This window comes from Cupressus sempervirens, chromosome 11 (genome assembly GCF_028749045.1).
Source record: "Cupressus sempervirens isolate cs-2001-9-10 chromosome 11, ASM2874904v1, whole genome shotgun sequence".
Classification (NCBI taxonomy): Eukaryota; Viridiplantae; Streptophyta; class Pinopsida; order Cupressales; family Cupressaceae; genus Cupressus; species Cupressus sempervirens.
Genome location: NC_143128.1, coordinates 780483750 through 780772107, shown reverse-complemented (window position 1 = coordinate 780772107; position 288358 = coordinate 780483750). Strand labels below are relative to the sequence as shown.

General features: G+C 34.4%; 1 long non-coding RNA gene and 1 pseudogene across 2 annotated transcripts; both read right to left on the bottom strand.

Annotated features, from left to right (window-relative positions):
• Positions 1 to 104138: 104138 nt before the first annotated feature.
• On the bottom strand, positions 104139 to 224842 carry LOC149531912 (putative trehalase; annotated as a pseudogene). The gene is made up of 11 exons (XR_016358686.1): positions 223395 to 224842; positions 217696 to 217815; positions 208780 to 208900; positions 208443 to 208559; positions 156544 to 156650; positions 106669 to 106741; positions 106183 to 106386; positions 105989 to 106076; positions 105239 to 105338; positions 104911 to 105124; positions 104139 to 104732 (listed from the first exon to the last, which is right to left on the bottom strand). The product of XR_016358686.1 is annotated as a putative trehalase (transcript).
• Positions 108520 to 109278, bottom strand: LOC149531913 (uncharacterized). Its single transcript, XR_016358687.1, has 2 exons — positions 108898 to 109278; positions 108520 to 108787 (listed from the first exon to the last, which is right to left on the bottom strand). It is a non-coding gene; the product is annotated as an uncharacterized LOC149531913 (long non-coding RNA).
• Positions 224843 to 288358: the final 63516 nt, after the last annotated feature.

Genomic DNA, 288358 nt, shown 5'->3' with positions numbered 1-288358 from the left:
ACTTATTACATGTTCATAAGTTATATGGTTTTTCATTGATATCAAATGTTTGACATATTATTTCACCTTGTTACCATATCTTTAGAAAGTATATTATTAAGGGAATCGAGAAATTGATAAAGAATAGTTAAAAGGAGATTTATCAGGTAAAATTTGGAATAAACAATGGAAGCAATGTTAGTGATGAAATATTGTATCAAGCTATTGAAGAAGAAGGCTCATCAGTGAAGTGGATATATTATTGAAGAATTAGGAAAAGTCAAGTCAACATTAGGTCAAGGAGAGGAAGATTGTTCAAGAAGTTTATATAAGGATGTTATTTTGATTGTTGGTTCTAGGTTTAGGGTTTGTGATATAATTAAGGAGAAGATAAAGACAAGTAGAAGGTATCATGAGAAGATGAAGTCACTATAAAAAGGAAGAAGAGAAAAAATAGAGTTATCATAATGTAGAAATAGTAAATGGGTTGTGATCATAACAGTGAGAACAATTAATGGTATGTTATTGTATTGAAGAGCCTAATGGATCTAATATAGAAAGGTAGTGCAAAACATAGATCATTTTTATTTATGTTACCTTCTTACCATTGTAATAGTTGGAATCCCTTAAAAGGCTGGCATTAATCAATCTATTGTAAAAGCTTTAACAAGGTAGCATTCTTAGATTAGAGAGTTGAAATCCTTTAGCAAGGTTACTCCTAGTAGAGTAAATATCCCAATAGATCTAGAGTAAAATCATTTAACAAGGTACACTTGATAGTGTTTTATAACCCTTAATTGGGAAAGCTCCTAACATAGTGTATTCCAGAAGAATAAAATATTTGTGGGCATCATTATCACACCATAAATTTTACCCAAATCAGGTTCCCATGAGATAAATATTGGTTCTATTATTGTTTGAATGCTTTTATTGTTGTGTGTGATTGTTTATGCATTTAACCAATAACAATGCTATAGAAATAATTGAATGTTATTGGTAAACAATTTATAAAGTTTTTAAAAGAGACAGGAAATTGGTGATTACTGATTCACCCCTAGTGTTATTTAGACCATTATATTTATTTAAGGGGTTGGATGATGATAACTATATTATTTTATGTTTATATGTTGACAATATGCTTGTAACTAGGTCTAACATGGATCACACAAGGGATTAAAAGAATAGTTAGTGATTCATTTTCCATGAAGGATTTGGGAACAATAAACTAAAGTCTTGGCATGACAATTTGAAAAGATAGTAAAAATGAAAAATTAAAATGATCTCAAGATAATTATATTGAGAAGTTATTGCAACATTTCTATATGAAAAATGCCAAATTTGTCAACAAACCTTTGCCTAGTCATTTTAAATTGGCTAAGGAGATGTATCCAAGACATAGGAAGAGGAGGATAAAATGTCTAAGGTACCTTATGCTTTATTTGTATGAAGTTTAATGTGTGTCATAGTATGCACTAGGCCAAATATTACATATGTTTTGGGAGTCATTAGTAGGTATATGAGTCATCCTTGAATTGAGCATATTCTCAGACACTTGAGGGGTACATCTAGTAAATATTTATATTTTGAGGGATCTAGTACTAATTCATGAGGTTATGTTGACTTGGATTTGGCAGGGGATCTAGATACTAGGAGGAGTACTACAAGATATGTATTTACTATTGGTTGTGAGTTAGCTTTCTCAATTACAGTTCAGGTGAATACTTTATCCTCTATAGAGGTAGAGAATACTTCTGCTATAAAGGTAGCCAAGGAGATGATATGGCTTCAATTTTTCATAGAAGAATATTTATATGTAGCTATTATTTTCCATCTTATATCCAATCCTAACACAACCAAGTGAAAAACGAATTTTAGAATCACAAAATTATTTAATATGTCATCATGCACCATGACAATGTTGGATATGTGGGTAAATCATACTTCAAAATTTTCTCATCATCATAGGATAATTCACTCTCCTTCAATGCAATTGTTTTGGATACCTCTCATATCTTTGTTTTATATGGCTCATATTCAAATCTCTTCCATTGAACTAGCTTTCACAACATTAATATTTTTTGTTTGTAATATCAATTTCTAAAAATGTCCATAATAAATGTATTGACTTTTTATACACTAAACACAAAACTCATCTGAATCCTCTAATTTATCACATAGAATGGACTTACCAAATTGTGTCATACTTCCAAGGATGATGGTGTCTTTATTAATGAATACCATAACATTTTTTTATGATTGCAAATATACATGAAACTCAACATGATTTTGATAACAAAAAAGTTTTATGAATATTATTTATGTGTAAAAAAAAAGGACATGATATCTTAAACTTTCTCTAACCTATTCTCACATATGACAATTCTAGCTTAAGTGCATCAAACAACTCACTTTCTGTTGTATCACAAAATATTTTTGATGTAATTTTTTTAACTTGTCACTTCATTTTCATATGTATAGTGCCAATTCTATTAGAATAAACATGAGAGTGATTGATCCAATATCCAGTGACTTGTATTCTTACATCTTTGGAAATTCTATCATTTTTATGAAACCTACAAATATTTAGTCAAATATTTTAAATATTTAGTCAAATATTTTAAATATTTTCATCTATTATATTTTCCCTCCTAATATATATTTGAAGGGTTCTTCTCAAAACATCTAGTAATCCAAAAATTGCTCAAACTTATCTTGTACATGTCATTCTCTTACTAGAAGTCATAGTCATCAATGCTCTATGTGTGGAAAATTAATTGGCTCCTTGAATTGTCATATTAACAACATTCAAATAATAAACCTAATTTTCAAGTGTTGTTTCTTTTATTGACCTTCTAGGAATTTCCTATTATGGACACCCAAGAACTCAAAAGCCAATGTCATTTCTCCTTTTTTAAATAACTCGACAATTAACTACACTCTTCCTAACAAATATTTATTTTAAAAATATTAGTCCCACATATTTTTAAGATGCTCTTTAATTGTGTTGTCAAATACCATATCTTTACATGAAATTTGACTATAAAGAGAATCTTCATTCATTTCTATAAAAATATGTATACCAAAAAAATAATTTTTAGATTGAGTACTACTGATATGTTCCCCTTTTTGAGTTCTTCTTCAACACCAACATGTTGTTGTTAATTATGTTTTATATGAATTTTTACTTTGTCATCCCTCTTTTGATCATATTTACTTTCTCTATTTGACTTCCCATTATTCAGATGGATTGCTTTACTACTCCTTGATAATAATAAAAATCACTTTCCCACTCCTTTAGGAAAAAAGTCTTTCTTGTTCCTCTATCAAAAAATGTAAATTTCTAAATCAAGTAACACTTTAGGAATGATCAATTTGATTTTGAATTGGTTCCTAAATTCCAAAATGAAATCTCCTTTATATGAGGCACTAGCAATCGGGTGCACACATGACTGTATGTGTGGGGGATGACCCATCTAGTGATTTGGATGAGCCCTACTCGATTAAGTCATCTATGCAAAATTACAAAACTCTACTTTAGTATCTATTTTATCTATTAAAACAAATAATTTAAGAAAGTTGAAATTATCCTTTTGTAGAGCTTAGAATCATGAATTTGGAGATATAATTTTTTATAGCATCTTAATTAGAAAAAGTATAATTAATTTATCAAATAATGAAAATAAGTATATTAAGTTTTTAGAAGAAGTTGATTAAAAAATACTAAATTATATTAGAAAAATCTAAAATTATATTGTGTAGTGGAGGACAATCCTCTTCAAGATTATGCATTTAGTTTTTTGTTTGGTGTAGTTTTGATAGGGGAAAGAAGGTGAGAGATGATAACTATCACTTTTGAATAAGTTTGATTTTGAATAATTTTAACTGACAAAATATCAATCAAACTAAAAAGAAATGCACTAACTATACATATCATCTTAACACATTTTTAACTCGGATAAAAAAATGATTTTTTTACATATAGTTTTTTGACGGGAAGTAGACCCCTTGATTTCAACATTTTCAACAATTAAAAATCATCTATAAAAAAGTTCATAAAAATCAATTCTTGCTCAAATAATTTTATAAAAATATAGCTATAAAATTCATCTAGTTTTGGACATTTCATCATTTTACTTATTTTTATCAAATTCCTAATAGAAATATTAGTTTTATGTTGGTGAAGTTTAACAATTTTGGTGTTGTTGACTTTTTCCTTTAGAAAAGAGTGAGAATTGATTGTGTTTTTTCCCCTGCCCCTTCATGTGACAATACTCTCTATAATTTTTCTACGTTGTTGTGATTAAAATACTTCTTTTCTCTAAGGTGTTGTAATTATTGTAGGGACAATAACATTTTCTATCACCTTTTCTTTTCAATCTAGAATAAAATCTACCATTCATCTCTTTATTTTATTCTGGACTAATATAATTTGACTTGTTTTTTATTTATAAGAAACTAAATAAAGCTACAACAAAAGTAAGTTTGTAACCTTCACAAACTTCCCTAACTATAGAAAAACATAGTTGCAAGTATGGAAAATATTGTCTCCACATGTATATGTTATTTACAAGGTTAACCCCAAGGGGTTTTTTTCATTTTTTAAGTTGGACATTTGTCAAAATTATGGAAAAAATGAACATATTTGGAATTTCAAAGGATTATTGTACATGTTATTTTTTTAAATAACAATTGGACACATTTTACCTCATAATATATGATGATACAACAAATTTTACATCTTTCGACAAAGCAATTGTCAAAATTTATGTCAAATGATTTAGTGTCAAAATAAGCCTTTATGAAATGGTGAAGGTATCACTAATTTTTAAAAGTTCACAATTAACTTGATGTTCCCATTTGTGAAATGGTAAAAGTTCCATTTACTTGGTTCTTAGCCGATAAATGGGTTAGTTATTTCACCTAGACACAACAAAAGGAATGACCATTCATCTAAACTTCACTCAAGGCCATCTATAATTAATAAATATCCACGGGATGACTAGGCGATTAGATCAAGGTCATTCCATAATCAATGGCATCATTCAACCAAGTTGACAAAAATTGATAGAGGTAATAAAAAATCAATTAAACTGATCCATTATAACTAAGAACTAAAAATGCAGGTCATAATTGACTGTTAAAGTTAACAAAATTATACATCACTTCACCATTTCACCAATTAAATATTTGACTAGGAAGGAACCATGTAAAATGGTAAAAATCATTTAACTTAATCACTCACCAAATGAAGTTAAACCACACGGTCATTGAGCTTTATGCTTTGGCCCCTTTTAATCCTTATCCTTGTTTTGTGCCATAAAAATTAACCTAGAATGAACTTAGTGAGATAATGAATTTCTCACTTCATTAAACTCCAAGTTCCACCATCCTCTTGCCTACTTCAGAGATTTTGAAATTAACTTGAAACAAGCCTTTGTGAAATATTAAAGGCCTTTACTTTTCATAGATCCTACCATGTTAACTTAAATGTATACCTTGCCATGTATTTGTTTCTTAGTTGCAGACCCATAGAAACATGTCCCCTTTCTGTTGTTTCACAATCAACTAAAATTGCTCATGTGACTACACAATATTGAAGAATACAAGAAATCAAAAGGAATATAGAAATGGATGGTCAAACTATCTCATTGAACATGTAAGTACACCAGCATAAAAGAGTACCAAAAATCAAAGGAATAATACAATTGGCTGGTCCAACTAGCTCGCAAACCATAGCAATTATGCAAATTAAACTTGAAACTTGAAAATATTTTACAAATATGTGGAAAATTTGATCTCTCTTTTATGACATTGCAAAAATTTGTGTTTGATCCCATCCAAATGTTCGGCACAATGAACATATTTTTTGGGTCCCTTCTTTAGCTGAAAACATAGAAAAGTGAACTGAAATTTAATGTCATAGTAAAACTTTAAAATATCTATTCTCTGATATTGTATATGATTAGGAAATAGTTCTTGACATCTACTTTTTCATATATACAACAAAATGCACTACCTCATAGACTCCACAATCACATTGCTATGAAGAGTAAACCCAAAAAAGGCTTCTTTCCAATGCAAAACGCAAAGAGTGATAAAAACAACAGGGAATTGACTCAAGGTGAATCTATAACTAATAAATGTTCATGGGATAACAAGGATATTAGATCAAGGCCATTCCATAATCAATGTCATGATTGAATCAAGTTGACATAAATTGCTTGAGGTAGTTGAAAATCAATTAAATTCATTCCCTTGTAACTAAGAAATAAAAATACGAGTCAGGTCATAATTGACTGTTGAGTTTGAATATTTAAATATTACATTGTCATTTCACCTATCAAATAAATTTGACTAGGAAGGAGCCATGTGAATTGGAAAAAATCCTTTAAAGAACTTAATTACTCACCCAATGAAGTTAAAACACATGACCACCAAGCTTTCCACCTTGTTCCCCTCTAAATTATTATCCTTGTTTCATGGTCAATGACAATTAACCTAAATAAACTTTTTGAAATAATGAAGTTCTTACTTCATTAAACTCTTGGGCCTACCACCCTCTTGGCTATTTTAGAGATTTGGAAATTAACTTAAAACATGTCTTTGTGAAATAATGAAGGCCTTTATTTTGTAGACCCTGTCATGTTAACTTAAATGTATATGTTTCCACATATTGCTTACTTAATTGTGGACCCCTAGAAACATGTCCCCTTTTTGTTGTTTCTAGTCAACTAAAATTGACTAGGAGGGTCATTTGCAAGTTAGCAAAGCTCTTGATTTTTGTAGACCTCACCATATATATATATATATATATATATATATATATATATATATATATATATATATATATATATATATATATATATATATATATATATATATATATATATATATATATATATATATATATATATATATATATATATATATATATATATATATATATATATATATATATATATATATATTTCTTTATGGCCATTTCATGTATAAAAAAATAAAGCACCTATGACCCTTTTGCAAAAGGACGCGGCTATCCTCCCTATAAATTGTACCATTGACTAAATTTTGAAGAAATGAAAACACAATGAAATTTTTAGCATTTGATCTTCATGAATTGTATATTTTGTGATAAAAAACAACAAAATAGAAAATTTTGCAGTGTTTTTGTGAATCTGAAAAAAAAATCATGTTTGAATTTTTTTTTTTGTCTTTGGTGCATTTTGTCTGGAGATTAGCTAGCACCTTTGCAAAATGGTGAAAAGCTTGACATTTTTCCTTCATCAGTCGGTGGGACTAGAGATGTGTTCCCCTCTTTCATTGGAGCTCCATTAGTGGACCCCATCATCCATAATCTACCTTATGCCCAATTTATGGTCAATAAATTTTGATCAAAACGAGCCTTCCATTTTGTGCAAAAGATCAAAATTAAGTAGAGGTGGCCATTTTCTTGTGTTGACATATTAGTTGAGTTTATTATTAGTGACACACACTTATTCAGATTGTATATGGTTATCGAGCTCATTGTATAGTTCTTAGTGTTTTCCATGTATTTTAGTTGTCATTGAGTTCTACAGTTACTACTGAGTCCTTTGGACACATCCCAGTGGTTATCGAGTAGACTTAGTTTATACTGAGCTCGAGGTGAGAATGTTTACTGAGTCATACAATGTAAATCAAGAGATTTAGTTTATATGAAAAGTTTCACAATGTCTACCGAGTCACCAATGCAGACCGAGTTCAGGACTACTTAGAAGTGATCAGTATGGACTGAGCTTCTATGTCTCCCAAATTCATGACGATGTTGAGTATTGACAGTGGATGCCAAGTATCAGAACCTCACCGAGTTAGTCTTTAGAACCCAAATGTCTTCATGTGGGTTGACTTTGTAACATTTTTGTTAACTTGTATGATGACCAACTTTGTAATTTGTATAATTGGATTGATATATATGTAAAGAATTGTATCATATCCAATGTATGTATGCATGTAAGGAGACATGTAATGAGTGAAAAATATGAAGATGTGAATGCAAATTACATTAGAGAAAAGAAAAAGGAATGAATTGTAAAGGCCATAACAACATAAGGAGTAGTAGAGACATATCTATCATAGAAAGGTGATCAGTATAGGAAGGAATCTCATTCAACAAACTAAGTTGCAGATCAAAGATCTACTATTGCTTCATCCTAACAAGTGGATTAGTCAAATCCTTTCACAAGGTAGACCTAACAGTCTTTTGTAAATCTCTTTATTGAATGCATACTGGATTGTATGTTTGTAAATCTTTTCACAAGGTGGACCTCACAGTCCTTATTGCTCCTAATAGGGCATATCATCAAAAGTGGTCAATGTAAGCTTTAACAAGCTAACTTTATACTGTAGTACTTAAGTTGTGGGTATCATCCCCACCCAATTTTACTTTCTATTTGGAAGGTTTTCTAGGGTCATCAAATCTTTGTGTCTCAGTGTTATGAATGCTTTTAGTTTCTTATGCATGCAATTAGATTAGAATTTATATTGTGGATAAATGCTAATTAAATAGTTGGATTAAAGATTGAAATTGTTGAAAGTTTTAGAAGTTACTGATTTGTCCCTCCCCTCTTAGTAATTTATCTTAGTCTTGGATATTTCCAACAATTGTTATCAGAGCTTTTTGGTTCTTAGGAGAAAGCTTAACAACTTGAGCAAAGATCAAGGCCATGGAGATAGTTAGACTTGAAAAAGCCATTGACAATAAAAATTTGGATTTAGAAATGGCCATTGCCCAACTCAAGAAAACAAAGGAGCAACTCTTTGAATCCTTGAAAAGAAGAAAAGAACTTGCAATTCAAATGAATGATCAACTCTACATTGAAGAAAGAATTGAAGACCTCCATTCAGGCAATTTAGATAAAGCTAATGAAGCAATCAAAGAATTCTTAAAAAAGAATGGTTTTCTACAAGAAGAAGTAAGCAAGCTAAGAAGAGAACAAGAAATTCAGTCAGTAAGGTTATGTGAAGTCTTGAAACAAAGAAACAAGATAAAAGAAGAGATGGATGGAAGGAACAATGAAATCTAGAACCAATCCCTTCAGCAAGAAAACCTCATTGATCAACTCTCTAATGCAAATGAAGAAATCATGAGCCTAAGATTTTAAAATGAAAGAACAAGGAATGATATAAATTCTGAAAGGAAAATCAATGAAAGAATGAAAAATGATTTAAAATCTAAAAGAAAAATCAATGAAAGATTGAGAAATGATCTAAACTCTGAGAAGCAAATCAATGAAAGAATGATGAAATCTCAAGTAGACATGAATCAATTGAATGAGTAAAACCTCTATAGGAAAAAAGGAAAAGTAGGGATTGGATATATAGAAGAAGGAGAATCATCCAAGCAAGGAGTTCAAAAGAACCAAAGACCTACTTGCAATCACTGTGGTAAGACAGGTCATACATCAAACAAGTGTTGGAGTAATGGAAAAACAAAATTAAATGGAAAATGCTACAATTGCAATCAGCATGGTCATAGAGCCAATGAATGCAAAGAGAAACCAAGATTGAAGGCAAATGTCACAAATGCAAGAAACATGGACACAAGTCATCAGAATGCAAAACCAAGGTATTGAATCCAATAGAGAAAATTATGAAAGCAATATTTGGATGGGACTACAACACCTGGTGCACATGTCATTACTGTGGAGAATTTGGACACATTGGTATGAATTGTGTTAAACATCATATGAGGAAAAGAGATACTACTAAAAGATGTTTCATTTGTATAGAACTTGGTCATCTTGCCAAGAACTGCATGAATACTGGTAAAATTGAAGATTACAATGGGTTCCTAAGGCTGTCGAGGATACAAGTCTAAGAAATGATGGTCAAGTCACTCAAGAATTGGGTGACTCTACCATTTCTAATTAAGTTCTCATAGGAGAACTGGAACTAGGCTATCAAAGATGACATCCAAAATAGTTCCAATTGAAAGGTGGCAAAGATCCAAATCTATATTCAGGATACAAAGGGATCACTGAGTGAGATCGGTATCAAGTACTACCGAGTTGCTTCTCTATCGAGTGAGGTCAGGTCATAGACTCTACCAAGTGAGGTCAGGTCATAGACTCTACCGAGCAAGGTCAGGAGTAATGAAGATTCATATGGTTATTGAGTCACAAAGACTTCATTGAGTGTTCAATGCCAAGTAGTGGATGACAGTCTATCAACACATCTACTTTTGTATTGAGCATTAATGATGAAATTTCAACAAAAGGCATGGAATCAAAATCATTTCTTACTGCGAAATTTTGAGTGCTATTGTGAAGAGTAATTTTTAGTGTGACCAAAGTGATTTGCATGAATTTCTAGTGAAAGATTTTTGAATTCTCTGAAACCCTACTGAGTGAAAATGGCATCCAATAGTAGCAAGGTTAAGAGAGGAGCTAACATGTTGGTTTTTGGAGTTGAGTGGAAGGCGCTAGATTTCAAGCTTAGTTTAGATCAAATGCAGACATTTGGTGAACTCCTCAAAAAGAAGGCTAAACAAAAAAGAATAAGCGAGGATAGAGATAAAGAGTATAAGATAATTGAAGATGGTAAAAACATTTTGGTAGAGGCTATAGGAATTGAGATTGATTCTTTTCAACCTATTTTGTATCAGCTAGCAGAAGAAGTCCAAAAATTCAATGAAGACATTGATGGACAAGATAAGCTAATGGAGAGGGCTGAAAAGAAGTTTAACAATAAAGTGATGGAGCACATTGCTTATTAGATTACCATTCATCAAGTAGAACTCTCTAAAATTTTGGCAATTTAGAAACATCATGTTCAAATGTGTCATCACTTTTTGGGAAGCTATGTGATGTTTCTGGTTTTACAAAGGAAATAAAGGACAAATTGTCCAAAATAGATGAAGATCTAAAGGCTAGTACTTAGCAGCTACAACTTGACCCTAGTTCAAGCTCTACACACTTTTAGAAAATAAGTTTCTTGTCAGAAATACAAGCATAATTGCTAAGGGAAGAAGCAAGGATCAAATCTATATTGATTTTCATACAAAACGCGATCCTTCCCAACATGGATGCACTGCAAAAACATATTGCATATTTAAAAACTCTAATCCATGACAACAACTTCTCTAATATAAACCACATGATAGAATTGTCAGCAAAACTACAAATTGCACTTCAAACATGTAAGGTCCTATAGGAAAATTGGGACAAAACTTTGGCAATCATTCTTAAGGTACATTCTAATTTTTCATCTCATTTTGGTGTTTCTATGCAAATAAAATAGAATAAATATTTGGCATTACTATCAAAAAGGGGGATAAAAGTTATATTGGAGAAAGCCATATGGTATGGGGGAGAACTTGCAATAAGTAAGAGATGTTGTATATAGCAAGAAGATGTATAGTATACTGTATATACCTTACAAAATCAATTTTGAAAAATCCCAAAAACAATATACTCTACCGAGCATGGTGATGGATATAAGGTATTTAGTTTTGGTTGATAAGTGTTTTTGTCACTAATGCCAAAGGGGGAGATTGTTGACATATTAGTCAAGTTTGTTATTAGTGACACACACTTATTCAGATTGTATATGGTTACTGAGCTCATTGTATAGTTCTCAATGTTTTCCATGTATTTCAGTTGTCACCAAGTTCTACAATTGCTACCGAGTCCTTTAGACACATCCCAGTGGTTACTTAGAAGACTCAGTTTATATTGAGCTTTAGGTGAGAATGTTTACTGATTCATATAATGTAAATCAAGAGACTCAATTTATATGACAAGTTTCTCAATGTCTATCGAGTCACTAGTGCAGATTGAGTTTAGGACTACTTAGAAGTGATCAGTATGGATCGAGCTTCTATGTCTACTGAGTGCATGATGATGCTAATTATTGATAGTGGATGCCATGTATCAGAACCTCACCAAGTCAGTCTTCAAAATTTGAATGTCTTCATGTGGGCCGACCTTGTAACATTTGTGTTAACTTGTATGATGGCCGACTTTGTAATTTGTATAATTGGATTGATATATATGTAAAGCATTGTATCATATCTAGTGTATGTATGCATATAAGCATGTATGTAATGAGTGAAAAATATGAAGATGTGAATGTGAATTACATAAGAGAAAAGTAGAAGGAGCGAATTGTAAAGGCCATAACAACATAAGGAGCAACATAGACATATCTATCATAGAAAGGTGATCATTACACAAAGGAATCTCATTTAGAAAACTAAGTTGCAAATCAAAGATCTACTACTACTTCATCCTAACAGGTGGATTAGTCAAATCCTTTCACAAGGTAGACCTAACAATCTTTTGTAAATCTCTTTACTAAGTGCATACTTGATTGTATGTTTGTAAATCCTTTCATAAGGTGGACCTAGTAGTCCTTATTGCTCCTAATAGGGAAGATCACTAGAAGTGGTCAATGTAAGCTCTAACAAGCTAACTTTATACTGTAGTACTAAAGTTGTGGGTATCATCCCCACCCCAGTTTTGCTTTCTATTTGGAAGGTTTTTGGGTCACCAAATATTTGTGTCTCAGTGTTATGAATGCTTTTAGTTTCTTATGCATGCAATTAGATCAAAATTTATATTATGGATAAATGCTAATTGAATGGTTGGATTAAAGGTTGAAATTATTGAAGTTTTAGAAGTTACTGATTCACCCCTCCCCTCTCAGTAACTTAGCTTAGTCTTGAATATTTCCAACAACTTGTTCCTTGGTCGGTCAAGGGGTCAGCTATTTCATGATGAAAGAGGAGATTTGAGGGGTCTCTTACCTGGCTATGACCAGGTAAAATTGATTAACTTCAAAATACAATTAAAGTGAGGTCTATGTTTTAAATCTCAAGTGTTTGTAAAAGGTTTTATCAACTTCAAGATTATTTTGAAAGCCTTTAGACCCTTTCTCTGATATTTGAATCTTGGATCCATTGCAATTAAACTATGTGATCAAAATATATGAAGATTTTGATGGTGAACCAAAATGTTAATAGTTACATGATATGGTTTATATTCTTTATTTCAATATTTTGGTTCTAAGATGTTGGAATGTAGTGTATTGTGAGACATAGATAACCTTTGAATGGAAAACGTATGGTCTTTTGCAATGGGTATTGGTCTTAGCTTGTGAAGATCTTAGATTATGATTTTATATTGCAATGAGATTTTTGCATCTTTATTTTTGTTGACAAATGATGTGCAGTAATATCTTCTTGGTTTGGACATTGTGGTTTAACTTGTCCCTTTAGGAGTTTATGGTTGATTTGCTTGATCATGTGAAGACCACACAATATCTTTAATTAGGAGATAGTTATCACAATGTCTAGACAACATAGTTACATAATTTAATAGGCTCTTCAACAGTAATGTGGATTCATCATTTGATGATGGATAATTATCTTTGTGTGGTTTGGCTAAGGTGACATTGTGGTTCCATGGAAGACTCTTGATTCTTTATTGAGGCGTTGTTGGGTTCTATTTGGTTTTGAGTATAAATCATTTTCTTGGAGGTTAATGATTATAAAGGATTATATTTGAAGTTGGCATGAATTGATTAGTGGATACTTATGCAGACTAGAGAGAATTGGATGAGGCTATAAAATCTCATATTTTTTGGGACAATGTATTGAGATGAATACTCTTTGATGAGGGTTTCAACATAAAGGTTAAGGATCCTAGACCTAGTTATGGATATGAATATTTTAAGGGTTTGAAGAAAATGTTGTAATGTATTATAAGCTTTTATGAGAACACAATAAATCTTGCTTCTTACTCTTAGTCAACTTGATAAGTGAATGATCTAAGAGGTATCAAATGTTTAGTTATAAAAAATCATTCTTTATTCACTATATTATTTTCTCATGTGAGCTAACCTTGAATATAATAGTTCTAAAGACTTTTTTTAAGAAGACTCATGGTTTTATCAATTTTTGTTATTCTTTTAATTGGTTGAGCTAAGGATCAATTTCTAAGGACTTATTTGGAGAAGTACACAAAATGGTTTGTGATTTTGGGCTTATTTACTATTTTTGTAGGAATTTTTTTAATATATATTTTATATGAGAACATAATAGAGTTTCCAAGTTTTAATTGACTTGAATGTTACATGTTGATATCCTTCTACTTTGGAAATGGTGAAGAAGATTTTATATTACACAACTTGGTATATGTTAGTGTTGAAAAAATATGTGATTTGATTTGCAAATTTCAATTCACATAGCTGAAAGCAAATAACTTGAATGAGCTGTAGAGAATAGAAATTAGACAAGTATTACAAGCTATTTGGTTGTAGTTTTTGTCAATCAATGAACCTTAAGAGCATGTGATAGAGGATCTAGCCATCTTCCATGTAAAGTGTTATCCATAGACTTGATATGCTTTGATCTATTTTTAAAAAAATCATTACTCATGGAGTGGGATTTCTAGATATATTTCTTATTATCCTTCATAATATTTGATTTTGATAACTATTGTTGTGATGATGAGTTTTCATGTTTGATTGGATTTGGATCTATGTGTTATATAAGTTATGGATTAGATATTTATATTCTTGAAACAAGATGACTTGAATGTGGATTGTCTATGTCTATGAGATTGTTCTAATGGTGATGCAAAATAATTTAATTGACCTTGTCTACAATTCTTTATGTATGTATGTTGATTTGAGATAGTAGTATGGGTATATGGAGTTAATAACATAAATTTAGAGTTGATAGGGATTAATATAATAGACTAACAACATGTTCCATATAGTTGCTAGGCTTTTTTAAAGCAATAGCTACTCAACATTTTTAGGAATAATTTGTGTAGCTAATAGTCCCATGAAAATAAAACTTTCTTCTTGTTTCTTAGTGTGACTCTTAAATGATATTTTCAAATTAAATTAGAATATTTATTATTGTAAATAAAATGTAGAAGTAAAATTTTAGACCAATAGGGAAAAAAGGAAAAGTTTTTTTTGTGAAGACAAGTGTAACTTTTCTCAATCATTTTAAGCGCCCCTAACCTCCATCCCCCCCTCCCAGTAGCTGCTCCAATAATCTAGGAAAATACTTCAATTTTTTTCTTTTTTCTAGATTTAAGAATCTACGTTTAGTTGCTCAAATTTAAGTAACGATTGCACTTAAGCAACCACATGGGAACATAATATCATAATAAATTGTAATGAAGAGTTTAAACATAAGTAAGGGTTTTCCAATTTATGGGGTTTCAAGGAGTGTTGATGAGGATGAGGATGATGATCCAGATGGATTGGTAGAAGTTTGGGTGTTATTTTTTAATTTGCATGCTTGTTTTCACATTGTAGCTATTGTTTAATTTTTTTAGTTCTAATATTTTGGATGAAGATAAACCCCATGTCTATTATGCATGGTGGTGGTATATAGTCTATTGGTATTTTGATTCTTCTTCCACTAGTACAAAAGCAACAATATATCGCTAAATAAATTACTAAATCTTGTAGATATGTGACTAATTTTGATCACGTGACCATTGGTAGTTTATTTCTAGTCATTAATCTAGCAACCAAATTTATGACTAAACTATCTTAATCATTGATTTGGTCGTTCATTTGATCATTGATCTGGTCATTTATTGTTATTAAATAGTAGTTTATTTGGTGGCTTATTTGGTATTTGATTATTATTATTAAATAGTAGTTTATTTGGTAGTATATTTGATAGTTGATTTGGTAGATAATTTAATAGTATATTTGGTAGTATATTTGATAGTTGATTTGATAGCATATTTGGTAGTTGATTTGGTAGTTAATTTGATAGCATATTTGGTGGTTGACTAGTAATTTATTCAAGTCCATAAATTTGAAAATACAAATAAAAACATAATATTAGAGTTAAACTAAAACATTAAAGAAAATAAAAATATTACACATGAACAACACTAAAATTAAAAGATTGATTCAATATCATGATAAAAAAAAGGTAACTAAAAAATTAATAAATTACATATATAATAATATTTTAAAATTGTCTAAAGATTATACACCTTGATAATTAAAATATTTAAACAACACATTCAAAATACTTAAATATAACACATCCATACAAGGAGTGAATAATCCCAACGGTAGAAACACAACCATCATATGGATCCAAAGCTTTTAAATTTATTTCCTTCTTTGAGTTTATCAAAATATTTATGCAAAAGAAAAATAGAAAAAACATATTAGATTACATAGGTAATGAAAGGCCAAAAATATAAGATGCTATATTAATGTTGTAATAACGATAAAAAGATGTATTTTTCATTGATAAAGGTAAAATATTCATGTAAAAAAAGGACACTCAAAAAATGTTAAATGAATTAATAATTATATTAATTTATTTGTAGCTTTCTCAAATTGAAACTTCCAAAGATTAATTTCATAGTTAGACAAATACCAAGACCATATTTTTTTCATTAATGTTATATTTCTCATATATTTAATTTTATTACACATAGTCACTGATTTCATGTTTGATGAGATCCATGTCATAGTTACTGGATAATATGACATTCATCCTCATATAATGACTTAGTTGTCTAAATTTGAAGAGAACAATGACAACAATGAATGCTCAAAAAACCAAGTGAACGTAATTGTCAATCTCCATTCACCCAACCCTAGTTTTTCCAAGGATTGAATTGAACTATACTTGGTTGGTAATAATATATATTTATATGATGTTGAATTCCTGAAACATCATTTGTGGAATTTTAATAGCTCTGATATGAATAGAGACAATCTTTCTACATTAAATGTGTAAATAATCCTATTTGGATTCCATATGTAGAATTACATTAGAGATAAAAATTGGTTGAAGTATTGATAAATATTCCTTTATTAGGAGGCTATATTATGACTCTATTTCAGCATATATGAGGCCTACAAAATTATCTCTAGAAAATAAAACTTATGGTGTATTAGCCATTTACAGAATTTGGTGCATGTACACACACCTACTTATCAAGAAGAGATAATTCATTAGAGAAGAAACACCCACTTAAGAGAATATTAGTCACTTAATTATATATAACATTTATGCTAAATACACAATCATCCTTCATTAATTAATGGTTTGACTAAATTTTGTTAAATATATGGTTGTCCTTCATTAGGTTAATGGTTTGACTCTTCATTTTACTTTGAGAAAAGAAGTTTGGTCATTTTACGCTTCATGAACTTGTCTCAGCCACAGTAGATAGATCTAAAAATACAATGATTTTTCCATAGTTCAAAAATAGATAGAATTAGAATGGGGTATCAAATTATTCTATTTAGGGTTGTTTTCTTAAATTTTGAAAAAAATGACAAATGAAAAAGCAATGTAGTTGAACATCTTGAGATCCCCAAAATCAAATACAAATAAAGCTAGAAAGAACTTATAGATAGCAAACATTTATAAAACATGACTTATGCCAACATACAAAGAAGATCAGGATAAAGCAAGAAACAAAGTTCTACAATATAAGAATCTGAAAAGAAAATGCTTCCACATTTCCTGTAGAGTATATTATAGGAACCATGAAATCTAATCCTGCAGGTGGTGCATCTTGTATTCAATATGATTCCATGGAAAATATTAAGATTTTAGGTTTTTTGGCTTATGTTTTGCTTCAGGAAACTATAGTTGGTTGATTTTTAGAATACTTTTTGACCAATGATTCCATGATGGATATGTGTGGTAGGAGTGAATTGTATCTTTAGCTAGCAGATCTATTGATAATCGTGCCACAATACCCAAAAATTCTAATGTTGTTACTGGGATCATACTTCCAATATGTCATTTAAGGTTCCAATGTGCATTATAACATAGTCAACGATTCTTCTATCAATGTGAAAATAAATAACACATATGAGAAAGAAAACATCATTGTCAATCAATTCACAAACAAAAATGATAAAATAGACAATGAATCCAATTTCCATGTGGCTACATCTTAGATTTTTTTTCAATCCAATGCCTTTCATTATTTATCTTAACTTTTCTACATTATGCCACCTAATAACCCTTGTATAGATGTTTGAGAGCAGGATATAAAACCTTATGTTACCAGATTTCATCTTAAAAGGGCATTCTACAATAGATTCTCCTAGCTCTGCATTGTTGTAAATCTAGCAAGTAGTAAGCAAGACACTCAAAATATGAGCATCAAATTAGAGTTACATCCCCTTGATAAATTCATAATTTTTCTCCAACAAGCATGCTCGTCCAAGAAGATCAACCATTAATACATAGTTCTCTAATATGTTGCTAGGATTTTTCTAAAGCGAACGAGTTGTTTAGGATGTCTTGGTTAATGTAGATTCTTTATTATTGTGAGGTGAGAAATATTATTTCTTCAGTGTTCCTAAGAGGAATTAATGGAATCATGAATGCATTTTAGCTTGACATATGAATGCTTTTTATTGTTTTAGACAATCATTACTCGTTATAAATCTATGCTCTTCTTCATTCATATTGATGGCCTCTTTGGATTGAATTAGTGCAGGAACCATTGCTTTTGATATTTTTATCACTAGTTCTGATCTTGTGTAGATAATTGACATCAATCTCTAAATGTTGTTATCATAGTAGTTCTTTTTATGGATATTAGGAAAACAATTGGCTATCATTGATGCTCATCAATGTCATTGGTTTTTCTTTTCATGATGTTGTATTGGGTTGGTTGGATATAACATGACCATATCATTTCCCTCAATGTTGATTTAGGATTGCAAAATCTAAGATCAAGAGAGCTACAATATTTAGTATGTATTGATTTTGGATGATACTTTACGAAGAAATTAGATGTATAACTTTTTAACCTAATAAATTATATGTGAAGAAAGAATTCTAGAATTAGGATCCTATATATGAATATTTAATTAATGAAATTGTGGAGACAAAATGAAAAATTCAAAACTATGCATTAAGAAGTGCATTTAAATCTTGAACTTAAACCACTGTAGCAAACAAGGGTTCTTTGATATATTGTACTCTATAAAGTCACATGGAAAATACTTTGTGAGTAAGAAAGAGAGACAAAAATTAGTGACAAACCATTAACCATTATCATATTTTTCTATTTTAATTGTGATAATAGATGAATAAGAAATATTATACCATGAGTTATATAGAGTAGTATCAAAATGTAGGAAATTATTATATTACATAGAAGATAAATTTTTTGAAGAAAAACTTCAAAAGGTTGTAGGAGAATTTAAATCATATAAGCTTTCAAATAAGTGGAAGAAAATTATTTTAGTTAGGAGTCTCATCATCTAGAGAAACATGACAACCAACAATAAATAGGTATTATTGAAGGATTAGAATAACAAAGCATATCAAACTAATAGAAACATAGACACATAAAATAATTAAATTCAATTATACACAATATGTGCATTAATACAAATATTTGGAAAATGGACAATGTCAATAAATAGAGATAGTGAGGATACTATGCTCTAAAAATCTTTGTTCTACAAACCAAGGTGATTCAGTTGACTAGAAAGGGATGAGAAACTTATTTTACCCCCATCCATTTCAGCCTTTTTACAAAAAAATAAAAAATATATTTTATTCAAATTTTTAGGTGCATATTGTTCAATGTTCCTAATCAAGTTTAAAATGTCTTAAGAGCAAGAGTAAAGGTTGTAATAGTATGTAAACATGTTATAAACGTCCCCTATCATTGGAAACTAGAAAATAAAGATTAGCACACATATTTCAAATTAAATATCATTAAATTTAAAAATAACACTTTTCAAATTCCAAATCAAAACTAATGATAGAGAACAAAGTACATTAAAATTGTCTATTCTATTGAACCAATCTAATCACAAGGATTAAGAGAAGTCATCTTGTAATAATTTTTTCCATAAACTAAAATGTTGTGGAGATGAAAAAAGAGAAACAAAAGTCCTCATCAAAGAATCTATCTTCATTACAAATCAAATTCTGACAAAGACATGAAGTTCTTTATATCTACAAGATTTTTCAGAATCATGAGGAAATCATTTTAAATGAACCCTTCATGAATTTTTCATTTTTCATATGCGTAAAAACCCTTAAGGGTTCAAGATTTTCAAAAAACAAAATAATGGTATATTAGGTGGCCACAAAAAAGGAACATTCTTTTCAAATACAATGAAAAACCTGAGTCTGAGTTAACAAGCTTGTGACCTATAAATATCAAGGCTTGTACCCCAACTTTCTTATAAATATATCCTCAATGTAATAGACCAAAAAAAATATCAACCGACCTGGTAGAGAGGAAGAGTACAAAAGCATAGTCTATTTGAGCTCTATTTGAGCTCACCATTTGAGTCAATAAAGTGAAATGTTCCTTATAGATTTTCAATGTAAGGACAATAATAAAAATCCTCATAACCATAGCTCCATTGAGATTATAAAGAAAACACATAATACAAAAGATCAATGGTAAAATTTTACCTATATATGTAGATGAAGTTCGTGATCTATTTCAAGAAGCTTACAATAGAGATTAAAAGCTCCAAATCGTACTCAACCCCAAATCTGAAAGGAAAAATGCATTCTTTTGTCAATTTCTCATTCAAACCCTAGCATTAAGATAGTCTATGAACAACAAGTTGATCACAAATTACAAATTAGAAAATAAGAGCGTTTTCAATTTTGAGCATTAAATAAGGTTATTTTAGAGTTTGAGCATTATTTGCAATGAAGATTGACATTTGAGATTTTTGTAGTTCTTATATTAGAATTAGAAAGATTGCTTATTTTAGAATTAGAAAGAGTGATTATTAGAAATTAATATAAGATGAAATTAAATAAATCAATAAAAAGTTTCCAACTTTAAAGGATTTATAGCAGAATTATTTTTTAATAGATACACGTAAGGAAAAAGATCAATTTTAAAAGATTTGTTTATAATTTTAAGATGATGTTAAAAAATGATAATAGAAATAGTTTTAAAGAATTAGAAACATAATTGTATTTGTAGAATTTACAATCTAAAAGATTTATTTTACAATTAGAAAATATAGTGATTAAATTTTATTATTATAAATTAATTAAAAATTTATAATCAAATTTTACATGTGGTTCTTAGAGGCTTTAATTTTTAGTTCCCACCTACTATTGTACGTTACATGTGCTACACTTGTGTTATAGGTGTATTCTAGGGTGGAGACTCCTTGTGGTTTGGAGTGGAGAATCACATCACTACCTTATTTGTCTTGTGTGGGGGTAGTATAAGGTTATGGGGATTTGAAAACTACACCCTTGTGGTAGATCTAATGATTTGGTCTATGGATATTTTCTATGTGTTGTGTTCTTTACTAACTATCTTTTCTTCTTTTATGCACATGCAAGATAGATAGAATCAACACTTAGTTGTGTGTTCCAGGTATTGTACTAAACCTTCAGTCAGTTGAGGAGTTGAAGAGGTGGTTGGTACAGAAGGCATAGGAGTATGGGTTATTGTGACCAATTTAAATTTTGAAGGGGAAAATGAACTGCAAGGAAAATCATGTAGTTTTGTGGTAGGGCCCTAGGTTTCTTTTCTACAATTGTCTTCTAGGTGCAGTTCATAGTGCGAATCCCTAGTGTTGAAATCTCAATATGGTGGAGGCTTGGCACCTATAGATAATCCTACTCCTCTTCTTCATTCTTTCTATAAAGGGCTAGGCCTTGGTTTTTCTAAGTTTGTTAAGATTATTGATGGATGATGTTTCCTTACTATCGAGTGATTGTGACTATTTAGTAGGGAAATTCGGTATAGTTAGTAAGATATTAGTATTTTATCTTTGCGTTTTATTTATTGTGATGAAAGTGACTTGTACTATTACTTGTATTTTCTTTTGGGTTGATATTTCCCTCTTGTTGTGCTGGGATGATGGTTTTTTGGTCTTTTTTGATCAATATATTGCTAACACAATTCAAGGCCATGATCTGGTCTTTTCTTTTTGGTTGAGTTTACAAAAAAATTGGAGGTTATTCTCAACCCTAAGCTTGAGGTTAAGTTTTTGTTATTCAAAAGATGTACATGGTATTATTTGTTCCTATAGAGGTGGATGTATCTCCTATGGAGGTGGAGACTCTCGTGATGAAGGCAATTTATAACTTTGTGCAACCTCCTTCCTTTGGTTGGTTGGATGAATTGTGATTTAATGGTTTTCTCTATGTTTTGTTGGTATATCTCTTGGCTTATTATTTTGAGGTGGGCCTCTCTCCTATTGAGGTGGATAAGGTTTTTGTAGTTGAGGGATGGATTTCCAACTAGGATGTTGATGTTCATCCTTCATTGGACTGTCAAAGTGTAAGGCTCATTGATTGTTCTCTATCAAGGGTCCTTTGACTTTTCTATTTTTTGGTCTTATGTGGTGGCCTTGCTTTCTTATAACTTAATTCATATAAAGTTTCACTATTGATAGTCTATTATTGAGGCTTTGTGTTATATTTCTTGCTCTTTACTTTGTAGTTTTGATTTCTTGACAATCCTATGGTTGTTACTTTTGTAAGGGTTATCCCCCTTTTTTGGTTGCATAATTTTTTCAAAAAAAAATTTAGTGTTAATTTTTTAATGACATGAAGTTTTATATATATTGGTATGCCTTGGTTTGAGGAATTTTTAGCTTGGATGAATTGCAATTTAAAGTGGTTGTTATTCCAAGCGGCATGAGTATTCAACTTACTCAAGACCTTTTGTATAATTTGAATTTAATGCTTATGCTCGTGTAGAGATTTGTGTAGGTTTCAATGATAATTGATATGGTTTAACTTGGCATGTTCCTTTTTCTCTATATGTGGCATGCTGGAGGATGTAAGGTGTTCTTTTCTTGATATCATTTATCATGTCTACTTTTGAAAGTGTCTTGTTAGAGCATGAGCACATGGTAAAGATTCAAATTATAATGCATGGTCAAGGGATGAATTTTCCCAAGTTTTTGATTCCTATGTGTATTTGTAATGTAATATTTCAAGTGGAAAATGTTGGGATTAACATGAAATCTACCTTGTAAATATTTTGGCATGATTCCACCATCCTCAGAAGTTGTCCTAAGGAACTTGGAATGTATTGGGAAAGTAATTTGTGATATTTATTTTTCACTATTATTCGTAATGCATCCATAAGGGATGATGGAATGCACTAGGAGTGGTGAAACTAGTTTGTGAACACAATAATTAAATATTACCTCCACTTATGGACTTCTAGAATAAGATATTTAAAGGCTTGGAAAGTGGAAAAATGAGTGACATATGAGCTTCATGGTGGGAGCATGGAAGATGCAAAAAATATCTCTTTATATTGTCGTTTATTGAATTCTATTTAATGCTCTTCTTGCAAGAATGGTTGTCCAAATTGGAAAGAAAGTATTGGAGCCAAAACTAGTGCATTTTTTAAGTTTTGTGAATGCATTATCAAGGTTGTAGTCATGGAGATTGAAGAGCTTGTAATTCTATAACTTTATATTTTTAGGCGTGGAATCAATGAAGTAACAATTGAATGTAGATGGTTTTCCACATGCACATAGGTGCTACTATGGTGAATGCAAAGAGGACGATGGAAGTATTTGTACCATAACCATATATGTTGTTCACAATCCAAGCTTGACCTCTCTTCTTGGTGATATTTTTCTTCCACAAGGGATTCTCCATGTAAAGCATGTTTTATATCACTAGTACATTTTTGGGTGATATGTGACCATGTGACCAAACATTCTAGTCATGCCACTAAGACTTTTAGTCAAGTGACAAAAATTGATCACATATCACTATTTCTTTACAATAGGTGATCAAACAAGTGACTAATTTGATCATATCATGATTTCTTTGCAATTTATAATTATAGATGATCAAATAAGTGAATAATTTGGTAACTTGATAAAAGCACAAGGTTAAGTGTTTGAAGAATCAACTTTCAAATGAAACATGGTCAAATTTAACCTACCATGATCAATACTTATAATTGTATAGCTTTCATCAAACATGTATTTATATAATATCTTTAGATGTAATAGCTTTTAGCATAGGTGTGTAATTAATAGATACCTCCTATAAGAGATCATACCTAATATAAACCTTTTTATACAATGGGTATATTGTCTAGGAGGCTTGCAAGGTAAATTAAGAAAATCAATAGTTGACCATATGTCATCATGAATAATATCATCTCATGATGTATTATGCACATGAAGAGTTGTGGAAGGTTATTTAGGCTAAACTTGCATTTTTGCATACAATTATTTAATACAAGAGATAAATAATTAGTAGATCAATTAACAAATGATATTATTTGGGAACAAAATTCTCAGCAAAGAAGTGATTGTGAAAACTTCTTTAATCATTTTTATAAATTAAAAATAAGCACCAATTTGTACATAATATAGATCACCTTTAAAAATAAAATAAAATATTTATCATAGTTACTAATAATTCTAAATTCAAAATAATTGATGAGAACAAATATCAATCAATTAATTGATGAAAATAAAAATTGAGTTTGACTCAAAAACTAAACAATTGAATTGTGGTAGAAATATTACAAAAATTAATTAATTAAACTTTATAATAATGAATCTTATTAGTAAATTAATTAAATCCCAATAAAAATTAAAATAATGATATTCATTGTAGTTTCCTAGTAATGTTAAAAGCCAAATTTTCCCAATTTTGCCTCCAGCACAAGCCAAACTTTCCCAATTTTGCTTCCTGCCCAAGCCAAATTTTCCCAACATTGCTTCCCACGCAAGCTAAATTTTCCCAAATTTTCTTCCCATGTGTGCAATCAAGGGTTTTCTAAGACAAAAAAAAAGAATTTGAAAGTTGTAGGGAGCATCAATTTAGCCAAACATACAACATATTGCAACAATAACATATACATCAACGAGAGGCAACAGTGGAACGCAATATATTGGTTAGTGGGTAGAGTAGTTAAATTAGCAGGAAGCAACATATTCTATTTATCTATACTACATTTCAATTCAATCTTCAATGTAATCAATTTATTCCCTTTTCTTTCTCAAGACTAAAGGATTTGTGACATATTGGCTAGGGATTTCATTCATCTCCATTCTTCTCTAATTAAATGTTCAAGGTAATTAGTGTGAGTAGTTAAATTGGCAGGAGGCAACATATTCTATTTATTTGTACTACATTTCAATTAAATCTTCAATGTAATCAATTTATTCCCTTTTTTTCTCAAGACTAAAGGATTTGTGACATATTGGCTACAGATTTCATTCATCTCCATTCTTCTCTGATTAAATGTTCAAGGTAATTAATGTGTTTTGTTTCTCTCTCAAGCACTAGTGTTAGGTTCCTTTTTCTTTGTTTGATCAAATTAATCTTAGTTTAAATGGTTTAAATTGATACCCTATGTAGGATATATGGTGTATTTTCTTCATGTTTGTGAGTCATTCAATATGTGATTAATTCATGAATATCTGCAATGATCTTGTTAGAAGCTAGAGTTTTCATTGCACCAAAAGATCAACCTGTCAATGCCTGATACAACCACTAGGATTATAGAACACAGGATATGGTTAAGCCATGCCACAAATTCCTAGTCCGACAATCCCCCTTTAGTGTTACCCAAGGAGATTCAAACCTATGAGCAAGCTCTAATACCACTTGTTAGAAGCTAGAGTTGTTGTTACACCAAAATATTGACTTGTCAATGCCTGATACAACCACTAGGCTTATAGAACATAAGAGATGGTTAAGCCATGTCAAAAATCCTAAAGGGGAACATTGGTGGTTAGTCCAACAGGTCCAACCCCCTAATCAAGCCATCAATATTAAAAATGTTGGACTTAAAAGAAATCTGATTAGCTCTAACATAGTTTCAACTCTTTTTAATACAAAATAAGTATTCACCAAATTCGCAAAGTTAGAATCCTCCACATTTTCACAATCTCATCACTTCTACAATAGTTTTATGCCATCAATGTTTCATTAGAAAAACTTAACCAAATGATTTTCAAATTGGAGGAACCAAAATAAAATATTTTCTTGTATCACTCTACTAAATTCCAATCCAATCCCATGGTTAAAGTAAAGGGGTAAAAGCACAAACCTGTGTCACCCTTTTACAAAATAAAGGGCTAACAAAACTATAACTGTTACCTTCAATGACATAAAACTGGTATTGTTATTTAGAATTTGAAAATGAAGTAACTAATGAAATGTGTAGAAATGGAAGAAGTTTAGGATTATAATTTTTAATAATTATTTGGAATAAGAAATGATATATTTTCTTATTTTTAAAGATAACTTTTTAGTTGCTGAAAAATGCTGGAAATTAGGGGTCTAGTTCCCACCACAAAATGACATGTAAATAAACTTATTTCTCTTTGATTTCAGAGTATATTATAGATAACATATGTAGCTAGAACAATCAAAAATAAAAATTGGCTTTAAATCTATATTTTCTCTTTTATAACGATTCAAATTTCAACTTATTCAAATCGATAGCTTTCATGTCCCACCACTTTTTTCAAAATAAATGTATTCCAACTAGAAGAGAAATTATAGATTCTGGAAGAGGACTCTCTCCCCTAGAATGACATAAAAATTTTAGATTTTTTTGATATGATTTAATATTTTTTTCTTTCTCAAAATCGACATCTTCTTGAGTGTTAATTTATGTACTTGTAGAATATTTTAATTACAATATACTATATCTAATCAAAACACTATGAAATCTATATGACAATATTCATGACTTTGAGCTCTATAAAATGATAATTATATGTTATTAAAAAAATATAATAAAAAATAGTAAGAGTTATTGAAATGTCAATTTTCTAAAATAATTTTATTTCCTTACTAATTGGATACTAACTAGTATAAAACATGCATTTAATAGATATTTCCAATTGGAAAAGTGTGAGACCATATATAACTTAGCGAGAATAAATTTATCAAGATCATGTGTTTGATCAAAATTTATTTTTAGACAAAAATACTCAAATTCAATCACTCTAATAAGTCAACCTAAAAGGTGACACAACTTTGTACTTTTACCCAAAGGATATGCTTTATAAGTGCTCATTTTTTTCCCTATGAGGGTATTAGACCCATTTAAAATGAAAAAAATCTCCTTTAAAAAAAACCAAAAAATGCCAAAACCAAATGCATTTGAAACTACATTTAGAAATATTTCTAAATTTCTACCCATCTATGACATGTATTGAAATTGTTGAAGTTGATGAAAGATCAACCCCACATCTCCCAAGAATAGCCTACATGCAAACACTTGTCACAGAAAAAGAGAAGCAAAAGCTATGGAGATTGGAATTCCCAGATCCATACATGAGACATTCTTGATAATAAAAAAAGAGAAATTGCTATTATCAAAAGTGAATTTATGTGATAATTACAAAGAGAGATCATCCTTATAAAGGAGATCAAAACCCTAAAAGGTAAAACCTAGGTTGCATGATAATAATTAATAACAAAATTAATTTTTAGACGCCCAAAGTTTAGCTTAAGCAAACTAGAGATAATAAGTGACTTAATAATTAAATATTTATGATTTAATTACCAAGAAAAAAATTATTATTCCAACACCCCCCCTTAAGATAAAGCTAGGGAGTAGCTAAAAACCTAGAAACTACTACTAAAAGTAAATTTGGGGCCCTATAACAAAGTTTGATGAGGTACTAAAGCACAACCAAATCTTTGAAAAGAGGAGAAATGGAGAAAACCACATGGGATAAACCCTACTCTAAAAAGAGATGAAAGTAATGCTGAAAAGAACTAGTGAAGGATTGAAGAAGCCTCCAAACTAGGGAATGTCTCAGAAGATAGGAACAAAATATGATCATGAAGATCACCACTAAAGAATGAACCTGTAAGCACTATCAAACTATTGATCTGGAGAACCTCTACTATATAGAACATGACTAGGTAGAGAAGACTAAGTCTGAAGAGTTGATCAATAAAAGATGGAAGGTATCTTCATGGCCTCCAAAAATAGGAATTACAAAATATCTATATGGTAAATAATCAATCTCACTAAAATGCATAGGTATCCAATCATTGCAATCACCTAGTACGTAGGATCAAATACTGAATACATAGCTCAATTCATCGAACTAAGAGAGTAATAGAACTAACATAACCCCCTATAATGCTAAGAGGTAAGATCTGAACATTGAAATTGATCTCCTACAGAAAATGAACTAGGAACATTGAGAGTGCAAAAGAAGTAAAAACACCTATAAAGACACATGTAAATCAACATATCATGAGGCTAATGTCATGGAAGGAACAATCACTTGACAAGGAAGATGGTGAATATGGCCAACATGAAACCCCCCAAGGCACATTATAATGTAGTGCGAGTACAACAAAACACAAAGATGTGCAAGATCTTGAAAGTGACACTTTATCTCAGTGCATTTGCAAAAATACTACAAAAGAATGTCAAAAAATATCAAAAGAGACATAAGGTTGATACAAGAGATTGTACAACACATGAAAAATCATCTGAAGAAATATAATTGATCCCTAGACTTGAAACAACTGAGATATCCACTAGAAAGATAAAAAGAAAAAAACTAAATGGGTTGTGCTTGGAGTAGAATCTGGAAAATAGAATGTCTCCAATTATGTCTCCCATAGTGCAAAATAGAACCTATGGCTTTGACTGCATAAACTGGCAACCAAACATAATCAAAAGTCCAAATAAACTACACCATCATGAGGGGCTTAGAATTAGCTACGATGTGTTCTTTGTAAAAATGGAGTCCGAATGAGCAAGTTATGACCAAAAAATTACATGTAAGTCAAAACAAAGCTAGAAGGGAAAAATACAAATATTTAGTGCCTTGGGATCTATGTCAAATGCCTCAAAAAATGTGTACACTAGTACAAAATTACCTTGGGAAGCATGTCACTTTTCTACCAAAAATTGTCTCAATTTGTGTGCTAAAAAACTCAAAATTTTGTGCAAAAAATCTTGATTTGTGTGCCAAAAAATCTTAATTTTCATGCCAAAAAATCATCAAATTGTTGCCTTGGGAAATGTGCCCAACCTAGGAGCAATTATTTTTGCCTCAAATTTCAACTGCGTCCAAATTGGATAAATTTTATATGAAAATAGGGTTTTGGGGCACTCTAAGCTCAACACTAATGTCCATTTTTTCTCAAAGTGCACTAAAAATAAGTGACCCCCAAATCCGATAGAAAAATCCTCTAAAAAATGAAACCTTTTGAAATAAAAAACACAAATCTGAAAGCCAAGCCAAATCTCTCATAAATAGAATAGGGGCATGAAGATATGGAGCTCTGATACCATGTTGAAGTTGATGAAAGATAAACCCCACAGCTCCCACGAATCACCTGCATACAAACACCCATCACATAAAAAGAGAAGCAAAAGCTATAGAGGCTGGAATTCTCATATCCATAGATGAGGAGTTCTTGATGAGAAAAAAGAGAAATTGATATTATCAAAAGTGAATGAACGTGATAATTACAGAGAGAGATCATTCTTATAAAGGAGATCAAAACCCTAAAAGGTAAAACCTAGGTCGCATGATAATAATTAATAAAAGAATTAATTATTATATGCCAAAGTTTAGCTTAAGTCAACTAGAGATAATAAGTGACTTAATAATTAAATCATTATGATTTAATTAACAAGAAAAAAATTTATTACTCTAACAGAGATGACATCACATAAGATCACAACATTTTTTGCAACAAAAAGATTAGAGAAAAATGATGTAGAAATAGTAAACTTACATGAAAATAATGATAACATTGTTAATAGAGTAAAATATATAATATTATAGTTCTAGATAGAAGAAAAAAATCATAAATTATAAGTTAAATTGAAATGCATTGGGAAATCTTCACAACATTAAGGGTAGGAAGTCTCAATCAATCTACATTAGGTTCTTTGTTCATCTAAGTTTTAATCAAAATATTTATCAAGATCAACATTTAACATTCCATTCAATGCTTATAATGAAATATTAACTCAAATACACCATTATCTATGAACAACAATCCTTATTCCATCATACCTTGGATGTCTTCTATCCAAATTACAAGTTGAACTCTCTTATTCAAGATCTTGCAAAGGTTTGCAGCAATCTTCTTCAAGGAAATGTTGGCATAGTGGGGTTTGTTGAAAGATAAGTTTTGTTTAGACTAGATTATAAATCAATTCTTAATGCTCCCCTTACTAGATGTTTGGACTTTGGACTTGATTTCCATTTAACAAAATCTACTTCCTCTATAAAGATGGCATTGAAGCAACCTCTTCTTGTTGCTAGGATTTTAATCTCCCATTGATTTTTCCTTTTGAAGTGTATCTAAAATGTTTACATTATTTAAATATCTTATTTGGAATGTTTTATGCCCATAAATTTGTATGTTAAGGCATCTTTCTTATTATTTGTAGACTAGTTTGGGGAGTTCATTTAGTTTCATTGAAGTTTATTTCCTATAAGTATAATGAATCCATGTTTCTACAACAATGAATTTATAGATGACATGAAAAAGACTAAATGGTACCAATTATATTAAGCAAGGATGTGAAGATTAGGCCAACAATAGAGATAAGTGCTGTATTATTTGGGGAGGAGGCCCTAGAGAGGATTTCCTTTATTTCCTTAAACTCTAGACTTGGTTAATCACAAGTTTGTATATTTTCTAAATCTCATGATTATGTGCATTGGTATCCCATATTTTTGATGTCATAAAAAGTGTAGCCTAATGAACTAATTAAATATATACTCCATCCACAAAACATGGTCTAGAAAAAATTAAGATACATCCACTATTATGTTGCATCATTGATATGATACACCTTGTCCTTCCTTAAGGTCATTGAATCTTTTTTTACTATGGCATTGTTGAAAACATATTGATACAAGTAAGCATATGTGTTTCAATAATTATTTTGTCACTAATGTCAAACCTACTACTTGCTGGTAAGACAATTTCTTAAATGATTTGAGTGCTATCCTTTGTTTGATTGATGAAGAGGATTTGATCAAATAAGGTAACAATAGCACATAGAGGAAAGGTTGAGTTATGATATGGAAAAGGAGTACAAGGGTTAGTTAAGACAATGATATTATAATGCATTGATAATCCACTTAAGGTTGTAAAGGATGTATACACTAATTAACTTCAAAAAAAAAAGTTTAATGAAGTATGTCTACCAAGCTTAACAATCTGCATAGTAGGTGTCAAGCAAAGTAAGTGTAAATCGAGCAAAAGATTAGTTGGAGCCAAGAAAAGTCAATTTTAGTGTAAGAGAAGTAAAGTTTAGTTGATGTCGAGCACTAGTAAACTTTAGTTTGTGTTGAGTGCTTTGATAGTGGATACCGAGCAACACAATATGTGTTGAGCATCAAAAGAAAGTCAATGCTCAGTGTTAGCATTGTGAGAAAGATCAAGAATTCAATAAATCTGAGTTGACAAGTTTGATTTCTTGGATTATGTGAACCATGTGAAAGATAAGCTTGATGAGTGGTGGCAAAAAATTCAAGATGAACCATTTTCAGATGAATTCAAAGAGGATTGAAGGAGAAGTTTATAGAAGGAAATGAAATGAGATGATGGGTAGATTCATTGAATGCTACCTAATCCAACCTAGCCCTAAAATGGATGAAGAAGGTGAATGGAAAAAGATCCTAATTCTCTATTTATAGATATGGTTGGTCAGAAGCAAAAGTTTTCATATGCAAGAACCTAAGGAAGACAGGGAGTCTAGGGTATCGCTTCATTTAGTGACCTAAGAGAAGAAACTGCATTGGCAAGCAAAGCAAGAAGGTTTAAGGGTATGGATGCTTGAAGAGTGAACTATCTATTAGAGTTGAAGTGTGTGAAATTCAAGCAGAATGGAGAACTAAAACAAAGATCTATAATCTTCAAGTGTGTTGTAAGTTGTTATCAAATCAAACCTTACTATTACTTTCTAATCATTGTACTAGTCTAGGGTAAATCCTTTGGATTAAGGTTGACCTAATAGTCATTTGTAAACCCTTTAACTAGGTGACATTCTAAGTAAATGATCTAAAGTCCTCTAACAAGGCTCACTCCTAACCAAGTGATTGAAATCCTTTAACCAAGTCACATTTAATAGTGTAACCTTTAATAAGGTTGGCCTTTCATAGGACACCACTTCAAAAGAGTGAGAATGAGTAGCATGTTAATGGTGGTTTTTCTGAAATTGTGTTTCTACATTAAATTATTGTGTCAAATGTGTTATTGAATTTGTTATGTTTCATGCTTACATTTCTACAAAGTTGATTTAGCAATAATCTACAAGTTTAAGTTACTGTATGATCTAATGGATGAATGCATGATAAAAATGATTTATGGATATGGGTTCACTAAGCTGTGAAAAGTTTTAATTGTACATCTAGATCTAGGATAACTAATTCACTGCCCACTCTTAGTTATTCTAAAAATAATTCCAATAATTGGTATTAGAGTCATTTTCTTAAAGAGGACTAGTTTGAAGATACTAGAAGAAAAAAAATCAAGATGTCAAAAAGAGAGGCCCCCAAGCTTAATAGAGATAAATTTTTTGCATGTCAAAGTCTGATGAAGCTACACCTAGGAAGTCTTATAGATCATGCATAATCTACCATTACCAATGAGCATGTTGATCCTATTGGTGCCCTAACTACTAAAGATCTAAAAAAGAAGAAAGAACACAACCAAGCATTGTTGGAGATTTCCTTTGCCCTAAGTTATGCTGAGTTTGGTGATATCATGGGATATGATCGTGCAAAGAAAATGTGGGATGCTCTAAACACTATCTATGGAGGTGACAAAAATGTTCTAAGAGATAAATTTGAAAGTCTTAGAGGTAAGTTCGATGATATGAGAATGTAGGAAGCTGAGAATATTACTCATTATTGCTCTGGATAAAAGATGTTATTAATGCAATAAGAGGAGCTACTGATAAGATAGATGACGAGAATTTATGAAGAATTTTTTTGAGAACATTGTTTCCTATTTATGCTATTAGATTTTCTACAATACAAGAATTGAGATATATACCAAGGACTGATTTGACTCTTGAAGGTCTGATAGGTAGGCTTACTGCTTTTGAGCTATCTAATTTTGATAATTACAAACCTGACAATGTTGAATATTCTTTCAAAGCCAAGCTGTCATTAAAGGAATCCAATGAGAAGAAGAAGAAAAGGGTAAAATATGTGTCAAGTGACAATGATATATATGAAGAAGATGTAGAACAACTAGAAGCACTACTAGCAAGAAAATTTCATAGAGGTAAAGGAAAATTCAAAGGTAAGTTACCTATCATGTATTACAATTACAATGAGGTTGGTCATATTCCTACTAGATGTCCAAAGAAGGAGAACTACAAAAGTGGAGACAAGTACAAAAGTAGAAGAGATGAAGACATCAAAGATTAAAAAGATAGACACAAGAAGTCTTGCTACATTGTAGAAGAGGAAACAAAGGATGGATCTAATGATCATGATGATGAAGTGATGTATGTTACAACGAAGGATGAATCTAATGAGGATGAGGCAACTGCACTAGTATCTTGTGTGAACAAGAATGACAGATGGATCATTGATAGTAGGTGTTCACATCACATGGCTGAAGATAAAAGTAAGCTCATTACCTCGAATTATTAGGATGGAAATAGTGTAAGGTTTGGTAATGATGCACCCTGTTTGATAAAAAGAAAATGTTCTATCAAACTCATAGAAAAGATCTTATGTGAAAATGCTTATTATGTTGAAAGACTTGACTATAATTTGTTGAGTATGTCACAGTTGAACAACTCAGGTTGTAAGGTTGAGTATGAAAATAAGATTGCTAAGATATATGATACTGATGGAAAGAAAATTGGAAAAGGTGATCAAAATAGAGGTAATCTATTTTACCTTAATATAGAGAATGCTACTTGTTTAGTCATAGAATTTGATCATGTGTGGCTATGGAACAAGAGGTTATGTCATGTTAATTTTGATAACTTGGTTAGTATCAGTAACATGAGAAGAGTCAAAGGTTTTCCTAAGTTGATAAAACCTAAAAATGTAATTTGCAAACAATGTCAGTTAGGAAAAATGACAAAGTCAAGTTTTAAGAGTAAGACTCATACCTCTCAAGGAATATTAGAGATTGTTCATACTAACTTGTGTGGACCAATTAATGTTCAAACCTACAAAGGAGATAAGTAATTTATGCTCTTTGTTGATGATTATTTTGCAATGATGATAGTTATGTTTTTGAAATAGAAATCTGATACTTTCCAAATGTTTAAGTGGTACTTAGCAAGAGTTGAGAATGAAACAGGTAAAAGTATGAAATGTTTGAGATTTGATAGAGGAGGAGAATTTACATCAAATGAGTTTGAGATGTTTTGTAATGACAAAGGAATCAAAAGGAAAACATCTACTCCTAGAACCCCTCCACAAAATGGAATTGCTGAAAAGAGGAACATATTAGTAACAGATTGTGCTAGGACACTCATGATGAAGAAAAATATCACTTTGAAATACTAGAGAGAAGCTATAAGTACAACTATCTATACCTTGAACCATGTGAAAGTCAAGAAATGTACTCATTATTTTGAACTATAGTATGGATACTCACCCAATGTAAAATATTTTAAGCTATTTGGAAGCAAGTGTTATATTCTCAAAAATTTCAGGAATGGTAAACTTGATGCAAAAAGTGAAGAAGGTATATTCTTTGGTTATTCCATAAGAACTAAAGCTTATAAGTGTTTAAATACTAACACTAAAAAAATTGTGGAAAGTGCAAATGTAAAATTTGATAAATATATAGAAGTACATGAGGTTGAACCTATAAAGGAACTAGAAGAATACAAATCCTTTGTATACTTTATGAAGATATGCCTATAGATGAAGATTTTGTAAATCAAGTTGCAAATCAATAGCAAGTTTTTGTGACTGTTGAGTCACATACTATGAATGTCAAGTTACATTCAGGAATTGAGCTACATTCAGGTGCCAAGTTATAGAATGAAGTTGAGGCACATTTTGACTCTGAGGTTAGTATACATAAAAGGGATGTTGAACTACTTGATAGAGATGTACATAGTGTCTCAAAAGTTGAGGGACCAAATGAGGAAAACAAAGCAAAACCAAGATTTTCTAAGTATGTCAAGAGACATCACCTTGATGCACAAATCATTGGAGATAAAAATGCTAGACCAGTGATAAGGAACAAGTTGAGAAATGATACTTGTTTGCTAAGCATGCAATAACCTAAAATAGTAAAAGATGCCTTAGAAGATGTGGACTGGAGTAAAGCCATGAAAGAAGAGATTGAACAAATTGAGAAAAATAAGACATGGAGTCTATTTCCTAGACTAGAAGATAAGAATTTGATTGGCACCAAGTGAGTGTACAGAAAGAAGTTAGATGAAAATGGTGAAGTCACAAGGAACAAGGCAAGATTAGTTTGTAAAGGATACACACAAGAAGAAGGGATAAACTATGGAGAAATATTTGCTCATGTTGCAAGATTGGAAGGATTAAGAACTCTGCTTGCTTACTCTACATACAAAGTTTTCAAAGTGTACCAAATGAATGTTAAGTGTGCATTTCTGAATGGTATATTGGAGGAAGATTTGTTGATACTAACAAAAAAAACATGGTATGTAGACTACACAAAGCTTTATATTTTTTGAAGGAAGCAGTAAGAGCATGGTATGAAAGGATTCATAATTATCTTCTGAAGATTGGATTTGAAAGGACTAATGATAACAACAATTTGTACTTGAAGACAGAGAAAGCCAAAGATATTTTACTATCTAAATTTTTTGTTGATGATATCATATTTGGAGGTCAAGATACTTTATGTAAGGCTTTTACAAATGAAATGAAGAAAGAATTTGAGATGTCTATGTTTGGAGAGATCGAGTTTTTTGTGGGTTTGCAAGTACATAAGATGAAATATGGTATTTACATCACTCAGTCAAAGTATGTAAAAGAGATACTAAAAACTTTTGGATTGGAAGATTCTAAGTCAATAAGCACACCTATGGTGATAGGACATAAATTGTCAAAGAATGATGATTTAGATGAGGTGAATCAAACATTATATAGGTCTATGATTGGTAAATTACAATATGTAGTACACAATAGACCTAATATTGCATCATCTTTTAAGATAGTTGCAAGATTCTCTGCTAATCTCAGGGAGAATCATTTAATGGTTGTTAAGCGAATAATGAGATATATGAAAGAAACCAAAGACTATGGTCTATACTACAAGAAAAATGAGAAATTTGAATTGAGAGCCTATACTAATGCTGATTGGGATGGAAATATTGATGATAGAAAGAGTACTAGTGGAGGAGCATTTTTCTTTGGCAAAAGGTTGGTTACATGGACTAGCAAAAAACATAATTGTCTATCTCAATCTATTGTTGAAGTTGAATATGTTGCTATTGCAGTAAATTATACAAACATTGTATGGATCAAAAAAATACTCAATGGTATGAAAGAAGAAATCACTAAACCTGTGATACTTTATTGTGATAATACGAGTGCTATAAATATATCAATTTTTTTTGTGATGCATGCAAAGGCTAAGTACATTGCAATCAAGTATCATTACTTGAGAGAGGTAGTTTAAGATAAAGAGGTGAAGATGGAATATGTTAACACAAAAGAATTACCTAAGAATGCTCATGAGTATTTAAGAGGTAAACTAGGGGTGATACCCCTATCAAAGGTTATCTAAGAAGCATGAGAAGTTCCCTACATCAAACAAGTTGACTGATATATGTTACACATTGATGCAATGGATCCTACTTTAGGAGATGCCTAAAGTAATCGAAGAGTTAGAGTTAGAAATTAGTCACAAGCTAGGTGATTGAGGGAGAAACTGATAATGTTCATATTTGCATATTAAGATGACAAGTCTTTGGCATTATTTTTAAAGAGGGAGATAATGTACCAAAGGGAGAAAGATATAAAGAGAGGAAAAAGACATAAAGAGGATAGAAGATACATATAGAAGAAACATGGATTATCTACTCAAAGGGAGAAAGTGTTCCTACTGATTACATCTACCTAGTAAGAGGGAGATAATGTTGAGGGAGATATAAGAAGTGATCAAGAGGGAGCCATAAGGATGAGTTGATTGATTGTCTATTGATCAGAATAAAATTTTGTAACCTATTCAAAAGATGAAAGTTGCTGATAGAGGGAGAGATTTCAATACAAGGAACTATTTTATTTTTGGTATTTTATTGGTTATACTGATACTTTGATTAGTTTGATTTGTCATCAATGCCAAAGAGGGAGATTTTTGAAAATATACAAGTATGAATGTGTTTCAATCATTATTTTGTCACTGATGTCAAACTTACTACTTGTTGGTAAGACAATTGTTTAGATGATTTGAGTACTATCATTTGTTTGATTGATGAAGAAGATTTGATCAAATAAGGTAACAATAGCACCTCCAGGAAAGGTTGAATTATGATGTGGAAAAGGAGTACAAGTGTCAATTTAGATAGTAATATTATAATGCATTGATAATCTACTTAAGATTGCAAAGGATGGATACATAGATTAAGTTCAGAAGAACAAGTTTAATAAAGTATGTCTACCAAGCATAAAAAATTGCACAATAGGTGCTGAGCAAAGTTAGTGTAAGCTGAGCAAAAAATCAGTTGGAGTTGAGTAAAGTCAATTTCAGTATAACCTGAGTGATACAGTGTAAGCTGAGTAATGTTTAGTTGATGTCGAGCACCAGTAAACTTTAGTTCATGTTGAGTGTTTTGATAGTGGATGTCGAGAAACACAATATGTGTCAAGCATTAGAAGTAAGTTAATGTTGAGTGTCAGCATTATGAGAAAGATCAATAACTCAATGAATCTGAGCTGAAAAGTTTGATTTCTTGAATTTTGTGAAATATTTGGAAGATAAGCTTGACGAGCTGGTGGCATAGAATTCAAGATGAACTATTTTTAGGTAAATTCAAAGAGGATTGAAGGAGAAATTTGTAGAAGGGAATAAAATGAAATGATGGGTAGATTCATTGAATCCTACTTAATCTAGCCTAACCCTGAAATGGACAAAGGAGGATGAATGAAAAAAGATCTTAATTCTCTATTTATAGAGATGGTTGTCAGAAGAAAAGGTTGTCATATGTGAGAACCTAAGGAAGACAAGGAGTCTAGGGTATTGCTTCATTCAGTGACCTAAGAGAAGAGACTGCATTGGCAAGCGAAGAAAGAAGGCTTAAGGGTATGGATGCTTGAAGGGTGAACAAGCTATTAGAGCTGAAGTGTGTGAAAGCCAAGTAGAATGGAGGACTAAAACAAAGATTTTTAATCTACAAGTGTGTTGTAAGTTGTTATTAGATCAAGCCTTACTATCACTTTCTAATGATTGTACTAGTGTAGGGTAAATCCTTTGGATTAAGGTTGACCTAACAATCATTTGTAAATCCTTTAACTGTGTGACATTCTAAGTGAATGATCTGAAGTCCTCTAACACGGCTCACTCCTAATAGGGTGATTGAAATCCTTTAACCAGGTCACATTTAACAGTATGCATTGTAACCTTTAATAGGGTTGGCCTTTCACAGGGCATCATTTCAGAAGAGTGAGAATGAGCAACATGTTACTGGTAGTTTTTTCCAAATTGGGTTTCCATATTAAATCATTGTGTCAAATCTGTTATTAAATCTATTATGTTTCATGCCTATATTTCTGCAAAATTGATTTAGCAGTAATCTACAAATTTGAGTGAGTGTATGATCTAATGGATGCATGCATGATGAAAATAATTTATGGATATTAGTTCACTAAACTGTGAAATTTTTTAATTGTACATCTAAACCTTGGACAACTGATTCACACCCCCTCCTCCTCCCCCAACCCCTCTCAATTATTCTAAAAGAATTCCAATAGGTATGCTCTAATATTTTAATGATTATCAATATCATGTTTCTAAGGATTTGGTTTTTAGAGGTAAAGATGTATGGGGAGAGTATATAATATGTAAGAGTTAAGACTAGTAGAATATATGATTTAAATTATCTATCATTGTTCATCTACTCAAGACCTTATTGACCTAAAGGTGATCAAATGGCACAATAGCCTTATAACTTGAATCCAAATGCATACTATAACCTTATTTAACCTCAAAAGAAATAAAAATGAACTCTTCATACTCTTATTATAATGAATATCCAAAGTTGTCCATAGTTGCCTCAAATGACCTTGGTGTTCTTACACCATTGTAATACCCCTCATTTGCTATCATTGTAGACCTAGTTCTTAAAGTTCTATATGACTCTTCTATAGATGTCTTAGCCCTTCTTTGATATTTGAGATGCAATGCTTTGATATGTTGAGTAATTGATTACATCATGTTGTAATAATTTCCTACTGGTGGTGATGATGCTTTGATTTCTCTTAGTTAGTTAATGAAATAAATTTTATGATGATGTCATATGGTATGTCATATAAAGATGTTTATTATGTCCTCACAATGATGAGATATTCATGTTATAATATGATATTATTTATATTTAGGAATTACTATTATACTTACCCCATACTTGGATGTGTATGGTATGTGTCTATTTTACATTTATGTTTGACATGTGTGATATGGTTGAGGGAGGGAGTCATAGTCACTTGTTAGTCGAGATCTACATGATGTACCACTGTCCGTTATTGTCTATTTAGCTTAGATATATATGCACATGTACATGCTCATATTTTATATAGTTTTGTAGGTATTAGGCATCGACTTCCCTGAATTGTCAGGATGAGTGTACCCTATTGCAATAACTCAATGGTAAGCATGGGGAGATAATGTTTGGGTCCAAACCTATCCATAGCCTAATTATGTGTCTTGAGAAGGAGGACATGCATATGACTTTCCACCCTTTTTAAACCCATGAGTTTATTTTTGCTTGTGTTGTTTAATTTTGAGTTTTGTTAGTTTTGATAATGTTTCTTTTTTTTTTGTAGATTTGGCTATGTGTTTTATTTGGTAAATGATTTAACTATAATTTTTGGGTTAATCATATAATATTGAAAATTATTAAATATTATTTGATTAAAAAGAAAATATTTAATTAATTAAATATGTACTTTTATTTAAAAGATTTAATTTGAAAGTCTAATTTGAAAAATTGGTTAAAGAGAAATTAAAATATGTTGATATTTAATTTAATTAACTATGTGCTTTAGTTTAAAATATTTAATTTAAAAGTTTAATTTAAGAAGTTGATAAAAATGAATTAAAAAATTAAAGATTTAATATTGTTTTATTATAATTATTTATTTAATAATAATTAAATTAGAGTTGCATTTAAATATCAAGCTTTAATTATTATTATTTGAAATAATAAACTATGCTTTAAATAGTGCTTGCAGTAATTAATAAAATAGAGGAAAAGAAAATAAAAGAATATTTTAATTAATTTTTTTTTAAGTGTGCATGAAAGGATTAAACAATTAAAATATTAAATTTTTAAATAAAGTTAGCGACTTTTGAAATATGGGGGAATAGAAATCCAAGTTAGGTTAATGGTTCTAAAAATAAAAGAATATTTTAATTAAAAAATCTTTAAATGTGCATGAAACGATTAAACAATTAAATTATTAATTTTTAAGTAAAGTTAGTGACTTTTGAAATATGGGGGAATAGAAATCCAAGTTAGGGTTATGGTTCTTTATAAGAGAGTTGGTAGTTCATTTGAGGGACACATATTTTGATGAGAAAAAAACAAAATTGCAGCAAAGAATTGTTCAAAGTTTTAGAGAGTTTGGATTTACATATGTTCACAGAATGTCTTAGATTTTAGCTATTATTTTTCTTGGGGTTTGAAAACCCATTGTAGAATTTTATTGAAAAATCGGTCTACTTTGTGTCATTATTGGTGCTTGCATAATGTTTATAAATTTATTGCATTGATTTTTGGATAAAAAATTATGTTGTAGATTTTGAAAAGGAAAATTTATTGATCAAGAAAACTTAACAGCGAAGAATTGTAGAAAAATCTAGAAAATTATAATGACTGTATTCTTTTAAAACCCTTTCCAATATAGGAGAAATTCAATTATAGAAAATTGGAAGAAAACAACTAATTGAAGAGTTAAGGTTTTAACTTTAAATTTGTCATTAGAACCATATGATTATCATGAATTTTCTAAATAAAGATAAATATTCTTATTATATCTAAAATAGTTTAGTTGCAAAATTTATTGAAAAATCAAAAGATTAATTGAGAGGAGAGCATGTTGTAACAAAACTTATACATGCATGTGAAAACAAATATACTAAAGATAGAAAACTATCTTATGGTTGCTTGATTTGATGGATCAAAGGCATGCAAAACATGTTTATTATTATTTTATTAAAATATAGTTTAATTTAAAAAAATTATTTATTTTAAAGTATGATTAATTATTAATTTCATGATTTAAAAAATAAAAAATCAAATTTTTTAAAAATATTTATTTTAAAAATTAAATAAATAAATACTATTCATTATAAGTAAGTTTTTAAATATCAATTACTTTTAAAATTCTTAATGAGATATTATATATTTATTAATGCAAGTAGAGTTGTAAATTAATAAATATAATTGTGATTTAGTTTTTTTTAAGAGAAGTTATACTGGAGTTCACTATATAATAACCTATGTATGAATATTTAATATTATGAGAGAATTGTAAATAAATTAATTTAAATTATAATTTTAAATTTGAGTTATCTCTAGTTGACTTATGAATTAAAGGAAAATAAAATATTGATATTGGACTTAAATAGAAGTGAAATTAATATTTTAGAAATGAAATTTATATTAATATTTAATCTAATAACATATATTTATGTTATTAATTAAATCATTCATGATTTAAGATTATTTAAATTAATAAGATGATAATATTGCATGATAATTTATATGGACAAAGAGAATTAAGTATATTATAGTTGCATGATTTGATAGATCAAAAGCATGCGAAAATATTAATTACATGTTTATTTTTATTTTATAAAAATATAGTTTAGCTTTTGAAGAAAATTAATTTTTTATTATCATTAATTATTATTTTCAGAATTTTAAAAAATATTTAAAAAACTATATTAAAAACATATTATTTATGTATTTTAAAAATTAAATAAATAAATAAATACTATTGATTAGAAGTAGGTTTTCTAATATCAATTAGTTTTAAAACTCTTAGTGGGATATTATATATTTATTAATGCATGTGGGGTTTCAAATTAATAAATATATAATTGTGATTCAATTATATTTTAAGAGAAGTTATACTAGAGTTTACTATATAATCATCTAGTTATGAATATTTAATATTACGAGAAAAAATGTAAATAAATAAATTATAATTATAATTTCAAATTTGAGTTATCTTTAGTTGCATTATGAATTAAAGGAAAACTAAATATTAACGTTAAACTTAAAATAGAAGTCAAATCAATATTTTAGAACTGAAATTGATATTAATATTTAATCTAATAATATATATTTATGTTATTAATCAAATCATTCATGGTTTAAGATTATTTAAATTAATAACATGATAATATTGCATGATATTTATATGCACAAAGAGATTGAATATTTAAACACTTATTGATTTAAAATAAGTATATTAGCATAATAATTTATATTAACATATATAATCTTTATTTTTAAACTCATCTTTATGACCTGAACTAAACAATAGAAAATGATGAAATTAAATCACATGGCTGAAAATTATATGTTTTCTTACATTCTATTTATAGTCTTGTGATGTTTATTTTTTTTGATGGTTTTCTTTATGAGTTGTTTAGTTAGCCAAATTAGGATGTGCACCAAAGACATTTTTGAGATTTCTTTTATAATTATTTTACTAGATGCCATGATGCACTTTGTGATTAAATTGAGATTTATTTTATGAGATATCTTTAGATGAGCATTAACGAGAACTTGGATTTTGAGAACCAATATTATTTTTGAGTTTTCTATTAAGGAATGAAATTCAATAAATATTACTTTTGTGGTATGGGACACAATTGTGGTTTGTGTGTTTTGCAAGGTAGTCTAGGTGCATGTCTATGGGAGTGGCTTGCAATGGGTGTCAAGACTCAAGATGAATGCTAGGGTAACTCATTATAAGTTGTGTAACAAGTGATAACGTAGAAATTTAAAATATTTAGACACATGTTAAAAAGATAAGTTGGAGATATTCCCTTGCCAATGCCTCAAGCACTTGTATAGGCTAAGAATGACAATGAGATGATACCTACTAGTTTTCCTATCTTCATGAGAGGATATTCTAGTTTCGCATGTGTCATGTTGAGGGTCTGGTGTCCATAGTGACCAGTCTAGGGTAAATCAACACTTGAGGGACTGGGGTCTATTGAGAGACCAGTCTAGGGTAACTCAAGTAGTTTGACAACGTGATGACACTTCTTAGTATGTAGTTTGAGTCTCATTCATGGTTTTTTTAATATTTTCCTCTAGTGGTGTACTTGTTGGATATTACTTTTGACGGTGTATTGTGAGTTGTTACTTATTGCTTGGATGCCATTTATTGTTGATATTTGACTTTTATTGATGTGTCAGCTATTTATTGGTTGTGTACTTATTGTTGGATGTTCTTATTGTTGGTGATTTACTTTTATTGATGACAGATGTTATCTATTGATTATTATTCATGGACATGTGACCTTTGACTTAAGGTGGATACCTTTCATTAACTATATCTTGATTTATACTTGGTGTTTGACGTTGACCATGGCATGTGGTGCATGATTGGTTGAGCATTTTGTTTGAATCTGGTTATCTTTCTTTATCAGTAGTTTGTGTACCCTTGAGGTAGATTTGGCTATCAAGATTCCTTGCTTAGGATTGATTTTATGATTTGATATTCATATGTGGATTGTACATTATCTCCCTACATGGTGGGAGTGGAAGCCTGACTAGGTGACCACGTAGTTGGGAGGTAGTGGCTTCTTACCATTTGGGTCCCCCTTAGTTTGACAGATGTTGGATGTTCATGGATGCAGTTGTACCATTATCATTCTTATTCCTATCTTGGATATTTCTATTCAGTTGATGCATATTTCCTATCATGTTATCTTTTATTTTGATGTACTTATATCTATTCTTGCATAACCTATGACATGTGCAGTGGATGTTATTCATTTTATGTGTTCTCATTGTATTAATTGTATTCATGCATTTTCTTATGAGATGATGTATTTTTTATTTCATTATGATCATGAACATGCACTTGAGGCTTAAATTAATTAATATAAACTTCTTAACATTACTCAACATGAAGGAACCCTTGAGGAATGGGGACTATATTTGTAGTTTCTTATGTGTACTTGATGTGTATCTGTATGTTTATATAACTTTTGCATTGTTATTTGATATTATTTAAACTTTAAAAAAGTAGTTAAGTAAACATTGAAACATGTTAGGTTGTTTCTCTTGGGTTCCTAAGTGGGGTGTTATATGTCATGATGTACTTTATGATTTGAATTGAGATTTATTTTTTATGAGCTTTATGTTATTGAGCATTTATGAGAACTTGTGTTTTGAGAACCAATGTTATTTTTTGGGTTGTTTGTTAAGGAACTGAATTTGATCAGTATTACTTTAGTGGTATGGGACACACATGAGTTTTTGGAAGGTAGTCTAGGAGCATTTCTATGAGAGTGGCTTGCAATGGGGGTTGGGGCCCAAAGAGGTTGCCAAGGTAACTTATTATAAGTTGTGTAACAAGTGATAACATAGTAATTTAAAATATTTAGACACAAATTAACAAGATAAGTTAGAGATATTGTGTCACTCATGCCTTGAGTGCTTGTATAGGATAAGAATGGGAATGGGAATGAGATGATACCTAGTGAGAGGTATAAATAGTTTACCTCATCTTCATGAGAGGGTATTTTGGTCCTGCATGTGTCACATTGGGGGTCTAGGGTCTAGAGTGACCAGTCCAAGGTAACTCAACGCTTGAGGCTCTAGAGTCTAATGAGAGACCAATCCAGAATAACTTAAGTAGTTTGACTATGTGATGATACTCCCTAGTATGTATCCTAAGTCTCTTTCATGGATTTTTTTATATTTTCTATTGGTGGTGTTATTGTTGGATGTATTTATTGCTAATGATTTACTTTCATTAACGACAGTTGGTTGTTATACTTTTGACATGTGACTTTTGACTTGAAGTGGATATATTTGATTGATGTTATCTCTTGATTTTTGATACTTGATTTATACTTGGTATTTGTATGCTGACTTGGTATGTGGTGATGATATTATATTGAGTGTCTTTTTTGATTTGGGTTATCTTTCTTTATCAATAGTTTGTGTACCCTTGAGGTAGATTTGACTATCAAAATTTCTTGTCTAAAATTATTTTATGATTTAATTATCTATGCATAGATCATACATTATCTTCCTTGCACAATGGAGTGGAATCCTTACTAAGTGACCACATAATCAACAGGTAGTGTCTTCTTACCATTTGGGTCCCCCTCAGTTTGACAGATGTTAGATGTTCATAATGTAGTTGTACCAATATCATTCTTATTCTTATCTTAGAGACTTCTATTTAGTTGATGTACGTGCATTATCATGTATTGTATATTCTAGTGTGCATGTATCTATTATCACATACCTTGCAACGTGTGTAATGGATGTATTTTCATTGTATCAATTGTACTTTTGCATTTTTTTATGAGATAAAATATTTGTATTTTCGTATGATTCATGAACATGTACTGAAGACTTAAAGTAATTATTATGAACTTCTTAAATGTAACTCAACATGAAGGAACCCTTGAGGATTGAAAAAATGTATCTATAATTGCTTATGTATACGTGATGTGTATGTGTATATTGCTTCTGCATTATTATTTTGTGTTGTTTAAATTTTAAAAATTATGATAGGTTATTTCTCTTGGGTTCCCAACTAGAGCATTACATCTGGATGTAATATCCTCTCTTTGCTATCATTGTAGACTTATTTGAAATGGAATACTTTGATATGTTGAGTAATTAATTATGTCAGGTTGTAACAATTTCTTTCTTGTAGTGATGATGCTTTAATTTCTCTTAGTTAATGAAATTACTTTTATAATGATGTCATATGTTGTTTCTTAGGTCGATGTTTATTATATCCTCACAATGATGAGATATTGATGTTAGAATATGATGTTATTTATAGTTAAGATTTAGTATTATATTTACCCCATACTTTCATGTGTATGGTGTATGTGTTTGTTTTATATTTATGTTTGATGTGCCTGATAGGGTTGAGGGAGGGAGTCCTAGTTACCTGTTAGTCAGGATCTACATGATGTACCACTCCCTATCATCATTTGTTTAGCTTGCTTATATGTATGTATGTATGTATGTATGTATATATGTTTGTATGTAATTATGTATAAACCCTTTTTAAACCCATGATTTTATCTTTGCCTGAGTTGTTTAATTTTGAGTTTTGGTCAATTTTGGTAATGTTATTTTTATGTGAATTTGGCTATGTGATTTATCTGGTAAATAGTTTAATTATAATATTTGGGATAATCATATAATAATGAGAATGATCAAATATTATTTGATTAAACAAATATTAAAATATGAGAATATTTAATTAATTAAAAACTAATTAAATATGTGCTTTAATTTTAAAGACTTAATTTGGAAGTATAATTTAGAAAATTGGTTAAAGTGAAATTAAAATATGATGATATTTAATTAATTATATGTGTGTTTTGGTTTAAAAGATTTAATTTAAAAGTCTAATTTAAGAACCTAGATAAAAAGAGAAATAAAATATTAAAAGAATAAAGATTTAATATTACTTTATTATAATTATTTTACTAATAATAATTAAATTAGAGTGTCATTATATAATGAACTTTAATTATTATTATTATGAATTTAAATAATAAATTACACTTTAAATAATACTTGCACTAATTAATAAAGTGGAGGAAAATAAAATAAAAGGGGTATGCTAAGAATAAAAAATCAAATATCAAACTTTGCTCTGCTAAAGTTCACAATGGGATGATTTCGAAAGGCTCTACTAAAGTTTGCAAGTCTCCTTTTTTGCTCTCGCTATCCTTTTTTGGCATCAATTTATTGGTTTTTAGGGTTTCTTAACTAGTGAAGGTGGCATCATTGGAGAGAAAGGTAGTCAATGGCAGTGGATAGCTGAATGTCGTCGCGCATATGACGGTTACAAGTGGTATTCCACTCCCTTCCTCCTTCAATGCTCAATTTTTCTCAAATCCTCCACTAAGCTCTTCGATGCCTCCTATACCTCCTTCATCCACTTCCATCTTTGCCAACAGTAATGGCGATCATCATTCAGCTTCCAACACTGCCTTCAAAGCCAAAACATTCTCAGAGGTAGTTACCCATTTGACTGGAGTCATCAATACCAATGCAAGGTTTGTAGTCGCTGGTCCTGAACACAATGAGGTCACCCATGATGGTAAGAGACCTCTAGTTTCCTCAATTCCATTTTCTTTGATTCCTAATTCAGAAATGATTGCCAAAATTGTTAAAGAGAAAAATAGGCTTAAAGACATTGCTATATTTTTTGTTGCGGTTGAAATTGATATGTACCATCCTCACAAGTTTTTGGATGACTGGTTCCATAACTTCTGGAATATTAAATTAGGGTATCATAGTTCATTTTGCAGACAAATTCAAAAGGCTTATTTGTTATATTTTTTGCTAATCAAGCAGCCCAAAAAGAAGTTCTAAAAAAAAATACTGGGTAGTTGGATTGACTTCCTTCCGTGCTTTGGCTTGGACCCCTAAAGCCATCCATGAGGAAGTTTTGGCTTTTTCAGCCCCCAGATGGATACTTGTGAAGAATATCCCTCCATTTCTATGGCATTTTTTGCCATAGCTATTAGAAACCCTAGGCAAAACTATCTAGATAGATGACACAATTAGACTTGTTCCTCACATGGATGCTAGGGTTCTCATCTCGCTTCTTCCTGGCAAAGAAATCCCCTTTGAGATTACTATTAATGTGTTAAATGAAATTTTTGTTTGCCCTATCAAAGTTTTAGGGGGCTTGAATGCTTGCTTCTTGTGTAGGAAAGAGGGTCATCACAGAAGAGATTGTCCCATCATTAATAAGTCTTCTACTAAGTCTACTAGTAGCCTTAATCCTCCTCCTAACTCCACATTGTCAGTTAACCCCTCTGTTTTTTCATCATCGGTTGGTCTTCCCACTAAGAAAGTTTTTGACACCTCTGGTAGTGCCTAGGATGCTTCTGCCTCTAATGTGCCTCTATTACCTCCTCCAGAGACAGTTTTGAGGCCTAAACTTGATGAAGGTTTTACGATGGTTAGGAATAGGAAGAAGAGGAAGGGGAATACCTCTAGTAACCCTAAACCTAGGAATCTTAGTGATAAAACCATTACTCCTCTTACCATAGCTTCCTCTCCATGTATTGATATGATTAAGTTTCCTACTCCTATTACTAAAATTGTTAAACCCACTTTGAATCCTCCAAAGTTGCCACCTAAAAGTTTTTAAGGAAATTGATGATGAATATATTTTGGAAATTATTCCCACTACTAAGTTGCCTCAGAATGAACTTAATATGGATATAGAATCATCTAACTTGGATACCAATACCACAAAAAGGCGTGGGAGGCCACCTGGGTCAAAAAACAAACCTATGAATAAGAAATCTGGGGATAATCCTAGTAGTCCCATAATGTCTGTTGAAGTTGTGTGTCATACCCCTTTCAATGTGTCTCAATGAATTTCTTATCTTGGAATGTTAGAGGGCTCGAGTCTTTGGATAGAAAGTATGTTGTTAAGTGTTTATTAAATTCTTTTAACTCTGTTGATTTGTTTATGATGCAAGAAATTAAAGCTATTAGTTTCACTCTTGAAACTAACCTTAATTTTATCTAGAAAGAACTATTAAGTTTTACACTAATCACATCAAGGGTAAAGGTGGAATTGCTATTCTTGTCAATCCCAATTGGGGGATACTCATCTTTGATAATGGTGTCTCTCCCTGTCAAAGGGCTATCTAGTTTATCGTGAAAATTAATAATAAGCCTATCAATTTTTGCTCTATTTATGCTCCTAATGATGCTAAAGCTAGAATCTCCCTTTGGAACTAGTTATCCAATCTTCCTGATATACCATGGTTTTTTGGAGAAGATTTCAACATGGTTGAGCCCCAAATTGATAAAATTGGTGGCAATCCATTCAGATGGAAAGACTATGAAAATCTGCATTGGTCCAAATTTATAAACTCTAAAAACTTGTTTGATCCTCTTGCTAATAATAAGGATGCTCATTCTTGGTGCAATTTCTAGCAAGGTCAATCTAGGATATATTCAAGATTAGATCATTTTTATGGCAATACAGACTTCTTTTCTTTTCTTCTTGATAGTAATGGTAACATTGTCTTTGTCACTGCTACCACCCTATCTGATCACCATCCTATATTCACCTGTATTAGTATCAATTCTATGCTTGTTTGACAAAAACCCGTCTGTACCAAATTCTTGTTGAATTCTAAATTTCTTCAGGATGAAGCCATTCTTTGTGCCATTCAAATAATCAAAAACATCAATTTTTTTAATCATAAGGAGTTTTCCATGGTTGACTAGTGGAAGGCCAATCTTCTAGGTTGGAAAAGTTTTCTTCAAACCATAGGTCAAAAGTGTGCAAAAGATTATAGATTCACTGAAAAACATCTCTGCTCTGAAATTCAAAACACTAAATATAATGTTTAGGCTGACCCCTTCAATTCGGATCTCTTGAACCAGGTGATTGCCATTAAGGATGCCTTGAGCAAGCACCAACAGACTAAAATTCAAGGAGCTAAAATTTGATCTAGGGTTAATTGGCTTCAACATGGGGATCATGGGTCTAAATTTTTCTTTAACCTTCTTAAGAAAAAGCGATATAAAGAATTTATCAATAAAATTGTTATTAACAATCAGGAAATTTCAGATACTGAAAGCATTTCTTTGGCTTTTGTTGAGTACTATAGTAAACTTTTCTCATCTGAGAATTCTATGGAGGCTGATGAAATTAGAATAAAATGCAGACCTCTTATTCCTATTAAGCTGGACTCTGATGATGTCACTTCTCTCTAAAATCCTATATCTATTGATGAGATCAAAGGGGCTATTAAAGCCATTAAGGATGAAAAGGCCCTAGGGCCTGATGGGATTCCTATTGAATTTTATAAGGCTAATCTTAGTTGGATCAGTAAAGATATGTGTAACCTGTATAATGAGGCCTTGTGCACTAGCTCCCTCAGTCCTGAGATCAATAGGGGTATTATTAAACTCCTTCCTAAAGAAGGGGATAAGATTCTTATCAAGAATTGGAGACCTATTACTCTCCTTAATGTGTCTTACATTTTCCCTAAATTTGTTAGTAATACTTAAATGGGTTTTATTAAAGGTAGATACATTCTAGAGAATCTTATTACTGCTTAGGAAGCCATGGATTGGGCTAAATGTTCTCATCAAAAATTTTCTTTGCTCCTCCTTGACTTTGAGAAAGCTTATGATAGAATAGAGTGGAAATTTATCATTATGATGTTACAATCTTTTGGTTTTCCTCCTTATTTCTATAATGCGGTTCAAGTTCTATTCAAAGATGCTTGTGCCCAAATTGAGATTAATGGATCTCTTTTTGACCCTTTCCCGTTTGGTCGGTCCATTAGGCAAGGCTTCCCATTGGCTCCTGCTTTGTTTGTTATTACTGTTGAAGATTTGTAATATATTCTTAGAGATAACACCCTTTCCTTGGAAGTTAGAGGTCTGTACCTTCCTAATAATGATGAGCTTATAAATAGTCACTTTGGTAATGACACCACTCTATTTTTTGAATTCACTGATAACAACCTTAAGAATCTGCAAACCAAGTTGGATTTCTTTTGTACTATTTCAGGTGCTCGTATCTCCCAGGCTAAATCTATTTGCTTAGGTTGGGATGATCAGCCTCCTGAATGGTTCTCTTAGCACAAGTTTCAATGGGCAGGTCCTAAAAAAGTTGTCAAGTATCTTGGTATACCCTACTCCGTTGATCCTTCTCTTAAGGACATGTGAGCTTGGGTTAAGACTAAGATTGAGAATAAAATTAATAAATGGTATAATAGATCCTTATCTCTTGTTGGGAGAATTCAAGTTTGTCAAAAGTTATTGTCTTCTTATAGTATTTATTACTCCTCTACTTGGATGTTCAACAATTACCAAATTCTTGAAATTCAAAAAGCTATGAGGCATTTTCTCTAGTTTGATGGTAAGGGTAATAGAAAATCTCATGTTGTTAAATAGGATTGGTGTCATACTGATAAGACCCTAGGAGGGCTAGGATTAAAAGATCTCAAGTTACAAGGTATAGCTCTTTCCGCCAAGTGGATCTTTCAATCTTTGGAGGGTGATAGTCCTTGGAATGTGCTTGTTAGACAGAAGATTGAGAGAGGTTTTCGCAAGAAGGCTAGATCTTGGAAGAATCTCCCTTTCTATGACGTTATTGTTGGTAAATTCTCAGTTGTTGTTCAAGGTTCTATCATCTTTAGATCTATTTGGTGTGCCTAAGACCATGTTTGGAGATCTATCACCAATAAGGATTTTTATAATGATAATCAACTTCATGGTGAGAGATCCATTTGGTGGAATTTGAGTATGAATGACAAACCCCTAGCCCTCTACCAGGGTTGTTCTACCAAGTCCTAGGCTAAATCTAGTATTACTCAATTTGCTAATATTTTTGAACATGATATTCTTATTCCTTGGGAAGATCTCAAGAGTAAGTTTAATTTACCTCAGTCTTAGAAGAAGACTTATAATTTAATTTTGAAAGCCTCTAAAGACCTTCCTTCTGTCTACCATGTGGACTCTTATAGACACCTTAAATGTAAATGGCCAGATGGAACTATCTTAGACAAGCTTAAAGCTAAGAATATATACAAGATCATTGATCACAATGAAGATATGATTGTTCATATTAACAAAATTTGGTACTGTTCTTTTGATAATAAAGCTTGGAATAAGTTTTTGGATACTATTTGGAAAAGCCTTGTTGAGCCAAAAATTTAATGTTTTAAATGGCTAATGTTAATTGATAGAATTTTGATTAAAAGAGATAATCAACATTCTAATATATGTACTATTAGCAGGTTGCCTGATGTGTGTAGACATATTTTTTTTGATTGCCTTTTTGCTAAAGAAATATGGAAACTTTTTGGTATTTACTATCCTTTTAATGTGAATATAATCATTGAAATTGTTACTGGTCACATTAAAGGTCTTAGTGAGGATTCTAATTTTTTCTAGATCTTGTTGTCTTCTAACATTCTTTGGCAGATTTGGAAATGCAGGAATGAGGAAAAATACCAAGGTAAGCCAAGGGTTCTTACTGAGTTTTTTTTGAAAACTCACATATTTTAAAATCTTCTTGTAGGTTCAAACTACCATGATAATTGAAAAGGATAAATTAAGAAGGTTTCTTAAAGATGGGCAAGCTACTTTTTTCTTTTACGAGCTTAAGTACAACTATCAATGGAGGACTCTTGATAATTTGTAGATGTTTGAGCACACGTGCTGGAAAGTGAACCAAATGATTAGGAGGAATCATAATGCCGGAAAGGAGGAGATCTTTATGCTATCCTAGATCTAGGAGTGGAAGAATATTTTTTGGATGGAAGGCCCACTAGGTTGGACCGCGTGGGTGGATACTTGTTTTGATATTCTGCACTAGTTCTTCTGTTGTTTATGTTCAGTTCTTGTTGTATATGATATGTCCTAGTTGTATTTTTGCTACTTTGGATTTTGTTTGAGGCTATGCCTCTTTTTTGATCCCTAGTGAACTGTGTATTCCTTTTTTTGACTTTCTATAGCTAATAGAAAAAGAAAAAGAATATTTTAATTAAAAAGTTCTTTAACTATGCATGAAGGATTAAATAATTAAACTAATTATTATTTAATAAAGTTAGTGGATTTTAAAATATTGGGGAATATAAACTGTAGTTAGGGTTATGGTTCTTTATTAGAGGGTATGTAGTTCATTTGAGGGACACACATGTTTTGGGGAGCAAAATTTAGAATTGGAGCAAAGAATTGTTGAAAGTTTCAAAGGGTTTTCCTTTGCATGCATTTATAAATTGTATCAGATTTTAGTTGTGGTTTTGACGTAGGGTTTGAAAATTCATTGTAGAATTTTATTGAAAGATCTAGTCTTCCTAGGTGCTTCAATAATGCTTATTAGTTTATTGTATTTATTTTTGGATAAAAAATTATGTTGTACATCTTGAAAAGGAAAACATATTGGGAAAATTGTAGAAAAATATTAAGATTGTATTATTTTAAAATCCTTTCTAATATAAGGAAAACTAAATTATAGAAAATTGCAAGAAAACAAAAAATTGAACAGTTATGGTTTCAACTTTAAACTTTCCATTAGAACTATGTGATTATCATGAATTTCTAAATAAAGATAAATATTCTTCTTATATCTAAAATAATTTGGTTGTAAAATTTTTAGAAAAACAAAAGATTAATTGAGAGGAAACCATCATGTAACTAAACTTATACATGCATGTGAAAACAAATATACTAAAGATAGAAAACTGAGTATATTATGCTTGCATGATTTGAGATATAAAAGACATATGAAAATACTAATTGTATGTTTATTTTGATTTTATAAAAATAGAACTTAATTTTTGGATTTTTTAATTAAATAAATTATGATTAATTATTGATTTTGTAAATTTTAAAAAATTAAAAAATTAAATTAAAAATATATATTCTTTATTTATTTAAAATAAAAAATAAATTAATACTATTTATTGTAAGTGAATTTTTTAATATCAATTATTTTTAATATTCTTAGTGGGATATTATATATTTACTAATGCAAGTGGAGTTACAAATTAATAAATATATAATTGTAATTTAGTTATATTTTAAGAGATGTTATAGTGGAGTTCATTATATAATCATCTAGTTATGAATATTTAATATTATGAGAAAAATTGTACATAACTTAATTAAATTACAATTTCAAATTTGAGTTATCTCAAGTTGCATTATGAATTAAATGGAAAGTAAATATTAATATTGGACCTAAATAGAAATCAAATTAATATTTAAAAAAAGAAATTGATATCAATATTTAATCTAATAATATACATTTATATTATTAATTAAATCATTTAAGATTTTTTAAATTAATAACATGATAATGTTACATGCTATTTTATATGCACAAAGAGATTTGACATTTAAATACTTATTGATTTAAATAAGTATATTAGTATATCAATTTATATTAACGTATATTCTTACTTTATTTCTAAACACATCTTTATGACCCAAACTAAACAAGACAAATTGATGGAATTAAATAATATGACTGAAAATAACGTATTTTGTTAAATATTATATTTATAGTTTTGTGATAGCTTTCTTTGTGGGTTGTTTATTTGACCAAGTTAGGATGTACACCATAGGCATTTTTTAATTTCTTTTATGATTATTTGACTTGATGTCATGATGTACTTTATGATTTAAATTGAGATTTATGTTTTATGAACTTTATGCTATTGAACAATTATGAGAACTTGGGTTTTGAGAACCAATATTAATTTTGGGTTTCCTATTAAGGAACCAAATTCAATCAATGTTACTTTTTTTGTATGGGACACAATTGTGGATTGTGAGTTTTGGGAAGGTGGTCCAGGTGCATGTCTATGAGAGTGGCTTGCAATGGGAGTTAGGGTCCAAAAAGGTTGCCAAAGTAACTCATTGTAAGTTATGTAACAAGTGATAACATAGTAATTTCAATTATTTAGACACACATTAAAAAGATAAGTTAGGGATATTGCCTCACTCATGCTTTGAGTGCTTGTATAGTCTAAGGATGGGAATGAGATGATACCTAGTGAGAGGTATGACTAGTTTTCCTCATCTTCATAAGATGGTGTTTTGGTTCTGCATGTGTCACGTTGGGAGTCTAGGATCCAAAGTGATTAGTCCAAGGTAACTGAACTCTTGAGAGTTTCGAGTCTAATGAGAGACTAGTCTAGGGTAACTCAAGTAGTTTAACCATGTGATGACACTTCCTAGTATTTAGCTCGAGTCTCCTTCATGGATTTTTTTATAGTTGCCTTTGGTGGTGTATATATTGGTGGTATTTTATTGTTGGATGTATTTATTATTGATGATTTACTTTCATTGATGACATTGGTGATTTGTTGGTTATTGTACTTTTGACATGTGACTTTTCACTTGAAGTGGATATCTTTCATTGATGTTGTTTCTTGATTTTTGATACTTGATTTATACATGGTATTTGTATGCTGACTAGGTATGTAATGATAAATTAGATTGTCTTTTTGAATTTGGTTACATTTTTATCAGTAGTTTGTGTACCCTTGAGGTGGATTTGACTATCAAGATTCTTTGCCTACGATTGTTTTATAATTCAATTATATGTGTGTAGATTGTACATTATCTTCCCTATATAGTGGGAGTGGAAGTTTGACTAGGTGACCATGCGGTTGAGAGGTAGTGTCTTCTTACCATTTGGGTCCCCCTCAGTTTGACAAATGTTGGATGTTCATGGATGCATTTGTACCATTATCATTCTTTTTCTTATATCAGAGACTTATATTCAGTTGATGTATATATGTTGTCATGCATCTTATATTATGACATGTTTGTATCTATTCTTGCATGCCTTGCGACATGTGAATGGATGTTATTCATCGAATGTATTGTCATTGTATTAGTTATACTTATGCACCTGCTTATGAGAAAATGTATTTGCACTTCCTTATGATTCATGAATATGTACTAAAGACTTAAACTAATTATTATAAACTTCTTAAATGTAACTGAACATGAAGGGACCCTTGAGGAATGAAAAACTATATTTGTAATTGCTTATGTGTACTTGATGTGTATGTGTATATTGCTTCCAAATCTTTATCTTGTGTTGTTTAAACTTTAAAAAAAAAAATTCAATAATCATTGAATCATGATAGGTTATTTCTCTTCTATTCTTGAGCAGGGTGCTACATTTGGTATCAGAGCTCGAGTTTCAAAATTGGGAACTCTGGGCATATTGTGTGTCATTGATTAAAAAGTAGTTAAACTTGCAACAAGATTAAACAAACAAACTTATCAATAGAAAATATAAATAACAAAATTGGAAACAATATAACTATGAAAAAAAATTTAAATTCATAACATGTGATATTTCAAACACTATTTTGTGACTATATATTTTGTCTTTGTTATCTTTGTAGCAATAGTCAACTTCCAGGATAAAGCCTATTTTAAAGAGAGGAGGATGTAATATCCCTCATTTGCTATCATTGTAGACTTTGTTGTTAAAGTTTTATATGACTCTTCTATAGATGGGTTAGCCCTTATTCGATATTTGAAATGCAATAATTTTATATGTTGAGTAATTGATTATGTCAATTTGTAACAATTTCCTACTTGCAGTGATGATGCTTTAATTTCTCTTAGTTAGTTAATGAAATACTTCTATAATGATTTCATATGGTGCATATTATAAAGATATTTATTATACCCTCATGGTGATGAGATATTCATAGTATAATATGATGTTATTTATATTTAGGATTTACTATTATACTTACCCCATACTTACATGTGTATGGTGTGTGTGTGTGTGTCTGTTTTACATTTATGTTTGATGTGCCTAATATGGTAGAGAGAGGGAGCCATAGTCACTTTCTAGTTAGGATATACATGATGTACCACTCCCCATCATTATTTATTTAGCTTAGATATATATGCACATTTATGTGCTCATATTTTATACAGATTTGCAGGTATTAAGTATTGACTTCCCTGGATTGTTAGGATGAGTGTGCCCTATCACAATAACTCAATGGTAAGAATGGGGAGATAATGTTCAGGTCTAGTCATAGCCATAGCCTAATTACTTGTCCTAAGAAGGATGAAATGTATCCAACTTTCCACCATTTTGAAACCTATGATCTTATCTTTGCCTATGTTGTTTAATTTTGAATTATGGTCAGTTTTGGTAATATTTTTTTTATGTGGATTTGACTATGTGATTTATTTGGTAAATGATTAAATTATAATATTTGGGTTAATCATATAATATTATTTCATTAAAAAGAAAACATTAAAATACGAGGATATTTAATTTATTAAAAACTAATTAAATATGTACTTTAATTTAAGAGACCTAATTTGGAGGTATAATTTAGAAAAATTAGTTATAAGAGAAATTTAATAAAGATGATATTTAACTAATTAGAAATTAATTATATGTGCTTGAGTTTAAAATATTTAATTTAAAAGTCTGATTTAAGAAGTTGAATAAAAAGAGAATTAAAATTTTAAAAGATTAAAGATTTAATATTTTTTTTAAAAATCGGTAAACGACCAAGGCCATGATATTATATAATTCATCATAAAATAATTACAATAGTGTTCCACCATTCAAACAAGCACTGGTAGGAAAGAACGGGGAAAGAAAACTTCTAGTCTAGCCTAGGACCATAGTCCTATATTATTACAAAATAAAAGGGGCATACCGCAGTTAGAATATCTAAAATACACTACATTGTAAATAAACTAATTACATCAAGATTAAAGTACTACACTTTAGACCACCACCTTCTCTTGGCAAGAGTTTCATCTTAATTATGTGTAAAGGCCAATGTGATCATCCCTATCTAGCTATCTTACAATCAACTTGGTTAATAATGCATATAGAATTTAAGATAATGTTCTATCTAAACTTGATACAAGAATTTTAAGATCCTTAATGAAAATGCTAATATCAACCTTCATTATTTCCTATCTCAAAAAAATTATGCCTACATTAAATAGGTTAGATAAGGATGATGTTGACCTATATCTAATCTAAAATAGAAAACATAATTATTGCTAGAACTAAATAGTTTAGAAATTAGACCTCTAAATTTATCAAATAAAATATACATCGCCCATTCCTTCTTTTCAAACTCAGATTAACATCATGAATTACAGATCAAACATCAAAATACCAATCAAAAGTGAATCCTAACTTAATATATACAAAGACTGAATCTTACTAAAGCATGTTAGTGCTTAAATCCTAATCAAACAATAAAGATAAGCCAACATAAGATGCAAAAATGATCTCTTTTATGCATCCTGGTCCTAAAACTAAAAATGCCTAACCAAACAAGACATGAACTAAAGCCAAATTCAAGATTATGTCAATCACAAGGCCAAAATATGTCTTAAATTCGAATGCTCACTACCATCAAGCAAGACTAGACATATCCATCACCAATTCCTTTTACCATACTTTGGCCAACACCATAACTATAAGCCCTACTTAGCAACCATAATAGAGAAACCTTACTAAATAGTAATCATAATGTAATAAGTGAAGAAACTCAATAGCAACAGAACTATGAAAGCATAAACCATATACCATCTAGGGATAGAGGCAGACAATTGAATGTAATTACATTAAGCACAATACATTATAAGTTTCACTATAAGAGTCTAATGCATGCAAGTGAGATGTGAAGCACTTTGTTAAGATAATTTCATTGCAACCATCCTTGTTTATCTTTAGAGTTCTGATCGACAGTAAACAAAAATAGAGTACCTTCCTTTGGCCAAAACCATAGGAAGATCCTCCATATTTCCAAAATTTTGATACAGACATTTAGATCCAGGAAGTCAAATGAAATATTATCACAAGTCGCGTGTATTATACTAAAACACCATCTTCCATAAGTGTAAAAAATAATCTATGATTTCAATCAAGACTAAATCACTTCATCTAACTAAAGATTTTGAAAAACCAATTGACTTTACTTCCATTTGAACTCATCGTATCTCTGCTACATAAAAATGAACCAATCAACATCAATGAGAAGAAAAACACATGTTTTATGAAAACAAAGGAGCCAAAGCTAAATATCAGACATTAATCTTGTATCATTGATACCATAATATGCTGATTTACAGATTCATGACAAAAGAGAATTCAAAGTCTATATATGCCCAAAAACCAGAGAATTATACAAAGCCAAAATGCTTAAGAGTTGGTATAAACCATTTAGCCATGTTGGTATAGTCCAAAACAAAAACCCTTTAGCAGTGATACATTGTTATCAATCCTATAAGCAAAAACCTAGGGAAATACTAGCATCTGAGAGAACCTTACTTTGGAAACAACATAATCACTTCCAAGATATAATTAGGGTTTTCCACATGAAAGTTGGGGGGGAATTTGAAACTAGTTTTGGCCCAATTGGTCTTCTCCAAATTTGGGGTACACAAGCTTAGGGTGTCCAGATTATCAAAAATTACCCCAGGATGTTTATAAGCATTGGAGACACTTACGTAATTTGTAAGCCGAGCCCTATTCTCCTCTACCACAATATCCCTCCAGTGTAGAAGAAATTGGATACTTGCCTCCATCTTGGGCCATTCCTTGTAGAAGGTGAGGTTCTCACGAATCATTAGTGAAGGGCAACAGTAGGTCACCTCCAAGTTTGGTGACCCCACTGGAAGCTGCATGTATTTCTCAGGGATATAGCTCTGGTGATTTTGGTGACCCCTTCCAAAGACTTCCAAAGCCATCTGTCTGTACCATTCGAGGTGATTTTTGTCTTATAGTTACTAACTTTAACACCCCAAAGAGAGACTGACTTATCCTTGAGCTCCTCAGGGAAGGGTTTAGAAACTAAAGGAAGGTGTCCATCCTAGGAGTCCTCCCAAAATAAGGCCTCATCTCCCAAACTGACATCCCATGTGAGAAACTTACTAATTAAATCCTGACACTTCAGCATAAAATTCTAGCATTCTGAGCCTTTAGGGGGGTTCTTCATTCTAAAAATTGATAATGGGTCTTCCCCATTGAGATATTTATTATATAGAATCTTTTCCCATTTGTGATTTCTTTCCTTAAAAAGATGCCAAATTAATTTAGCTCATTGGGCTTCATTTTGCCATTCCAAATTCTTAATACCAAGGCCACCCATGTCCTTAGGTTTACAAATATTATCCCATTTGATTAGCGCCAATTTTTTGTCTTCTTTGCAGTCTTTCCACAGGAAATTCCTGAGCTTGGCTTCAAGTTTTAGGTGATTACATTTAGAGATAGGGAGACATGAAAGAGGATAGATATGAATGAACACTAAAACAAAACTAATTTTAGTAGTTCTTCCTTCTTTTGAGAGCCATCTATCTTTCCAGCTTCCAATCTTGGCATCAAATTTATCCAAGGTGTTATGCCATACTTTGCTAGATTTTGTTAGAATCTGAAAAGATTAATAACCCAGAAAACTAGTGCAAAGAATAAATATCTAAACTATGAATGCAAATGATACAAAATCAAAATAGCATCATAGAGTTAGTCTCCAAGAGAGTAATGCAAATGCTAGAAGCAAAATAGCATTAAGAGGATGCAAAAACAAGAGATGCAAATACAAGCCAGGTAGCATGCTTATATAAGCTAGGAAGAGGGAGGAGGTGGCAACACCAACCAATGAGGAGCAACCATCTATTGGACTAAAGATAGAAAAGTATCTTCCCAAGATAGCTATGGATGCTCACATGTAGGAAGGTGACACCTCACAACCATTCACCTAATAAGACATGCTTTATTAACCTAAGCAAGATTATTAAAAGTGTAGGAAAAACCTAGCGAAATAGGAAAAATAAAAAACTACACTAACACCCCCCATAAGCAAAGCTTAGGTGGATGTAGAAATGGGTCCTGACAAGTCAAGCCTGATGAGGTACCCATGTACATAAAATTCCCCCAAAAGAGAGAGAAAAGAGACTCCCCAAAGAAAATTAGGACTCCAAGTGAGACGAAGAACCCCCCCCAAAAGATGAAGCATCCCATACCCCCAGCAAAGCTTGCAAATTTTGTCTGGTAGATCCACTTACATCGAACAATTTTTCTTCCCTTAGAAAAAGGGACAAGATCCCAAGTGTAGTTCCTCATCAAGGAACTATACTCTTCCTGCATAGCTGTATCCCACTTAGAAATACCAAAAGTCTCATGAAAGGACTGTGGATTTGAGGCAGTAGCAATGAAGATATGTAGAGCATCCTGGAATTGTGAACGAGCCTGCTTGGTGTCTGATGGATCCCCAACCCAATCACCTGCAAACTGCAAGGTCTGTCTAGCCCAAACTGGACCAAAAGATGGAGAATCTAAAGGAGAATCATCAACCTATGAATGATGACTAGGAGAGGAAGGAGGTGAGTCCTCTGAATCACTCTCTACATCAAAAGTGGAGGCAGAAGACTGCACAAGTGGATTTGACCCATCAGAAGATCTATCATGTATTCCAAGTGACTCTAATGTCAAAGTAGAAGACAACCCTGTGACAATGCTTTGCTGGTTAAGCTGATGCAAGTAGTGAAAGTTAAGATGGCCAAACCGCTCATGCCATAATCTACTCACATCATTAAAGTGAGTGAGCAAAATAGTCAAAGGAGGATCATAAACAAAGTGAGAAAACATATAGAGTCGTGACTGATGATTTGCTCTCCCAACTGCAACTGTAGAATCATTGTGCAACTCATGTATCTCCATTGAATTAGGAGTGAACTCAACCCGCTTGCCTAAACCTGTGTGAGTGATCTGGTGTACCGATAGGAGATTAGTTGACAATGAGGGTACATAAGGAACATCATGGAATGTGCCATCCCCCACATCAATAGACCCTCTCCCACACACCTCAACAAGAGTGTTATCACCCATCAAAATAGAAGGCATAGTACACGACTCCAAGGATGCAAGTTCTTCCTTAGATGAAGCCATGTGGTGTGAAGCACCCGAATCAAGAATCCAAGTGGATGGTGAGGAAGCAATTGCAAAAAGGGCCTTGCCATTTCCTTTCCCCTTGCTATTTTCTTTTTCTTTGTTAGACCCTTCATTAGAACTTTGTTTGATAGATTCAAGAACATTGATATTATTCTTCTCAAGAATGTATGTTAAGTGATCAAGTTATTTCTGCAAACATTTATGTTCATCATGACCAGGTCTTTTACAATAGGCACATTTGACCTTTTCTTTCTTAGGCTTATCACCCTTGGAAGATGGTGTATCAATAGTTTCTTTTGAAGAAACCAGCATCTGATCCTTCTTCTCCTCGCTATTCTTTTGTTTCTTGTCCTTACTATTGTTGTTACTACTTTGTCCTTGTTGTTCTTTTGTGCCTTGGTTGGCAGCCAAGGCATGTGACTTAGAGGACTTAAGAATGCCCATCTGGATTAGCTTGTCCTGTTCTCGAGTGAGATTGATGGAAAAATCATCTAAAGATGGCATGGTGAATTGAGTACCAAGTGCACCCTTAGTAGCATAGAAGGTAGAGACAAACACAAAATATTTTGAGCTTAGCTTAGAGAGAATACTAAGAATCAGTTGTTCATCTTTCTTTTCAATTCCACATTGTTTTAACTGTAGCCTTAGTGATTTAAATTTGGTGAAGAAATCTTGGATTGTGTTGAAATTGCCTGGACTCAAACTAATTAATTAATTTTCCAACATATGACCCCTCATTGAATCTTGTGTGCCAAATAGTATTTCTAGCTTTGTCCATACTTCATTTGGTGTATCCAAAGATTCAATGTGAAATAGCAAGTCAGGAGAAACAGAAAAACACAATGTTCCAAATGCCTCATCACATTTGTTAAACCACTTAGGCTTATCTTCATCTTTAGAAGGTTCAGTTTCAAGTCCCATATTTATCCTATTTAATCTAGCTTTCCTTAAGTGAATTGTCATGTGTGATTTCCAATCAAAGTAATTGTATTGAGTTAGGATGGGCATATTTTTTTGATCCATGATGAAGAAATGCAGAGAAGAAATGCTAGAAAGAAGAGAACCCAGCCACGACAATGCCCCCCCCTCTTTACTCAATCAAAGAACCCCCCCCCCCCCCCCGCCCCCAAAAAAAAAATGATTTGGCACTTTATTTTAATGCGTTTACAACTACCACTAGAAAGAAATACTTAGTGGTCTTGATTTCAATGCATTACATACCCTCATGAAGAGCATATGCTAAAAGTGAAACTTGGGCACAATAATCAAGGAAACAAATAGCACCACTATGATCTACTCAAAAAATCATGCACTTTCAAAAAAGAATCGCCTCAATACGAGGTCGTATGAGAAAGTTATGATCCTTCGAAGTTTCCAAAATGAGAACTGTGCACAGTCATGGCTGAGAATCTACAATTTCTGAAGAATTCATTCATGAAAATAAAAAAAACAACTCCACTAATGGATAGAGCACAAAAAAATAGCCAAGTTCATAACAAGAATCATCAAAATCGGAGTCTGTATGAGCAAGAATGAGACATTTGAAATTTGCGTTCAAATTTGCGACTGCCAACGAAGAGGGGTATGACTCTAGCTTTGCATGCTCGATTCTGCAAAATATACAACTTGCATGCAAAATCTAAAAGATACCCAGATGGTTTTTCGAGGCTGCGAACTAAACCCGTAAAGCATTTTTCTTGCTGATGTACAGAAGATGTTGCTGTAGTGTAAATCAAACGCCTTTAACAGTAAAAAATGGCTCCAAAAATCAAAAAATGACCCCAGCAACCAGAATATGACATGCAAATGTTGGATCAGCTTCCTAAGTCCATCAATGGCATGCTGGAACCTGCAAAACTGATTGAAAACTCCAAATATGCAAGTTGGTTGTCAGATTTGAGATTGAAACCCCAGAGAAAAACTGTTTTTGTAAAAAAAATTCTGATTCTCAGGATCATCCAAAGATGCAAGAGAAGAGCATACTTCATTTTTCAAAAAACTATAATAAAGTTTATTTGCCCCCTTCGAATCTCTCAAATAAGGAAACTAAAATCTACTCTTGCACATAGAAAAGCTCTGATACCATGTTAGAATCTGAAAAGATTAATAACCCATAAAACTAGTACAAAGAATAAATATCTAAACTATGAATGGAAATGATACAAAATCAAAATAGCATCATAGAGTTAGTCTCCAAGAGAGTAATGCAAATGTTGGAAGCAAAATAGCATTAAGAGGATGCAAAAACAAGAGATGCAAATACAAGCCAGGTAGCATGCTTATATAGGCTAGGAAGAGGGAGGAGGTGGCAACACCAACCAATGAGGAGCAACCGTCTATCAGACTAAAGATAGCAAAGTATCTTCCCAAGATAGCTATGGATGCTCACATGTAGGAAGGTGACACCTCACAACCATTCACCTAATAAGACATGCTTTATTAACCTAAGCGAGATTATTAAAAGTGTAGGAAAAACCTAGCAAAATAGGAAAAATAAAAAACTACACTAACAGATTTTGCACCCTTCTCTAGATCAATACCTAGATATTTACAAGGAAAGTGACCTTTTTTTATAACCCATCAGCTTACATATTTGATCTGCTATTTCTTTTTTAGTATTTAAAAAATAGATTTCCGATTTGTTCTCGTTTACTTTTTGACCGGATGCCACCATATAAGATTTAATGATGCTTTTAAGTCCCGATACCTCAGAAACTATGCTTTTGGCCAGCAATATGGTGTCATTTGCATATTGCTGATGTGTATTGTTGGGCATGTTTCTTGCAATAGTAATGCTAGAAATTTTTTGATTAAAATAAGTTCCAAATACTACTCTCTTAAAGGCTTCTGGCATAAAGATGAAGAGGGAGGGAGATAATGGGTCTCCTTGTCTAATTCCCCTCAAAATTTCAAAGAAATCTTCTGGCGTCCCATTAATGAGAATTGAAATTTTTGGAGCAGAAATAAATTTAAAAATGAGATTGATCCATTGATGGGAGAATCCAAAAGCTTCAAGAACCTTACACAAGAAATGCCAATCATAAGCTTTTTGGATATCCAATTTCATTAACATGAATGGCTCTTTGCTCTTACAAGAAGAATGAATGGTTTCTTGAATAGTAAAAATGCCATTAAGAATGGATCTACCAGGAACAAAACCTGTTTGTTCCTCAGAGATTAACTTTGGGAGGAAACCCTTAAGTTTGTTTGCAAGAATCTTGGAGAAAATTTTATAGACCATGTGGCGTAGCGTAATAGGCCTAAAGTCCCCCATTGTCTTAGTCTCATTCCTTTTGGGAACCAATGTAAGGAAGGTTTAATTAATTTATGTTAATAGGGTTCCTCCATTTCTTGAAGCTTCAATGGCTTTCCATAGATCTTCCCCAATAATATCCCAACATTTTTTGTAGAAGAAGGCTTGAAAACCATTAGGGCCTAGAGATTTATTCGGGTTCAGATTGAAGACCATTGATCTCACCTCTTCCAAAGTAATAGGTTTATTTAATAACTTATTATCCTCAGCTGATATTAGTTTAGGGATAAATTTAATCATTTTATCTTGCATCTCTCTATTTGAACCTAGATAGTTATTTAATAATTCCTGGAAGTGTGTCATGATGGTGTCCATAATTTCATCTGGTTTCTTAGTTCGTGAACCCAAGTGGTTTTTAATACTGATAATTTTATTCTTTGATCTATTATAAAGGGTGGAGTTATGGAAAAACTTCGTATTTTGATCCCCCTCATCTAGCCACTTTTCTCTAGATTTCTGTCTGCAAAAATTTCCTTCTTTGGATAATAAATCCTCATGTTTAACAAGAAATTCTTTTTCTAACAAAAAGATTTCATTGTTCATGCCTTTCTTAATTATTTTTGAATATAAGTTTCTTAGTCTATTTTCTATATCTATTTTTTCTTTAAAAATATTGTTGAAATGTGCCTTGTTCCATCTTAGAATCCGCTCTTTGAGCATCTTCATTTTGGAAATGAAGATAAACATCTTGGAACCTTCGAATTCATCCTGTGCCTACCATTCTTTGATATTCTTGATGAAATTTGGGTCTAGGAACCACATTTTTTTCGCATATAATGGGTTCCTAATTGGTTTAGTTAGCTCTATAAATTCTATCCAAACTGGGAAATGATCAGACCCAACAATAGGCATAATGGACGATTGAACATTAAAATTGTTGGCATCTAGATCCCCTATAGTAAAAAATCTATCCAATTTTTTGGTGATGTATGCAGAATCTTTCTTTCTATTGTTCTATGTAAGATTTCCATTATTAATTGGTATGTCAATCATACTATGCTTATCAAACCATATTTTAAAATCTAGAGATGATTGTGAGAGGTGTTGAATACCCCCCACTTTTTCTAAAGGATCTAAGATAATATTAAAGTCTCCTCCTACCAAAATGGGTCTATCCTTAAAGTCATAAATAAAAGTACTAATTTCTTCCCAAATAGCTTTTTGCCCCATATGACTAGTCAGGCCATACACATTAATTAAAATAAACTACAGATTTGACTTTAGACTTTGGACATTAACTCTAATCTAGTTGTTGCTATATTCTAAACCAACTATAGATACCTTCCTAGGGTTCCAAAAAATTCCTGGACCACCTGACGCACCTACTAATTCTTGAAAGATGGAGCTCCATAGACCTAGCATTTTATCTAACTTTATTCCTTCAACTTTATTTAACTTTGTTTCCTGTACTGAAATGATTTTTGCTTCAAAATATTTAAGGTTATGCTTTAATAACCTTTTCTTGCTAGGGGCATTTAAGCCCCTAGTATTCCAAGTTGTAATCTTCATACCTCCTAGGGAAGGCACTTCCCCTTCCTGTTGCTAAGTAATTGATCAATATTTTGATGTTCTCTGCTAATTCCCTCCACCTCCCTGAGTTCCTTTAGTGATCTTCTGCTTCTTGTACCTTTCATTTTGCCACATTTAGGTGATCTTAGACCTTCTTGATTCATTTGGACCCTAGATGTTCTAACTCTTTTTCTGTATTTTGAAGAGTAGGATTCTTATTGTTGACCTTTCCTTCCATATCTTTGGTTTCAAGTTCTCTGATGATCTGATTAAAAATGTTAGTATGATATATAGCTTCAAAGTCTAATCCTTTCATTTTGTCTCTATTAGTCTCTTTGTCTCTAAGTTTTGAAGCCATCTCATTGTCACTATTTTGAATTTGCCCTTTGATGTTATCCTCTTCCTCTATCTTCAATATATCTCATCTTAAATCTTCACATGAGTAGTTGTCACCTCCCAATTTAAGAATTTTTTGGATTAATTCTTCCTTTTGAGCCTTTGAGCTATCATCAATATTCTCATAGCAGAATACCTAGATTAATTCCTCAAATAATTGATCAAGGTCTTCATCTCCTGATTTCAAGTTTTTTGTTGTTGAATCCCTAGTAATATCTTTATTAAGGAATTTTTCCACTTCTTTTATCATGGAGTTTTCTACCTCCTTTGCAATGCCATCCACTACTTTTTGGTTGACAATTGGAGTGAATGGTGAATTATTAGAAGTTGATGGAGTCTGCTAAAACTTTGAAGATCTGATAGCATCATCTTTTCTCAGAGTTATTTCTCTAACAATATGACTCTGGCACTACTCCCTTATCAACACTTCCTCCATGGTTTTGGGAGTTTCATCTTTATCTACTTTTGATCCAAATAATAGCAAGTTCTCTACTTCCTCTATGTTGATTTTATCAGAAACCCCTCCTACCTTGTTTTGTTGAGAAAATGTTAGCCTTCTATCGTGATCATCACCTGTAAGATTATCCTACTTATCCAAAGAGATTTTGCTGTGAGAGTTTTCCCTTCCTACTATTTAATAGCCAAAGAACTGGACCATCTTTGATCCCTTTCACTGGTAGATGGATGCTCTTGAGCCAATTGTGTCTAAATCCCACTAATTTCCATATCTTTACCTTCTTCTAATGATGTCCCCTGTCCTACGATATTTTTTGTCTTTTCTTGTCTTCCTCTAGTTCTCTGCTTTGTTTTAGCTTTGTTCCCTTATGGGAGTTCTGGGCTCATCATATGGTCAGCCACTATAATGGATTTGAGTTTTTTCTTTGTTTCTACATTCTCTTCATTGATATACCTTTCTCTAGCTCGATGATCTATTTGAGCCTTGCTATTTTCCAAACATGGTGAATAGGTGTTCAGATCGAGTGACCTTTTCCTCTAATTTTTTTTCTGAGCTCTTATCTTTGGGAACTTGCCGAGGAAGTCTAAAGTTAGAGGTATGGATTTGAAACTGTTGTTCTTGCTTCCATCTATCCTTATAATTTTTAATATTTCCCCCTCAAATATTTGTAGATTTAAATCATATGATTCCTTTTTTGTAATCACTTTCCTGTGCCCTTGGAGTGGTTGATTAAACTTTTTGTTAATGAATAGTTTAACATTGTTATGATACTGGTAAGAGGAGTCTATACCTATGAGCTCTCCCAAAATAGATGCTAAAGACCTAAGAATCTTAAATTAATTCAATTTAGGCAGTAAGGATTCAATATGGACCCAGATTGGACATATAATATCTAATCTTTCTATACTAAAATTCGGATGCCATCCTATAAATTTGACCACATAACCATTGAAAAAACATTCAGATACATAGATAAATTCTTTTTTAGTGGATTCATCCTTACAATGTAAATACAAGACTTTATCTGAAAAGTAAGAGATACTTACCTGTTCCTCACAATTTTCTACTAACCAGTTTGAGAAAAATAACAACTCATCCTGGGGGCCACTCCAAACTGTGAAGATTCCAAATTTTTGGCAATCATTCCATATATCTTCAATTCCTTCATTATGTAAAAAGATGGGATTATTTTCACTTTTTGGAGAATTCTGAGACCCTAGATTTCTCTTAGAGTTTGAGGCATCCACATGAGCTCCCACCGCCAAACGTCGGTGAGGAGGGATATAAGAACATGGTTAAGAATTGACCGAGGATGAGACAAAACTAGGGATAATAAAGTGGCGTGAAGCCAATGATGCACATTTATCAGTCTTTAAGGGATGAGGAGAGGGTTTCTGTCTACTGGGATGCACATAATTTGTCAAATTAAAAACCCTAAATTGATTGTCTAAATTTTTGATGGTGAAAAATTGGGCTTGGGAGTTACTTAAAAAAATCGAGACAGTGTGGGGGGATTCAACCTATGATGTAATTGGAAAGACTGCCCAATTATTTGAAACATTTTCCTGAGTAAGCACTTCATGGTAGGATTGTCGATTAAGGTTTTCATTTTTGCCCAGATTTTCCAAGATGGAAAATTTGTTAGAAGTATTGACGACAAAATCTGGATATTATGCATCTCAACTGTCCATTACAGAGGAACTATACCACAACTTTTCGGAGGGTTTAAACTTTTTGGCTGCAATCTGATTTGTTCTATAACTTGATTTTTTGAAATGATGATCGACTGCTTGGCCTTCTTTTTTTGGTGTTTAAAAAATTTTCCATCGTAGCTTTTTTTTATGATTAAAGATTTAATATTGCTTTATTATAGTTATTTAATTAATAATAATTAAATTAGAGTTGTATTTAAATAATTATTTTTAATTATTAGTAATTTAAATAATAAACTACATTTTTAATAGTGCTTGCACTAATTAATAAAGTGGAGGAAAAAAAAAAGAGAGAATATTTTAATAAAAAGGTTCTTTAAGTGTGCATGAAAGGATTAGATAATTAAAGTAGTTATTTATTTATTTTTGATAAAAATGGCATTGCCATTATATTTTATTAACTACATCATTGAGGCTCTAGGAGGAAAGAAGCAAGAAGAAAACCCCACTTCTTTGCAATACAAAAATCAAACTTTACTGTCCACATATATTAGATGATACAAAGGACTACTAGCCAAACCATCCTATCATGAGTTTCATCAGCCCATTAACTTTTGGGATAATTGGAAGACTATGAGAAAGATACTTCCATATCAAACAAATCTAGCAAGTCATTAGCACAGAGTAATTGAAAGACATCCTTTTGATCCCATTCCACTGACCCACAATCCAAGAGCACGCCTCTATTCGTCAGCCAATCGGCCATGCGATTAGCTTCCCTGTAGCAATGAGAAATTTTGAAGTCTTAAAATATGGAAAGAAGTTTAGAAACTTGACGAAGGATGTATTTGATTTCCCAATTGAAAATCTTCCCAGCGGATAAACCTGAAGTAATAATTTGAGAATCTCCCTCAACATGAATTTTTTTAATGCCAAGGTCCAAAGCCCCCCATATACTAGATAACAGAACCCTTACTTTTGCCACATTATTAGAGCCCATAGGTAAACTACTCTTTGCTACCCTGATGATACAACTAAAACTATCTCTAAGGACCCATCCTACCCCCGAGACCCCTGGATTTCCTTTGGAGGATCCATCAAAGTTGAGTTTAACAAAGCTTGTATTTGGGGGCTTCCATTTGACATTCCTTCTGATATCTTGCTTTGTCTTTTTACCTACCAAGACTCCCTTAAATGGAATATGGATTCTCTGTCAATTGCTAAGTATCTTGGAATCCTAAGCTGTGATGGTTGAAGATAAAGACTTGGACCTAGAGATATAAGATTTGACCATTTTTGAAATAGAACCTTTGAGATGCTGAATAACTTGATGAACCATGTAGGTTTCCTTCCTAAAGATCCTTTTGCTTCTCTCCCACCATAGACACTAATAAATCACTATTGGAATGACCCTCCATATGCAAGAAAAAATAAATCCTTATGGAGAAATGGCCATTAGGAGAAAAATAGATGACGTTGATTATGAAGAGGACCTTGCCAACCTAGCTTTTGAAGAGCCTAACACCACACTTCATTGGAGAGTTCATAGTTAACTAAAAAATGATCAGTATCCTCAATAACTTTTTAACAAAGGACACAAGAAAAAATATCATAAATGCCTACCCTTTACAATTTGGTACTTGATAAAATTCTCTTGTGAAGAGCCAGCCATAAGAATGAACTGGCCTTGGGTAGAACTGAGCTATACCAGCAAAAATAAAACAAAATATTATTGTCTGAGATTATATTCCTTGAAAGAGATGGATATACCTATTTAACTGAATACCTACTACTTGGTGCCTTTGTCCATATCAGATAATCATCCTCATTATAAAATAGGAGTATTTTGCCAAGAATTTCAGCAAGGATGGTTTTTTCTTGCTGAGGAAAGGGAAGTGAACTTAAATCCTTCCAAACTACCTGTGCAACCCCTTCAACATTTTGGATAGAAATATAGTATCTAACATGTGACCCCCACCTCTATTCTATAACCATCCTAGCCTATGATAAATGAGAATTAGAGTTTAACAAAGGTTAACCATTCCAAGAGTGTGTCGAGAATAAAGCTTTAGTACCTAAGTTAACTACCCAAGATAGATGAGGAAGAATGATTCTTTTGTATTTGACCTTGAAAAATTTCACATTGCTGAATGATTCTTCTATATTTGACCAAAAATTTCACATTGCTAAACCCTGAGGAGGATTTCTCACTGTGAAGATTCTAGAAGGATCATCTGAATCCAAGTACTTACGTTTCAATATTCTTGCCCACAAAGCCAAGGATATTCATAATACTTCCAAGGTAGTTTAGCCCCCAAATTGATATTTCTTTCATAGAGATTATGTAGTCCTACCCCACCAAGGTCTTTTGGAATGCATATATTGTCCCAAGAAATAAGAGGTATTTTTTTCTTATTATCTAAATTACTCTTCCAAATGAAATCTTTGATCAGCTTCATGATGACCTCCATAATTCTCCTGGGAGCTGAGAGAATTGACATAATAGTTAGGAATTGAACTGAGGACCGATTTTGCCAATAGCATTCCTCTTGCCAAAGACAACCACCTAGCCTTCCAAGAAACAATTCTACTCATAATACTCTAAAGAATGTTGTCTCATAATGCAACCTTACTTAGTCCATGAAAAAAGGAGATTCCCAAATATTTACAAGGTACCTCAGCAATCTGAAAACCCACATATCTATGGATGGCCTTTTGGATGAGAGGGGATTTATTGAAGAAGAAAATATTTGATTTAGTAACATTAAGAAAATTTGTGAGTCCTTGTAGGAAATCAATCTGCTAAAGCCCTCTACCATAATAATGAACACAAAGGGAGAAAGAGAACCATCTTGTCTGACTCCCCTAGAAGAGGAAAAAAATCCACATGGTGAACCATTAGTAAGAACTAAGAACTTAGCTCCCTTGACACAAGATAAAACCCACTTAACCCATTTTTTATTAAATCCCATCTTCTCCATGACCTATGACAAGAAAGCCCAATTAATCCCATCATATTCCTTAGACATATCCAATTTAAGAATCATAGCTTGGAGCCTTTCTATTTTGATAGAGTGTAGTACTTTATGAGCAATAAGAGCCCCCTCCATTGTATCTTTTCCTAGAACAAAACCCCCTATTGCTTTGAGATAATTTTAGGAATAATCCTTGCCAAGTGAAGTGAAAATGACTTAGTAATAATCTTGTAGATTGTGTTACATAGAGAAATAGGTCTAAAATTGGAGAAAGATGTTGGCTGGTCACATTTAGGAATAAGAGTGATAAAAGTATTGTTAAATTGGTTGAGCATGACAACATGAATACAAGACTCTTCCACTACTTTATGAATGCCATAACCCATAAAGCCCCAACATTTCTAAAAGAAGAGAGGGGTAAGCCTATCTAGACCTGAGGCTTTATCTGAACCCATGGAGAAAATAACCTCCCTAATTTCCTCCTTAAGGAAAGTTGCTTGAGCAATTTATTATCATTTTCTAAAATCAACTTAGGAATGCAATCAGGAGCCACAATATTATGGTTTGACTTCTTCTCAGCTAGTAAATCCTAAAAAAAATGAACCGCTTCCATCTAAATATCTTTCTCATTTGTAAGGATATTAACGTTGGAGTTATGTATTTGAAAGATAGCATTCTTTTGTCTATTAATTCTAGTTGATGCATGAAAGAATGTAGTATTTCTATCACCCTCCATGAGCCATAGTTCCCTAGATCTCTACCTCCAATAAACCTCTTTCCTAAAAAGAATCTCCTCCAATTGCTCATTCAATGTCTTTTATGTTACATAGAAATCTGGAGTAAGACCATTATGAATCACAAAATTATCCCAAAAATTGATTTGGCCTTGAAGCTTGGTTTTCTCATGAAAGACATTCCCAAACTTAGAAGTATTCCATTCCTTAATACTATCATTCAAAAGGGATAACTTTCAAGAGATCCGAAACATCCTTGAACTTACTACAAAAGGACTATCCAACCACCATTATTCAAAAAGATCAAGAAAATGGGGATCTTTGAACCACATCTTTTCCACTTTAAAGTAAGACTTGGACACAAATTTGTTTGATTGAAGTTTTAGCTTGAGAGAAATTGCAAAATGATCTAATCCAGTTAGTGATAAAATTATGGAGGGACACACCACATGTTCTTGAATCCATTGAGAATTCAGAAAAAATCTATCTAATTGGACACCAACAAACTAGATTCCCTTTCTTCTATTTGACCAAGAGATCTTCCCATTGGTTGGGAGACAATCAAGAAGGATTTTACCCTTGACAAATGCACTAAAATCTTGAGTAACTCTCCAAGAGGGCTCTGCTCCTCCAACCTTATCCATAGACCCCAAAGTTGCATTAAAATTATCATCAATGATAACTTTGTGGGAGATATACAAACTTATAGTTTGAGAGAGTATACCCCACAACCTCTATTTTCTAGATATTGAAGTAGGACCATAGATGTTCATCAGAAGGAAGGAAACATCAAACACATTGACTTCACCTAGCTTCCAATTGGCCTCTAAGAAAAGTCGTTTAAGCTGACACTTGTGACTTGTCCATAAGATGGCCAAACCTCCTGAGGCACAAGAAGAGGGGAAGTGAAAAGATGCCCATTATTTCCATGATGTAAACATTTTTTTCTTATTATCTAGAGATAGATTTTATTCTTGAAGTAAAATAATATCTGCCCTGCTCACCTTGATTTGATCCTTGATGAGGTGGGTCTTGTTAGAGGCATTGATGCCTCGAATATTCCAGGTGAGAATTCTCACTGGGGCCTTGGAGAGCCCATCACTCTCCTTCCTATTTTGGATTTTTTAGCAATTAAAATTACAACATATTCCTCACACTTTCTTGGAGTCCTAGTAAAATTCAAAGTCTTCTATATGCCAACTGCCACTTCCTGATCTATCTTGACTCCTATGGCTAGCCTACCTCTCAGTCTTTTAGGTGTCAAGTTACTTAGCAAAACCATCTGATCCATACCAATTTGAGAAATGGAACATGAAATGGGAATGGGAGATGAGCCTTTAGTAGTAGATAAAGGAGAAGAAGACACCCTTAGGGAATTCTACTAGAGTGAGCCTACTTTTAAAATCAAAGTTGACTCACCCTATTTAGGAGTTGCTTCTGCATTAAGATTTTGATTTGCCACCCCCAACACTCGATGTTTGCCTTTGTAACCCTATTTTTATCCTATAAGTGAATATTGTTTGTCTTGTCTTGGTAAACCCTTGATTTATCTATTGAACTGATAACCTCACTTTCCAAGCCACTAAACCATTGGAAATGGGAGACTCTAACATGCCATTTTGAATCTGTCCAGAAGACAACTCATCTAAAATGAAATCCAAATATTGGGAGTCCCCCTATGGGGAAAAGAACTCATCCTGCCAATGTTGCAACTTCCCCAAAGGAGATAACTCAACATCATGATGAGCCTCATAATTATTGGAGCCCATCCTTCCAGAGAAGGTTCTTGATTTGAGACCTCCATTAATTGACTCTAAAACTGTGTCATATCCTTCCCTCTTAGATTAGAATCATAAGTAGCCAAATTTAGGAAATCCTTAGATGTTTTGCAAGCCACCTTAAGTCACTAAATCATGTTATTAACCTTCACCTTAGAAGAAAAGGGGGGAAAAAGGGAGGATAATTATTTAGAGTCTGCTTCTTTTTGGACATATCGAGATGTGAAAAGGACATTTTAACCCCCACATCACTTGTAGTAGGATGAGAACTTGTCAAGCCACACTTCAATGGATTCAAAGAATGATCAGGGAAAGCCAGAACCTTCCCAATACATGTTGAGATGCATTTATTGTTCAAGTGGTCCAAAAATTATGAACATTCTGCAACTCATTCTAGAGTCCATTAACACCCATTGCTCAAAACTTCCTAATTTTGATTCTAGATAGATCAGACCAGCCCACTTCATATTGATGTCAAAAAGGCTACAAATTTGAGGGGAAAAGGTGTAATTGTCCAAATATATCCAATCCTGCCATAAGAAAATATCCAGTTGATTTCTCAATGTTTCAAGAACTTCTGGAACCCTATATTCAAGAGGTAGGGCTGGGAAGGAAATCCAAAAAGGGAAGAAATGAATCTAGCACAAGGATGGATTAAAATTTGGAAACCAAATTTGTGTAGAAATCCCTTTATATTCCATGAACCATCCCTTAAATTTGTGTACTTTTTCTCTACTCAGTTTATCCTTAAAGATAGCAATAAAAGAACTCCTCCCATCTGAAATCAAGAAAATACTACAAACTCCTTTCCAAAACATTACTACCTAGTTAACTAATTAATCATTAGAAGGGGAATAGTTCCAGATCCTACCAATCAGGGCACAATCTTGCAAATCATGGATGGAATGTTCGATCAGATCCTTTGGCACAAAAACATGAACTAGTTGTGAAGGATCTCTCCTAGAGGGATTTGGGGTTGCTTTGGATTGAAGGGAGGTCCAGGCTGTATTTCCATTATTACCTTTGATGCTTGGACTATTAGATCTGAGACTGTAGACAACCTAGAAGGTGAGACATCTGTCCCAGCAAAATCCTCTCTGCAAATATCAAAAACTGACAAATGATTTTGCTTCGATTGTTGACTCCATTGTCATTTGCAGCAAAAGGGGAAACCATGTGGTTGAGGCCAAGATTTGATCCCTTTGTGTATATCTCCAAACTTACTATGCCATAGTAGAGACACCTTATCTTTATGAAAACCTACCTCTAGATTCTTCCCTCCCTTGGGTGGTCGAGCCATATCAACCCATGATGATGAGATGGCCTAGTAACATTCACCCATCTTCCACCTGAAAACACCCATTGAGGAATGTGGCTTTGGCCATTCTGAGATTCTAGGTGAACCCTAGCTCTAAGATCCTAGATTGGAAGCTCATGATCACCTTCATCCCCTCACCTCTCCTTCTGAGTCTGGTCACAATTGGTCATGCCATGATCCTTGGTGCCTACAATTTGGTTGACTCCTACAACCTGCTCCTACTCCTCGCTCCATCCTTGCAGTTTGCTTGACACCTGCAACCTACCTTCCTCCATCATAATTTAATAAAGTTAGTAACTTTTAAAATATTGAGGAATAGAAACCCTAGTTAAGTGTTGGAATATTCAAATAGGAAGAATGCTTCTGAGCGGGGGGGGGGGGTGAATCAGAAGTACTATATTTTGACCATTAAAACTTTTTAACTGAAAGTAGATTGCATGCATATAAACATATCGAACAATTATGAGAAATACATAAGCATCACCACATAACACTTGAGATTTTGGTAACCCAGAAACCCTCCAAAAATAAGAAGGTAAAACTGGGGTGGGGATGATACCCACAAAATCACTGCAGTAATAATGTTTGACCACTTCTAATGATCTGCCCTGTTAAAGGCCTGCCCTATTAAAGGCTTTACACTATATCAATAGTGACCTGGTTAAAGGATTTACAAACACTTTACATGAAGTGTCACCCTGTTAAAGGATTTAATCACCTATTTAAAGGATCTACAAAATAGCTGTTAAGCTAACCTATCACCATAGGGTTTTCATTCTAATACAATTGCTAGAGAGTATTAGGTACAATAAACCTGATAGCTTACAATCCTTTATTTGTTGAATACAGGCACTTGATCTGCTTTCTCTAATCTTGATCCTCTGAGATCTGATACTTTTTACTCTAAAATATTTTTCCTTCCACACCCTTGTACATCCACTTCTTTTTCTAATGAGATTTCATCTTCCTTATAAAGATATTCGAAGACTTAGGGTTAGGCATGGATCTACGATCCATATTGAATCTTTGCTTCCTACTCATTCCTTGCACTTTTCTTATTGGTTGCATGCCTTCTCCATTTTTCTTATTGGTTGCATGTAGATTGCATAGGAAATACAAAATATTCGATCTTATCATTTAATCCTTCGAGATTCATCATATGTCGGCCATGAAAATAGTTTACATATGAATCAATGAAGTTACAAACTCATATGTACATTCTGTGTTACTCGACACTTGTTGATTATAGATGCTCGGTACTAATAACAAACTGGCTTACTCGACTCCTATTGCATTTTTGTATTGCTTGACATCATCTGTGACTCGACACTTAAATATCACTCGACACTTGTATCATGCTCAACACCTAAAGTCATTCAGCACTTGAACTTCACTCGGCACTTGATCTTCACTCGACACCTGAAGGCTACTCGGCACTTGAAGATCACTTGGCACCTGAAGTCTTTCTTGACTTGGCTCATGTTGTGGCTTGGCATACATGGTTTACTCGGCTCCAATATAGAAATTGGTTAAGTGTATTGGCACTCAAGTGTCAAAAACCATTATGAGGTTAACAATCTCCCCCTTTGACATGAGTGACAAAAACACTTAACTGACCTTATGAGTACATTAACTAATCTACTTGGTATATACAAAGGTTTAAAAAAAACCTTTAATCAAAATTTGTGTAACTTATAATATATATACCTCAAAATTATTGTAACTCCCCCTGAGTTGGTTGTTTGTGCCATTATCTGTATATCATGCTCCCCTTGGTTTCCTTGGTTTTGTTTCCCCCATTCTCTCATCTCCTCCATGCATCTTATAATATCTCCCCCTTAGTTAATAAGATATATATCTCCCCCTTTTTGACACTTATGTCAAAGGATTTTTAAGGGTTAAGACCATATTTCGCCAAAAATGTTCTGTTTACCTCCATAATCATCCTGAGAGTTGCATCCCAATTGTTTAAAGCAATTTCCAGTGACTTGTGCTAGATGGTAGTCTCTGCAGCAAGATGAATAAGTCCATCTGAAGTAGAAAGATTAGGATCTTTCTTGAGAATAGTTTCTACATAGGCTTGTTCCTTATGGAGTATTTCCAAATGTGGGGTAAAGGAGGACTGGAGTTGTATTAGTTTTGCCTTGATATTGGCCTCATCTACTGTTAATACAACTATTTCTTTCTGAGTGTGAAGCGATTGAGCAAAATGCTTCTCACTTTGAGCTGAATCTTTTGGTAGCTGCATGCTTGAAATATTTAAATTTCTCTCCAAGCTTAGTATCTTTTGGCTTGTCTCTTGTGTGAAGTATAAAAAGTCACACAACTTTTTGTACAATGAGAATATATTCTCAAGTACCTTTTTCACTTTGTCTATTAGCTTTGCCAATTCAACCTGGGAAAGTGTAATTTGACTTGATATTTTCTCATTTACTTTTCCCTAGAATTTCCTTTCAGACCATTCTATAAGTTTTGCATTTGTCTCTTGGTCTTCATTTGTCACCTGGTCAACAATATATGATAATTGCTCCATGATATGCTTTGATTCATCTGGTGACTGCAAACTGAAGGCATCCATAAAGATGTCCTTAATCTCATGTAGTGTTTGCTTTTGTTTATACTCCTTCCTGAGTATCTCTTGTCTCTTTCTCCTATTTAGCGCTTCCTGCACCTCATTGATTTGATCAATGGTTATTGTTTTTAAGTCATAGCCTGGTATGACTATCTCCTCATCTAATTTAGGGTCTCCATAATGAAGTACCCTTGCAACTTTTGTAGTACTAGATCCTGATGTAGATATTTGTAATGGCTGTTGTGAAGGAGTTCCCGAGGTAGGCAAATTTATCAATGTTTGTATTGCCTCTTTCTCTTTAGGGGTTTTCTCTATTTTCTCCTCCTGATGTCTACTACCTTGATCAATTATGGTAATCTTAGGAAGTACACCTTGTGTTTGTGCTGTAGGATTAGATGTAATAGTCTGTCCTGTTTGTTATGTTTCTTTTTCTACAGCTGCACTCAGCTTCTGTATTGTGGTGTTAACTATGCCTGATGAAATAACTATGGGCATTTGAGGTTGACCACTAGTAGCTGCAGAGATGATGGAAGGTGGTTCTTGTGGATTCACCTTATCTCTAACTATGCTTTCTACTAGTTTTTGTAATTCATCCATACTGACCAATACTAGATCTGTACACAATCTTGCTTGCTGCGTAGATTGGTCAAGGATTCTTTTTAGGTCTTCTACAGTTAATGGATTGATGTTCTGACCAGAAGTGTCAGGAACATCTTTTATAGTTATAGTTTTTGCAGGTGTGATGGGTACATGAGGAGGGCTAGAGGGTGGCAATTGTGTCTCTTGCACACTCTGGTCTGGTTGCTGCTCTTGCTCAGTTATTGCCATTACATCTTGTTTTTGTGTCTCTTCCTCCTCTCCATCTTTCTTTTCTTCTTCTTTCTTTTCTTCTTCTTTCTTTTCTTCTTCTCCCTTTTCTACTACTGTATTCTCTTCTCTCCTTTTTCTTCTCTCTTCTGGTGGAGCAATAGCTTCTTCCTTGTATTCTTCTTCAAGAAAATCTTCAATCTTTTTGTACAAGTTTTTCCATGATTTTATTGTTCTTTGAACAATTTCTTCCATCTTATTTTGGAGAATGAAGAATGCCCTATACTTAGGTGTAAACCTAGTATTATGCCTTTTGATTGCTTTCTTTATTTTTTCCTTAGTCAAATCAGGCAATACGCTTGCTAGGGTTGATTCCCTCATCTCCTTCTCCATTTTCAAACAAAAATGCCATCTGTCTTCTACAATTTTAGACAGTTCTTTTGGCAATTGTCCATCTAGTTCAAGAGGAGTGTACTTGAACTGTGCCATCATTCCATAAACTATTTCCTCTATCCTATTCTGTTCTTCTTTAGTAAACTTATTGAAATCAACTTTATTTAAGTTATTTAAATCACTATTTCCAATCTTTTTACATAAAGTGTCAACTGAAAAATGGCTTACCTTTTCAGATTGATCTTCTTCATTAGTATCAGATTGAGCCACATATCTTCTTCTTTTCGTCGGATCTTCCTGTGTTTCCTTGATTGGTTTCTTCTTTGTAGCTTCCTCTTTAGCCTTTTTTGTGGAGGCCCTTGTTGCATCTTGGGTTGTTGGCTTTTGAGGTGATGGCATGACAAATTTCTTTGGTTTTTACTGAGCTGGAGGCTATTCTATTACCTTTCTTTTCTTTGACTCAGCTCCAGTTGGTGATTCCTTGGCTTCTTCTTCCTCTGCACCTTCCTCCTTGTCTTCACCTAGGCCTTGAGTTAATTCCATTGGGCCTTATTCTTGTTCATCTTCATCATCATCATTGCCATCTTCTTCTTCTTCTGCTTCAGCCTCAATTCCTTCACCAAATTTCTTCTTAATCTTCTTCAACAATTTATCTTTCTTCTTTAATGTGGAGGTAGTCTTTAATTCCATATTTATCTTTGATCTTACCACATCATAAGTGCCAAAGTGTGGAGCACTTTTATCTATTTCTTCTGCCAATAATGTAGTTATTGTTGTAGATGCTTCATCAACATTGATTTCATAACCAAATGGCCTTAGCCATCTCACCCTTGGAATTGTAGCTTGAATGTAGGTGAAGTCAACATCAACTAAGAAACATATATCATTAATATGTTTTTCTACTAAAGAAACTAGTATTCTCACCCTTTGCTTCATGGATTTCTGGAAATCCTCAAAATAGCTTGTCATTAGAGTATCAAAATTTTCTCCCCTTTGTTCTATATACTCATTTATTTGGGATATGATAGTCTTATCACTCCTCCATGTAACTTTTCCAAAAGAAGGAAATCCATTCTGAACATAAAAGAATATAAAAATCAAAATTGCTCCAAATTTACATTGAGCACCCTTTGTCCTTTTTATTGCAGTTAAGTTTTCATTTATCTTCTATAGTTGTAGTTCAACAAGATCATAAGTATGATCCTTTTTCACCAGTTTATAACCTACATCTACTGCAATACATGGTACACTGTTGAGTCTACTGGATTGATAGAACTTATGGGCAATGACTCTAACAACAAACTCAACTAGAGGATCCTGAATGGTGTGAATTGTCATTCCTCTCTTATTCCACTGAGCACCAGTGTTCTTTTCAATAACCTCCTTCGATTCACTTCTCAAGGTTTTGAACCGATCTAGGGTAGGGTACCCAGTTACCCTATGTATGATTCCTTTGATTAATTTGATGGGAATATCTTCCAACCACAGACTTCCACCATGAATTCTTCTTCACACAAGTTTGACCCATTCTGTCTTGAATACAGTGGGAAAGCTCAAAACTCGGGTCAAACCCTTTCTTTCAACAATTTTGAATTCATCTTTTAAGACTCCATCTACGCACAATTTCTCGTAGGCTTGCCTTATCTCCATTTCTCCTAGGGCTCCTATCTTACAATTATAGCATCTTCTCACATCTTGAACCATTACAACTTTTGGGGGTATTTGGGAGAGAGCTCCGACTGGGTCGTTTTTGTATGCAACTTTAGGAATGGGACAAAAATCGGGTTGCTTGACCTCATTGGACACTAACTAAACTTCAAATGAGTCTTTGTCCTCGATTTTCTCGGAACTTGATGCCATTTATGCAAACTAGGGTTTCCTTTTTATGAAATATGAAATTGCGTAGCTCAACACAAATGAAAATACCTCAAGATCGATGAAAATGCGTTGAGAGATGTTGCAATCTGCTTGAAATGCTGGATTCTCTGCTATGAAGTCGCTCTGCTCTCTTTCTCTTCTTTGCTTCTCGATTGCGATGAGGAAAACTGATTGGAATCGCGATAATATACCCTATTTTCATCACATTAAATGCTCAACTGCCAACTCAGCTTCTGAAGGATTTTAACATTACTCGGCTTGCACTACATTTCCACTTTACTTAGCTTGCATTAGAGTTAACCAACTCAGCATCAGTTATCAACTCGGTCGCTGTTAGGAACTTGGCATCCAAAGATAGCTCGGCAACATCATTTAGATTTTCTCTTGACATCTTGTCTCATGTAGATTTATAATTTGCATTGCTTCTTTGTCTTGAGACTGATGTGTGATATAACTTTGTATATCAGTCCCATATACTTCTCATGCTTAGTTTGATGAAGTGTGATCACTTGACCCATTGGGTGAAGTGATCCCTCCACTTGATGTGTTGCACTCATCTTTCTTTTTCCAAGTCTTGTTCATTTGCCCCCTTATCTTTTTGACATCAATCTTTTCTTTGCCCTTATTTTCTTCAGTCTTGGGTGCCTTTGACCTTGTAGGACAATTTTTGTTGGCATGACCAGTTTTTAGACAACTGAAACATGTGGTTTGATTCAACATCTTTTATAGTTCCCTTTGAAATGTGTTCTTATGCAGTTCTGTGGTATATGTCCATATTCTTAATAATAATGACAACTATACTTGGTGTTGTAATCCCAATGATAGTGACTTTCATTTCCTTTTGATTTTGTTGGTTGATTTGATGTCCACATAGGCTTTGATCTGCATTCAAATGCTCTATGTCCATACTTCTTGCAATTATCACAATGTCCATCAAGTCTTTGAGTCCTTGTGACATTGGATCTGCAATCTTGTGTCATATGTCCTTGCATGTTGCACTTGTGATAGTAACTCTTGCTCTTGGGTGTATTTGGATGATTGAATCTCCTACTCCTGCAAACATTAGCAGTATGCCCCTTCTTATTACAGTAATGACAAGTGAGTTTTGAATTCTTACCTATGTCATCTTTTTGCTCAACACTCTTTGATGTTTCTCCAACTTCAGTGCTGTTGTATCCAAGTCCTGATGTATCATGGGTGGATCTTGGGGATTTCAGTAACTATTCAAAATACTTGATGGCTTCACTTGACTTGTTGAGATTCTCTGCTACCTCTTTTTTTCTGTTTAATTCATTCTGTAGTTGTTCATTCTGCATCTTCAAAGTAGAGATCTCAATATCTTTTATGTTGAGTTCATGATGAAGATTCATTATTTGGGCAAGTGTATCCATCTACATGTTTGAGATCCTTGATAATTCAGTACATTTTTCTTCAAGTCTGTTTGCAAGATTTGTTTTGTCATTTTCCATCACGACTTTGTCCTCAACTACTCTTTTCTTTTGTTCAGTGATTTCACATAACCTTATTGCCTGAAATTCATGTTCCATCTTGAGAGATCTTATTTCGTCTGCTTGAACTTTATTTTTCTCCATCAGTTCTGCTATTGTTGCATCAAACTCTTTAGTGTCTCCATTGGTACACAGTTTTGTGGTATCAATCCCCTTGTAGTTTATATCATTTCAGCTATGGCTATATCCTTCCTTCTCTTCAAGGATTTTCTCAATTCCTCCCTTGCTTCCTCTACTTTGTGTAGAGCCAGTTGCACATCAATCACTTGATTGTCCATAATCTTCCCAAGTTTGAAGACTTCCATCTTTAAATCTTTTTCTCCAAGTTGTTAGACTTCTTCTTGTGAGAACCTTCCTCTGATACCAATTGTTGGAATATTCAAATAGGAAGAATGCTTTTGAGAGGGCGGGGGGGGGGGGGGGGGGGGGGGAGGGGTGGGGGTGGGGCGGGGTGAATCAGAAGTACTTTATTTTGATCATTAAATTTTTTTAATTGAAAGTAGATTGCATGCATATAAACATATCAAACAATTATGAGAAACACATAAGCATCACCACATAACACTTGAGATTTTGGTAACCCAGAAACCCTCTAGAAATAAGAAGGTAAAACTGAGGTGGGGATGGTACCCACAAAATCACTGCAGTAATAATGTTTGACCACTTCTGATGATCTGCCTTGTTAAAGGCCTGCCCTGTTAAAGGCTTTACACTATATCAATAGTGACCTAGTTAAAGGATTTACAAACACTTTACATGAAGTGTCACCCTGTTAAAGGATTTAATCATCTATTTAAAGGATCTACAAAATAGCTATTAAGCTAACCTATCACCATAGGATTTTCATTCTAATACAATTGCTAAAGAGTATTAGGTACAATAAACCTAATAGCTTACAATCCTTCGTTTGCTGAATATAGGCACTTGATCTTCTTTCTCTAATCTTGATCCTCTGAGATCTGATACTCTTTACTCTGAAATAGTTTTCCTTCCACACCCTTGTACATCCACTTCTTTCTCTAATGAGATTTCATCTTCCTTATAAAGACATTCGAAGACTTAGGGTTAGGCATGGATCTACGATCCATATTGAATCTTTGCTTCCTACTCATTCCTTGCACTTTTCTTATTGGTTGCATGCCTTCTCCATTTTTCTTATTGGCTGCATGTAGATTGCATAGGAAATACAAAATATTCAATCTTATCATTTAATCCTTCGAGATTCGTCATATTTCGGCCATGAAAATAGTTTACATATGAATCAATGAAGTTACAAACTCATATGTACATTCTGTGTTACTCGACACTTGCTGATTATAGATGCTTGGTACTAATAACAAACTGGCTTACTCAGCTCCTGTTGGATTTCTGTATTGCTCGGCATCATCTGTGACTCGGCACTTGTATCATGCTCGGCACCTAAAGTCATTCAGCACTTGAACTTCACTTGGCACCTGATCTTCACTCGACACTTGAAGGCTACTCGGCACCTGAAGTCTTTCTTGACTCGGCTCATGTTGTGGCTCGGCATACATGGTGTACTCGGCTCCAATATAGAAAGTGGTTAAGTGTATTGGCACTCAAGTGTCAAAAACTATTATGAGGTTAACAGTTAAGGTTATGGTTCTTTATTAGACAGTTTGTATTTCATTTGAGGGACACATAGGTTTTGGGGAGCAAAATTTAGTATTGGAGCAAAAGGATTATTGAAAGTTTAAGAGGGTTTGAATTTGCATACATTCATAGATTGTATTAGATTTTGGTTGTGGTTTTGAGGTAGGGTTTGAAAAACCATTGTATAAATTTATTGAAAGATCTATCTACTTTGTGTCTTCCTAAGTGCTTGCATAATGCTTATTAATTTATTGCATTGATTTTTGGATAATGAATTGTGTTGTACATTTTGAAAAGGAAAATACATTAATAAAAAAAACTTGACTAAGGAAAATTGTAGGAAAAATTTAGAAAATTATTATGATTGTATTATTTTAAAATCATTTCTAATATAAGGAAAATTCAATTATTGAAAATTGCAAGAAAACAACAAATTGAGTAGTTAGGGTTACAACTTGAAACTTGTCATTAGAACCATGTGATTATTATTGAATTTTATAAATAAAGATAATTATTCTTCTTATATCTAAAATAATATGGTTGCAATTTTTTAAGAAAAAACAAAAGATTAAATGAGAGGAAAGCATTTTGTAACTAAACTTATACATGCATGTAAAAAAACAATATATTAAAGATAGAAAACTAAGTATATTATGCTTGCATGATTGGAAATATCAAAGGCATATGACAATACAAATTTTATGCTTATTTTGATTTTATAAAACTATAATTTAATTTTCATATTATTTAAAAAAAAATCATGACTAATTATTAATTTCATAAATTTTCAAAAAATTATTTATTTATCTATTTTGAAAAATAAATAAATACTATTTATTATAGGTAGGTTTTTAATATCAACTACTTTTAAAACTCTTAGTGGGATATTACATATTTATTAATGCAAGTAGAGTTACAAATTAATAAATATATAATTGTGATTTAGTTATATTTTAAGAGAAGTTATAATGGAGTTCATTATATAATCATCTAGTTATGAATATTTAATATTATGAAAAAATAAATATATAACTTAATTAAAATTAAAATTTCAAATTTGAGTTATCTCTAGTTGCATTATGAATTAAATGAAAAGTAAATATTAATATTATACTTAAATAGAAGTCAAATTAACATTTTAGAAATAAATTTGATATTAATATTTCATCTAATTAATATAAATTTATGTTATTAGTTAAATCATTTGTGATTTAAGATTTTTTAAATTAATAACATGATAATATTGTATGATATTTTATATGCACAACGAGATTTAACATTTAAATACTTATTGATTTAAATAAGTATATTAGTATAACAAATATTTTTTGATCGATATTATATGATATTTATTAATTATAAAAGCTTAATTACATTGACAATACCAGTTCATCACTCGGTACATCAACAATACTTCAAAATAAAATACTTACTAATACTACTTGCCCCTACATCATATATCACATGCAACAATGTACAACCATTAAAAATAAAATTCTATTGAACTTAACATTACACAATCATCAATTTGTCACCTAACATAAGACCTTTATCATCATCCTTCCTACGTGTACATCATTCCTCAACCCATTGTAGATGTCACTATACAACATCCACTTAGCCAAAAACTTGCAAGTGTAGCCAAAAGATCCACCTATCATTTGTAAGTAGTATCCATAAAACCTCACGCAACCTGAACCACCAAGCATCACCCAATACAACCTTTAGTTAATCATAAACTGCTTCACAAGAAACACCAAGCATCACCCAAAACTCCCCTCACTCCTCCAAGAAAATACTGACTATCTTCCACCAAAAAATTGCCAAAGCCATTAACACTTGCTCCCGGCCTCCAAATATTGATACTAACTAGGAAGGGGGGAAATCAAAAACAATTTCATCCACCATCAAAATAGATAATCACCTTTGGCCAAATTATCTACCTCTACATTCCCCTCCCTGTATGTGTGTAAAATCTTAAAGTCATTGAAACCATATAATAGTTATCTTTCCTTATCAATGTAATTAGATAAATGTCATGCATGTGTTTTTCTAGTTTTAATGGATTCAACAATGATTCTGGAATCCCCTTCCATATGCACTTTTTCTAGATTTAAAATTTTACATACCTTTATAGATAATAAAAATTCCTAAGCCTCTACAAGGTTATTAGTGCCATTATGGAGTCTCACCTTTTCTTGAGCCAAGACCCTACCATCTGAGTTATGCACAACCACCCCTGCCTCTGGCGGTCTTGGATTATTGCTAGTAGCACCATCAAATTTTACTTTAACACACCCTAGGTCTAATGGGCATCATTAGTATTGACCCTTACATCCATTTTATCTCCTTTAGGTCTTCTCATCGTGATGATGGATCACATAGTGTGATTCAAAAAATTGATACAAAAATATGGTACACAATCTAATCCAGAATATGTATCTCTCCCTTTTATTAGTTTTGGAAGAGTTAGCCAAATAACGAAACTTCAAACCTAGCCAACTCCTTTATATTGCACCATCACATTGTGAGAATGGAATATAATGTTTGATTGATGCATTTGTAGCATTCGTTATTTCCGTTATAGCCCTATCAATACACCAAAAAAATTTGTTGAGATCTTCAATCTTTTGCCAAAAAATATGTTAGTTCCACTCTTTCTTGATTCCCCATATCACAATAGAGGGGCTAATGACCCACAATTTTGCAAAGGTGGAATTCCTATCAACAATTGACCATCTTGAAAGCAAATCAAAAATAGAATTTGGTAGAGGTCCCTACCTTGATATTTTTTGTAAAATCCTCTCCCATCATCTTTGAGAAAATTCACAGTGGACCAATAGGTGATCAACATCTTCACATGCCTTATTGCATAGTACACATTTAGAGGGTCCAAAAAATCCACATCTCTTCCTTCTTTCTCCTATTAAATTTTTTCCTTGAATCACTAGCCATGCAAAAGCTCTCGCCTTCTAGAGATAATTCGTACTACTACATAATTCATAGGGTCATTCAACCTGGATGTGTGAATCAGCTAATAGTGAATAATCCAACTTGATAGAGTATTTTCCTCTCTTTGCAACACACCAAAATAAGTTGTCTTCCTTATTACAAATCAGAATGGGATGATTGTTAAAAATATGATCTATACAACGTTATTGTTCAAACTTCAAATTTAGAGAGCCATAGTCTTTCCTCTTTATCTGAGGACCTATGGGAATTTGATATTCTTCCATATAATCACAATTTTTTCTACCCCAAGCATTTTCCATGATCAACATACCATTTTGTACTTCCTCATTGTCAGCCAATTGAGGCATCACATTCCAAGAATCCCTCTAGAAAAAAATATTTTCACCATTCCCAACTATCCATGATATGTGATCCATAATCAACTGTCTAGACTCCAAAATGAAGTTCCAAATTGTAGAACCTTTAGGGGGATTAAGAACTGTGAAAATACAAGTATTATCGATCGAGTCCAAATATTTGGCCTTAACAATTCTGACCCGAATTCGAGTAAGCTGAGAGAAAATTTCTCATACTAATTTAGCTCAAAATGTTGTATAAATTGCCAATTCCTAATGCCAATTCCTTTTTCCTAAACACATCCTTATGAACCAAAATAAACAAGAGAGATTGATGGAATTAAATCATATGGCTAAAAACTATGTATTTTCTTAAATATTCTATTTATAGTCTTGTGATGTTTATTTTCATGACAGTTTTCTCTGTGGGTTGTTTACTTGACCAAGTTAGGATGTGCACCATAGGCATTTTTGAGATTTCTTTTATGATTATTTTACTTGATGTCATGATGTACATTATGATTTAAATTGAGACTTATGTTTTATGAGCTTTATGCTATTGAGCATTTATGAGAACTTGGTTTTTGAGAACCAATATTATTTTTGGGTTTCCTGTTAAGGAATTGAATTTGATTAGTATTAATTTTTTGGTATGGGACACAATTATGGTTTGTGAGTTTTGGGAAGGTAGTCTAGGTGCCTATCTATGAGAGTGGCTTGCGATGGGGGTTGGGGCCCAAAGAGGCTACAATGGTAACTCGTTGTAAGTTGTGTAACATGTGATAACATAGTAATTTAAAACATTTAGACACACATTAAAAATATAAGTTAGAGATATTGCCTCGCTCATGGCTTGAGCACTTGTATAGGCTAAGGATGGGAATGGGATGATACCTAGTGAGAGGTATGACTAGTTTGCCTTATCTTCATGAGAGGGTATTTTAGTTTTGCATGTGTCACATTGGGGGTTTGGGGTCTAGAGTGACCAGTCTAGGGTAACTCAAAGCTTGAGGGTCCAGGGTCTAATGAGAGACCAGTCTAGGATAACTCAAGTAGTTTGATCATGCGATGAAACTCCCTAGTATGTAGCTTGAGTTTCCTTCAGGGAATTTTTAATTAATTCCTCTTGTGGTGTATTTATTGGTGGTGTTTAATCGTTGGATATATTTATTGCTAATGATTTACTTTCATTGATGATAGTTGGTGATCTCTTCATTGTTGTACTTTTGACATGTGACTTTTGACTTGAACTAGATATCTTTAATTGATGTTATCTCTTGATTTTTGATACTTTATTTATACTTGGTATTTGTATGTTGACTTGGTATGTGGTGATGGTATTAGATTGAGTGTATTTTTGATTTGGGTTATCTTTCTTTATCATTATTTTATGTACCTTTGAGGTGGATTTGGATATCAAGATTCCTTGCCTAGGACTATTTTATTATTTGATTATCTATGTGTTGATCGTACATTATTTTCCTTGCACGATGGGAGTGGAAGTCTGACTAGGTAACCACACAGTTAGGAGGTACTGAATTTTTACCTTTTGGGTCCCCCTTAGTGTGACAGATGTTGGATGTTCATGGATGCAGTTGTACTATTATCAATCTAATTCTTATCTCAGAGACTTCTATTCAACTGATGTATATACATTATCATGTATCTTGTATTTTGATGTGCTTGTATCTATTCTCACATACCTTGCAACATATGCAATGGATTTATTTTCAGTGTATCAGTTGTACTTATGCATTTTCTTATGAGATAATGCATCTGTATTTCCTTATGATTCATGAACATGTACCAAAGACTTAAACTAATTATTATAATCTTCTTCAATGTAACTCAACATGAAGGAACCCTTGATGAATGGAAAACTATATCTGTAATTGCTTGTGTACTTGATGTGTATGTGTATATTGCTTTAGTATTGTTATCTTGTGTTGTTTAAATTTTTTTGAAAAAATAGTTTAGTAAACATTGAATCATGATAGGTTATTTCTCTTGGGTTATCAAGTGGGTCTATACATCCTATACACTCCTTCTAAGAAGAATATCTTGTCATAAAACAAAGTGATGAGGAATTGTCTTCATTTCCTTCCATTGATTCTTCTTGATGGTATTCTTCTACTATGACCTTGTGTTGCAGTGTTCCAAATATATGCATAAACTAGTTCTTGCACCCAGTTAGTGCCATGTCTCATGGTGTCTTCCCTCTACCATTTTTGGCTCTCATCTCTATCATCAAACCTATTTTTGCATCTTCCCTTGGAGGTTCTTTGATTGACCTCCTCCAACCTATTGGTTTGTGACATGTATTCATCTTCTTGGACTAGATTACTGCTCACACTCTTACACATTAGGCTAAGAGTGTTATAGTTAGGATTTATTCAAGTTCACATGAAACACCATCCATATTATCATAAAACTAACACTTGAAACTTTGATCATATACAAAAATTGGGTAGGTAGTCTGTATATTTTTATGTTGCATATTTACTTTAGAATAGTGCAAGTTGTTTCATATTCAATGCATGCATGTATTTATTTATATCTGTCCTAGTTACTTAAGGAGGATTCACATTTCCAATTCAAAATACAACACCATGCACAAAGAGGTTGACAAGTTTTGAACTTTTTCATCCATACTTATCTATATTATAAATTCAAAACTAGCTCCTTTGGATTGATATCATTCAATTCATTAATTCACAAATACTATAATTGTATGTGATTATGTGCATAATTTACTACCATATATATGGATTTACATAAATTCCTAGTGTGACTATATTCTAGAAATTTATCATTCAATTTCTTGTCTATTTCATAACTCACCTCGTACAACACTTCAAGTGTCGGCTTTGATATATTAATCTACATGTTCAAACAAAAATGATTTGACCAAAAAATTCAAGTGCAAAAGCATGAGCTCAGTACCATTGATTTCTATCTTTTCAAATGATATTCAAACAATCATAAAAATTAACCATTGAACTCCCCTTAACATTGATAAAAGAATGAGCAAATAACATGCAACTTTTAAAAACTAATAACATTAAACCAAAACTTATGTGAAAATGGGCATTTCAAGAATAATTTCCATGTAGAATTGGTATCTTCTTAACCATATCGAATCAACACATAGTTGATGTGATGCAGATCCCTCTGGTATGCCTTTAAGGAACACTAATTCAACTCAAGGGATTCACAAAAGGATAGTACTCACTAAAGGAATTAGAATCAACTCAAAGGCTTCAACAAAGAACCCTATATTTTTAGGAAACTAAGAAAACATAAGAAAACTTGTATACAAAGGATTGGGATGTCAAGATATTTTTTTAAAATAGATTCTTCAAATGCTTCAAAACCCTTTTATTGGTTGAGTGTTCCTAATGCACCAAGTACCTTCAAATTGTAAAATCAAAAACTCAAACTCCCCTACTTGTTCCAATGATTTAGATAGAATTATTTAACTCAAAATGATAGGAATAAAATTATTCCCAATCCCCAAAAATAGATTTTATTCAGAAACCCACTTTGAACCCTATACTAGGCCTAATTCACCAACTAGGTCTCTTGGGACTATTTTTCTCATTTTTCACTCAAACTCTCCAAAACACAAGATAAATAAATTATTTTTTTGGATACCCATTTAGATGTGCTATAACATATCAAAAAATCATATACCCTTTCTTTATATGGAATAGGCATTGACACCATTTTAGGCCTAATTTGAACACTTTTACAAAGCAAGTATCCTCCAAACTTACAACCAAGACTTAAAACTTGGTGCACTTTCATAAATTGTTCCCAAACTAAGGATTTTTAAATTATTTTAAACCCATAAACTCTCTATGTATGTGGTCTACAAAACCCTCATCAAATAAGGCCTAAAATTAAGACCTCTTGGAAAATTGACCAAAACTACATTCAAAAAACTCTTAAAAGAAAGTATTTTCCTTAACGCTATTCAGAACAACAAGATATATATTGATGAAAAATAGATTGTAAAATGTCTTAAACCAATATCAAAAGCATTAAAATGACATGATCCAAGTGTTACAATGTTAATTCAATGAAGATTTGATCAAATATTAAAAGAACAAGTTCTTGAATGCAAAAGAGGCTTGTTTTATTCATTTTTTCATTTGTACATTATATACAATATGAATTTTTATCCTTCAAACTCCACCATACTTCTTCTTGGACATTAACATAGAGTATTTAAACTTAAATTCCAGCCCCCAAAAATGAATACAACTACCCAACTACGCTTTTCCTTAACAAAGACTCTTGAATCCTATGTATGGCTAACTAGTCATTGCATGTTAAATTCAAATTTTATATTTTCCCTCCTTTTCTATTTTAACCCTTTCTAATGACCCAAAAGGCTTTAAATTTCCTTGATTATTATAAATATCATTAAAGATGCCTATTTTATGACTCCCATGTTATTATTGCTTACATTTCATACATTGGGATCCATTGATCCTTATAAGAATATTTGTCTTATCATTGCAACATTGATTACATAGACTCTTTATGACTCCTTTTATATTTGATAGGCACTAATGGACCAAATTACATTGTTTTGAAACCTTTGAGGTCCTTATTTATTTAATATTATTTAACTTTGGTAATCTTCTATGTCCAAGGTGCTCCTACACCACACTCCCCAAGTTTGAAAACTTTCCAAGTCCTCTTGGAAATGCCTGCAAGAAAAGTATGTTAGAAAAAATTTTAGGCCTAATTTTCACTTTAGGCTTGAATATATCTTCAAGCTTGACCTTGGTGTTGCATTCTTGCTTCTCCCTCTTTGTATCCCTCATCATCACTTTAGGTTGACTCTTTCTAGGAAATGCATTTGTACCTTGCAGTTTGTTGCACCTTAGTAAAAGCTTGACCTTGGTGTTGCATGCTTGCTTCTCCTCTTTGTATCCCTCATCATCACTTTAGGTTTACTATTTTTAGGCAATAAATTTGTATAGTATAGTTTGTTGCACCTTAGTAACCATTCTATCATGTTCATTATCATAAGGATTGCTCCCCAAATCTGCAACCCAAATGCCCTCATAACACAAAGGTATAGTTCTCCTTTCTCAACCACCTCATACCACCTTTAAGGCTTCTTCATGAGCCTCTTCTTCTCTCATTTCTTCAAAACCATCACTCTACTCTCTCTCCTCTTTTTCATAATCCTCTTAACATATAATATTACTTTCCTTTTACTGACATCCAACCACCAACTAGTTCTAATCTGCTGCAAACTTGCATCTACTTCTTCTTCTCTTTTTAACCTCTTCCTATTTGTTTCTTCCCATAGGGCATAATATCCCACATTTTTATGTGGTTTCCTATGTCCCTTTACAAATTTCTTATCTCCTCTTGTTGTTATTTTTCCACTTATCTTCTTCTTTCTTCTTGTTCTTGCTTCTTCTTTCCTCCAAATAAAAGCTTTTTCAAATCCTTGCATGAATCTACCATCTCTCTCTCTTAGACTTGGTCAATACCATGTTTTATTCTATATAGGATTCAAACCAGCACATCATAGACCATTTTGTTTCTCTAATACCACTTGATATAGAGCCCTTTGGTATATGTTTAAAGAATACTAATTCAACTCAAGGGATTCACAAAAGGATGGTACTCCCTCAAGGAATTACAATCAACTCAAAGACTTCAACAAAGAACCTTTTATTTTTCGGAAAGTAAGATAATAACAGAATAATTTTATGCAAATTCTCATGGTTTCAAGATAATTTTTTCAAATAGATTCGTCAAATGCTTCAAAACCCTTATATTGGTAGGGTGTTCCTAATGCACCAAGTGCCTTCAAATGGTCAAATCAAGAACTCAAACTCCCCTACCTGTTCGAATGCCTTAGATAGGTTTATTTAACTCAAAATGATAGGAGTAAACTAATTCCAAATCCCCACAGATAGATTTTGTTCACAAACCCACTTTGAGCCCTTTACTAGGCCTAATTCATTAACTAGGTCTGTTGGGACTATTTTTCTCATTTTTCACCCAAACTTTCCAAAACACCAAATAAATAAATTATTGTTTTAGATACCCATTTGGACGTAATATAACATATCAAATACTCATATACCCTTTATTTGTATCAATTATACGGAGTAGGCAGATCAACATTATTTTAGGCTTAATTTGGCCACTTTTACAAAGGAAGTACCCTCCAAACTTTCCACCAAGACTTAAAACTTGGTGCAATATCATGAATTATTCCCAAGCCAAGTATTTTCCAATTTTTTTGAACCCAACAACTCTCTATGTATGCATTCTACAAATCCCTCACCAAATAAGGCTTAAAACTAAGGCCTCTTGGAAAGTTGACCAAAACTCCATTCTAGAATTTCTCCTTTTTTATTAACTACATATTTAATATGTAATAATGTTTTTTGAACTCAAAACATACCCTTGTTAAGGCCAATCACTGGATGCTACACCTATGGCATCATTTCTATGCATTTTCATCATATGCATTCTTAATCCACTATGATGATCTCCTTTTTTCTTCAAGTCTCTTGCACTTTTCCTATTAGGATATAATATAATACATATTATAGGATCATCCCACAAGATACATGGGATGGCCCTAAAACATTTTTAAAAAACTCTAAAAAAAAGTGTTTTCCTTAATGTTGTTCAGAACATCAAGATATATTCTAATGAAAAATAGATTGAAAAGTGTCTTAAATCAGTATCAAAAGAATGAAAATAATATATCCAAGTATTAAAAGGTTAGTTCAATGAGGTTTTGATCAGATATTAAAAGATTGAGTTCTTGAATGCAAAAGAGGCTTTTTTATTCACTTTTTCATTTGGACAAAATATACAATCCAATTTTTTATCATCCAAACTCTACCATGCTTCTTCTTGGATGTGTACATAGAACATTTTAACTTATTCCACCTCCAAATACTGACCACAACTACCTAACTATCCTTCTCCTTAACATAGACTCTTAAATCCTATGTATGGTTAACTAGCCATTGCATTTTATATTCAAATTTTATCACTCTAGCTTAAATACTAAACCCACAAGCCCAAAAATTGGTCCTTTAGGCCCTGTCTTGCCTATATGGAAATTATTATCACTTTTTAAGTCACGTTATATTTTATTACCCTCATCACATTTACTAACATTTTTTATTCTAATGGATAGGTATTGAAGATCTTGCATGAGCGATACAACTTATTTAGGTAAGACTTGGAGACTTTTGAAAAGGTGGGCAAGGAATTCATAGTCTATTGTAAAGAACTTGAAGTCAATAGGTTCTCTATGAAAAAAAAAGAAAAAAAATGTAATTCAAAACAAAAAACATGCATATTTCAATATGATTAGGTTAATGTCAAATAAATATAAGATATATCTTAGGACAAATCATAATTTCATCTTCTTTTTGTTATGCTCTCTACTAAAAGTGAGTACTAATTCAAACAATAATTTGCATCTCTATTTTAAGATTTATGTTTATTTTCTCTAAATCAGAAACTAAATTAATAATATCTCCTTTTTATTATTTGTTCTTCTAATCCAATGACACCAATTCTATACTTCTATGCTATCATGTTTAATGGCACCTTAGGTCCTCACAATGATTCCTTACTCCTTACTCACCCATGTGGCTTGATAAGGACTTTTATGTGGTTGTTTTTACCATCCCAACTTCTCAACCATTTCACAAGATACTAGGTTGTCATGTGAACCTGAATCAACTATCATTTGACAAACCTTGCCTTTACTCTTACACTTAGTTTTGAATATGGTTGGTATTCCTATTGACTGCCCCCTTCTTACCATTAGGAACTCTCCTTCCACAAGATCTACATTCTTTTAAATAGTTTCTTCTTTCTTTTCCTCTTGAACCAAATAAACTCTTCCTCATTTCTTTTTGGGCTCATTCATTGGGCATTTATATGAAGTGTGCCCCACTTCATCACATGTGAAACATTTTCCTGTAAACACTCATCTTCCTACACCAAATCTTCCACCTCTTGTGCTTCTATAATGATCTACTATAGGCTCCTTTCCTTTTTCTTGTCTATGTGACCCCTAATTATCACCTGGAGGTCTGCTACCTTTTCCTCTACCTCTACTACTATCATTCTTTTTCCTTTCTTGTCTCTTTTTTTTATCTTCTCCTTAGCCCTCATTGCAAGTTTATAACACTCCTCAATAGTGTTAGGTGCTACAAGATTGATTCCATCTTGGATGTTTAACCTCAAACCCCCATATACCTTTCCACCTTCTCTCTTCTTTCTCATCATGAGAAACTGTGATATCTAACTTGTGAAACTCATTCGTGTATGCTTGGACATGCATGTCCTTTTCTCTTAGGCTTTGCATTCTTTTGTATAGTTGAACCTTGTAGTCTTTAGGGATAAAGTTTTCTCTCATATTCTCCATAATTTTTTTCCATGAATTGATCTTAGGTTTAATTTTCTTTAATTTATCTTCTTGCAAATAATCTCACCATAACAATGCATGCATTTGAGCCTTGATTTAGCAATCTTGACTCTATGTTCTTCCACCACATCTTCACAATCAACAAAGTTCTCCACCGCTCCAAACAAATAAATCAACTCCTATTCATTAATTTTCCCATCATACATTGGGATATCAGACTTCCCTTTATAATCATTTTTCTCTGATGGATTTAGCAAGTTTAGCCATCCTCACATCATCTAGTTCCAACTCTTCTCTTCTCTTAGTGCACTTTCTTCTTCTTCTTCAACTTCAACTTCCTCCTCTTCATCTTCACTTTGATCCTCATGATAAATACCCTTATTCTTCATCTTTTTCACCTTTTACAACTCTCTTTCCATCTTCCTCATCTTTTGCATAACTTTCTTTTACTCTTCAACTTGTTGTGCCACAAGTTTGGCAAGTTCAATATTTGTCATTCTACGAGGCATGTTTTGAGCCTCTCCAAACTTTTCCCCTTCTGACATGTACTGCTCCTTTCCTAGATGATGCTTCTATTATTTGATACTACTCGATGCAAAGCAAGATGGGTCTTTCCAAGTTCAATGACAGAAATGCTCAAAACAATGTCTTTTCCAAAGGTTTCCCAACACAACATTAAGGCTTAAGCTACCCAAATCGAGTACTTAGTTTCTCCAATGACATCTTAGGATTCCAAGGGCCTTAAATCCCCTAATCCAACCTAAATAACTAGTTTACTAAGTTACAAGTTTCTATCCTTAAGGAAAAACCAAACAACTCTTTATACCAGGCCTATTAGCTCCAATTAGACCTCCAATGTTGCCCTCTTGTGTTTTTTTTCTAGACTTTCCCAAGATATCAGACAAATAAGTTTCATATTTGGATACCCATTTTGCTTCTCTAAAACATATCAAAATCTTGGGTATTATTGTTTTGGACCATGCCTCTGCTATTACACTATGGGCCTCTTTTTAAGCATAAAACCCCCTCATTTACAAAGGAACTATAAGCAATAATTATCCCCTAGTATTATATTTTTTTAAAATATCTTAGTATGATCCTAAACTAAGGATTAATCAATTATTTTGAATCCAACAACTCCCTATATACACTTTCTATGAAACCCTCACCAAACAATGACTAAAACTAGGGCCTCTTCAAATCCAACCAAGAACATGTCTCCAAGACCTAAACTTTGGTCCTACACCACATATATGATGAGTAATTTTTCTGTTTTACATAAAACCATGTCTTCCTTTGGGGAAATCTTCCACTTTTATACCTATGGCACCTCTTTTGTTCCCTTTTCCCACTCTTCCCAATGGTGTACACCTGTAATATCTCTTTTTACTACATTATTTTTGTTAGAATCATATTATCCAAATGATATAGAGTAGATTCCATGAGAAATAATAACTATATCCATGGAATGACTCCATTCATATTGATAACTTCAAAATTAGTTTTAAGGGAATGCCTTATTTGCTATAGCAATATACCAATATTGAAAAGAAAGTAATCAAACAATCAAGTGCTTCAATTGGAATACCTCTATTGATGGTTAATATTAGAAAAATTCAAATCATAACCTTGATATGGGAACAATGATAAAAAATCAATAGATTTGCAATAGAAATGAAGCTTGTTTATTTACTTTTGAACTACAATCAATACACTATGATCTCCAATATGTACTCCTGCCATCCCTATGCCTTGACTAGGTTATATGACATGCATATTAGCTTCCCCAACCAATCCAATTTTTTTTTAGGTCATTACAAATGTGTTTAATAGGCTAAAACTATTTCCCCCTCCAAAATCATCCTAATCGTGGGAATTCAAAAAAATTGAATTTCCAACTTACATTTTTATTCTTTATTCTATTCAAAATTCTTCTAAATGTTCTTAAAGGATAATATAACCCATCTAAAACCCTTATATATCATTTTATTCCCATATGGGTGCTATTGACCCCCCTTACATCATTTTGTACCTAAGGTTCTTATCAAGACCTTTAGGATTTATACATATGATATTAGTTTGATCACTACATGTAGCCATGATTAGCCTTAAAACATTCATATTGACCCTCAATGATGTCCATTGATATCCTTGCATGCTTAATGTCTTCATTTGATGAATCTATTGCTTGGGTGCCCCTACACCAAATACAACCCAGAATGGTATATGTTAAAACAAATACAAGCCATGTTGGACTGGGGTTTCTCTCTTGAAACTACCTTCATTAATGCATTAGTTAGATTTACCTTTGTAGAAGCATTTAATATCAGAGTTTAGAACAAGACCTAGGAAAGTACATGGCAAAGTAAATCCATGTAACTTCAATTAAAGCACTATCGTGTGGGCAATCTCAATAGATTTAGAACTAGATATTCAACTTCTTTTACAAGTAACTCCAAAGCCAAAACTTGGGCTGGGGCTTTGTGTAAGAAGCAAGAAAATCAAACAGCCATCAGATAATTATCCCAACATTAAAGTTCTTAATATTAATCTTTTAAGGATATTGAACTGATTTAGAACTATATTGAAACAATATTAATCTTTTAAGGATATTGAACTGATTTTTTGGGCTAGTTAATTTAGGAAGCTAAAATTATAAGTGCCCAACTCAACTTCTTGTAAGTATTACAGAGCTCTGAATTAAAATAGACCTTTTTAGAAAAACCACAACCACCATGCCTCAATATATAATAAACAAAAAGAATTAGTGATGAAGATTCTAAAAAACCTCACATCTAAATTTAGTTTCTCTATCAATTTCCTTGTTAAAACAAAAGAATAAACATGATTAACATACATTTTCATCTACAACTATTTCCTCCAATTTCTTAACATTGTTGTTAGTAGAGCACAAGGTGGGTAGTGTTTCTCTCCCAATGCCCTTGTTGCTATTGTTATTTATTATTTTACCCTATTGTACTGATTGTGACAACAACTTTACAAACAATTATTTTACCTTGATGTCATGACTATGGAAACAAATTTGCTCTGCAACTTTCTAGGCATCCACATTTATTTTTAGTGTACCTTAAATATAGAAAAATTCTTGATGTACTTTTGGCATTTTTCACATTACATCATGTCCCTTTTGGTATTCAACATTCTATGCTTTATAAATGTTTCTCTGATTCAAAGATTGGCTAATTACCCAACCAATCCCCAAACCACTACAATCGACTATTAACTTCTTTCAAACTAATGATAACTAGTTATATGTTGTCAAGTAGTTGTCAACTTGATATTTACTTACTAGTATATTGTTGCACCTTGAAGAGAAAAAATCTTGGAAGATCATGACTTGTCATTCCTTTCCAAAATATTTGACTATTTTTTTATTGATGTTTCAACTACATGTAGAATAGAGTTGTTGGTATTGATGTTGATCATGATGAACTGGTCGACAAGAACTTGCAACATAAAAGTACTTCTGATGAAGTTTAGGTAATATAATAGTTCTTATGGAATATTTTTCTTCATCATTTGTATTCTTTATACATTATCTTTACTTGACTTTATACATTATCTTTACTTGATTTTTAAACTGCACGTAGAGAAATCATATTAAGGAAAAATGAAAAAGAGAAGAGATTGTTGATAGTGATTATGTTGAATATGAAGAGCGCTTGCATGATATTCATATAGTAGTCATTCTAAACTTGAGGTGAGTTATATTCATTGTTTTTAGTTTTTACTGAAAAATTGAATCATTATTATCTCAGTTGATAGATTTTTCGTAGCACACTCTTCTCTATCATGTAATGAGGGCAAGTTGAGCACAAATCCTTGATTGAATTCCTACTTTAAAATGAATTATCTTTGACATTTATTGATGAGAAATATGCATACATGCTCAATTCACATATATGACTATATGTTCCTATTGTTAATCAAATGAAAGAATAAAAAATATGCGAGTTCTGCACACCCAATCATGGGAAATGTCAATATCTCCCTTTAATATTCACCGAAATCAATGTGATTGGTCTTATTTGAAAGATAACTAATAATTACAAACACAATGATGAATTTTAGATTGTTGAAACGTTGTGTATGAATGTACCACTCCGCAACAACAAAAAATCAAAAAAAATTATGAAAATGTTAATATTTTCATTAGTCCTGCTCATAATATGTATTATTGTTGTTGCTATATGTATTTTCGTCAATTCTCATAATATATATTATTTTTATTATATGTATATGTTTTGTTATACCATGTATTGTTTTCCTTGTTTGTAATATGTATTATTGTTGCTATTATATGTATTGATATTGTTAGACATATTGTTGGTGTTGTTGATTAAATGCATTGCTTAATAGTATCATCCTTGTTTTACTAATCAAATGTGTAACAATGTTGTCAGAATCTTATATGTTGGGTATACATGCATGGTAATGTAGTGCTTATGTTTGGGGCTTCCATAATTAACTATGTAACATAATATTTCTTTTTTCTTTTTGCAGAAATATATTGATAATAAGCTCAAAGAAGGGGATCAAGTTAGGGTGTTGGATCCATATGTGGTGATGTTGCAGACATTGGGCGAATTCATTCCCTATCTATTGCTCATGGAGTTAATTTGAAAGGAATGGGAGATGTAAATGTAAACATTATAATGGTCACAAATAACATGCCTCTTGTTTATATTGACATAGTAGATGGAGCCATTCACCTGAAAGAGAAAGTGGGGACCTTCAAACAATAGCCAATGGTGTATTTGCCAAAATATCACGATTAAACATATTTATCATGTATTAGAAATTTTTAGACATCTATTCTTGTAGCAATACTTTTTATGAAATATTTTGGAAGTGTTGTTTAGGGATTTTAGTGATCATGGTGTATTTCAAAGAGTTCAAAACTCTTCTGAACTTTGGAATTATATATATATATAGTTTTTGTATTGTAGATTATGTTTATAATCTTATTCTAGTGCTAGCATATTCTATAAGCTTGTTCATATATGTAATTATTTTTATTTATTTTATGGCTTTGTTCAAGTTCAAGATTATGTTATTTTACATTGTTAAATTCATAGTATTAATAAATTATTTATCACATGGCTTATTTAATACTACTAAAGCAACTACTAAATATGTGACTTGTTGCATGATTAAATATACTACTAAATCAATTACTAAATATACCACTAAATCAATGATCAAAATTAGTGATCAAATAAATGACTAAAATTGCGTAGTAAATTTACCAATGTTATAAATGACTGAATATTAACTACTATTAGTCACATATATACAATTTTTAATGATTTTTTCAGTCACATATTGTTATTTTTGTTCTAGTGTATGTTGATCTTATGTTACTAATTTATTTTATTGTTGTTATCTTATGCTGGTGGTAATTGTTATTTATCTTTGTTATAAATCAACATCATAATACTTGTTCACATTAAGACAACTTAATTTCAAACTTGAATAAATTTTAGATTTTCATTTTGTAGCTATCCAAGCTTTGTGTCTTGTCCTTTAGGTTATTGAATAAAGATTGAACATATTTATCTCCCACCAACATTATTATGAGAAACCATAATTCTTCTAAGAAACTAGCATTGATTGATACCCAAAACTACAATAAAAAAAAGCTTAGTATGCAAATTTGTTTTTCCATTTGATTGTGTGTTTTTTAACAATGAATTTGGTAAACTTGGTAAAGCATATTATTTCAACTACTAAATTTTAAATTTGAACAATTATCACAAATATTTATATGTGATTGGGCCAATGAGTGGCTCCTTAGTAGAAAACCCTATAAAACTTATGGGAAAAATAAGTCTAGAATACATTTGTCAACAACAAATCCTAGCTTGATGCCAAAAAATAAAATAAAAATAATGGCCCAAATATAACACAAACCCAATTCCTTCACATCTACATGTCAATTCCTTCACTTCTACATATTAACATTATGACGAAAATTATATAAATCAAACTCAAAAGGATGTGGGAAGAAAGTGTGTTTAGTATATCAATTATTCTAAATACATTACAACACTGCAACAACATGCTATTACAAGTAATGATGCAATGTTCAATCCCATGACTCTTAATATAGTGAAAGATGAGCAACCTTCAAGTGACATCGACCTACCAAGTAAAAGGATTTCCATTTTGATACATGGCAAACCAAGAGGGTTTCCATGTATTGGTTTCTTGCACTTTGACAGTTTTCAACCTCGGATCTAACAATTTGAACATTGGTGCACAAAACAACATTAACTAAGGCAAGGTCCTATGGGAGGGGCTTGGGCTCTAATTTTTTGGAGCGGGTGACCTCATGATAACTTTTAAAGGGGTGCTAAAGGTTTATTTGGAATCTTTGCCAATAAAATAGGAGCCCCGACTTTTTAGCCCTCTCAATTTAAGGGGGTGAAAATAGATTGGGGCTGGAAATAGGCCCACCAGCTTAGGGAAGGATTTTTCCATTTGTCAACAAGCTCTTCAAAATCCCACAAAAATGAAATAATTTCTTTATTTTTAAAATCTATGAGACAACTACATTCTTTTATTTTAGGAGCTAATTTTTTTTTTAAAAAGCGGATTCAATATAAAATTCATGTGACCACTTGTCTATAAATATTCCTAAAAAGTCTCAGCAACACCCGCTCTATTTTTAAGGAAGCCGGTGCCCATGGGACCCCAGCCTAAATTTCCAATTTGGAGAACAAGGCATAATAATTCTTTGAATAATGTGTTCACACTTGATATCCTTGAAATCCACAATCATTGCCTTAACATTGACACTGCTAATGGTGCCTTCAACTTTGAGCATGCAAAGGCAAAGAAGAGCCCACAAATACCATTGAAATGACAACCAACCATCAAGCATCATATTGATTAAAATGGTCTTCATCCTCCAATCATATACATATAAATTCAAACCCTTTAATTTTAACAATATTTCTTGACAGGAAATTCTTTTGGAGAAATTGCACAATCAAAATCTAGCATCAATAGCACTTACTTATCACGTCAAGCGGTAGGTGATGTGAATGGTATAAATAGAAAAGAATGTCAAAGAGTAGGGGCTGAGGATAGTGCATGATGCATGCCAAAGGTTAGGAGTTGAGGAGTCAAGAGAAGGCATGCCAATAGGGAAAATCTGAGAACTCCAACAAGGGAAAAGGAATGAGTGGTGTTAGACAGAGGTATAAAAAGCTCAAGCATAAAAGGTTTAACACAAGCTTCTACACTGTTCACTTGAGACCTAAGAAGCAAGGTTCCATCAAGCTTAGCTCACCAAAAGATAAGCGAAATAGGCTTCTTGTCTACAAGCTAGAATTTGTTGAGAAGGAGACATTACATTTGTAGATTAACAAAACCATTAATGTGAAAGCTGAAAACTTATTTCAACACCTATTTATGAGAAACTAACCTCCAGTATTATATTGCATAATAATGGCTAGCTACCTTCCATAGCCATGGTTTTTTAAAGAAGATTGGCTACCTACTTTACATAGCCAAAGTTTTTTAGAAAGAAACCATAAAATTGGCACACTTGCAAGTAAATGCATGGATTCATTCTTCTCCTATAAACTAGGTAATAAAATAAACATTCTTGGTCAATCTAATCTGAATACAAAATAAAATGAGGAGACATAAATATTAACAAACAATTTGGGATTTATGATTGCATAATTATTTAAGAAAAAATTAACTAATATATATCAAGAGACAGAAACAATGTGCTGAAACTTGGTTGGATTTTTTTTTTCTTCAAGAGAGTCACCAGATTCCATTGGCCCCTTCAAATTCTGTTCAGCCATTCCTATGGAACAAGGGAAGCAAAACACTGTTTCCCTAACAGCCCATTCGAATTCTATTCGGCCCCTACTACCTCAGTCTGTAGTTGGGAAGTTGGTGGTGTGTTTCTCTAGTTAAATCTATCATCAACTTAATATTAATGAAAAACTTCCATAATGAGAAAAAAAACCACACCATGGTCACTTTTGGTCAGAAGACAGTATCCCTCCAAGCCTAATGATAAGATACCGCCTTCCTCCTTGTCTTTTCATGCTAAATGCCTACATTTTGTCTTATTGTACTAAATGCCTCCAACCATATTGATATATTATTCATAAAAATGTAGTAGAATGATGCTGTGAGCTGTAATTATCTGCAACTAATGGGTGTTTTTGTAGGCCAACCAAACTTTTCAAATAGTGCCAGAACCACACCATTGGACCACCCAAAACCCATCTGCACCAATAGGATGAGAATGAGGATATCAAAATAAAATTTGTATTCCATAAAAATATATGACAAAACACCTCATTCAAAATATAAAAATGGAAACCTGACACACATGGAAAATGTTTGTATTCCAAAAAATATAAGGTCATCTCATTCAATTTGTGCAAATGCAAAACTGACATACCTGGGTTGTATATTCACCACCATTTCCAATACTTCCACAAGCTTCTACATCATACTTTTCATGCATTTGTTTGGTACTTGTGAATGCTGCATAATTGGTCCTCAGCCACCTACGAGCTATGTCTTCTGCTAGTTCTTTTCCTTGTTTTGATGAATGCTTTTCTATACCTTCAATAATTATATGTTGTACTGGGGCCCATCCATTTGGAAAGTCCCTGTTGATAAGGTAGTTAAACAGGCAAATACAAATTTGGTTTGGCATTTTGCATAAATAATATCTGGATTGCTCTTGGCTGCGATATTGAAAAGAGTTCACAAAAGAAACCTACCACTGTTGCCCAGTATTCATCAACGATGTTGAGATTCCAGCTGGTTGAAGAAGTCCAGAGGTTTGAAATTTCTGAATCACGTTTTCTACTCTTGAAGGATCTTCAATATTTAAAAAAATTAAAATCAGATCACTATCAAACTGATCAGAGAAATGATTAATTTATAAATTTTCCATAGTTCTAGCACCATCAATGTGTCTTGTGTTTATAAGTCGAAATTCCCTTCACATTTAGTTGATATTCAAATGGTATATTATAATCCTGTTTATCATGTCAGGAATGGTCTCAAGAATAGAAACATTGTAAAAACAAAATCAACAGTGAACCTCAGATGTCACTACAGTAATTTAATTAGATTCAGTTGATTGGCTTCTCATGCCCTTGAATGAAAGCCTTTTTTGTTCATGTTAACAGTGTAGAAGTAAAAACAAACAAAAAACATTGAGTTAGTTAACTGATTCAAAATAATTCAAAAAAGAGCAGCATATTTTTTAGCTTACAACCTGAAATTAAAAGTGTCGAATAGGTTCTTTATCAATTACAAGTCTGCAAATTACTTTTCCACATTGTATAAAACTCAAGAAAACTCAGACCTTCACAAGGTGAATGAATAGTAGTTCCTTCTCATTATGGCCTACCAGTTCATAAGCTTCTCAGATATTCAGAAAATGATGCTTGCAGACACCATTAATTCGTGTGTGCGCGTGCGTGTGTGTGTGAGAGAGAGAGAGAAAGAAAGAGAGAGAGAACCTGAATGAAAAACGTCTATCCATAATGGGAAAAAGTTAGATGCAAAAATGTTTTTGTTTTGATTTTGTGTATCCCATTCATAGATTTCCTGCATGCATTTAGGTCCATCAAGCATAAGCAACGTAGTGTATGAATCTAAAACCAAGACTGATGAGTGTTTTAAACATTATTCTTGATGCTTTTAATGTATACACTGTGCAAATCTCAGCCTGTTGATCAGTGATTTGAATGTTTTCGCATTTGTGTTGATCAAACCAATAATCAAGCCACTGGCCCATGTCATTGTTCCAAAGGATAGCATCGATTGCAAGTTGCCGAGCAACCGAAGCTTGAGTAAAAGCTTTTGTAACTGACTTTTTACCAAGAGTTTTGGCAAAAAAAGCTATATCCAACTCCATCTAGAGCACAGAAAAGATTAATAAAGTGCCATAATATTCAAAATAAATGTCTTCTCTAGGAATATAAACGATTTAAAATGGAAATAGTAATTAGACTAGAAACATATCAAGATGATAAAGAAATAAGTAAAATTATGCTAAAATCATGTGTTGATAATTAAGGTAATTATTATATTCTTCCTCATGAATGAATAAAATTCCCTGCTCCTTGAACTCTATCAAACATCCTTTCAAGAAAGGAATACATTAAAATGATGTGCTCAAACAAATATTATAATATACCTGCAATAAATAAGTATTCAGATCTACAGTAATGATAAAAGTAGTATGCAATGTTGTGAGATTCTTCTGATCACTGCAAAACGATCAAATATTGTTCTCATTGAGATAAACCATCATTTCAATAGTAATTCAAAAATGTTAGATCAAAGTCAATTTGAAATTAATCACTTGAAAACTTAGTAAAGTTGGATGAACTTTAAAAAAATAAATGAGAATGAATGTTAATTTATTCCCTGTTAACCTTTTGGACATAATATTTATTTTCCAATATAGAAAAGCACTTGTGAAAATATCTGTGAAATGCAAGATCGGTAGTTACTCGTTATAATGTTCCCCACCTGATGGCATTCACTGAAGACAACTCCAGTCATGTAGGGATGACCTCCAAATGACTGTGTTTGTGTATGACTGTACAGTAGCAATGTCAGAAGGGTGGACAATGTAGTTACTAGCGTACAATGGGGTTTCTTCCCGTGTGGTAACAAGTGTCATATGATTGGCGGCAGCAACAAAAGGCATCACAGACTCTCACCGTACGGCTGTTGGATGTCATATGAAATCAGCAACAAGCTGTATGGCCCTTTGACGTACAATGACCCTGTCCTTCAGATGGTGCATACATCCAATGAGTAAAAATAGTGACACAGTGCCATATGGAGTTTCCGATTCCCACAGCCTGTACAGTCTTTGGCAGGCCATTGGATCACCTTACACCATACGCTGGTACAGCCCAAGACAGGGTTTGATGATACTCATTGCTATTTATTTGATCTACGTTATATGCCTTCAGATTATTAGGGAACAACAGAGATTGGATGTCACAAAATATTAATAGTAGTATTATGTCAAAGGAATCTCAAGATTCCAACAATGGTAGGGTTCCCAGATTTGCCAAGTCCAGAACAATGAGAGAGAAAAGAATAATAGGGCGAGGGATAAATTGCACCGAAACTATGAAGCCAATTAGGGAAGATCTTTCACTTCCGAAATGGCGAAGCAAGTAGAACTCCAACTGGAATTCATAGTACAATAAATTAATTCAAGTTGCATACTGAAAACCATCCTACACGGTAGTCAAAAATGCCCCATCAGAGGAAAACTCCAGAGGTGCACACCGAGTGTCGACATGGCAAAAAACACCTATGAACAAAAAATAAAAGATGGGCCCGATATATACATAAATCAATAGGGACCAAAATTACAAATATTATTATTTATTTTATTTGATGACGGGGACATTACACTCGTTTGCGCAACATACACACCATTTAACATCTGAATCAAACATTAGTCTTTGTTTGAGATGGCCCCATTAGATCATACTAAATATTGAGTCACTATGGATTCGTCATCCTTCTAGATTATGTTCTACTGTGAACTGAATTTAGTCCAGAACTCATGCTTCCAATTATGTTCTCTTTCCAGCTAAGTTTATTCCATGTCTCTGAACCTTCAATGTCATGCTCTACTGCCAAGTGATATTAGTTCACATAAGATAAGAAACAGATTTTCAAATTCTTGTGATTCTGTCATGATACAATTTCCAATCAAATTCTAATCCCCCAAAATATATTGACAAAAGAACATATTGAAGAAGACATATTAATATTTTCCTATCACAAGTTCTGCACAAAGAATCTGTAGCACCGTCTCCACAAAATTACCTATATCAAGTCTCGATATTTGATAAACAAATGAGATTTCCAAATAGATAGACATCAATTTTGATAGTCAAAATTGTGAGGACAGGTTTCATTTTGCAGATGTTTTGAACAAAGTAACATTTTCATCAAGATGCCATAAGGAACGCTTAAAGCCAGAGCTTGAACTTTGCAATTAAAGAAGTTACCATTCTACCAATAAAGTTTAGAATTAGCATTATTAAAGCTCCCAAATATATGCAAATTTGATTACAATGCACCAAGTTGAAGAATCAGCCACAGAAGTGCATACATTTAATTTGACAGAGGGTAAAAGACCCTCAAAGGTTACTAATGGCAGGCCTGAGAACTAACTCAGCTATTGACGATTAATTGCAGCAAAAACAGGAGCATAACAATGATGAAACCATCTCCAGTACTGCGACAGTCTTCCCAGTGAACTAATTTGACCTGCAGCCCTGTTAGCATTCTCGATGATGAATATAAATTTCAGTATACTGCTGTAGCAAATTCCTGAACATTAAGTCTCTTTCACAGTCAATAAGTTGAACTTTCTACAGAATCAAACCTGCCAGTGAACCTTCAAAAGGATATGAAGAAGAGAAAGGGATTCCCGGCATTACGAAATGCAAGTCAACGAACTCCTAATCACCTCAAAAGGGATTTCAACACCATCCACAAACTGAATAGCAGATATCAAATGCTGCTCAGAAATGGTACCATGGATTGGAAGGTGCAATCTGCTCTATAAATTCCATACTACAAAAAATCTCAAATTTCTTTCAATGAGGCACTAGGACCATAGGGAGAGTTATAAACAATCCCAAAAAATATTGCAGTTCGCCCTTGCATCAAATTGAAGCGTTAGAGATCCACTTAAATTTCTACAGTGCAGCCAAGGCAGAAATACTAGGCTCCCATTCAATATCTGTTTACCGCATAGGTTAATTAAGAATTGCACACAGATAATGAACACGAACTCAAACAACAGAACTCTTCTTATTATTCGCATATGCCAAGATATTACATTAGGTTCTGATATGATGATTACAATGCTTCCCGAAGGGGTTATAAATACTTTCTGAGGAACCTTCCCGAAGGTATCCGTCGGCTAGATACATTATGTCCGCTACAAACTATTTTCTCGTCGGCTACATAACAAGAACTTTCTTGAAGGGACCCGTCGGTTGATACACAATTTCCTTTCCGAAGGGACCTGTCGGCCGATACACAATTTCCTTTTCGAAGGGACCTGTCGGCCGATACACAATTTTCTTTCTGAAGGGACCCGTCGGCCGATACACAATTTCCTTTCCGAAGGGACTCGTCGGCCGATACACAATTTCCTTTCCGAAGGGACCCATCGGCTGATACACAATTTCTACCGATGACATCATCCCCCCAAAAAAGAAAAGTCTGACGACTACAGAACAAAACTCAAACAACTAATACAACAATATCACTTTCACATTCATTCGTTGCATCTATAGCCTTTGCTAACACAATACTGACTCTTCAAGCTGACCTTGATAGCCACCTGTGCTGCTTTCTCTGCTTGCAACTACTAGGTACCCTGAGCCAAGTGTCACTGCACTGCCTCCAATTGGATGATCAGCTCCTCCCGAGCTCTCTACGCATCCACCAAGACAGCCTCACGGCCAACACCTACTCTCAGTGCCTCTAGTACACAGACACTCCATGCCTGCAGCAGCTCCAAGTCTTCTCAACTGGTCAGACTCCCACGATTGATATCCGCAACGACTGGGGGTCCAGGGGGCAACGCCACCGGAGGGGTCGAGGGGCAGCGCCCCCGCGGGGTGGGTGCGCTCCCTGTCGCAGTACAGGACGGGGTCGAGTGGTAGCGCCCCTCGCCGCCAAAACCAAATTAGCACTTTGAAACCCAGAGAAAACTGCATGAAACACACCATTTCTGTCATTTCTTGCTGATTCTATACTCTTTCTGGAAATTGTTGATGCTTCCCCTTCCCTATGGCATCATCTGATACTCATTCTGAGCATTCTTGATTTGTCGACTTTTTTTTTTTTTTTTTTTTTAGAAAACCTCGTCACCCTTTTGTGCTACCAATGTACAGCTACACCATACATCCTGCCACTGTATCGACTCCTTATGCAATATCCTGTAACGTCCTCCAAAGTCTGAATGCAATAACAAGTAGAAGCTGTATGCCATATTTATCATTTATGCAAAACCCGTACACCATATTATACTGAAAATCTGTACATTGGCTGCTTCAGAAAATCCGTACGGTGACCATGTTGGAAAATCCGTACGATGGCTGTTTAAAAAAAATCCGCACTTAGACTCTCAAATTCCGTACAATAAAGAGAAAATCCGTATAGCAAGCTTTTTAACAAAGCTGTACGGTAACCTCAACCTCCAAAATCCGTACGGTGATTGGCTTCCGAAATTCGTACAATGACTGGCTCCTGGATCCGTGCACAACCCTGCAAAGAAATTCCAATCCGTACGGTGCCTATCTGACTGCATCTGATAAATCCGTACGGTTACACTACATCTAAAAAGTCTGTACGATGATAGGGACTCAAAAGCCGTACGGTGACTGCATCAAACCCGTACATAGCCTGCCTGCTAAACACTGTACGGTAGCCTTTTAAAATTCGTACACTGCATCTTCATTAGAAAATCCGTACGGTGAGTAGTGAAATCCTCTCAATGAAAAAAATCGTACATTCCCAGACTATTTTTTTTAAAAAGTACAGTGGTCTCAAATTGATGTTACAATGTGTAGCTCCTGAAAACCGTACACTATCTTCAAATATTGAAACCCGTACACCAAAAAAAACTGTACATTTGCTGGAAATTTGTACAAGAGAAAGCCGTACAACAATCTGCAAAACCATACTCTTCCCCAAACTCCGTACGATGAGCAGGTTAAATCCGTACGGTGCTTCAGAGTTTAATTTCAAATTGTACAGCAGCTTCCCAACTTAAAAACCGTACAACTCAAAAACCAAGTGAAAACCGTACGGTGAGCAGACAAAATCCGTACGGTACTTTTTTTTTTTTTTTTTAAAATAAATTTTTTGAACTATGTACAATATTTACATATGTACAGTACTTACAGTCTTCTTCTCTCAGTTGTTCGTCCATGGAGGTGCGTTACTTCTTTCATGGCAGACATTCAACTTCGACCTATTCACTGTGTCGGCAACTTCCTTTCCGTCTAGCATCCATTGTTTTACTGCTCCATTATCACCCACTTCCCGAATTTGATATGGTCCGACCCACTTAACTCTGAACTTGCCTAGGTTGATCTCATTCCGTCCATCATACCTCAACACCAACTATCCTGGTTGAAACCTGCTACGCCTGTTCTGTGTCATCTCCATATCGCCCAGTTTGTTCCTGAAGCTCCGTATCATGGACTTCGTCAGCTGCCCCTTCTGTCCGTCAATAACACTTTCACTCTATACTGCTACAACTCTTATTGAACCCTTCCTCTTTGTTGCCTGTGCAGACCGTATCGTGTGTCTTCCTTGCTGCCGGTACCTTTCTGCTATATCCGTGGTTCGACATAATACTTTCTTCCTGCGCAGTCGTACAGTAGAATCTTTCCTTCTTTTGGGTTCGTACTGTATGTTTTGTCCTTCAGCTTCAGTCATATCCGCGTTTCCTTCTTTGGCTTCTCTGTGTTGCTTCGAACATTCATTTCCTCCTTCAGCTTCTCCATGTTCCTTCAGACATTCATTTCCTCCGTCGGCTTCTCTGTGTTCCTTCGGACATTCATTTCCTCCTTCGACTTCTTTGTGTTCCTTCGGACATTCATTTCCTTCTTTCTTACCTTCATCGATCCTTAGCATATTACAACTTGGAAAGAGCTCGTAATCCTCTATCTGCCAGTGGTAAAGACCATTTACTGAATCCAGATCGTCATCTCCTTCCAATCGTAGGACTCCCTCCTGATTGGGTTCCATACTCTGCCTCCTCTCATCCTCTTTTCCTTCTGAATCTAACGATAGGGTTTCTTCCCCGACCATCTGAGTGTGCAGATCGATGACATACTTCCGGCCTTTGCTTTCAAGTGATAAAGTATTTTTCTTCCAATCGTGTTTTGCCTTGGCTTGTATCAGCCACCTCCGGCCCAGAATGGCATCATATCCTCTCCGCTTCAGTGGGATCACGACAAAGTCCAATAGGAACGGTTGTGTTCCAATCGTCACTGGTTGCACTGTGAGTACTCCCAATGGCTTGATTCCATGTTGATCGGCTGTTAACAACTGGAAGGTAGGTGGCCACAACGTTGGCTGTCCCAAATTTTTCTAGGTGTCCTTTGGCAGCACATTGACACCAAACCCTCCATCCACAATCGTGTCCGTTAACACCGTCCCGAGAATGCCCATTTCAACAACTGCCGGATAGCGTCCGGATGAAAGAGCTAACAACATCGGATCTTTTGCACTTGCGCCACTTTCCTTCTCCTTTTTGTCCGCTGCACTTGCTCCACTTTCCTGCTTCCTTCCATGTTCTCCTGGTAGTTGAGCAACGGGAACGATGTTTGTGAGTGCCAATCGGAGTTGAGGCATAGTGAGCAACATATCACTTATCCTGACGGGTATCTCGACTTGCAATATTTGCCGTACAATGTTCGGTTCTGCGTAGTTCCGTACGAAGGTACTCGGCATGTCCTTCAGGTGTGCTGTTTCTGCCTGTGTTGCTTTCTAGATCTCTGCCCGTGCTTCCTCCAGTCTCTTCTTTTCTTCTGTTGGGTCAAGGTACACTTTCGCTTGCTTCCGAGTGATTGCCAGAACTTCTTCCTCATCCATCCCAACAGTAATCAAGTTTACTCCGGACTTCAGGCACCTAGCATCTTCATGATCACCAAGTCCACACCATTTGTATAACAACTTCGGTGTGTTCGCCGTGGTACAGTCTCGGGCGAAGTGACCCCACAGATTGCATGCGCAGCATTGAACTATCGGCCGACCATTCGCATCATACTGAATTCGACTCCTTCCGCCATTATTGTTGTTGCTGATATTGTTGTTGTTTTGACCGTGTTGGTTGTTTCTATATCCACTCGATGTGGCACCTTCTGTACTGGTGTTCCCGTTCCCTCTTGACGGGATGCCTCCTGTGTTAGGAACACTTGTTGCGGTGTTCTTGTTTTCAAATTAAAAGGGCCTTCCTTTACCGAGTGTCCCATAATCTGGCAAATCTCACAAAATTGATCTTTCGGGCAGGATCCCTTCGTATGGCCTTCTTTCTTGCACTCCGTGCACCATAGGTCGTTGCCTTTAGTCTCCTTGCTCATGTTTTTGAACTCTTTCATCATCCGAAGCATGTCCTTCTGAAGAGCACAGACTTTCTTGCTGCTGCCTTCATCGTCGCTGCTATATTCTCCCGAAGGCTCGTCGTCATCTGAATCAGATGAGCTGGTCTTCTTCTTCTTCTTTGTCTTCTGTTCACTTTCGAGGTTCAATGCCCGATTGTATGCTTCAGTATATGTCGATGGTGGCACGATCTTCATCTTTTTTCGCAGCTTTGGGTGAAGGCCTTCAATGAACCATCTTTTCTGGAGCCCATCTGCCAGTTTATTCTCCATTTTACTGATTAAGTCCTTCAACCTCCTGGTGAAGACCCGTACTGTTTCATTCTTCTTTTGTTTGGTATTGAATATCTCCGCTACGATTTCATTATCATCGCGCAAAAGTTGAAATTCTGCAATGAACTCCTTCTTAATGTTATCCCAACTGTTTAACTTTTCTGGATCAGTATCAGTAAACCAATTAATCGCAACACCCCGTAGGGTAGCGGGAAATTGTCGGATCCATTCATTTGTATCTGTTATGCCATTTGCCCTCCAAATGGTTTCACATGTTTTACAATGTCGAATGGGATCAGCTACTTCATCACCATCAAATTTAGGCAACTTTTCTTTCGGACTTGCCATTATCACTGTATGTTGGGGGTTTTGTTGTGTACCTGTGCTGTTTTGCACTCCTGCACTGTTTTGAGCACCCGCGTTGTTCTGAGCTCCCGCACTGTTTCCAACACCCGTGCTGTTTTGAGCACCTGCGCTGTTCTGAGCTCCCGCGCTATTTTGCACACCCGCGCTGTTCTGCACACCCGTGTTGTTTCCAACACCCGCATTATTCGGGACACCTGCATTGTTCTGCACACCTGCGTTGTTCTGGACACCTACGCTATTTTCGACTTTCGCGCTGTTTTCATCACCCGCGCTGTTTGGGGAAGAAGAGGTTTCGTCAACCGAAGCTGTCCGTTTCGAAAGTATATCTCGGACGAAGAGGTCACTCCACGCTCGTGCTCCTTCGGCACTTCGAGCCGTGCGAGTCAATCTCCTTCCGTTAGGATTCTCTTCCCATGGCGTATGCAAGTTCAGAAACTCCTCCCTCGCTTCTTCCACCAAAATGAGCCGCTGTCGAGTCTCCTTCAACAATCCTTCTGCACTCTTGTTTCTGTCAGCAATCTTCTAAAATCTCCTCCAACGCTTTGTCTGCTGAGCCAGAATTAAATTTTCCTGTGCAACGCGTATGTCATCTTTTTCCTTCAGCTTATTCTTATCTTTGTTCAACTGATTCGGCATTTAATTCATATCCGCCTGCCTGCGTACCAGGTCCATCGAGCAACGACGTCAAATATTTACTGCATAGATCAATTAAAAGACGCACAAAAACAATGAATACGAACATGAACAACCAACAGAACTCTTATTATTATTCGCATATGCCAAGATATTACATTAGGTTCTGATATGATGATTACAATGCTTCTCGAAGGGGTTATAAATACTTTCCGAGGAACCTTCCCGAAGGTATCCGTTGGCTAGATACATTATGTCCGCTACAAACTATTTTCCCATCGGCTACATAACAAGAACTTTTCCGAAGGGACCCGTCGGTTGATACACAATTTTCTTTCCGAAGGGACCCGTCGGCCGATACACAATTTCCTTTCTGAAGGGACCCGTCGGCCGATACACAATTTCTACCAATGACAATATCTTCTTTTTGACTATGCATGACACAAAGTTCTTTGAAACTAGTTGCCTAATGCTTAGAAACCATATCAAAAAATACCCAAATGAAAATCATTCATAGTTTGCCCAAACCATTCACCTTTGGCTAGAACCACAATGCTCCTATAAGGCAATGTCATGCCCTTGCAAAGAACTATTGTATTAACCAATACTCTATAAATTCCAAGACTACTCCAAAAAATCTCAAATCATTGCAATGAGGCACTAGGACCATAGGGAGAGTTAGAAAAAATGCCAGAAAAATTGCAGTTCGCCCTTGCATCGAATTGAAGGGTTAGATGTGAAGTTGATGAAAGCTCAACCCCACAGCTTCCAAGAATCACCTACATGCAAACACCTATCACGGAAAGAGAGAAGCAAAAGTTATTAAGGCTGGAATTCTCAAATCCACAAATGAGACATTCTTGATGAGCAAAATGATAAATTGCTATTTTCAAAAGTGACTGAATAATTACAAAGAGAGATCGTCCTTATAAAGGAGATCAAAACCCTAACAAGTAACTAACCTAGGTTGCATGATAATAATTAATAAAAGAATTAATTATTATATGCCCAAAGTTTAGCTTAAGTAAACTAGAGATAATAAGTGACTTAATAATTAAATCAATATGGTTTAATTAATAGGAAAAAACAATATTACTCTAACACCCCCCCTTAAGATAAACTTAAGGAGTAGCTAAAAACCTAGAAACTACTACTGAAAGTAAATTTGAGTCCGGACAACAAAGGTTTGATGAGGTACCCAAGCACAACCAAATCTCTGCAAAGAGGAAAAATAGAGAAAACCACATGGGAGAAACCCTAATCCAAAAGGAGATGGAAATAATGTTGAAAAGAACCAGTGAAAGAATGAAGAAGCCTCCAAACTAGGGAATGTCCTAAAAGATAGGAACAAAAGATGATCATGAAGAATACCACTGAAGCATGTAGAAGCTACAAAGCTCTGTCAAAAGTAATTGTTGATCTTAAGAACCTCCACTGAGATAGAACCTGACCAGGTAGAGAAGACTATAATCTACAGCAAATCAGGAGACACACAAAGGCAAACACTGAACTCAAAGATACAGATGACATGAAACACCAAAGCCTGAAGAGCTGATCAATCAAACATAAAAGGCTGCAACCAATGTAGGAATGATAAAAAGAGTGTCTATGTGGTAAATGATCCGTCTCACTAAAATACATAGGTACCCAGCCACTGCATCCGCCTAGTACATAGGAACAAAAACTAAATACATAGCTCACTCCATCAAACCAAGAAAGCATGAGAAACAACAGAAGAACCCCCCTAATGCAGACATGGGTGAGGTGACAGGCAACTAGAAAAGTAGGCCAATAGAATTTCATGTCAAGGAACCACGATCAAGATGCACAAAAGAGTACATATATGTGTATTGAGGTGATCAATCTCAGACACATCATGTGGCTAATGTTAAAGAAGGGAAATTCACTGGACAAAGGAAGATGGCAAGCAAAGGCAAAACATCAACCCCCCATGGCACTTTAATCAGAGTAGTGCATGTACAATAAGGCATAGGATATGGTGAATCCCAAGAATACAATAATCTGTACGAGTGTCCTCAGATGACACTGCTCAAATCAGAAGGCAAAACGAGACAAAAACAATTTAAGCAAAAATACAGATGGAATATGGCACTTTATCACAGTGCGTTGGCAAGAATGCATACAAATGATATCTAAATAGGCCAAAATAGACATAAGGCTGATATAATAGATAGCACAACTCATGACGAATCATCTGAAGTAATGAAATCGATCCCCAAACTTGAAACAACCAAGATATCCACCAAAATTCAAAGAAGGAAAAAACTTAATAGAATGTGTTTGGAGCAGAATCTGGAAAAACAACTAGCATCACTGGAAAGAGCTCTTACAGACCTTTCCAATGATATCAATAATTCCCAAATCGAAGATCAGATGCTCAAGATATGTCTATAGGAGTGCAAAACTGTACCCTTGACTTTGACAGCAGAAAATGCCATAAAAAAGCATCAAAACTGAAAAATACCTACACCACTGTGACAGGCTCGAAACCAGCTTTCCGGCAATCTTGTTTGCGGAAAACGGAGTCCGTATGCTCAAGATATGAGTAAAAAATCAAAGTCAGGTCCAAAAAGAGCCTGAAGGCGTGACAGGAGTGCTGATGCAATGCTGATGTCAGCAAGTGACAAGCATAAATTTGATGGTCAAACGGTTGTTGACGCAAAAAATGCCTAAAAAATGACCCTGTTGCTGGAAAAAGACCAGCAGCCTGAAAAACAAAATGTCAGAAAATGGAGGGGTCAGTGCTAGAAATACAATCTAGTGACCAAACAAACAATTGGTGAAATGGTCAAATAACACCCCAAAAAATTGCAAGCAAGATTGACCTATTTCAATAGAAGCCGCATAGAGATTGCAAAAACCAATGGCATTGGGGAGTCAATTCTAAAAAAAATAGGGGTTAACACGAAGTTTGGACCAAAAATGGTAGCATTGATCATTGAGGGCAGACATCAATCACATATCCACTGGGCGTGGGTACCTTAGATAGCGCAATTAGGGCACGGGATTGTGCATGAACCAAAAAAAGGGACGTCAACTCCAAGAAAGAATGCATAGTCTCCAATAAATGCTAACCACCAAAAATCGCATGCCCAAACTTAAACATGTTTGCTAGAAAAATATTGAGCTACATAAAATATGCTAATATTGCCAACATGAATGCCAATAATGACTAGTCACCTTAAAAACTGTCATCATGAGCCAAAGAAACAAACCACAAAAAATGACCCAAAAAACACTAACTATATCACTTGAACCATTGTGAGAAAAAAAACTCAAACTATTTGTTCAACCATTGGCAAGTGGGTCAAAAATACACCATTAATGCTACCAAAAAAGCTGTAATCGCGATTGGTGGATGAAGTATAGGAAGCAACCAAGGACGCTGAAAAAAAACACAGAGGTCCAGGCTGGAAAGGAGGTTGTTTTCCAAGGACGTCAAACTAAAGTGCTCATCATTGGCGATCTATTTCTTAAGGTGATTTCAGCTCCCCTAAGAAAAACTTTTGCGATGTGCACAGCCCGAGGAGCTATGTGAGCCAAAAATAGGCTCCAAAGAACGTGCAGAATAGGCCCAAGTCAAGACAAGATAGGCTACGTCTGAAAATTTTGTTCCAAATGAAAATTGTGTGCTTCATCTCCGCAAGATAACCAAGACCCTACCATACTCCCGGGTGGAGTCCCAAGGTTGGATCAAATCGCATGGGGAGGCACATTGTGCTAACTGGGAGGGGCTCTTGGTCTACGTGTGCTGACTCACTGAAAGAAGCGGAGTATGAGGTGCTTCATCCTTGCGCAAAAAAGGGTCTTCGTCCAATCAAAAAAGGTTGATAGAGGTGCATGAGAGGAGTTCAAGGTCAAGCATGAATCCCATAGAGAAGGGATGTTAGCATGCAAAGGGGCCCACTGTGGGAAAAAAAAACCAAACGCCCGCATAAAAAGGTAGTGGGGCCGCTCCCCAAAACAAAAATTTCAATGATGTTTTTTTAATAAAAAAACATTCATCCATCCATGCAATGCACGTTGATTTACTATTTAAAAAAGTGAACTAGTGCTTAATGAAGCACTTTTACAAAACATATTGTAAAAAATGTAATTAATTTTTTGAGAAAAAGTTAAAATATCACCTTGTCGATTTGCGGGCCCATGTCAAAATGGCTTGGGTGCAAAAAACGTTTGCCTCAAATTTCAATAGCATCCAAACTAGATGTATTTTATATGAAAATGAGGGTCTTTGAGCGCTCTGAGCTCAACGGTGATGTTTGTTTGGGCTCAAAGTGCTTTGAAAAATAGGTCCTCCCCAAATCTAATATGAAACACTTCTATAAATCGAAACCCTCTGAAAGAGAAAAACACAAATCTGAAAACCAAGCCAATCCTCTTACAAATAGAATAGGGGCATGAAGATCTGGAGCTCTAATACCATGTTGAAGTTGATGAAAGCTCAACCCCGCAACTTCCAAGAATCACCTACATGCAAACACCTATCACAGAAAGAGAGAAGCAAAAGTTATGGAGGCTGAAATTTCCAGATCCATAGATGAGACATTCTTGATGAGCAAAAAGAGAAATTGCTATTATCAAAAGTGAATGAATAATTACAAAGAGATCATCCTTATAAAGGAGATCAAAACTCTAACAGATAACTAACCTAGATTGCATGATAATAATTAATAAAAGAATTAATTATTATATGTCCAAAGTTTAGCTTAAGTAAACTAGAGATAATAAGTGACTTAATAATTAAATCAATATGATTTAATTAATAAAAAAAAGCATTATTACTCTTAACATTAGAGATCCAATTTCTTAAAATTCTACAATGCAGCCAAGGCAAAAATACTAGACTCCCATTCAATATCTATTTTTTGATAATGCATGATGCAAAGTTCTTTGAAACTAGTTGCCTAATGCTTAGAAACCATATTTGAAAATACCCAGATGAAAATCATTCATCTTTGGCTAGAACCACAATGTTCCTCTAAGGCAATGTCATGCCCTTGCACAGAACTATCATATTAACCAATACTTAACAAATTTCAATCCAAACATCACCAATTAATTTCTAATCAAGACTCAATCATAAAACCATAAATATCCTGATGATTCAAAACTAATATTAAAACCTACACTGAAGCATTCACCACCAAACTGAATTTGAGGCCCAGATATTGCCTCTGAAATGAAAGAATCAATTTACCACCCTGGAGAAAATTTTCACTCCCAAAGATGATGTCCTTAGGGAAGAATATTGTCCTCCAAGAGCTCTGCAAATTTAAAAACCTGCTAAAACTTCTTCTTTCTACATGTGCGGTGCACAGAAGTGTTGTGACGTAATCACACATCACCCCATTGCAAATGGGGACCCCCAATTTTTTGCTTTTTAGCAATTTTGTTTAAGTATTTCAGTTTCAGCCTTTGATGCCACAAAGGTATTCAAAAGAGCCAATGGACAAAGATCAACATTACTTGAGGTTGATTCTGACAACTCCTTTATAGGAAAAGTTGTTTTCTTCAACTTTTCTACTTTTCAAAAAGTTTCATTTTTGGAACTTTTAGGCCAATTGGAGTCTTCTTTTTGGACTGCTTTCTACTTTGTAGAAATTTCTATTCTTAAAAATTTCTTTTTTTTGGAAGGCCAAAAGTTGCAACTAAGATCCATGAAATTGCCCAATCGAAAAAATTCTTGTTTAAACTTCAGGTTTATTTGGGATTTTGTAAAAAACGTGAGAATTGGTGAAATGTTCCAAATTTGAAAACAAGGAAAAACATTCAAAATTGTGGAAATTATTAAAAATGCTTATTCTAGTATCAAATTTATCTTGGAAAAGTCAAAAGAAGCTATGGAAAAGAACATTGGTTGAAGTGTGTTGAGAATTGAAATTTGGCTAGGTCTAACAAATTATAAGATCTTCAAAAATCCTCATCAAGGTTGTGTCCCCTTTTCTCCAGTTGGTCTTACTAATAAATAATAAATATAGCTAACAAAGGAGTAAATAATAATAAATTATTATGTAATTACTATTAAATTAATAATAAAGAAAGAGTATAATAACATATAATATTATATCTATATCAAATAATGAACATAATAATATTATAATCATATATAATACATCAACTTAATAATATAATAAACTACGTTCCCCCAAGTTTCTGGGATGGGGACAACAGGACGAGTTTCTGCGATGGCAAAAAAATTGTCAATTTTGGGGATTGGGGGTGGAGAGGGGGTATATATATATATATATATATATACAGGGAAAATATAAAATATAAACTAAAATTTGCAAATATACATGGCATTCATATGAAAGTAAGCATAAAGCATGCCATTTAACTTAACATACACCATTTAAATGCCATCTAGGAAATAATAACCGATTCGATACTCAATGAGTCAATTGTCAATATCAATATGTGAACAAAACTATAAGTTTGCGGTGAACAATATCATAGAAATATGAAAATATAAATATGCCGAAAGGCTAGAGGGCTGCCATAAAGTTTTATTGTCATGTTCAAGTTCAACATAGAAGAAAAATATAGAAAAATGAAGCAAACTGCTGGTCCTATTCTTCTTCTGCCACCATGGTATCAAAATTAGAGTCCTCACTTTCACTAGCGTGCTCCACAGGAAGCATAGTCTCATCCAATGGAACTCCAACCAATCTCGGTGTTGTCTCATCCTCATCTATCTGGGCCACATCCCCAGGCCCAACATCCCATCGCAAAGCTAGAGCTTGCCTATACTTTGGAGTTTGGCAATTTGCAAGTCGAAGAGCGTGATGCACTACCACTAGCTTCTCCACTCGTTTAGAAGTAAGTCTATTCCTCTTAATAGACTAGATTAATGGATATGTGCACCAATTCCTCTCTGCAGAAGAGGAACTAGCAACTTGTGCAAGGAGACGAGTGGGAAGTACTTTCAACTCTGTTGCATCTCTCCTATGCTAGGTCCACCATCCAATAGGATCTCTTTGTGCCAAAACTACTCTATTCACCCTTGTTTGTGGCTTACTCAAGTTTGGGCCACGGAGGTTGGCAAAGTCAAGGAATTGTGCAAGAAGATTAGAGGCCTCTTGAGATGAAAGCATCTTATTAATGGCTCTTGTGAAGCCATCCAATACCACAGGATCATCACATGGGAGGTCCCTTCCGCTGAACTTTGCATACCATTTGAGATTTAGAGAAAAGGTAGCCATATGAAGCGGCGTATTCATTATGTTCCACCTTCGTGTCACAATAGGCCTAATATGCTCCTCATAAAACCCCAATGTAGGATACTTTTCTGCCACAATTTTCTTCATCTTCCTCAACATGTTGTCAAAAGTCTCATATATCTCTACAAGACTAGGAGTGTCAGTATCAGCATATCTAATGACATCTATAATGGGGGCTATGAAAAATCAAATATATCTGCAAGATGCAAACACAAATTAAGATTAAAATTAGAAATTTTAAGTTAGTATGAAAATCAACAAGCAAAAGACTAACATTTAATTTGAAAATCAACAACTTACCTCATTGTGGACCACTAGTTGTCATAAAAGATCCTTTGCTTCACCATGTTTCCTTCAAAGGACTTAGAATTGGACCATCTTCCCCACTCTGGATTCACCACCATCAATTGGAGGGCCTTGTGCACCTCAATTGTCCTCTCCATCAAGATGAAAAATGTGCAATACCTATAGAGACAATTATAAATTAAAATAAAGTACATTAAACACATCACTTTTAAGTTTGGAATTTTAAACTAAATTATCATTAAAATTAACATACCTTGTCTCAGCTGGTTTGAGGAACTCCTTGTTAGAGGATTTGAATAGAGCAAGTGAAGTGTGGTGGGTGCATATAACAATTTTCACTTCTCTAGCTTCTAACACCATCTATTTCACCCACTCAATCTTCCTTATGGCCTTCAATGCATTACTTAATGCATGAACACAACAAGGAATTCAAAAGATGTGCCCATAAGCACCCTGTACTATCTATTGTCCTGCATTTTGTCATCACAAAATGTAGGTAAAGTACAAAATGTTTTCAACTTAGTTTGACATTTCTCTGAGATAATTTGGCTAACATTGATCAACCAATCGACCCCAATTTGTATAATGAATCATTTTACTGAAGGCTTTCGTCAAGTCTTTTTTGTTTTTCATTTTATTAAGCCTATGCTTGATTATTGAAGTCTTCAAAAAATTTTCTTGTGTTTTTGAGTGTGCTTAATTTCTCTGTCTTTTTGTTTTGTCCAATCTCTTGCTTTCAGTTTTCCCTTGGATTTGGTATATCTTAGGGCTTAATTGGACTTAATAGTCAAAAGATATAAGCATTTAAAGTGCCCAAAAAGTGGACTCTCTAGGCGCAGTCGCATATTTAAAATATCAATGTTATATTTTATTTTGACATTCACTTTTTGAAAAAATAGCATAAATTGACTTTATGTTACATTTTTTAGTTATTTTCTCACTTAAATTTATCACTTAAGTGACTATAGAGCACCTTATGTTATATTTTCATGTTGAGTTGCTTTCTAAATTTTTCACTTGAGTGACTTTATTAACTATATAGTTTAATTTATTTCTGAGTGTTACTATAATTTAAATATTACTTTTTTGAAATTTATCACTTAAGTGACTATAGAACACTTTCTTATATTTTTATGTTGAGTTGCTTTCTAAATTTTTCACTTGAGTGACTTTATTAACTATATGGTTTAAATTATTTATGAGTATTACTATATGTTTTATTTTAAAACATCTAATTTAAATATTACTTTTTGAATAATATATGCACATAATATATAAACTATTTAGTGTAAATATTATTTTTGACCCAATTAAGTAATATTGACTCAAAAATCAATTAAACATGTGCTTAATTTTAAGTTGTGCAATCTCAATTTACATGTCTTTTACATGTTTTTATGCAAATGCATTCCTAGAATGCGATTTGCACTAGAAATGCATGTTATAGACTTCCTAGACTTCACTTTGCATGAAAAATCCCCTTTACATGTAAATCACTTTACAAGTTGCCTCTTGAGAGTGTGATTTGCACTAGAACATGTAAATATGCAAATGCATATTTAGAGTCTAATTTTAAACGTGTAAATGCATATTTCAAATATGTAAGAGTCCATTTACATGTAAATGCACTTCCAACAATGTAACTTTACATGTAATCTGTCTTCGAGAATCTGATTTTGCACTTAAAACTCATGTAATTGCATCCCAAGTCCATGATTTTTCCTTCCAAGGCCAAAAACAACCAAAGCATATTAAATATTGCATATTTTAAAACATGCAATAGGGCTGGGAGAATGTGATTTTCTCCTTCAACTTCATTTACATGCATTTTAAAACACGTGTTTGCCTATGGAGAGTGCGATTCGCTTTCCCAACCTTCAAATGTATGCATTTTAAACATGTAAACTCCTCTATAGAGTGCGTTTGGACATTTTAATACATGTAAATGCTATTGGAGACCACGATTTTGCATTCCCAAGCCAAAAACAGCTCCAATACATGCATTTTTAGGTCACATTTTTGCTTAAAACGCCCAGAAATTTGAATTTTCATCCACGTTTTTGCATTTGGATCCATGTTTTAGCATTTAGGGCCCATTTGGTTGCTGGAATCATAGTTTCAAAAATCGCCTAAAAATCGCCCAAATCGCCAAAATTGCGACACGATTCATGCTAGGCGAGTTTATATGAATCTTGAATCAGTTGTGGCAATTTTTTTGCATGAATCGCCGATTCAGGCGATTCATGCAAAAAATCGCATGAATCTTTCCTGTGAATCACCTCCGGCAGCTAGGAAGATGAGTTGAAAATTATAAAAAAAACACATGTTTTATTTGTTTTTTTTTTGTCTTTCCTATTTGTTATAACCCTAAAGAGCCTTCTATTTGCTTAGCATGAGTAGAAGAGAGGAAGAGTGAGAGAGAAGAAGAGAAAATAAAATCCATAGGTTTCCAACCGGCAAGAAAGAAGAGCGCCAAAGAGATCAAAAGTTCATTTGGGGAGGCCATAAATTGCATTGGAAGCATTAAGGAGTCAATATCAACACTCTTCAACTCATTTGCAAGAGGTAAGTGCTGGTTTTTTTTTTGCATGTTAGTGTATTATGCATTTTTTGTTTAGTTTTTTTAGTTTTCATTTGCAAATCTTGAATGTTTTTATTTTTACTAAATTGCAAACTAGGGTTTGCTGTTTTGTAACTTTTGTTTATTAGTTGCAAACTTTGATATTTTACATGAATTTTTTTATTGCAGTAGCCCTTTGCTTTCATTTTCCAATTTTCACAATGGGTAAAAAAGATGAATGCTGGAAATATAATGAAGAGTTTTCTGGAAGAACCAAATATCAAACAAAATGTATATTTTGTAAAGAAAAAATAAATTCCGGAGGTATCTATAGATTGAAATACCACATTGCTGGCATACCTGGTCATGATGTCACAGTTTGCACTCATCAAACTGCTGAGGCAAAATGCACTTGTTTAGTGGTGTTAGAAAAAATTGAAGACAAGTTGAATAGGAAAATGCAACTTGAAGGATTAAGAGGTATTGGCTCTCGTGCTCCCGCATCCACAGCCGCATCTACATCTGCATCTGCATCAGCTTCCGCATCTGTAGGTTGTGTTGGAGAGGTTTCTTCCAGGCCTCCTTTTCGTCCTAGTTCTAGTGCTCATGCGAGTGTTAGTGGTAGTCAGTCTTATACTGAGACAGAGTCCAACACCAACTTATTGTGGCCTAGAGTGCGGAAAAATAGAATGGATAGTTATTTTGTGCCCCGCACTACTCCTGGTTCCCAACCCACGCTTGAGGGCATGGTTTTGAACAAGGCGATTCATGATGTTGTCAGAAAAGAGATGTGCAAATTTTGGTACTTTTGCAACATTCCATTTATTACAGCTAGGTAATTGATTCTTTTTTCTTTGTTTTCTTTAAAGTTAAAGTTAAAAGTTAAAGTAAAACTTTAATTATATCTACTTGTTTTATGATTTGAGTTTTTGACATCTAAATTTCTAATCAATATCATTATCTATTTGTGACAGAGCTCCTTATTGGCAGAACATGATAGATGCAGTTGCTATTTGTGGTCCGGGGTTTAAAGCCCCAACTGAGGCTAAGTTGAGTGGATACTTCCTGGATGAAATGGTTGAGGATATGCGGCATGAGCTTGAGGACAACCAAAAGGAGTGGATCGAAAAGGGTCGCACCATCATGACTGATGGTTGGACAGATAGGAGGGGAAGAACACTCCTCAATTTTCTTGTATCCTGTGGAGGTGATTGATCATTCTACTTTCTTACATACATAATTTTGAATCGTGATTGACTATTTCAAATTTTGATTTGTTGATTGCTAATTATAATTCGTTGTTTTGTTACTTGTAGGATATACCATGTTCCTCAAATCCATTGATGCTTCTGCTGATGTAAAAAACGCCACATACTTATGTGAGGTTATTGAGGAAGTCATAGCAGAGGTGGGGGAACAACATGTGGTGCAAGTGGTGATGGATAATGCAGCAAGTTATGTTGCTGTAGGTAAACTTTTAACTTTTCAAGTTTTGAAAATAAATTTATTTGAATTTTGAACTTTTTCTAATTCTAACTTAGAATTTCTAAGTTTCCTAAGTTCTAACATGTTTGAAATTTGAATTTCTAATTCTAATTAACTTAAAATTGTTGTAGGTAAACTTTTGATGGAGAGGCACCCCACCATATTTTGGTCCCCTTGTGCGGCACATTGCATTGACCTCATGTTGGAGGAAATTGGCAAACTTGAGTGGGTCAAGTCATATGTGGAAAGGGCAAAAAACATATGCAAGTTTATTTATAATCATTCATTTGTCCTTAGCACAATGAGGAAGTACATAGGAGACAAAGAGTTAGCTCACCTAGGGATCACAAGGTTTGCCTCAAATTTCATCACCTTGCAGTCCTTGTTGACATCAAGGGATGATTTGAGGAGCATGTTTGTTGGACGGGAGCGGATTTCATCTTCCTATGCTGCAACCACTGCAGGGATAGATGTGGTGGATTGCATATTTGATGATGATGGTTTTTGGAACCTGCTAGAGAAATCCTTAAAGTAAATTTATTGCAATTTAACATTTAATATTTTACAGTTTACTATGCTAATTGTTTAATAATTTAGTTTTACCTGAAGTTATATTATTGAATTATTCTATATTTAAGTTTTGACTCAAATTTTTGTTTTACTTTATATGTAGGCCACTGAGCCTCTTGTATCTCTCCTACGAACTGCTGATGGGGAGAAGTCCTCTATGGGCTACATATATGAGGGCATGGATAGGGCCAAGGAGGCCATTAGAGCCTAGTATGGAGGATTGCAGGAGAAGTATGCCCCTATTTGGGACATCATTGATAGGAGATGGCAGAATCAGCTCCACAGGCCCATCTATGCAGCAACTTACTTTTTGAATCCAAGATTTCGTTTCCGTCCTAACTTCAAGGCAGATGAGGAGGTTCTCACCAAATTATATACAGTGATCTAGAGGTTGAGTATTGATGAGGACAGCAGTGCTGCAATTATTGAGCTTGATAAATTCAATAATAAAGAAGGGCCACTTTTCTCTAGCAGGATGGCCATAGATGCTTGGGAAACAATATAGCTAGGTAAAAATTAAATAATATATTCAATGTTCATGAATCTAGATTCTAAACTTAAAGTTGATTACGTAATTTTAGAGTTAACTTGTAATTTGTAAATGAGATTGATTGTTTTTATTTTCCCTTATTTCAGATAGATGGTGGCAAATGTTTGGAGCCACAACCCCAAAACTTCAAAAAATTGCCATCTGTATTCTAAGTCAGCCAAGCAATGCTTCTGGATGTGAGCGCAGTTGGTCCATGTTCAAGCACATCCACTCAAAGAGGAGAAACCGGTTGACAGTGCAGAGATTGAATGATCTTGTCTTTGTTCATTACAACCTCCGTCTTAGGATTAGACAGATTTTGGGCACTGACTCCTCTCCGATCATTCTGGAGGAGATTGATCCAGAATCAGAGTGGCTCATAGAGGTTGTGGATCCAGTCTTCACTGAGGAAGACCATGCATGGGTTGACCAAGTGGATATAGAGGCTGAGGCAACTAGAGCACGTTCTTCAGGCATTGGTAGACGCACATGCGCACACACAGACATAGGCCCTAGCAACATTCGTGAGCCCATCTTACATGCAGGAGATATGGCTCGGCAGTCCTCTAGGACCTACATTAGACGCCTTGCTACTAGGTAGACTGGATACTCAGAGGCTGAGGCTGAGGCTACAGCCGAGCTTGAGGATGATTTTGAGGATGATGATGACTATGAGCCTAAGGCTTGAGCTGGAGCCTTGTTTTTATATTTTGTTTATAGATATTGATACTGAACCATTGATAGACATATGTTTCAAACTTTCATGGATCTTCATCTTAGATTCTTACATACATTTATGATTTTATGTCTTATGGATCATCTTACATACATTCTATGATTTAAATCATTATGATCATTTGATTTCTATTTACTTCAGCTAGCCTACAGTTTACATTTTAGATAACATAGTTACTTATGTGATGGATTTTATGTTCCAAACTTCCATGTTTATGTACGTTAAGTTTTAACTTCTATTTGATGATGTTATAGTGTGTTTAAGTTATATTCAATAAAGAGTGTATGAAATAAGTTTTAAATTGTTAAAATCTTTAAATTTAAAGGGTTTTTTCAAATTTGTCGATTCATCACCGATTCATTGTCGATTCACGATTCAATTCGGCCTTGCCCAATCCGATTCCGATTCACATTACTTTGACTAGAATACAACTAGAATAGGAATTGAAAATTAGAATTTGTTTTGTATTCTCTATTTGGTGCACTAAATCAGAATTGGGATTAGGAATGTGTATTCCCATTTTGACCCCAAAATGAGTATATGTTCATTCCTAAAAATTCCTGTTAATGGAATAGCTATTCCTATTCCCCTTTTGACTTTGGCTTATTTCATCAAAATTTGAATTCCATTGAAACAAAATCATCCATGTGAATGTTAAAATGGTGAATGCCACTGCGGCCTTGTGAATCTTGTGGGCTTACAAATGGATTAAAATACCTGTGAATTTTGAGAGTTACAAAAATGTGCATCTACCAACCAAATTCTTCTCATTTGTGCCTAAAATAAAATTAGGGCATCAATATTGTGATAGCAAAAGGTAAATCAAATGATTTTGTAGCTCCTTTCACGATTATTGCTGAGAGCGTTAGAATTTTGCAAGGTTGATAATTGACGAGAAAATTGTCTGGGATTAAAAAATGAGTCAAGTATACAACAAGGGTTTTATGAACATGGCACATATGCAAGCACGCTCAATTTTTTTATTATCAAAATCATGGCAACTGAGAGAGGCGAGGCATGTGACAAAAGGTGTTTGTTGATGATAGTTTACAAGGTTGTAATCGCACCATGAATACAGCTTGGCTGGACAAACAATGGCCATTTCCAAATTTCCACTCAAGCAAACCAATTTGTATAATCTTAAAGTCAAATTTTGTTCTTCACATGTTTTTCAATTCCAATTTCTATTTTGTCTAACCAAACAAAGAAAACAATTTTCTATTCTAGAATAGCAATTCCCAATTCTCAATTCCTATCCTGCAACCAAACAGGCCCTTAGGGAAGATGTTTTTGCATTTACAAGTCAAAAACAACCAAAATATATGCATTTTGGAGCAACGTTTTACCAAAAACGCCCAGAAAATGGCATTTACAGCCCATGCATTTGGATCTAGTGGGCACGTTTTAGAGTTTTGATGCATACCCATGCATTTGGAATCCACATTTTTAACCTTTTCATGCAAAAATGACTCATTTACATGCATTTGGAGAGCACATTTTTACCCAAAAACATCCCAAATATATGAGTTTCTCAAAAAAGTTTTGCATTTGGAGGTGTTAAGAATCATGTTTTTGCATCTACGTGTTTTTTGAATCTACATGTAAAAACACCTCATATATTTGCAATTGGAGGATCACATTTGCAACTTTGAAATAGTCAAAAACTTTTGAGGAGTTGTATGCATTTGTACTTGGAGATTTTGATTTCAGAGAAGAGTCTTCCATTTCAACTTCTCTTTCTTCCAAATTTGGCTCTTTGAGCTCCAAGTAGATAATTTCAACTTTGCTCGTCTTTTCTTTCTTACTTTGCTATTATATTGCATGTTTTGGCTCATTTTTGTCCATTTGTTCAAACACGTGTCATCTATTTCGCAAATTTTCTTTAAATAAGATGAAATCTTCTATTTCGAATACTTGAAAATCTTCCAAGCTCCATAAACGAAATTGCATGTAGAAAAAAGTTTAAGTGAAAGCAAGAGGCATGTTTTAGTTTTCTTGTTTGTTTGCTTGCTTGTTTTGGCTTCCTTTTTTGGAAGAAAGTTGAGGAATCTTACCCAAGAATGCAAGTGCATCCAAATCCTTTCACCTTTCATCTTTCCATGTCAATGCATATTCCATCTGTTTCCCAACACATGCAATTACTGTTGAAGTTGATGAAATATCAACCCCACAACTCCCAAGAATCACCTATATGCAAACACTTGTCACAGAAAGAGAGAAGCAAAAGCTATAGAGATTGAAATTCACAGATCCATAGATGAGATATTCTTGATGAGCAAAAAGAGAAATTGCTATTATCAAAAGTGAATGAATAAATTACAAAGAAATCAAAACCTCAAAAAGGTGTAACCTGGGTTGCATCATAATAATTAATAAAAGAATTAATTATTAGATGCCTAAAGTTTAGCTTAAGCAAACGAGAGTTAATTGGGAAATATCAAATTACTCTAACACCCCCCCTTAAGATAAACTTAGGGAGTAGTTAAAAACCTAGTAACTACTACTGAAACTAGATTTGGGTCCTGACAGCAAGGCCTGATGAGGTACCCAAGCACAACCATATATCTGAAAAGAGGAGAAATAGAGAAAACCACATGGGAAAAACCCTACTCCTTAAAGAGATGGAAAACGTGCTGAAAAGAAACTAGTGAAGGACTGAAGAAGCCTCCAAACTAGGGAATTGTAAGAACCCCAAATAGGCTCTATGCTGATCACTGTTTGTTTCCCTGAGTGTAATGATTGTTTTTTGTTGGTTCTTGAATGTTTCAAGCTGCTTCTGGTTTTTTTTTTTGAGTTTAAAAAGAGAATACAAATATTGAAACTAATTTACCCAAAATTATAACTCAAATCTAATTATAATGCTGATCGAACTCATTTATTCAGATGGCTCATACAATTTATACAATGTTTATTGTTGGAAGAATACATAAAAAAAACATCAGCATTAATAGTTGAAAAAACCTGATTTTTGACTCCAAAAATGCAAACACGCTGCTGATTGCTCCCTCTCTAGGCAGCGCCTATCAAAATCTGCAATATTAAATCTCTGATTTTGAATTTACTGTAGCGCGGTACTGTTCACGGCACTGTTCACGTCACTGTTCACGGGCACTGTTCACGGTACTGTTCACGGCACTGTTCACGTCACTGTTCACGAGCACTGTTCACGGTACTGTTCACGAGCACTGTTCACGTGTACTGTAGCGCTGTTATAAATCTGCAAACAGATCCATCCAATTTTCTCCTACTGAAACACAATATTGACTTCTGGATGAAGCCAACTCACAGGCAAAATTCGGGTGATATTTCACACCTTCAAATTGCATCAACTCTGAAGAAACTACGTCCTCCACAGTCTGAATTCTTCTCGAATTTGTAGAAACCCTGGTTTTAAATAATTCTCATAACATGCTCTTGAAGGAAGACAAGGTTTGTTTATAAAGACTCCTCAACTCCAGAATGAGGCTCTACGCTCAATGTGGGATAAAAGAATATAATAATAACATAAAAAATGTTATTACATTAAAACTTAGAAAACCCCTTTTAATTTTCCCATAAGCTTGGACCCACAATTAATTGAAATATGGCCCCCTTTTATGATATCATGACCCTCACTTAAGTTATAATATAAAAACATATTATAACTTAATAATATAAGCTCAAAACCAATAATGTTTATTCTAACTAAATAAACATTAATATCTCCATTATTACTCAACATTTTTGAATGTCGTCTGAACCGGGAGCTAACATGATAGAGCTGCATATGACCATACCCCTTTTCTAAAAATAGCAGGGGTCCACCTTTATAACTCCAAAATTGCTAAAAATAGCCTGACCAAGCCAAACTCATAATAAACAAACTCTGGCAACCCAGAAGTGTACTCTTCTCAGGTCCTTGGAAGATCTCCACACCAAGGTGACCCTCTAACCAATCCTACTAGCCTACGAGGGTCTCTGATAGGCTAATCACAAGCTAAAGTGATGTCTCTAGCTAGAAGGGGACATCACAGTCCACCCTCCCTGAAAATGCTTGTCCTCAAGCAATATCAACTCTGGATGCTGTAAAATCTCCTCGCTCTCCCAAGTAGCATCCTCTACCGGCAAATCCTTCCACTTCACCAAATATTCCCGGATGGTACGTCTCCTCAAGTTCCTTTCTCTGAAATCAATGATAGCCTCCGGAATCAAAACAAGTTTTCCCTCATCATCCAGGGGCGGTAATACTGTAGAAGGCACAATATGATGCCCCAACGCCTTCTTGAGACGTGACACATGAAAAACATTGTGCACCTTGCTCTCTGCCGATAAGTCTAACTCATAAGCCACCTCTCCCACTTTCCTGATAATCCTAAATGGACCATAGTATCGTGGCTTAAGTTTCTCGGCACCATTCTTCTTGAGAGTGGATTGACGGTATGGCTGCAACATAAGATACACCATATCTCCAACCTCAAAAGTCCGCTCAGTCCTCTTTTGATCTACGTATTGCTTCTGCTGATTTTGTGCCTTAGTTATATTATCCTTGAGAGTCTTAACAATGTCTTGACTCTCCTGTAACAAATCACCTGCACTGGGCACTCTACTGTCACTCAAAAGCAGATCCATAAAATTGGGTGCCTCATACCCATACAGGGCCATAAAGGGTGACATCTGAATAGACATGTGATAAGTGGTGTTGTAACAATACTCACAGAGATAAATCCACTTTACCCATGCCTTCTGTTGCCCTGTTATATAATTTCTGAGATATCCCTCCACCCATTTGTTCACTATCTCCGTCTGACCATCTGTCTGAGGGTGGTAGCTAGTACTCGGAGTGAGCTCTGTCGCACACAACCTGAATAACTCCTGCCAAAAGTGACTCATAAACCTGCTATCTCTGTCACTCACAATGCTCCGAGGTAAGCCATGTAATCTGAATATCTCTTTGAAGAACAACTCTGCCACTTGTGTAGCAGTGTATGTAGCAGTGATCGGAAAGAAGTGTGCAAACTTCGTAAGGCGATCCACAACCACATATATACAGTCCCTGCCTTGGGCTCTAGGTAGTCCTGTGATAAAGTCCATAGACAAACACTCCCACTTCCTATCAGGAATCGGAAGTGGCTGCAGTAAACCGGCTGGATAGGAGTGTTCCTGCTTATTCTGCTGGCAAGTGAGATACTCCCTAACATACTGAAGTACTTCTGTTTTGAGCCCCTTCCATGTGAAGTGCTCTCTAATCTGCCGGTAAGTCTTGTAGAAACCAGGATGTCCTGCCATAGGTGAATCATGAAAAGATTTCAGAACCATCCTTCTCACCGCTGATCCTGGGACCAAAAATATTCGCCCTTTGTAAATGATGAGCTCATTCACAAGGGTGTATCTGTTGTCCTGAATAGTCCCATCTATGAATCCAGTTGCCCAAGTATCCTTCGCATACTTTGCAAGGATCAAGTGTCTCCAATCCTCCGATATGTCTGTCAATAAGCTCAAATGGGGCCTACGTGATAAGGCATCAGCAACTACATTCTGCGTCCCCTTAAAATATGTAATATCAAAGTCATAGGACTGTAACTTGCTCACCCACTTTTGTTGCCTATCATTGAGATCTCGCTGCCCTAGAAAATGCTTTAGGCTATTATGGTCGATTTTGATACAAAATTTGCTACCTACCAAATATTGCCTGAATTTAGCCAAAGCATGCATAATGGCTAACATCTCCTTATCATATATACTGAAGCTCCGCTCTGGCCCTCTCAATTTCCTGCTCTCATAAGCAATAGGGTGCTTCTCCTGCATAAGCACCGCTCCAATGCCCTCTCCGGAAGCATCACAGTGTAGCTCAAAAGGTTTGTTGAAATCTGGTAATGCTAACACTGGACAAGAAGTCATCAACTCCTTAAATTTCTCGAAACACTCCTGTGCCTCAGGAGTCCACAAAAAAGCTCCCTTTCTCATCAAATCTGTTAAGGGTGCTGCATGCCTGGAATATCCATCCACAAACCTCCTGTAGAAACCACATAGTCCCAGAAAGCCCCTCAACTGTGTAAGGTTCACCGGTGAAGGCCACTCCACAATGGCACGAATCTTTTCAGGATCCATGCGTACGCCCTCTGCACTGATGATGTGACCCAAGTACAACAACTCTGTCATGCCCAAATCACACTTCGACTCCTTTGCATACAAGGATTCTCTGCCCAATATATCCAACACCGTGTCAAGGTGAACTAAGTGCTCCTCCCAAGATCTACTATATACCAAGATATCATCGAAGAAGACAAGTACAAATCTCCTCAACTGAAGATGGAAAACCCTATTCATTGTTGCCTGAAAAGTAGCGGGTGCGTTAGTTAGCCCAAATGGCATAACTACAAACTCAAAATGGCCACAATGACATCTGAAGGCTGTCTTCTCAATATCCTGCTCTCTAACTCTGATCTGGTGATAACCTGATCTCAAATCTATCTTTGAGAAGAAGCAAGCTCCATGAAGCTCATCTATCAACTCATCGATCCTGGGAATGGGGTACCTGTTTTTAATTGTCTTCCTATTAAGCACCCTGTAATCAATGCACATCCTCAATGTCCCATCCTTCTTCTTTACTAACACCACTGAAGAAGCAAAAGGAGACTTACTTGGTCTAATGTGGCCCATAGCAAGTAACTCCTTTATGGTTTTCTCAATTTCATCCTTCAACCTCTTCGAATGCCTATAAGGTGTAATCATGATGGGCTTAGCCCCCTCCTCTAACTCAATGATGTGCTCAATACCCCTGTCTGGTGGTCTACCTGGTGGAATGTCACTAAACACCTTAGAGTGTTTAACTCTAAGCTCCTGAATATCAGGAGGATATTCAATCTTCTGCTGTCCCTCCTGTGATGGCATTAACATGCACTCTGCTGCCCATTCTACCTGATTATGTCGAATCAATCTAGCCATCCTCCGAAAAGAGACCATCCTGAGATCACTATCCCTAATTGCCTTAAGGATATGTGTCTTCCCATTCACTTTAAACCTCATCTCCATCTCCTTGAGGTTAAGAGTGAACTCACCAATATCGTGCAACCAACTCATCCCAAGAACTATATCTGTATCTCCCATAGGCACAACATAGAAATCTGCCTTAAAGTCATAATTATTAACTTTCAATGGGAGTCTAGTGATCTTACGATCACAATTGAGAACATAGCCATCCGCTACCCTCACTCTAATTCCCCCAAACTCCTCTGTTTGTATGCCACGCTTCTCCACCATCCTAGCATCGATGAAATTATGAGTGGCACCTGTATCAACCAAAGTTATAACTCGCTGTCCAGCAAGTACTCCTCTCATCCGGAATGATCCTTCTTGCTTAATACTAGTGAGACGAGCTTCCCTAAGTTGCCCATCTCCTTCCCCATCCTTGGACTCCATTTCAAACAAGTTTTCAGCCTTGTCTTCCTTTTTTCCACCATCCATTTCCTCTATATCAGACTGCTGATCTGAATTATCTGATTCTGATTCCTCATAGTATGCCCACATAACTCTGTTAGCTTTTCCCTTTGGCCTAAGAGGACAATCATGGTTTGCATCATAGGGTCCCTTACAGTAGAAACATAATTTTTTCTTCCTCAAATCATTTAATGTTTCCCTGTCAAAAGGTGCTGGAGTTTTATCTTTAGAATCATTTTTAAAATCAGTCCTCTCTGGTTTTTTATAAAATGGTTTGTTATCCTTACTAGAAGATGCTCCTTTGGACTGAAATTTGTTTGTTGGGACTGCATGTTCCATACTTCTTGCCTTTTTCATCGCTTCCTGTAAAGAAATAGGATCAAATGCCTTTATCCACCCTCTCAGTGGTTCGGATAGGCCCTCAATGAAAAGAACTATCAATCTACGCTCTGAAATGTTTGGCACCATCACTGCCAACCGCTGAAATTCACCAATGAAATACTCCAAGTTGCCTGTCTGTTTCAACTGTGCTAAGTCCCGGAAGTAAATCTCTGGATCTTTCTTATCAAATCTTTCAACCAACTTATCCACGAAGTCCTGGTACTCTGTCACCTGGTTATGCTGAAGTGTTACCATACCATGGTACCACCAATCATGTGCTACTCCCTCCAAATGCAAGGTGGCATATTTGATAGCTTCAATCTCTGTCATTGGCCTCAGTGCCAAAAATGTTTCAAGCTTATGAATCCAAGCTTGAGCTGTCATCTTACCACTCCCATCAAATGTAGGCATAGTAAGCTTGCCTGTAGCCCTCTTCAGCTCACTATTTTGACCTCTAGGCCTCCTATCCTGTCTGAGTGACCTGTAATGCTCTCTCCTCTGATTAACAAAGCGTTCAAAGGTCATCCTCTCCCGAACCTGTGGAGCTAATAATTCCCATTCATCATTTGAAGCCATGAGTGCATCTGCAAATATGGGGTCTCCTGCCGCCTCCTCTGTCGGAGCTTCTTCTGGCTCCTCCGGAACAAATGTAGGGCGTGTAGGCCTATCAGCTGTTCTAGAATGGGTCCGTTGTGGTCTCTGATTACCTGTAGCACTCCTGTTATCTCCCTGTACTCCCTGTTCCCCATTCTGTCTAACAGGTGGGTTCATCCTTTCTACCATAGTAGTGAGTGCCTGTAATGCCTGTGTCATCTGCTGCTGCCCTGTAACCATTGCACGAAAGAATTCTCTGGTATCCTGATCATCATTATTCCTCCTGTTTCTAGGTGGACTACCATCATACCTCTCTTCCATATTTCCTGTTTCCTGTAGCTGTTCTCTGTCAATCAAAGCTCTCCTGCGGGTATAGTACCTGTGTGGTCCAATTTCCAGTGGCTGCATATGACTCCCAAACCCTCAGGATGGCAGGAACTAGGCTCTGATACCACTGTAAGAACCCCAAATAGGCTCTATGCTGATCACTGTTTGTTTCCCTGAGTGTAATGATTGTTTTTTGTTGGTTCTTGAATGTTTCAAGCTGCTTCTGGTTTTTTTTTTTGAGTTTAAAAAGAGAATACAAATATTGAAACTAATTTACCCAAAATTATAACTCAAATCTAATTATAATGCTGATCGAACTCATTTATTCAGATGGCTCATACAATTTATACAATGTTTATTGTTGGAAGAATACATAAAAAAACATCAGCATTAATAGTTGAAAAAACCTGATTTTTGACTCCAAAAATGCAAACACGCTGCTGATTGCTCCCTCTCTAGGCAGCGCCTATCAAAATCTGCAATATTAAATCTCTGATTTTGAATTTACTGTAGCGCGGTACTGTTCACGGCACTGTTCACGTCACTGTTCACGGTACTGTTCACGGCACTGTTCACGTCACTGTTCACGAGCACTGTTCACGGTACTGTTCACGGCACTGTTCACGTGTACTGTAGCGCTGTTATAAATCTGCAAACAGATCCATCCAATTTTCTCCTACTGAAACACAATATTGACTTCTGGATGAAGCCAACTCACAGGCAAAATTCGGGTGATATTTCACACCTTCAAATTGCATCAACTCTGAAGAAACTACGTCCTCCACAGTCTGAATTCTTCTCGAATTTGTAGAAACCCTGGTTTTAAATAATTCTCATAACATGCTCTTGAAGGAAGACAAGGTTTGTTTATAAAGACTCCTCAACTCCAGAATGAGGCTCTACGCTCAATGTGGGATAAAAGAATATAATAATAACATAAAAAATGTTATTACATTAAAACTTAGAAAACCCCTTTTAATTTTCCCATAAGCTTGGACCCACAATTAATTGAAATATGGCCCCCTTTTATGATATCATGACCCTCACTTAAGTTATAATATAAAAACATATTATAACTTAATAATATAAGCTCAAAACCAATAATGTTTATTCTAACTAAATAAACATTAATATCTCCATTATTACTCAACATTTTTGAATGTCGTCTGAACCGGGAGCTAACATGATAGAGCTGCATATGACCATACCCCTTTTCTAAAAATAGCAGGGGTCCACCTTTATAACTCCAAAATTGCTAAAAATAGCCTGACCAAGCCAAACTCATAATAAACAAACTCTGGCAACCCAGAAGTGTACTCTTCTCAGGTCCTTGGAAGATCTCCACACCAAGGTGACCCTCTAACCAATCCTACTAGCCTACGAGGGTCTCTGATAGGCTAATCACAAGCTAAAGTGATGTCTCTAGCTAGAAGGGGACATCACAGGAATGCCCCAAAAAATAGGAACAAAAGAACAATCATTAAGAACACCACTAAAGTATGAACCTGCAAACACTGTCAAATTGTTGATCTGAAGAACCTCCACTCTATAAAACATGACCAAATAGAGAAGATTAAGTCTGGAGAGCTGATCAATCAAAGATGGAAGGTATCTTCATGGCCTCCAAAAATAGGAATGAAAGAATGTCTATATGGTAAATAATCCATCTCACCGAAATATATAGGTATCTAGCCACTGCAATCACCTAGTACATAGGATCAAATATTGAATACATAGCTCACTCCATCAAACTAAGAAAGCAATAGAACCAACATAACCCCCCTATAATGCTAAAAGGTAAGACATGAACAATGAAATTGAATACAATTTCTCTTGCAGAAAAAAACCAAGAACATTGAGAGTGCAAAAGAAGTACAAACACTTATAATGACACATGTCATTGATACATCATGAGGCTAATGTTGTGGAAGGAACACTCACTTGACAAAGGAAGATGGCGAATATGGCCAACATGAAAGCTCCCAAGACACTTTATAAAGTAGTGCGAGTACAAAAAAACACAAAGATGTGCAAAATCTCAAAATGCAGTAGAGTAGCACTTTATCTCAGTGCGTTTGCAAAAATACTGCATAAGGATGTCAACAAAGATCAAAAGAGACATAAGGTTGATACAAGAGATAGCACAACTCATGAAAAATCATCTAAACCAACAAAATCAATCTCCAGACCTGAAACAACCAAACTATCAACTAGAATGCAAAAAAACAAAAAACTGAATGGGATGTGCCTGGAGCAGAATTTGAAAAAAAAAATGTCTCAAAATATGTCTCCTGGAGTGCAAAATAAAGCGTCTAGCTTTGAATGCATGAATTGGTAATCAAACAGCATCAAAAGTCCAAATAAACTACACCATCATGATGGGCTTGGAACCAGCTTTCCAGTGATATCTCGTTTGTGAAAAATGGAGTTCAGATGAGCAAGTTATGACCAAAAATCATATGTAGGTCAAAACAAAGTTGGAAGGGCCCAAAAAAATTTACTGCCTCTAGATCCATGTCAAAATGTCCCAAAAAGCATGTCCACCGGTACCAAAAATTACCTCGAGAATTGTGCCAATTTCGGACCCAAGTTGTCTTGATTTGTGTGCCACAAAATTTAATTTGCGTGTTGAAAAATCTCTATTTTGCATGCCAAAAAATCTCGATTTGTGTGCCAAAAAATCTCAATTTTTGTGCAATTTTAAAAAAATTTTAGTGCTGAAAAATCTTGATTTGCATGCCAAAAATCAGAAAATCGCTGCCTCAAGAAACGTGCCTAATCTGGAAGCAATATTATTTTTCGTTAGATTCCAACTGTGTCCAAATTGGACAAATTTATATGAAAATAAGGGTTTTTGGGTGCTCTGAGCTCAACGGTGATGTCCATTTGGGCTCAAAGTGACCCGAAAATTAGTGAACTCTCAAATCCAATACAAAAATCCTCTAAAAAATGAAACCCTTTTAAAGAAAAATTACAGATCTGAAAGCCAAGCCAAACCTCTCATAAATAGAAGAGGGGCATGAAGCTCTGGAGCTCTGATACCATGTTGAAGTTGATGAAAGATCAACCCCACAACTACTAAGAATCACCTGCATGCAAACACCTGTCACAAAAAGAGAAGTAAAAGCTATGGAGGCTGAAATTCACAAATCCATGGATGAGACATTCTTGATGAGCAAAAAGAGAAATTGCTATTATCAAAAGTAAATGAATAAATTACAAAGAGATCAATCCTTATAAAATGAGATCAAAACCCTAAAAGGTCTAACCTAGGTTGCATCATAATAATTAATAAAAAAATTAATTATTAGATGCCTAAAGTTAAGCTTAAACAAACTAGAGTTAATTAGGAATATCTAATTACTCTAACAATTACATGCTCCGAACTCGATTACATGTGTACCTCAAGTAATCACTACATGTAACTACCACATCTAGTTAACTCTAGAGAACCCGATTGTGATAAAAGGACACACTTTTAAACACCAAATTCGTATTTGTGCACATCGATATGCATCCCAACTTGCATTTTTGGCCATACCCACAAAAGCCCATCTTTACCTACATGCAATCCACCCTTGAGAGTGCGATTTTGGCCCTTTTCACCCAAATACATATGCTTTCTGGTTCATTTCCAGCAATCACATGTGTTTCATAAGTATCTAATCCATACTTTGAACACTCATCCCTCATAGATTTGTCATTGTATCTCAAATCCCAAAATTTTCATGAATCCAATCTCATGGAAAGATGTTTTCATCTTCATGTTGCGGCACACTCTTCAAGATATGTCATAATTTCTTCAAAGAACAATGACATCTTTTTGAAAAGACGTGCTTCAAATCCAAAGAAGCAATGATTCATTTGGTCTCCACTTTCATAGTGACTAGCCTAAAACCTGAGTTCATGTGGGAATGTGCCTAGCACTTTGCTTCAAAAAAAGAGAGGTACTAATGGAAATTTGTTCTAAGTTTTCAGGAAGGTTTACATAGTGTCAGAGACTTTAAAATGTGCCAATCTAGAAAGGAGAATTCATGACAACTAGAACGAGAAAAAGCTTGATCACATCAAGTTTTCAAATGACAACTAAAAAATCATCAAAGAGAATGCAATGGTGCTCAATACAAGAATCCCTGATCCCCATGATGATCACAAAGCACAAGGCTACTACTGATAAACTACAAGATTGATTCATTCATAATCAACAGTTTCAACATTTTCTTCAAGTGTTTTCCAGCTTTGTAAATGTAAAAGATGGATTGCATGAAATCCAATCACATGTACCTCAAACACGTGTAATGCACTCGAATGTAATTTGATTGCATGTCCTTTAGAAATGTAATCTGATAATTCTTCTTTCCTAGCTAGACCGGATCAAAATTGGTTGAGTTGCTCCCACTTTTTCCTCCTTTTTCTCACTTCTTTTCTTATATAGGAAGTGCCCCCTCCCACCCTCATTGTAAAAAATCATCTTTTGGTTGTATGCAGGAAAACTCTGCCAAACTTGTGCAAGCATAAATTTGATTGTGTAGTACAAATTTGAGAAAAAAGTGAATAAAGAAAGCAACTGGATTCGAAGCTTTGACTAGAAGCAATTGTGATAGTGCAAATTAGAAGCATTGACTATAATTTGTGCCTATTGTCTTTGATTCATGTTATTATTGTGTGTTTAATCATAGATCATAGTGAGTTAAGAAGCAATCAGAGTTGAAACTTTGATTAGGAGAGATTGTGGTTATACATACACTAGGAGCTTTGTAATAACCCCAATAGGTTATAACTTCTTTAAACACCAAAAATCTTTATACTTCAGTTGTTTGATATTTCGTCAAACACTTTGCAAGCAAACTCTGATACCACTGTAATGACCCTCCTCAAATCTGTTCTCAAAAAATGCTGATGAAAGCTCAAGGAATTTCATCAAACAATTCACATGCAAGGGACGTATGACTGATATAGTATTTCAGCTAGCTTCAAATGACTTTTTCTTCAATTTGCATCAATGAGAATCTTGTGCTAGAAGACTACAATGGACTACACAATGACCTAATATGAGTGTGCTACTAATTTTGATAATATTTAGTGCATATATATGATCTAAGCATGAGAAATGAACACCTACAGCCAACTGACATTTTTACAAACAGTTGGTATGCAAACTAACTAGCTGATAAATAATGATATTAAATTGCTTAAATGACACCAGCAACTATTATTTTCTTAATTGCAATGAAAAAATACAATGCTCATGAAATATGGCCAAGACTTTGGCATTTACATGGATTACAAAATGATAATGCTGGTATAATGCACACTTACAGCTGAAAGCTTATAACACCTTAAAAAACAATACTAACAGAAGAACCTGGTTGTAGATGGCTGTAATAATTTCCTTCAATGCTGCCCCTTCTGCTTTGCTTTTCCGATTTGCTTTTTCGGATCCGCTTTTTGAACTGCTTTTATGGATTGCTTTTTCAGCCTGCTTTTTCGTATCTGCTTTTTCGGACTGCTACAATGTTGAATCTCAAGACCATATCTTTCAATGGCGTCAAGATTTCCAGCTTGAAGGGATTTCGTCTTTCAAACTATTGAGACATAATCTCCAAAAAAAATTTCAATTTTTTTTTGATATTTCCAAGCCTACTAAAAAGAAGCTCTTCCCTTTCTTTTATAGTGTTCTCACAAAAGCTCAATTCTTTGTTTTCTCAATGTGGGATAAAACATCACTCCCTTTATGTAACTTATGTCTCCAATGTGTTATAAAATAAAGGGGACTCTTTTAATTTAAATATTTCCCACAAACTATAGTCAATGCATTAATAAAGTAAAATATTTAAATTTAACTTTATAAAATAGCTTTATCAATGCATAACAAATCTTATCAATGATAAACAAGTCTTCTTGCCGATTTTAAACAATTACCATCGACATACCGCTGCTACTGGATGTCCGACCATATCCAAGATGACTTACTATAAATAGTGAGTATGCCCAAAGTTGCCTCAAAACCCCTCATAAAAACCTGCAACTGAAACTATCTAGGCCAAATGGCCTCTAAGCCCCTTTAATGTCCTGGTTAGCCTACGGGACCGTGGGAAAATAGGCTAACGACAACATCATGCTATGAATGCTAAAAAGGGGACATTACAGTCCGCCCTTCTCAAAATTGCTTGTCCCCAAGCAATGGTCGAACAACAACCCAATCAATCCACCTGAATCCCAAATGTAGTCATGAACTATACTGCTGTCAGTCAACATAGGCTCTTGCAACAACCTCTGAAAATTAACCAAGAGAAATCCATAATCAAATTGGCGAATACAACTCACCCAAGCTCCAAAGTCAGGAACCCATGAGAAACAAGCTCTCGAAATATCAGAACCCAAGTAGAGTAGATAACCCAAACTGCCAACATAGTAAATACCATCAACACATCCCACTAGCCTATGTGGAATGTACAATACAATTTTGCAACAACGATGAATACTCCCGCATGAAACTGCACCAAATATAGAGAATCCACACACTGCACACCTACTGCAATTAACACAACTCTGCAGATCACCGGCCACTGTCTCATAACCATAACACCCATGCACTGTTGATGGTGAATAGTCATTACACGGTGGATAGCAAAAACGAGAGCCCAGACCAAACCTGTCTGCCATCAACTCCTCAACACATGGATCAAAAGCAAATCGATGAACATATTCTATAGTATAATGCTGGTAAAAATAACCAATCCCAGTCAAAGACTCATCTTGCAGATGTGATACGACCAACTGTGACTGATCATCAACTAAGTCAGAGGATGATATAGCCAAGAGTGCAGAATCAACAACAACATCACTAGTCTTTGTGCCCTCCAAGTCAAACATACCACAATGCTCAGCTGCAGCGCCCAACTCAACTGAACTTGCCTCCAATGGAAATGGACCAAATATGCCAATACTAGTGTCATGGATAGATATATTCTCATCTCCACTGCCTCTATCAACCTCGACCATGGACATGCTCGGATCACCAGACACCACGGTCAGTGACTGTACAGAATCTGGTAAAGACTGAAGTCGTTCCAACTCCACAGTCACCTCAGCTAAATGAAACTGTGACTCCTCGAAAGCCAACTGTGTACTCTCAAGAAACTCAGAAGTCACCTCAAGCTGTTGAGTAAGCTTACTCACCTCATCTTCCTTGACCAATAATGCGTCATATGCTGTACTTCCCCACTCCATAAGATAATCTCTATCGGCTACCAACTGCATATAATTCTGTCTCAGAATCCGGATAGCCTCCCATAAAGAGTGGATCTTTGTCAAGGAAAGATAACTGCCTCCCTGCTCATCACTAGCAGGAGGACCCCATCCATAAACTGCTAACAACTGACGAGCAGCATCGAAATGCTCGAAAGCGATAGAAATGTCTCGCTCGCAAACTCTCAGCTAACTAGACACATGATTGTGCTGACTGGTCAAACTTCTATACTCTACCCCTGGTACACTGTCCAAAGGAGTAACCTCAGAATGGCTATCATCTGTAATACTCAGATCTTGGGACTCTTCTGTAAACTCTGTCATATCTGAGAGATCATTAACCCATTCCAACAAGAATGGTTGACTGGATATATGAACAATGCCCAACACAGGTGTGTAAAAACTAAATCCAGCATCAAACAAGCTGCTGGCATGGATGAGAACTACACCTTGCAAGCTACTAATCAAGTCCATGATGGTGCAATAGATACTACTACCAAAGAATGATAAATATCTCTGGTCAAAATGATCCCAAGTACTAAGATAAGGATCCCAACATCTAATCCATGAATGGAAACCAACTGGCAATTCAAGTAAACTTCTCACTTGAGTAATGTGAACAATACCAACTAACTTCATGCACCTGTCTACAGTCTCTGAATCCAGAGTGTGAATGCTAGACGTACTCATATCATCATCAATATGTGACCCGACTGTAAAAGGAAACTGAGTCCCTGCTATATGCGCTAACTCCCGAACTGAGCTCACCTCAAGACCAAGCTCGTCCACATGTCTCTCAGAATCCTGGAGAGCCAATTGAATACACACCAAGGAATTCCGAGTATCCTCCAGCTCATGAGAAAGCTGGTCAACCTCCTCCTCCTCCTTCTTCAATGCATCTAAATAGATCCCTGCAAGATTAAGGAGATGATCGTGATCTGAAAGTAGGTGTATGTAACTTATCTTCATTTCCTCCACGCCTTCCTTGATCTGTTGTAAGTTGTCACAAGAAGAACTTGTTGTGACTCCTTTCTGTCTCTCCTGCAGTTGAATCATCCAAATGTGATTCTCAATCAATCCATGTATCCTGTCATGATGAGATAAAGCCGCGACAATATCCTTGTCCCCTGTCTTCAACTGGCTTGCCAAACCAACTGAAGAGCTACTAGCCTCTATCTCATGTGAAGAAGCATCCAACTGTGCTTGATACTCATTTTCTGCAAAGTCCTGAATGCTCACTTTCTGATCAACTGTACTATCCTCAAATATGACAGTATCCTCAACTGTTGTAACTTCATCCAGCCCAACTATATTGGAATCACTATCTGTGTCAATCACACAATCCGGTGTGCCTGTGATATCACCTTCTGATGCTACTGGCTCAACCTGCACAACATCTGTAACCCCTTCTGCCTGTGAAGATGATGCAGATAAATCATTACCTGAAGATGTGCTAATGTCTCCCTGTATCGAATCAGCATGTCTGTTAAACTCCTCATACAAGTTTCTGCCTGTCATAGGGAAGGTACGATCCTTAGGCCTATCAAAGCATTCAATCAGTCTCTCTGTAAACTCCACATATGAGGTAATGTGCGCATGACCCATAGTGACCATACCATGATGCCACCACTCGTGTGCTAACCCATCCAGGTGAATTTCTGCATACTTAATAGCTTCTTCCTCAAGCATAAGGTTCATTTGAAAGTATGTGTCAAGCTTTTGAATCCAAGCTCTTGCTGTAGACTTCCCTAAGCCATCATAATATGGTAACTGAAGTTTCCCTACTTTCTTCTGTAGCTCATAGCTCTGGTTCCTATCATGTCCACGTGGCATATGCTTCATCCGCACATCTATATACTCCCTAAAGGTGATTACAGCAATAAAATCTAGACCTCCGGCTTCCCAATCTCTCCTCAGCTGGTCCTGTATATCAGTGATCTGGGGCTCTGGTACGAGCTGCTCTTGAGCTCTAGGAGGAAATATGGGAATCATGGGCCGCGAACTCACTGTCCTAGTTTGCTGGGGTGCATGACCGAAATTGTTCCCAACTTGTTCGCCTCCATTATGTGCCCCATCCTGATTATTGCCATTCTGATTATTTCCACCCATATTAGCATTCAACCCCATTTGACAAACCATCATCTGCATCATAAGCTCAAATCTCTAACTCTGTTCCTGTGCTCTTTGCTCTGCTGATCGCTGTCCCTGTACTAAGGTGTCTAATAATTGTAAGAATCTTTCCTTTCCCTGATCTGGACTGACATTCATTTTGTCAAACATTTTTCTCTCTATCTGGCTAATCCAAATTCCCAATAAGACCTCCACAGGATGGCAGGAAACCGCTCTGATACCACTGTAATAACCCCAATAGGTTATAACTTCTTCAAACACCAAAAATCTTTATACTTTAGTTGTTTGACACTTCGTCAAACACTTTGCAAGCAAGCTCTGATACCACTGTAATGACCCTCCTCAAATCTGCTCTCAAAAAATGCTGATGAAAGCTCAAGGAATTTCATCAAACAATTCACATGCAAGGGACGTATGATTGATATAGTATTTCAGCTAGCTTCAAATGACTTTTTCTTCAATTTGCATCAATGAGAATCTTGTGCTAGAAGACTACAATGGACTACACAATGACCTAATATGAGTGTGCTACTAATTTTGACAATATTCAGTGCATATATATGATCTAAGCATGAGAAATGAACACCTACAGCCAACTGACATTTTTACAAACAGTTGGTATGCAAACTAACTAGCTGATAAATAATGATATTAAATTGCTTAAATGACACCAGCAACTATTATCTTCTTAATTGCAATGAAAAATACAATGCTCATGAAATATGGCCAAGACTTTGGCATTTGCATGGATTACAAAATGATAATGCTAGTATAATGCACACTTACAATTGGAAGCTTATAACACCTTAAAAAGCAATACTAACAGAAGAACCTGGTTGTAGATGGCTGTAATAATTTCCTTCAATGCTGCCCCTTCTGCTTTGCTTTTCCAATTTTCTTTTTCGACTGCTTTTTCGGATCCGCTTTTTGAACTGCTTTTACGGATTGCTTTTTCGGCTTGCTTTTTCGGTTCCGCTTTTTTGGGCTGCTTTTTCGTATCTGCTTTTTCGGACTGCTACGATATTGAATCTCAAGACCATATCTTTCAATGACGTCAAGATTTCCAGCTTGAAGGGATTTCGTCCTTCAAACTATTGAGACATAATCTCCAGAAAATTTTTCAATTTTTTTTTGATATTTCCAAGCCTACTAAAAAGAAGCTCTTCCTTTTCTTTTATAGTGTTCTCACAAGAGCTCAATCCTTCGTTTTCTCAATGTGGGATAAAACATCACTCCCTTTATGTAACTTATGTCTCCAATGTGTTATAAAATAAAGGGGACTCTTTTAATTTAAATATTTCCCACAAACTATAGTCTATGCATTAATAAAGTTAAATATTTAAATTTAATTTTATAAAATAGCTTTATCAATGCATAACAAATCTTATCAATGATAAACAAATCTTCTTGCCGATTTTAAACAATTACCATCGACATACCGTTGCCATTGGATGTCCGACCATATCCAAGATGACTTACTATAAATAGTGAGTATGCCCAAAGTTGCCTCAAAACCCCTCAAAAAGACCTGCAACTGAAACTATCTAGGCCAAATGGCCTCTAAGCCCCTTTAATGTCCTGGTTAGCCTACGGAACCATGGGGAAATAGGCTAACGACAACATCATGCTATGAATGCTAAAAAGGGGACATTACAAGCTTTGACTGTAGCTTGTATTGCCTTCTCAATTCACAAAAATAGTTAGAATTCTCTACTTCTGGAAGTCTTTACGCCCCAATAGTAGAGGTTATTCTTATAGCATAGATTAAAATCGAACTTAGAGCCAAACTGGCATGCTTTCAAACTAGCCTTTGAGTTAGTGTTGGTTTATCAGTATCACTTCTTCCAGCTATTAGATATTAGTGTAGTTAGAGATTTCATCTTAACCATTTCTCGCTCTGCGGATAAGTGGACTCTTTCTTGAAAGTTAAGAGGAAAGAATATTAGTAATACCCTTTCAAAACCTCTCAACTTCTTGCTTACCTTGAGTTTATCCAAGGAATGATGAGAAGGGGGAGCCTTCCCTTTAAGGCAAGAGAGACTTTGTCACATATGTCATGGTTGGTCTACCTATTTTGCGACTGAATTTGAACAAAACTGTCGGTTGCAAAATATCCACCCAACCCCATCAAACCGGTTGATTTGCACTCACGTGCAAAATCTATGATCACCTATACTACATTAGCCAACCCAACCTCCTCTATGGCATCACTCAAAATAGTGAACTAGAACTATGAATCCTTCCTCTTTGCTAATCAATCTATGGCTTTCAAAAAATAAGAGCCAGCATGGGATGTGACAATGATATTGATGAGTGGTTGATGCTCTACTCATCCATCACAATAGAGCTGCTTGTCCAAACCAAAATACGTCATATCCTCAAACAACAAAGCAAACTTAGAGTACTCACTATCTAGGACGGCGGTTCGTAGCTTATGCTCACTAAGGGATACAAACAAGGGATTCATATTCAATATATCTTTCACGATTTGTTTAAAATAAGTGGAACTGGATGCATATGTGGGATACCATTAGCAACAAAGAATCTACCAATTGATGCCTCACAAGCTTCCTTTGCTTGTGCATTAAACAAACTTTCCACCGAGCCCTTCTCAGCACTACCCATCTTCCTCTTCCCTCTAGTCTCAATCGGGCTGCCACTAGTACCAATGGCGAATGTCATATGCCTAGATGATTGTGAGTGAATAGAGGGTGTTGTCATTGTCAAATTTTGCCCCCCTCATTTCAGCCTCTAAGTGCAATCTTTGGCACTCTAATCTCTCCTCGTCAGTCAAGTCAGGACAAGGTTTGACTCCATGGCATGCAACACTTAAAAAGCGTGACTTCACCCTTGTATAGCTGCCCCTAAAATCATCATGAGAAACATGACAATACCACCCCTTAGTCCCCCTTGCACTCTTTTTTTCTTGTGGCCAAAGTGTGACAAATTGGAGATAAGGTTTTTTCCTATTGAAAAAACCCTTTGCATAATCCTTCATGATGGTGGAAAGGCATTTAAAATAATCTATTTTAGGATCAACTTCTTTCCTGCTCCTACTACTAACAATATCATCCCCAACCACAGTTTTCTCCCGGTCCCACTACTAACAATATCATCCCCAACCAGATTTTTCTCATCACCACTACTACTACTAGTACTTCCACTTCTGCTCATTGTGCTTTGTTTTGAGATTTTAATATGCAATAAAAATATGAGTTGAAACAATGAAAAAAATAAAACCAGGTTCTTCAATTTGTGGTGGAGTGTTTGTGCTTTCAGCATCACCATTTTGTGCTACTTGATTTCTCCTTTCATTCTAAAAGAAGTAGGTGACTTATCTTCAGGGCATTTGCATGCTTGATGACCTATAAACTTATTACAGTTATAACATTTCCTAGTGAAGCCACTTGTTCCTTCTCTACTCCCAAATCTGCCCCTAAAATTTGATCCTCTTCCTTTAAAACCACCCCTTTGAATCTAGTGTTTGTCCTTGAGAGTTACTTGCCTCTCCTTGAGACTTTTGGGAGTGTCCTCTATCAGCAAAGGTTCCTCTTCCTCTGAAAGTCCTTCTCCTACCTCTACTTTGTCTCTTTTGTCCTCTCTTCAATTTATCCCTAGCCTTCACAGCTAATTGATAGCATTCTTCAAGATTCCTAACATTTGCAAGACTCAACTCATCTTGTAAACTAGGTTTCAATCCATTAAGATATCTTGCAGCCTTGTCAACATTATCCTCCATATGGCCTGATCTAATTTGTAAAACTCTTGTATATAAGTCTTTACATCCATATCCTTTTGTTTGAAGTTTTATAGCTACTTATACAATTGAGTGGCATTGTCACTAGGTAAAATATACCCTTCAACTTTGCAACTATCCTGTCCCAAGAGGTAATCATAACTTTTCCCTTCTTCCTCCTTTCTTCCTACACGCAATCTCCAAATGGATGCATGGCCTTTCAATTTTGTTCTAGTCAACTTCACTTGTCACTCCTCGGATACATCTTCAAATTTGAAACATTTGTCAATTCCCTTATCCAATCGAGAAGTTCCTCACTATTCAAACTACCTACATGCAATAAAGTTCCATCTTCATCTTGGAACCTTCACCCTTGACTTTCTTTAGCAATCTTTCGAGTCTCAACTCTTCAACATCTCTCTCTTTCAAAGTTTCTTCTTGTGGTGGATTGTTTCTCCCATTCTTTCTTATTGATCACTCAAATCCCCTGTGACTATTCCTCTTCTTTGATTAGTCTCAATTGTTGTAAGCCTTGCATCAATATTAAGCTTCATTTCTCTCAACTCTTAGACAAGAGAGTCTCTCATCTCTTTGGCTGTCATTTCTACTGCTCTTTCAACAGCATTGGCTCTTGGAGGCATCTTGGCTTGTCTACAATTCAACTTGTTTTGTATTCACTTATTGGCTTTGACTGATCTTCCTTGCTCTTATACCAAATTGCTGCAAAGGAAGGACTCTTATTTAAACACAAACACAAATCTATCAGAGGGTCTCTTCAATGCCAACATAGGTACAGTCTATGTGTTCCCCCCCTAGACCACAACCATTGGGCCTACTTTAGAGCCTTGAACATACTTGCATTGGACATCTCAAATGACATGGACACAATTGTTATATTGGTGCAGGAGCACTCTCCATGGAATGATGATATAAGGATGTTTGGGTCACTTATGGCCTTGTTCAAGTTTATTTTCTATGTTTTCAATAAAACAATTATTCTAGACTCTTAGGTTCACATTAACCCTTTTGTGTGGCCCATTAGCAATTTGAGTGTATTATGAACTCGTTGCTCAATGAGGTCACAAGGGCACAAATCTATGTAACTGGATGCATTTACTTGTAATCTAGGGTCTATTAGTTGTATTGGGTCAATTAGGACTCATTTGAATAGTTAAAATGCCTTTTACGGTCTAAAATGTAAAAAATGCAATAAAAGTGCAAAAGTTGCTATGCAACTTTGCAACTTTTGCATAACTGAGCAAAAATGCTTCTAATCATTCCTCCAACGGTCAGAACCTTCCAAATTTGGTTGGATCAATTGGGGAAGACCTTCATATAGCCCTTTCAGGCAAGTGGAAGGTAGTATGTAATGTTTTGGCATTAAAATCAATAAAAACAACCCTGTTTTCTGCATTTTTAGTGAGTTTTCTGAATGACGGATGTGTACGGACACCTAGGGATCTGTGCCTAGTATCGTTGGATGCATGCTTGAATCACCTTTCTAATGCAACTAGTTTGAGGTTCTGAGACTTTGTAAAACTCAAGTTATACCTATTTTTGTGCAAACAGCCCAGATTTTGAGGGTTTGTAGGGTTTTGAAGGAAATCGGTTTATAACTCTAGATTCCGCCATAGGATGTTTACCATATGGGGTAAATAGATTAATGCATACAGACAATGAAACAAGAATATGTAACAATAATACTTCTTTTATTATTCGCATATGCCAATGACATTACATTATGCTTTATGATGATTACAATGATCTCGGCGGGTGTATATATACTTTTCGAAGAACCTTCCTGAAGGGGCCATTGGCTACACAGTATTTCCTGACGACATCAACCCATCGGCTACACAATATTTACCGACGACATAGGAGATTTATGGCCTTTGGTGGAATCCTTGTACTTGTAATGTACTCTGAGACTCTTTTGGTTTTAGGTGATAATATGTAGGGAGAAGGAAGAACTATGATGCCCTAGATGCATATACCTTGTATGAATCAACACACAGTCCTGCTGTAACAGCATTTTGAGACCTCAAAACTCCATGCTATGGTCTATAACTTAGCAAATAACATATTTGGAACATTCCTCAACATGTCCAATTGGTGTGATCTTTTTAGCACATGTCTAAATAGTACCTCCTTTGTAACAACGCCCTAATTAGCCCTTTTGGCCGAATTGCTGTCCCATGGATTGCATCAGCATCTTTGGTCATATGGTATCAGCACCTTGGGGTTTTGGAGTATATTTGAAGTGTCAACTATCTTGATGGTTGGTTTCTCTATTTCAAACCAAGTCTGCAAGTTCTAAGCAAAAATCTGATTTCTTGGGGCTACTAGCCTTCCAAGGAAATATTGAAGGATCTATGCCTTCTCTTTGTTTTGGGGTCTCCAAATCCAGTCAGCATAACCATGATGATGTAACAATAGCATCCCTGGTGTCTAGTTTCATGTTTTCATGTTTGTAATAGGTTTCATGTATTAAGCAATTTTAGTGATTAAGGTGCAAGTGTGGGGTCTTGAACCTTGTTTGGCTTTCTAACCTTGTGAAGGTGTTCTTGTGGGTTGTTCTCTTCCAACCTACCTTGTCAGTACCCTGACCACTTGCATCATGTATGGCATAAATGATCACAAACAATTCTTTGATGAAGATATTTGAAGTGCAACAACTCATTGGTACTACAATTCTTCCTTTGTTCAATCTATAGGAGACGACCTTGATAGGCTAAGGCCATTTAAGTGTAAGTTTGTTTCAGATATGTAACCCTCAACTTGGAAGACTTCTCACAAAATTCTTGGATGAGTTCCCTAAGTATTCCATTCAAAATACACAATAACCGACTTTGTCATACATTCTCCAACCTTGGCATTTGAGTTTGGATTACATATTTCTACAATTAGAACCATTCCCTACTATATATCTAACCACCAACTACCCCTAACCAAAACTACAACTTTTGACAACTTCGACATGACAATTTTTGAATTTTTTTGTAACATTTACATCTTTTTGATGACTTGTCATTTGAACATTCTAAAATGGATCAAAATGAACCCAAACAGTCTTAAATGACCTTATTAGATTTAGACACATTTGAAGAGCCTAAAAACAAAAAAAAAAACTACATGCATCCCATGATGCCTGTGCTCAGCCCCCCAGTTTTCCATTCTCCATCCTCTTTGTGCCTACCCCCCCGTGTCATGAGGTTGACACCAAAGAGACAATTTCACAACTAATGTGAAAAATTCATCTCTTGTTCCCATTCTTCTGCCCAAATTGAATCTATTATTTTGAATTTCCTCTGCACAACCTAACCTAGTTCCTTTCAACAAACCCAATGTTAGCAAGAGAATGGGGGAACACAAATCAAAGTACTTACGTCCAAGTAATTCTTATGCTTTCTTGCCAAGATTAGTTGTGTAAGAGGAGTAAGCATTTGAACTATGAGTAAGCTACTTAACACAATGCAATAAATAGAATATATATCGTCCTAAAAAGTTAGCACCCATAATTGGAGGCTCTATTAGGCCCCATTTAGTGATTTTGAGATTTAATGTTTGTTATGTTTGATCCAACTATTTATTTGGTCACCTAAGTCCTATACTACCAATTATGGCCTTCGTGTTTAGTCCCAACCTCAAATTTAGTTGTGCTTCATAATCCAACATCTACCCCATCACCCTGACACCTTGTCCAAATTTGAGCTCATTTTCCTTGGAACATGATGCTAGAAATGTTATGCTACCAAGAACATAATACTATAAATGTTATGTTCCTAAGAACATAACACTAGCAACATTATGTTCCTCCATAAAATGGCTTACATTGGAATCGGGGCCCTATGTGGATATTTTGGTGGGAAATTAGGTCTTGTGGTCAGCCTAGCTTAATTTTGAATCCTAAAGTGTTTAAGAGGTATATAAACACCCTATCTCTCCTCGTTGTGCAATAAGGGCATCTACAATCAAGTATTTGGCAGTCAAGTTAATTCAAGATTTGAAGTCAAGCATTCAAAATCTAGTAGCCAAGGCATTGTGAAGCCTTCTCCATCACACAAAACTTCTCTCTCGTGATGGCTATGTAGAGGAGATTGCAATCAAGCTAGAAGATCCTTTATTCATCCCCATACATTCTTCTTCCATAGAAAGCGATCATCAAGCATAACAACATTGAAGATCTAGGAGTGGTGTTCATAGATCCATTCATTTGTGTAGGCATACTTGATTTATTTATACATTCGAAGGTCAACAACTAGAATTCAAGCAACATGCAAGCATCTTCATAAATATAATTCTTACATCCATTTATGAAGGTATATTTATTTACAAAGGTAGATCAAGCATTTACCTTTACATTTACACATCCCTTTGTGCAATTTCCTTCCATTTTTAAGGTTGGTTCCTAAACAGGGGTTTGACCAAGGCAAACACCTTTCTGCAACCTTTTCCTGATTTTCTGTGTGAAGATACGCGTGGCACAACTATCAAGACTTGATCCGAAAAGTTTGGTATCTACCAAAGCGGCCATCATTTGAATTTTTTTTGACAACTTAATAAAAATTCATCTAATTATTTGTCCCTCAAAAATTGAGAACATTACAAATAAAACCTATTTCCTGTTCAAAAAGCACAACAATGTTGAGTGCATCACAAATTCCTCCTTGTGATAATTGTTTCATGAAAGACTGTATAACATTATTAAAAATTAGAATTTACTACAAATTTATCCACATCTTTGATAATTTTCAATAGTAATGCCTATTTGTCTGTTTATTTATTTTCTGTTCAGTATACTTTAGGCATATAGTATGACAGCTCTAGTGTCCCAAATGAGCTCTAAGAGATAACAAGAAGGCAATATGCAAATAAATTACGAATTCACAAGTTATAATAGTAATGCTACAACATAAATGATAATAGCTTTAATATAAATCAGTATAGAAGCATTACAACAATAGTCTCAAACATCGAAACCATGATCTATCAATATAAATATCCAAATCAAAATGTCTCAAACATTTATCTAGAAGTCTCAACATTAAAATATTGATCCAACATTTAGTGTTTTTAGGTGTAAGCATAATTGGAGTATCACTGAATGCACAAAAAACAGAAAAAAATAACCCAAAAGCAGATGAATGAATTATGTCCTTTACTTTGAAATAAGCAATTGAAACGAAACAAACCACGAAGGTCATTTATTAAGTTTGTTCATCATGAACATAAATCATGGACACAGAGATGTTGAGTTCACCAAATGCGAAGCTACGCAAAGAATATCAAAACAAATAAGGATGTTTAGCCATGAGAGGTCTTCTCATTCTTGATCATGATTTGTGGATCTTGGATATTCTACATAAAAAATATTGAACCTTCACCAAATTTCTGACTGTTCTGGTTTCTGTAGAACATTGAAAATCTCATTCATTTTGTGAAATTCCAGTATTTTATGTTTATTTTTATTTGCCAAGTTTTGATGAGTGAGGATAAACTCTCATTCTTTGGCATACTAAATTCTATCCAGCCCAAATTCTGAACCATGATAACAAACTCTTATTAAAAGGAAATGTTGTTACGGATATGTTTCAACTGTATAAATTTTCCACTCTTCCCGATTTGAATTTGTAAATGTATATGATATACTGACAGCAGATGTAAGTAGATTCTTAGGAGTCAGATATGCCTGAATTCTGAGCTGATATATTTAACTTCTGTTAACAGAATGAGTATCTAAAGTGTCTCAAGACTAGATGGTCAAGCAAATGGAAGAAAACCTGAACTGAAAGACATTTCACAATTCTAACCCCATACATTTGACATTGGGATTTATTCATGTTCCAATCACTAGAATACAAAATAGAATGTGTCTCAGACATGGATCTTATATATAACCCAAAAACTGCTAGAAAGTTCTTGCATGCAAAGCAGGCTAAACAAGCATAGAGCTGCATTATGCATGCAGCATAACTATCACAACTCTAACACATGGATCTTGTTGACAAAAAAAAAACTGCTAGCAAACTCTTGCATGCAAAGGAGTTCAAACTTGCATGGAGCCACATTATATGAAAGTATCATAACTCAACTGCAATTCACTAACAAAAATCTGTATTGTCCTCTAAAGCCAAAAAAGCATGGGAAAAACAAGTTAATTGGAAAAAGCTTCCACTCACAGCCGCATTATGTGTAAGCATCACAACTCAACTACAAAATTTATTAAAAAAAATCTCTTTTCTCAAGCATGGGAAAACCAGGTTTATTGGAAAAGATTGCCAGCAACTGCACAAACTCTTAACAATTTATGTTTCCATAGTGAAACATGCTATGATAATGATTGAAACAATTTTAACACACATTACCGCATCCATCGTGAACTGAAATCCCATCCAGTTTCAGCAGTTGTAGCAATCTCACGGTAAAGAAGTTTCTTTTTGGCTTCTGTCAACCCATCAGCAGTTTCCTTATCCTGTATGTCAGAAAAACATTGCACATTTAGATTTTGAGGAATTTGCATTTTTCATGGAGAATAAATACAAGGCATCCACTTGAGTTGAAATGAAACAATAATTTTAGAAGAATACAAAATTTCATTACACATAAGTATGATATCATATTGAAAGACAAACAATTGATAGTTGGGAGCTGAGCAGGATGACACAATTTCAAGTAGTTATTCATTTCCCTTGACTACATGGAGCAACGCTGAGAGCAAAATGTAGTTCAAAGTGTTGATAAATGGATTTTTCATTGTGATGTTTGTTGAAATCAAGTGGGTTTCCAGATGGGCAGCAATATTATTGCAAAACAATCAGAGAAATTCCCCTCAAACAGGAGAATTTCCTCTGCATTTGAGAGAGGCAGTGTTGATATGAGTTTTATGCCACTACAACGCAGAGCTAAATACTTAGTATTCCGAATAGAATACCAAATCATCGACCCTTTCTTGAATAAGGAAGCTCATGTGCTAAACAATGTGTCTGAATTGTGTGATCAAATGAGACAGCCCCAAGGTTCCTTCTTATCATGGACTTAATGCCACTACAAATGCAGAACTGAATACTTAGTATTCTGAATAGAATACCAAATCTTCGACCCTTTCTTAATAAGGAAGCTCATGTGCTAAACAATGTGTCTGAATTGTGTGACCAAATGAGACAGCCCCAAGGTTTCTTCTTATCATGGACTTTCACTCAGCTATAATGAGGTGATATGTTGGTATCACAAGGGGACTTACGTTGTTCAATCAATGGATATCAACTTGACTTTAACTTCTTACAATCAACAAACTGTAAGGGATAAGGGCTTAGAATGCTAATCTACTCCTAGAATGTAAGAAACTGCGGATGTTTTGTGACTCTACTAGACTTAGTTTACCCACTGACATCAACCAAGCTAGAGCAATCTCCTAAAGTAAATGTACGATGTTCAAACTACCACAATTCCATTAACACCATCCATCGATGCATATAATGGGCAAGTAACAATTGAAACTAAGATCGTAAGCCATTCAACCAAGCAATGCATACTTACATTCAACAAGCAACTAGTTGTTTGGTCTAAACAAATTCGCCAAAGACGTAATGTCCCCATTTTTGATGAGTTTGTGCAGTTAATGGAGTTAGCTCATCATAGCGACCCTCGTGAGCTGACAGGGTGATTTGGGGGTCCTAGTTGTGGAATTACTATTTTTAGTAAGTCTATTTTTGGCAGTTGTTGTTTTCGGCAATGCGGTGGGTGGCTCTGGCAGCTGGTCATCACCTACAGTGGATGAGGTTAATAATCGCATGAGCTCTTATTTATTAATTAATTATTAAAGTTGTCTTATTATAATAATATTTATGATATTATAATAATGACAGTAAGAGATTTCTAAAAAAGTGTGTTGGAAAGTTTCAAGTGTTGAGTTCTTTTGGGAAACTTTCACAATTTCTGAAATGGAGTTCTTTGGGAAACTTTGGCCAACAAAGGATTATAAATAGGAGCTCATTTCATTGGAAAAAGGACACATGGATAATTTATTTGCTTCTGTTGCCTTTGTGGCTTTTTTTGAGTTCTGATATTTTGTGGCCCTTGCTGAAGTATAACAGTTGAGTCAGAGGTTCTAAGAAGTTCTTGGCAATTGTGTTGAAGTATACAATTGGCCAACATCTCCTACTGTATTTTCTGTGGCTAAGGAGTATAATCTTGATTATTATATTGAATTTATAGAGCATCTGGCTAAGGGTTTGAGAAGTTCTGAGAATTCTGAATTTGGTGATTGCAAATTATGCTGAGGTAAATAATTTGCATTTTCTCTCCTACTGTGATTTTTGTATCTATGGAGAAGTAATCATTGGTTGTGGCATTCAAAATTGGTGAAGGAATCAATTGTATTTATTTTGGAAATTCTGAAATTGTCTTGGAGGTGCGATGTATGTCATGAAAATTTAGTGAACACCCTGATAGTATTGTGGGGTTTGGTGGTTCGAATTGGGCTCTAGAAGAGTGGACGCCGCATTGCTAGCACCCCTATGTTTGCAGATTGAAGATTTTGTGCCATTTCTTGGACCTGTGATTCAATTTGCAGCCCTGCGATTATTCTTTGTGGGCCTGCGATTCATCTCAAATGCACAGTGATTTGTGTATGACCCAGTGTTTCACTATTTGGAAAGTGGCATTCAATCTATTTAGTGGATTGAGCAAATATAAGGAGTCTGCATTTGGCATCATGTAGATTTAAATAATCCACAGCCCTGATTGATTGTAGTTGGTGAGATTGACGACCTGAGCATTACAAGCATAATTAGGTTCCTTAGAAAAAATTGTAATTTGTTTTCTATATGCAAATAAGCAATTCATGTGGTCTAGCAATTAAATTTAGTTGGAGAATCTATATTTTCATTTCCATTTCTTTCATTAGAGCTGTTCATTTATTTCAGAAAAAATACCAAAAATACAAGAAAATATCATTTGTGCATCAACATTATAGATAGGGGTTTTTACAAAAGATGCATCCAAAATATCTTCCATTAAACTAAGTACTACTTCTAATCAACATAAAACGATATCTACTCAGTGAGATGATTTAGAAACTATGCAATACTCCAAAGCAACACAAGTAATCCAACCATGAAGACCAATAATGAATCAATAATTAATTTAATAGCTTTCAAAAAGTCTCTTCCTACTCTATTCTAAAACTAATATATTCTCCTCACTCTAATCTCATCTCTAATAAGTTACAAATGAGGTCTTGGGCTTTTATAGTTGTTCAATTACAATGAAGGGCCAAGATCGATTCAAGATCAAGGGCAGCAATTAATCCAATACAAAACCCTTACTAGTACTGCCACCACAATCATCTGATTACATGAAGGCACCACCCTATGGGCCAGTAAGAAAATTACAATGCTTTGAGAGTCAATGAGATAATAGAGGCATGATGGGGATTCAACAAGTACACTTGGTATAATCTAATTAACTATGCTTGGACATGTGTAAACTGGAGACCTCTCATTGGTCGAAGATGATAGGCACCACCTCAACTTCATTATCTTGTAGACTTGATCAATTCTTTAGTGATGAGAAAATGTCTTTTGATACTCAACATTATTGAACCTTCAATCCTAATGGCATATTCCCAAATTGCTTCATCTTCTAAAATTTTCTCCATCTTTCATTTGGAAATCCTTTCATTGCACTTGATTTCAAACTTGTTTATACTTACAAACTTGATGTCTCTTTCAATGCCTTGACCTTGATCTCTTTAAAGTGATGAAGTCTTTCATGTAGCTGGATCGTTCAAAGCGAACTTGGATTTTTGGATGAAATTCAAGTTGGTGATGATTTCTCCCTTGTGGTCTACAAATTTGTTCTTTTTTGTCGAACTCCATCTTGATCACATTCTTTGAATTTGCACTTTCAACTCTTAAGCATTATCTTTCCTGTCCTCGAGCATGCCTTACCTTCTTGTTTGACATTTTGAGCTTGATCTTCTTTGATGGAAGGCTGGCCATTCATGAATTCTTGCTTAAGTCCTTAAGTTTTGACCTTGCAACCATCTTTTGTTCTCCATGCTTCTCCTTCAAAACTTGCCAAAAAAGGATGTTTTACTAAGCTCACAAACTGATAAATATAAACAATATCAAGGAATTCTGAAAGCTTACATGATATGAAATTGCACCTAGATTTTCTTTGAATCAACCTTTTATCCTACTAAACTAATTTTAACAAAAATTATCATCAAAATAATGAGGCAAAATGCAATTTTATCAGGAATTTTCTTTGGTCCAAGCCCAGATTTTCATTCGCAAATTACATGAAAGAGTTACATTTCTGGCTGATGTTTTAAATCTCGGTGCTTTGTTTTGATTTCAACATAAATTCTCCTTGAATTTTAGTTTTCTAAAGCCTGATTTTTCTAGTTTCTATCCAGATTTCTTTTTTTTTCAACATACTCCAATTCTGATCACTTGCAAAATCAGAGATTTCTTCCCTCTAAAATATTCTCAAAATCGACTTTCTAACGATAAAATCGCTGCCCCTGGCTGTAATTCAGATCTGCTTGTGGTGAGAATAAATTGATATGGTAAAAATGAAATCAACCTCCCTCCTTAAGCAGGCGCCTAAGATGAAAAGAGATGTCTTTTGGCCAATTAATTTGACTGAAATAAATCATTTGGGTCCCTTGAAGAGGCTGACTTGCCTTAATTAGCAATATCAACTTCTTAAAATATCAAACTAGTATTTATAATTAAGTTGATTTAGACTAATTGATTTGCCATTATCATTTTTTTCATGCATCCATGTGATATGATTTTCTTTCAAACACCCATTGATCTAATTTTCCTTCACCATCAAGTCCAAGCAGAGAAATTGAGTTGTCGAGATTATCAATCTCCATGATGGGCGGATTCTGCCCTACGTTGAGTTTCGCATAGGGTTTTACTTGCCTCATTTAAGGTGTCCAATGAACATTCAAAGGGAAAAATTAACATTTTGTTTCATCATTCCAAACTCACAATATCAATATGCCATGGCAGAGATCAACGGATTTTGAGATTTGTTTTCACACCAAAGACTTGTCACCTCAAAATGCTAGGACAGAAATATGGAGGCAATGAGATTTGCAATCCTGACAAGGGGCAGGTCCTGCCCTATGTCAAGATTATTCTTGATTTTCGCATGACTTTCAAACCACCTCCTACCTCTCCTTCCTTTCATGCTTGATCCTCATAACCCTTTGGTAGCAGTTTGTGTCTAGTGTTGATTGAAGGTCATTTCAATTTGAGCTCAATCCAATTTTTCTCAAAATAATTTGATCCCCCTCTTCGAAACTTTGTCAACCTTGCGTCTACCATTCTTTTATTAAATTATTACCATTTTGATCAATGTGGAATTAAGAGTTTTCGTTGAAAAAGCATTATGCTTGGGCAGGTTTTTGGGATTGTCAGGATTTTACAAAGAGTAGGGGCGGAACTTTGGAGTTCTACAGAATTATGAATCTTGAGATTGTAAATATCTACATATACTTCATTGATTGAACCTTATGTATACTGTAGTATTTATTGCTTCTCTCCAATGTACATGTGCTACATTACATTCAACGAACATCACTTTTGTTGCCTCACAAACTATTATGTTTCTTCTTTTTCCTACTCCATTTTTCTGTGGTGTTCTAGTGGCTGAAGTATGTCTGTGAATTCCATGATCCTCACAATATGCATTACATTTATCAGATGTAAACAGTCCTATGTCAGACCTTAAACATTTATATTATGCCTAATTCATTCTCAACTTTTGCTTTAATGATTTTAAACTTATCATATGCCTCAAATTTCTCTCTTACAAAAGCAACGCACACTGTTCTAGTGTAATCATCAATAAAAAGAATAAAATACTTCACATCATAGAATTTTCTTGTCGTTACACCTGTCCACAAAAGCCTTACTGCACCAATTCCAGTTTAATGTGGTAGTGAATGCTTTGCTCTGAAATGTAATCATTTTCTTCTTTGCCATCACACATTTTGTACACATCATTTTAGTAGGCTTCATAATCTTAGGTAAATCTCTGACCGCACTAGATTTAATAACCTTCGCTATGTTATTGTTAAGGCTAAAATTTTGCACCTTGTTAAACTTAAACAAGTTTAACAATCTTGCCTAACATGGGATTCATTTTTGCATGTGGGAAATGCGTAACTAGAAATGAAACCTCCGGATCCTAGGCCGGTTCCTATCAAATAATCACTGATAACTCAAAAAAACTAAGATGCAATTGTGAGGGAAAGGGATAGAAGTTACTAAAATAAATTAAAATTTTAAACCCTAAACTAGAGAATCAGGTGATGCACCAAAATGATATGAAAGTTCAAATACTAATGACTAGGAGGGATCACTAGCATATCTGAATGAATACAAAAAGACTTCCTTTCTGTATAGGCTTGCATAAATATTTTGTAATAAAGTCTGAAAATGAACCAGTAAAAGAAAGAAAACAGATATTTCTCTTATCAGCTTCACCTTTCAAAACATGAACTACAACCTGCAAACAAACATACTTTTTTGCAACTAGGTGTTTGGGTGAGAGAAAACAACACGGAAAAAATGATGATTCACTAATTGTGTTTATCAAATCACTTGAACATACACAGAATTACAGAAAGAAGGGAAGGCTTCAAAATAGATTTAGATAATCATAAACTCAGCCACTGTCACTTGCATTTGATTTTTCCAAAAACTGGGTTACAAATTTCTGCACCAAATTATTAAGGACAAAAAAAAATTGTCACATAAGCCTTTTTTTGTTTTGTTTGCATAATCAGAACCCCCTAAATGAGTTCAGAAAACTTCCTAAATACAATCCCAACTTGGGTCGAATTCAAAAAAACAGGCTACAAAAAGGGAGTCAAAACTTATCAAGAAGATGACTCACCTCCTAAAAACTGCACTAAGTCATAACAGGACCTATGACTTATGTTAAAAATCCCTAAAAGAGTTCTAACTGACCATAAAGATCTCCAAAAAGCTTGGTCAAAGTATGAATTCGACCAAAATAAAAATCTCTACAATCTCTCTTCATAATCCAAAGGATTTGAAATACTAAGTCTTCAATGAATCTTTCTCCTCTCTTAAAAATAGGTCACTCTTATCTACTTGTCCTCAATGGTAAAGATAGAAAACAAAGGAAACATGTTTGTAAAGATTTGCCATTTAAAACAAAAAATATAGAATAGTTTCTAAGGTCACTATTAAATATTTTTGTTTTCAAATGAATTTGCAAAAACAATTAAGTGTTTACAAACACTTTTAACCTATGGCTCATACAAATAGTGAAAAGAAAATAAGAAAGAGCAAAAAATGACTTAAGTCTCCCACAAATTTCAAAATTTATAAAATGGAGAAAAGGAGGTATGTCGGTTTGAATATCCTAAAAACGATTTCATTTTGCATTTTCTTTCATTGCATGAATTTTGAAGAAGTCGGCTAGGGTTTGCTAGATTGTAAGTTTTATTGTTTTGCCATGATTCTTGTTGGCTGTAGCATTCGAATCACATTGCTACCACTGCCTCTGTGACGTAACTCATTGCTAGAAGCACGACTTTCTTCTTTTGCTGTTGTTTTGCCATCACCATGATCTTTTACGGCTTACCTGCTGGAGGTAACGTTTTCCATTATTTAGAAACGCCATGTATTTTGTCTATTACATCTGATGGTATATATTGAAAAACGCTATGACAAATGTGTTTCATACTAATGCGGGAAGCATGTTTCATATTAGCATATTTCATCATCTTGGAAGAAAAGAACCAGATGTTTTAGCTCCTATTTTATATACTTGTTTTTAATATCAAATCCTGCTCCTTTTTTCCAAGCCTTCACTGTCACTACAAAAACATTCTCTAAGGATTTGTTCCTTGACATTATATTTCTCAATAATATTTACGAAAGATTCGACAACATTGATCAAACATTTCAATTCCTGCTTTCCTGATAACGCTCCTGGTAAATCATTTAATAATGTTCTTGCAACCTCAAAAAATTCTGGAGTTAAAATTTTCAGTCTTTGTCTGGTGTACTTTAAAAAACCAACTAAGCCTGTTTCTTTTTAAAAACTTCATATAGGGAAATATCTGATTCAAGAAAATCAAGAAGAGATGTCACCCTATACCGCCATCCTGTCATTGGCAGGAAACATTTGGATAAACGATTAACTCGATATTTAAGGAAAATATCTCCATAAATACCACCTTGTTCAAATCTATCCTCATTCCTTATCAGTACAAGGTCACTCAAAGTCATGACACAAGTAGAGTTATCTTTATTAGAGCATACTCCTGATGGGCTTGTAACTATTTTGATGAATCTAATTGCAATTTCTGATACTGTTGCATTAGTGGGTGCACACACTAGTACTCTGAACTTCTTATGGCCTAAGATGGAAAGAAGTGAGATCAACATTGAGGTCTTCCTTGTTCCTGGGGACCCTAGATCAATTTTATATCAGAAGAAATATTAGAGTCAACGGCGTTAATTGCTTGAATTAAAGTAGATTGTTTAGAATCATTCAAGTTACAAGGCATGAAGTGTCTGCTTCTGAATTTCTCGAAACTATCTTCTTTTCCATTTTTTACTGGTGCATTGGTTGAGTTATCATGGCATTGCTTGCTTTTACCGTTTATGCTTCAGTATTCTAGATAATACTTCCATGTTTTCTGACCAATCTGTTGTATTGTTAACAATTTTTAAATTTGTTCTTATCTCTGCTTGTTCCTCTTCACAGTGTTTTATTTTCCAGCAACTCACTCTTTTCAATTTTTTGATATTTGAAATGGTCTTTTATGAGGTTCGAGCATGGGCTCGTGACACTCACAAACTACCTCTCTATGATTTGCATCTGAATACTTAGAATTAACTTGATATTTTTTGTATGTATTCAAAAATAAGAAGAATATGATATGTGCGAGTACGTGGTTATGGTTATAGATAACTAGTGTTTGCTTAGATCATAAAGATCTAACCCCACCTCTTTTCTCTTGCAGGAGAACGAAGAACTAGAAGCTTACCGGATCAAGACTAAACCATAGGCGACAATGCAATGACAGAGAACATCTAACCAATCAAAGTCTGAAAGGCAATGACTGGTTATCTCTGACTTTCTCCTATATGTTTTATTTTTCTTGTTCTTTAGTATGTATGAAAGATAGCAATTGTATTCTCGATTTGTGTGAGATACATTGCCCTCAGCATTTCATTATTGTGTAAAATATCAATTGTATATTCATGAAATGAATGATACAAGGACATTTATATTCTTTCAAATAACAAATGAAAAGTGTTTTCAGCAAATAAAATTTGAATTTTCAGAACTGAATTTTAACATGTGTTAAAATTAAGTAACATTTTTGGCGACCTCTTGCTATTTGTCTGCCTGCTAGACACTTGATCAGTAGCCTGAACAATCCATTGGGCATGGAGTCCGAAAGAATAAAATGCATCCTAGCACCTAGACCTGACACGACGCGACTTCTAAAGCTGCTGGTTGAGTTTTGAATGCATGTACGTGAGTTGAATAGGACTTAAAACTCTTATTTAACTGACTGACATGTATGGCCAAATTCAAGTAACAGCTTTAGAAGATAAAATTTCATAATCTGGTCATCTTATTGATGTATGGATGAATTGGTGAGTTTGAATGAATGCATATGAAGAGCAGATATGTGGATATGCATGTATATATGTTGGCAGCGGGACTTGATTAGCTGCAACATTATGTATGTGTGTATGCATGTGTTTGTTATGTATATGTATTCATTTAAACACATGTATTGATGCATGCATGAATGAGATGGGCGAATTATGAAAGCTTATCAACATAAACCAGCAACTTGACCAACCTAAAACTTAAGGAAAACAAGAAACTAACCTAGGAAAACAGGAAACTGACACGCACTTGAACAACGCTTAGGAAAACTCAACTAAAAATGCAGATGCACTTATTGAAAATAGGAAAAACTAACCTAATATATACAAGATAGAACTGAAACTCATACCTCAAAACAAGGCTTGAGGTGAATCCCATTCACAGGGATTGGCAAGATATTCCCTTCCATTGTAGCCAGCTGGAAAGCATTATGCTCCTTGCATTCAGCAATCAGGAACGGCCCAGCCCACATATGATCAAACTTAGTATGATGGCCTGGCCTACTTTTCAAAACATCCCACTTGAGAACAACATCACCCACATTAAAGTCTCTGGATCTTGCTTTTCTATCAAAGCTTTTCTTGACTTGCATTTGCTGATACTCCATAGTTTGCATTACTTTCCTTTGAGTTTCCTCCAATTCCATCAGCTGCGCATATCGCACTAACATAGGGCCTCCTTCTTCAAAAAGAACCAATTGAGTGGCAAGATCAAGTGCTGGTATTTCTGTTTCAATTGATAACTGAGCCTCTTTTCCATAAACTAAATGATAAGGTGAATTCTCGGTTATTTGTTTTGGAGTAATTCTATCCACCCATAAAGTAGTCTTCAACTTAGAGTGCCAATCTCGCTGATTCTCCTGCAGCATTCTTTTAATAATCCTTATTAAATTCTTGTTTGACGATTCTGCTAACCCATTACCTTGTGGGTAATAGTTAGAGCTAGTACTGAGATAAATTCCATATTTGAGTGCCCAATTCGTTATTTTTAATCCAGTGAAAGCAAGTGCATTATCAGAAATTACAGAATCAGGAACTCCAAACCTGTTTACAATATCATCATAAAAATTAAGAACTGTTGTCTCAGTCGCATCCTTGAGTGCTGCTGCCTTTGTCCAACGTGTGAAATAATTAGTGGTAGTAATTATCCATTTGTGTCCTGCACTTGACTGAGGGTTAATTGGCCCTATGAAGTCAACACCCCACCTTTGAAAGGGCTGCTTTGTTTTAATTGGCTGTAAAGGTAAGGCTGGCAACCTTTCTTTTCCTGCAAACATGGCACACTTGACACATTTTCTGACATATGCATGGCTATCTTTAAAGATATCAGGCCAATAATATCCACTTCTAAGAATTTTATATGTTGTGGTTCTAGGAGAAAAATGGCCTCCTGAGTGACCATCATGAAATTCATGCAAAACGTCTGCAATCTGATCTGAGTCAATGCATCTGAGAAGGACACCATTGTGATCCTTTCTATATAAAACATTATTAATTAAGACAAAAGGAACAGATTGTAAACGATAATATCTTCGTTTTGCCTTGGCTAAATTAGCTAGGTACTCACCGGTTTTTAAGAATTGAACCATATCTTGTAACCAGCTTGCTGACATATCAGCATCAGTTGTTGCACCAATCAGCAAAACAATATTTGTTTGTTCTTGTGACCCTAAAACCTCTCCATCAGCAATCTGTTCACACAAGCCTTTACCTCTAACCAACTTTGTCACTTGAATATTTACGTCATACTCCATGACTCGTGTTATCCAGCCAGCTCTTTTTTCATTCAAATCCTTACTGAGTAAAAATTCCTTGACACTAGGGTGCGCAACTCTTAAATGAATCTTGTTTTGAGACAACAAGTGTCTAAATTTTTTAAGTGCCTTAACAACAGCGAGAACATGCTTTTCCACAAAACTATATTTATGCTCATAATTCTCTAAACCTTTGCTGAAAAAGGCTATTGGTTGTTCCAAACCTTCTGCATTTTGCTGTATCAATATTGTGGAAATGGTATCATAACCACCATATGCATACAAAATAAAATCCTTGTTGAAATTAGGATTGACTAAAGCAGGAGCTACTGTTAAAGATTCTTTAATAACTTGAAAACTAGTTTTAGCTTCCTTTGTCCAATTGAAAACAGCATTCTTCTTTAACATAGCAGTTAATGGTTTCAATAATTCGGCAATGTTAGGCAAAAACCGTCTTACAAAATTAATTCTATCAATAAAAGACTGCAAACCTTTTTTATGATGTGGCAATGGTAACTCTAAAATTGTTGCTATCCTTTCTGGATCCACTATAACCCCTTGTTTAGAAACCACATATCCTAGAAGCTTACCTTCATGCACAGCAAAAACACATTTTTTTGGATTAAGAGATACTCCAAACTCTCTACAGCGTTCAAAAACCTGCCTTAAATGACTCAAATGATCTGCTGCCTTTTTGGAATATACTATGATATCATCAAGATATACCAATACAAATTTGTACATCAGATTACTAAACACCATATCCATGGCTTTTTGGAATGTTGCCCCTGCATTTGACAAACCGAAAGGCATTCTTTTGTATGCCATGGTACCCCATTTAGTGGTAAAAGCAGTTTTAAACTGATCTTCACTCTTTACTAGAATCTGATTATATCCCGAATAACCATCTAGCAAGGAAAAATGTTCTGAACCAGCAACATACTGAAGTATCTGTTCCATAGAGGGAAGAGGGTGCCTATCTGTTAATGATGCTCTATTCAAATCCCTGAAATCTACACAGAACTTTAGCTCTCCATTTTTCTTTCTAACGGGGACTAGATTGGACACCCAACTAGTATGTTTGATCGGAAAAATAATGCCACTCTCAATTAGCCTAAAAACCTCTTTCTGCATTAATGGCTCTAATTTGGGATTAACAGGTCTTTGCCTTTGCCTAATTGGCTTGGCGTTAGGCTCTAATTCTATGCTGTGTTGTGCTAACTCAGGATTGAAACCTTTTAAATCAGCATATTCCCATGCAAATACATCAAAAAATTCCTGAAAAAGTTGTACATAAGACTCTTTTTCTAAAGGAGTACTCACCTTACCAAATTTCAAGCTTCTTCCCGGTGCCACCTCTAAACTGTCATAATGTTCCTGGGAAACCAGCTAACCAGTTTTACCCTTTTTTGCCTGATCATCTGAATTAAAGATAGATTCAAGTGATAGCAAACCTTTAGGCAATTTATTGGACTTTAGCTGCATTATCTGATCTCCATAATTCTGCTTTAATTTATTCTGATTAGAAATAGCAAAAATATCTTCTTCTAGCAGAAACTACAAGATCTGTTCATCGTTTTCAAAAACTTGCCAGCTTACGTTGTTATTAGGAATTGAAGGCCTTACCACAATCTTAACATGTTGCTGAATATTGTCCTTGCTGATTTCTGCAGGTATATCAAATTGAGCACCTACAGCTGCTAACCTATCAGCATGCTGATTTTTAGTCCTTGAAATAGAAACAATATTGGAAGCAAAAAACTCTTCAATAATGTCCCATACACGATGTTTGCATAGTTTCAAAATATCATTTTTAGCAACATGTAAATCCCTTACTTGATTAAAAATAAGTTCACTGTCACCATGAACCTTTATACAATCTCTATAAGTTGTTCACCACTTAGCAAGTTATGCTTCAAGTCATCAACAAATAAGACATTATCTATCTTAGTCTTACCATCAAGTATTATAGAACCTTTTCGCTTAATCAAACAACGTGTATTGTCACCAAATTTGATAACAACTCCATCATGCCTTTTCAGCTCAACAAACTTGTCTTTGTCACCTGTCATGTGATGTGAACATCCACTGTCTATAATCCAGTTTGATTTCTTCTTCTCAACATGTGAACCTATGCTTTTCCTTCTATAATAAAACTTTCATCTTTAATTGCAACAAGTCCTATCTCATCCTCATTGTCATTGCCTTTAAAGTTTATTTCCTTGAGTTCATCTCATCATCACTAACATAAAGACATTTCTTAGGAAGTTTTGACTTGTAGGGTCTAAGCTTAACCTTAGATTCTCTTGTAGGATATCTTGAAGCAAAATGACCAATTTTCTTGCATTTATAACAGACTAAAGATAACTTGCCTTTAAATATCCTCTTACCTCTTTGTTCTCTTTTTGTGATCAAAGCCTCAAGTTCATCCATCTTTCTCTCTTCTTCTTCAATTTCTGCCCAATCCTTGGCATAATCTCCAAGATTTTTTCTACTAGTACTCACACTCTTTGTTAGTATCCTTTTATCCTTATGCACACTAGCCTTAAATGCAGTTTCAACTCTAGCTACAAAATCTCTTAGTTTTGCAATTTCAAAAGCTTGTAACTTACCAATTATCATCTCCATGTTGAATCCCTTGATAAGAGGAATGACTTCCTTAATAGCATCGACTTTGTTCTAATAGGATGGTGTCAAGAATTTGAGAATTTTCTCTAATACCTCATCTTCAGGTATAACTCCTCATGTGCTCTTTATCCTATTACAATCTTTGTGATCCTTTGTAAATATGCTTTGATGGTTTCATCTTCCTGAGTTCTAGCATTCTCCAATCTAGCTTTCCAATTCAGCAACTTCACCTTCTTTGTATATTCATCACCTTCAAAGACTCTTCCTAATTTAGTCCAAATATCATGTGCTAAGTCAAGTTCTTTTACCTCAATAAACTCTGCTTCAGATAGAGTGCTAATCAATTCTTCCCTTGCCACCATGCTGTACTGAAATTACTTATATTCCTCATCTGTGCATGAAGATAGCTCACTTTCAATTTTGGCATTTGTCTTCTCCTTTGTGATAAACCAATAATCAATTCTCATACAGATCAAATGCATTCTCATCTTGTTCTTCCAGCTGTCGTAGTTATCACCATTAAAGTTAGGACTCTCCTTTCTATAGGCCATTGTAGATCTCCTCAAGCTCCTAAGCTTCCTTCTTAAAGAGAACCTAATGATCTAATACCAATTGTTAAGAAGTAATGATCACACACCACAATTGGGGGGCTAAATCATTTGTGAGCAAATATGATTAACTCCAAACTTTTATAATTGATCACTAACAATTAAAACAATAAAGCACAATAATAAGAAACCATACACCATAACACAACGATTTTGTTGACTAGGGAAACCCTTGATTAGAGGGAAAACCTTAGTGGGGATGGCACCCACAAGATAGTATACTAATACGTAAGTTCCTTATGAAAGGACGTGACCCTGTTAGGAGTCATATACATTTCATTTAGTAAAACAGTCCCTGTTAAAGGATAGATCCCCATTAGGAGATGTTGAACCCTTGTTAGAAGGTTCTAACCCTGTTAATGGTTAATGAGAATAAAAGGAACTCTTCCTGAGAAATTGCTCAAAGGATGACAGGTTAAACCACCTTTACAAATTGATAACAAATCCAACAATATTCGCTAGCTGATCTACAACTTGCCAAAAGAGTTCCTTTGAAGTCCACTAGGAATGATAGATTCCACTCATACCTCTTTACAAGCATCCAAACAACTACTCTATTTCACTTTGACAATCCAGCATCAAGGCTCACATCTATACATGGCATACATACATCCCAAAAGAGGAAAATAACTTTCTTTTATACCAATTACAAACAATTAATTAAGGCCAACCTATTAGGGCTTCTCCAATGTACAATTAATTACATAGGACCATGCTAAGGCGTACACACCTTCACAAGCATCTATACAAACATTACATCAAGTGTTCCACATGCTACAATATGAAATTAACTCTTGCCAATGTATTTCACACACTACAATGATCCAATCAACTACCAATAAAATGCATCATACTTTATACACTAGCAACCTTTCCAAAATAAGCCAAATGACTCACAAATCTGAACATACGCACACGAACAAGTTTTCAATCATCTTCCATGCTCGCTAGCATTAACTCTTGCTCACCATTAAGATATAGCAAAAATACTTCAACTGTCTCTGTCATATTTTCCTACATACTAATCTGCTACCAATCTTCACAAAAAAAATTGTAACTCTACGAAATATCACATAAAGTATAGTGACCATAGACATAATGTTTACACTCATTCTCCTACATGAATGTAAGCTCGCATACCAAAATCTACCAACCACTATCTACATTGAATTGATAAGTAGCTTGTGATGTACAGAATTTGAGTCTGTCATGAAAAAAAGAATATATGTTGACATCAATGACAAACTTGTCATCAATACGCATCTTTGCAACACTCCCAAGTACCAACAATATCCTCTAATCCTAACATAAGGATGCTCATATGCTAAACAATATAGATGAATTGTGTGATTATAATCACAAGGTTCCTTCTCAATCGTGGACTTTTACTTAGTTTTATGATATGATATGTTGGTTATGACGAAGGGACTTATGCTATTCATTTAATGGATATCAATAATGATTTTACCCCTTCAATGGTTTGCCAGCAATGATAACCATGCTCCAAAATCTTCATCAATAACCATGTTTAAGATTTTCCAACCAACATTCCAATTGTAAGAATAGGATTGATTATTGAGAGGGGGGTGGATCAGTAATCACCAATTAAAACTTAAACTATCACCCAAACAATCTGATCAAACCATTAAGCACTTTTAACCTCTTAAATTTCCAATCAGCGCATTAGGTAAACTTTAAAGTAACATGCAACACATAAAAATCATTCACACAAGTATAACACCAGATATATCTTGTGAAAAGCCGATTAGGGTGAAAACTACAGTGTGAGAATGATGCTAAAAAATTGTGTATTCTTCTGGAATATGCTATGTTAGGAGCTTGCCCGCTTAATGGTTACTATAGCACTATTAGGTGCTACATGGTTAAGGGATTTTCCATGAGACTTGTTAAAGTCTTTACCCTACTAGAAGTAACCTTGTTAAAGGATTTTAAACACTCTTTTAAGAGTGTCACCTGGTTAGAGGATTTTACAAAGGGACCTATTAGGAACAAATAATAAATGATTTGTAATTTGCACTACCTCTACCAGATCAGATCCAATGAAGCTATGTAACTTAATAACATATCATACTATATCCTTGTTGCCCAATTTTCAGTTCATTCCTTTTTGCTTTAGGTTTCGATCAAGTCAAATGTGTCAATGTCTCGAGTCTGAGTCTAGAATGCCCATAGGATGACATATCTTCTCATCATCCCTTTGAGTTAACCTATTGCAGGAAATCATGTGAGCAATGCACTAGTCAAAACGCTAGGTGATTAGGTTTTGAAGGGTTTGTTTATGTGCTCCTCTAATGATAAGAAGGTCTGGATACTTTACTGATCCATCATTCCCCATTCTTAATCATGTTGAAGGCAAAGATTCACATTGTGTTACAGTTTTCATGAAAGATATCACAATGATTGGGCTCAGAATGCAGAAGAAATTGATTTGTATTAGTAGCTACGTGGACGAGTGAAAAAGTCAATCAATAAAAATGAGCGAATGCGATTGGTTAGTTGAAAGTCAATTGCCTTTGAAGATAGATCCTTGACTGTCAGATGAAGATCAGATCAAGGGTGTACGCAAGGTTGCTAGCCAAGAAGTATTCAATATATTTTAAGTTGCGACTAGGTGATAATAAGTAGAGGTCACCCTGAGTCAAGGCCACGAAGCAACGAAAAAAGAAGAATCGCATGGTCACTGACAGTTAAGGATAACTCGTAGTTAACATAGTGAAGGTGCGAAAGCAAGAAATCACTTGATCGCAAGGTTGGCCAGTAGTTTAAGGATAACAGTTGCAAAGCCGCAAAATGTCAAAAATGACTGCTAGGCGCATGATTGCAACTCAAAGCTAACCAATGGAAATCTAAGTTGTGATGGTGCATAGAGGAAACAACATGACACGTGGAGCAAGTGGATCCACATTGCAAACTAGAACAAAGAGTTAAGATCTTCTATTCCTAGTCGTCAAATCTTAAAAATCAACGATGGTCGCACGTTCGCAAGCAATTAAGGATAACCATAAATTACAATAGCGAAGTAGGAAAAAGCCATTGATCACACAGTCACGGGCAATTGAAGACAACCTAAGGTTAATGTTGCGAACGCGCAGCCATGTTAGTGTGCAACTATCCCTAAGTCATTGCAGTTAGTAGAATGGAGAAAGGTCAAGCTGTGAAGTGGTAAATAAGAGAAATCGCAAAGTCGTAGGTTAAAATGAATTCAAAACATTTCAGGCTAAAAAACTATGAAATGAAATAACAATTGCTGGATCGCATCATTGCATTGAGTAAAGATATTGAATGAAAGAAAGTTGCAAAGAAGCGACAAGGGAGAAATAAGGAAGATTGCCAAGTTTTAATCTTGATCATTGATCTCAGATCGACGACTAGACTTCAAACTTGTTGTAACCATTGAAATACAATTATATGGACTTGGCGCCAACAATAGAATATGAAGAAAACAAAGATTTTCACAGAGTTTTTGAAGCAGCACAGAGACAAACAATCACAACGTGTTTCCAGAAGTGTTATGGAATCAGGATCTTCGATGAGGAAGATGCCACGTGTCCATATCATGTTGCAGATTAAATAATTTCATCTTTTATTTCTATTATGTGACTGTTGCTTTGCTAGAACTGAGGGATTATAGAAAACTATAAATGTAGTTTCTTCTGATAATAAAATGGTCGACAAACTTGATGGTGAATTGACTCTGTAAATCCATTTACCTAATTTGCTCATGTTTTGTTGCTCATTCAATAGATTAATTCTGCATTGAGAATTGAAAGACAATCATGTGAATATTTGATCACCTCGTGGATTCCATTTCACCCTGGTATTCACAATATAAGTAATTCCATTTACTTTTGTACATATGATTCTGCTTCTCTTGTTTATTCCATGGCATGTTAAAATTAGTTTCCTTGGGAATTGAAGAATAAATGTGGATGAATCTATTAGTAACTTGTTTGATTCCATTTCATCTAAGCCTAGTAGTTAAAGCAATTCCATTTTCTCTCATGTGCATCTCTCCTTTTCCTCTTTTGCATTTAGATGATTAATCTACATTTAGAATAGAAGTAAGAGTCAGAAAATCTCGAAGATAACCTACTATAGTCATTCCACTGGGTGTGATAGGTTGTCCCATACATTTTGCCTGAATTATTTGTGTCTAAATGCAATTTGGTTAGCCTTTACTACTCTCAAGTTAAGAGCTTATTCGGTCAAAACTTCTGATCTAAGAAAGACATATTCTTTGCACATCATTGCAAATCTTAAGGGAGTTGTACCTTGTAATTCAGAGGGCAGTGATAGAACACATACACTAACCCATTTGTTGGTAACATCCTTTTTGTTTCTCCAAGGCATTGAGCATTAAAAGAGTCAGATTATAAAATCAAATAGGAGAACAAACTATTAAACAACAGTTTTTGGTGACTCTATTGGGGAGAATTCAAATGAAAAAGCTTTGAAGAATTTTCCTTTATATTAGTTTGCACTCTAATTATATATGTGTGTGTGTGTGTGTGTGTGTGTGTGTGTATAGAGTTGCAAGATAGGTCTTGTGGAAGTAAGATGTTTTCCATAAGAACCTAATACCAGTTTTATAACCTCAACCTGCTAGAAAGGAAAAACTAATTCAAAGTTGAAGACTAGTAAAGTTTCCTTAACCATTAGGGTTAAGATAAAACTCAAAACACCGTTTTCTAAGTATTTGATACATCCTGGATTCCAAGTATACCAGGAGTCCCAAGGAAAGAGGAAGGGTTGACCCAATATACGAGGAACTCAAGAAGGCCAACTTTCCTATTCTAGAAGATATTTGCAGAAAAGGAAGAACACTTGCAAGGGAATCTGTAGTTGAGAAGCTCCAAGAAATTCATTTGCCTCTCATTGTTCCTATTAGAGCAAGGAGAAGTCAATCTTCTTCACCTATTGCTAGAGCTTATATTCCTCCTACTTTTGATGCTTTGTTGTTGATTGGTGCAACACTTCCTATTTCAGTTACTTTCCAAACTAATCATAACATTATACCAGCAGCTATGACACTTCCTTGGGGAAATGCAATTGGTCCTCTCTCCCTTGCAGCTAATAATGATTTGCCCAGAGCATCAAGAAAGAATTTTCCAAGATTCAAAGGTGATGGTACCATCTCTGGAGAACAAAATCTAAGTGTTTTTCATAAAGCTTGTGGTGTGGTGAATCTTCAACATGAAGATGTGGCTGTTAGGATGTTTGTGGATATCTTTGTAGATAATGTTGTTGATTGGTTCCAATATTTAACTGCAGGATGCATCACAGATTGGAATCATATGAAGAACACTATAAAAGTACAGAAGATGCACAAGTGTTGTTGCTACAATTGGCACAAATAAAGAAAGAACCATCAATTTCTATGAGAGATTTTAATGCAAAGTTTAATAAACTCATCAAAAGAATACCTACTGCAAGTGCACCAACAGATGATAATAAGAAAACCTTCTATATCAGCTCTATGCCTCTTGATCTGCGATATTAAATTAGAAGAGAAAATGTAGCAAGTTTGCAAGTTGCTCAAACACTAGATGTGGAGATGGAAGATGACATGATAATCTCTGGTAAATGGAAGAGAGAACTTCAATCTAGAATCATGGGTAATGCAGCTAGCACTTCCAATAACACAGAAGCCATGCTCCAAAAGTTGTCTAATGAAGTCATTTCATTGAAGAAACAAATCAATAGGCTTGCTCATTCTTTTCATCAACCTAAATCAAGAAGGTTCTAAACATCCAAATGGAAATAAGACTTTGTAAATACCACCTACTCAATAGAGGTAAGCAATTGAAGCTGCTGCAAAGAGACAAAATATGTATGGAGATACATGTGCTAGCATGATTAGATAAAAGCAGATGGTGAACAATAAAGAACAAACAGTTGAATATCCTGAAAGTGAAGATGATCATACTCCTTGTGGCGACTTTGAAATTTTTTATTTGTAGTATGAATCAAAATCAGAAAATGGAGGTGATTGTTTTGCAACTCTAGATGGACCTTAGATGACAGTCATGACTAGAAGTCAGAAGAATAGGAATCAATCCTCCAATTGGTGCCTACTAAAAATCATGCATCGTCAAACAAAGTAGATAAGGACGGCAGCATGGTACCTTCAACTTCACAAAAAGAACACAAAGGTAAGTCATCTAAAATAATGCGATACTGTGAAGAGGTGAGAATTCTGATATCTCCAGTGGATTACTTGAAGTCTAATCCTGATCAATTGCAAAGGTTAGTTGAACACTGTAGAAATAAAGATGGAGGTCATAATAGTATGAATGCTAATGTTGATTATCACAGTAAAGCTAGCACTAGTGGAATTTCTCTGACTGATGAAGATCTTATGCTTTCTAAGTTGTTTCAAGAAGAAGAGTCTATTGTCTTGGCTACCTCTCCAAATCAAAAACCAAATCCTTTTCACATTTCCTTATTTATCAATGGAAATAGGTTGAGTAATTGTATCATAGACTCAGGGGCTTCTGATAATGTGATGCCTACCTCAGTAGCTAAAGCTCTAGGTCTTCCACTGACTAAAACCTTTGGCCGTTGTTACTCAATCGATGCAAAACAAGTACCTTTGCTTGGACAAATAAAGGATGCTCAAGTTGCTCTAGCTACCTATCCTTCTAAAAGGTTAAAACTTACCATCCTAGTAGCAAACATCCCTGCAAGTTATGGAATGCTCCTAAGTAGAAGTTTTTGTAAGGACATGGGGGAAGAGATAAAACTAGATTGGTCTTATGCTACTATCCAAGTTGGAGACAAATAGATGAAACTAGAACCAAAAGAAATGGCAAAGTTCACTGTTCTAAAATCATATGATTCTAGGTCTCACATATTATATCAAGAAATGCAGTTGCGTAATTATATGCTATTTTCTGATACCCCTGACATTCAAGAAGAATCAGAGAAAATTCATGGTGAACAGTTATGGACTTTGGAATTTGATGTCAGTTATGCCAATGCTAGCTCAAGTTCAGGAGTGGTTTTGAAATCACCTAGTGGAGAAACAACTTGTTTGGCATACAAGTTAGATATGAAAAATACTAACAATACTGTAGAGTATGAAGCCCTTCTCCTTGGTATAATTGCAGTAAAACAAAAAAGAGTCAAGATACTCAAAGCTCAAGGAGATGTCGAAATGGTGGTAAGGCAACTGAAAAAACAATATGCAAGAATCCAAGATTAAGAAACTAGTAATAAGGTGTGGAATGAAATTGAGAGTTTGAGTGCTTTCTTAATTATAGCAATACAAAGGGAATTCAATTCAAGAGCTGATTCTTTGGCAATTTTTGCATCTTTGCTTCTACCACATCCTGATTTCAAAGATCAAATCTATAAAGTGGAAGTTCTATTCAGGTCTAATGTCCCAGATAATGAAGATTCTTGGTAGGTGTTTGAAGATAACAAACACATACAACAATTCATTGAAGGGGGAGAACCTTTTGAAGGCTTGTATTTTGAAGGAAGCACTAATTCAAGTGGTGATCCAGTAACAAATGACAAAAAGAAATCAGATCCATTTATGATCCAATTGAAAGGTAACAAGATTCCACCTCATCTCATTTCTTTGGAAAAGCTCTTTGATAGGCATAACGCATAAATTAAGAGAGAAAGAGATAAGAAAGGAAAAGCCTATGGTGAATATGATGGAATTAATATAGGGACATAAATTAGTCCAAATAGGAAAGTGTTGCACACAAAAAGAGAGGGTAAAAATCAAGATATTACTCATTGAATATCAAGATGTATTTTTTTGGAGTTATGAAGATCTAAAGAATTTCATGGATGGGAAATTCAAACATGAAATCCCTCTTAAACTAGTAGCAACACCAATCAGACAGAAACAAAGGAACTATAACCCTATAGTTGAAGGAGCAATCTTCAAAGAGATTGATAAAATGTTGCAGGCTAGGATCATATATCCTATTCATCACTCTACTTGGGTAGCTAACATTGTGCCAATAAGGATGAAAATAGGAGAGATAAGGATTTGTGTAGATTTTAGAAATCTAAATCAGGCTTCTCTCAAAGATAACTTTGCACTTCCCAACATGGATCACCTCTTGCAGACTATTGCAGGGTCAGAGATGATGTCTATGTTAGATGGCTTTTCAAGGTATAATCAGATTCAAGTAGATCAAGAAAATCAGTTCAAGACAACCTTCACCACACCATGGGGTACTTTTGCATATAATAGGATGCCTTTTGGCTTAATTAATGCAGGTGCAACTTTTCAACATGCAATGAATTTGGCTTTTGGTGATTTGAAGGATAAAATCATTGTTGTGTGCCTAGATGATTTGACAGTCTTTTCCAAGAGAAGAGAAGAACACATCAAAGATTTAGAAAGAGAGCTACAAAGATGCAGAGATCATGGTGTCTCATTGAATCCCAAGAAATCGGTATTCTATGTAACAGAAGGTAAACTACTTGGTCATATTGTCTCTTAAGAAGGGGTGAAAATTGATCCAGACAGAATTAAAGCCATTCAGCAATTATGTCTACCATTGAGCAAAACTGGAGTAAAATCTTTCTTTGGCCAGGTAAATTTCTTAAGGAGGTTAGTGACTAATTTCTCCGAAATAGCTAAGTGTATAGTAGATATGATGAAGGGTAATAAAACTTTCAAATGGAGTGATATTGGAAAAAGGGCTTTCAAAGACATCAAAGGGGCTATTGTCGAAGCCCCTGTTCTTGTTCGTCTAGATTACACTAAAGAATTCATCATATATTGCTATGCATCTTAACATAACATGTCAACCATATTGATGCAAGAAAACAAAGAAAGAATACAAGCCCCAATTGCTTTCATGAGTATGCCATTGAAGAATCAAGAATTGAGATACTCGCAAATGGAGAAACATGCATATGTTGTGGTAAGAGCTCTCAAAAATTTGAGGTTTTATATTTTGCATTCTCATTCAGTGATACATGTGCCAGATTTTGCAATGAAAAGCATTTTGACACAATAAGATGTTGGTTGCTAGAGGAGCTTGGATAGCAAGGCTCCAAGAATATGATATAGAAATTAAGCCTACCAAACTTTTGAGGGGAAATGCACTTTGTAAAGCTTTGGCAGAAGATCAACAAGTTGAAGAGGAAGATACTCCAAAAGTTCTCATGGTAGGTCTTCAAGATCCTTGGTTTTCAAACATTGCATATTTTCTGACATATGGTGAGTGCCCTAATGGATTGACTACGAAGCAAAGAAGGGATTTAAAAACAAAGGCTTTAAAGTATGTAATATATGATGATGTTCTGTATAAGAGAGCTATTGATGGTACATTTCTAAGATACGTTGATAAGGAGCAGCAAGTGATGATGTTAACATCATTTCATGATAAGGCACATGGAGGACACTTCTCTTCTACTGTTACTGCATTTTAAATCTTAAGGCAATGCTACTATTGGCTTGGTATGTTTAAGGATGCATATAAGTGGGTTGCCAATTGTGAGAAATGCAGGATGTTTACTTGTAAACCTTAGCTAGCTGCCTTGCCTCTTAGACCTGTGGTGATTGAAGCTCCTTTTCATCAATGGGGTTTGGATTTTATAGGCCCAATTAATCCTCCTTCCAGTCAAGGACATTCTTATATCCTAACTACTACAAATTATTTCAGTAAATGGGTGGAAGGAAAACCTATGAAGAAGCCTTCATCAGAAGTGGTATGTGAGTTTCTAAAAGAATGTATATTGATCAGATTTGGAGTCCCTCTAAAATTGATAATGGACAATGCATCTTACTTTTCTTTTTCAGAAATGGTTGAGTTTTGTTATGATAATGGTATCCAAGTTGGTCATTCTTTTGATTATTTCCCTCAAGGAAATGGGCAGGCCAAATCTATCAATAGGAATCTGATTAATATCTTGAAGAAATTAGATTCAAATAATTAGAAAAGTTGGCACAAGAAGATACATGATGCTTTATGGGCAGATAGAACTATGCCTAAAAGGGCCATTGGGATCTTACCTTTTGAGTTAGTTTATGGAGTAGAAGCTAACTTGCCATTACCTCTAGAGCTTCCCACTTGTAAATTGAAGATTGTGATTGAAGAGGATGTTTTCAAAGATGGATTAGAAAAGAGAACTTTGTATCTTACCAAGCTGCACGAAGAAAGAGAAGAAATGATTGACAAAATCATTGAACATCAAGGAAGAGTCAAGAAGTTATTTGATAAAAGAGCAAGATCAAGGAAATTCATGGAAGGTAATTTGGTCCTGCTATGGGATAAGAGACATGAACCAAGAGGAATGCACTCCAAATTCCAGTCTTTGTGGAAAGGGTCATTTCAAATCATATAAGTGAATTAGAACAACTCTTTCAAGTTGGCATATCCCACTGGAGAAACTCTACCATGCTCTTATAATGGGCAAGATTTGAAGCTGTATCAAATGCAAAATTGAAAGCAGGTAATCCCTGCATAGTAGCTAGTTAGGTAGGTTTTCTTTCATGCAATTTGCTTTAGCTTAGTTGTTCGCTTTCTTAGTTAGTTGTTGCTTCTTTCCAAGATTAGTCAGTTTGTTTTGGTTGTCAAAATGTCATCTTGTTGTGTGGAACCAGAGATTTCTAAGATTCTTTTAAGCATTGTCATGCTTAAATCCCTAGTCAGAGCTAGTTGTTGCCTAATTTTCAGTTCATTCCTTTTTGTTTAAGGTTTGTGTCAACTCAAATGTGTCAATGTCTTGAGTCTAAGTCTAGAATGCCCATAGGATGACCTATCTTCTCATCATCCCTTTGAGTCAACCTAATGCAGGAAATCATGCGAGCAATGCACTAGTCAAAATGCTAGGTGATTAGGTCTCGAAGGGTTTGTTTATGCATTCCTTTGATGAAAGGTCTAGATACTTTATTGATCCATCATTCCCTATTCTTAATCATGTTGAAGGTAAAGATTCACATTGTGTTACAGTTTTCATGGAAGATATCATAGTGATCGGGCTTAGAATGCAGAAGAAATTGATTTGTATTAGAAGCTACATGGACGAGCAGAAAATTCAATAAATAAAAAGGACCAAATGTGATTGGTTAGTTGAAAGTCAATTGCCTTTAAAGATAGATCCTTGACCGTCACATGAAGATCAGATCAAGAGTATATGCTAGCCAAGAAGTATTCAATATATTTTAAGTTGCAACCAGGCAATAATAATTAGAGGTAACCCCGAGTCAAGGCCGCGAAGCAATGAAAACAAAAGAATTGCATTGTAACAAATGGATTTCAATAACAAACTAAAGGCAAACTAGAAAGAGTTTTCCTCAACTAATTATTGAACAATTAATAATGAATTCCTTTTCATGAGACATTAACTGCTTTTAGCTACCAATGATTACCTGAAATAACAAGGTTCAATTGAAATAACTATAACAATGATCAACTGAAATAACTATAATAATGATTAATTGAAATAATCATGATAACGTTCAACTGAAATAACTATAACATTGATCAACTGTAATAAACGAAATAACAATTAACATACATATATGTAAAGTAAATGCATAACATGAAAAAGAAAGAACATATAAGAAATATTCGGTGAGTCTTTATTTGGTTGTGCAAGCCTCGAATTTCAGTAAGAGGAGAAGCATTGACTTAGGCTTAACCTCCCAACCTAAGACCATATTTATCCCCACGCAATCTATTGAATAGAAAGACCCTCCCTACCCCAGGATTAGGCTTGGGATACTTTTAGTCCAGCCACCTGAGCATTCTGGTGTTTAGAATGTCCACATAGTTATGGACGGAAATGTCTGAATAACTGGCTCTAATGACATCAAGTGATCATAGATGGAAAACATGCCTTTAATGACCTTGGCCAAGGTTTTTCTGATGGGTTCAATGACTCGATCACCACCGCTCGACTTGACAACAGGGGAACAATAGTATGAACAAGCATGAGCTATTAAATGAATTTAATTTAAAATTGTTTTGTCATGTCTAACTTTTATTTTCTTTACTATTGCAGATTCTCATCTCACCTCTTCACCTTTTCCATGGCTATATAGCTAGTGTATCCCAGGTGTTTGAATCTCAGAGCAATCGGCTCTATCTTGTTGATCCTAATAAGAATATTATATGTTTCTAGCTTATCACATTCTGTGATCTGAGAAAAGTAGCTATAAGCATTGCAGAATAATATCATTTAATTCTGACTTGCAACGCCATAAATAAAATATGAAATCATGTCATGGATACATGGCTTTTATTCATCTTAACCAATGATATTATAAACAAGGATGATTTGCTTCATAATCTAGATTTGTATCTAACTCCTATAATAATCAGATTGCAGTAATAACTGTTATAAACATATTGCAATACTTGGGATTTGGACATCCACATAACCTGGTAGAAATCTAGAATAAGATGGAGTCTTGTTGGGTGCTAATAATCAGCTTCACCATGGAATGAATCTTCAGTCGTGATTTCAATATAAATAACAATCACATCTTTAGTTAAAATCAATGAAAAAGGCATTTGTTGCAAGGAAAATGCATTAGAAATCGGGCGGTATATAGCAGGGATATTGTGTAAAAAAAAATGCAGAAGTATTCGGTTGATATGTGAAGAAGGAATCGGGTGATATATTCTGTGTTCATTGTCTCTCTCAACTTCATAATATAAGAAGTATTCGAAGTCTTTTTGGCTTCCAAGAAGCCGTAACATAAAAAGAAGAGACTTGGTTCTTGATCGCCAATAAAATATGCCAAGTGTACATTTCGATTTTTAGCAAGAACTGAATAAATGTGGAAAAAGATTTGAAGGTTATAAATCAAGGATAATTATAATTTATTTCCATCTATTTGCACATAAATATACTTATGAGGTGGCATCATATTAATTATAAAAATAATATTATGGTGTCACTTTATTCCTATATCTATGTGCACATACATGGGTATACATTATAATGACAAGGTGGAAAAAACAATAAAAAACCATTTGAGGTACATATTATTTTTTATTAAATTAATTTATGTTTTAAATGTTTATTTAATACCTCATGTGGGTCCATCGATTGTATCCTAATGTTCAAGTCGCTAGGTCCTTACCAAGGCAATTAAAGGTCATATTGGTCAACTTGATAATTGGATTAAGCTAGTATTTCATTCCATTGATCCCGTTTAGCAATGCTTCCCCCCTTCATCTTCTCCTGCAATCACCCGTGCAATATTTCCATGATAATAACAGGTTCCATAATAATTTCATAATAATATTTAATATGGATAAAGAGTTTAATTATTAACCATAATTCCAAAATCAAGCAACTACTAAACATCACATGACAAATGATGGATAACAACCATCTTCATTAAATAGTTAACATAATGAATACAATGGATATAATAACTACCTTCTTCACATGATTATGAAAGAAAAATCCGTTCAATCTAACAGTTATAAATAAATTTAAAATTAGGTCAAAATTTTGGATGTAACACGCATGGTTGCTAGCACTTAAGGATAACCTACAGTTAACGTAGCAAAGGTGCAAAAGCAAGGAATCGCTTGATCGCAAGGTGGGCCAGTAGTTTAAGGATAATAGTTGTGAAGCCATGAAATGTCAAAAATGACTACTAGGCGCATGATCGCAACTCAAAACTAACCAATGGAAATCTAAGTCGCAATGGTACGCAGAGAAAACAACATGACACGTGGAGCAGGTGGACCCACATTGCAAAGAAGAACAAAGAGCTAAGATCTTCTATTCCTAGTCGTCAGATCTTAAAAATCAATGATGGTTGCATGTTCACAAGCAATAATGATAACCATAAGTTAACATAGCGAAGCAATGAAAAGCCATTGATCGCACGGTCGCGAGCAGTTGAAGACAACCTGAGGTTAATGTTGCAAAGGCGTGACCATGTTAGTGTGCAGTCATCCCTAAGTCGTCGTAGTTAGTAGAATGGAGATGGGGTCAAGCTGTGAAATGGCGAATAAGAGAAATCACAAAGTCATAGGTTAAAAAGAATTCAAAACATTTCAGGCTACAAAACTGCTAAATGAAATAACAATTGTTCGACCCCATCATCGCATCGAGTAAAGATATCGAATGAAAGAAAGTTGCAAAGAAGCGACAAGGGAGAAATAAGGAAGATTGGCAGGTTTTAATCTTGATCATTGATCTCAGATCGACAACCAAACTTGAAACTTGTTGTAACCATTGAAATATGAATTATATGGACTTGGCACCAAAGCAAAGTATGAAGAAAATGAAGATTTTGACAAAGTTCCTGATGCAACATGAAGGTAAACAGTTCCCATGTTTTCCAGTAGTGTTATGGAGTCAGGATCTTTGATGAGGAAGATGCCACATGTCCATATCATGCTGCAGATTAAATAATATCATATTTTGTTTCTATTATGTGACTGTTGCTTTGCTAGAATTAAGGGATTATAGAAAACTATAAATGTAATTTCTTCTGATAATACAATGGTCAGCAAACTTGATGGTGAATTAGCTCTGTAATTCTATTTACCTAATTTGCTCTTCATGTTTTGTTGCCCATTCAATAGATTAGTTATACATTGAGAATTGAAGGACAATCACATGTGAATATGTGATCGCCTCATGGATTCCATTTCACCCTGGCATTTACAGTATAAGTAATTCCATTTATTTGTTTACATATGATTTTGCTTCTCTTGTTTATTCCATAGCATGTTAAAATTAGTTTCCTTGGGAATTGAAGAATAAATGTGGATGAATCTATTAGTAACTTGTTGGATTCCATTTCATCTAAGCCTAATAGTTAAAGCAATTCCATTTGCTCTCATGTGCATCTCTCTTTCTTTTCCTCTTCTGCATTTAGATGATTAATCTGCATTTAGAATAGGAATAAGAGTCAAAAAATCTTGAAGATATCCTACTATAGTCATTCCATTGGGTGTGATAGGTTGTCCCATACATATTGACTAAATTGATTGTGTCTACAAGCAATTTGGTCAGCCTTTACTGCTCTCAAGTTAAGAGCTTATTTTGTCAAAACTTCTAATCTAAGAAAGACATATTCGTTGCACATCATTGCAAATCTTAAGGGAGTTATGCATTGTAATTCAGAGGGCAGTAATAGAACACATACACTAACCCATTTGTTAGTAACATCCTTTTTGTTTCTCCAAGACGTTGGGCATTAAAAGAGTCAGATTATAAAATCAAATAGGAGAACAAACTGTTAACCAACAATCCTCTAGCTTGATCGCACCTGATTCTATAACTTACCCTGTGATTGCAACCTTCGCCAAATTTGCATTCCACTTGCAACCAGCAAACAGTTCATTATTTCTTTTCTCTTAAGTAGAATTTGTCTCAATCATAAACCCTAAACCCATATCCAATGATCCAAATTGATTAAGATGAATCTGACCATTCATTCTTTGTTTTCTTTTGACCGCATCAACTCACATTCAATCTGTGCCTTGGAAATTGTTTCATCTTCATAAGCTGTTTTGACCATGTAGAAACTTCTTTAAAACTCATTACGCGGTCTTTTGCATGATGTTGTATGGTCCACAGATATACTTGTCATTACCAAGACTTGCAAGAGTCCTATGCATTCTCTTCTGGGGTTTACAAGTTATCAGTGGTTATCTTTTTGTAGAGAGGAGGTTTGTGTTTTTGGTGGGGTTCGTGGATTTGGTGGCGTGGCCTACTTGATCAGAGATGATATTTTCAGCTGTACTTCTATTGTCCACTCTAATACATTTGCCAAATTTTTGTGGGTCCGCATTGATCGTAAGAGTCACCGTTAGATAGATTTCTTTGTTGTTTTTTGTTATTTCCCACCAGCTTCCTCCCATTATGCTATCCATGGTACCGAGGAAGGTGACCCTTTTGTCAACCTTAGCGAGAGTGTCTCTCAATTTGTTGCTTTAGGAGACATTATTATGCTTGGTGATTTCAATGCGAGGACCAGACAAGTCTAGACTTTGCTCTATGACTATAGCTCTAATTCCATCTACTGCACTTAGTTTGATCCGACTACTTGGGGGCTTCTGCATATTTCTAATGATGTTCTTAGACTGATTTCTTGTTATGGTCGCCATGTTCTGCAGCTTTGTGAGTCCTCTGAACTTGTGATCTTGAACAGTCTTTCCTGCTTTCCTGGATCTGAGCTCTTCACTTGCTGGCCTCATTGTGGAGGTGCTAGCATTGTTGATTATGCCCTCACCTCTCCCTCCTTCATCCCCTCCATCCACAGCTTCACCATCTTATGCCTTCCTCTTGCAGATCATGCTCTCCTTAGTATTTGTACTCGCATCTCTCCTCTTGCTTTGCCTCCCCTTTAGTCACCTCATCTCTCTTCTGCCTCTGCTACTCGTTCCCCCATTCGCTTCCTCTTCCTTGATGGTGATATTGAGCTCTTTTCCTCTCATATCTCGAGACTCCTCAATCCTATGTGTTTTACTGACTCTTGTGAGACTTCCTCCATGTTTGACTTACTTGCGATGGCGATTTGGAAGTCCGCCATCCTTTCCATACCTCACTGTCTTTCACTTCCCCTCCACAAAAAATGCCATAATACATGTCCTATGAACCAATAGTTCGATATTGAATGCAAAGCTTTTCATCGTTCAATGCATTCTACTTTCAAGACCCACTCCCCTGACTTTGCTCACTTGCTATTGTCTTACATTCATTTTCTTCGTTGTAAGAAATGATCATTTACCACCTCCCAATGCAAATCCCTTTGCTCCATGTTAATTTGCAACCCCCAGCTTTTTTGGTGCAACCTTTTTCCCCGTTGTTACCCTTCGTCCTCCATCCTTGACTTTTGCTCTCTCACCTCTCAGACCACAGCTCTTTATGACATCCCTGGGCAGCCTTCTATCCACCCCATTCTGCCTCCTTTCTATCACTTGTTCACCCCCTCTTACATTTACGAGGCCATTAGATCCATGAGATGTAGCAGAGTAGCAGATGAGGAGGGGTTTTAGGCTGAACTCTTCAAGTTTGGTACCTCAGTTCTGGGCCCCTATCTCTCTATACTTTTCAATAGAGTGATTTGCACTAGGTTCCCAACTTCTTGGTCCAGGAATCTAATTTACCCTATTCACAAGACCAGTCATGTCTCTGATCCTAGGAATTACAGAACCATTATGATTGGGCATATGTTTGCCAAACTTTATGTGACAACTCTTAATGCTATGTTATCTAGCGAGCTTGACAGGAAAGGTTGTAGAGCTAGAGGGTAAGCTGGTTTCCGGGCTAACTATCAGACCATGGACCATATTTTCACTTTACGGGCTATTATTGAGGAGGCTAGACACAGATCAACAAAAGTTTACTGTTGCTTTGTTGATTTTTGCAAGGCTTTTGATTATGTTCCTTGGATGGCTCTTTTTGAGAGGCTTCAAGAGATTGGGATTTCTGAGATGCTACTTACTACTACTATGAGATTATATGAGACTGTGGTGGGTAGCTTCAGGATCCATGAGGGTTTCTCAAATCCAATCCATAGCACCATTGGGGTCAAACAGGGTTGTCCTCTTTCCCCTATTTTGTTCGATTTATATATTGATGAGCTTGAGGACTTCCTTTTGAAGTCATCGCTCCTAGGTGATGATTGTTACTTACACAAAGTTTTGATCTCCATTCTTCTTTCATGGATGATGTGGTTATTCTTGCTTCTTCTCTAGAGAGTTTACAGAGGCTACTTGATGGTTTGGCTTCCTTTTGTGATCAACAACAACTTGTGGTTAACCTGGGTAGGACTCGGGTTATGATCTTTAATTGCTTAAAGACTTCTCATCTTCACTTCTTTTTTCAGGGATATGAGATTGAGATTGCTTCCTCTTACATGTATCTAGGGGTGAAGTTTTCTGGACCTCGGTTCACTATGAGACCGGCGATTTAGTCCAGAGTTAATAAGGGTATGGGTTCTCTTGCTATGCTTGAGAAACAGTGTTTTAGACACCACTTTCAAAATACCTCGTCCAAGTTATCCTTCTTAGACACCCTTGTTCGGTCGATGGTTCTTTATGGCTCTGTGGTTTAGGGCTCGTCTCTCCTTGGTTCTAATTGGGCCTCGATCGAACAGGTTTAGACTTTTCTCTTACGGCGTATCATTAGATGTCACAGATTCACTCCTCATAGTATCATTCTTGCTGAGTTCGGCACTCATCCCTTCAGTCTTGCGGCCATATTTGATCTAGTTTCTTCACCATCTGCGTGGTTTTGCGGATTCAATTGGTGAACGTGATAGATACTCCTACTTGGCATATTGCTCTTAAGTTGCTACTACGAGTTATGATACTTGTTCTCGAGCTCGTTGCTAGTATGCATAGGCTTCTCTCCTAAGATTGATTGGGATAGATATTGACCATCACCCTCCCTACCAATTCTCACTGAATGCCCCTGCTCATCTCCTCCCCTCACGATAGAAGTTGAATGAGCATCCTCATGATAGTAGTTGAATGAGTATGTCGGACTACATATTGACAGATAGTACATCATCACTACTTAGCGCCTGGTGGCTTACGTTCGAGGATGACCTATGTGGATCACTTTTTGGAGATCTATGATGGGATTATTGTTCGTCCTAGTTGCCTATCTCGGTGGTGGTATCATACCGTGCGTATCTCCCTAAGGTCCTTCAGAGTTGGTTCTCACAGTCTTCGAGCTCGGACTAACCGTTATAATGATAGTGGAGAGCGGAATTGTAAGTTGTGTACTTTAGATGAGGTCGAGATAGAGACTCACTTAATTTTTTTAATGCCCTATCTATTATGAGATCAAAGGGATATTTTACTATTTGTTCCAGGATTGTTTTTCTCTTTTAGATTCTTTAGTTACTGTGATCAACAATGTCTTGCACTCTATCTTCAGGAGGCCACCAAGCTCCGTGATAATACTTTACAGTCACTGCTTCCTCACTGGCATATATCTACTCAGCTCATTACTGCCTTTTTCACACCCTTATATCCTTTACAGGTGTGAAAAGGTTGTCTAGTTCTACTAGTTCTTTTGGGCATTCCAGGTCTGTCAGACCCCGTACCAGTTTCTTGCACTAGCGACACTCCTCTACGAGCTCACAAAGATAGATTGGAGCTTCTATCCATCCGTAGTCGTATCTTTCTATGACTGATTTCTTTTGCCAAGAAAGGACTCCTAATCCTTGTCTTGGCCTCTCTCTCTGTATCTTTTCTTCTTAATTTTTTTGTATGCTTTTCTCAGACACCATTTGGTGCTCCTACTATTGTCAGCTTTCTTGTTGTGATCCTCTAGTCCCATAGACCTTTTGGTGGTCTTTGGTTGGACGTTAATATTATTATCTTATCTTATCTTATCTTATCTAACATTTGATCTCAATCTTTGTATTGCGAATTTCTTCCACAAATCATGCATCAAACTTCCAGTTGTCCAAATGTAATCATCGATCCCAATAACAATTCAAATCGTACAATTGTGCCTTGAATCTTTATTAATTGTTCCCCATTTACCGATAAACCTTCCTTGTTTACCTATTCATCCTTCGTACCTATTCACCTATTCATCCAATTCACTTGCTCACTTCCAGTTTGACGATAAGCTTAGTTGTAATAACCCTTCTTGGCTATAGCTCTAATAAATACTAATATTTCACCCTTTTGACATTAGATCATAACATTTAGCATACAATGCCAATATTAATAAAAAGAACTCCAAGGCTGATTAAATCACATTCATCAAGATTATGCAATTTTGAACAACACTTGTGATGATCAAGCTCAATTCAATGGCAATGATAGATTTGCATTTGATTTATCATACCATGTAACATAAAAAAAACTGAACTACTCCATATTTATCTCTCAATTTAATTTACATCAACATTGAATCAAATTGCATCTCATAATTTCACGCACTTTCTTCCAAGCAACAGTAATGACTGAAATGGAAGATGCAAACCTTAAGAAATTTATCCACAATACCTCAATTACAAGATCAATGCTCAATTCTAAAACTTCAAACCCTTAGCCAAATGCTTCAATAAGTATATAATAATCAAGATTATTCTCCTTAGCTACAACAAATACAGTAGGAGATGTTAGCCAATTACTCAACCCTTATACTTCAGTAAGGACCACAAAATATCAGAACTCGGAAAAAGCCACAAAGGCATCAAAAGAAAATAAAATATCTAAGCATACTTTTCTCAACAAATCAGCTTGTATTTATAACCTCCAGATGCCCTTTTTGTTGCCAAACTGTAACTTCACTCAAGAAGCTTCACCACACAACATTAATTAGAAGCTTCCGTTAGATTCTCTCGCTTGACTTGGCTTAACTAATTAATAAATGGCTCTTTCCAATGATAACTTTCAACTTAACTGAAATTATAACAACTCCCAAAATACTCATCATTTGAATATGCCATTTGAAATAGGAGTTATACCTATTATTTCTCCATGCGTCCAAATGTACTTTCCAAAAATACAAATGGTCCATCTCAATCAACACCCAACTTACCACAAATAGTAAGTACACAAAACTAAGCCCAAACGAAGTCCAATTTGAGCCAAACGAAAACCAACCTATAGGTTACTGAATTATGGAGAAGATAAGACCCTCCTAAGCCAAGCCACTACCTTAGAAGATCCTCTATTTACAAAAATTAGCCTACGAGGATCACAATAATAGGCTAATCACTGAAGCTTTGATGTTGGAAGAAATGAGGACATTGTAATAGTTTACCGATAAGACCTAGTTTACTAGTTCAATTGTCTAGTTCATCTATTTGTTTATTCCTGTCAGCATCATTTTCCAACTCGTCAAATTACCTTGACCTCTAATCCTTTTATGGTATTATCTTAACCACATCACCTTGACATTATCCTCTATCATATCCAATGATTAGTCTAACTAATTCTTTTAAGAATTTGTAGAAACATTCAAATCATTTACTTGTTCATCGTTGACTACCTTAACAATCACCTAGTTTGATTCCATCAATCATAGCTTACTCAATTCATTACATAAATGGGTGTTATCATAAACTTAGCATCACAACACATCACTTAACCTTCTTATAGGATAGAAACACTTTATTCATACTACAACTCAATCTTTGCTCCAATGAATATCTTGTCACACTTAGTCATTAGTTGACATCAATGAAAATAATATAACTAATTTTACCTATCATCAAATCTTGTTCCAATCTTCGCCAATTCGTCATCAAGAATAGCCAATACTCTCATGCCAATAAACAAATTGTCACTTCATTTTAAAATATAGTGATGATCCAGTCTTCGAGAATGGGCTCTTGTAATGTCCCCTTTTTATTTTACCCTAAAACTTTTCCCTAAATCTCAATTGCTCAAATTTAGGGTTACGGTTTACCATATATATTAGACTTTTTAGTTATGTAACTCCAAACTCAAAATCTCACTATGATTTAAATCTTTACAATATAAAGAATCTAAACAATAAATATGTATTACATAATATTTGCATTGAATGATACTTATGCAATATCAATACTATGTAATTATTTGTTCTTATGTTTTGTATTTTTTCTCCCTTCCTTGAGAGGTATTGAATATATTGTTAATCTCTCTCTAAGATAATATATATATCCTCTTATTCCTCTTACAATCATCAGATATGTGTTTAATCTCAAATATATATTTAATCTGATCCTTTTGTCAGATATATAGTTTAGTTGTAACTCCTGTGTGAATTTATCTAATGAGTTCATTGATGAATTATATATTTTACCTCCTATCTCAAATATCACTCAAATGTCAAATATGATTAACACTACTACAAATCTACTCTTTTCGGAAATATATTGTCCATCAATCACAATGTAGACTACTCTAGCTCACAGCTCATTATATATGACAGTCAAAAGATATGGGTATACTGACCAATTGCAGCTTTGATCTCCCAATTGCAAATACCTCCAATATTGTGATGACAGTTGTCATCATCTATTGCATATGGTTGATAGATGTCGATTGTGTCAGAATGGAGATGGGATGTTGTTGTTGTAGACTTCTATTGCATCCTCTAACTCTCAAGTGCAAAGTGTAAATTTTGTATTTAGTATGTTGAGTCTGTAATGCCCAAATCGTGTTTGTCTGATGATGATTTGTATCCAAATCAATGCTGAACGTGAGTGCCGCAATTCCCTCTACTCTGACTAGTAATCGTTGATTGTCAATCATATCTCTCTACTGATTGGACCTATCAACCCACTAATGCTAAGTTCTAAAAATTGGATCCTTCATTTATCTTTAAGTTCCAAGAATGGGTGTTTTCTACCGACTTCAATGATGATCTAGATAAATTGCCTCCACTTTCAGATGCCAAACATTGAAGAGCTCCTTCCTTGGTTTGTATATAAATTGTTGTCTTCAATGTATGTCAAGCTTGTTGCTTATACCGTATCTTATAGCCCTACTAAGTGATCGAAATATGCATTGAAAGAACTAAATATGATCCCTATTTTCTATTGGGTTACATTGCCTTCAATATTTCTCTGCTCAATTGATTTTTCTGATTGGTGTATCGTATCTGTAACAAACGGTTTTTCATAACAAAAACAAAGATAGTTTATAAAGAGATTTTCCCAACATTCATTGAATAGATAATTGAATTCTTTTTCATATGACATTAATTGTTTCAACTATCAACGATTAACTGAAATAACCATATTCAACTAAGATAACCATATCAATGATCCACTGAAGAACCTAGATTAATGATTAACTGAAGATAACTGTATCAATGATCAACTAAAATAACTAGTTTAACGATTAACTAAAAATAATTGTATCAATGATCAACTGAAATAACTAGTTTAATGATTAACTGAAAATAATTGTATTCATGATCAATTGAAATGACTAGATTAATTATTAGTTGAAAATAATTGTACCAATGTTCAATTGAAATAACTAGATTAATGATTAAATATCTTTTCTACATACAAGTAAAATAAATGCTTATCATGGAAAGAAGAAAAGAAACATACAAGTATCATCCGGTGGGTCTTTAGTTGGTTGGTGCAAGCCCTGGCTTTCGGTAAGAGGAGAAGCATTGACTTAGGCTTAACCTCCCAACCTCAGACCATACTCATCCCCACACAATCTATTGAATTAGAAAGACCCTCTCCACCCTAAGATCAGGCTTGAGATATTCTTAGTCCAGCCACTGAGCATTATGGTGTTTAGAATGTCCGCACAGTTATGGACGAACATGTCTGCATAACTGGCACCACTAACATCAAGTGATCAATAGATGGCAAACATGCATTTAAACTACATTGGCCAAGGTTTTCTGATGGGTTCAATGACCCGATCACCACCACTTGACTTGACGACAGGAAACATTATTAGGGTCGAGCATGAGCTATTAAGTATGGTTATATAATTTTATTTAATCATATCTGATTTCATCTTTTGTGTTCTTGCAGATATCATTCTCACCTTTTCATGGCTATACAGTCAGTGAGTCCTAGGTGTTTGGATTCTCAGAGCAATCGGCTCTGTTCTATTAATTCATGGAAAATATTTGCTTCCAGCATTTCACATTTTGTGATTAAGGCTTGCAAAAATAAATTCATTGTGTTATAACTTTCAATGGTAAAATAATTTATGGTTCCATGTCTTGGGTACTTTGCTATGATAACAATTTCCTAAGATTATTCAAGTATGAAATGAGTATAATCAGCAACATCTTGCTATGAAATTTGAAATGCATTAATGATTATTAAGGGAAATATTGCAATATTTGGAGAATGATCAGCCACATGACCTGGTATAAATTCTGGAAATGCCTGAGCTTTGCTAGACGCTAGATATCTATTCTTCTTCAAAATGATTTTACAGTGTGTAAAGGTGACCTCAACTTTAGCAAGGTAGAAATATACGACAATCTGTACAAGAATGGCAGCACTTATATTCTGCAAAGATCTGAGTTTGGCAGAGGTTCGAATGGTCTGTGAAGCTAGAACTATGAGCAGTCGAAAAAAGTGGAATAATGGAGAAGTCGGGAATGGAAAAGAAAGGAGCCGATCTTGAGTAAGGCAGTTGGGTGCTTGGAAAAAGATATCCACCTCTCACTCACGACTTCAATAAAAAGAGAAAGACGTGACTCCTTGGCTTTCGTAACATAAGAATATTTTGTCAATTAAAAACACCAAGTGTTCAATCGGTTTTAAATAAGGAAAAGAATAAAAGATGGAAAAAGAGTTGGCAGGTTATAATTCGAAAATTATTATGATTTATATTTATATACATACATGTAAATATATTGGTGAGGTGGCATCATTTTATTATAAGAAAATAATATGATGGTGTCACTTCATTTTTATATCTATGTGCACATACATAGATATATATTATGATAATATGGTGAAAGATCATTAAAAATCCTTTGAGGTACATATTATATTTTAATTAAATTTATTTTATGTTTCTTTAATTATTTATTTAATAGCTCATTTGGGTCCTACAGATGTATCCTGAGTTCAAGTTGTTAGGTCTTTACCAAAGAAGTTTAAGGTCATACCTATCATTCCTGTTGACTGGACTAAGCAAGTATCCCATTTAGCAATGCTTCCCCCCTTCATTTTCTCCTGCAATCACCCATGAAACACTTCCACCATAATAATAGTTCCATAATAATTTTCATATAAACATTTAAAAGACTTCAAATTATTAACCATAATTCCAAAATCAAGCAATTGTTAAACATCATATAACAAATAATGGTTAATGACCATCTTCATTAACAGTTAATACAACGGATATAATTGACTACCTACTTCACATGATTATGAAAGAAAAACCCGTTAAATCCAACGGCTATAAGCAAATTTAAAATTAGGTCAAAATTTGGGGTGTAACAGAATCTTGTTTGTAAGATTGCTGACTATGTGCATATTGTTGTTGGTTTACAAAGATTGATATTAAACTTCAACCTTCCTCTACGTTTGAAAGGGGCATGAAGAGCACACGATTATACTGGGGGTGGGGGGGGGTGTGTGGGGGGGTGAATCAATATAATAACTTTACCAATTTAAAAAAATTTATTCAAAGAAAATTGCTTTAATAACTTTCTAATACTGAAATGAACTATTATGCACATGAACATGATGACACAAGACTTACGTGAAAACCCAATGCAGGAGAAAATTACAATCGATAGACCCGCATGAGCTATTAAATAAACATTTAAAACATTAATTATTTTAATTAAAAATAATACATACCTCAAATGTTTTTTGATTGATTTTTCCAACTCATCATTATAATGGATACACATGTACGTGCACATAGATATAGAAATAAAGTGACACCATAATAGTATTTTTATAAATAATATGATGCCACCTCATAAGTATATTTATGTGCAAATAGATAGATATAAATTATAATTATCCTTGAATTATAACCTTTAAATCTTTTTCCATATTTATTCATTTTTCTTGCTAAAAACCTGAATGAACATTTGGCATATTTATTTGGCGAACAAGAGCCAAGTCTCTTTTTTAGGAGTTACGGCTTCTTGGAAGCCAAAGAGACTTATAACCTTCTTATATTATGAAGTCAAGAGAGGTAGAAGGCATGAATTCATCACCCTGACTTGTTCATCACCCGACTTCCTTGTTTATCACCTGACTTCTTTCATAATACCCGACCTTTGTTTCATAACACCCGATATCTCTATAGTATACTACTTTGTAATCATTGCATTGTTTTCCTTCCACGATTTCCCTTTTATACTAATGTTTTGCTGAAATCATGAATGATAATCATACTGAGAATTGCGTTAAAGATTTCTTCCGTGAAGAGTGAGGCAGATTGTTAGCGTCTAGCAAGACTCCATTCTTTTTCTAGATTATACCAAGTTATGTGGTTATCCAAAATCCAATCATTGCAATATGTTTCATTATTAGTTGTTACTGCATTCTAATTTATATAGCAGTAAGCTATAGTTTATATCATGATGCAAATCATCTTGCTTAATATCATAGGTTAGACCTCGTCTAAGTTAGAGTTGTTTATGGAAAATACAATCCAAGTATCCATGATATGAAATCATAGTTTATTTATGCCACTAAAAGTCAAAATCAAATGGTATTTTTCTACAAGTCTTTAAGAACAAATTTTTCAAATCACAGATTGTGATAAGCTGGAAACATATAATATACATGTATCAATTGAGAATCAATGGACAAAGCCGATTGCTCTTACATTTGAGCACCTAGGCCTCACTGACAGTATAGCCATGGAAGAGGTGAGATGGAATCTGCAACGACATGGAAATAAAAGTCAGACATGATACACAAATCTAAATTAATTTCATTTTCGTTCATATGATTGTTCCCCTATTATCAAGTCAAGCGGTGGTGATCGAGTCATTGAACCCATCAGAAAACCTTGGCCAAAGTTGTTTAAGGCATGCTTTCCATCCATGATCACTTGATGTCAGTAGAGCCAGTTATTCAGACATGTCTGTCCATAACTGTGTGGACATTCTAAACACCGGAATGCTCAGGTGGCTGGACTAAAAATATCCCAAGCCTGATCCCGGAGTAGGGAGGATCTTTCTATTCAATAGATTGTGTGGGATAAATATGGTCTAAGGTTGTAAGGTTAAGCCTAAGTCAATGCTTCTCCTCTTACCGAAAGTCAAGGCTTGCACAACCAGTTAAAGACTCATCGAATACTTGATGTATGTTCTTTCTTTTTCATGATATGCATTTACTTTACTTATAAGCATGGAAAGATAGTAAATCATTATTTCTATTATATCAGTTATTACAATTATTTCAATAAAATGTTATCATAGTTATTTCAATTTATCTTTATTATAGTTATTACAGTTGATCATTGTTACGGTTAAATTAGTTTATCATTGTTATAGTTATTTCAATTGAGCTTGGTTGTCTTAATTAATCATTGGTAGTTAAAGGTAGATAATGTCTCATGAAAAGAAATTCATTATTAATTGTTCAATAATTAGTTGAGGAAAACTCTTTCTAGTTCGCCTTTATTTTGTTATGAAAATCATTTGTTACATATGGTATCAGAGCATTGGGTTCAACACTGAACCTAGGGCACACTACTTTCTATGTAAACTTGAAAATTCCTAGAATAAATGTATAGGATGCAAGTACGTAAAACACCTCACAAGAAGGCACGACATCCCATCTTCTTGTACCTAATTAAAAACATGCCAAACTTCAACTACACTTGTTGTTCCATGCACCAAGACAATGAAACTCTGAAACAATCTTTGCAACGAATGAAGAAAGAAAGAGTTAGGTGGACTCTCGCTAGAAAAACACCATATAAAAACAAAGTAATTCAAAACTAGAATGCTCGTCAGGGCAACTCTCTTATGCACTTCCATAGATTTTGGATGGTGCAGGATATGTACAAATCTGAATCAGAATTGAATGCTGAGAAGCAAAATTTAGATTCCATAATGTAAACATCATCAAAAGAGGAAAATTTTTGTAAATAAAGGCTACTATAAATGCAGCAATAGAAGTATTAAAGTTGATCAAATAAATCAGTTTATTCATGTGTTATATCCACTTGCAAACTCTTTAAATTTGTTATATATATATATATATATACAATAAATTGACATAACAATTTTGTAATTTCCAAGTTAAACCAGTAAACAAACAAAATGAACAGTGATGAGAACGTTGCAGGTCATGATATGGTTCATGAAAATAACACACAATCATCCACTGATTTATTACTTCAGATTTTGCAAGAAATGTAACTGAAGTTGGATAATATGAAAAAACGAATGAATGAGATGGCAGCCCAGATGGGGCAGAACCAAGAGGCAATGCAATCCTCGCCTCCTCCCAAAATCTTAGTATCCACCTACACAACTTCATCATAACATTCAAGTTCACCAGCATTAGTAAGTAAAATAGAATACAAAGAGGGAGAAAATCTTTCTGAAAGTCTAATTAGCCTTGTTGACCGTCTAATATTCATTGGTGTGTGTGGTATTTTTTGTTGCAGTTGTTGCACATCATGAGGAATGGCTGGAACATCATCTTTTGGAGTATCATCCAACACTACATAATCATCTTCTTTCTTCTCATGTTGCTGCAACAAATCTTTGTACAACACTTTCTTATTGAATATGACATCCCTACTTCTTACAATTTTATGATTTTCAAAATCTCAAATCCTATAACCAAATTCATTAATGTCATATCCAACAAATACACATTTTTATGACTTAGCTTCCAGCTTGGTTCTATTTTCAGAATCTATATGAGCAAATGCTTCACAACCGAAGGTTTTGAGAAAAGAATAACTCACCTTCTTACCAGTCCATGCTTCCTCTGGAATACCACAACCCAAAAGAGTAGAGGGACCTCTATTAATCAAATAAACAGCAATATTGATAGCCACAACCTAGCATGCAACCTCATACTCCTTGCACGCTCCATTATAGTCCTATCATCCTATGCATGCGTTCAACCACTCCATTTTCCTGTGGAGTCCTTGGAACAATTTTCTGTCTACGAATACCATTAGTGGAGCAATAATCTTCAAATTCATGACCGCAATACTCACCACCATTATCAGATCTGAGACATTTTAATTTTTTACCAGTCTCATTTCCAACTAAGCATTTTCATTTCTTAAAAGTTTGAAATACATCAGATTTCTATCTAAGGAAATAAATCCATACTTTTCGAGTTGCATCATCAATAAATGTAACATAATAATGAGAGCCACCAAGGAAAGATACCTGAGCCGGTCCCCATACATTGGTATGTACAAGCTCTAATTTCTCCTTTTTATTTTTCTTCTCAATCTTCACAAAACTCTCTCTTTTGTTTTCCATACAACTTTCACAGAAATCCATATTAACACGTTTCAAACCTAGTTAAACTTTCTTTGAATGAAGTACTTTCATACCTTTCTCACTCATGTTCCCAAGTCTATTGTGTCATGGCACTGTATCAAAATCTACAGCAGCTATTTGTTCTCCTTGCTCAACTGCAGAAACTATTCTTGAACATTCATTTTTCTCTTAAATAATTAAAGTAGAAGAAACAATATGACCTGTACAGAGATATAAGGTGCCTACTTTCACACCTTTTGCTACTACAAGAGAACCTTTTGAAACCTTCCAATTTTTATCATTAAGAGTAACTACACAACCCTCATCACCGAGTTGCCCTCTTAAAATTAAATTGCTACTCAGCCTTGGAACATGTCTTACCTCATGTAGTAGCCAATGATTCCCATTTTGCAACTTAATTTTAATTTTTCCCTTTCCAACAATCTGACAAAGTTCATTATTCCCCAAATAAACAAGTCCAAAATCCCCTTAGACATAATCAATGAAATAACCTCTATGAGGTGTAGCATGAAATGAAGCACCAAAATCTAAAACCCATGAATCATTGACACTTTCTAAAGACAGAAGCAAAGCATCCTCTTCAAATTTGTTATTTACCACATTTGCCTCCTTGTCTCCATCTGGTTTATCTCATTCATTTTTCTTTTGAGTCCAACAATCTTTTTTTTTATGCCCTGATTTTTCACAGTACCAGCAGTCGTTCAGTCCTCTTGATTGAGACCTCCTCCTTTTTGACTTTCCTCTTGATTTCCCATGATTTTCATAATTACTTCCTCTCTCAGTCGTTCTACCTCGACTTTGTGCATTCGAAGCACTTTCTGATGTAGATCCACCTAAGGATTTCCTATGAGTCTCCTCACTCAAAATAACACCGATCACATCATCATATTTTAGGGTACTAGATCCATGAACAGAATTACTCATAGCCATTACCAAGCCATTCCAGCTTTCAAGCAAAGAACACAAAATCAAGACAGCCCTAACTTCTTCATCAAAATTGATACCCATAGAAGATAACTGAATAATAATAGTATGAAACTCATTTAAATGATCTGCAACAAATCCACCTTCTGTCATTTTCATATTAAATAAACACTTCATGAGAAATACCTTGTTTGAAGCAAAGGGCTTTTCATACAGTTTCACTAGCGTTTGCATCGACTCTTTTATTGTCTTCGCTTTTGTAATATTAAATGCCACCGATGGTGTCAAGCATAATCGAATGCTTCCAAGTTCCTTTTTGTCCAAAAGATCTCAATCATCATTTGACATAGATCCCTAATTCTTGGTTTTGCCTTCCAATGGCTTCCATAAATCCTTCTGATAAAGATAGTCTTCCATTTGCATCTTCCATAACTGAAAGTTCTGTCCATTAAACATGTTAACCCTCAGCTTACCCTCGTCTGCCATCACTCCCACTCAACCGTGAGACTCCCACTCAACCATGAGACTTTCCTGCAAAAGATAACTGAAAAGGAACCTCGCTCTAATACCACTTGTTAGGATTAAACTACGGACAGAAATAACAATTACATGCAAATATAAACAATATCAAAAAATAATAGATCTCACAAAAAAGAACATAAGACACCAAGATTTAATGTGGTTCTCCTAATCCCTAGGCTACGTCCACCAAACAACAAGTCTAATCTTATTATGATTTAGTCATTACAACTTGATTACAATCCGTAATCCCTTATAGCTCAATACCGCTGCAAGAACCAATTTTCGCATCACCACACTAAAATAATCCCTAACCCTAAGCCCTTTTATACAAGTATTTTTACCACTTTAGGGTTATAATTAATAATTACACGTCGGCCCTAAATCACCACAAACTAACAAAAAATAGGTATGGGCATTATTAATTCACAGTGTTACCTTTCAGGTTAACCAATGCTCTAGCAACTTTTATGAACTTAATGAATAGCATATTTCAAGATTGTCTAGATAAGTTTGTACTAGTCTTTATAGATGATCTCCTAATCTATTCAAAGAACGAGAAAGAACATCAAGAATATCTAGAAAAAGTCTTACAAAGGTTGAGAAAATATAAATTATACGAAAAATTGTCTAAGTGCACTTTCTATCAAAAGGAAATTCAATATTTAGGACACATTATATTAGCTCAGGGAATAGTTGTAGATCTGTTAAAAATCAATGCAACTAAGGAATGGCCCATACCTAAAAATGTGATAAAAGTCAGAAGTTTCATGGGATTGGTAGGGTTTTATAGGAAGTTTGTCAAATAATTCTCCAAGATAGCTTACCCAATCACATCACTTCAGAGAAAGGGAAGAAAGTTTGTATGAACTGAAAAATGTCAATCAGCTTTTTAATGTTTGAAAGAAAAGTGAACGATAGCACCCATACTAAGAGTACCTAACCCACAAAAGAAATTTGTCGTCATAACTAATGCATTAGGAGGAGTAGGAGGTGTGCTAATGCAAGATGAGCAGGTAATTGCATACGAGTTTAGGAAATTGAAGAATTACAACCAGAATTATGCCCCTCATGATCTGGAATTAGCAGCTATTGCACATGCTATTCAAATGTGGAGATATTTATTGATTGGAAAACCTTTTGATCTTTGATCCAACCACCGTGGACTAAAATACATTTTTACCCAACCCAACCTTAATGCTAGACAAAGGAGAAGGCTGGAATTTCTAGCAAATTATGAGTTTGACATTAATTACATCAAGGGCAAATAAAACAAAGTGGCAGATGCCTTAAGCAGAAGGAGACACATTTCTGCAATGACTATTATTAATTTCAGATTAAAATATCAGATTCTACAACATCTAGAGCATGATGAATTTTATGCAAAGATCAACCAAGCTCTCATTAGAGACCCACAAAATTCCAAGCATTCAGGATTTAGGATAGAAGATGGAATGTTAAGATATCATGACAGGATTTATATATCCAACAAAACTGAACTTTGGAGAATAATTCTAGAAGAATCTCATTCAACTCCATATTCAGGACACCCTGGAGTAACTAAAATGTTGTCAGATATAAAACCCCTATATTTTTGGAAAGGAATGAAAAGGGAAATAACAAAATTTGTGGCAGGATGTCTGGAATGCCAAAGAGTAAAAGTAGAACATCATTACTCGGCTGGCCTTTTGCACCCAAATGAGGTACCAGAATGGAAATGACAAATAATTTTCATGGATTTTGTACAAGGGTTACCCATGACATGGAATAGACACAACACCATTCTGGTAGTAGTAGATAGATTGACAAAAGTTGCTCACTTTATACCAGGAAATCTAACCAATGGAGCACCAAAAATCGCTCATAAATTCATAAAGGAGATTTTCAGATTACATGGAGTTCCAAAGAACATTATCTCAGATAGGAATGCTAGGATAACTTCCAAATTTTGGAAAACATTATTTCAACATTAGGGACTAGACTAAAACATCAGTTCGGCTTATCATCCTGAGACTGATGGTCAAATAGAAAGAGTAAACTAAGTATTAGAAGATCTTTTAAGAATTTATTGTATGGATCGGCAATACCAGTGGAAAATGTATTTAGCCTTCGTAGAATTTGCTTATAACAATTCCTATCAATCCACCATTAAAATGGCCCCCTTTGAGGCTCTATATGGTTGCAAATGTAGAACGCCTGTGAGCTAGAATCAATTGGAGGATAAAATTATTGTTGGACCCAAAATGCTTAAGGAAATAGGACGGATTATCCAAATTCATTAGAGATTGAAAGAAGCCAATGATAGATAGAAAAGTTATGCACATGCAAATAGAACACCTGGGGAATTCTCAGTGAGAGAAAAGGTGCTATTAAGAGTAAAACCTCATAAGAGTACCATCAAGTTTGATAAGAATGCCAAGTTAGCCCCAAGGTATGTGGGACCCTTTGAAATATTGGAAATTATGAGCCCAGTAGCCTACAGAATTGCTCTACCACCGGCTCTTGCAAGGATGCATGATGTCTTCCATGTGTCATACCTTAAGAAATACATCACTCATCATGATCATATAATTGATTGGAACTTATTACAGGTGTGATAACTAGGGGTGGTGGAAATAGAACTACTCAAAATACTTGAGGTGTGTAAGCTACGCTTACGAAATTGAGAGGTGACTTAATGCAAAGTCCAGTGGGATCAATATGCAGAGGATAATGCTACTTGGGAAGATTCTCATGAAATTTTTCAAAAATACCCTCATCTTTTCTCTAGGGCTAGAGCTTGAACTTTTACTTTCTTGAAATGATCTGAATAGATATTGTTTAAGTTTTGTTATAATATTCATCGGGGGTGATGAAAAACTTAAGGGGGAGGTATGTTACATCCCAAATTTTGACCTAATTTTAAATTTATTTATAGCTGTTAGATTAGATAGATTTTTCTTTCATAATCATGTGAAGAAGGTAGTTACTTATATCTATTGTATTCATTATGTTAACTGTTTAATGAAGATGGTTATTATCCATTATTTGTCATGTGATGTTTAGCAGTTGCTTGATTTTGGAATTATGGTTAATAATTAAATTCTTTATCTATATTAAATGTTATGAAATTATTATGGAACTTGTTATTATCGTGAAAATATTGCATGGTTGATTGCAAGAGAAGATGAAGGGGGGAAGCATTGCTAAACAAGATACCTAGAATGTGATACTAGCTTAGTCCAATTATCAAGTTGACAAGTATGACCTTTAATTGCCTTGGTAAGGACCTAGCGACTTGAACATTAGGATACAATCGATGGACCCACATGAGCTATTAAATAAACATTTAAAACATTAATTATTTTAATTAAAAATAATACATACCTCAAATGATTTTTTGATTGATTTTTCCAACTCATCATTATAATGTATACCCATGTACATGCAAATAGATGTAGGAATAAAGTGACAACATAATATTATTTTTATAAATAATATGATGACACTTCATAAGTATATTTACATGTAAATAGATAGATATAAATTATAATAATCCTCAAATTATAACCTTCAAATCTTTTTCCATATTTATTCATTTTTCTTTCTAAAAATCGAATTAACATTTGACATATTTATTTGGCGACCAAGAGCCAAGTCTCTTTTTTAGGAGTTACGGCTTCTTGGAAGCCAAAGAGACTTATAACCTTCTTATATTATGAAGTAGAGAGAGATGGAAGGCATGAATTCATCACCCTGACTTCCTTGTTTATCACCTGACTTCTTTCATAATACCTGACCTCAGTTTCATAACACCCGATATCTCTGCAGTATATCACTTAGTAATCATTGCATTATTTTCCTTCCACAATTTCCCTTTTATACCGATGTTCTGCTGAAATCATGAATGATAATCATACTGAGAATTGTGTTAAAGATTTCTTCTATGAAGAGTGAGGCAGATTGTTAGCGTCCAACAAGACTCCATTTTTTTCCCAAATTATACTAGGTTATGTGGTTATCCAAAATCCAAGCATTGCAATATGTTTCATTATCATTTGTTACTGCATTCTGATTTATATAGCAGTAAGCTACGGTTTATATCATGATGCAAATCATCTTGCTTAATTTCATAGGTTAGACCTCTTCTAAGTTAGAGTTGTTTATGGCAAATAAAAGCCAAGTATCCATGATATGAAATCATAATTTATTTATGCCACTGAAAATCAAAATCAAATGATATTTTTCTTCAAGTCTTTAAGAACACTTTTTTCAAATCACAAATTGTGACAAGCTGGAAACATAGAATATACATGTATCAATTGAGGATCAACAGACAAAGTCGATTGCTTTGAGATTCGAGCACCTAGACTCACCGGTTGTATAGCCATTGGAAAAGGTGAAGAGTGGTGAGATGGAATCTGCAATGACATAGAAATAAAAGTTAGACATGATACAACAAATCTAAATTAATTTCATTTAATAGCTCATGCTCATTTATACTATTGTTCCCCTGTTGTCAAGTCAAGTGGTGGTGATCGGGTCATTGAACCCATCAAAAAACCTTGGCCAAGGTTGTTTAAAGCATGTTTGTCATCTATGATTACTTGATGTCAGTAGAGTTAGTTATTCAGACATGTTCATCCATAACTGTGCGAACATTCTAAACACCGGAATACTTAGGTGGCTAGACTAAAAGCATCCCAAGCCTAATCCCAGGGTAGGGAGGGTCTTTCTATTCAATAGATTGTTTGGGGATAAATATGGTCCAAGGTTGGGAGGTTAAGCCTAAGTCAATGCTTCTCCTCTTACCAAAAGCCGAGGCTTGCACAACCAGTTAAAGACTTACCGGATACTTCTTGTATGTTCTTCTTTCTTTTTCATGATATGCATTTACTTTTTACTTATAAGCACGAAAAGATAGTAAATTGTTATTTCTGTTATATCAGTTATTACAGTCATTTCAATTGAACATTTTCATAGTTATTTCAGTTAATCTTTATTACAGTTATTACTCTTTCTAGTTTATGAGCACCAATGCACAAGAAGCACCAACTTCCACTCTTTCTAGGCACTAACCTACCTGAAGCACCAACTCCCACTGCTTGTCTTCATGAGAACAAACCCAGTGCACACAAACTTCTTTTCCACCTTGGCAATGTTGCTTACTCAACTAATAATGGACCTTATTTTTCACTTCAAATCTGAATGCCTTTCCTTTCTCAATCTGCAATTTACTGTAGTCTCGAATCAATTGCTCTTCACATTAAAAATTCTGATACATATCATGTCTCTCTCTTCAAGCACACACTCTTTCCTTTATTTAAGCAACTCTATATCTTGCTTCCTCTTCTAGCTTAGAGATAATAATTGTCTTGAACATATATATTAAATAAATGATTTCAGTATTCCCCTTATTACATTTAAATATACGGTACAATACATACCTGCCTCATAGATACATGAAATTTTTTTTCTATGATCAGGACATCTTTCTTACTTGTTTGATGATAATGATTATGTGATTGATCTCTTTGTATTTGATCTATTTGTAAATACTTTATTTCCTTATATTCTTGTACGCAAATCTGTTGTTGTTTCTAGAATGTAGACACTGTTGCTTGTGATCAAAGAATTATCCGAATTTCTTTTTTTCCTAATATCCACCTTTCTTCCATCATTCCCTTCTAAACCTTATGATGCAAGGTAATTTCTATGCGATGCTTAATGTAGCTCACGGAACCCCAACACACTTATCGCTATTTTTGCTTTGTATTATCCATGCCACCAATCTCTTCCAGACTGAAATCTTATCGAGTGCCTTCATATAAGTTGTGGATAAGAATGGAAAGTCGTGTTTGTTAATAGTGGAATCCTTTCAAATACTAATCACACCCGTTCATATGTGATTGGTGTTGTCCTTTATTCACTAGCTCCATATTCTTTTTTCATAGTTGCAAATCCTGAACTTTTTAAGCCCCTCTTTATTGACTGTTGATACTATCCTCTTCCCTCTGCATTCATGCTCTGAGTGTGACTTTCAATCTTTATCTCTTTCTATTTGGAAATTAGATATATGGAAATGGGTGTTAATATGTCACTAATGCTTAGGAAGTGAGGAATGAACAAACCCTTAATAGGGAAGAATATCTGACTGGTTCAATGCGATCACAAGGTTGCAACAATGACAATTTTCAGCACTCTAAGGAAATACATAATCTGGGCCCATACAAATCCCAACACTGCATAGCATGTCAGTAGATATATATGGATATGTAATTAATAGTAATATTGAATTGCTGACTGTAATGTTGTTTGGTGATTAAAGGATTTGCCGAAGGTCCTATTTGCTTACAGAGATTGCAGAATTGTTGTTTAAATAGTCAATAATTATCATTGAGTATCATTTCTCAAGTGCGTGTAGTTGCAGATGTTAGAGAGAGTGTAATAAAAGGACTCTTTTTCCTGCAGTCTTCTTCTTCCCACAGGATGGCAGGAACATGATCTAATACCATTTGTAATGTCTCCTGTTAGAACATTAAATTATTTGTTTTAGGATTTGCCTTTCAGACTTTTACTGACCAAAAATTTATATTTCTTATCTGATTCATGATTTCTCAAAGTTTTTTTATTCTATATATACTCTTTCATTCTAAGAGTCGTGATTCTAAATAAATAATAATTATATTATACTTGATAATATAATTATATTAATAACATATATTATATTAATATTAATATTACTACTTATAATATATTTACTTTATATATTTACATTGTTAATCTAAATATTATCTAATATTTAATTCTCATATTTCATATTAATATATTATGCAATGAATATAGTAAATTTAACATTATTAATATTTCATTATTATTTTATTTATTTATTATTTAATTATATGGATTTTATTTTAACAGGGATATCACAGGGCATGCAATGTCAGTGCCTAGGCGTGATGGGATGTTGTCTAATCAGTTTTGTAGCCATTGAGGAAAGTTGTCATAGTTTTGTCACTGATTTGGTGTTGGGTCTATTTAACTATTATGATGGGTGATATGTCAATGTGGACGTTATTTCCCATTTGGGTTGTACTTTTTCATAGAGATGTTTTTCTATTGCTATTTGTTAGTAAGTACTTGGATATTTAATCTTATTTCAACGGTGTCGATTCCTAAATTATCTATTCTACTATCTAAAAAGAGTATTATATTATATGCAGAATTTTAAATTTACACATCTCAAAAATCATGAAGTATATACTGATCTAATACTTACAATTGTTGCAGATTCTGGTCTCGGTGTGTTCCACATTGCATAGTATCTGCTTAAAGAATGTTTGATGCCATCCACATCACGTATAGCAACTTTATGGAACGAATATTTCATATTTTCCTTTAGCGGCTATGAAAAAGTTCAGCTATTTGATGCAAGCATTTCAATATTAATGTGATACAAATTCTTGGAGAGGATTTAAATATTCATCATTCGCAATAATGAAATATAAAAGATACATAACGGAATTGAAATAAGATCAAATGCAATAATATGAAAAAGAAGTTTTATCGACTTTATTCTTGAAATAATAGATATACATCTAGTAACTTGGTTATACATTACCTGAGTTCCAAAATCTGTGTTCCTGCAGCAAAGTAGGAAATGTCTTTTTTAAGAAAGTCAGGTCCCCTGTTTTCATGTAAATGGCTCGTACCATTGCACTAAGGAGAGGAGGTTCACTACAAAAAGTGCAAAATAAAGGTATTTGTAAGAATATAGCCATTAAACATGCACACGAACCTGAATGTGACAGTACATAAAAAAAATTCAAATCCTGCATAACATTCTGTCTCTAAAGCCCTCAATTGTGAACAATATTCATGCTAAGTAAAACTCCTTAATTCATATGCAATTTAATAAGAAATACAAACGAAGAAATTTAATCCTTGACAAACAAAGAAAAAAAAGTTAAAGAGATTAAACTAATTCAGAAATGGAATACTCTTTTTGGAGGATACATGTAATGCCTACATGCTCTCCAGAACTTCAACAATTTGCTTTTGATATGAAAGGATATTATCCTTTCAGTCAAAATGACTTCCAAAGCTCTTTCTCAAAGGCAAAGAGTTGAACATAATATTAGAAATGTAACATTTTTTGTTTTTTAAAAGACATCATTCTAGGGTTCAAATTTTTCATATATCTTCAATCCTAGCAAAATTACATCAGAATTAGGACCTAAAATTAATGGATATCAATTGTTTTTTAAATTGTGGCATGAAATAGCCTGTAAAACTTATTGAACAACCAACAATTAACCACATAATAATTAACATCAATAACAAATAATAAGAAGCATATAAAAACAAATGTTAAATATGTTCACATATTTAGTTATATTACTGCTCTTGACCTAATATGCACCATTTCCTTCCTTCGATCATGTATTTGTTTCACAGAACAATTTTTCACTGAAACATACCAATACTACCACACAAATACTGGGGGAATATACATCAAAAACTGCAACAAACCAACAGTATTAATCACCACTAGTGTGCTATGTAAGTATTATTCTAGGCCTCATGGATTCATTGAAGTACAAAAGAAGAGGCCAAGGAAAATTAAGTTGTGTACTTATGGAAGCCAGAAACCTCTCTTGCTACACATAGTTGATAACATCCAAAGGAACATGCATTGAACCCAGATGCTCCATGACTAATTAAGAGAGAGCAGAAACTACTTCTCTACTGCAAATTATCTGAATCCATCTTTGTCAAATATAATATAAGACCGAGGAAAACTCACGCCTCTTGTTTACATACAATTGCAATGGAAAAGGACAACATAAAGGCCATCCACACCTTATTCAAATGATGATTTTTGTCAAGATACTTGAGGAATCCATAGTCTAGGTCAGAAAAAATATAATGTATCGAGATAGAGGCCTCATTTCTAGAAGCAAGTTGGGAATCCCTGTGATGCCCCCTTACTAAAATAGGATTAATAATAAATAATAATATTAATATATAAAGCATATTGGGTACTGATCAGGAAAAAAGATCAGAATATTTCAAAATATAAAGTAAATAAAAATGTTATGCCATAAATATATATGTTTGCAATACATGACATTAATATGTACATACTCATTCCTTAATCACTCACTAATATTGGTAAGAGGATAGGTTGGTTTTGTCGGGGAAACATGGAGTAAAACCTTGCATTGTAGAAGGAAAGTCCCAAGTTGGGGTAAGGACATATATCACGAATCTTGAGGGAGAAGTCCCGAGATAGGCATGAATATGTTCCGTACATCTTGAAGGAGCCTACTTGTAGATTGGTGTCCAAGTGCCCCAAGGACAAGTAAATTCCATTCCTTCTTAAGGTTGACGTTTAAGTGAGAAGGAATTAGGGCTTACGTATATATAATATATCAGTAATTGTTTCTTAGCTTAATCTAATTTAAATGCATAGTGATGTACATTATTCGTTAGGGATTGGCAGACTCCTATTAGATTTAAATCTCTCTAATTTTATTTCTCTCTTCCATAGATTTGTTTCTATTTATAATGGTCACTCCTCTTCTGTGTTTTCATATTCTCTCTCTCTGTTCAATGAAACTTCCTCTTTTTGTTTCTCTCTACAAAATGTCGCTATTTCTCTATCTTTGTGTCATGTCCCCTATTTTTTCCAGTAAAATTCAATAATATAATGAGTCAAAGAAATTAAAAAAATTTATAATCTTAATAATAAACAAAGAGAACATAATATGATAATAATATTATAATATTATTATAATATTATTATAACTATAATAATAATATAATAATAATAAGGAATATCATAATAAAAGATTATTATAATAAAATATAATACTATTGAAAAGGTGATATAAGATAATGTTAAATAAACATAATACCTTATTAATCAAAGGTTAAATACAATGTAATCAAAATTATAAATATAATTATAGTTGAACAATTATTTAACTAATATTAATAATTGCTCATGATTGGTCATGTCTTTTGAGAATAATATGGACTGGGTATATAAGGGAGAATAATTTTTAAAAGGAAGGGGGGGAGAAAATATGATAGAAAAGATATGGAAACTTTGAGAATAATCAATACTATTAAGGTTTTAAGAACAATGTCCCTTTTTTCTAAATGGAGGAACCGGGGACATTACAATCCTACAGTCCTATGAGTTTCTAGTGTAAATCAATTTAATATCAAAGTACCGTTAAGGAGCACAAGATTTAGCAGAAGAAAAGACATAGTAGTCACAAATCAGATTTAAGATCGAAGTGGCATTCATTGTTGTGAAGAACTTCTAGTTTTAGACTAGGTAAAGGAAAAAAAAAAAATTGAAGACTACAGATTTGAAATTTATCAACATACAAAGCATTAACACTCAGCCATCCAGCTATAGGAAAATATAACATATGGACTTAGCAGCATCAATTAGAGCTTAATCAGTATTTAATTCTATTTATAGCCAGATGTTGGATAAGAGGTTTGATTCTTTTCAAAGAATGTATCAGATTATCTTGCTCCTGAACAATGGGTATCAGTTTATACTTGGGAATGACATCAATGATTGTTGAAGTTTGATGGGGGAGTAGTGCAAGTACAATATCAGGACATGGCAATAAGATATCTTGACAAAATGCAAGTAATCCTAAAGCATCAGATAATATTAAGAAAACAAAGCTATATCACTATGAGTTTGATATGTACAATAGGAGAAACATATTTCACAAACCATACAAGGTTCCAACATTAGCATCAGTCACTTATCAACACCAATATAAATCACTTCAAGAAGAAGAGTATTCATGGCAAAGAGCGATGTCATACCCTGAGAGGAGTAAACATATAAAGGAATATAGAGCGATGGAATCGAATTCAAAATATGAGTGTCATTAAAGAGGATGGGAGCATTTGCTATGATACTAAGCGATGCAACAAACAAGGAATGATATTGAAGATGTAGATTGCTAGAAAGGGCAAAGCGATGCATATGCGAAAATGATTCTACATAGAGGAATTATACCATCCAGGCATTTTGGAGTATTATTTCTGTTCTTGATAGCAAATATATATGGTTTTTCGTCAATCACCGAGTGAGATGCTACACACAAAATGAGCAACGAAAGTCCCTACACAAAAAAGAGATCGAATGGATATCACTTCATGGCAATGGAGAAAGTAATTTGAAAAGAAAGAATCATATACCAAGTAATACAAGTCAGCGGATAAAATTTGGGAGTCCATAGACACATACAAGCAGATTATAAATGCATAGATAATTGGAGATCTCTATACTTTGTGAGTAAATTGCCAAGTCACCGTTGTTTCCCAATGAAGCAACAACAATAGTTTTTTTTATCAAATAGAAGGGTGCGACTATTTTCGAAGGGTGCGATTATTTACGAAGGGGACCCTTAAAGTCATTCAAAGATAAATGGAATTTTGGGTCCCTCTATTGACGGATACCTAGTCGAAAGCCAGAATGGAGATTTGAAGAATTGTGAAAGATATATGAACAGTAAAAGAACGATATACCATCCCAAATGCTCGAATAATCAGAGATATTGAAGGCATGTGCTATGATTAAAATCTCTACATTAGAAAAGCTCCATAAACATAAGGACGAGGTTAAGGAATGAATTAAAGTCAAAATAAAGAGCATTAAATGTGGAAGAAGAGGAAATCAGTAAGAGCAGATTATATAAAGTGTGAAGAACAATAATATGAAAGTCAATAGAAAATAAGAATAAGCATGAAAAGAAGAAGAATAACCATACGAAGCAATTTGAAGGTAATCAATAGACATTACGCAAGCCCAAGAAGACAAGTATATTGCAGAGACACTTAACGTGCCAACCAACTAGGACAAATTAAACAGAGGTACCCGATATTATGACAATATTTGAATGCTTGGTTTCTTTAGACAAAAACTCGGTCAAATATTCATTGAGAGTTTTGAACAAGAACTTATGAAATATCTGGTTTCTTTACAGAGAAATTCAGAATGCAATATGTTGTAAAAATGATTAAGTTCTTTGAATAAAAGCCTAGTTTCTTTAGAGAGAAACTACCAATTTGAGCTTGGTTTCTTTAGAGAGAAACTATCAGTTTCTTTAGAGAGAAACTGGGAATAGGAGACAATATATATATTGTGAGAATCAACATATGCATGTGACGAAGGGCCTTGGTAAAAGAGGGATCTTTACCAAGTGATTAATCAAGAGATCCCTAGAGGCCTTAGGGTGAGATAAAGTCTCTCCTAAGGATTAAATAAAGAGGGATAGTCTTAACTTAGGGACATCCATACAAGCCTGGGATGGGATAAAGTCTCTCCCAAGGATCATAGAGATGAGTACATCCTAAAGGGATACTCATAGAGGCCTAGGACGAGATAAAGTCTCTCCTAAGGATTAAATAGAGATGGATACTCCTAAAGGGATATCCATAAGGGCTTAAGACGAGATAAAGTCTCTCCTAAGGATTATGAAGAGGGATTATCCCAAAGGGATATCCATAGTGAGGTGAGATAAAGTCTCCCCTAAAGATTATGAATACACATTGGAAGAGTATCCTTAAGATTTGGAAGAGATAAAATCCCTACCAAAGATTACAAGGATTGATTATTAGGACTCATCATGGATCTAGCTAACACAATCGAGAGTACAAATATGTGGCAACACATCCAGATAAGTGTCATTGAATTGATTTAGTATTCAATTTTTCAGCTCTGACATGTTTATAATTATAAATTTATTCTAATTTCACGATAAAATATTTTCATAAGTTGTTGGTAAACATTATCATTCTAATCAAAGTGAAATCACTGTTGCAGGATGCATTGATCAAATCACAAGCAGAGAATATTGAATTGCTTGAGGACAAGCAATTTTGGGAAGGGTGGACTGTCATGTCCCCTATTTTTTCCAGTAAAATTCAATAATATAATGAGTCAAAGAAATTTTAAAAAATTATAATCTTAATAATAAACAAAGAGAACATAATATTATAATCATAGACAAGAAGGAATAATAAACAAGAGAACATAATATGATAATAATATTATAATAATAATAATAAGGAATATCATAAAAAAAGATGATTATAATAAAATATAATACTATTGAAAAGGTGATATAAGATAATGTTAAATAAACATAATACCTTATTAATCAAAGGTTAAATACAATGTAATCAAAATTATAAATATAATTATAGTTGAACAATTATTAAACTAATATTAATAATTGCTCCTAATCGGTTATATCTTTTGAGAATAATATGGACTGGGTATATAAAGGAGAATAATTTTTAAAAAGAAGGGGGGGAGAGAATATGATAGAAAAGATATGGGAACTCTGAGAATAATCAATACTATTAAGGTTTTAAGAACAATGTCCCTTTTTTCTAAATGGAGGAACTAGGGACATTACACTTTGTTCATTATAGAAACATTCTTGAGTATACTTGTATATATAGATCATTTATGATCTTTGCTTAAGAACACATTTCTTATTTTACCACAATTTGGCATTGGAAATACTTTTTTCAAAAAAATAATAATTTCATTATTGAAATTTTCTACGTTATTTTTCAAAATAGGTTTTGAAAATCTTTAGTTTCTTCAAGAAATTTTAGGCTTGTAAGATTTTTGACATTCTTTTTCTTGGGTGTATTCTTTTTTTTTTTTGTTTTTTTTTGCAAGGGTTTTTTTCCTCCATCACAGTCTCCTTTCTTTGGGTCAGGTGGCTCCCTCCTACAATCCGCATGATTTTTTCTACATTTGCATGATTTTTTCTACATTTGGTGCTTCTTTTTGTTGTTTTTACAAAGGGAAACAATCCTCCTGCACAACCATTTTTGGATGATTTTTTGGTAACCCATCTCTGCAAATATTCTCTTCGGCTTCTTTCTGGCCACTCTTGCTTCTGGCTATTGCAAACGTGTCTTCCTATTGCGTCTTCCTTCATTCTCTAATCTCTACTCAACAAGAGTTTGTTTTTGCAAATTTTTCAAGCTTTCTCTGCAAAAAACGATAATTTTTTGCTTGTTTTGTGCAAGTGAGGTTGTGTTTAGCCTCCTCTAGTCTGCAATTTTTGTTGCAAACAACATTTTTTGACTGATTTTTCGCTCAAGCTTTTCTAATTCATCCATGGCCACCTAGGGTTTCTGCACATTTAAGCTACGATTTTCACCCTTCATTTCAAGTCAAAAATTTATTTTGTTTGCAAAATGTCTTGTGGGTTCTTCATAAGCTCAATTGGGTCAATCTTAGTTTTTTGGGGTGCATCATTTTTCGTGCCTAGATTTTTCATCTTTGAGCCAATGGACTCAGAATCTGACATCAGATTCTTTATAGGTTTTTGTAGCTCTCTTCTGGGTGTCTTTTCATTTTTTCTAGGTCTTCCATCAATCCACCAAGAAGTTTGTGCCTTTTCAGATATTCACATTTTTTGCATCAAAAAACATGTCATGGCATCTCTCACCAATCTTCTCTTGGAAGGCAATCGACGATTCAACAAAAAGAACTACAACACCTGGAAGAAGAGAATGATTACAATCTTAGAGTGTCGTCGCCTTGAGATGATTATTTTGGGCGCTGAGACTCGTTTGACCACAATGGATGCTACTCAAGACAAGTTTGCTGAGCGTCCATGAAGTTTTTATGCTCATTAAGTTTTCTATTATTAATAATCAGCTGCCTCAAGTGTCATGCGACAAGACAATTGCATACCTTTCTTTCAAAAATATCAGCTATTCTCTATTATTATGGATGAGCACATGTCCTTACACGAATAACTTATGAAGATTAAGGACATCAAAGATTAGCTTGAGGCCATTGGTTGTACAATGGACGAAGAGGATATGTTAGGCATTACTCTGAAAAGTCTACCACAATCCTATGAGTATTTTATTTACCTCAAATTTTCAGATTTGTGCACCAAACTTTTGCAGCAGGATCATTGGAAACGACAGTTTGGTAGCAGTGCTCCTTCATCCTCCTCTAAACAAGCATTTTCAGCCCAATCCTTTCACAGGAATAAAGGCCCATCTTAGTCATCAACTCAGTCTTAGGATAGCTCCATGAAGAAGCAAAATCAATCCAACTATTGCCACAAATTTGGTCATGTGATCTGAGATTGTAAGACTCGCATTGCTTCTTAACACTAGAAGTAGAGACAGTCTCAGCCACAAGCCAATATTGCAAAACATACAGAGTTCATTGATCAGCCCGAGTCATCCTTTTACGCCTTCAGAGAATTCCCTGGCAGCCTTTTTTAAAGTTAAATTGACCATTAAGGGAGGGTATTAGAGTTAAATCTCTCTATTTCTGTTTCTCTCTTCCGTAGATTTATTTATATTTCTAATAGTCACTCCTATTCTATGTTTCCATATTCGTGCTCTGTTCAATGTGGAAACTTTCTCTTTCTGTTTGTCTCTTTAGAATGTTTCTATTTCTCTCTCTCTGTTCGTTATAGAAACATTCTTGTGTATAATTGTATATATAGATCATTTATGATATTTATTGAAGAACACGTTCATTATTTTACCATAATACCTCCTAGTAGGGAATGATATAAATTGTCATTTCCAAGTGCAATCCAAACACTAGTTGGGCATTTAGGGTAAATCAAGTAAGTTTCTAGTTGGGGACACTACAATCACTTCAACTTTTTAGTTTCTTTTTGTTACATTTTGCTGGCTAGTTTTACAGGTCAGATTTCTCTCTGGCCTTTCCCTCCATTCGCATGCCTCTATTAGGATTGTTTTATTCTTATCCTAGATATTGTATTATCTTTTGGTTTGTCTCTGCAACTTAATTCTTTTAATTAATAAATTTCACATTCAAGGGGTAGAAAATCATTTGATGGCCAGCAAGGGTTTCACTAGATTGAAAGGAATGGTCTGCTCAGCCAAAAATCTGTAATATCGAGTTATATTGAAATTGCAAAGCAAAACATGACATGCATATCAGTCTGATAATTCCTAACATTGTTCAGAACATATCCAATATAAGTCCTGGCACCATTCAGAACAAATCAATCCAAACAATAGTTGGGGATTCAGGGTAAATCAAGTAAATGTCTAATTAGAGACATTACAATCACTTCAACTTTTTAGTTTCTTTTTGTTACATTTTGCTGGCTAGTTTTACAGGTTGTCAGAATTCTCTCTGGCTTTTTCCTCCATTTGCATGCCTCCATTGGGATTTTTTATTCTTATCCTAGATATTGTATTATATTTTGGTTCATCTCTGCAACTTCATTCTTTTTATTAATAAATTTCACATTCAAGGGATGGAAAAGTATTTAATGGCCAGCAAGGGTTTCACTAGATTGAAAGGAATGGTTTGCCCAGCCAAAAATCTGTAATATCAACCTATTTTGAAATTGCAAAGAAAAACAACCCTTTTAGCAGTCTAATAATTCCTAGCATTGTTCAGAAATATCCAATATCGATAATATCAAGTCATCAATTAAATAGAAAAGAAAACAGGTTACCTCCTATTAGTGTAGTAAGTCCTGGCACCATTCAGAACAAATCCATATGTTTGTATAAGAGAAATCAGATTGTTGACAATTCCCTTGGCCGTCTCATACATCCTGCTGACAAGAAGGCCCCTGCAAGTACTCATATTGTGTTTTAAAAGAAAATGTAAGAACATAAATTACAGATAAAATAAAGTAATGTCTCTTAATCGAATAAGTTCCTTGGACATTAATTAGATAAATTAGCCATGCACGTTCATAACAGAAAGAATTTAATCATGAAGCTTTATAACTGCAAGGACAAAACAACAGTTAACTCACACACACAGTGTGCAAAATTTAGCACATCATCCAAGTTTCCGATGAGTGGTCAAAATGTTATTGTTATCTCAGAAAAAGGCCTTAAACTAAGCCATCATTTGATTTTTTCATGCTAAAGGATTAATCAAATGATTCAACTTTTTTCAGATACCTTCAGAGTTATAACAGCCTGCTCCTGTCTAGCATTTTTGCCTTGTGGTAATGGTTGATTTATTTCATATACAAACAGCTATAGTCAGGAAGAGTGAGTTTCCCCAAAGCATCCCAATATTCCCTTTGTGGGCCATGAGATCTCTGTTCCTGTTGTGATTCTCTTCTATCCTTACATTGATTCATATATTGATAAAGTGTGATTTCATTTCTGATTGGATCAAGAAGTGAATGGTATTCTTCCTTCAACAACCTCATCTACCAAGGACCACTCCTCTTCAAGTTGTAATGCTTCTCCTTCTCTAGGTACAAATGGGCTGGAATGGTCTACTAGAACCCCCTGCACTGGTTCTTCTAGGAGTGCCATTTCCTGCATTCTGCATGTTGTGAGGTTTTCACGCCATCGCTCCATTGCAAATAGGGACCCCTCATTTCACTTGGCAGTAGGGGTAGTTGCCTTAGGTAGTCATAGCTTAGTGGCAATTTTCCAAGTGTCCAAGTCTAAGAGATGATTTTGAGCAACTTTGCCCATTTAGAGCTATGAGCTAGTCAAGTCTCGAAGTTGAAATGAAAACTACCATCAAAATGGGGAGACAGGTGAAGATTGGTATGAGACTTGTGTGACAATTGAAACTTCAAAAAAACATGAAAAAATGAAGACAATTGATAGCTCGTCTGAAATTTGTCGACAGATCCCGGGCTTCATGACCACGTCACCCTCACATCTTGATCTAAATTTGATTAACATTTGCACAAATGATTAAAACTTAAGGGCAATTGAAGAGGGAAAACAAATATCAATTTTGTGAGACATTTGGTACGAGTTAGGAATCAGTGTGACACTGTGTTTGGATCAAGCCCAAGAAGAGGTGCAAAACTGCCTTCCTTGGAGCTCCACACCAGGATCCCCCCACAACGCCACCTAGTGTGTTTTGCAATCAAAACCAAGGGTACCCAAGCGATTTGCACACAAGATTGTAGGTTCAAGACTTGAAAATCTGAAAATAATCATAAAACAAAGTGCGAAAATTAACTTGCAAATCATTTACACAAAGTCGAAATCTCGAAACTTAAGGCCAAAAACATGAAAATTTGAAGACAATTGATAGCACACTTGAAATTTATGCACACTTCTTGGCCTCACATTTAAAATTTGTGCCCACATCTTGGACTAGTTTGGAATCTGGGCACACATGTCGGGCTCCATGCTGGGTGGAAGTGACACAAAATCTGGGTGTTCAATACGAAAAAATAAGTCCATTGGAATCAAGTGTGATAGGTTCAAAATAATGGGGCATCTGATTTTATCCAAAATGGTATGGGGCTCGAGTGAGTCAGGCCAACATGAATGATCTATGTCATCAAACAGAGTAAATTCAGATCAATTTGTATTTCATAAACAAGTCAGCATTATAGGAGGACCTTGGGTGTTTAAACAAATCAATTCCATCGGCCCAATATGGTGCAAGTTGGCCTCAACCCAAAGGATACAACCTTTCACCCCATGCACCTATATAGACATAATCATTTCGTTTTAAACAAGCAGATCAACCTCCTCTTAGGCAGCGACTTCCCACCAATTGAAAAGGCAGAAATTTCTTAATGATAACAGGGGCAATTTTGAAGAAGTTCCAGAAGACAAACCTCTGATTTTGCCTAAAGTCAGAATTTATAACTACCAAAAAGAAGCAATATGGGCATTAAAAGACAAGTAAAATCATAATTACAACTCACAGAACAAAGAAATCTGGGTTGAAATAAAGAAAAATCAGGCCCTGTGAAGCAAGAATTTGAAGGAAATTCACATTAAAGTTAATGCTAGGCATCCAGATTTCAACTATCAGCCAATGTAGTGACTTATTTTATGTGTATCTGATGTAAATCTTGATAAAATTGAAATGGTAAAGTCACCTTGTTTTGAAGAAAGGTTGTAGTCTGATATCATGTAAGCTTTCAGATTTCCTTAGCATTTGTACTCATCATTTTGTAGGTATAATGAAATCTCTTTTGTTTTTGTGAGGTAGTTATAAAGGGGAGAGGGCTGAGTCAATATTCACTTATTGGGGCAATTTAGAAGATCGGAACATGGATGGTATGCAAATCCTCAATCATCACGCCAACAAAAGATAGGTGATACAATATCAAGTTCAAAACTTCAAGCAAGAAGATGCTCAAGGACAAGAAAGATAATGCTCAAAGTTGAAGGTACAAATTTGAGGCAAGATCAAGATGGAGTTCAAGAAAGTGAACAACAAGGACAGGAAAAAAAAATTGAAGTTTACAAGTGAAAGAAATCATCACCGACTTGAGTTTCCTCCGAAAATCTAGGTTCACTTTGAAAGATCCAAGTGCATGAAGACTTCATCACTTCAAGAAGATCAAGGTCAAGGCATCAAAAGAGACTCTTAGTTTGCATTGTGCAAGTACAAGCAGTTCAACATCATGGCTATGAGAAAATTCTTAGGACGGAGATGGAAAAAACTTAAAAAGATGAAGCAATTTAGGAATATGCTATCACAATTGAACGCTTGATAATGTTGAGTATCAAGAGATATTCTCTCATCACAAAAGAATTGATTAAGTCTATGAGATAAGGATGTTGAGGTGGCACCCACTTGTCTTCAACCCATCAGAAGGTTCCAATTACACGTGTTGAAGCACATTCAATCATATTATGCCAAGTGTACATCTAGAAGACATCTAGGCCTATACCTTATCAATTTTCTCATTGGCTCTCAATAGCATTATAACTTTCTCATTGGCCCACAGGGTGGTGCCTTCATGTAATTGGATGATAGTATAGCAACCCTAATTAGGGTTTGTAGTGGATCAATCTTGGCCCTTGATCTTGGCCCTTCATTGTAATTGACCAACCATTAAAGGCCAAGGCCTTCTCATTTGTAACTCTATTAGATTAAGATTATAGGAGAACAGATTAGTTTTAGAGTAGGGTAGGAGGAGACTTGTTGAGATTGTTGTCGTAATGCTACCAAAGTAATTGTTGATTCATTGTTGGTCTTCATAGTGGAGTAGGAGGAGACTTGTTGAGATTGTTGTGATAATGCTATCAAAGTAATTATTGATTCATTTCTCATCTTCATAGTGGATTACTTGTGTTGCTTTGAAGTATTGCAAGGTTTTTACATCTCTTCACTTGAAGTGGGATTTGATTTCCTATTGATTAGAAGTAGCGTTTAGTTATATCAAATATATTTTGGATGCATCTTTGGTAAACTTGCTTATAGACCAAATCACTAGCTACTTGTTGATTGTAAGTTTGTCTTGCATGAATGGCAAACTTCAATTATTGCTTGCACATTGATATGCATCAATGGATGGGGTTTATGGAACAGTGGTAGTTTAAAGATCTTACATTTACCTTAGAAGATTACACTAGCTTGGTTGATGTTGATGTTTAAACTAAGTCTAGTAGAGTCAAAAGGCATCCACAGTTTCTTGCATTCTATGAATAGATTAGATTCTCTAAACCCTTATCCCTTTGCAGTTTATTTGTTTGAAGTTGGTAAAGACTTAAAGTAGTCTTTATTTGATTAAAGTTGTTTGATGGCTTTACAGTACTTGTCTCGTGCAATCCTGTCTACCTAAATTGTTCCAAGTTGGCAATCCAAAATTCATGGACTTAGAGACACTGTTGTTTGTCTGTTTGTAGGCTAAAATATTTTTGCAAAGAATCAACAAAGATCACATAAGGTAGAAGACTCTTCATCTTCTTTCAGTGGCTAATAAATATGCAAACAGTGTTTGTTTTGAGCAATTCTTCCCTCCATAATCTAATCTCAAAGAGTCTATTAGGACTTCTGGTTTGGTATCCAAAGTCTCTTGCTGTGAATGCAGAGCTGAAACATATTCCTCCTGTGATTAGGCATTCCTGAGTTACGAGGATTGACTGGCCTTCAGCAATGCTGTCTGTCACCATGGAGGAGAAATTATCCACAACCAAAATTTGAAATCCAGCCTCAAACATGGGAAGATTTGAAAACTAGATTTCACAAACTCAAACTCAAAATTCAAGAATCCTTCTCAATACAAACAAAAATTGTAACATTTGTCCTGCACTTAGTTGATACTTCCTAATGTGCATCTTCACACCTCCGGAAAAAGGGTGTCACTAAATGTACTTCACCAGTCTAAATCTGAACAGCTGAAATGCACTTTACTCAACTCTTCATAACTCATGTTCCAAGATCATGCAACCTTCAGGAACTCTACGTTGATGTCTTTCAAGCCCCGCATTGGCTAAATTTCTACATTGCACATTACATAGTCCAAGGCATGAACCACATTATTCTTCTATTGATATTTTGGTTGGTGGATATTATGACACAACATACACTGAACTTTCTTTTAGCAACCTTACATAGTCCAAGACTCCAAGGCATGAACCACGTTGTTCTTCCATTGATATTTTAGTTGGTTCGACATACATTGAACTTGTTTTTAGCAACCTTTGTTTACTGAAAGAACTCCAAATTTGCATAATTCCAGAAAATCATGTGCCACTCCTATTTCAGTTGGTGGGTATTTTGACACAACATTCATTGAACTTTTTTTTAGCAACCTTTGTCTGCTGAAAGAACTCGAAATTTGCATAATTCTAGAAAATCATGTGCCGCTCCTAACTGTCAATTCGCTGGTCATTTACTGTCTTGTGGACCATATTTGATTAGTAAGATGGAGCAATGCCATGACTATAGCATGTTTGCAAGCCCGAGACAAATAGCTAAAGGGCTTCTTGGCCTAACAATGGTCTAAGCTTGCTACTGTTAGAGGCCTAAGCTTGCTACTGCAATTCCAATAGTTTGCGTGTTTAGCAATTTAATCGATTTTATTGTTTAAAATTTTACGAGGAAGGAATGGTTCACTTAAGATTTAAAAATAGTGTGTACTTGTTGACCAATTTATTAATAAACTATGTGACTGACCATGAAACAAATGTGTTTGAAAGCGTTTATCAACTTAGTAATTAGTTGTGACAGTCAGGGTTAATCAACTTGCCGATTCACTGAGGGGGTGCAATCTTATCAAGTTACTGAATAAAAGATATTCATGTGTGTGACAGTCTATCAACTTATTGATTGAATGAAAATAGTGAATCGCGGAGGTTGTCAAGCAACTTTTAAAAAAAAAGTGTGGGCATGAATGATTTATCAATTTATGGATATAATATTAACTCTTAGTGATACATTATAGAAGACAGAAGCATAGAAATATCAACATACCTTATTATCCAGTAACTGTCCCAGTAATAAACTTCTCTAAAGCGTGAGCCAGGTATAATGAAAGCCTCCGGTAACAGCAGAAGGGTATGGTCATCAGGCTCTTCGCCCACACTTTTATTAACTTTCCTGCTCAGTACATTCCAAAGAGAATGCACCTGCAAAGCCCATTTTCTTACCTCCTGGTTTTTAACGCCCGTTAAAAATCGATCCGGCTCTGTGACAAAGTCCGATGGAGAATGAACACCCACATCATCGCCTGCCTGTCGAAAATACTTGCCGAGAAAATCAGAGAGGGTTTTTTTCGGTATGGGCTGAGGCAAGGCTAAGAAAGCCTGTGTAGCGACGGACTAATTATAGCGGAGAGGCAAATCGACATAGAGCTTGGGGTCAAAACCAGAGGAGCCTAATGTTTGCAATGCAGATTGCTGCAATTGTTGTAAAAAAGACAACAGAGCAGAGGAATTTCCCACCGGACCATTTTTTGTGGGGCAACTGCCCTTTGCTCCTGTGGGACTGAAAGCAAGTGCCAAAAAAACGTTATGGTAATGTATCTGGCGGAAATTTTAGCCGCTTTTTCAGCGTAATGCTCGTTTTCTTTTTCCATTGGGCTTTGAACTTGTGTTTAGCAGTTGCAGGTAACAGTTGTAAGCAACTCTGTGTTTTTATGGTGTTCTTATTCTTGCTTTGAATCATTGTAAACAACAGGTTGTGGAAAAAGGGTTATAGATCATATCGCCATCTTGTCAGCGTCAAAGGAAAGTTTGAAGGGAGGGTTCCAAACAGAAGAGGACGAGAATGTGAAAGTTAAATCCATGAACCCATTCAATGGTAAAAGGATTGAATTGTCATGTCGATACATCAAGGCCGGTTGTTCCATACACATTTGTAACCTGTGGAGGGTGAAAATTTTATCTGTGGGAACAAAATTTGAAGGATTCTATTGGAAAATTTTGCCAACGTATATGTGAGATGAGGAGTTCACGAAACTGTGAAGATGGTCATTTTGTCGGCGGCAAAGGAAAGCTTGAAGGGAGGGTTCCAAACAGAAGAGGACGAGAATGGAAGTTAAATCCATGAACCCATTCAATGGCAAAAGGATTGAATTGTCATGTCGATACGTCAAGGCCGGTTGTTCCATACGCATTTGTAACCTGTGGAGGGTGAAAATTTTATCTGTGGGAACAAAACTTGAAGGATTCTATTGGAAAATTTTGCCAACGGATATGTGAGATGAGGAGTTCACGAAACTGTGAAGATGGTCATCTTGTCGGCGTCAAAGGAAAGTTTGAAGGGAGGGTTCCAAACAGAAGAGGACGAGAATGGAAGTTAAATCCATGAACCCATTCAATGGTAAAAGGATTTAATTGTCATGTCGATACGTCAAGGCCGGTTGTTCCATACGCACTTTTAACCTGTGGAAGTTAAAATTTTATCCGTGGGAACAAAACTTCAAGGATTCTATTGGGAAATTTTGATGGACGGATATGTGAGATGAGTTCGCGAAACGTGAAGATGGGAGTCCACTTTCTAGAATCGATGACTTCTGAAATTGGATTTGAATTCCAAGTTGAACTTATACTTGGGTCAAAGAGCGGTGGAATAATTTGAGAACTTTTTTTGGTCGAAGTGCATTAAAGTGTTTGGCTTTTGTTTTTTTCCAGCGGAAATGTATAATCATCCCATGTTTAAGCCGATAGGCTTCACTCCTTGAGAGTCAATGACCAGATTGTCCGGATTGTGCGGCAGTCTTAGCTCGGCTGAGAGATTTGCGATGTCGGGAAAGCGTGTTCTCTACCAAACAGTTTTCAATCACATGAAGTGCAACGTCAGCCTTCATCGATCCATTCATGTGCCGTATTGATCAGGAATAAGTGGGAGAGCGGTGACCTCAAGACCAGCCATTTTTCTGTCTCTGTAAATCAGTAGAAACACCAGTTGTAATAACAGGGATCATGATTGGAATTGTTATTGCTAGATTGGCTACTATTATTTTTGTCTTCATAGGTCTGTGTATTACCGGAATAGGACCAAGGTGACTGCACAAGGCAAAGAACTAAAGAAGAGGAGAATATATTTAATGGACCATTCAACATGGAGAAGGTGCACTTTGGCGGAATGCTATAAACGAAACATGCCATATATCAAGAAATTTTGATAATCATTTGGTCGGCTCTGGCATCTTAAGCAGAGTGTAGCACTGAGGAAATTTGAGAACATCTTGGGGATGACTGCAATGGTTTTGAAATTGCGAAAATTTAGGAAAAATAGTTCGATACGCAAAGATAAGAAGCTCTTAAATGATCTCTGGGAATAGCACTGAAGTCATTGTGTGAACCAAACAATGCGGATAGAAGTGCAAGCAAAAGGATGGAAATTAAGACCCTTGGAATTAAGTTGCCTGATCTCACTGATAAATGGAAAGAGTGTTAAGGGTTCATTAATTAGCGTTACAGCCCAAAGGGTGTAAGCGTTGAGCTTTCCTAAGATTTTGTTTAAAATGTTTATTTTTTAAATATTCAAATTGATAAATATATTGTGTTATTTCATTCATCCAATACTAATATAAAATTTATTTATTAAAAAGTTCTTTTCATTTTCTTTATTGAAATTTTAATATTATATTGTATGTAAATTTTTTAACATGAAATATTATAAAATTAAATTGAATACATATATTTTTTCTCATTATTTGCACACATAATGTAGTAGCCAGTTGTAGCATTGGCTTGTTGCTTTCTTCTTAAAGAACTCACTGACTCACTACTTACAAAGGACATAGCCAACAATAATTATTAGTGACTTCCTCCTGAAGATTTAATCTTTGTAATACTTTGATAATCATAATATAGATTGGGGAGAAATGTAGTATGGAACAAAGCTCCAATAAAAATATTTTGAATCTGAAATACATTGACTTAATTTACTAGTGAAGATAGTGACATAATGCCTATTTTTTGTGTGTCCATTTAATAGTGCCTAATTACAAGTAAAATAAAAAATTTAGACCTTATGACAATTTGAAGACTTTCAATTTTATTAATTTCATAATTCTTTAATCAAATTACTTTTTCAAAAGTCATTCAACTACTAGAATAAAAAGTTAGGTATAGACTTCACTGTACACAACAACCTCACCAAAGAACAAATCTAATATCAAAATGTGTCATTAAAATGAAAAAAAGTGTTAAAAATAATAATAATAGAATCAACTTACAATTCATTATTTTTCAATCACCTCACTTAATCATTGGAATGATCTCTAGATGTTATTATTATTGATTAGGCTAGAATTCATTGAAGAAGAAATCCAGAACTCTTTAAACATTCAATTCAAATTAGTTCAAAAATAAGAATGAAAGAACAAGAGACTAACTTAGAAAATAATGATAAAAAATTAAAAACTTGAACTTCCTTAACTATTTTAGGCATCTAAAAGAAAAAAGATAAATATATCTAAGATTCAAAAATACACAAACCAACTAATTTTCAAATAAATCTTATAGATATAAGTAAGATAAATATAAATCAAAATATTTTTGTAATTCAATATTGATAAATATAAGCTAAAAATAATCTCACCTCATTTTAATGCATTCATTTTTTTGGTACACTTTGTCAATTATTTGTCACCATTTCTCCTATTTTTATTCATGAGAGCAATTATCAAAATTACAATGGAGAGAGAAATAAAAAATTGAGACAAAAGGATATATGAAAGATGAAATATTGATAAAATGAGATAGAGATTCAAGTAAACATAGACATCCACATTCATGTATAGAAAAAGAGAGAATTTTGAAATATCTATTTTAAAAGCTAGGTTTTCATTTCATATAGGAAATGGTAAAGAGATAGAGAGATATAAGTAGAGATGGGGGAGGGATGAATAACATAAAGAAGTGAAAAGATTGGCTGAGATAAAAATAAGGAGAGAAACATAAAAAGAGAGAAGCTAAGAGAGAGAAATAGAAATCAAAATCAAATACGAAAGTGGTGGATGATTATGAAGGAAAGGAAATGAGAGGAGAGAAATATGAAGTAGAGAAGGAGGAGACATATTTTGATTCTAACATTTATAATTGTTTACTATATATATTTAATTATAATAAAGAAGAACATATAAAATAGTGTGCGTAGACAACTTTTAAAAATAACTATTTTAAGGTTACATTGTTTAATTGCAATATCCTTCTAATTCATAATGACTAACTCATAATTACTAACTAAATATTAAATAGAAATGCAGTTGAAGAATATACAAAATTTAAATAAAACATCTACATTTTACTTGATCAATTGTTAAAAATCTCAACCATCTAATACGCAAGGCATCACAAATTATGCCATCAAATTCTAGAAATATGTACTCACAACATTATCTATCATTTTTTCTGCCATAGATAATGACAATGATAGTGAAAGATCCTCCTTTCTAATTGTCAATATCCTCCCCTATAGAAAAAAAGGTAATTATTTTGTCGATATAGAACAATAAAGACTATGATCAAGATTTTCAGAATAATAACAGACTGAAAACAATGAATATATATAATACTATAGGCATAATCCTTGCACTTTTCAAAGGTGCAATTTGACAATCCAACAGTCTTAAGCCAGAAAAGCAGTATCAGGAAATGGCTTTAAAAATTTGTCCCAACACATGTTCATGTTGGTTATCATCGTTCATTTCCGCAAATCCTCCACGGCGTCTGTTAGAACCATGTCGGATTTGAAGACTCTGTCTGCTGACGAACAACTAGAGCAACAGAAGTTGTTGCCGTCGTCATTGTCGTCAGAGCAACTGGAGCGACTGACACTATCCTTTGTAGATGAAGAGAAGGACGGTTGGGCCAATGATTCCCAGTCCAGATTGATGGTCTTGCTATTAGATAACAGAATTTTTTGAAATTCCATCTGCAAACGGCCCATCGATATTTTCATGAGTTGTTGTGTGTGGATGGGTTGGGGAGTGTTGGTGCCGCTGGCAGACAAATGTTCCATGAGGCACTGGAGTTTTTTGACTGCATCCATGTACATGCTCACTTCTTTTGCGGTGCTCTGAAAGAGTATTTGGCTTCTTTTGCTTGTGTCCCATTTCGAAATCAATATCTCCGCTGCGGCTAACTTTTCTTTCATATCTTCAAAATTGTTGTCATGTATCGTAAGCATATTACTGATCATATTGTTGGAAGCACTGAGATATTCTTCAATATGATTTGTTTACACTGATCTAAATTCAGCCTTCTCTTGCTATTGATGGATATTTGAAGTTTACAATGACAATAGTCCCGCAATTTGGAAAGGGTGAAGAAATCGAAGTGATTCTTGCAACTAAAAGAGCTTGTTTCCTGCCCAACATTACTCTAAAAGTTACCGAAGAAGTCCCTTTGAGATTTATAGAAAGTGTAACGCACAAAATATTGAATAAAATACAATTGTATGACTTTGTCCGCACAACTATGTTGACCAGTCGGAAAATATTTTTAGGTAATGCTAGTATAGTATGGGGTCATAATTATATTGATTAACACATTGTGTCAAATAGAGGAGATGATTGAGAGGAAATATGTTAGGGGAAGGTTAGTTGTTTGTGTTCTTATCAAAATGTTTTTGTCACACGCTTAGCAATTACGATGCACATTTTCTTTCTATTTATGTCTTTTAAAATAATGTGAGACTTTCTACTTCTAAAATTTAAAATTCAACAATAATGTGCCTAAATTAATGTCATCTACAAATATGCATGAAAATCATTTGTCGTAGTAGTCATTTCAATCTTGTTTGTTGGTTTATTCTTCACAGCTTTATTGGAGGCTTGGGCTTTATGAAGAGTTTTGACTTTACACTTTATTCATTATACAATGGAATTCTAGACTTACGAAGCTTACTAATTGTCTCGAAGCAGAGGCTTTGTTCTGGTTGTAAGAGTTGTTTGCTTTGTGTTCATAAGTTTGATACACCATTCTTCATGAACAATTGATTTGGGATCAAGGATGCATATGTTTATGTCTATTTCCTGTTAAATTATTTGTGTGTGTGTGTGTGTGTGTGTGTGTGTGTGTGTGTGTGTGTGTGTGATCTAAACTATCTTAGACTTGTATATGTATATCTATTTGAATTTTTATGTATATCTATTTGAATTTTTATCTCTATTTAACACAATTAAATTCATTGAACAATTCACTATGTCCTAATACATGTTATAGGTTTCTACCGAGTATGTTTACTTGTTACTTATAAGCAATCAAATAAAAAATACTTATCTATAAGGTTATAAAAAGAATATTAGGTTCTAAATAAGTATATCAATAAATAAATAATTTTATAACTGAAATGATTAAAAATTGATTTAGCTAAAGCATATATATCATTTATTTTCAAATATATACATATTTTAAATTTTATAATATATAAAATATTAATAATTGTTAATATCAATAAAGAAATAAAAATACAATCACAATCATACTAAAAAACTTTCTTATCATCTATCTCGTGTATGTGGCCACTCAAAAATATTGTAAAGCTATCTTATATCTAACACTCTCGGTGTAATCCTTGCACCCTTCAAAGGTGCAAGTGCTAGTAGTAAAAAATATAACAATAAAAAGATAAGTGGATAGGATCACATTTTAGGATAGGTCAATGGTAACAACAATCATACAAGGAGTATTGTTTCAATGGTTCAAAAGTTTTTTTTAGGGGGAGCACTTAAGTGCAATTTTACTTGTATTTGGATTAATATATTAGATTATAGTATGGGATATTAATGAAAAATAGTTGTCAATTAGAACATTGATATTTATACCATCCCAAAACTTTCTTTCTAGCGACCTTTGGTCTTTGGTGGTATTTTTTAGTTCCTAGTGTGCAAGAAATTATTGCCAATGTGTCCATGTTAACTAGTTATTAAACCTATCATGCACATTCAATCTCAATGTCGTCTTCTCCCTGTTTTATGTCCATTTTGAATAATTGATATTTCAATCATGGTGAAGATGATCAATAGTTACCAACAGCAAGGGAAGCTTAACACAATATCCAAGGCAAGAGAAGAGACAAAAATCGAGGTACAAGCCTTGAGCTTGGGGTTATTTCAAACTTGTTACATATACTGAGGTCTAGGGTTGTCCATTGCTATAGGATGATGATTGAAAGCACCAGCAAGTGGCTAGGGCTTCTCCTGCTTTATGCACCTATGATGCCTCTCTATTTCTTTTGGTTGTTGCGATGACTATGATGATTAGAAAAAGGAGAGCCATTCCCATACAAGAAAACCAGCTATGAGTACTTTTCCTATACAAAATATGTAGGGTATACAGCTAAGAGGAATACAACCACGTAATTTTGGAGGGCACTCAAAGGTATGGCAAACCTTTCCTCTTATTATGTTGCTGATAAAGAATTTGCAGGGTTTATCGTTCATTTGTTTCAATTCGACTCATTTTCATAATGTATGTCGCATCATATATCTATAAACCCAAGATATCTCAGTTTGTAAAAACTAAAGATTCCTGATGAGTGGATACCTAATTTGGTTCCATTAAATAGAGACAAGGAATTTGATTGTGTGCCTCATGTTTCACTTTTGACATGGAAGAATGTAGATCTCTTTATAGTGATAAGAAGTCACCTCTTGCAACTTTATTACAAAGCTTTCCATGTTGTTTGACCCACTATTCCAAAGCACAAATCCCCTCTTACACCGCCCTTAGATATGTCACTTAATTCAACTCCAGCCCCATCTCCATCTCTCAAAACCCCTAAACCTAAGCATGTTTCTTCACCTTGACCATTTCCTTGGCATGAACGCTTATAGGAACAATACTAAATCCTAATGTACCACACTTAATCTAAGTGCTTGCACGTCTTCTTTGTGGTGTACAAAGTAGTTAAAGCTCAAGTTAGATATTGTTGTAGTTTCTTGTGGGATCTTCTTAGATACCCATCTTGTGAATTAAGTGATCTGGAATTGCATAAAGCAATAGATCAAAAGTCTTCCAATCTAAACGGGCAAGATGGAACTGGACTTGCATATCTCCCAAGATCTGAGACTCATAGAGACCCTAGAAAAGAGGTCCTTAGGTGTCTTGATGCCATGTTTGAAAAAACATAAAGCACTAGCACCTTGAGTCTTGGCCAGAGGAACACCCTGAATGGCAAATATTGGAGACCACCAAATGTTTCGTTGATTCAAAGAGAGCCCATGATAAAATCCATCACCAAACCAGCAAAGCCAAGGCTTGACAACTTCCCAAGCTTTCCATATGTTCTTGATAACAAAAGAACCCTATATGTGCACAAATTTTGATGCAGGAGCATCCTGGGTTGCCTTGTTATCCTGCTCATTTTTGTTCACTCTGCATGTTGATGTTGAGTTACTGTAGCTTTAATGGGTATTGAGTTAATGTAGCTCTAATGGATGCCGAGTTATTTTAGCTCTAATGGATTTTGAGTTACTGTAGCTCAAGTCAATGTTGAGTTACTAGAGCTCTAATGGATGCCAAGTTACTGTAGCTCTAGTGGATGTCGAGTTATTGTAGCTCTAGTGGATGTCGAGTTACTGTAGCAATCTAGTGTTGACCGAGTGTTCCTTCATGTGTTGAGTTACCCAGTGTATGCCATGTGACTCTTCATGTGCCAAGTTACCTAGTGTATGTCGAGCAACCCTTTATGTGTCGAGTTTTCCTGTTTATTCCAAGTGTCAGTATTTGGATGTGATTTTTGTGAGCCAACTAGCAAGATTTATTTTGATCACGACATTTATGTTAAGATCTTTTCTTGGGATGTGTCTAGAACGTTGTTGGATTGGCCTTCCTCTTTTGTAATGTTCTAGAATGATTTGTAAGCCATTTTGGCAAGTATATATAAAATGTTTAGGCTTAGAGTTAAGGTAGTTTTTGAGGGATTTAGGAGTAGAACGCAAAAGTTTGGAAAGTTTGTTGCATATGTATCTGGAGCTACAAATTTGATGTTGGATCTTTGATCTTGAATGTATTTGTATCTAGTCGTAACCCAAAAGGCCTTACAGTTGGGCATGTATGCTGATTATTTGATGAATCAATAAGTTTTTCTCTTCCTCCTCCTTTGGTTGTTGTTCTGTGTGTTGTGTTTCCATTGTGTTAACTCTTGCAAGGTGGTTTGGATAGTTGGGTGTGCCTTTGGCCCTAGTTATTCATCCCTCCCTACATCAAGTGGTATCAGAGCGTGAGCTTCATCCTTGTGGTGATTGGATCATGTAGAACCCTAAGTTAATTGGGTTATAAGGTTGTAGATTTGTGGATTTGACCTATAACTTACAGAGAGTTACAATCTTATAGGAACTTGATTTGTAAAGATGGTTTGAGGTAGAGGAAATGTTGATAACGCAACATGAGATACATTGAGACAAATTGCAGCTAGATTAGATACTATGGAGATAGCCCAGAGGAGAGGAGCACATCTAGATGATATAAGTTATGATGAAGCGGTAGCACCAAACCCTAATCTAGAATCTGAAGAAGATCAAGATGAAGCAAGGTTGTTGAGAGTGTTGTCTAGGGAAAATTTAAAGCATGCAATAGAAGTTGTTCCTTATGGTGGAAAATTGGATACCAATGCTATGTTGGATTGGATCTCAAATATGGAGAAGTTATTTGGGTATGAAAACACTCCTAATAATAAGAAGGTGAAGATTGCAGTTACTAGGTGTAAAGGTCATGCTTCACTGTGGTGGGAGCATTTGCAAACTGATAGACAAAGGAGAGGAAAGGAGAAGATCAGAACTTGGCCAAAGATGGTGAACAAGGTAAAGAACAAATTCCTTCCTACTGATTACCAAGTTAGCTTGTTGAGAAAGATGCAAAATTTGAGACAAAGAGACATGAGTGTGAAGGAGTGTATTGAGGAGTTCTATAGATTGGACATCAGATGTAGACATGTGGATGATGATGTTGAGAAAATGGCAAGGTACATAAATGGATTGAGATTTGGAATACAAGATGGAATAAGTTTTGTGAAGTTGAAAAGTGTGGAAGAAGCATACCAATATGCCTCGAAAGCTAAGGAGATCTTGACAAAGAATCATGAACAAAGACAAAGAGGTAGATGTGGTAGATTCTAGAGAGGCAGGGGTAGATCTTATGGTGAAGGTGGCAGATCTGACAATTTTGTACAAGATAAAGGCAAATCTGAGTAGAAGAATGATGACAAAGGCAAGACCGAATGGAAAAGTGGTAATTCTTATCAATGAAAAGGTAATTCTTATTCTAGAGGTGGATTTCATGGTAATTGTTTTAGATGTTGTAAAGAGGGACATAGATCTTTTGAATGTAGATCCTCTAAAAGTGGGCAAGGTAACAAAAATTTTGTGATTCAAGGAGATGATAAGGGTTCACCAAGTGGACCTGAGGCTGGAGAAAATTTGATGGTGAGAAGAACCTTATGTAATAAGGGAAGTGATGAGAAACCTATTTTAGAAAGAAATCTTTTCAAGACAAGATGTAAGATGGCTGGAAAATGCTGCAAAGTGATCACTGACAGTGGAAGTTCTACAAATTTGGCATCATAAGAGTTGGTTACAAATTTGCAATTGTAGAGGCCGAATCATCCTAAATCCTATCATTTTTCATGGATCAAAGATGAGCATAAGATATTAGTAAGTGAGCAATGCCTTGTGAACTTCAAGATTGGACATTACTTTGATGAAGTTTTGTGTGATATTATGCCTATGGATTGTTGTCATATTCTGTTGAGTAGACCTTGGCAATATGATAGATATGCTATGCATGATGGAAGATTGAATCAATACACTCTTTGGGTGAATGGGAAGAAACATATTTTTGCTACCTTTAATTGAAAGTCAAGATGAGGTTAATTATACTGCTATAAAAAATTTCATGGTTAAGGGGAAACAATTTGAAAAGGAAATGAAAAAGAATCAAGTTTTTTTTGCTATAATTCCAAAAAAATCAAGTTCTGTCAACAATAATCCAGTGCTAGAAAATAGTGTTAACCGAGTGCCAGTCAGTGGCGACTGAGTGACAGTTGGTAGTATTGACCAACTACTAGAAGAAATTCTAGAATTGTTGAATGAGTATAAAGAGATTTTTGTAGAGGATATACCTGATGGTTTGCCTCCAATGAGAAGTATAAGTTATTGTATGGATCTGATTCTTGGAGCTAGTTTTTTGAACAAAGCACCATATAGATTGACACCTACAAAGAATTAAGAACTTAATAGACAAGTGCATGAGTTGTTACAAAAAGGTTTCATCAAAGAAAGCTTGAGTCCATGTGTTGTACCTATTGTATTAGCACCTAAAAAGAATGGAGAATGGAGAATGTGTATTGATTCCAGAGCTATTAACAAGATCACAATAAAATATAGGTTTCCTATGCCAAGGATGGATGACATAATGAATTGTCTGAGTGGAGCAAAGTATTTTACCAAGATTGATTTGAAGAGTAGCTATCATCAGATTAGAATCAAAGAAGGGGATGAATGGAAGACTACTTTCAAGACAAAAGATGGTTTGTACGAATGGTTGATTATGCCCTTTGGTTTGACTAATGCACCTAGTACTTTCATGAGGTTGATGAATGAAGTTTTGAAAAGATTCTTGGGTAAGCTTGTGATTTTTATTTGGATGATATTCTAATATTTAGTAAGACTAAGGAAGAACATCTTGAGCATATTAGACAAGTATTGCAAAGGTTGAAAGAGGAAAAGTTGTCAATTAATCTAAAAAAGTGTTCTTGTATGCAAGAGGAGATTGTGTATTTGGGATTTGTGATTTCAGCTAATGGATTGAAGATGGATCTTGAGAAGTTTAAAGTAATTTTGGAATGGCCTACACCTAAGAATGTGGGTGAGGTAAGATCATTTCATGGTTTGGCTAGTTTCTACAAAAAATTCATAAGAAATTTCAGTTTTGTTTGTAATGCTATGACTGAGACAATGAGAGGAGATAAAAACGAATTTAAGTGGACACATGGAGCTGATAAGAGTTTTGAGACTTTGAAACAAAAGATTGTTGAGTTACTTGTATTGGCTTTGCCTAGTTTCAATAAGGTATTTCAAGTTGAATGTGATGCAAGTGGTAGTGCAATAGGAGTTGTATTAACTTAAGAAGGTAAACCTATAGCTTTCTTTAAAGAAAGGTTTAATGATGCTAAAAGGAAATATTTTGTGTATGATCAAGAATTTAATGCTATTGTTCAAGCATTGAAGAAGTGGAGACATTATTTGATTCCTAAGGAGTTTATGTTGTATACTAATCATAAAGCTTTACAATACTTGGGAAGTCAACATAAATTGAATCAAAGACATATGAAGTGGGTTAAGTACTTGCAGAGTTTCACATTTGTTATTAAGCATAAGAGTGGAGTTACTAACAGAGTTGTTGATGCATTGAGTAGAAGATGTTCTTTGCTTACTGAAATGAAGGTTGAAGTTCTTGATTTTAATGAAATGAAAGAGTTGTATGATGTTGATCCTAATTTTTCTGAGGTGTGGAGAGAGTGCAGAGCACCAAATCTAATAGATCACATAAGTAAGTATGATGAGTATTTTATTCAAGAAGTTATGTTAGTCAAAGACATTCACTTGTGTATTCCTAGAAGTTTTATGAGGTTGAATTTGATTAAGGAAAAGCATAGTGGTGGATTGGCTAGATATTTTGGAATTGATAAGGCATTGAGTTTGTTGAAAGAGAAGTATTATTGATCACAAATGTATAAGGATGTTCTGAAATTTGTAAAGAGTTGTGGAGTTTGTCAAATTGCAAAAGGAGTGAGTCAAAATACTAGTTTGTATACACCTATTATTGTTCCTAAGAAACCTTGGAGTGGCATCAGCATGGATTTTTCTCTTGGATTACCTAAGGCAGTGAAGGGGTATGATTCCATATTTTTTGTAGTGGAAAATTTTTTTAAGATGGCTCATTTCATACCATATAAGAAGACATCATATGTTGAGCATGTTGCTGAACTTTTCTTTAAAGAGATTGTGAGATTGTATGGATTACCCAGAAGTATTATTTTTGACATTAGATAGTAAGTTTGTTGGTTATTTTTGGAAGACTTTGTGGAAGAAGATGGGAATTGAGTTGAATTTTACTTATACATTCCATCCATAGACAGATGAACAAATAGAGGTTGTCAATAGAAGCTTGGGTAATTTGATGAGATGTTTAGTTGGAGATAAGCCAAGTAATTGGGAAGTAGTGTTGGCACAAGTTGAGTTTTCATATAACAATTTTATGAATAGCAGTACAAGGAAAACACATTTTGAGATTGTTACTAGAATGGAACCTAGAGGTATATCAAATTTGAGAGATGTTGCTAGTCAAGAAAAGAGAAGTGTTGCAAGAGAAGAATTTGCTAATTTTGTGGAGTGTTTGCATAAGGAAGTGAAGTTGAGGTTAGAAAAAAGTAATCAAAAGTATAAGGAGAATGTTGATAAGTCTAGAAGACATCATAATTTTGAAGTTGGTGATGAGGTGATGGTTCATTTAAAGAAAAGAAGATTTCCTATTGTAACATATAGTAAGCTGAAGATGAACAAATTTGGACCTTGTAAGATCTTGAAGAAGTTTGACAGTGGTAATGCTTATGAAGTTGAGTTACCTGATGACATGGATATATCTCCTATATTCAATACTGCTGATTTGTATAAGTACCATGAATCAGATGATGAAGTTTTTGTATCAAAAGATTATCTTAAGAAGAAAATTAAAGAAGTTGAACATAGATTGGATCAGAGAGTTGGCAAGAGTACAAGAGGAAAAGATTACTATGAATATTTGGTGAAGTGGAAGAATAGGCTTATTGAAGATGCTTCATAGATTTCTCAATCTAAGTTAGATTCAACTTAGATTATGACATCTCAATGATTTAGGAGAATCATTTCTTTCAACCCCGGTTGTTTGACACAGGAGCATCCTGGGTTGCCTTGTTATCCTGCTCATTTTTGCTCATTCTGCATGTTGATGTCAAGTTAGTGTAGCTATAATGGATATCGAGTTACTGTAACTATAATGGATCTCGATTTACTGTAACTCTAATGGATTTTGAGTTACTGTAGCTCTAATAGATGTTGAGTTAATGTAGCTTTAGTGGATGTCAAGTTAATGTAGCTCTAGTGGATGTCAACTTACTATAGCTCTAATGGATGTCGAGTTACTGTAGCTCTAGTGGATGCTAAGTTACTATAGCAATCTAGTGTTGACCAAGTGTTCCTTCATGTGCCAAATTACCCAATGTATATTGAGTGACTCTTCATGTGCATAGTTACCTAGTGTATGCTGAGTGACTATTCATGTGCCAAGTTACCTAGTGTATGCCAAGCGACCCTTCATGTGTCGAGCTTTCCTGTTTATGCCGAGCGTTAGCATTTGGATGTGATTTTTGTCAACTAACTTGCATGATTTATTTTGATCATGACATTTATGTTAAGATGTTTTCTTGGGATGTGTCTAGACTATTGTTGGGTTAACCTTACTCTTATGTAATGTTCCAGAATGATTTGTAAACCGTTTTGGCAAGTATATATAGAATGTTTAGGCTTAGAGTTAAGGTAGTTTTTGAGGGATTTGGGAGTAGAATGTGAAAGTTTGGAATTTTTTTTTGCATATGTATCTGGAGCTGCAAATTTGATGTTGGATCTTTGATCTTGAATGTATTTGTATCTGGCCGTAACCTAGAAGGCCTTACAGATGGGCACGTATGCTGATTATTTGATGAATCAATAAGTGTCTTCTCTTCTTCCTCCTTTGGTTTTTGTTCTATGTGTTGTGTTTCCATTGTGTTAACTCTTGCAAGATGGTTTGGATAGCTGGGTGTGCCTTTAGCCTTAGTTATTCATCCCTCCCTGCATTAGGTTCCCGCATGATGAGAAGGGTTTGAAAGTCAATCCCCTTCCATGCATACCAATTAACAGGGAACCCAGAAGAAATGAAATGTTGAACAAAAACTTTCCAAGCTTCATCTCTAGTAATGGCACATATAATCCATTTGGCACAAAGAGTGAGGCGTTTCTTTTATGTGGAAAGAAGGCCAAGGCCTCTAGACTCTTTTGGGAGACAACAAAAATCCCAAGCCACTTTGTGAAAGCCATGATGGTAAGAACTAGAAGCCCAAAGAAAGTCACAAAGAAATCGCCCTAATTTCAGATAAGAGGCTTTGAAAGGAGCCCAATACGAAGAATAATTAACATGTGTAGCCGCTAGGACATTTGAACAAATCTAAAATTTTCCCACAAGAGAAAGGGGTTTAGTAAGCCAATAGTCAAGCTTCTTTTCAATCTTGACAAGCACAACGTTCCACAAATCAACTAGTGAAGCTTGAAAGGCAAAGGGAATGCCCAAAAGGAGAAAGATCTCTCCATGAGTGATCCATTTCCATTCAAACTTGTTAAGCCATGGTGGAGTTGTGTTGCCCCACTTTTCACCCTATAACCATTTTGCAAAAGTGGAAAATTATGTGTCTCAATTAAGCCTAAGTATGTTTGGATCTAGTTTTAATTCCTCTTAGGTGAAAAGAGTCTCCATCAGATTTTTTCATTTTTCGCTTCTCCCACATTTCATTGCCAGGTGGTTTTCCTTGATGTTGTGAGTTTATGGGTAGCTTAGTACCTAATTCGATGGGGATTCTTGCAACATGCAAAAGTTATTCACAAATATGGGATTGTTCATGAATTATCATGTTTTTGATGAAAGAAGGAAGCTTGTGAAAAATTGAGCATTGCCTTCTCCTTGGCAGGTTTTCAACCCATGAAGGTGATTTCCTTCAAAGAGGAACAAATGAAGCTCACAAATCGATGTAAGAATATAATGAGCTTTCTTATGGAAAATCCCTATTTTCAGTACAATATTCTACCTTGCAAAACATTCAAGATTCATCATAGTGCTCGGAATCATCTTAGGCAAAAAACTCAAAACTAACTTCTCCTCGGTGAGCTTTTGACCCATAAAGTATGTTTTCTGCCAAAGGCAATTGTAAAGGAAAGAAATGAGAAAGTGGGCCCCTTTTCAAATTTCCTAGTCCTTTTAAGCTTTTCTGAACCCAAAGGAAATATTAACTCAAAGGATAAAGTTTAAAGGAAAGTCTGGGAAGAAAAATGAGAATCGTCTTCTCCTCGGTGGGTTTTCAACCCATGAGGATGATTTTTCGCATTCAAGAAAAAATAAACTTTGTAAGCAGATTGGGCCCACAAATTACACACAAAACATCTTAAGATGATAATGGAAATAATCTAACCATTGCGGGAAAGGTATGCAAAGTAGAATTTAATAACGCAGATATTTCCTTATAGGGCACTCTATTCATAATTCTCTGAAACTTAATGGGAAACAGAAAAGTAAGTATGAAAGAAAGGAAAGTTACCTTTGGGCCAACAGAAATAATGAAAAGGCACTGAAATATCTATTAGATCTCCCATGTTTATTGTTTCAACAGATTTATCCTTTAATTCATTCATGTGGTATGAATCCTAAAGATCAATGGATGAATTGAGACTCCTATATAAATGGAAACATAACAATTATTCAAACTACCACTTTTTCTTGAACTATTATTCTATTAAATTGCACAATTCTTTCAAATAGTTTGTATTTGTGAATTCAATATCTTGTTCTTCATATAGATTCGAAATTTCAATCTATTTCATTCTCAGACAGAATGGCAACCAGGTTTGCAAGTTTTGATGGACCGAATGGAATCAAGTCCACATTATAGAACTTCATGGATACTTCACTATGTTTTTATGATATGCAAGATTTCCAAAGGAGGTTGAAGTCGGAGCCAATTCACCCCATGACTAAGAAGCTTCGAGGATGTGGACTAGTAGAGGCAACTGGTTTCTTAGTGGTAGTCCAAGCTCCAAAATTGATTTATGAATACATAAATCACTATAATCTGGATACTAGATAGATTGTGTTACGTAGTCATACAATATTGATCTCCATTGATAGGAAAACTATGGTGAATTCTCTTCAAGTTCTAGATGGGGAGGAGTTTTCAAACTTAATAGTAGGAGGAGCAGTCTCTTAGCTCTCTACAAAGAAGATGGTGTGGAGGAAGGAAATTATGCAATCCTGGTTTCAAAATCTGTGGAGCACCAAGAGTAAGGTCCCCAAAACTCTATTTGGTACTAATCTCAAACCCAGAATTATAGACATTCTGGTTCTCCTGCATAGACTAAAAGGTAAGGTAGAAGCTCTAAATTTTGTTGAAAAATATTTCTTTCTGGTACAAGTTATTTGTTCAAATGCGCAATATATTAATTGGGCTCACGTGGTAAGTGAAAATCTTTCCAATGCTCTCAATGCTATGAAGTTCTACAACACTTTCTATATGTCTTCCTTTCTTATTTACATGCTAGCATCTCTACAATTATGGTCCGGCCTTCCAAGAATAGAAAACTTTCCTGATAATGTGAAGTGTTATGAGTTCTATCCATGTTTGCAGTTGTAAAATAGTTATGCAAAGTATGTCAAAGTTAATGACACATTCACAATGAGAATTTGCAGGGAACTCCAAGATGCCCAGAGAGGAGATTTAGTCTGGAGGTAATGGTGGCTATTAGTCAATTTGGGGGTTATTTTATCCTATTCTCATCTTTCTCATATTTTCATCTTGCAACTTTTGATGGATTCCCCTTGAAGCTACCCAGGTATCCGTGTGACATGATCGTGTTGATAGAGATCATGAGGCAGGTGGTCTAGATGAATATCCTAAGCGGAAGCCTGAAGAAGAAGGGATATGAGTTCCCTATGAAAGTAGGAGCTTTCAGTTGCGAGTCCCTATTTGATGCAAAGAATATGGTCAAAGTGTTCGAGATGAAATACAAATTGGAGATCTATGAGGTCTTGAGACCTATGTTTGGTCACAATGGATATGCTAAGGAGGTGTTGCAGATTGGGAGTGTGATCAAACACATTACCACGGTTGAAGATTATTGGGCAGATTGTAGAGATGAATTTGAAATTCAAGATTGTGCTTTTGCCAGGCTCATAATGGAGTAAATAAAAACATATAATATCAATCTTAATGTTGAAGGATTGGAGGATGATGGGAAATATATGTATAGTAATACATATCTAACTAAGTTAAGGAACACTCTTATCAATTCAGAGCCATATGAGGATGCTGAGGAAGATTTAGACACTATGATGGCCCAAATCATCAAAAGAACTAGGAAATGGGTTGAATGGACAGTCAAAAGAAGCCAGAGTAAAGGCACAACCACTCAAGCTTCTCTAGCAACAACAACTCCCTCTTCCTGCTAGAGTGCTACACCAGGCATAACACTAGCTATCACTCAAGGACTAGCTCAACCTTTGGTAGGAGGTGACCAACCTCTAGAAAAGAGTATCCCCATAGCTAAGACATGTCATGATGGCTCCCTCCCAGTTATTGGAACCCAAATTGATGCTGAGGAGAAGAAGACGGAGGAGCCAAAGGATAGTGTTGTTACCTTAGTTCCCTCTCCTCATGTCACCCCAGTTCCCTCACCTCATCATAGCCTAGTTCTACTAGTAAGCGCTACACTTCTGCAACCAAGTGGCTCCCTAGTGTAGATAATAGATTTGGGAGATGGAAAGAGCAGTAGCACTAAATCTATTGAATCTGATGAGGCAACTAAGAGAACATCAGAGGTGGAGAAATGCCAGAGCTCTTCCAAGCTCATTTCTTAGGCCCCAAATAATCCCTTCTCTTCAACTACGATGACAATCACTCTAGTCAAGAAGAAGATGTTTAGCATAGACTCACTTGGGATGGCCTCCAAGGTGATAGGCACTGATTCCTAATAAGAGGATAGTCTAGAGAGAAAAAGAAAAAGGAAAGATGAAAGTGCCCTTGCCAAGGATACCATATCCCTTACAGTTCATTTTGGATCTACATTAACCAAGGCGAAGAAGCAGAAAACCTTTTCTGTACTTGGGCAAGATCCAAAAATAGGGCACCTAACAATGGAGATAGCCAAGCCTAACAAAGAGGGAAGAATTGAAGATATGACTACTAATGATTTTACTCTGCACTCGGTGGACCTTGGAGAGGCTAGACATGGCACCAAGGTTGGCTTGTGGAAGTCAACTAATGAAGTAATTGAGGGACAGTTGGAAAACCTAAAGTTGTCAAAAGTTAGGATGAAGGCTAAGATAGAAGAGTTGAATAGATTCATCAAACAATTGGTCACTCCATTGGAAACTATCTTTGGAGTATTAGTAACAAGAAATCCTACTACTACTAAACGTCAAGCCCTTATCTGTCAACTTCGGGAAGATAAGCACTTTGGCCAAATTGGTAAAGACTGGACTGGGAAGCTTGAATTAGAGGGAGTCTCTACTATAGAAAAAATTGGCAATGTTATCTTAAGATTAGAAACAGAGAAGGATAACATCTTCACAAATAGCAATACTTTGGCCAGAGAAAGAGTGAAGAGTAATGATTGTATCTCTCTTCTGAAGATGATCATTCAAATAAAGTCAAAGGAAGTCGTTGAAGCAAAAATCTTGCCAAAGAGGATGAACCTCTATTTGAATGGCTTCAAAGCATCCATATTAGGTTAGAAATGATCTTGGTAGCAGAAAAAGGACTTAAGGAAATAGAGGATAAAGTGAAGAAGACCCAAGACAAAGGATTTGAACTCATGAGGGGACTACATACAAATTCATAGACTAGTGGCCAAGGGAAAGCACTCATTGGGATAAATGTAATGAAGGAGAGTTTCTCCAAATTCTTAGATAGTTTGACTGATGTATCTTCTAGTAATCAAAACACAATTGTAGAACTCAAAAAAGTCAGCGGATGCATACATGCGGCCACTAAGGAATTGCCAAATCAATTGAATGTTGTGAAGGAGTTGCCAGGGAGCATTCTAAGTGGCTCTTAAGATAGACCAACATAAACATGCCTAGGCATGAAGAGCTAATCCCAATCATAGTTGCTACTAAGACCTATAGAAAAAAAGTAGAAAAGGGGAAGAAGATGAAGTGATTTACATTCTGCCCCCTTTTTACTTTCTTATTTAATTTTTGCAATACAACAAACTAGTTTCTTGCCATTTTTCATTCTTTGAGGAGATGAACCGATTGAACTTCTATTGTAATGGTCATCTCAGAATTCTATATGTATGAAATTGAAAGACTAATAAAAGGTCAAAAAAATTTGGTGTGAAGTACTTGATATTGCAGAGTTGATTGAATGGTATTTTGTATCAACTATTTTATGTTCCAATTTTGTTAGTTGTTAGTTATATGTTTTCTCTTCTATCTAAATTGAAGCAAGGAAATAATAGAGTTTCATTCCCCTATTTTGAGGTAGCAAATAGATGTGATAAGTAGTGTCATTGCATGTTCAAAGAGGAATCTTTTAAACTTTTTTTTTCCTTTCAATTAACTTATTCTTCATTGTAGTCCAGATTCTAGTTAATTTAGTTCAATATTAGTTTTTATGCCATTTTAAGTCATTAAGCTTTGTGAGTTCATAAGATGTGTGGGTTCATGAACTTAATCAATTCTTTAGAAATCTTTTTCTGCCTATGTTAGATCCTATTTAGGTTTGGCTCAATTTTACCTCTTCTATTCTCAAGTCAAGAACACATCCCCATATTAGTTTTAGGAATAAAACATAATTCATTGCAAATCCACCATAGGGAGCTATACCTATTAATTCAAAGAAAAGCCAGACTATCCAGAAGTGTCTTTTCATCTACTTGTAATTAGATATTGTTCATAATTTGGGCATTCAAGAGCCATAATTAAAAAATAACAAATCTATTTACCAACAAATTTTTGGTGACTCTGTCGGGGACACGAATAGTTGCTTGACTAATAAGCCTATATCTTGAGGAAAAATGGTACTACCTCATGAGAACATTTTTCCCATGCTCCAACCTAACCTTGGTTTTCAAGATGACCAAGAAGAGATAATTTCATCCCTTAATACATTTGTTTGGAGAAATAGGAGGAATGCTAAACATTACAAGAACACTAGCCAAGTATTGGAAGAGGAAGAATCAAGAGCCAAAGCTTTAGAAAGGGCTATTCGAAGGAGAGACATATGAAGAGCAGAAAGAGTATTGAGACGTGATGCTCAAATATAAAACTAACCTAGCACCCTAGAACAAACAAGCTTCCTCAGAAGTACCAAAGAATAGGGTGGGCAAGACCCTATTTTTGATAAACATGCAAAACTTGGTTTTCCCATCCTAGAAGTTCTGAAACAAAAAGGTGAAAAGAAGAGCCAAAGTAGACCACCTTCCCCTGTTAGGAATCAAAGCACTTCACATACCACCTGCTAGGTATTGGCCCTACACAGAATCATTGCTCCCTCAGTTGTCAATTTTCTGCCATACCTTGCCAGAACAATTATGGTTGCTCCATGGGCTGCAGCGACAAGACCATTAGCATTAATAACTTATCATCCACTCTCGGTTGGTTCAAGGAAGAATTTCCCTAAATTTTTAGGTGATGGGAAGCTTACCACAGATGAACACATTAAGGCCTTCTTTGTAGCTACTCACATCTTAGGAGTTGCACATGAGGATGTTGTCATAAGATTATTTGTGGAAACCTTGATAGAAAGTGCAATAGACTGGTTTTATCATCTAGATGATGGCTCGATTACTAATTGGGATACAATGAGAACAACCTTTGAGACAAGATTTAAGACTACAGAAGATGAACATGTATTGTTGACACCGTTGACATCTATTAAAAAGAAACCTACCATGAGTATGAGGGATTTTGTTTCTAATTTCAATAAGATTACTAGTAGAATTCTAACTATTCACAGGCCCACTACCAGTAATTTGAAAACCTTCTTCATAAGTGTGATGCCCCCAAATATCAATTATGACTTGGGTCCATCCCACAGATTTAGCAAAAACAAAAAAGAAGGCAATTGAATTTGAAGATGACTTCATTTTCATGAGAAAATAGAAGTGAGAACTTCAAACTAAAGGAAGGTCCAATAACACCACATCATTTGATGAAATGATTTAGAAACTATCAAATGAGTTGGTAGCAGTAGAAAGGCAATTACTCAAATTCAATAATTCCTACTAGTGGAATTATCAAAATTTTCTAGGAAGGAACAATGATGGAAAATTTTAGCAGCTCATAGGCTCACAACCCAAGTTGCCAATTGAAGCAGCACCAAAGAAAGGAAATATGTGTGTCTTTCATTTGGCAGTGGATCATGATAGTGAGAGCTATCCAAAAATTGCTTGTATGATGCAATTATTATCCACCAATGAGTTGAACACTGCAACTCCTTGTTTGGAGTCAGATTCATACTCAAATGGCGACTTTGGAAATTTGTTTTTGGAATATGAGTCAGATTCTAAACCAAAGGGTGAGCGTTATGCAACCATTGATGGAACTTCATATACAGTGCTTACTCGAGGTCAAAGGCTAAAGAATAAATCCTCCAGTCATCCTCATAGGAATGATCCCAGTCCCTCAACAAATAATATTCATGTTGATCAAGGAGCATCGAATTCTTAAATAGGTAAGGACAAAATGCCTTTTGATTTCATTCAATTCTATGAAGAATCAAAAATCCAAATTTCCCCTATAGATTATTTGAAGTCTCACCCCTCTGAGTTGAAAAGACTAGTAGATTGATGTAAAGGGAATACTTCAGACTTAAATCACAATATGACTATTGAAGAAGGGGATGGAATCTTGACATCTAACCTATTTAATCAAGAGGATTCTACTATTTTAGCAACCTCTTATAGGTAAAAACTTGATCCATTTTATATTTTGCTATATATCAATGGATGCAAGTTGAGTAATTGCATAATAGATTAGGCGCGTCAGAAAATGTTATGCCTTATTCTATAGCCAAAGCCTTGGGTCTCAACCTTATCAAAGTTAGTGGGAGGTGTTACTCTATGGATGCTAAACAAGTCCCCTTGCTTAGGTAGATTAAAGATGCTAAAGTAGCCTTAGCCTCTCATCCAGAAAAGAAACTTTTACTGACCATTCTAGTGGCAGATATTCCAGTAAGCTATGGGCTTCTCTTAAGAAAAAGTTTTTGCTGAGACTTAGGAGGAGAAATAAAGTTGGACTGGTCTCATGTAGTTATACCCATAGGAGGTAAGAAAGTCAAATTAGAACCTGAAGAAAAGGAAAAATTTACTATCTTAAAATTAGATGATCCTAAAGCTCAGATCCTCTACCAAGAGCTAGAGTTCAGCAATTACATGTGATTTGCTAAAGAGGCTTTGGACAAACAAAGAAATGAAAATACAAGGAAAGGATTTCTCAATGAGGAAAAAGATTTAACAGGCATATGGACACTAGAATTTGATGGAAGTTGTTCCTCTTCAAGATCTGACACAGGTGTAGTGTTAATACCCCCTAAGGGAGAACCTAAACCCATGGCCTTAAAATTGGAGTTTGGGAATACGAATAACACTATAGAGTATGAGGCCTTACTACTAGGGATAATGACAACGAAAGTAAAAGGAATAAAGATCTTGAAAGCTCAAGGTGATGAATAGCTCATTGTAAGAAAAATTAAAGGGCAATACTCTGTGAAGAATCACAAGTTGAAGAATTATAGAAAAAGATTTTGGGACAAAATAAAAGACCTAGATTCTTTTTCTATTGAAGCAGTGCCAAGGGAGATGAACACCAAAGCTAATTCCTTAGCAGTTTCTGCTTCTGTATTGTTACCTCATCCAAAGTTCAAAGATAAGAAGTACCAGATTGAGATTGTATATTGAGCCTCTGTTCTAGATAATATAGAATCTTGGCAAGTTTTTGAAGATGACAAGAGCTTGCAATTCTTCTTAGAAAATGACAAGGCTACTTCCAAACATTAGTCTGATGAAGGTAATAATAAAGACTATAATTATGAACTAAAATAAAATCAAATGGGTGAAATCCAATTACAAAGTAATATCATTCCCCTATACTTTGTGTCTTTGGAAAAATTGTTTAATAGACATGATGCCTACATAAAGCAAAAGAGGGCAGAAAAGGGACCTACCACTGGTGAGTATGGAGTAAATATTGGTGATGTCTATAATCCTAAAATAATCAATATTGGTAAGTGTTGTTCACCAAAAGAGAAAGAAGTTGCTAAGCTACTTTTTATAGAATACCAAGATGTATTTTCCCGGAGTTATGAAGACTTGAAAAGCTATAGAGGCAAGAAGATAAAACATCAAATTCCCCTCAAACCTAATGTAGTCCCTTTTCGGAAAAAACAAAGGAATTATAATCCTAAGGTAGCAGACATAGTATTTCAAGAAGTAGATAAAATGTTGAAAGCAAGAATCATCTATCCATCCATCACTCCACTGGGTAGCTATTATAGTACCAATCAGGAAGAAGAATGGAGAAATAAGGATCTGCATTGATTTTTGCAATTTGAACCAAGCATCTCTGAAGGATAATTTTGCTCTCCCCAATATGGATTACTTACTACAAATAGTTTTTGGATCCGAAATGATGTCCATGCTTGATGGGTTCTCAGGTTACAATCAAGTTTAAGTGGAAGAGAAGGATCAACATAAGATAATATTCACCACTCCTTGGGGTATGTTTGCATATCACAAAATGCCCTTTGGGCTCATCAGTGTTGGTGCCACATTTCAAAGGTGTATGAGTAAATTTTTTTCTGATCTAAAGGACTAGATTATAGTTATATATATCTGGACAACCTCACTGTATTTTCAAAAAAGAGGAAAGATCACATAGAAGATTTGAAAAAAGTCTTAAAAAGATGTCAAGAACATGGAATCTTGCTCAATCCAACAAAATCCATTTTTTGTGTGATAGAGGGAAAGCTCCTTGGTCATATATTTTCTCAAGAGGGTATTAGAATTGATCCTGAATGAGTTGAAGCCATTCATAGATTGAGCTTGCCATCAAATAAAATAGGAGTTAGATAGTTCTTCAGGAAGATGAATTTCCTCAGAAGGTTTTTACCAAATTTTATAGAAACCACTAAGTGTATTGTGGACATGATGAAAGGAAATTAAAATTTCAAATGGAATGAGGTAGGAAAACAGGCTTTTTAGAATATAAAAATTGCTATTGCTAATGCTCCAGTATTATGTCACCTGAATTATAAGCAAGATTTCATCATCTACTATTATGCTTCTAAACACACTTTATCAACAATACTTATGCAAGATAATAATGAAGGGATACAAGACCTAATAGCTTTCATGAGCATACCCCTAAAAAATCATGAGTTGAGATACTGACAAATTGAAAAACATACTTTTGCAGTAGTCAAAGCACTTAAATTTTTTTAATTTTACATCTTGCATTCACATTCTATCATTTATGTCCCAGATGTAGCAGTAAAAAGTGTGTTAACATAGCAGGATATAGGGTGTAATTTTAGAGGAACATGGATACCAAAGACACAAGACTATGATATAGAAATTAAACCTACCAAGCTAGTAAGGGGTAATGCCTTGTGCAAGGCAATTGTGGAAAACAAGAACACTAAAGAATTAGAAGAATTGGGAGAAAAGAAACTAGTTTTGGTTGTAGGTCTTCATGATCCATGGTTTGAGAATATTACTTATCTACTAACATATGGAGAATGTCTAGAGGGCCTAACTGCAAGACAAAGGAGGGATCTTAAATTGAAAGCAACTAAGTATGTAATTTGGGATGGCAAATTGTTTAAAAAAATCATAGATGGCACTTTCCTCAAATGTGTAGACAAACAATAACAAGAAAATTTGTTGAAAATATTTCATGATGAAGCCTATGGAGGGCATTTTTCATCCTCAGTCATGGATTTCAAAATATTAAGATAGTGCTATTATTGGCCTAGAATTTTCAAGGATGCCTATTCCTAGATGGAAAAATGCAAAAAATGTAAGATGTTCACCGGGCATCCTTAATTAGTTGCTCTACCATTAAGACCTATCATCATCGAGGGATCTTTTCAACAATGAGGTCTTGATTTCATTGGTCTGATTAACCCAACCTCCAGTACTAGTCACCGGTATGTGATAACTGTGACTGATTACTTCACTAAGTGGGTGGAAGACAAAGCAACTAAGAAAACTACTTTTGAAGTAGTATGCGAATTCATTAAGGAAAACATACTGGTTAGGTTTGGTGTTCCCATCAAATTAGTGATGGACAATGCAACCTATTTCTCTTCAATTGAGATTACTAATTTTTTCTTGGAGCATGGAATCATAGTCAGTCATTTGTCTTATTATTTCCCACAAGGAAATGGTCAAGCCGAGTCCAGTAACAAGAATTTGATAAATATTGTCAAGAAATTGGTGTCAGATAATCAAAAGACTTGGCACAAGAAAATTCATGAGGCACTGTGGGTAGAAAGAGTAACACCTAAGAGGGCAATTGGCATATCTCCTTTTGAATTAGTCTATGGAACTGAGGCTAATCTACCATTACCTTTGGAATTGGCTACAAACAAACATAAAATAGTGAATGAAGATGATATCTATAAAGATGGTTTAGAAAAGAGGATTTTGTACTTAAGCAAGCTTGAAGAGGAAAGAGAAGAAATCGTAGATCACATCACACAACACCAGATGTGAGTAAAGAATCTATTCAATAAGAAGGCAAGACCATAGAAATTCATGGTAGGAGACAATATGTTAATTTGGGATAAGCAAAGTGCTCCAAAGGGTATGCATAAAAAGTTTGACACCTTGTGGAAAGGTCCATTCATAATTCATCAAGCCTTTGAGAATAATTATTTCCAATTGGCTTCTCAAGATGGGAAGTGCTACCTCTAACCTATAATGGTTAGGATTTGAAGCTTTATCAAATTTCAAACTGAGAATAGGTAACCCTTGTATTGTATTATAGTTACGTTTAGTTCCTTTCCATGTTTTCCAGTTAGTTTTCCTTCCTTGCCTTTGCTTCCCCGTTTTGCCCTATTTTAGTTTTATTGTGTTGCCACCTTTTATTTTTGTGAAACCATCGATTTTGAGTTCCTTGCTTGGGTATAGTCTGCCAAAGTCCCTAGCCAAAGCTAGTCGTTGCCCTACTTTTCACCCTGTAACCATTTTGCAAAAGTGGAAAATTTTGTGTCTCAGTTAAGCCTAGGTATGTCTGGGTCTAGTTTTAATTCCTCTTAGGTGAAAAGAGTCTTCATCAAATTTTTCATTTTTCCTTTCTCCCACATTTCGTGGCCGGGTGGTTTTCCTTAATGTTGTGAGTTTAAGGGTAGCTTAGAACCTAATTTGATGGGGATTCTTGCAACATGCAAAAGTTATTCACAAAGCTAGGCTTCTTCATGGCTTATCATGTTTTCAATGAAAGAAGGAAGCTTGCGTAAAATCGAGCATCGCCTTCTCTTCGGTGGGTTTTCAATGCATGAAGGTGATTTCCAACAAAGAGCAACAAATGAAGCTCATAGATTGATGCAAGAAGATAATGAGCTATCTTATGGAAAATCCCTATTTTCACTACAATATTCTACCTTGGGAAACATTCAAGATTCATCATAGTGCTCAGAATCATCTTAGGTGGAAAACTCAAAATTGACTTCTCCTCGGCAGGCTTTTGACCCATGAAGTCTATTTTTCACCAAAGGCAATTGTAAAGGAAAGAAATGACAAAGTGAGCCCCTTTTTGACTTTCATAGTCCTTTTAAGCTTTCTGAACCCAAAGGAAATATTAACTCAAAGGATAAAGTTTAAAGGAAAACTTGGGCGAAAAAATGAGAATCATCTTCTCCTCAGCGGGTTTTCAACCCATGAGGATGATTTTCTACATTCAAGAGAAAATCAACATTGTAAGCGGATTGGGCCCACAAATTACACAAAAAACATCTTAAGTTGATAATGGAAACAATCTAACCATTGTGGGAAAGGTATATTGAGCAAAATTTAATTAGGAGGATATTTTCTTACGAGGTACTCTATTCATAATTCTCTAAAACTTAAATGGAAATGGAAAAGTAAGTATGAAAGAAAGGAAAGTTACTGTTGGGCCAATGAAAATAGTGAAAAGACACCGATATATTTGTTAGAGCTCCTATATTTACTATTTCAATGGATTTATCCTTTAATTCATTTGTGTGGTGCGAATCTTGAAGATCAACGAATGAATTGAGACTCCTATATAGATGGAAACATAACAATTATTCAAACTACCACTTTTTCTTGAACTGTTATTCTGTTAAATTGTACAACGCTTTCAATTAGTATGTATTTTTGAATTCAATATCTTGTTCTTCATATAGATTCAAAATTTCAATCTCTTTCATTCTCAAATAGAATGGCAACCAAGTTTGCAAGTTTTGATGGACTGAATGGAATCAAGTCCACATTGAAAAACTTCATGAATACTTCACTCCATTTTTATGATATGCAATATTTCCAAAGGAGGATGAAGTTAGAGCGAAGGCATCCCATAAATGAGAAGCTCCAAGGATGTGGACTAGTAGAGGCAGTTGGTTTCCTGGTATAAGTCCAAGCTCCAGAATTGATTTATGAATGCATAAATCACTACAATCTGGATACCAGGCAAATTGTGTTACCTGATTATACAATATTGATCTCCATTGATAGGCAAACTGTGGTGAATTGTCTCTGAGTTCCAGAATAGGAGGAGTTTTCAAACTTGATAGTCAGAGGAGTAGTCTTTGAGTTCTTCACAAAGAAGATGGTATGGAGAAAGGAAATTATGCAATCCTAGTTTCAAAAGCCATGGAGTGCCAAGAGTAAGGTCCCCAAAACTCTATTTGGTACTAATCTCAAACCTAAGATTGTAGACATTCTAGTCCTCCTGCACAGACTAAAAGGTGAGGTAGAAGCTCTAAATTTTGTTGAATAGTATTTCTTTTCGGTACAAGTTATTTGTTTAGATACGCAATATATTGATTAGGCTCATGAGGTAAGTGAAAATCTCTCCAATGCTCTCAACGTTGTGAAGTTCTACAACACTTTCTATATGTCTTCCTTTTTGATTTACATGCTAGCATCTCTACAATTATGGTTGGGCCTTCTAAGAATAGAAAACTTTCCTGATAATGTGAAGTGTTATGAGTTCTATCCATGTTTGCAATTGCAAAATAGTTATGTGGAGTATGTCAAAGTTAATGACACATTCAACAATGAGAATTTGTAGGGAATTTTAAGGATGCCTGGAGAGGAGATTTAGTCCTGAGGCAATGGCAGCTATTAGTTAGTTTGGAAGCTATTTTATCCAATTCTCGTCTTTCTCATATTTGCATCTTGCAGCTCTCGATGGATTCACCTTGAAGTTTCCTAGGTATTCAAGCGACATGATCATGTTGATAGAGATCGTGAGGTAGGTGGTCCAACTGAATGTGCTAAGCAAAATCTTAAAGAATAAGGGATATGATTTCCCTATGAAAGTAAGAGCTTTCAGTTGCGAGTCTCGATCTGATGCAAAGAATATGCTCAAAGTGTTCAAGATAAAATACAAATTGGAGATGTATGAGGTCTTGAGACCTATGTTTGATCTAAATGGATATGCTAGGGAGGTGTTGTAGATTAGGAGAGTGATCAAACACATTACCACGGTTGAAGATTATTGGGCAGATTGTAGAGATGAATTTGAAAGTTGAGATCGTGCTTTCACCAGGCTCACAGTGCAGCAGATAAAAACATATAATATCAATCTTAATGTTGAAGGATTGGAAGATGATGGGAAATATATGTATAGTAGTACATATATGACTAAGTTAAGGAACAATCCTATCAATATAGAGCCTTATGAGTATGTTGAAGAAGATTTAGATACTATGATGGCCCAAATCATCAAAAGAATTGGGAAATGGGTTGAATGGATAGCCAAAAGAAGCTGGAGTAAAGGCACAACCACTCAAGATTCTCTAGCAACAACAACTCCCTCTTCCTCCTAGAGTGTTACACCAGGTGTAACACTTTCTATCACTCAAGGATCAGCTCAACCTTTGGGAGGAGGTGACCAACCTCTAGACAAGAGCATCCCCATAGCTAAGTCGTGTTAGGATGGCTCCCTCCCAATTATTGGAACCCAAACTTATGTTGAGGAGAAGGAGGAGCCAAAGGATAGTGCTATTATCTCAGTTCCCTCTCCTTATGTTACACCAGTCCCCTCTCCTCATGTGACCCCAATTCCCTCACCTCATCATAGCTCAGTTCTACTAGTAAGTGCTACATTTTTGCAACCAAGTGGCTCCCCAGTGTAGATTGTAGATTTGGGAGATGAAAAGAGTAGTAGTAGTGAATCTATTGGGTCTAGTGAGGCAACTAAGAGAACCTCAAAGGTGGAGAAAGGATAGAGCTCTTCTAAGCTCATTTCACAAGTCCTGAAGAATCCCTTTTCTTCAACTATGATAACAATCACTCCAGTCAAGAAGAAGATGTTTAACATAGACTCACTTGAGATGGCCTCCAAGGTGATAGGCACTGATTCCTAGTTAGAGGATACTCTAGAGAGAAAGAGAAAAAGGAAAGATGAAAGTGCCCCCACCAAGGATACCATATCCCTTACAGTTTGTTTTGGATTTGCATTAACCAAGGTGAAGAAGAAGAAAACTTTGTCTATACTTGGGCAAGATCCAAAAGCAAGGCACCTAATAATGGAGATAGCCAAGCCCAACAAAGAAGGAGGAATTGAAGATATGACTACTGATGATTTTACTCTGCACTCATTGGACCTTAGAGAGGCCAAACATGACACCAAGGTTGGCTTGTGGAAGTTAACCAATGAAGTAATTGAGGGACAATTGGAAAAACTGAAGTTGTCAAAAGTTAGGATGAAGGCTAAGATAGAAGAGTCGAATAGATTCATCAGAAAATTGGTCACTCCATTGGCAACTATCTTTGAAGTATCAGTAACAAGAAATCCTATTGCTGCTAAAGTTCAACCCCTTATCTCCCAACTTCAGGAAGATAGGCACTTTGGCCAAATTGGTAAAGACTAGACTAAGAAGCTCAAATTAGAGGGATACTCCATTATAGAAAAAAATGGCAATGTTATCTTAAGATTAGAAACAAAGAAGGATAACATCTTAGCAAATAGTAGTACTTTGGCTAGAGAAAAAGTGAAGACTGACGATTGTATCTCTCTTTTGAAAATGATCATTCAAATGAAGGCAAAGGAAGTTGTTGAAGAAAAAATCTTGCCAAAGGGAGAGGAACCTCTATTCAAATGGCTTCAGAGCATGCAGTTCAAGTTAGAAATGATCTTATTAGTAGAAAAAAGGACTTAAGGAAATAGAGGATAAAGTGGAAAAGACCCAAGATAGAGGATTTGAACTCATGAGAGGACTACATACATATTCACAAACTAGTGGCCAAGGGAAAGCACTCATTGGGATAAACATCATGAAGGATAATTTCTCCAAATTCATAGATAGTCTGATTGATGTATCTTCCAATAATCAATACAGAGTTGTGGAACTCCAAAAACTCAGCGGATGCATACACATGGCCATAGAGGAATTGCCAACTCAATTGAATATTGTGAAAGAGTTGACTAGGGAGCATTCTATGTGGCTCTTGAGATACACCAACATACATGTGCCTAAGCATGAAGAGCTAATCCCAATCATAGTTGCTACTAAGGCCTATAGAACAAAATTAGAAAAGGGGAAGAAGACAAAGTGATTTACATTCTGCCCCCTTTTCACTTTCTTATGTAATTATTGCAATACAATTGGTTTCTTTCCATTTTTCATTCTTTGAGGAGATGGACTGATTGAAATTCTACTATAATAGTCATCTCAGAATTCTATATGTATGAAATTGAAAGATCAATAAAAGGTCAATAAATTTTTGGTGTGAAGTACTTGATGTTGCAGAGTTGATTGAGTGGTATTTTGTATCAACTATGTTCTATTCCATTTCTGTTAGTTGTTAGTTATATGTTTTATCTTTTGTCTAAATTGAAGCAAGGAAAGAACGAAGTTTCATTGCCTTTTTTTGAGGCAGCGAACATATGTGATAAGCAGTGTCATTGCATGTTCAAAGAGGAATCTTTTAAACATTTTTTTCCCTTTTAGTTAACTTCTTCACTGTAGTCCAAATTCTAGTTAATTTTGTTTAGTATTGGTTGTTATGCTATTTTAAGTCATCAAGCTTTGTGAGTTCATAAGATGCATGGGTTCATGAATTTAATCAATTCTTTAGAAATATTTTTCTACCTAAGTTAGATCCTATTTAGGTTGAGCTCGATTTTACTTCTTCTGTTCTCAAGTCAAGAACACACCCCCATATTAATTTTAGGAATAAAACATAAGTCATTGCAAATCCATCATAGGGAGCTATACCTATTAATTTAGAGAAAAGCCAGTCTATCTACAAGTGGCTTTTCAATTGCTTGTAATCAGATATTGTTCATAATTTGGGCATTCAAGAGTCATAATAAAAAAAAGAACAAATATGTTTAGTAACAAGCTAGAAGAAAAGATTGCCTATAACAGAGCATTTTGTGCCATTAAATAGTAGAATTAGAGGCTTGACAAAAGGGGTCCAAGCATTGCAAGGCATTAATGATGTTTTCCTCATCCTTTGAAAGAGTAACAAAGGAATCATCAACAAAATCCCCATTGACCAACTAAGAAAAGGAATCTGGCAAGGAGATGCCACAAAGAAAACTAGAGGAAATGGAGTAGGCTAGCAAGTAACCAAAACCTTCAACAACAAGAACATATAAAGCCAGAGCTAGAGGGAAATCCTACGGAATGGAGCAAAAAATCCCAAAGGCTTTAGATTGAGAGCTATTGATAGTAATACAAGCATTAGCATCTCCACATATAGAAGAAAATTGGGACCATAACCAAGAGCTTGAAGCATTTCCAAGATGAAAGGCCATTCAATCTGGTCATAATCTTTAGCAAAATCAATTTTCAAAAACATAAATGGTTGATTGGATTTATGTGCCCACTTCTTGCCTTCCTAGATAGCAATGATGTTGTCAAGAATATACCTGGACTTAATAAAGCCAATTTGCTTTGGCCACACAATTAAATGTAGGAGATGGCAAATTTTAAGAGAAAATGCCTTAGCAATAATCTTATAAGACACATTAAGAAAAGTAATGCTGCCAATTACATATATCCTCAGGATTACCAACTTTAGGTATGAATTTGATGTTTCCTTTGTTGATAATAGCTCCTAGACTCTTAGAATGACAGGCTTCAAGATAAAATTTGTGTAGGTTGGGACCGATAAACTCCCAAAGGTGTTTGTAAAATTCACAGGGAAACTCATCACACTTGAGGGATTTGTCATCAGCCATGGAAAAGACCACCTCCTTGAGGTATCAAATGGTGAGAAGCTTCTCATAGAAAGTATGTTGCTTGACTCCTAGGTTTGTTTAGAGTAACAGAAATACACTTTCTGAGGGCTTCCTCCTGAGAAACCAAATTTCTTTGTGAAGCAAAAGCATTTTCATAGTGCTAGACAAAAGCTTGCAGGATGTTAGGGAGACTAGAGAGAATAAAATTGCCCTATTTGATCTTTTTATTCCCAAAATTGGTATTACAGGCTCTAAGATCCTAGAAGAATTCTTTAGAAGCTTTATTGCCAACCTCTAACCAATGGAGGAAAGCTTTGATTTGGGCCCCTTGAGCAGCATAATTATCCACAATCTATTTGTCATGATGAAGCTTGGCAAGTTGAATTTGCAAATCAACATGAAAAAGGTTAAGGGTGAGAGCTTCAGAAGCTTTCTTGAGAGCCGTGGTAGTGGATTCATAAGACTATCATTTGAAAACTATCACCTATTTCCTATAGATGCACATAAATTTAGTAGTTTTGGTAACTGCATCATTCCATCATTGAATCCAACCTCTTTGAGAATGTGGATGTGGCTCCAATTTCCAAAGACATAGGCTATGAGAAATAGTGGAAGCATTCATCAGCACTAACATATTGAGAAAAATTGTGTCCTGACAACTCACTATATAGCTATATGCCAAGAAATGGAATAATAAATGGGATAGTGGTATGATAATGTCACATCTGGCAAAGGAATGATAGTTAAATCTCGATCCTCAGAAAAGGAGAACAAATATTGTGTAGTAATCATGGCACAATCAAGATGTTTTAAAATACAGTCAGAGCCAGGTCGAAAGTTAGACCAAGTGAGCCAAACCCCACTATGTTGGCGACGACTAATATTGGGATCATAAAGGCTCAATTTATTACACATGTAGTACCAGGCTTCCCTTTTCCCAACTGTCCAACAACAAGGAAAAATGTTGTCTTTGTTAAAGGCCAACTCAACCATATTGAAATCACCACACATAACCCAAGTATTTGGAGGCAAGTTGTCAACCATCCAACCCCATAATTGAGATCTTTCCACAGCATCATTGGAAGTGATAGACCAACATTGGGGCAAATAATTAAGAAATAATTAACAATTTTTTATGAAATTCAGCTTGGTCTATTCGTGTCAATCCGAGAGCGTAAGCTTGCGAATGGTGTCCAAGCAATATGCCATCAAGGGATGTTGCTTATGATATGAGGGATTATGAATGCATCTAGAACACACAAGAATAAATCTGCAACAAACTAAAGTAATTCTGGTGACAGGAATTGTCACTTCCTAGTGACATGAACTATAATTTTCTGGCAATAACAGTTTCAATAGATCTAATAATCTAAAAACAAAACTCTCAAATACAAACCAAACTAATCTACAAACCATAAAAGTGCATAAGGTATGGATGGTTAATCTGATAACATAATTTCTTAATGCGCAATTATTTCTCTTCCAATTCTTTGATTAAAATTCTATAGAAACTACAATACAGGAATGCGATAGGAACTATAGTACATAAATTAAGACAAATTATAATAGAAATCAAATCTAAAAGCCATATGAACTAGATTTGCAACATTGAAATAAAAATAGATTGTTAACACTCATTGAATATAGAAATATAATATTAACCAACAAAAATTATTAAACTATCAAACATAACAATATAAAACATAATAAACAAATGCCAAACACACTAGAATAAATTATTTACAGTCTATCAACTGCTGGAGAGTTGGCGCCCTTCCTCCCAACAAACTGATTGAAGAAAATGCTCAAATAACTCTTAAATCAGCTCAGCACAATAATATATTTTTGATATTATGATTCATACATTCTTCTCCCCCTCTCTTGAATATGTGATGGCTTATATAGCCTTTTACATATAAAACAAACAATTCCATTTTTATCATGGAAGTTCAGTCTTTATGGCTGAAACTTATTGTTTTATTTTTAATAAAGAGTGTTAAATATATGACCACTCTTTCTATAGCACAATAAACTAATTTCTTAACAATATACTAATTATTTGCAAACTAATTTTCTAATAATATAACAAATAATCAATATGAAAATCTAGCCAAAATGGTAAATCTAAAATTTTGGCCTTTAGAAAAACACTCATAACTCCTTTGTCATTCACTTTCTGAAGATTTTTTCGAGAACCAAATTGGCTCTATTCTAGACGAAACCCATATCTCAAATTTTTCAAATTCTTCTTCATTTTCTCAGAAACTACCACACAATACTGACTATAGAAAATGTTTGAATTGTGATTTCTTGCAAAATTCTAATAAATATAATAATATCATTATATTTTCTTCAACATATTCCTTAGTCAATATTGTTGGAATAGAAAATACTCCAAATAAATACCAATAAGAGTCCTCCATAGAACGTGAAGAAGGCGACAGGAAGTTGCAGTCCCGACTGACAGGCAATAGGAGGTTTTTAAATAATAGGAAGATCTACAATAACAAATCAACATGTTGCAGTAGTAAAAATTAGTAAAACATAAGCAATAATAAATTTTCCATATTTTAATCCCAAAACAATATTAAATACTACTTAATTATATTAAACTATATGCAACATTATAATGGTAAAATGGAATGAAATGGGATACAAATGGAATAGAGAAGTATGTAGGAAAGTGCATAAGATAGATTAAAATAGAGCATTAAATAGATTATAATTGGCTCTCATCAGGAAGCATAAACATTAACTACTCTAAAGGAATGATTGTTGATTGTTGATAGAAAGAAAAAGCCAAATTTTTCTGTGCATGGGGTCATAACCATGCAAAATAATAGCAGAATGAAGAAGAGGTGATAGAAGAGTAACTACACCACCTCTACCATTTTTGTGTTGAGAGGAAAACATAATGTCATCTAGCCAAATGATGGTACATATAGAGGAAAGCATGAATCCAAAAATTTTAACCTCTTGCATTCAAAGAAAATCTAAATTACCAAGTCTATGATGGGTGTCCCCAACATAGTACTTTCTAGAGAGGTATGTAAGACTTCACACATTCCATGATAAAAATTTCATGAAAAATCTTCCATATCTTCCTTGTCCTTAAGAGAGGAGTAACTAGTTTGAAAGAAATTTGAAACTTGGTTGAAGCCAAAAGGAAGCTCCTCTAGATTGATAGCCCTTCTTTTCTCCTTTGGTTTCTCAACATGTTTGGGGGGACTCCAAGAACATTATACATTCTTAGTTACAATGGAGGATGCAAAAAATAGAGTACAAACCATAATAGAAGTGGTAGCCCTTGCGGCCACCTTGATCCCTTGTGAACTACTAGGGTTTGAAACCTACAAAACAACAGGGTTTAATTCTGGAAAACCTATTGTTAACCCTACAATGGCTGGGGTTTTCACTCCTATTGAAATAGGAGGAACCAAAATCACAACTACATATGATTATTTAAGAGCTGATGGAGTCTTACCCTTGTTCCCAATAGTAGTCCATTCTTCTTTTTGTTTCCCTTCTACTAGTTTGGTAGGGGCCTTCTTAGGCAGGGGTTTAACCCTAGACACAACCAAAGGGCAATCCCTAATATTGTGTTCTCTTGATTGGCACCTATAATAGGTGTTGGGTAGGTTCAAATAGAGCACCTTTTGAGAGAAGGTTTGAGAACCAATTTAAATCTCCACAGAATCCTTGAGATCCTCAGAGAGATCAACCTCAATGCACAAGCATTTCTTAGGATGGGCATTGAAAAACTTTTCATGTTCCTTGGTAATAACTTTGCCAAGATTATTGGTAATGGACTTAATAAAAGGCCAACAGGGCATGGGTAAACCCGGGAACATGATCCACATAGGAACCATAAGCTTTTTGTCTTCAAAGATAGTGAAGTCTCTCGACCATCTTTGAAAAACTAGCAGGGAAGAACACATTGACCAAGGGCCATTGTTAAAAACCATGTCTACCTAAGACGGGTTGAAAAAATGAAATTAAAAACATTTGGTAAGACTTTGCACAATTTCAAGATGGACTCCATGAGGATTCTAGCTCTTATTTACCCATTCTTGGAGCATAGCTTTAGGAGGAGTCCTACCCACAAAATACCCTATCAAGGTATGTTGTTCTAACCAATCACAAGTAGCATCAAATTCTTGCAAAGGAAGGATAATATCAAGATTACCTCGTGAAAGATCTTTAGGATGAATTTGCGAGGAGGTTTGTTCAATGGAGGTGCCATATCTTTCTGAAGTAGCAGCATCAACACTAGTATCAACAACTAGGTCACTACTAGTCAGGGCTATTATAAACTAGCCTAAAAACTCAATGTGGTTTGATAGGTGGTAAACATAGAAGGTGAGCTCAAAAAAAAGAGTCATATGCAAGGAAACTTCATAAAAAGGAAATTTGATACAGAGCAATGATGAATTATGGGGACTTAGAATTTTTTGGGCTTCCCTGGCCTTTGGCTTGATGGCTTCTTGATTAATCTTGTAATGCTTCATTGCCCCTATGATTTCTATCAAATCCTTTAGATTTGGAACTGATATATTGTCTAACCTGACCAACCAATGATCATGGTCCATAGCTAAGATTCTTGTGATGTTGAACTTCTTCTCCAATGTTTTGACACCTTTGCCAATATTCCATCCATAATAGTTAGAGTGTGGAGGTCCAAGGACTAGAACTTGTTTTGGTGCACTGGCTAATCAATGAAGTCCTAGTATGTTGTTTTAATATGATTTACATCTACAACTTCATCACACTTGTTGATGTCAGGCTCCAAATTGTCCCTTCTACCTTCTTGACTACCTCACAAATTTTCTTCTATTGCTTCTCAAATTTTACCATACTTTCCCTTTTGAATTTAAGGGAGATCATCCAGTAAGAAAGTGGTTCATTCCCATCTTTTAGAATACCTACATTGAGAGCATTCTCCTTCTTCATTCTTATGATTTCATATAGTAGGGAGTTGGGACCAATATATTTTTCAATGTATTTCTTCAAAGAATCTAAGTCATTTTACATAGTCTCCTTCAATTTATCAATCAATGGGATGCCCCTTTCTTTCATGTCTTCTAGCTACTCCTTCCCAATCTTTCTAGAGTGTCTCTATTCCTGGAGTTTGTCTAGTAGATCTTTATTTTCTACAATTGATGGATCAAACGGCCTATTATCTAATGATTCTCCTACTTTACTAGCAAGTGGGGCAAATAATAGTCAGACACACTCTGATAGTTCTCTATTCATGGCTTTGAGGTGATCCTTAAAGACCTTCAAGTCATCCAACTCTTCTCCTATCTCTTGGTTAAGGAATTTGCACATGAGACACTTTGTGTCATGTTGTAGTGGTCCCATGTCATACTTCTTGACTCTAAAATCTACCAGGTTGAGATCAATCAAGTTCCCATATTTCTAAGCCTAGGAAATCTCCATGACATAGTTCCCAATGTTTTCATCTTTTTCCAAGGATGCCAATATGGGAGTTTTCTTCATCTTCTTTAGAGTTAGAACTAGCTTCACTATCTCCGAGATTAAATCCTTCAAATGTGCACTCTCTTTGATTGATTTTCTTTTTCAGTCTAATGTGTTCTCCATCCAAGATTCATATGTCAACACTTTCAATGAGGATTGAAGAGTGGTGGCATCAAACAAATTCCTTGCCACATGAGGGGTACTTTTCTTCCATGCTGAGAATGGAAACACAACATTTTTAGTGGAAGAAGTGGGGGTGGGAATGTTACCTTGGGAGGCTAACACCTTAAGTGTTTGTTGAGTAGGTCTCATGCATCTTTCCCATCACCTTGGTTGGCTCCAATGAATCCATCTAAGTTAATCACTAGGATAGATGAGTCCTTGTCTTACACACTTTCAAATTCTACCCCCTTCCCTTTCTTTTCTTCCTTTTCCTTCTCCTTTTTTGACTCTCTAGTTGAGCCAATTACTAGGACTAGAAAACCTCCATAGGTTGGGGTAATTGGGATATTTTTCTTTGGAGGTTGGTCTCCTCCACTTCCTCTAACTACTTGTGATGGCCTCACCAAAGTGGTGGTAGTAGCTACTACTATACTTGAGAAAGTAGTAATGGAGGACTACACTGATTATGATCTTGATAGAGAACTACCAATTTTCTTTCTCTATGCCTTGGTCCATTTGACCCATTTATCCATTATTTTGATAAATCAAATAATCAACTCTTTTAAATTATCAATTGCAAGGCCAAGAGGATGAGCTAAGTCTATAGGCATATTATTAATATGGTTCAAATGCATAGAAGAATCCATATGTTTTCCATCATCTTTAACTCCTTCTACATCAATATTCACACCATGTAACTTAACTTGATCAATAGTCATCATTGATAAGTACCTCTCTTGGCTCTTGAGCTCATCTGCACAATTAGCCAAGTAATCCTCTAGGGTAAGAATATTCTTGAACATTGACCCCAACTATAGATTATCTTTGATGAAATCCAAAAGGTCAAATTTCATCCTAATAAATTCATAGGACTCAAGTTTATACCTTTCATCAAAATTCTTCAACACATTCTTGGCATTTGACCAGGAGGCACATGAGTAGGTTGTAACTAGAAAAGAGATACTTGCCTTCTTCACATTTGAGAATAGTTTGTTCACTTCTAGAATCCAATGGCACATTTCTACAAGCATGATTTAGTCATCCAGATATCTGTAGAGCTTCTAGGGGAAGCTATCAAATCCTGTGACCCTTATATAAGAGAAGGTTAGGAACTGAATAAAGAAGCTTCCAAACTGAATTACTAGATCCATTGCCTCTAGAGAGAAATGTCATTTAAGGAAACCTTGCAACATTATATAGATGTACATTGTAAATGCATCAATAATCTTTATAAAATTTGCATAACTCATATGCAGTTGTAGACATAGGTAGAAGTCATAGACCTGAATATATTTTTTATATTCCTAATTGTGCAGAAACCCTGACCATAACTGAATCATTGCCAAAACATAGATCAAATAAGAGAACATATAAAAAAAAAATTTAGACCTTTGTGCTTTGGATCCAAATAGAGAGGATGTCACAAATATTATATGCCCAATCTACATATTCACCCTCGATGCACACTATTTGCACAAGATCAAAATAGAGCTCTTCAAAGTTGAGTGAATCTTCATTGCCCTTCAATCTTGTTTCCCCACTTTTTGTTTTCTAACTAGTAGGAAAAGGTGAGTATTTTTTAGTAGGCAAAGTGATTCTATTCCTCAATCATATTTGAGTCTAGGTCTAAATCCCTAAGGTTAGGAGATCTCTATCATATTTTCCCCTTTACCTTCTCTTTCCCTCTTGTCAAGTGGGTGTTTATTTCACTATGTGCTAGTTGAGTGAGTTAATACCTAGTCCAATAGAGATCAAATTTTCTTATTTTCAAGATCAATCATGCTCCATATTCATTGACAACATACCATCCTTTAATAAGTAGGTGTTGGCAAAAATTTGAAAATCATCTTCTCCTTGGCAGGTTTCAGACCCATGAAGGTGAGTTCCCCTAATAACCACTTGAAGACACATATGGAGTAAAAATATGCAAAGGCAAAGGTTTCTGAGACAAATAAACATTCAAATCTGAGTTAAGATCTCCACACATTGTTCAAATTCATTGTTACTCAAATATTTAAGCCTTGGAAAAAAATGGAAAATGTCTTCTCCTCGGCAAGTTTTCAACCCATGAAGATAGCTTTTTGCAAAATGGATTGCGGTGAAAAATAAGATGTTTAATGACTCTCAAAAAAATCCTCACACCTTATATTCAAGCTTCTAGAAGCATCATTGTTGAATATTTGAGTTGGAAGGAAGCAACAATGGAAAAAAGGAAAATGTCTTCTCCTCGATGGGTTTCCAACCCATGAAGAAAGTTTTCCAATTTTCCAAGAAAATCAAATTAATGGTTAAGTCTAACCACCGTATTGGATCTAGAGTGTGTCAGAGAAATATTGGAATGGATCAAATCATTAAGGAAAAGGAAATATAGGAAGAGTCTAATTTAGTGGACTTTCCTCAATGGGGTACCCCAATGGTAACTTTCCAAAACTTAAAGGAAAATGGAAAAGTCTACAAGATGGAGTCAAAAAAGGAAAGAAGGTGAAGTGATTCTTATCCCGCTCTTCCATATTTTGATGTAAGGATTGTAAGTGACACTTTTCTCATTTCTATTTGCCAATTTTGAGCATATGAACCAATTTGAATCTCATTTTGTAACAGTCATCTCAGAATACTATATGTATCTAATTGAAAGAATAAGAGAAGGTCGACTAATTTTTGATGGGAGATACTTCACATTGCAGAGACAAGTTGAATGTATTTTGTGTCGTTTATTTACTGTTCCATCATTTTGTGATAACTTAGGATATATCTTTCTGTTGAATTGAGTTAAGGAATAAATAGAGCTTTGTTCCCCTATTCAATGCAAGAAGCTATAGATAAAAATGGTATTATTGAAAGTTTAAAGAGATTTTTTCAAGTTAGTCTCTTCCTTATTAGATTTAGAAGCTCTCAATTAAGTAGTTGATTCATAAATAGAATCCACTAGTATTTTATCAATTTCTATAGTTCATAAGATGTGTGAGTTCATAGATTTGGTTAATTTTAAGACCCACATCTTTGCCTAAGTTAGTTCTTGTCTAGGCCTAACTTGGTTTACCTCTCCTATTCTTTGGTCAAGAACAAACCCCATTTGGATTTAGGAATAAACAAGATTCATTGCACAAATCAAAAAATCCGAGGGAGCTATACCTAAGAATTCAGAGGGAAGTCAATCACTTAGTTATGATTTCCCAACTATTGTAATCAGGTATTATTCAAGAATATTGGGTATTTAAGAGTAGAATAAAAGAACAATTTGTTTACCAACAAGTCTGTGTAGGAGGACCATGATATCTATAATCTCCCTCTTCAAATAAGTATCATACAAGGTCTTTGGCACTGAACCAAGTCACCATCATGTATCCTTTATGCAATGTCCTCTTTTCATTATACATTGAGGTAGAGTTCTAGAAATTCATTTCATTATACACCACCCTCTCTAGTAGTCAGAAACTATTTTGTAAGATATTCCATTCCAGAGACAACAACATCTCATCTATAGGCATTTTGATTTGTTGACTGTCAAGATCGTAATGCAATATGCACTCTAGGATCAGCTATGATGCCTACACCACCACCAAGAAATTCTTCCACCTCAACTAGGCTACTCTCTTTTAACCTATGGGTAACTGGGTATATTGGGTCTACCCGCAATCTCTGATTCAAGTCACCCAAATTGTAAAACTTCAAGTTGGTATTTCTCAAACTCCTCAAGTGGCCTTTGATACTATTCAAACTATCATATAAATTGAATTTGGTAACCATGAAAATTTTATAACACTTGAGCAATGAAAATGGCTATGCAATTCAAAAATGGTTGTTGAGAAAAGAGATGATGAATTATGTGGACAATCTTTCTTTATATATATTTCAATTAATTATTGGCCAAAGATCTTTAAGATTTTATTTTTTATTAAATTCAAGCACACTTTTGGGTTTAACAATCAAATTTGATGTTAATGCATGGTTTAATAGGCAGAAGATGATGTCATACGTGCCTTTTTTGTTCATCTTTTTCTTTAATAGATCTAATATTTTGAAAATCCACCACCTTTAAATGGGAGAAGCAAGAATTATCATTTTCTAACATAAAATTTGGCTAAGGAAGATTTTCTTTTAGGCTTTATACTTTTGGCTTCCAAGCATAAACCCTTCACTTTTGGTGTTGGAGAAGTGCTTTTACTTTTTTCCAAAACACATTGATTCCACTTTCTTTTCTTTTCTTTCAAGAACCTTTGGAAATGGGTTCTCCTTGACTAGTGCTCTAATTAAGTTCCCCACTTAAGTAATCTTAAAACTTTAGGAAGTTGGAGTGCAGCAAGAGAAAAATATTCCTTTACTTTTGCAAGATCTCCTTGGGAATACTTCATCTTTGGGTGGTGGAGTAGTGGAGTAAGGGAAGCTTTGAACTCCAATTTCTTTTAGTAACACTATGGACTTAGAAGAAATCATCAAGAGAGAGAAGCCCAAGATGCTTCTAAAAGGGGGAAACACAATAAAAAAAGGTGACCTACGAGTGCACCTAACTTAGGGATTTTTTGCATTAAGCAAGCATATGGGCTCAAGCGCACTGATATTCCCAAAAACCTAACCCAAGGGAAAAAAGATTCTCACTAAGAGTAATCTTTCCAAAACCCTATTATGGACTTAGTCAATTTTTAGAGCATAGGTTTGATAACAAAAATTTCTTGGGAAAACCAACAGGGGAGCTTGAAAAATTCATGTGACCAAAAATGGGGCAATAGGTTTATAGTACAATATTTTAAGTGTTTCTCAATTTAATAGCAAAGGTTTCAAAACTGAGTTTAGTAATGGAAAATACAAAATATTTGAAAAGAATGAAAAACTGGCCAATATCTTATCAAGTTACATACCTCACTAGGTCATTGTATCATTGAAAAAGAGAAGAAAGTTCATTATAGAATAAGAGACCATGTCATGTAAAATTTGATATTTTTTTAAAAGTGAGTAAAAAAAAAAAGTGCGAGGAATGTTGATAGTAAATGAACTTGAGAATATTCTATGTAAGGAGTGTCAATTTGGGAAAATGACTCCTTCAAGCTTTTCAAATTTCAAGTAAAGAATACTCAACTTAGAACATATTGGATTTAGTACACACAGATCTTTGTGGTCCTATTGGTCTTGAAAACTATCATGGAGATGAATTTTTATATTATTTGGTGATGATTGTTCAAGGATGATGGTTGTTATGTTCTTTAAGGAAAAATTAGAAACATTTGATATTTTAGAAAATGCAAGGCTAGAGTGGAGAAAGACATAGATAGAGCTTTGAAATGCCTTAAATCATATAGAGGAGGTAAATTCACATCTAATGAGTTCAACTAATACTGTAAAGAAAATGGAATCAAAAGATAGTTGAAAGGACTGGGAAAACCTCACCAAAATGGTATTATAGAGAGAAGAAACAAATCCATAGTTAAATGTGTAATAACTCTATTAAGTTAGAATAATGTATCATGAAAATTCTAGAAAGAATCTATTAGTACAATATTCTATACACTTAATTGAGTACAACTCAAAAAAGAAGTAAATAAGATATCATATCAAATCTAGTATGGAGAAACCAGCCTTTCCCTTCGATATTCATGACATGGCTTAACCGGCTCCTGTGTTCAATAAGTCTAGTGGTTGTATTGAGCATTAACTGGTCAATCTTTTGGTGCAATGACAACTCTAGCTTGTAACAAGTGGTGTCAAAGCTTGATCACAAGTTTGAATCTCCTTGAGTAATGATGAGGGGGGAAATTGTTAGACTAATAGCCAACCTTCCCCTTTGAGATTCATGACATGACTTAACCACCTCCTATGTTCTATAAGTATAGTGGTTGTATTGGGCATTAATTGGTCAATCTTTTGGTGCAATGACAACTCTAGCTTGTAACAAGCTTGACATTAAGAGTAAAGAAGGAATATTTATAAGATACTCAACTATAGCAAAAGCATACAAGTGTCTAAATTTAAAGACAAATAAAATATTTGAGATTGCTAATGTGAAAATAAATGAGTTCTCTGAATAGAATAAAGAAAACAACATCAAGAAACCAGAGGACTACAATGAGTTGATATACCTTTAGTTTGAGAAGATAGAAACATATCCTGTGACTACAGGAGTTGATAATGCTCAACTAAAAACACCACAACAAGAGAAAATTGAGGAGAAAAATTAAGACACATAACCTATGATACCAAGGTGCATGAGGATCAATCATAGCTTGTCAGACATAATTACAGACAAAAATGTAGGAGTATTAACAAGAAGTCAATTAAGAACAAGGAATACAACATGTTTAATATCATAAATGAAGCCTAAAATGGTGAAAGATACATTAAATGATAAAGATTGGAAACATGCCATGAAGGAAAAATGGAACAAATTGAGAAGAATAAAAGTTGGTCACTAGTTCCCAGGAATAAGGACAAAAAAATTATAGGAACAAAGTGGGTTTTTAAGAACAAACCAAATGAATTTGAAGAATTAATAAGGAATAAGGAAAGAGTGATTTGCAAAGGTCATGCCCAAGAGGAAGGATTAGATTATGGAGAGATGTTTGCACTAGTTGCTAGATTGGAAGGTGTAAGAATACTACTAGCACATGAAACCTATAAAGGATTTAAAGTTTATTGAATGGAGTATTGGAAGAGGAAGTAAACATTGAATAGCCTGAAGGATTTATCACTAAACAAGGTAAAGATATGGTATGAAAGCTACATAAGGCACTATATGGATTGAAACAAGCATTGAGAGATGGTATGAAAGGTTACAATCTTATTTTATCAAAATAGGATTTGTAAGAACAAGTTACAGTTGTAATCTATATATTAAAATTGAAAGTAAACGTAAAGTCTTGATTACTAAAATCTTTATGAATGATATAATCTTTGGAGGAGATGAAGCATTAAGTAAGTCATTTGTTGAGGAGATGAGGAATGAGTTTGAGATGTCTATGATTGGAGAAATAAAATTATTTATTAGACTTCAAGTACAATAGATGAAGAATGAGATCTATATCACTAAGTCAAAATATATAAAAGAGATATTAAAAACATTCAGGATAGAAGAATTTAAACCTATTAGTACACATATGGTTACTAGTTGTAAGATATCAAATGAAGATGAATCCAAGGAAGTGAATGAAACACTATATATATTAATGATTAGGAGGTTACAGTATGTTGTCCATAGTAAACCTGACATAGTTCAAGCCATAGAAATTGTTGTAAGATTCTCATCACCACTGAAGGAGTCACATTTGAGAATAGATAAAAAGATATTCTGATATCTAAAAGGTACTCAAGTTTAAAACCTATCCTATGAAAAGAGAGGAGACTTTGATCTCAAAGTCTATATAGATGTAGACTAGGCTAGCAATATTGATGACAAAGAAATCATAAGTGAAGGAGAATTTTTCTTAGGAGAAAGGTTAGTTTCATGGACAATTAAGAAGCATAATTGCATCTCACAGTCAATAGTAGAAGCTAAATATGTAGCAAATGTAATCAATTATTAGCAAGATGCATGAATAAAGTAGATACTAGAAGGAATACATGAAATAGTTGAAGACCTAGTTGTTGTACATCACGACAACACCAGTTCTATAAATATATCCAAGAATATGTTAATGAAGTTAAAAACCAAACACAGAGAAATCAAATATCATTTTTCTGAGAGAGAAAGTACAAGATAAATAAGTTAGACTGGAGTATATTCCCACAAAGGAACAAGATGCGAATAGATTTACAAAACCACTACCTAGGAAAAACTTTGAGTATTTGAGAAGCAAGTTAGGGGTCCTACCCCTATCAAAAATCAAATAGGAAGATGTAGTGTACAATAGTTCATGAAGAGCATAACAACATATCATTTTCATGGAACAATAAAGGCATGAGATTCTTAATGGAGGAGTAATCTAAAAGGTGAGTACAAAAGAAAGACAATCGGGATATGAAACAATCAATAAAGTTTTATGCATTTGGCATTATTGTCAAAGTGGGAGAAAATATGAAAAAAAATTAACAATACAAAAAAGAAAGTGTGAGAAAGTGATGGATCATATGAAGGAGTCAAAACCAAAAAAGATAGAAGAACATATTGTATGGGAGAGATCAATTTTTGGTACATGATGCCATTGCTTACTAAGGTTTTTCATAAATGTCAAAGGAAGAGATTGTTGGCATAACTAATCTATAAGTTGCTAATGAAGAAAGGAACTTATGTATTGCATGTTCATCAGTTATATGGTTTGTCATTGATATCAAATGTTTGACATATTATTTCACCTTGTTACCATATCTTTAGCAAGTATATTATTAAAGGAATCAAGAAATCGATAAAGAATAGTTAAAAGGAAATTTATCAGGTAAAATTTGGAATAAACAATGGAAGCAATGTTAGTGATGAAATTGTTGATATCTGATTGAAAAGATCACTGATTAGAAAGATTGTTGAAGAAGATTGTGTGTTTCAATCATTATTTTTTCATTGATGTCAAACCTATTATTTGCTTGTAAGATAATTGCTTATATGTTTCAAGTACTATCACTTAGTTGATTGATGAGGAGGATTTGGTCAACAAGATGTAACAAAAGTACCTAGAGGAAAGGTTGGGTTATGATTATGTAATGAAGTACAAGAATCAATTAAGATAGTGATAAGATAATGTATCGATGACCTATTTGAGGTTACAAAATGACTGGCTACACTTAGAAAGTTCAAAAGAATAAAGTTAAACAAAGTTTATTTGTCAAGCTTGACCAAGTCGATAGTAGGTGCCGAGAAAAGTTAGTGCAAGCTAAGCAAAAAGTCAGTTGGAGCTGAGTAAAAGAAAATTCTAGTGGATGCCAAGCAAGTTAGTAGAAACCAAGTAGTTTTCAGTTGATGCCAAGCACCAATAAAATCTAGTTGATGCTCAGTGATTTTATAGTTGATGTTGAGTAACACGGTATGTGTCGAGCATCAAAAGATTGATAATGTCAAGTTGTTGTATTATGAAAGAGATCGAAAATTTTCCAAATAAAAGTCAACAAGTTTATTTTCTTGGAACTTGTGAATTAGGAGGAAGATAAGATTGATGAGCTGGTGGCATAGAATCTTATGTAAACCATTTTGGAGGTGAATTCAAATGGATTCTAAGAGAAGTTTCTAAAGAAGACAAGATATGGGGTAGATACATTGTATTCTACCTAATCCATCGAAAACCCTAATTTTGATGATAGATAATGAGCAGGAAAATGTTCTAATTTCTCATATATAGGAATGTCTAGTCATAAAGAAAAAGAGTTAGAGATTTTGATGCAAAAATCTTATAAGGAGAAGGAAAAGGGTTTTGCTTCATCAAGTGACCCAAGTGAAGAAGTTTGCAATGGTGTACTAAGCAAGAAGGCTTAAGAGGATGAATGCTTGAAGGGTTAACAAGCTATCAGATCTACAAATAATAGAAGCCAAGAAGAGTTGAGGACTAAATAGAGATCTGTAATTTCCAAATAAGGTTGTAAGTTGTATTAGATCAAAGCTCTACTGCTACTTTCTAACAATTATACCAGCCTAGGGTAAATCCTTTGGAGCAAGGTTGACTTAATAGTCATAGGAAAATCCTTTAATAGGGTAGCATTCCAAGTGAATGGCCTAAATTCCTCTAACAAGGCTCACTTTTAGCAAGGTGACTTAAATCCTTTAACTAGGTCACATTTAATAGTGTGTATTGTAACCTTTAAACGGGTTGGCCTTTAACAAGGCATCACTTCAGAACAGCAAAAAAAGAGTAGCATGTTACTAGTGGTTTTTCCCAAATTGGTTTTCCATGTTATATCATTGTGTCAAGTGTGTTGATGGTTGTGTTGTGTTCATGCTTTACATTTCTGCAAGTTGATTTGATAGTAACATATAAGTTTTAGTTGATACACAATGAATGCATGCATGGGTAGGAATGTTTTATGGGTTCATTGAATTGTGAAAAGTTTTATTTGTACATCTAGACCTTGAATAACTAATTCACCTCCCTTTTAGTTATTCTAAAAATAATTCCAACAATTGGTATCAGAGCCATCTGCTTAAGACGATTATTTTTAAGGTACTAGAAGCACAAAGATCATGATGTTAAAAAGAGAAGTACCCAAGCTCAACAGAGATAACTTTCCTGCATGGAAAAGTTTGATGAAGTTGCAACTTGGAGGACTTGAAGATTATGCACAATCTTGAATTTCATTAGAGCATGTTGATCTAGCAGGAGCCCTAACTACTAAAGATATGAAGAAAAAGAAAGAACATAATCAAGTGATGTTGGAGATTGCCTCTGGCCTAAGTTATGTTGAATTTGATGATATCAAAGGCCTTAATAATGCAAAGAAGATGTGGGATGCCCTAGACACCATCTATGGAGGAGACAAAAAGGTTAAAAGAGCCAAGTCAGAGAGTCTCAGAGGTAAGTTTGATGACATGAGAATGGAAGAAGGTGAGAACATTGCTCAATATGTTGCTAGAATAAAAGAAGTTGTTAGTGCAATAAAAGGTGCTACTAGTAAAATAGATGATGAAATTGTGCTAAGTAAATTCTTGAGGACATTATTGTCTGTTTATGCCATTAGAGTATCTACAATCCAAGAGTTAAGATGTATACTAGGAAATTATCTAACCCTTGAAGGTCTAGTAGCAAGACTCATTGCTTTTGAGCTATCTAATTTTGACAACTACAGACCATAGAGTATTGAATCAGCTTTCAAAGCAAAATTTTTATTGAAATATTTTGAGGAGATAAAGCAGAAGAAGAAGAAGAAGAAGAAGAAGAAAAGAAAGATAAATTATGCATCCAATGATAGTAACATAGATGAGGAAGATATTAAAAAATTGGAAGTATTGCTTGCTAGAAGATTTCATAGAGGAAAAGACAAGTTCAAAGGTAAGTTACCCATTATTTGTTTCAATTGTAATGAAGTTGGTTATATTGCTACAAGATGTACACAAAAGAAAAACTAAAAAGAAGGAAGCAAGCACAAAAATAGAAGAGAAGATGATGAAAGAGACTACAAAGAAAAAGGCAAGAAGTCATGCTACATTGTTGATAAACATGACTATAATGAAAATGATGATGAAGTGGTATATTTTGCAATGAAGGATGAATCTAATGAGGATGAGGCAACTGCACTTATGACTTGTGTGAAAAAGAATGACAAATAGATCATTGAAAATGGATGCTCACATCACATGATTGGAGATAAAAGTAAGTTTTTTACCTTAACTTGTGATGATGGAAATAGTGTCAGATTTGGTAATGATGCACCATGTTTGATAAAAGGAAAAGGATCTATCAAACTCATAGACAAGATTTCATGTGACAATGATGTAGGAGCATCTTGGATTTCCCTTGTAATCTTGTACTTTTGTTCATTCTGCCAGTTGTTGCCGAGTTCCAGTTACTGTCGAGTGCTAGTTGCTACCGAGTTCTAGTTACTGTCGAGTTCCAATTATTATCAAGTTCTAATTTCCAATTTTTACCAATTTCTAGTTGCTATTGAGTTCCATTTGCTACTGAGTGCTAGTTGCTACCGATCTCTAGTTGTTACTAAGTTCCAATTGCTACCAAGTTCTAGTTGCTATTGAGTTACCCAGTGTATGCCAAGTGACTCTTCATGTGCCGAGTTACCCAGTGTATGATGAGTGATCCTTCATGTGCTAAGTTTTCCTATTTATGTCGAGTGTCATCATTTCGATATGATTTCTACGAGCCGACTTGTAGGATTTATTTCGATCATGATATTTATGTTAAGATCTTTTCTTAGGATGTGTCCAAACCATTGTTGGGTTGGCCTTTCTCTTATGTAATGTTCTAGAATGATCTGTAAGCCATTTTTGCAAGTATATATAGGGTGTTTAAGCTTAGAGTTAAGTAGTTTTAGAAGAGGACTTATGAAGAATTCTAAAAGGGACTACATATGTGTCTGGAAGTGCAAATTTAAAATTGGGTCGTGAATCTGGAAGTTTTATTTTTTATTTGGTTGTAACCTAGAAGGCCTTGTAGTTGGGCATGTATGCTGATTATTTGATGAATCAATAGATGTGTTTTTCTCTTCCTCCTCATTTGGATGTTGTTCATTGTGTTTTCTTCCATTGTGTTAACTCTTGCAAGGTGGCTTGGAGAGTTGGGTGTGCAATTGGCCCTAGTTTTCCATCCCTCCTTGTGTCATTTGGTATCACAGCTTAAGATTCATCCTTGTGGATATTGGGTCATGTAGAACATTGATTTGAATTTGGTTGTAGGGTGGTAGATCTATGGATTTGACCTATAACTTGTAGAGGGTTACAATCTTGCAGGAAACTGATTGTAAAGATGGTTTGTGGTAGAAGAAATAATGTTGATAATGCTATATTGGATCAATTGAGACAAATTGAAGCTAATTAGACGCTGTGGAGATAGCCCAGAGGAGAGGATCACATCTTGATGATGTAAGTGATGATGAAGTAGCAGCACCAAACCATAATCCAAAACCTGAAGAAGATCAAGATGACAAAAGATTGTTGAGTGTTGTCTAGGGAAAATTCAAAGCCTATTGTAGAAGTTGTTCCTTATGATGGAGAATTAGATACTAATGTTGTGTTGGATTAGATCTCAAATATGGAGAATTTATTTGAGTATGAAAATACTCCTGACAATAGAAAGGTGAAGATTGTAGTCACTAGGTTGAAAGGTCATGCATCACTCTGGTGGGAACATTTGTAAACTGATAGAAAAAGGAGAGGAAAGGAGAAGATTAGAACTTGGCCAAAGATGGTGAACAAGGTAAAGAACAAATTCCTTCCTACTACTTAACAAGTTAGCTTATTGAGAAAGATGAAAAAATTGAAACAAAAGGACATGACTATGAAAGAGTATACCAAAGAATTTTATAGATTGGACATCAGATCTGGACATGTGGATGACGATGTTGAGAAAATTGCAAGATACATAAATGGATTGAGATCTGGAATTCAAGATGAAATAAGTTTTATGAAGTTGGAAAGTGTTGAAGAAGTATATGAATATGCCTTGAAAGCTAAGGAGATCTTAGAAAATAAGCATGAACAAAGACAAAGAGGTAGAGGTGGTAGATTCCAAAGAGGTAGAGGTAGATCTTATGGTGAAGGTGGCAGATTTGACAATTTTGTACATGATAAAGGAAAATTTGAGTGGAAGAATGATGACAAAGGCAAGACTGAATGGAAAAGTGGTAATTCTTACTAAGGAGGTACTAATTCTTTCCAAGGAAGAGGCAATTCTTATTCTAGAAGTGGATTTCATGGTAATTGTTTCAGATGTGGTAAAGAGGGATATAGATCTTTTGAATGTATAGATCCTCTAAAAGTGGGCAAGGTAATAGAAATGTTGTGATTCAAGGAGATGATGAGGGTTCACCAAGTGGACCTAAGGCTGAAGAAAATTTGATGGTGAGAAGAACCTTATGTAATAAGGGAAGTGATGAGGAACTTGTTTTAAGGAGAAGTCTTTTCAAGACAAGATGTAAGATGGCTGGAAAATGTTGCAAAGTGATCATTAATAGTGGAAGTTCTAAAAATTTGGCATCAGAAGAGCTAGTTACAAAGTTGTAGTTACAAAGGCTGAAACATCCCAAACCTTATCATGTTTCATGGATCAAAGATGAGCATAAGATATTGGTAGTGAACAATGTGTTGTGAAGTTCAAGATTGGACATTACTTTGATGAAGTTTTGTGTGATATTATGCCCATGGATTGTTGTCATATTTTAATGGGTAGACATTGGCAATATGATAGATATGTTCTGCATGATGAAAAATTGAATCAATATACTCTTTGGGTGAATGGGAAGAAACAAATATTGTTGCCTTTGATCGAAAGTCTAAATGAGGTCAGTTGCACTAAAATAAAAGTTTGCATGGTTAATGGGAAGCAATTTGAAAAGGAAGTAAAGAAGAATCAAGTTTGTTTTGTTATAGTTCCTAAAGGACCAAGTGTTGGGAGTAATGACCAAGTAGCAAAAGTTGGTATGACAACAAAAATTGTTGAATTGCTGAATATATATAAGGATATTGTTGTTGATAATATTCCTAATGGTTTACCTCTAGTAAGAAGCATAAGTCATTGTAAGGATCTAATTCTTGGAGCTAGTTTTCTGGACAAAGCACCATATAGATTGACACCTACAAAGAATGAAGAACTTAATAGACAAGTGCATGAGTTGTTGCCGAAAGGTTTGATTAGAGAAAGATTGAGTCCATGTGTTTTACCTACTATATTAGCACCTAAAAAGAATGGAGAATGGAGAATGTATACTGATTATAGAGCTATTAATAAGATAACAGTGAAATATAGGTTTCCTATGCCGAGGATGGACAACATAATGGATTGTTTGAGTGGAGAAAAATATTTTACTAATATTGATTTGAAGAGTGGATATCATTAGATAAGAATTAGAGAAGATGATGAATGGAAGACAGTTTTCAAGACAAAAGATGGTTTGTACATGAATGGTTGGTTATGCCTTTAGGTTTGACTAATGCACCTAGTACTTTCATGAGGTTGATGAATGAAGTTCTGAAAAGATTTTTGGGTGGGTTTGTGATTGTTTATTTGGATGATATTCTGATATTTAGTAAGACTAAGGAAGAACATCTTGAGCATATTAGATAAGTATTGCAAACATTGAAAGAGGAAAAGTTGTTGATTAATCTAAAAAAGGTGTTCTTTTATGTAAGAGGAGATTGTGTATTTAGGATTTGTGATTTTAGCTGATGGATCTTGAGAAGGTTAAAGAAATTTTGGAATGGCCTACACCTAAGAATGTGGGTGAGGTAAGATAATTTCATGGTTTGGCTAGTTTTTATAGAAAGTTTATAAAGAATTTCAGTGTTGTTTGCAATGCTATGACTGAGACAATGAGAGGAGATAGAAAGGAATTCAAGTGGACACATGGAGCTGATAAGAGTTTTGAGACTTTGAAACAAAAGGTTGTTGAATTACCTATATTGGCTTTGCTTGATTTCAACAAAGTATTTTAAGTTGAATGTGATGCAAGTGGTAATGCAATAGGAGCTATATTAATTCAAGAAGGTAAACCTATTGCTTTCTTTAGTGAAAATTTGAATGGTGCTAAAAGGAAATATTTTGTGTATGATCAATAATTTTATGCTATTGTCCAAGCTTCAAAGAAGTGGACACATTATTTGATTCCTAAGGAGTTTTTGTTGTATACTGATCATAAAGCTTTAGAATACTTGAAAAGTCAACATAAATTAAATTTGAGACATATGAAGTGGGTTGAGTACTTGCAAAGTTTCACATTTATTATTAAACATAAGAGTGGAGTTACTAACAGAGTTGCTAATGCATTGAATAGAAGATGTTATTTGATGACTAAAATGAAGATTGACGTTCTTGGTTTTGATGAAATGAGAGAGTTGCATGATACTGATCTTGATTTTTTTGAGGCATGGAGAGAGTGTAGAGCACCAAATCTAACAGATCACATAAGTATGATGAGTATTTCATTCGAGAAGGTATGTTGTTCAAAGGCATTTAGTTTTGTATTTCTAGAAGTTCTATGAGGTTGAATCTGATTAAAGAAAAGCATAGTGGTGGATTGGGTGGACATTTTGGAATTGATAAGACATTGAGCTTGTTATAAGAGAAGTATTATTGGCCACAAATGTATAAGGATATCCAAAAAATTTTAAGGATTTGTGGAGTTTGTCAAGTTGCAAAAGGAGTGAGTCAAAATATTGTTTTGTATACACCTATTACTATTTCTGAGAAACCTTGGAGTGACATTAGTATGGATTTTTTTCTTGGATTACCAAAGATAGTGAAGGTGTATGATTCCATATTTGTTATAGTGGACATATTTTTTAAGATGGCTCATTTCATACCATGTAAGAAGACATCATATGCTAAGCATGTTGCTGAAATTTTCTTTAAAGATATTGTGAGATTGCATGGATTACCATGAAGTATTATTTCTGACAGAGATAGTAAGTTTGTTGGTTATTTTTGGAAGACTTTGTGGAAGAAGATGGGTACTAAGTTGAAGTTTAGTTCTACATTCCATCCATAGAAAGATGGATAGACAGAGGTTGTGAATAGAAGCTTGGACAATTTGCTAAGATGTTTAGTTGGAGATAAGCCAAGTAATTAGGAGATGGTATTGGCACAAACTGAATTTGCATATAACAATTTCGTGAGTAGATTACAGGGAAAAAACCTTCTGAGATTATTACTGGAATGCATCCTAGAGGTATATTAGATTTGAGAAATGTTGTTGGTGAAGAAAAGAGAAGTACTACAGGAGAAGAATTTGCTAATTTTATGGAGTCTTTGCATAAGGAAGTGAAGTTGTGGTTGGAACAAGTAATCAAAAGTATAAGGAGAATGCTGATAAGTCTAGAAGACATCATGATTTTGAAGTTGGTGATGAGGTGATGGTTCATTTAAAGAAAGGAAAATTTTCTATTGGAACATATAGTAAGCTAAAGATGAAGAAATTTGGAGCTTGTAAGATCTTGAAGAAGTTTGACAGTGGTAATGCTTATGAAGTTGAGTTACCTACTGACAATATCTCCTATATTCAATGTTGATGATTTATATAAGTATCATGAGTCAAATGATAAAGTTGTTGTATCAGATGATTATCCTAAGAAGTAGATTGAAGAAGTTGAATAGATATTCAATCAGAGCGTTGGCAAGAGTACAAGAGGAAAAGATTACTATGAATATTTGGTGAAGTGGAAGAACAAACCTATTGAAGATGCTTCATGGATTTCTCAATCTGAGTTAGATTATGCTCAAGTTGTGACATCTCAATGATTCAAGAGAATCATTTCTACCAACCCTGGTTGTCTGATGTAGGAGCATCTTGGGTTTCCCTTGCAATACTGCACTTTTGTTAATTTTTCCAGTTGCTGCCTAGTTCCAGTTACTACCGAGTGCTAGTTGCTACTGAGGTCCAGTTACTACCAGGTGCCAATTGTTGTCAAGTTCTAGTTATTACTAAGTTCTAGTTTCCAGTTGTTATCGAGTTCTAGTTGTTTCCAAGTGCCAGTTGCTACCAAATTCCAATTGTTACTGAGTTACCCAATGTATGTCGAGTGACTCTTCATGTGCCAAGTTACCTAGTGTATGCCAAGTGACCCTTCATGTGTCGAGTTTTCCTATTTATGTTGAGTGTCAGCATTTGGATGTGATTTTTGCAAGCCAACTTGTGGGATTTATTTCGATTGCGATATTTATCTTAAGATCTTTTCTTGGTATGTGTCTAGACCATTGTTAGGTCGGCCTTCCTCTTATGTAATGCTCTAGAATTATTTGTAAGTTTTTTTGGCAAGTATATATAGGGTGTTTAGGATTAGAGTTGAGTAGTTTTATAAGAGGACTTAGGGATAATCCAAAAAGGGAATGCATATGTGTCTAGAAGTGCAAATTTGAAATTGGCTCATGAATCTGGAAATTGTATTTTGTATTTGGTTGTAACCTAGAAGGCCTTGCAGTTGGGCATGTATGCTGATTATTTGATGAATCAATAGATGTTTTTTTCTCTTTGTCCTTGTTAGGTTGTTGTTATTTGTGTTTGCTTCCATTGTGTTAACTCTTGCAGGTTGGTTTGGAGAGCCAAGTGTTCCATTAGCCCTAGTTTTCCACCCCTCCCTACATTAGACAATGCTTATTATGTTGAAGGGTATAATTATAACTTGTTAAGTGTGTCACAATTGAACAATTTGGGATGTGAAGTTGAGTTTGAAAATAAATCTGCCAACATATATGACACAAATGGAAATTTGATTGGACAAGGTGATCAAACTAGAAGTAATCTGTTCTATCCGGATATACAAGATGTTACTTGTCTTATTGAAAAATGTGATGATGTATGGATTTGGCACAAGAGATTATGTCATGTTAAATTTTATAATCTGATTAGTATCAGTAACATGAAAATATTTAGAGGTTTACCTAAGTTGAAGAAACCAGATAATATAATATGCAAACAATGTCAGCTAGGAAAAATGACAAAATCAAGCTTTAAAAGTAAAGCTTACACCTCTAAGGAAATACTTGAAATTGTTCATACTGACTCGTGTGGACCTATTGAAGTGCAAAGCTACATAGTAGATAATAACATAATGCTATTTCTTAATGATTATTCTAGGATGATGAAAATTATGTTTCTAAAACAAAAATTCGATGCCTTTAAAATGTTCAAGTGGTACTTGGCAAGAGTTGGAAAAGAAACAAGTAAAAGTTTGAAAAGCTTGAGATCAAATAGAGGAGGAGCATTCATTTCAAATGAGTTTGAAATGTTCTATAATGACAGAGGAATCAAAAGACAATCATCTACACCTAGGACCCCTCCACAAAATGGTAATACTAAAAGAAGAAACATGTCTATAAGAGACTATGTCAAAACACTTATGATACAGAAGAATATTACTCTAAAATATTGGAAATAAGTTGTAAGTATTGTTGTATATACCTTGAACTGTGTGCAAGTCAAGAAAGGTACTCATTCAACACCTTTTGAATTATGGTATGGATATCCACCTAATGTGAAATACTTTAAGGTATTTGGAAGCAAATGCTATATTCTTAAAGATGTTAGGAGTGGAAAGTTTGATGCAAAAAGTGAAGGTATATTCCTTGGTTACTCCACAAGAAGTAAAGCTTACAAGTGTTTAATTACTAACACTAACAAAATTGTGGAAAGTACAAATGTGAATTTTGATGGGTTTATAGAAGTACATGAGGCTGAACTTACAAAGGAACCAAAAGAATATGAATCATTTGTATATTTCTATGAAGGAATGCTTGCTGAAGAAGATGCTACAAATCAAATTGCAAACCAATAGCAAGTCTTAATAACTATCGAGTCACAACCTATTAATGTTGAGTTACATTTAGATGCTAAGTTGTAGAATGAGGAAATTGTATAGTCTAATTCTGAGATTAGCACTCATGAAAGAGATGTTGAAACACCTAACAGAGATGTACACAGTGACACTAAAGCTAGGAGACAAAATGTAGTTACAAGAATAGAGCCTAGATTGTCCAAATATGTCAAAAGACATCATCCTACAAATCAAAACATTGGAGACAAAGACACAAAGCTAATGACAAGAAATAGATTGAGAAGAAAATCATGTTTGTTGAGCATGAAGGAATCTAAGACAATGAAAGATGCATTGGAAGGTTATGACTGGTACAAGGCTATGGAAGAAGAAATTTAGCAGATAAAGAAGAACAAGACATGGAGTCTAGTACCAAGATTAGAAGACAAGAATGTGATTGGCACAAAATGGGTATTCAGAAACAAGTTAGATGAGAATGGTGAAGTGAGAAGAAACAAAGCAAGACTAGTTTGCAAAGGGTATGCATAAGAAGGAGGAATTGACTATGGTGAAACATTTTCCCCTATTGCAAGAATGGAAGGAGTGAGAATTTTTCTTGTTTATGTTGCATACAAAGGTTTCAAAGTTTATCAGATGGATCTGAAGTCTGCATTTTTGAATGGCATATTAGAAGAAGAAGTCTACATAGAACAGCCAAAAGGTTTTGTTAATAAAAATAATAAGAACATGGTATGTAGACTACACAAATCCCTATATGGATTAAAACAAGCACCAAGAGCATGTTATGAGAGCCTTCATACTTATCTTGTGAAGGTTGGATTTGAAAGGACATATGATAACAACAATTTGTACATGAAGATAGATAAGGACAAAGGTATACTGTTATCTAAAATATTTGTTGATGATATCATATTTGGAGGTCAAGATGCTTTGTGCAAGGATTTTGCATATCAAATGAAGCAAGAATTTTAAATCTCAATGTTTGGTCAGATCAAATTCTTGGTGAGATTATAAGTATATCAGATGAAATATGGTGTATATATCACTTAGTCAAAATATGTCAAAGAGATATTGAAGACATTTGGACTAGAGGATTCCAAACTAGTAAGTACACCTATGGTGACAACACTCAAGCTATCAAAGAATGATGATTCAACTAAGGTAAAATAAACATTATACAAATCCATGATTGGAAAATTGCAATATGTAATACACAAAAAACCTGATATTGCATTAGTTGTGGGGATAGTTGCAAGATTCTCTACTAATCCTAGAGAGAATCACTGAATGGCTATAAAAAGGATAATGAGATACTTGAAAGGAATAGAAGAGTTTTGTTTATACTATAAGAAGAATGAAAAGTTTGAACTAAGAGCCTACACTGATCTTGATTGGGCTGGAAATATTGATGATAAAAAGAGCACCAATGGAGGAGCATTCTTCTTAGGCAAAAGACTTGTTACATGGACTAGCAAGAAGCAGAGTTGTACTTCCCAATCTATTGCTGAAGTAGAGTATGTTGTTGTTGCTATTAATTGAAGAAACATTGTATGGATCAAATAGCTACTTAAGGGAATGAAGGAAGAAATCACATAACTAATGACACTTATTGTGATAATATAAGTGCTATCAATATACCAAAGAATCCTATGATGCATACAAAGACAAAGCACATTGCAATCAAGTATCATTATGTAAGGGAATTGGTTCAAGATAAAGAACCGAAGATAGAATATATTAACGCAAAGGAGAAAATTTTTGATATCTTCACAAAAGCATTACCTAAGGATGCTCATGAGTATCTAAGAGGTAAACTAGGGGTGATACCCCTATCAAAGGCTATGTAAAAGAGAGAGGGAGTATCATGCATCAAGCATGCTGACACTCATTTAATACAAATTGATGCAATGGATCTTACTTTACAAATTACCTAAAGTGATCACAGAACTAGAACTACAAATTAGTCACAAGCAAGGTGATAGAAGGAGAACATTAAAGAACATGCAAAAGCCTATATCTTCATATATTAAAGATGCCAAGTGTTGAGTATATGTCTTTCGAAATGTTGTCAAAGAAGGAGAAAGTACATTAAACTAATCAAGTGCAAGAGGAGTAATGGTGAAAGTACATCATCAGAAGATCAAAAGATCAAAAGGAAGAAAGAGGGAGAAAGCAAAAAGCAATAAGATGAAGGATCAGAACAAAAGAGGGAGATATTCTATTGATCAATTTAGTATGAAAGAGAGAAGATAAAGAAGGAACTCAGAGGGATTTATATTTGTTAGAGTAATTAGATATTTCCTAATTAACTCTAGTTACTTAAGCTAAACTTTAGGCATCTAATAATTAATTCTTTTATTAATTATTTTGATGCAACCTAGGTTAGACCTTTTTTAAGGTCTCGATCTCCTTTATAAGGATGATCTCTCTTTGTAATTAATTAATTCAATTTTGATTATAGAAATCTCTTTTTTTCTCATCAAAAATGTCTCATCTATGGATTTGGCAATTCCTACCTCCATAGCTTTTTGCTTCTCTCTTCTGTAGTAGGTGTTTGCATGTAGGTGATTCTAAGGAGCTGTGGGGTGATGGAAGTTGCTAATAGAGGGAGAAATTTCAAATACAAGTTTTTTTTTGGGTGTTGTCTTACTATTTTAACCTAGTTAGTTTGATGGAACAAGATGTTCATCATTTGTTTGACTTGGTTGATCATTTTGGTTTGCCATCAATGCCAAAGAGGGAGATTGTTGATATCTAATTGAAAAGATCATTTATTAGAAAGATTGTTGAAGAAGACTGTGTGTTTCAATCATTATTTTGTCACTAATGTCAAACCTACTAATTGCTGGTAAGAAAATTGCTTATATGTTTCAAGTACTATCACTTAGTTGATTGATGAAGAGGATTTGATCAACAAGATGTAACAAAAGTACCTAAAGGAAAGGTTGAGTTATGATTATGTAATGAAGTACAAGAATTAGTTAAGATAGTGATAATATAATGTATTGATGATCTATTTGAGGTTACAAAATGATTGGCTACACTTAGAAAGTTCAAAAGAATAAAGTTAAACAAAGTTTATTTGCCTAGCTTCACTAAGTAGATAGTAGGTGCCGAGTAAAGTTAGTGCAAGCGGAGCAAAAAGTCAGTTGGAGCCAAGTGGAAGAAAATTCTAGTGGATGCCAAGCAAGTTAGTAGATGCGAAGTAGTTTTTAGTTGATGTCAAGCACCAGTAAAATCTAGTTGATGCCGAGTAATTTTACAGTTGATGCCAAGTAACGTAGTATGTACCAAGCATCAAAAGATTGAGAATGCTGAGCTGTTACATTATGAAAAAGATCAAAGATTTTCCAAATAAAAGTCAACAAGTTGTTTTCTTGGAACTTGTGAATAAGGATGAAGATAGGATCAATGAGCTGGTGGCACAGAATCCTATGTAAATAGTTTTGGAGGAAAATTCAAATGGATTCTAAGAGAAGTTTCTAGAGAAGACAAGATGTGGGGTAGATACATTGTATCCTACCTAATCCATTGAAAACCCTAATTTTGATGATGGATAATGAGCGAGAAAATGTTCTAATTTCCTGTATATAGGAATTTCTAGTCATGAAGCAAAAGAATTAGAGAGTTTGATGCAAAAATTTGATAAGGAGAAGGAAACGGGTTTTGCTTCATCAAGTGACCCAAGTGAAGAAGTCTGCAATGGTGTACTGAGCAGGAAGGCTTAAGATGATGATGCTTGAAGGGTTAACAAGCTGTTAGAGCTGAAAAGAATGGAAGCCAAGTAGAGTTGAGGACTGAGTAGAGATTTGTAATCTACAAATAAGGTTGTAAGTTGCATCTAATCAAAGATCTACTATTACTTTCTAACAATTGTATCAGCCTAGGGTAAATCCTTTGGAGCAAGGTTGATTTAGCAATCATAGGAAAATCCTTTAACAGGGTGGCATCCTAAGTGAATGGCCTAAAGTCCTCTAACAAGGATCACTTTTAGTAGGCTGACTAAAATCCCTTAACCGGGTCACATTTAACAGTGTGTATTGTAACCTTTAACAGGGTTGGCATTTAACAAGGCATCACTTTAGAAGAGTGAAAAAGGAGTAGCATATTATCAGTGGTTTTTTCCAAATTGGGTTTCCACATTAAATCATTGTGTCAAGTGTGCTGATGGATGTGTTATGTTTCATGCTTTACATTTCTACAAGTTGATTTGATAGTAACATAAAAGTTTTAGTTGATACACAATGAATGCATGCATGGGTAGGAATGTTTTAGGGGTTCGTTGAATTGTGAAAATTTTTATTTGTACATTTGGACCTTGAATAACTGATTCACCCCCCTCTCATTTATTCTAAAAAGAATTCCAACAAATATATTATATCAAAATACTAAAGAAGAAGGCTCATTGGTGAAGTGGATATATTATCGAAGAAGCAGGAAAAGTCAAGTCAACATTAGGTCAAGGAGAGGAATATTGTTGAAGAAGTCTATACAAGGATGAAAGGATGTTATTTTGATTGTTGGTTCTAGGTTTAGGGTTTTTGATATACTTAAGGAGAAGAGAAAGACAAGTAGAAGGTATCATGAGAAGACGAAGTGACTATTAAAAGGAAGCAGAGAAAACATAAGAGTTATCATAGCATAGAAATAGTATGTGGGTTGTGATCATAACAGTGAGAACAATTAATAGTATGTTATTATATTGAAGAGCCTAAATGATCTAATATAGAAAGGTAGTGCAAAACATAGATCATTTTTATTTATGTTACCTTCTTACCATTGTAATAGTAGGGATCCCTTAAAAGGGTGGCATTAATCAGTCTATTGTAAAACCTTTAACAAGGTAGCATTCTTAGATTAGAGTGTTGAAATCCTTTAGCAAGGTTACTCCTAGCAGAGTAAAGATTCTGATAGATCACAAGGTATACTTGATAGTGTTTTGTAACCCTTAATTGGGAAAGCTTCTGACATAGTGTATTCCAAAAGAATAAAATATTTGTGGACATCATTATCACACCACAAATTCTACCCAAATTAGGTTTCCATGATATAAATATTGTTTATTATTGCTTGAATGCTTTTATTGTTGTGTGTGATTGTTTATGCATTTAACTAATAACAGTGCTATAGGAATAATTGAATCTTATTTGTAAATAATTTAGAAATTTTTTAAAAGAAATAGGAAATTGGTGATTACTGATTCACCCCTAGTATTATTTAGACCATTACATTTATTTAAGAGGTTGGATGATGACAACTATATTATTTTATGTTTATATGTTGATGATATGCTTGTAGTTGGGTCTAACATGGACCACACAAGGGAAAAGAATAGTTAGTGATTCATTTTCTATGAAGGATTTGGGAACAATAAAATAAATTCTTGGCATGATAATTTGAAAATATAGTAAAAATTAAAAATTCAAATGATCTTGAGCTAATTATATTTAGAAGTTGTTGCAACATTTCTATATGAAAGATGCCAAATTTTTCAGCACACCTTTACCTAGTCATTTGAAATTGGCTAAGAAGATGTATCTAAGACACAAGAAGAGGAGGATAAAAGGTCTAAGGTACCTTATGCTTTATTTGTATGAAGTTTAATGTGTGTTATGGTATGTTCACATATTTTGGGAGTCACTTGTAGGTATATGAGTCATCTTTGAATTGACCATATTCTCATACTAGGAGGAGTACTACAAGATATGTATTTACTATTGGTTGGACAATAGTGAGCTAGCTTTCTCAATTACAATTTAGGCGAATACTTTATCCGCTATAGAGGCAGAGAATACTTCTGCTAGAGACCTGTAGCCAAGGAGATGACATGACTTTAGTTTTTCATAGAAGAATATTTGTATGTAGCTATTATTTTCTATCTTGTATCCAATACTAACACAACCGAGTGAAAAAAAATTTTGGAATCACAAAATTATTTAATATGTTGTCATGAACCATGTCAATGTTAGATATGTGGGTAAATCATACTTCAAAATTTTCTCATAAAATCATTGTAGGATAATTCACTCTCCTTCAATGCAATTGTTTTGGATACCTCTCATATCTTTGTTTGATATTACTCATATTCAAATCTCTTCCTTAGAACTAGCTTTTACAACATTAATATTCTTTGTTTGTAATATCAATTTCTACAAATGTTCATAATAAATGTGTTGACTTTTTATACATTGAACACGAAACTCATTTGAATCCTCTAATTTATCACATAGAATGGACTTCCCAAATTGTGTCATACTTCCAAGGATGATGGTGTCTTTATTCATCAATACCATAACATTTTTATATGATTGCAAATATAGATGACACTCAACATGATTTTGATAACAAATAGGTTTTATGAATATTATTTATGTGTAAAAAGAAAGGGCATGATATCTTAAACTTTCTCTAACCTATTCTCACATATGACAATTCTCTCTTGAGTGCATCAAACAACTCACTTTTTGTTGTATCACAAAATATTTTTGATGTAATTTTTTTTACTTGTCACTTCATATTTCATATGTATAATGTCACTTCTATTAGAATAAATATGAGAGTGATTGATCCAATATCCCATGACTTGTCTTCTTACATCTTTGGAAATTCTACCATTTTTATGAAACCTACAAATATTTAGCCAAATATTTTAAATATTTTCATCTATTATATTTCTCCTCCTAATATATATGTAAATGGTTCTTCTCAAAACATCTAGTAGTCCAAAAATTGCTCAAACTTATCTTGTACATGTCATTCTCTTACTAGAAGTCATAGTCATCAATGCTCTATGCGTGGAAACTTAATTGGCTCCTCGAATCATCATATTAATAACATTCAAATAATCAACCTAATTTTCAATTATTGTTTCTTTTACTTGACCTCCTAGGAATTTCCTATTAGTGACACCCAAGAACTCCAAAACCAGTATCATTTCTCCTTTTCTAAATAACCTGACAATTAACTACATTATTCCTAGAAAATATTTATTTTAAAAATATTCGTCCCGCATATTTTTAAGATTCTCTTTGATTGTGTTGTCAAATACCATATCTTTAGATGAAATTTGACTATAAAGAGAATCTTCATACATTTCTATAAAAATATGTATACCAAAAAAAAATTTCTAGATTGAGTATTACTGATATGTTCCCCTATTTGAATTCTTCTTATACACCAACATGTTGTTGTTGGTTATGTTTTGTATGACTTTTTACCTTGTCATCCCTCTTTTGATCATATTTACTTTCTTTATTTAACTTCCCATTATTCAGATG